General features: G+C 45.9%; 3 protein-coding genes across 4 annotated transcripts; all 3 read right to left on the bottom strand.

The window, feature by feature from the left end:
* Positions 1-22,052: 22,052 nt before the first annotated feature.
* Positions 22,053-90,963, bottom strand: qrich1 (glutamine-rich 1). Of its 2 annotated transcripts, none has more exons than XM_080218600.1 (10): positions 90,857-90,963; positions 73,837-74,148; positions 53,937-54,899; positions 46,508-46,679; positions 38,787-38,941; positions 36,719-36,833; positions 36,106-36,214; positions 34,452-34,603; positions 29,105-29,195; positions 22,053-24,822 (listed from the first exon to the last, which is right to left on the bottom strand). In XM_080218600.1, the coding sequence occupies exons 2-10, from the start codon at positions 74,125-74,127 to the stop codon at positions 24,633-24,635; spliced, it is 2,238 nt and encodes a 745-aa protein (XP_080074726.1). In that variant the 5' UTR covers positions 74,128-74,148; positions 90,857-90,963; the 3' UTR covers positions 22,053-24,632. The 2 variants fall into 2 exon arrangements, with proteins under 2 accessions (XP_080074726.1, XP_080074727.1); XM_080218601.1 differs by lacking the exon at positions 90,857-90,963 and adding an exon at positions 90,575-90,661.
* Positions 90,964-99,585: 8,622 nt separating this feature from the next.
* qars1 (glutaminyl-tRNA synthetase 1) lies at positions 99,586-162,808 on the bottom strand. Its single transcript, XM_080218602.1, has 24 exons — positions 162,678-162,808; positions 158,354-158,501; positions 152,744-152,853; positions 147,903-147,978; positions 146,697-146,761; positions 145,781-145,834; positions 143,154-143,214; positions 142,506-142,577; positions 140,074-140,159; positions 139,017-139,103; positions 135,927-136,026; positions 135,271-135,349; positions 133,305-133,413; positions 131,483-131,613; positions 130,631-130,723; positions 127,514-127,651; positions 126,100-126,187; positions 120,098-120,241; positions 113,141-113,245; positions 111,926-112,018; positions 111,240-111,367; positions 109,321-109,387; positions 102,988-103,113; positions 99,586-100,930 (listed from the first exon to the last, which is right to left on the bottom strand). The coding sequence occupies exons 1-24, from the start codon at positions 162,783-162,785 to the stop codon at positions 100,880-100,882; spliced, it is 2,319 nt and encodes a 772-aa protein (XP_080074728.1). The 5' UTR covers positions 162,786-162,808; the 3' UTR covers positions 99,586-100,879.
* A 5,585-nt stretch (positions 162,809-168,393) lies between these two features.
* On the bottom strand, positions 168,394-172,742 carry LOC145341298 (serine/threonine-protein kinase pim-1-like). Its single transcript, XM_080186218.1, has 6 exons — positions 172,614-172,742; positions 172,023-172,129; positions 171,883-171,933; positions 170,852-171,215; positions 170,576-170,752; positions 168,394-169,042 (listed from the first exon to the last, which is right to left on the bottom strand). Exons 1-6 carry the CDS (start codon positions 172,696-172,698, stop codon positions 168,885-168,887), a joined length of 942 nt encoding a protein of 313 aa, XP_080042344.1. The 5' UTR covers positions 172,699-172,742; the 3' UTR covers positions 168,394-168,884.
* Positions 172,743-213,034: the final 40,292 nt, after the last annotated feature.

Below are 213,034 nucleotides of genomic sequence, written 5' to 3' on the forward strand. Positions count from 1 at the left end.
GGGGAATTTGGCTGCACAGTCATAGGTGTATAAGGAGTATAGTAGGGGGCTGAGAACACAGCCTTGTGGGGCAGTGGTGTTGAGGACAATCTTAGAGGAGGTGTTGTTGCATTTCCTTCCTGATTGTGGTCTGTGAGTTAGGAAGCTCAGAGAGAGGTGCTGAGGCCCAGGCCACAGGGTTTGGAAATGAGTTTTGTGGGACTAATGGTGTTGAAGGTTGAGCTGTAACCAATAAATAGGAGTCTGACATAGGTGTCCTTGTTATCTCGGTGTTCCAGGGTTGAGTGCAGGGCCAGGGAGATGGTGTCTGCTGTGGACCTGTTGCAGTGATAGGCAAATTGTAGTGGATCCAGATAGCCCAGGAGGCTGGAGTTGATTCATGCCATGAGTAATCTCTCGAAGCACTTCATTAGGATGAATGTCAGAGCACCCAGACGAGAATCATTAAGACACACTGCTTGGGGTTTCTTAGGTACCAAGAGGTACCTCGGATGGTGATGGCTAACACGAGGGGACATAGCTTTAAATTAAGGGGTGGTAATTATAGGACGGATGTTAGAGGTAGGTTCTTTACTCAGAGGGTAGTAAGGGCGTGGAATGCCCTGCCTGCAGCAGTTGTGGACTCGCCAACTTTAAGGGCGTTCAAATGGTCAGTGGATAGGCATATGGATAACATTGGAATAGTTTAGGTTAGAGGGTCATTAGATTGTTGCGCCGACCAGTGGAACCATTGAGGGCTGAAGGGCCTGTACTGTGCTGTAATGTTCTATGATGGCCTTCTTGAAGCAGATAGGGAGCTCAGATTGTTGTAAAGAGAGGTTGAAGATGTCTGTGAATACTCCCACCGGGGGTGGGGGGGGGGAGAGTATTCGGAGGAGACAGCCACTTGGGGTCAGAGAGGAGTGTGTCTGACCACAGCCATCTTGTACGCTTAAAATGGACTTTTTATATTAATGAGACCATTGTATCTTAAGACAAGTATTTGTAACATGTATTAATCTTAAAAGCTGTGTAATTGTTACGAAAGGGGGAGTGGAGTGAAGAGGTGTTGTATTGTAATACAATTTTTTCATGTTTAATATATTTTTCTTGTTGTTCAAGTGGTCCCATGACGCTGTCCCTCCACATTTTATAATTAAAAGTAAATGTTACAGTTTTTGAGCCAAAGTTCAATTCTGGGATCTTTCCATCCAATTCTAACACCAACTGTGATTGAAACAAAAATGGGGGCTCTTGTGGGATTTCTAAATATCGATGATGATTAGTAATAATTTGTTGAGAAATTTTGAAAAAGAGAAGTTAGTTTCTGGCTGAACAGTAAAATTTGTGGGATTTATTGTTAAATGATGGGATCTGTGAATCCTTTGAAAAGAATAAATGGAATAACAAGGTACTGGACAAGGAATTTATTAAAGAGATTCATTGTACAGGTTAGAATCCAAAATGGTGTTGGAAATTGCAAAAAGTTTCCCAGAGCCTGAGCAATCACACAATTTGGAATTACATATACCGTTCTTGTTGCCACACTGCCAGAACAAAATATGGTACAGAGAAGAGTTACCAGGATGTTGCCTGGTACGGAGGGCATCAGCTATGAGGAGATGTTGGAGAAACTTGTTTGTTCTGACTGGAACGACCTGGTAGAAGTCTGCAAGATTATGGGAGGCACAGACAGAGCGGACAGTCAGAGGCTGTTTCCCAGGGTGGATGAGTGAATTACCGGCAGGCGTAGGTTAAAGGTAAAAAGGGGAAAGTTTAAAGGAGATAAGAGAGGCAAGAATGCCTGGGATGTGCTACCAGAGGAGGTGGTAAAAGCAGATACAATATCAATGTTTAAGAGGCATCTTCACAGATACATGAATAGGTAAGGATTAAAGGAATACAGACCACGGAGACAAATGGTCTTTAGTTTAGAAAGGCACCATGTGTTGGCACAGACTTGGTGGGCTGAAGGGCCTGTTCCTGTGCTGTACTGTTGTTTATTCTATAGATGAAAGAGGGAATTCTGTCTGATTTAGACAAAGTAACCAAGAGTCACTGAATTGAACTGACAGGTGAGTTGGAGTTAAGTGTTATAATATGGTAGTTGTTCCCCTTTTGAGATGTAACATCAAATCCCTTAAAAAGGAACACCTTGCTTCGTAATCTGTTAAAAGTGTGTGCGAGGGTGTGAACTGTCTTTCAGTAATGTTTAGTGGGTAATTAACAGAAATACCCCACATTTAAACTAAACAATTTATTTAACTAACCAGGAACTTTAACTAAATGAATAACATCCCGAATTAAACAGGATTCTAATGGAATGCTGTTCAGATAAATACAATACTCAATAACCAAAAAAGTAGAATTGAGTCACTCTCAAAAATACAACCAGGTTTGTGGCTTTTGGAATCATTGAATTTCTCTGTTGACTCATCTGCCTGTAAATTCTTACTGATTTGGTGCTTTTTGCTAGTTAGATGGTGTGTTCTCTTAAGAGAAATCTGAAGCTGGCAGAGTTGAGAGCTGCTGTCTCCCTCTCAAGGCTTGAGAGGTGGCAGTTCCTGTCTCCTCCCCCCCCCCCCCCCCCACACTCTCTTTTATACCCAAGATGACCTATCAATTTTCCTAGAATAGGATTGGTTTGATGTTGTCAACACCATCAAATTCAAATTTTGTAGGTTCCTGGTAGTTGTGTGCCTGCTTCAAATTGATTCATTGGGCTAAATTAAAAAGTAGCTTGTCTTGTCAAGACTACTGCTCGACGTTTTGTTACAAATGGTTCAGCTTAGATTCTGGGCGTACTTTGCATTTTAAACTCCTTTCACTGAAACAAAACACCACCTATTAAAGGGACATCCCTTTAGCAGCATGCTGCTGTGCAGAGGGATCTGGGTGTTCTTGTGCAGGAATCTCAAGGAGTTAGTTTGCAGGTGAAGCAGGTAATTAAGAAGGCAAATGGAATTTTGTCCTTCATTGCTTCAAACAGTGAGGTTATGTTGCAGCTGTATAAGGTGCTGGTGAGACCACACCTGGAGTACTGTGTACAGTTTTGGCCTCCTTACTTGAGAAAGGATATACTGGCACTGGAGGGGGTGCAGAGGAGATTCACTAAGGTGATTGTGGAGTTGAGAGGGTTGGCTTATGACAAGAGACTGAGTAGACTGGGGCTAAACTCATTGACATTCAGAAGAATGAGGGGAGATTTTATAGAAACATATAAGATTACGAAGGGAATAGATAAGATAGAAGCAGGGAAGTTGCTTCCACTGGTGGGTGAAACTAGAACTAGGGGGCATAGCCTCAAAATAAGGGGAACAGATTTAGGACTGAGTTGAGGAGGAACTTCTTCACACAAAGGGTTGTGAATCTGTGGAATTCCCTGCCCAGTGAAGCAGTTGAGGCTCCCTCATTGAATGTTTTTAAGGCAAAGATAGATAAATGTTTGAACAGTAAAGGAATTAAGGGTTATGGTGAGCGGGCGGGTAAGTGGAGCTGAGTCCACAAAAAGATCAGCCATGATCTTATTGAATGGTGGAACAGGCCCGAGGGGCCAGATGGCCTAAACCTTCTCCTAGTTCTTATGTTTAGCATTTTTACAATTTTTTTTTACATCTTTACCAACATCGAATTCCAACTTCACAAACTCAACTCTGCAACAATACGGAAAGTAAAAGCGAAGTGATGAGAATATAGGAGGCATGGTTAGTAAGTTTGCAGATGACACCAAGATTGGTGGCATAGTGGACAGTGAAGAAAGTTATCTCCAATTGCAACGGGATCTTGATCAATTGGGCCAGTGGGCTGATGAATGGCAGATGGAGTTTAATTTAGACAAATGCGAGGCGATGCATTTTGGTCGATTGAACCAGGGCAGGACTTACTCAGTTAATGGTAGGGCGTTGGGGAGAGTTACAGAACAAAGAGATCTAGGGGTACATGATCATAGCTCCTTGAAAGTGGAGTCACAGGTGGACAGAGTGGTGAAGAAGGCATTCGGCATGCTTGGTTTCATCGGTCAGAACATTGAATACAGGAGTTGGGATGTCTTGTTGAAGTTGTACAAGACATTGGTAAGGCCACACTTGGAATACTGTGTACAGTTCTGGTCACCCTATTATAGACAGGATATTATTAAACTAGAAAGAGTGCAGAAAAGATTTACTAGGATGTTACTGGGACTTGATGGATTGAGTTATAAGGAGAGGCTGGATAGACTGGGACTTTTTTCTCTGGAGTGTAGGAGGCTGAGGGGTGATCTTATAGAGATCTATAAAATAACAAGGCGCACAGATCAGCGAGATAGTCAATATCTTTTCTCAAAGGTAGGAGAGGCTAAAACTAGAGGGCAGAGGTTTAAGGTGAGAGGGGAGGGATACAAAAGTGTCCAGAGGGGCAATATTTTCACAGAGGGTGGTGAGTGTCTGGAACAAGCTGTCAGAGGTAGTAGTAGAAGCGGGTACAATTTTATCTTTTAAAAAGTATTTAGATAGTTATATGGGTACGATGGGTATAGAGGGATATGGGCCAAATATGGGCAATTGGGATTAGCTTAGGGATTTGAAAAAACAGGACGGTATGGACAAGTTGGGCCGAAGGGCCTGTTTCCATGCTGTAAACCTCTACGACTCTAAGTGAAATATTTCAAATCGTAATGATTGTCTGATAGACCAAGCTTTTTGAAAAGGTGAGGAAACAGAATTAGCTACAATTCAATTTCAAAGGAAAGAATTAGAAATGCAGCAAAAGGGGAAAAATAATTAGAAATAAAACTTTAACTAGAGCTGCAGGAGAAGCAAAAAAAAAAGAGGCAAGAGAAAGAGACAAAGTGAGCTATTTAAAAGAAAATTGAAATGGGGACATGGAAATGGAGAGATTAGCAAAGGAAGACAAGATAAAGGAGAGAGAGAATTTCAACTTAAAATGTTAGGTGTTGAAGCAGAGACACCAGAGCAGGTCGAGGAAGGAACTGGTTCTAAAGATGAACTTAGTGGGGAGATCTTTAGATTTGTACAGACACTTACAACATTTGAGGAAAAGGCTATGAAAGCATCCTTTAATTCTTTTGTAAAAGGTAGGTAAACAAATGAAATGAAGAAAAGAAACTTGGACATTACTCCTACAAAGTATACTGTAGGTCAGGCTAACGAGGTGCCTGTGGTCTTTGTCATGAGGTATCTGTAGATTATGAAGTAGTAAAGAAAGCTTTCCTTCGTGGCATATGATTGGTTCCTGAGACATACAGGCAGAAATTGTGGGGAAACAGCCGGAACAAACTCAGATTTAATGTGAGTCTGTGATGATTCTGTACCCTCAAGAAAGGGCTCTGCAGGTCCTGACAGTTTATTTTGGCACTGTGCTGTCTGTAACTGATGTGTTTTATTGTTACTGAAGCAGGGTAATTGAAGGAATGTTTAATTTTAACCAGGGCCTAATGCAGTGTCCTTGGATTTTTATGACCCAGGTTTGAGGTTCTTGCTTCCAGTCTGGACGAGAACGAGGCAGGTGAGGTTGGTGAGCAAACTGCACACGGTACAGTGATGCAGCAGGACATAGGCAAAGAGAAGGGGAAAAGGAACATAGTAGTGATTGGGGATAGTGGGGTGAAGGGTATTGACACTGTCCTTTGTCACAATGACAAAGTGCACAGAAGGGTGTGTTGTCTGCCTGGTGCTCGGGTCCGGGATGTCGCAGCTGGGCTGCAGAGGAACCTGGAGTGGGAGGGTGAGAATCCGGTCGTTGTGGTTCATGTGGGTGCCAACAACGTAAGCAAAATGCAGACTGAGGATCTGGGGAGGGAGTATGAAAAGCTGGGAATGGAATTAAAAAGTAGAACCGACAAGGTGGTCATCTCTGGGCTACTGCCTGAACCGAGTGCAGATGGGCGTAGGGTTGACAGGATTAAGGAAGTGAATGGGTGGCTCAGGGATTGGTGTGGGAGGAATGGGTTTGTATTTATGGGGCATTGGCACCAGTATTGGGGTAGGTGGGACCTGTTCAGGCAGAATGGGGTTGGTCTGAACCGTGCTGGGACCAGAGTGCTGGCGAATCGAGTAAAGAGGACTGTAGACAGGGCTTTAAACTAATTAGGGGGGGGGGGGGGAGGGTGCGAGGGTAGGTGACGTTACGAGGTCTAAAGGATAGGGTACAGGTAAGGGAAGAGGCCGAGGATGTCCCAATAATAGAGGGAGTAGGGGGCGTGAGTATGGTTGGTGGCGTTGCGTCAAATAGGGTCCAGGTGAAGGCTGGGATGAAGGCGCTTTATCTGAATGCACGAAGCATTCGGAATAAAGTGGATGAGCTGGTGGCGCAGATCGACACAAATGGATACGATCTGGTGGCCATTACAGAGACGTGGCTGCAGGGTGACAGGGACTGGGAGCTGAATGTACAGGGCTATCAAGTGTTTAGGAAGGATAGGCAGGAGGGAAAAGCGGGGGGCGTAGCTCTGCTGATTAAGGATAGCATCACGGTGGTAGCAAGGGATGATATTGGAGCCAAGGAGCAGAATGTGGAATCGTTGTGGGTGGAGATTAGGAACAGCAAAGGGAGGAAGACGCTGGTGGCTGTCGTCTATAGGCCCCCGAATAATGATCTGGAGGTGGGGCGGGCTGTTAACGCGCAAATAAGTGCGGCGTGCAGGAATGGGACGGCCGTAGTTATGGGGAATTTCAATCTACATATTGATTGGTCGACCCATGTTGGACGCGGGGGGCTCGAGGAAGAGTTCTTGGAATGCTGCCGGGATAGTTTCCTCGAACAGTGTGTGTTGGAGCCGACGAGGGAGCGAGCTATCTTGGATCTGGTGCTATGTAATGAGGCGGGTAGAATTAGGGACCTTGTGGTGAAGGATCCTCTTGGGGAGAGTGATCATTGTATGGTGGAGTTTCTGGTGCAGATGGAGGAGGAGAAAGTGGGTTCCCGGACACGCGTCCTTTGTTTGACCAGAGGGGAGTACGGTAGGATGAGAGAAGAATTGGCGAATGTGGACTGGGGGAGCGCGTTGGAGGGAGGGTCTGCTGAGGAGCAGTGGAGGATCTTTAAGGAGATCTTTCTTGGTGCTCAGCGGAAATTTATTCCGATGGTCAAAAAGGACAGTAGGAGGAGAGGTAATAAGCCGTGGATAACGAAGGAGGTGAAGGAAAGTGTTAAATTAAAAGCGGAGGAATTTAGAGTAGCTAAGAGTAGTGGGCGAGAAGAGGATTGGGAGAGGTTTAAATGTCAACAAAGATTGACAAAGAAGTTGATAAAGAAGGGTAGGATAAACTATGAAGCTGGGCTAGCGCTTAATATAAAAAAGGATAGCAAGAGTTTTTATAAATATATAAAAAGGAAGAGGCTGGCTAGGGTGAATGTTGGTCCTTTAGAGGATGAGAAAGGGGAGCTAGTGGTAGGGGATGGGGATATGGCTAAGGTCTTGAATAACTTTTTTGTTTCTGTCTTCACGGAGGAGGACGTGAATAATTTGCCGGGTGTTAGCGATGGAAAGGTGGTAGGACTGGAGGGTCTTAATGACATTACTGTTACTAGAGAGGCGGTGCTCGACAGACTGGAGGGGCTGATTGTGGACAAGTCCCCAGGACCGGATGGAATGCATCCGAGGGTTCTGAAAGAAATGGCAGAGGTGATAGTGGATGCCTTGGTGGTTATTTTCAAGACGTCGCTGGATTCCAGGGAAGTGCCGGATGATTGGAAAACGGCTAATGTTACGCCGTTGTTTAAGAAGGGTGCCAGGCAAAAGGCGGGGAATTACAGGCCGGTTAGTTTAATGTCTGTGGTAGGTAAAATGTTAGAATCCGTCATTAAGGAGGAAATTGCGAGGCATCTTGAAGGGAATTGCTTGATAGAGCAGACGCAACACAGTTTCATTAAAGGGAAGTCGTATCTGACAAATTTACTGGAGTTCTATGAGGATGTGTCTAGGGTGGTGGATAGAGGAGAGCCGGTGGATGTGGTCTTTCTGGATTTTCAGAAGGCGTTTGACAAAGTACCTCACAAGAGGTTATTGCAGAAGGTCGAGGGACATGGAGTTGGGGTAGGGTGTTAGCGTGGATAGAGGATTGGTTGTCAAATAGGAGGCAGAGAGTGGGGGTCAACGGGTGCTATTCGGATTGGCGGATGGTGAGTAGTGGAGTGCCCCAGGGGTCGGTGCTGGGGGCCTCAGCTTTTTACCATTTATATAGATGATCTGGAGGAGGGAACCGAGTGTAGAGTGTTGAAATTTGCTGATGACACCAAGATTGGGGGAACGGCAAATTGTGCGGAGGGTGTGGAGAGTCTGCAGAAGGATCTAGATAGGCTGGGCGAATGGGCCAGGAACTGGCAAATGGAATTTAATGTTGGCAAGTGCGAGGTGGTCCACTTTGGTAGGAATAATGGTAGGAAGGACTATTACTTACGTGGCGAAAAACTGCAGCAGGCGACGGTGCAGAGGGACCTCGGGGTCCTTGTGCATGAGTTGCAAAAACCCAGCCTACAGGTGCAGCAGGTGGTCAGGAAGGCGAATGGGATGCTGGCCTTCATAGCGAGGGGGATTGAATATAAAAGTAGGGAGGTCTTGCTGCAGCTGTATAGGGCATTGGTGAGGCCGCAGCTGGAGTACTGTGTGCAGTTTTGGGCGCCGCACCTGCGCAAGGATATTTTGGCCTTGGAGGGAGTGCAGAGGAGGTTTACTAGGCTGATACCGGAGTTGAGGGGTTTGAGCTATGAGGAGAGGCTGAATAAACTAGGCTTGTACTCGTTAGAGTTTAGAAGAATGAGGGGAGATCTCATTGAGACATATAAGATGATGAATGGGATGGATAGGATAGAGGTGGAGAGACTCTTCCCGCTCAAAAAAGACAGTAGGACTAGGGGGCACAGCCTCAAGATAAAGGGGGGGGGGCGGTTTAGAACAGAGTTGAGGAGGAACTTCTTCACTCAAAGGGTGGTGAATCTCTGGAATTCTCTGCCCGTTGAAGTGGTGGAGGCTGCCTCGCTAAATATTTTTAAGACGCGGGTTGATGGGTTTTTGATAAGCGAGGGGATTAAGGGTTATGGGGAGAGGGCGGGAAAGTGGAACTGAGCCACGACAGATCAGCCATGATCTTATTGAATGGCGGGGCAGGCTCGAAGGGCTAGATGGCCTACTCCTGCTCCTATTTCTTATGTTCTTATGAATTGATTGACAGGTCAGGTGATGCCTGAGAGACAGGTTTTTTTTCCACACAGCAAAGTCTCAGGCTTTCGTTTCATTTTAGCTCAGAAGCTGTTTGGAAAGGAAGCATCTGAAAAGGAAATGGCTGAAAAGTGTAGCAGTGGTAAAGGTGAAACGTGCTTTCTCAGGATCTACATGCAAGAGGGATAAGGTTCACAATGGTTCCGCAAATTCTTTGAGTATTGGTGAATGAAGTCGGGCTATTGGAGGTTCTGGATGTTTTGTTTCAAAGTAAACCCTTACTCATCTAAAATAAACAAATTAAAACTGTAAGAAATATAGAAGCAGATCAATCACTGCTGGTAGCTGATGATACAGTTTGTATTGTAGAAAGTTTTCGGAAGGAAAATGTACTAAGAGGTATTTAGTGGGAGGGAGGAGCCTGTGTGAAGTTTATTCAAGAAGTAATTTTGTAAATGGAATTGTCACAATGGAAATTATTCCTAAATGACCAATTGGAGGCATAGATAGATTTTTCTGTAGGTAATGATTTGGCTTGTGGGGACAGTAATGTGATGACAACTGGACTGATCTTAAAGACTTGGAAAAAACTCTAGAGGAAAGAAAGATAGTTATTGCAGATAAACAATTGGTGGAAAAGCTGATTAACACAAAAACCAATTTTCACATATGAAAGAGGAGTTTATGAATTAAAAAACAATTGAGAATTGTCAGGAAAATGGAATATTTGACTGAGGATTTAAACTGTCTAAAGGAGAAACTTGAAAAAGTAAACTTGGCAAAGATTGACAACAGTTAGTGAATTTCAAGAAACGGAAGTATTTATGAAGTATTGTGGAAAATGCCTTGAACAAGGAAAAGAGATTCTGCTAAATCAGAATAATTGGCTGAATGTAGAATTAAAAAACAAAGCTAATGAACTGTTAGAACTTCAGTGCGAGAACAATGAGATTTGTGAATTTCCATTAACTCCAGACTTCCTGGAAACTTTTCTTATTTCTCTAGTTTCCTTAGCTAGCTGGAATTTAGGTTTCTGGCACCTGTGTGCTTAACGATTACTCCATAGTATGGCTCTTCCTCTAGCAAGGCTAAGTGAGATGTTCTCTCTTTAGCCTTCTAAAACCAACTACTTCTAGCAGAGCTGAGAGAATTGCTGTCTCTCTTACTACCTATTTCCAATTATGTTAAATGACACCTTGTAGCTTAAGTGTACTTTGTAATCCATGTTAATTTTAAAATCTGTGTAATTGTTAAACTAAAGTAAAGGAGTATTGCATTATAATCCAATTTTTTCCATGTTGAATGATTTTTTTTCTTGTTGTTAAAGCTATCAGTCCTGTGACTCTGTCCCTCCACGTTTTAGAAAGTAAATAAAAATTAGTTTTTGAGCCAGAGTTCCATTCTGGGATCTTCCCATCCAATCATAACATCAACTGGGATTGTTACAGGGATTTAAGGGATATGGGGAATGAGCAGGAAAATGGACTTTATGTTGAATGTATGGCAGACTGAACAGAACATTATTTCTTTATTTGTGCTCCTGCTTTCTCCACGTCTCTCCAAATTTCTTTTCCCCCTAAATATCTATTCATTGGCCTGTTTAAAGACATTCTGGATTCTGTTCCCACTGTAGCTTCTACTCAGATGTTCCAAGTCCCAACATTGAGGTATATTTGGGTCAATGCATCTAACCAGCATGTCTTTCAGAATGTGGGACGAAACCAGAGCACCCAGAGAAAACCCACGCAGACACAGGGAGAACATGCAGACTCCACACAGACAGTGACCCGAGCCAGGAATCGAACCCAGGTCCCTGGCGCTGTGAGGCAGCAGTGCTAACCCACTGTGCTACGCTTCCTTGCCACCCTGCTAGGGCAATTTCACAGTAGCTTCGTTGCATTGTTAATGTAAGCCTTACTTGTGCCAAAAAAATAAGCTTTTTTTGATATTCAAGAAAGAGCTCCTAAACCTGACCAATCTATTAGAGTTTTTCGAGGTGGTTACCAGGAAAGTGGATGAAGGGAAGGCAATGAATGTTGTCTACCTGGATTTCAGCAAGGCCTTTGACAAGGTCCCTCATGGGAGGTTAGTTAGGAAGGTCCAGTCGCTAGGTATACGTGGGAAGGTAATAAACTGGATTAGACACTGGCTCAATGGAAGAAGTCAGCAAGTGGTTGTGGAGGATTGCTTCTCTGAGTGGAGGCCTGTGACGAGTGGTGTGCTGCAGGGATCGGTGTTGGTTCCATTGTTGTTTATCATCTATATCAATGATCTGGATGATAATGTGGTAAATTGGATCAGCAAATTTGCTGATGATACAAAGATTGGAGGTGTAGTGGACAGTGAGGAATGTTTTCAAAGCTTGCAGAGGGACTTGGACCAGCTAGAAAAATGGGCTGAAAAATGGCAGATGGAGTTTAACGCAGACAAGTGTGAGGTATTGCACTTTGGAAGGACAAACCAAAGTAGAACGTACAGGGTAAATGGTAGGACACTGAAGAGTGCAGTTGAACAGAGGGATCTGGGAATACAGGTACAGAATTCCCTAAAAGTGAAGTCACAGGTGGATAGGGTCGTAAAGAGTGCTTTTGGTACATTGGCCTTTATAAATCGGAGTATTGAGTATAAAAGTTGGAGTGTTATGGTAAGGTTGTATAAGGCATTGGTGAGGCTGAATTTAGAGTATTGTGTACAGTTTTGGTTACCTAGTTACAGGAAGGATGTAAATAAGGTTGAAAGAGTGCAGAGAAGGTTCACAAGGATGTTGCCAGGACTTGAGAAGCTGAGTTACAGAGAGAGATTGAATAGGTTAGGGCTTTATTCCCTGGAGCGTAGAAGAATGAGGGGAGATTTGAAAGAGGTGTATAAGATTTTGATGGGTATAGATAGAGTGAATGCAAACAGGCTTTTTCCACTGAGGCTAGGGGAGAAAAAAACCAGAGGGTATGGGTTAAGGGTGAAAGGAGAAAAGTTTAAAAGGGAATATTAAGGGGGATTCTTCACACAGAGAGTGGTGGGAGTGTGGAATGAGCTACCAGATGAAGTGATAAATGCGGGGTCACTTTAAACATTTAAGAAAAACTTGGACAGGTTCATGGATGAGGGGGTGTGGAGGGATATGGTGCAGGTCAGTGGGACTAGGCAGAAAAATGGTTCGGCACAGACAAGAAGGGCCAAAAGGCCTGTTTCTGAGCTGTAAATTTCTATGGTTTCTAACCTCAGGTTTTATCCAAAACCACACAAGCCCCCTGGCCAATCACCTCGTCACAATGTGTGAACAAAACTTCACGGCTGAATCCTGACCTTCGCTCCATCACCTTCAAATCAGCGTCTTGTGATTTGGAAACTTGTCCCTCAGGTTTAGTTTGCGTGGAAAAGATTATCAACTTTCAGGATGGTCAGGAGAAAGTGATGGGCATATTACATTAGCCATTCAGGGAATTCAACCAGGATAAAGTGATTAATGTTTAATCCAGGTTAGATTTCAGCTGATAAGAGACCCAGTCGCCTGCTGAAAACTGCCAACTAATTGTAAACACAGACAGACAAGCAGTTCCAAAACTAAACTGTACATTTAATCATTTAACCTGTGCTACCTAGCAACCACTGACTTGGGGCTCAAATAAACAATAATCTTACAAGATTTTAAATTAAACACACAGACCAGTACAGGTTGCCTGAACCATTGGGATTGACCAATGAAGAAAACACATTCTATAATTCAACAGAAATCTCTATAGAATGAGGAAATTCTCAACCACTGATAACAAACACCAGAAATCTCAGCAGGTGAGAGGCTGGGAATCCTGCAGTGAGGAATTCACCTCCCCTAAGTCTGTCCACCATCTATAAGACACAAGGTCAGGAGTATAAAGAAATCCCTCATCTGGATGAGTGCAGTTCCAACAACACTCAAGAGTGACAGCCCCTGACATCAAGGCAGCATTTGACTGAGTGTGGCAAAGAGCCCGAGCAAACCTGGAACCAATGGGTATCTGGGAAACTCTCTGCTGCTTGGAGTCATACCTGGCACGAAGGAAGATGGTTGCAGTGGTTGGAGGTCAGTCATCTCATGTTTAGGACATCTTTACAGGAGTCCCTCAGGCGAGTGTCCTGGACCCAACCATCTTCAGCTGCTTCATCACTGACCTTCCCTCCATCATAAGGTCAGAAGTGAGGATGTTCATTAATAACTACACAATGTTCAGCACCATTCGCGACTCCTTAGATAAAATTATTGGAAAAGATTGAGAGACAGAATTAATCTCCACTTGGAGATGAGGATTAATCAAAGATAGTCAGTACGGCTTTGTCTGGGGGAGATGGTGTCTAACAAATTTAATTCACATAATAAATGTAATGATAATTGTAAAACCATTGTCAATTATTGTAAAAACCCACCTGGTTCACCAATGTCCTTTAGGGAAGGAAATCCTTTTTCAGTACCATTTGCTGTTACTGAAGCAATTTTATGCCTTGAAGACCATGTGACATTCAGGCTTGAGGGAAGTGGCAGGCAAGACCAGCATCAGCATCATCACTGAACCCTCCACTAAGAGCCTGAGCATTCCCACTGCCTTAGTCAGATAAATACAATGGCTGCAAGAACAGGTCAGAAGCTAGGAATCCTGTGGCGAGTAACTCACCTCCTGACTCCCCAAAGCCTGTCCACAATCTAGAAGGCACAAGTCAGGATTGTGATGGAATACTCTCAACTTGCCTGGATGGGTGCAGCTCCAACAACACAAGAAGCTCAACACCAAAGAAGCAGGTTGATGGGTTCTTGATAAGAGAGGGGATTAAGGGTTATGGGGAGAGGGCGGGAAAGTGGAACTGAGCCACGACAGATCAGCCATGATCTTATTGAATGGCGGGGCAGGCTCGAAGGGCTAGATGGCCTACTCCTGCTCCTATTTCTTATGTTCATTCTGGACAAATTAACCCATTTGACTGGCACTCCATTCACACCTTAAACATTGAGTCTCTCCTTCACCAACCCACTGTAACAGTCATGTGTACCATTCACATCAATGCTCAGTCACTAAATTTGCTAATGACACCAAGATAGGGAATAAGTTGTGGAGAGAACATAACGAGCCCACAACGGGATAGATAGGTGATGATGGACAAAAATTAGGCCAATGGAGTGTAGAAAAATGAACTTGTCCACTTTGGCAGGAAGGAAAAAGACAGATTGCAGAACGCAGAGGTACAGAAGGATCAATGTTAGCATGCAGATATAGCAAAGGGTTAGGAGGCTAAATATAATGTTATTGTGTGTGAGAGGAATGGAATATATAGGTATGTTTTGCTAGTTGTAGGTGAGACACATGGAATACTGTGTACACTTTCTGCTCTCATCTAAGGATACGAGTGCACAAGAAACAGTTAAGAGAAGGTTCATTCAGCTCATACCTAGGGTGGGGGTTGTTATTTTACAGGGTTGGACAGGCTAAACTTTATCCATTGGAGTTTAGAAGACAGAGGTGATATCATTAACTTAAGAACTCAAGGGGACTGGAGTTAGATTGTTCCATAGGTAAGATGGGTATAGAGGGATATGAGCCAAAATGTGGGCAATTGGGGCTAGCTTATTGGTAAAAACTGGGCAGCATGGACAAGTTGGGCCAAAGGGCCTGTTTCCATGCTGTAAACCTCTATGATAGAGTGGGAACTGAGAGGATATCTTCGCTTGTGGGAGACTAGAACTAAGGGTCACTGTTTAAAAATAATCTCCCATTTAGAACAGAGACAGGAGACATGCTTTCTGAAGCATGTCATCAGTTTATGGAATTCTCTGCAGAGAGCAGTGGAGGTTGGATCATTGAATATTTTAAAAGAGACTTAGATGCTTGACAGATGAGAGTTAAAGGATATGGAGGGTGGGAGATTGTATCAAATGATGGGGGAAGACTGAGGGCTGCATTATCCCACTCTTGCTCCTATTATGTTCTGAAAGAGGGCTGGACGACAACTGAATCCTCAAGCTATTCGAAAGGTAATGCCAGAGAAAATCATAAAACTCAGCAGCAGCAGAGAAATGGACTTCAGCCCAGGAGTGAACGGCCAGCCAGGAAACAGGCTCAGCAGTTAATAGCAGCAGCTAGACAGTTATTTTAAAAGTTGAATAGCAGTTCAGATTCTGCTGTCAGTGTAGTCCCAGTAGACAAATTCACTGCCTGAGTTGGGTGAAGGCAGAGACCTTAAACTCTTTATAAGTACCTGGATCTGCACCTTGAGTGCTGTAAGCTACAGGGCTATGGGCGCAGTAAGATGGGATTAGAAAGAGCACATAGATGTCATTGGGCTGGCATGGATTGGTACCAAATGGCCTCCTTTTGTCCTGTAACCTTGTATAGAGCAGAGCCTTGACATTCAGAGATTGGGAAGCCAAATTTAAACAAAGATCTAATGCTTAGAGGGGAAAAAAAGATCAGGCATGATCAGGGACAGTGAGCCCAACTAGTTTTAAACCCACAGTTAACGTGCATCCATTGTTTGAGCCAGGAAACTTTGACGAGGAACAGATATGGGCGGGAAAGGAACAGGGTGATAGATATCCAAGGATCGAGGAGTTTCCCCAAGATTTGAAATAGACAAATAAGTAATAAGGGAAAGAACTAATGAAAGCACTACTACAGGATTGTTTTTTTAAATTCATTCATGGAATGTGGATGTCACTGGCTAGACCAGCATTTATTGCATGCTCCTAATCGCCCTCGAGAAGGTGGTGAGCTGCTTTCTTGAAATACTGCAGTCTGTGTAGTGTAGGTACACCGTCAGTGAGGGAATTGCAGGATATTGACCCAGTGACAGTGAAGGAACAGTAGAATATTTCCAAATCAGGATAGTGCGTGACTTGAAGGGAAAATGCGAGGTGATGGTATTCCATTATTTTGTACGCAGCAAATGCATCGTCTGAAAAAGGTGGTAGATGTTCCTTAGACCATGGCATGTTGTATTAAAGCAAGTCACTTCTGTGTATAGTTCCATCTTGTGGTTTGCTCCATTCTCTTTTGGGCGTCACACTGTAGCTGTTCACGCTATAGTCCATGTGTGGCCAAACTCCCCTCCAGCTCAATTTTAGGTTTGCTGATAACACAACTGTAGGGAGTTGGATCTCAATGACGAGGCAGAGTACAGGAATGAGATAGAGAACCTGATGAACTGGTGCGGCAACAATAATCTCTCTCTCAATGTCAACAAAACAAAGCAGATTGTCATTGACTTCAGAAAGCGTAGTGGAGAACGTTCCCCTGTCTACATCAACAGGGACGAAATAGAAAGTGGAGAGCTTCAAGGTTTTAGGTGTCCAAATCACCAACAACCTGTCCTGGTCGCCTCATGCCAACACTATAGTTAAGAAAGCTCACCAATGCCTCTATTTTCTAAGTAGACTAAGGAAATTTGGCATGTCAGCTGACTTTTGCCAATTTTTACAGATGCCCCAACCTTAGAAAGCATTTGTTCTGGTTGTATTAGAGCTTAGTATGGGTTCCTGCTCTGCCAAGACCAGAAGGAACTACAAAAGGTTGTGAATGTAGCCCAATCCATCACACAAAGCAGCCTCCCATCCATTAAGAACATAAGAAATAGGAGCAGGAGTAGGCCATCTAGCCCTTAGAGCCTGCCCCGCCATTCAATAAGACCATGGCTGATCTGAAGTGGCTCAGTTCCACTTTCCCTCCATAACTCTTAATTCCCTTGCCTACCAAAAACCTATCTACCCGTGTCTTAAATATATTTAACTCTGTCTATGCTTCCCACTGCCTCAGCAGAGCAGCCAGCATAATTAAAGACCACATGCGCCTCGGATTAAAGACCACATGCGTCTCTTCCACCTTCTTCCATTGGGAAAAAGATGCAAAAATCTGAGGTCACATACCAACTGACTCAAGAACAGTTTCTCCCCTGCTGCTGTCAGACTTTTGAATGGACTTGCGTTGCATTAAGTTGATCTTTCTCCGCACCCTACCCATGATTGTAATACTATATTCTGCACTCCCATTTCCTTACTTATAAGCACAGTATGTTTTGTCTGTATAGTGCGCAAAAAGCAATACTTTTCACTATATTAATACGTGAGTAGAAAATCACGTCTCACAAATGAGTTTTTTGAAGGGGTAAGCAAGAAGATAGATGAGGGCAGTGTAGTTGATGTCGTCTACATGGACTTTAGCAAGGCCTTTGACAAGGTATCACATGGTACGTTGTTGCATAAAGTTAAATCTCACAGGATCCAGACTGAGGTATCTAAATGGATACAAAATTGGCATCTTAACAGAAGCCAGAATGTGGTTGTAGAGAATTGTTTTTCTAACTAGAGGCCTGTGACCAGCGGTGTGCCTCAGGGATCAGTGCTAGGTCCACTGTTATTTGTCATTTACATTAATGATTTGGATGAGAATATAGGAGGCATGGTTAGTAAGTTTGCAGATGACACTAAGATTGGTGGCATAGTGGAAAGTGCAATGGGATCTTGATCAATTGGGCAGTGGGCTGACGAATGGCGGATGGAGTTTAATTTGGACAAATGCAAGGTGATGCATTTTGGTAGACTGAACCAGGGCAGGACTTACTCAGTTAATGGTAGGGCGTTGAGGAACAGAACAAAGATCTAGGGGTACATGTTCATAGCTCCTTGAAAGTGGAGTCACAGGTGAACAGAGTGGTGAAGAAGGCATTCGGTATGCTTGGTTTCATCGGTCAGAACATTGAATACGGGAGTTGGGACGTCTTGTTAAAGCTGTACAAGACATCGTTAAGGCCACATTTGGAATAGCATGTACAATTCTGGTCACTATTATAGAAAGGATATTATTGAAGAGTGCAGAAAAGATTTACCAGGATGCTACTGGAACTTGATGGATTGAGTTAAGGAGAGGCTGAATAGACTAGGACTTCTTTCTCTGGAGTATAGGAGGCTGAGGGGTGATCTTATAGCAGTCTATAAAATAATGAGCAGAGATCAGCTAGATAATCAATATCTTTTCCCAAAGGTAGGAGAGTCTAAAACTAGAGGGCATAGGTTTAAGGTGAGAAGGGAGAGATACAAAAGTGTCTGGAGGGGCAAGTTTTTCCACACAGAGGGTGGTGAATGTCTGGAGTGAGCTGTCAGAGATAGTAGTAAAGACAGGTACAATTGTCTTTTAAAAAGCATTTAGATAGTTACATGGATACAATGGGTATAGAGGGGTTTGGGTCAAGTGTGGACAATTGGGATTAGCCTAGAGGTTTTTTAAAAAAAGGGCAGCATGGACAAGTTGGGCCAAAGGGTCTGTTTCCGTGCTGTAAACCTCTGACAGTAATAAATCAAATCAAAGATCTGCACTTGATAAAGAATGTTTCACCTTCTACTGGTCAGTTTAACTGGCATAGTTCAAAGCTTAGCTGTAACTTTGCCACGATGATGGAGCATTGAGGTTAACAAGGTGATATTTATCTGAACTGGTGACAGATCCCAATTAATTCAAATCCATTCAGAAACTAAACGGACAACTAAGAATTGCAATGGAGGGTGACATGTGGAAAACAGTATGTTTATGCAGTTTGGACGGGGCCCCAGGAGAGGAATTAAAAATGAATAAGTTGTGTTGGTATAATGCAGTGGCGGTATACTGATGACCTTTACTTTCATAAGCAGATGAACAGAGGGATCTAGGTGTATGTGTACATAGATCCCTGAAAGTTGGGAATCAAGTAGATAGGGTTGTTAGGAAGGCATACGGTGTCTTGGCGTTTATTGGTAGGGGGATTGAATTTAAGAGCCGCAGCGTCATGTTGCAACTGTACACAACTGTAATGTGGGGACCAGAGCCGCACTTGGAGTATTGTGTGCAGTTCTGGTCCCCACATTACAGGAAGGATGTGGAAGCTTTGGAGAGGGTGCAGAGGAGGTTTACCAGGATGTTGCCTGGTATGGAGGGGAGGTCCTATGAGGAGAGACTGAGGGATTTGAGGTTGTTTTCATTAGAAAGAAGGCGGCTGCGAGGGGACCTTATTGAAACATATAAGATGATCAGAGGTTTGGATAGGGTGGACAGTGATAGCCTTTTTCCTCGGATGGAGAAAGCTAGCACGAGGGGGCATGGCTTTAAATTAAGGGGTGGTAGTTATAGGACGGATGTCAGGGGTAGGTTCTTTACCCAGAGGGTGGTGAGGGATTGGAATGCCCTGCCTGCTGCAGTTGTGGATGCGCCTAGTTTGGGGGCGTTTAAGAGATCCGTGGATAGGTTTATGGATGGAAAGGGTTTGGTTTAGGTTAGAGGCTCATTGTTTTTTAACTGGTCGGCGCAACATCGTGGGCCGAAGGGCCTGTTCTGTACTGTAATGTTCTATGTTCGAAATGATAATCTGAACACTAGTTTTCTCTCTGGGAATTTCCAATCTCCCAAAGATAGCATGCTGACACTATAGTTAAGGAAGCCCACAAACGCTTCTACTTTCTCCAAAGGCTAAGGAAATTTGGCATGTCAACTACTGCTCTCACCAACTTTTACAGATGCACCTGGTTTCTGGTTGTATCACAGCTTGGTATGGCTCCTGCTTGACCCAAGACCGCAAGAAACTACAAAAAGTCACGGATTGTGGCCCAATCCATCACGCAAACCAGCCTCCCATCCACTGACTCGGTCTACACTTCCCACTGCCTCAGCAAAACAGTCAACATAATTAAGAACCCCATGTACCCTAGATAATCTCTCTGCCACCTTCTTGTGTTGGGAAAAAGATACAAAAGTCTGAGGTCACATACCAACCAACTCAAGAACAGCTTCTTCCCTGCTACTGTCAGACTTTTGAATGGTCCTACCCTACCTTGCATTCTGATCTTTCTCTATGCCTTAGCTATGACTAACTGCACTCTCTTCTTTCCTTCTCGATGCACGATATGTTTTGTCTGCATAACACGCAAGAAACATACTTTTCACTGTATGTTAATACATATGACAATAATAAATCAAATCTCCCAAAATTCAGAGAAGTGCAGCAGGACCACAAACTAATTTTGGAATTAGTGGCAGTATGGCCATTGAATCCAGTGAAATGGTTGGAAAATTGGATTTTGTGTCTTAGTGACAGCTTCATAGTCTTGGGGCATTTACATCAGTGATTTGTAAGTAATCTATAGTTTAGGAGACAGGGTAGATACATTAATTCAACACAGAAAATAGACAAGGACAAAGCATGAATGATGCAACACTGTCTGGAGTCCATTCTAGAGATTTTCTGGGAAAAAACCTAATATACATATAATTTTCTACAAACTTACTGCTCTTTTTTTAAAAAAGCATTTAATCTCATTTAACTTTATTTAAAATGCTCAAAACTGTATCACAAAGTAAAATAAGCAAAAGAACATTGTACAAGTTTTAACTTCCCTTTCAAATTTAAAAAAATTAACACAGAACCCACCTCTAACTACACCCTTCTCAAGCAGATTACAGGAGGCTGAGAGATGGGGACAGGTTTCCAGAATGAGGGAACGTGGGAAAGCTGGGGAGGGAGGAATGGAGGTGTATTTTGAAATGGAAACTGAATTATTCTGAGAAGCTATGTTAACAGTTCAAAGGAGACAAGTCTGCCAACTGGTGATCCTCAGATGATTCTGGATTTATAAATTGTAAAGTTGCAGAGATAAATCAGGCCATATGACTTTCCACTGATATGACTGGACCTGTTCATCGAGATCAGCACACTGGGATTTGGAGGCTTCCAGCTACCAAGGAAGGCAGGGACACCACGAAAAGGGATGAAGAATTGCCCCTTCTAGTAACTGTACTGGTGTGACAGAAGCAGGAAGTGGTGGTCCACATGATTGGATAGGGGCAGGACATGGTCAGTGGACAGGAGTGGGGGAGGGGCTAAGAACCAAGGTTCCCAGAAAACAAACTTTTAAGTTTCTGACCAGCAATGAAATCACTTCATTAATTAATAGAAAGAAACACCAAAAGGTCGAAAGACATTCTCACCCAGAAGTGCTTCTATACTAAATGAAAGCTGCAGTGATTTGGGGTTTTTCAGGAACGGTGATCCAAATTTAGTTTAAAAAAAACAACCAATTTTCCTTTCACTCAGAGACAGAGGGATGAGATTGGGAACTCGTGTGGAAATACGCAGTTTTCCTTGTTGAGTGCCCTATGTCAGCTCGAGTAGGGTGATTGTACAGGTGTTAAGCATTACTCCTGATAGCCGTTGATGCAGTGTCATTGACTATCATCCACTCGTTTCAGCTGGGGATTGTACTACTGTTTTAAGATGAATCAAAGTTACCGGTGGGGTGGGGGAAGTTACGTTACAGCCTTCAGAAGCTCTGATTACATACCGTCTGGAGCACTTTCAGTTCTGGTGATCAGAACACAGGAAGGATATGTTGTCCTTGGAGGAGAGTGAAATGTAGGTTCACTAGAATTATACTAGGGCTAATAAAATGTTATAAGTTGTATAGGTTGGGCTGATATTCCCTTACCTTTAGAAGATTAGGGGATGATGTTGATACCTTCTCTTTACCCATCTATCAGTGGGGTGGGCCAAAACATGGTAGGAAGGTGGGTGGAGGGAACTTCCTTAAGATTAGAGCCAGGTCATTCAGGAGTAATGACAGATATCACTTCTTCACGCAGTGAAAATCTAGAACTCTCTCCCCCAAAGGTATGTGGGTGTGGGCACACTGGGTGTTGCAGCTGTGCTGCCCACATTAACAGCAACGCTAATACAAGTGTTTGAACTAGTTTGTGTAGTTCATGAATTTAGAAAATCTGAATATAATGTAACTCTAATTTGTGCCTTTGAGCAGCAAGTAGAGCTCACCCCACATTTCAATAGACTGAATCTGGAGTTTAAAATACTGAGCATCAAACCTTCTGACTCAATAACTAAAAACTGAAGAAAAAAAGCCACTTCAGATCAAGTCAGAAAGTTCTATCGGATCACGATTCCTTTAAATAGGCAACACTTTTAACAACCCAAAATTTAAGGTTACATGCGGGTTGAGTATGTCTGGAACTACTCTAGCAAGCTGTACAATGTCAGTCAATTGCAGGTCCTCCCACTGAACTAAATGGAAATGTACAGTGAATATTTGCAGATTTCACTTCTTGGGCCTTGACATTATCAAGTACAAACAGAAGGTGAACTGAATAAACTTATCAAGCTGCTAATAGATATTAGTGTATAACATTTAGAATAACTGTGACAATATAACTGATTGTCTCATTTCCAAGTCCACTTTCAATACAATTAATGTTACTAACTTTAACTCAACCCTTTTAATATCGCACACATCACAATCTCAACGGTGCTATTCTCCATATAAAGCTGAGTAAATTCAGAATAAGAAATTACCTGCAATGCAAACATTTATATAGAAGAGAGAGTCAGATAGAAGCAGCCATGCTTTGATCCCAGTCAGGGCTGATTACTCAGGGAATGTGTTGTTACTGAGCAACTCCATCAATAAACCGCTATTTAAAGAGGGTTTCAGCAGGTTTTCCAATAACCTCCAGAATCCAGTATGCAAAACCATCATTCTTTTAAAGCCAAAAGCACCATTTTCTTCAAAAAACCTTATCTGATTGAAAGACTCACTTTCACAAGTTATGAAAAAATTACATTTCTGTGAAATACCAGCATCGATTAGTCAGTGGGGGAGGGGAGGGGAGGGGAAGGGAGGCAGGTTAGAGAAACAGCTGCAGCAGAACTTTGGAAATAGGTCCTCCAGATCCAAGCAGGGTGCTCTACTGAGACAATACTCACATCCCCTGGTGGTAAGTACACTAGGCTTGTAGATCTTGACTCCCTGATTGTCACATTATCCACCAGTCTACAATACAGATACCAAGCTTTGGAAGACACTCAGATTGCCTTCTGATGAGCCTGAAGGATACCCCAACCTCTGCTCAATGTGATGCACATACCCAAATGAATCTGTGCTGCTACTGGACAGATATTGACAATGTATGACCAAACTGTGTTTTAAAATGTTGAACAAATTCCCCCCCCTCCCCATTTGTTTGGGGAATCAAACTCACCTCCTGCTAGAATCTCAGCATGCAGTCATACCAAGAAAACACAACTAAGCAAAACAAATTTCAGCTCTGTACCAAAGCATTTGGTTTAAAGTGTGTTCCTAACAGCACAAACGGAAACATGGATCTTCACACATTCTGCATCTCTAATGCCTAAAACTAGATCAGCTAAGCCTCGTGTCAATTCAAACCACATTAGTTTGACAGCCTTTGTTTCCTGGGTTATGTTCATCAAGACCAGTTTCACAGTACTGGCAGGCATAAACAAATTTAACTTCTATAACCCCATACAGAGTTGGGAAACACTACAAATTTTGGACCATCTGACACTCCAAATATTGCAATAGAGTAATAACAAATCATCTCCTAGCAAAAAAAGTATAAAATCATTTTTTCCCCCAAAATAAAGATACTGTATCTTTACACCATGACCGTGATATTTAAATATCACAATAAATACAGTACTAGGATTAATGCCAAATTACTAAATTATAATGTTACAACATGTTCAGCTATCTATAGTGCCTCAGCATAACCAGGGCAGAATTGGAAAGGAGCAACTAGTGGACTGGAACGGATGACTGGAAAGTAATGGAAATGATTTGACCTGATAGGTGACTTCATTTCACTTTGAGTTTTAACGATTAACATACGTATACCAATGGCATACCATTAGCCTGCCAGAGTAACCACGCTGCACACAGGAAATGAGCAAGTGCAAGATAACCCCTCCCTCTTTTCCAAAGTGTATACTTCATTTTGTCATAATGAAATCTCTTCGCATAATCCTAAGCTGAAAGAGTTGCTTGCTGTGTTGTATAGACTATCAGAACAGAAATACAGAGAAACAGAAAGGTCTCTTTATAATGGTACACGTGTATATTACAGTAATTTCTCTGTGCACTGTCTGGAGTAGAGACCTCCACACAAGATCAGATGTGTGGAAAGTCTGCAGTTCTAGTCACTGTCTAAAAACATCATTTTTTTTAAGTATTGAAAAACTTTTTTAATTTTATAAACCTTCATCAGCTTTTCATTCTCCTTTTCATGTCAAATTTTCTTCAGTGGAGGCCCGGTTTAAGCCAGCAATTGGCAGAAAGATTACTACAAGTCTGTCTCACACCAATCACATGATGAGTTCACCCTGAGGGTTTTGGCAGTCCTTGTGTGTTGGAGTTTATAACAGGGGTTTCCAAATGTCAAGGACTTTCTGCCCCCAAAATAAATGCTGCTACAGGTTCAAAACAGAAAATAAAAATCAAATCGCCCACTTGAGAAAAGTAGTTGCCAGACTCCTTGTATCTGGTGGCGAAACCAGGTTAGACTATATTATCCACAGATATACATCTGATGACACTTTCCTGACACGTCCAAAGACTTTGTTGAAGCTGCACTGATATGTGGCTGAGCGATCTTTGCGTTGCGCATAGTGCACAAGGTGCATTCCTTTCCCCTCTGTTTCTAGCCAGGCTTTAGTGCAGGTTTGCAGCAGCTACGGCAAAAACCTCCTGGATCTCTCGCACTGTCAGAATCCGAGTCAACATTTGTTCCATGTGCTCTTTGCTGATTGGCTGCGTGGAGTACCAGATCGGGCTGTTTGGTGCCACCACAGGCTCAGGTGTCAGGTAAAAGGTATCGTTCCTGCCCTTCACACTCTGGGGACTAAACAAAATATTAGTTCAAGTTATTTGGGAAAAGCAGAATTCTTACCTCATCATTTAAGAAATGTTTCTCACAGGTTTCCGTTTTATTGTATTTAGTGCAATAGCTTTACCGCATGTTAATGACTGTGTTTAGCAGATAAATGGCAGAATGCCTGGCTTCCAGGAAGGGATGAACATTGTTTCACCTCCAATGGTGTGAGGTACTCTGCTCTGTTCGCCAACAACAGACTTCATAATAACTGGCAGTAAATTAGTGCCAGGGAGAGGGGGGATTAAGCTGACTAATTTACAGTATTCCTTCTATTAAAAAGTCTATATAAAGTAGCAGGGAGTGCAAAATAATTTTACAAGTAGGATACCAGAAATGAGATACATAGACATCAAGAATAGTTGAACAGGTTTGGGCTTCTTTAATTAGAAAAGCTCACAGAGGTGACTGATAAAGGTCTTTAAAATAATGAATGGGTTGGACAGGGTAGGTGTGGAGAGAATGTTTCCACCTGGAGGACCCAAAACTAGGGGCCATAAATACAAAACAGTTTATCAATAAATTATAAAAATTTTAACATTGCACATCAAGTGGATGTAATACACAACTCACGGCCACAGGGAGTGCTAGAATTAAACAGCTTAGAAGCATTCCAAACAAAACTAAAGAACACAAGAGAAGGAATAAAAACACATTGAAAGGCGGAGACAGGGCGGTTACAACAAGAGAGACACTCGGGAGTGTAAACACCAGGACAGAGGAGTTAGGCTGAATTGCCTACTTTTGTGTTTTATGCCTTTGTTCGATGTAATTTTATGGAATATGGTCAGTGGTAAGCTTGCTGCTAGTTAGAATAAAGTCTGATGCGAACAGAGGTTTAGGAGGCTTGTTGGGGACATTTAACCACACAAGGTTAACAACCAATTAACAAATAAAGTTGATCTTGGAGATTAGGATGGAGGCAGCAAATATTTTTCACATTGAAGAAAAAAATGTTTGCATTAATAAGCCCCTGTAGAACACAGGGCATAGAAAAACTACAGCACAAACAGGACCTTTGGCCCACAAGTTGTGCCGATGATATCCCTACCTACTAGGCTTACCTATAACCCTCAATCCTATTAAGTCCCATGTACCCATCCAGAAGTCTCTTAAAAGACCCTGTTGAATTTGCCTCCACCATCACCGACGGCAGCCGATTCCGCTCACTCACCACCCTGAGTGAAAAACTTACCCCTGACATCTCCTCTGTACTTGCTCCCCAGCACCTTAAACCTGTGTCCTCATGTAGCAACCATTTCAGCCCTGGGAAAAAGCTTCTGAGAATCCACCCGATCTATACCTCTCAACATCTTATACACCTCTATCAGCTCACCTCTCATCCTTTGTCTCTCCAAGGAGAAAAGACCGAGCTCCCTCAACCTATCCTCATAAGGCATGCCTCCCAATCCAGGCAACATCCTTGTAAATCTCCTCTGCACCCGTTCAATAGATTCTACGTCCCTCCTGTGATGAGGCGATCAGAACTGCGCACAGTACTCCAAGTGGGGTCTGACTAGGGTCTTATGAAGTTGCAGCATTATCTCCTGACTCCTAAACTCAATCCCTCAATTGATGAAGGGCAGTACACCGTACGCCTTCTTAAACACATCCTCTACCTGCGAGGCCGATTTGAGTCCTATGCACCCGGACCCCAAGGTCCTTCTGCTCCTCAACACTGCTAAGAGTCTTACCCTTGATATTACACTCCTTCAATCCATTTGACCTGCCAAAATGGACCTCTACACATTTATCTGGGTTGAAGTCCATCTGCCACTTCTCTGCCCAGTCTTCCATCCTATCTATGTCACACTGCAACTTCTGACATCCCTCCAAACTATCCACAACACCACCAACTTTCGTGTCGTCGGCAAACTTACCAACCCATCCCTCCACTTCCTCATCCAGGTCGTTTGTGAAAATGACAAACAGCAAGGGTCTCAGAACAGATCCCTGGTGCACTCCACTGGTGACCGACCTCCATGCAGAAAAAGACCCATCTACAACACTGTCTGCTTCTGCGGGCAAGCCAGTTCAGGATCTACAAGGCAACAGCTCTTTGGATCCCACGCCCTCTCACTTTCTCAAGAAGTCTCGCATGGGGGACCTTATTGAACGCCTTGCTGAAGTCCATATAAACCACATCTACCGTTCTTCCTTCGTCAATGTATTTAGTCACAGGTCAAGAACTCAACCAGGTTTGTAAGGCACGATCTGCTTTTGATAAAGCCGTGCTGATTACTTTTGAGCATACTAAACTTCTCCAAATGTTCATAAATCCTGTCCCTCAGGATCTTCTCCATCAGCTTACCAACCACTGAGGTCAGACTCACCGGTCGGTAACTTTCTGGGCTATCCCTATTCCCCTTCTTGAGCATGGGAACCACATCTGTAATCCTCCTGAACCTCTCCCATCTCCATTGACAATGCAAAGATCATCGCCAGAGGCTCTGCAATCTCTTCCCTCACCTCCCACAGTAACCTGGGGTACATCCCATCCGGTCCCAGCAACTTATTTATCTTGACGCTATTCAAAATTTCCAACACATCTTCTTTCTTAACGTCTACATACTCAATCTTTTCAGTCCGCCACAAGCCTGCAGTACAACCATCCAGATCTTTTTCCACCATGAATACTGAGGTAAAGTATTTATTAAGCACCTCTGCTATTTCTACTGGTTCTGTACAAACTTTCCCACCATCACATTTCATAGGTTCTATTCCTTCACATCTCATCCTTTTACTCTTCACATATTTGTAGAGCACCTTAGGGTTCTCCTTAATCTTACCTGGCAAGGCCTTCTCATGACCCCTTCTGGCTCTCCTAATTTCCTCCCTAAGTTCCTTCCTACAAGCCGTATACTCCTCTAGATCCCTAACATCTCCTAGCTCTCTGAACCTTTTGTACGCTTCCCTTTTCTTTTTGACTTGGTTCATTACAACTTTTGTGCACCACGGTTCCCGTAATCTACCAAAACCTCCTTGTCTCATCGGAACATTGTTGTGCAGAACTCCAGACAAACATTCCTTGAAAATCTGTCACTTTACTTTGGTACTTATCCCCCCAAGAATACCTTCTTCCAGTTTACTCATCTAATTTCCTGCCTGATGGCTTCATATTTCCCCTTACACCAGATAAACACTTTCCTAGCTTGCCTGATCCTATCCCTTTCCAATGCTAGCGTAAAGGAGATAGAGTTATGATCATTATCCCCAAGATGCTCTCCCACTGAGAGATCTGACACCTGTCCAGGTTCATTAGCCAGTACCAGATCAAGTACAGTCTCTCCTCTTGTAGGCTTACCCTAGGGATATTCCAATCAACGTTTGGGAAATTAAAGTCTCCCATCACGACAACTCTTATTATTACATCTCTCCAGGATCTGTTTCCCTATCTGCTCCTCAACATCCCTGTTACTGTTGGGCGGCCTATAGAAAACACCCAGCAAAGTTACCGACCCCTTGCTGTTCCTAACTTCCACCCACAGAGACGCCGTAGACAATCCCTCTACAGTACCCACCTTCTCTACAGCCGTGACACTATCCGATCAACAGTGCCACTCTACCCACACCGCCCCACCCCTCGTCCTTCCTGAAACATCTGCTTCCCAGCACCTGCAGTACCCAGTCCTGTCCCTGAGACATCCAAGTCTCTGTAATGGCGCCACATCACATTCCCAAGCAGCAATCCACACTGAGCTCAGCCACCTTATTCACCACACTCCTGGCGTTAAAATAGACAAATCTCAAACCTTTTGTCTGAGCACTCCCCTTCTCCATCACCTGTTTATTGTCCCTCTTACACTGTCTACAATCCTTCTCTATTCGCGAGCTAACCTCCTCACTCCCAGTCACCTCATCTCAATTCCCTTCCCCCTGTACTTAGTGTCCCTCTCACAGTTCAGTGCCTGAGCCAATCAGAATCTAACCACGTGAACTAGTCAACCTATTCCAGTAAATTAAGTTACAACAGGAAGTGTCCGCTTGTTCAATGCCTGGTTCTCACTATACTTACCCCCGATATCAGACAGATAAAGGAACACTCTGTAAGGGATAACAGGTTTGATTCAGGGTGACTAGTAATGATGAACAAAGAATATTTCTGATGTGAAAAGTCAGAAACATAAAGGGAATGTTAATAATTCTGACCCAGATCAAAGTCACTAAAGGTAGTAAAGTACTGGCCAGAGGCAGCTTATCCCTTATGAATAGCCATATTCTGAAAAGTTACCGAGAATACAAATATTCTCACCATTTGAAGAGGTAGAAGTCATAGAGTTTGATGGGACATCGCAGTGGGTTCTCTGGGTTCTCAGACTGCTCCGCGTACATATCATCCGTAACTGAAACAAGTCAAAATGGAAGATTTCAGCTTTAAAGTTAGTATGGAGTCACTGAATAGTGCAGCATAAAGGCCACAGCACCATCAAACTTGAGCTAGCTCTTTCTAGTAATCCCATTCTATTGCTTACCCCTACCTCTATAACTGGAGGTGGAGAAATCATATTTTTAGTTAGCACAGCATTACCCTGGTTTCTGGGATCTCAATCAAAGACAAAGTCAGAGATATGTTGATTACACTGAGGACACCGAGGATTCCTGCGATCTTGAGATGAGAAACTTGGGTGTTATCTTCACTGTTTCTTGCTTAATATCTGTAAAGTCTTGCTTAATAAGTTCCACTTGATTCATAAATACTAGTTATTGTATATCAAGCACTTAGTGTTAGAAATTCAAACCTCAGTTTGTTTCAATTAGACAGGCTTTATATCTCAAAACCCTAAAGCTTACACTATAGCTCTGCAAGCATGCATCCAATTTCCTTTGGAAATCAATCATCATGTCTATTTCCACCAGCCTTGTTAGCAATGATAACCAGGAACAGACATATATCACACCAAGGAACACAAGGTTTTAGAACAGGGTTCAAAGCGGTGGGTTTTAAGAAGTGTCTTTACAGCCGCTAGTGAGGAAATTCCATGACTTGAGACCCAGGCAATTGAAGGCATGGCAACCAATGATGGAAGAATTAGATTTGGGAATGGGTGTGGCTAGAAATGGAGCAGAGAGATGTGGGAAGGTTGTGAGGTTGGAGGAAATGCAGAGATTGTGGGGGAGAGAGAAAAAGAAAGGAGGGATTCAAACAAAAGAAGGAAAATTTTAAAATCAAGACATATTTAGTGGAAGGTATATACTGCAGCAAGCATGGAGTGATGTACACAGTATAGAAAGAAAGATGAGAGGCCATCCTGCTGGCTCTTTTAAAGAAGAGGTTTTGCCATTAAGTATTCTGTTTATCTAATTTCCTATTAAAAGTTATTGATGAAACTGCTTCACCGTCTTTTCAAGAAGACATTTATACATCCACCACAAAAGAGCTACTCCTGCTTCCAATACCCTTCCTCTGCTTCTGAAATCCCAATCTGATACCTCCAGACTTGAAACATTGACTCTATTCTCTCTTCACAAAGCTGTCAGACCTGACGAGATTTTCCAGCATTTCCTGTTTTTGTTTCAGATTCCAGCATCTGCAGTATTTTGCTTTTACTTTGACTGATGTGATGTTCCTCTGGCCAACCTCCCATCAATTCTACATTGCAATGCCTTCAAGTCTACAGGGTTGGTGCATATTCTTGGAACATTCAAGCTTTAGTCTTAAACCTGCAACACATCAACAAATTTCCCTCAAACGGCATTTATAGGGGCAGTAGAAGTATTTCATGTGATGGAAGGACTTGGATGTTTTCCTATCAGATGTAGTGTATTAAACACAGAGTGCTGGCATTTCCCGCTGTGTTCCTATGGAACGTTTCTCCTTTTACATCATAGGGCAGCACTCTGCTCAAAATGTCCAATCATAGAATCACACACTCCCAGACCTGTGTCCTTTGTTTGAACAGAGGGGAGTATGATAGGATGAGAGAGGAATTGGCGAATGTTGATTGGGGGAGCAGATTGGAAGGTAGGTCTGCTGAGGAACAGTGGAGGATCTTTAAGAAGATCTTTCTTGGTGCTCAGCAGAAATTTATTCCGATGGTTAAAAAGGATCGTAGGAGGAGAGATAATCAGCTGTGGATAAAGAAGGAGATAAAGGAGAGTATTAAATTAAAAGCTGATGCATTTAGAGTGGCTAAGAGTAGTGGGCGAGAAGAGGATTGGGAGAGGTTTAAATATCAACAAAGAATGACGAAGAAGTTGATAAAGAAAGGAAGGATAAACTATGAAGCTGGGCTAGTGCTAAATATAAAGAAGGATAGTAAGAGTTTTTATAAATATATAAAAAGGAGGATGCTGGCTAGGGAGAATGCTGGACCCTTAGAGGATGAGAGGGGGGATTTAGTGGTGGGGGATGGGGAAATGGCTGAGGCCTTGAATAACTTTTTTGCTTCGGTCTTCACGGAGGACGCGAATAGTTTGCCGGGTGTTAATGATGGAAAGATGGTAGGAGTTGAGGGCCTGAATGACATTATTGTTACTAGAGAGGCAGTGCTCGACAGTCTAGAGGGACTGATGGTGGACAAGTCCCCAGGACCGGATGGAATGCATCCAAGGGTTCTGAAAGAAATGGCGGAGGTGATAGTAGATGCCTTGACAATTATTTTCCAAACCTCGCTGGATTCCGGGGAAGTGCCGGAAGATTGGAAAACGGCTAATGTTACGCCGCTGTTTAAAAAGGGTAGTAGGCAAAAGGCAGAGAATTATAGGCCGGATAGTTTAACGTCTGTTGCAGGTAAAATGCTTGAATCTGTAATTAAGGAGAAAATAGCAAGGCATCTTGAGGAGAATTGTTTCATAGAGCAGACGCAGCACGGTTTCGTTAAGGGGAAGTCGTGTCTGACAACTTACATGGTGAAAAACTGCAGCACGCGACGGTGCAGAGGGACCTCGGGGTCCTTGTGCATGAGTTGCAAAAACCCAGTCTGCAGGTGCAGCAGGTGGTCAGGAAGGCTAATGGGATGCTGGCATTCATAGTGAGGGGGATTGAATATAAAAGTAGGGAGGTCTTGCTGCAGCTGTATAGGGCACTGGTGAGGCCGCAGCTGGAGTACTGTGCGCAGTTTTGGTCGCCGCACTTACGCAAGGATATTTTGGCCTTGGGAGGGAGTGCAGAGGAGGTTTACTAGGCTGATTCCGGAGTTGAGGGGGTTGAACTATGAGGAGAGGCCGAATAAACTAGACTTGTACTCGTTAGAGTTTAGAAGAATGAGGGGAGATCTCATTGAGACATATAAGATGATGAATGGGATGGATAGCATAGAGGTGGAGAGGCTCTTCCCACTCAAAGGACAGTAGGACTAGAGGGCACAGCCTCAAGATAAAGGGGGGGGGGGGTTTAGAACGGAGTTGAGGAGGAACTTCTTCACTCAAAGGGTGGTGAATATCTGGAATTCTCTGCCCATTGAAGTGGTGGAGGCTGCCTCGCTAAATATTTTTAAGACACGGGTTGATAGGTTTTTGATAGGCAAGGGGATTAAGGGTTATGGGGAGAGGGCGGGAATGTGGAACTGAGACACAACAGATCAGCCATGATCTTATTGAATGGCGGGGCAGGCTCGAGGGGCTAGATGGCCTACTCCTGCTCCTATTTCTTATGTTCTTATTGGAATTCTATGAGGATGTGTCTAGTGCGGTGGATAGAAGGGAACCAGTGGATGTGGTGTTTCTTGATTTTCAGAAGGCATTTGATAAGGTGCCACACAAGAGGTTGTTACAGAAGGTAAGGGGGCATGGAGTTGGGGGTAGGGTGTTAGCGTGGATAGGGGATTGGCTGTCAAATAGGAGGCAGAGAGTGGGTGCTATTCGGATTGGCGGTTGGTGACTCGTGGAGTGCCCCAGGGATAAGTGCTGGGGCCTCAGCTATTTATCATTTATATAGATGATCTGGAGGAGGGAACCGTGTAAGGTGTCGAAGTTTGCTGATGACACAAAGATTGGTGGAACGGCAAATTGTGTGGAGGGTGTGGAAAGTCTGCAGAGGGATCTAGATAGGCTGGGCGAATGGGCCAGGAACTGGCAAATGGAATTTAATGTTGGCGAGTGTGAGGTTGTCCACTTTGGTAGGAATAATGGTAGGAAGGACTACTACTTACATGGCGAAAAGCTGCAGCATGCTACGGTGCAGAGGGACCTGGGGGTCCTTGTGCATGAGTCGCAAAAACTCAGCCTGCAGGTGCAGCAGGTGGTCAGGAAGGCGAATGGGATGCTGGCCTTCATAGCGAGGGGGATTGAATATAAAAGTAGGGAGGTCTTGCTGCAACTGTACAGGGCACTGGTGAGGCCGCAGCTGGAGTACTGTGTGCAGTTTTGGTCGCCGCACTTGAGCAAGGATATTTTGGCCTTGGAGGGAGTGCAGAGGAGGTTCACTAGGCTGATACCAGCGTTGAGGGGGTTGAGCAATGAGGAGAGGCTGAATAAACTAGGCTTGTACTCGTTAGAGTTTAGAAGGATGAGGGGAGATCTCATTGAGACGTACAAGATGATGAATGGGATGGATAGGTTCTTCACGCTCAGAAAGGACAGTAGGACTAGAGGGCACAGCCTCAAGATAAGGGAGGGGGCAGTTTCGAACGGAGTCGAGGAGGAACTTCTTCACTCAAAGGGTGGCGAATCTCTGGAATTCTCTGCCCGTTGAAGTGGTGGAGGCTGCCTCGCTAAATATATTTAAGACGCGGGTTGATAGGTTTTTGGTAGGCAAGGGGATTAAGGGTTATGGGGAGAAAGCGGGAAAGTGGAACTGAGCCACTTCAGATCAGCCATGATCTTATTGAATGGCGGGGCAGGCTCGAAGGGCTAGATGGCCTGCTCCTATTTCTTATGTTCTATGTTCTTAGGACATTCAGTCCATCGAGTCTGTACCGACCACAATCCCACCCAGGGCCTATTCCATTAACCCTACACTTAACCTGCCAATCCCCCGATTGGCACGGCCAATCAACCTAACCCGCACATCTTTGGAGCGTGGGAGGAAACTGGAGCACCCGGAAGAAACCCACACAGACATGTGGAGAACGTACAAACTCCACACAGAGTGACGCAAGCTGAGAATTGAGCCTGGGCCCCTGGCGTTGTGAGGCAGCAGCGCTAACCACTGTGCCACCGTGCTGCCCTATAAAATGTTTAATAAGCTTCAAAAGGCCAAATGGCCTACTGACGCTTCTAGTTTCTATTTTTTAAAAGTCCTGTAGCACTCAAAGTAAAACAGGACTCCACTAACCATGAACATTCCTATGGGTATCTTAGTACTTTCTCCAAATCTTTAGTATTGTGGCTGCAAATAATAGTGTCCCTGTAATAAATACCTCATGCAGAGATTATTTCACAATCCATTTATGCCAGCAACATTAAATTTCTGAAAACTCAGCAATTGAAAGGACCGGTTAATGTTTTGCCAAGAAGGGGTCCATCTGAAATATTAATCTGTGTTTCACAGCGCTGACAGACCCGGTTGTATGTTCAACATCCAGCTGGGTTTTTAAATAGAAAAATAGCTTAATTTTGATACAGTAGAACAAGTCAGAGGATAGGAAAAACAGTACAGATCTTTCCCTCAATTCACGTTATTAAGTATACATTTGAAGCAGCAGTAGTTGTCCTGTTACCTTTCTGCCCAGTTTGATGCAGGCCCAATGCTTTCAGATAGCGAATACTTGTGCTTTTATCCTTGGGATTTACAGGGCTTTTCTTTGTCTGACGAACCACTTTTGAGAATGCCAGTTTCATGTGTTGCTCTACACTCTTCAATAGGAAGTACCTGAGTGGAAAGGAAAACAATCACATGGCTGTAAACATTGAGCCCTCTGCCCCAAACAGGTGAGCTGTGCAAAAAACAGACCATTTAGCTTCGCAATCAGAAGCTTAAGTCAAGATTCACCAGCATCATGTCCACATGACATGTCTACAAAGCTCAAGATAACTTCAGCATTCTATCAAAAGAAGGAGAAAGACATAAGAACATAAGAAATAGGAGCAGGAGTAGGCCATCTGGCCCTTCGAGCCTGCCCCGCCATTCAATAAGATCATGGCTGATCTGTCGTGGCTCAGTTCCACTTTCCCGCCCTCTCCCCATAACCCTTAATCCCCTCTCATCAAAAACCCATCAACCCACTTCTTAAAAATATTTAGCGAGGCAGCCTCCACCACTTCAATGGGCAGAGAATTCCAGATATTCACCACCCTTTGAGTGAAGAAGTTCCTCCTCAACTCCGTTCTAAACCGCCCCCCCTTTATCTTGAGGCTGTGCCCCCTAGTCCTACTGTCTTTTTTGAGCGGGAAGAGTCTCTCCACCTCTATCCTATCCATCCCATTCATCATCTTATACGTCTCAATGAGATCTCCCCTCATTCTTCTAAACTCTAACGAGTACAAGCCTAGTTCAAGACATTGTCAATCTACTCAGTTTATGGTTGCCTTTTGTGCTATTTTCAGCGTGGTCAGCCAGCTCAGTCCATACCATCACTTATGGCCATTCTTGCAGTAAGTGCACCTGTAACTCATTGCTAACTTGTGTTCTCAACTTTTCAGGGCCTTATTACATTGGTGATTCAAGTAGTATTTCTCCAATTGGTGGATTATACAACCTCAACTTTGTACACTAGGATTTAGAAAACCCTTCAAAAAAAAAAATCAACACATTTTGGTGAAGTTGAATAAAAACACAGGTCAAAAGATAAATGTTCCACGCTTGCGCAAAACATCTGGAACGGTCAAACTACCAAACAGACTCAAAATATCAGAAAGAAAATGTTAAAACAGATTAACTTGAACTTCTATTTATAAGAGGAGCAAGGCTAAAGGTTTGGATTATCAATTGCATTTCTTACCACTCTATTCTTCAACTGGAATGGGAATATATAGACAATGGGGAGAAATCATTTTAAATCACCATCCAGTTTAACATTACAAAAATCATCAATACTAAGGGGAACCATTAAAAAAGCTTCATTTTTATCAAGAACAAATTTAATTAGGATTATTTCAGACACTTTCTGCAGTTAAGATATCAGGCAAAACACCATACTCCACTTCTGGTATTCTTTAAAAAAAGTTCAGTTGGAGATAGAACTAGCAAACAGGAAGTCTTCAGACACTGCATCTTACCTTCGAATAAAAACAGAAAGCTAAAAAGGCTCAACAGTTCATAATGCCCAAAAGAGAAAAACTGGGGAATGTTTCATATGGGTTCCTTGCATCTAGAATAAGCAAATATTCAAGCATTAAGAATTTCAGGTTCGAGTAACTTATAGGGAAACTCACTTGGTGTTGAAGAACATGAGAGTTGTAAGAAGGGTAGAAGGAGAGTGGGCACCGAGTTGTTTGCATTCCCACAGCATCTCCTCTGTGATGTGGCTGGGGATGATATAACCTATTAAGACAATAGAGTGCTACATTACTTTTAGACTTGACATAAACTACTTTGCAATCAGTGCTGTATCTTTAATAGGCAATAACTCAGCGAGGAGGTAAATACCAATGCCCCACCCCCAAATGTTAGATTAGCTTTTTACAGAGGGAATTTAGTCAAGTGGATGAACTAACCATTGCAAACCAGCGATCACGGAAATATGTGGTTAATAGGGTACCGCTGTGATGTTGAAATGAGATGCATTTTATTTGAAATAAAGCAATTCCAAAAAATTCAGGTAGATTCAGCATCAGCTAATCTCAAGATGTTCTGATGATTAATAAGCATGCAGGAAAGAGGCACACTAAGTTTCACCCTTAAACATTGGACGGGTCTTTTGGTGTCATTGGTTTAGCATAAGCACTGTTTTAAGAGTAACTACAACATGGATGTCACTTATAGCGCCCCCCCATACCCATCTCGTGTGCTACCTGTAGAAAGACACTAACTTAAACATTCACTTACCCAGAGAATTGATCTGAGGTTGCCAATCCTTCAACACCTCCTGTAACCTCTCAGTGAACTTTGTATAGTAGATATCTGAAAATATATCATCTACCCTGCCATTTTCAAATAGGTACTGAAAAATAAAAATCAAAATAAAAAACTTTCCACAAAACCAAAACAACTACAGCATTTAACGTCTGTACAATCGGGGGGGGGGGGGGGTGTGTGTGTGTGTGTGTGTGTGTGTGTGTGTGTGTGTGTGTGTGTGTGTGTGTGTGGAGGTTATTCATGTTGAAACCAGCCACGTGTAAAACCTGTGTTGTACTTCAGGAACATGGAGCAGTCTAAACCGATGGAGTGGAAGTAGCTCAAAGCATATTCTGCTGTCAGCCAGCTATTCTGAGATGGTTTTGTTCTTACACAAGGCTATTGCAAGTGATTTTGTAAAGAAATCAATACTGCTGACAACAATATATGAAGTTAAAAATTATGAAAAACTTCAAAAACTATAGCCGGATATGATGTTTCACACGAGGTATCCAAAACCAGAAGTCAAAATAATTAGTGACTAAAATCAAAAAAGAAACTCAAAGAAAACTCTTTGCGTAAAGCAGAGTGTGGTGGGTGCCTGAAAAGCACTGCCAGAGGCGGTAGTGGAAGCAGGCACATTAGCAACATTTAAGAAACATCTGGATGGGTACATGAATAGGGAGGAAGTTTGTTTAGTTTAGTTAGGGCATCATAATTGGCACAGGTTTGGGGTGCTGAAGGGCCTGTTCCTGTGCTGTACTTTTTTTGGCTCATTTGGACCATGAATATGGACACATATCAGTTACAAACATTCTCAACAGTCTTTTTCTGTGTTGTACATTGTACATACCAGAACTAGAGGGCACAGCCTCAAAATAAAGGGGGGGGGGGGGGCAGTTTAGGTCGGAGTTGAGGAGGAACTTCACTCAAAGGGTAGAGAGTCTGTGGAATTCTCTGCCCGTTGAAGTGATGGAGGCTACCTCGCCAAATATATTTAAGTCACAGGTAAATAGGTTTCTGATAGACAAGGGAATTAAGGGTTATGGGGAGAAAGCGGGAAAGTGGAACTGATCTATTTCAGATCAGCCATGATCTTACTGAATGGCAGAGCAGGCTCAAAGGGCTAGATGGCCCACTGCTGCTCCTATTTCTTATGTTCTTCCGTCTTTATTTTTTATATATTCATTCATTCACAGGCATCACTGGCTGGCCAGCATTTATTGCCCTTCCCTAGTTGCCCGAGGACAGTTGAGTGTCAAGCAGTTGCTGTGGTTCTGGAGCCGTGTGTTGGCCAGGCCAGGTAAGGACAGCAGATTTCCTTCCCTAATGGACATTAATGAACCAGATGGGTTTTTCTGAAAATTGATAATGGTTTAATGGTCATCAGCAGCTCCTTAATTCCAGATGTTTTAAAAATTGAATTTAAATTCCTCCATCTGCCACAGTAGTATTCAAACCCAGGTCCCCAGAACATTAATCTGGATTAATACTCCAGCAGTAATATCACTATGCCATCATCTCCCTACGTTTCAAGAGAATAGACTCCTCCCACCCTTAGATAGAAGGCAAAGGGGAAAAGACCATTTGCATTACCATTCAAGCTGCAGTAATCCAAGCACATCCCTGATGACAATGTAGTGTCTTGTGTTTGTCAAAAAACTGGATACATTAAAGTGGTTTTCAAAACCAAAATATCTGGATATACATAGATCTCTGTCGAGAGAGGCTGGTTTTAAGTCCTCAGTGCAATTCTTTACTGTACTGATTTCAGTATGTTAACCCAACCGTTTCTCTTCACAGATACTGGCTGGTCTGCTAAGCATATTTATCAATCTGCCAACAACTATTGGTTTCAAGCATTATCATTTTTCTTTATTTTACAAAGGGAATATTAGTTTATGTGAAAACTGCCACTGCAACTTGATCAAAGGGAATAGTATCCATATCATTTCACGCTCAAAACATACGCACACTGACTCTCCATTTTGGCAATCAATTCCGACTGTTGAATGTTTGAAAATGGAGAATTGATGTGGGTACAATCAGCAAGCTGTACCTTTTGTATGCAGAGACAGATATAGTACACCATGTCCGGGTTGTATGCCTCACCCTCCGAATTACGAGCTTCTTTTAGCATCAGACACAGTCCGTAATTTAGTTCTGCCACTGCTGATGATAGAAGGTCTTCTTGGAAGCGCAATGGCTGACGTCCTTAAAGGGGAAGAAAACATCATGAATACCCAGCGTATTTTGTTTGCTGCAATGGTCAATACGCAAGATTGGTGAAATTACATCACAGGCAACAGGAAATATTTAGCATGAAGCAAAGTAATAATGAATAATGCATTAATCAATTCTTTATTTGGATGCACAAATTTCACATAAGAACATAAGAAATAGGAGCCGGAGTAGGCCATCTAGCCCTTTGAGCCTGCCCCGCCATTCAATAAGATCATGGCTGATCTGAAGTGGATCAGTTCCACTTTCCTGCTTTCTCCCTATAACCCTTAATTCCCCTGTCTGTCAAAAACCTATCTACCCGTGACTTAAATATATTCAGCAAGGTAGCCTCTACCACATCAACGGGCAGAGAATTCCAGAGATTCACCACCCTTTGAGTGAAGAAGTTCCTCAACTCCGATCTAAACTGCATCTCCCCTTATCTTGAGGCTGTGCCCTCTAGTCCTGCTGTCCTTTCTGAGCAGGAAGAATCTCTCTACCTCTACCCTATCCATCCATTATCTTATACATCTCTATAAGATCCCCCCTCATCCTTCTACACTCCAACGAGTACAAACCCAGTGTATTTAGTCTCTCTTTATAGTCCAACCCCCTCAGCCTAGTGAACCTCCTCTGCACTCCCTCCAAGGCCAATACATCGTTCCGCAAGTGCAGCAACCAAAATTGCACACAGTACTCCAGCTGCGGCCTCACCAGTATCCTGTACAGTTGCAGCAAGACCTCCCTGCTTTTATATTCTATCCCCCTCGCTATAAAGGCCAGCATACATTCGCCTTCTTGATCACCTGCTGACCGGGTTTTTGCGACTTGTGCACAAGGACCCCCAGGTCCCTCTGCACCGTAGCATGCTGCAGCTTTTCGCCCTTTAAATAGTAATCCCCCCTCCTATTATTTCTGCCAAAGTGGATAGATAACCTCACACTTGCTAACATTATACTGCATCTGCCAGGTCCTCGCCCACTCGCTCAGCCTATCCAGATCCCTCTGCAGACTTTCCACACCCTCCGCGCAATTTACTTTTCCACTCATCTTCGTGTCATCAGCAAATTTCGTCACCCTACGCTCAGCCCCCTCCTCCAGATCATCTATATAAATGGTAAATAGCTGAGGCCCCAGCACCGATCCCTGCGGCACTCCACTAGTCACCAACCGCCAATCAGAATAGCACCAACACTCTGCTTCCTATTAGACAACCAATCCTCTATCCACGCTAACACCTTACCCCCAACTCCGTGCACCCTAACCTTCTGTAGCAACCTTTTATGAGGCACCTTATCAAACGCCTTCTGAAAATCTAAAAACACCACATCCACCGGTTTCCCTCTGTCTACTGCACTCGTCACATCCTCATAGAAATCCAATAAATTTGTCAAACGTGACTTCCCCTTAACGAATCCGTGCTGTGTCTGCTCTATCAAACCATTCCTTTCTAGGTGCCTCGCTATTTCTTCTTTGATGACGGATTCAAGCATTTTTCCAACTACAGACGTTAAACAAACGAACCTATAATTCCCTGCCTTTTGTCTGCTACCTTTTTTAAACAGCGGCGTAACATTAGCCGTTTTCCAACCTTCTGGCACTTCCCCGGAATCCAGTGAATTTTGGTAAATAATCACTAAGGCATCCACTATCACCTCTGCCATTTCCTTCAGAACCCTGGGATGCATTCCATCTGGTCCTGGGGACTTGTCTACCATCAGTCCCGTTAGTCTATCAAGCACTACCTCTCTAGAGACAGTAATCACACTTTGGCCCTCAACTCCTACCATCCTTCTATCTTTAATATCCGGCAAACTATTCGCGTCCTCCTCCGTGAAGACCAAGGCAAAAAACTTATTTAAGGCCTCAGCCATTTCCTCATCTGCCACTGCTAAATCCCCCCTCTCATCCTCTAAGGGTCCAACATTCACCCTAGCCAGCCTCCTCTTTATATTATTTGTAAAAACTCTTAGTGTCCTTTTTTATATTTAGTGCAAGTTTAGCTTCATAGTCTATCCTTCCTTTCTTTATCAACTTCTTAGTCAATCTTTGTTGATTTTTAAACCTTTCCCAATTTTCTAATCGCCCACTACTTTTAGCCACTCTGAACGCATCAGCTTTTAATTTAATACTCTCCTTTACTTCCTTAGATAACCACAGCTGGTTATCCCTTCTCCTACATTCCTTCTTTACCATCGGAAGGTATTTCTGCTGAGCACCGAAAAAGAATTCCTTAAAGATCCTCCACTATTCCTCAGCCGTCCTACCAACCAATCTGTGCCCCCAATCTACATTCGCCAATTCCTCTCTCATCCTATCGTACTCCCCTCTGTCCAAACAGAGGACACAGGTTCAGGACCCTACTTTTTCATCCTCCATCTGCATCAAAAACTCAACCATACAATGATCGCTTGTCCCAAGAGGATCCCTCACAATAAGATCCCCAATTCATAAGAACATAAGAAATAGGAGCAGGAGTAGGCCAACTAGCCCTTCGAGCCTGCCCCGCCATTCAATAAGATCATGGCTGATCTGTCGTGGCTCAGTCCAACATTCCCGCCCTCTCCCCATAACCCTTAATCCCCTCTCTCATCAAAAACCCATCAACCCGCGTCTTAAAAATATTTAGCGAGGCAGCCTCCACCACTTCAACGGGCAGAGAATTCCAGAGACTCACCACCCTTTGAGTGAAGAAGTTCCTCCTCAACTCTGTTCTAAACTGCCCCCCCCCGCCCCCCCACCTTTATCTTGAGGCTATGCCCCCTAGTCCTACTATCCTTTCTGAGTGGGAAGAGTCTCTCCACCTCTATCCTATCCATCCCATTCATCATCTTATACATCTCAATGAGATCTCCCCTCATTCTTCTAAACTCTAACGAGTACAAGCCTAATCTATTCAGCCTCTCCTCATAGCTCAACCCCCTCAACTCCAGCATCAGCCTAGTAAACCTCCACTGCACTCCCTCCAAGGCTAAAATATCCTTGTGTAAGTACGGCACCCAAAACTGCACACAGTACTCCAGCTGCAGCCTCACCAATGCCCTATACAGCCGCAGCAAGACCTCCCTACTTTTATATTCAATCCCCCTCGCGATGAAGGCCAGCATCCCATTCGCCTTCCTGACCACCTGCTGCACCTGCAAGCTGGGTTTTTGCGACTCGTGCACAAGGACCCCGAGGTCCCTCTGCACCGTCACCTGCTGCAGTTTTTTTCCACGTAAGTAATAATCCTTCCTACCAAAGTGGACCACCTCGCACTTGCCAACATTAAATTCCATTTGCCATTTCCTGGCCCATTCGCCCAGCCTATCTAGATCCTTCTGTAGACTCTCCCCACCCTCTGCACAATTTGCCTTTCCACCAATTTTGGTGTCATCAGCAAATTTCGACACCCTACACTCGGTTCCCTCCTCCAGATCATCTATATAAATGGTAAATAGCTGAGGCCCCAGCACCGACCCCTGGGGCACTCCACTAGTCACCATCCGCCAATCCGAATAGCACCCATTGACCCCCACTCTCTGCCTCCTATTTGACAACCAGTCCTCTATCCATGCTAACACCCTACCCCCAACTCCATGCCCCCTGACCTTCCTGCCTCGTTATGCAACATCAGATCGAAGATAGCTCGCTTGCTGGTTCCGTCACACACTTCAAGGAAACTATCCCGACAGCATTCCAAGAACTCTTCCTCAAGCCCACCATGTCCGACTTGGGTCAACCAATCAATATGTAGATTGAAATCCCCCATAATTATCGCCATTCCGTTTCTGCAGGCATCATTTATTTGCTTGTTTATAGCCCGCCCCACCTCTAAGTTATTATTTGGGGGCCTATAGACCACGCCCACCAGCATCTTCCTCCCCTTACTGTTCCTTATCTCCACCCACAATGATTCCACGTTTTGTGCTTTGGAGCCTATATTTTCCCTTACTACTGCCCTGATATTATCCTTAATCAACTGAGCTACCCCACCCCCTTTTTCCTCCCGTCTATCCTTCCTAAACACTTGTTACCCCTGGACATTCAGCTCCCAGTCCCTGTCACCCTGCAACCACGTTTCCATAATGGCCACCAGATCATATCCATTTCTGCTGATCTGCGCCACCAGCTCATTAAATGCTGCTCTTCTTTAAGGAGAAGTGGAGCTTACAGCATCTAATGAGGCCATATTTCAAATACTGGACAGTTTTAAGGAGAGCTATATTAGCATTGGAGGCAGTACAGCAGGTTTGTAGAATGATCTTGGGCATAAATGACCTGACATGAGGAAAGATTAAATCAGCTGGGTTTGTTTGGAAGATTTTTAAGGGTTAAACAGGGTATTTCCACTGATTGGAGAGTGTAGGACCAGAGGGCATAGTCACAGAATAAGGAAGTGCTCATTTGAGAAAGAATTTCTTCTCTCAAAAGGTGTTGTGAATCTTTGGAATTGTTTACCCCAGGAAGGCTGAGTCCTTGAACGTTTTTCAAAGCTGAGACTGACAAGATTTTTAAATTAGTTGGGGATAATGGTTACAGAGATAAGGCAAGAAAGTGGACTTAGTAATTGTGAGGTCTGCCATGATCTTATTAAATGGCAGAGCAGTCTCCAAGGGCAGAGTAGCCTATTCCTGTCCCCTTTTCTCAATCTTATGATCTAAAGAGAGAAAAAAAAAGTCAATGTTTTGGCAGTAAGGTCTTTCCCAAAGGTGGCTACAAAGAAATGGCCCAATGGGAGTTCACCTGTATACTAATCCTTCCTTCATCAGCCCTGTAGCATTAAATTTTTTTTCTTCTCTACTGATTCTAGTCAAGATAATAAATAAAAGTTGAAGAAACAAAAGTGAATGAGCAAGTGTGTTTATATACACTGAGCTCACAAGTGTTTTTATGCTCAACATTATTATAGAATCCTATAGTGCAGGAGGCCATTCAGCCCATCAAGTCTGCACCAACCACAATCCCACCCAGGCCCTACATCTTTACCCTGCTAATCCCCCTGACACTAGGGTCAATTTAGCATGGCCAATCAACCTAACCCACACATCTTTAGACTGTGGGAGAAAACTGGAGCACCTGGAGGAAATCCATGCAGACACAGTGAGAACATGCAGATCCCACCCAGTGACCCAAACCAGGAATCAAACTCAGGTCCCTGGCTCTGCGAGGCAGAATGCTAACCGTTGTGCTGCCAAGTGAACAGAAACTGCCATCAGCTTTGTAATTGAGTACCATGCCCAATGTAAGCTTGAAGAAAACTGTACGAGTTGTTTACTCAGATGAAATCATGGAAACTAAAGGTAGACATAATAGCCCTCAGAAAAAAAATTCTTGCCTGTATTAAGACAGAGATCATATTCTTGCACCGCAGAATCTAGAACTCGACTGAGTGGAAATATCCTCCTGTATCTACCTGATCAAATCCCCTCAGGATCTGATATGTTTCAATAAGTTCACCTCTCATTCTTTGAAATTCTAGTATAGGTCGAACCTTTCTCCATAAGACCAACCCCTCATCTAAGTAACGTGTCAAGTGAACCTTCTCTGAATTGCTTCAAATGCAACATTTGTTTTTTTTCCCCCAAACAGGCACCAAAACTGTACAGATTCCAGATGCGGTCTCACTAAGGTCCTGAACAGCTGCACTAAAACTTCCCAACTTTTATATTACATTCCCCTGGCAATAAATGCAAACACTACATTTTTACCTCCCTAACCACTTTGACTTGCATAACCTTTTCAGGTTCATGTACTAGGATACCCAGATTCCTCTGTACCACAGCATTGTGCAATTTCTCTCCATTTAAAAAATACGTTTTTCTATTCTTCCTGCCAAAGTGGACAAGTTCATATTACACCACCTCCCAATTTTTTACCTGCACATTTAACTTATCTATATTAATTTACAGACTTGCTACCTCCTATTGAGAACCTAATTGGTATCAGGAAATTTAGCTAACATACATTTGGTCATTTCATTCAAATCATTGATGCAGGTTATAAACATTGAGGCCTTGCAACAATCCTCGTGGCACTCCACTTGCTACATCTTGCTTCCTGTCAGCTAGCCAATCCTTTATTCATGCTAATATGTCACCGCTACATTATGTAACCTTATCTTGTGTACCTTTGGTGCAGCATCTTAGCAAATGCCTTCTAGATTCCCAAGTACACCACATTCACAGGTTCCCCTTTATCCGCATTGAACATAGAACACTACAGCACAAACAGGCCCTTCGGCCCACAAGTTGCACCGATCGCATCCATACCTACCAAGCCATAGAACTATCTGTAACTCCCAATCCCATTAATTCCCATGTACTCATCCAGAAGTCTTTTAAAAGACCCCAGTGAGTTCGCCTTTACCACCACTGACAGCAGCCAATTCCACTCACTCACCACCCTCAGTGAAAAACTTACCCCTGACATCTTCTCTGTACCTGCTCCCCAGCACCTTAAACTGGCGTCCTCTCGGAGTGACCATTTCAGCCCTGGGAAACAGCCTCCGAGAATCCACCCTATCTATTCCTCTCAACATTTTATAAACCTCTATCAGGTCACCTCTCAACCTTGGTCTCTCCAGGGAGAAGAGTCCCAGCTCCCTCAACCTAACTTCATAAGGCATGCCTCCCAGTCCAGGCAACATCCTTGTAAATCTCCTCTGTACCCTTTCAATAGCTTCTACGTCTTTCCTATAGTGAGGCAACCAGAACTGCGCACAGTACTCCAAATGAGGCCTGACAAGGGTCTTATAAAGTTGCAGCATTACCTCCCGACTCCTAAACTCAATCCCTCGATTAATGAAGGCCAGTACACCATACGCCTTCTTGACCACCTCTTCCACCTGTGAGGCCGATTTAAGAGTCCTGTGGACCCGGACCCCAAGATCCTTCTGCTCTTCAACACTTATACTAAGACTCCTGCCCTTGATAGTGTACTCGTTCATCCCGTTGGTTCTGCCAAAATGGACGACTACGCATTTATCTGCATTGAAGTCCATCTGCCACTTCTCCGCCCAGTCCTGCATCCTATTTATGTCCTGCTGCAACTTTTGACATCCTTCCAGACCATCCACAACACCACCGACCTTCGTGTCATCAGCGAACTTACTTACCCATCCCTCCACTTCCTCATCCAGGTCATTTATGAAAATGACAAACAGCAAGGGTCCTAGAACAGATCCCTAGGTCACTCCACTGGTGACTGACCTCCATTCAGAAAAAGACCCATCCACAACCACTCTCTGCCTTCTGCAGGCAAGCCAGTTCTGGATCCACAAGGCCAAAGGCCCTTGGATCCCATGCCCTCTCACCTTCTCAAGAAGTCTTGCATAGGGAGTGGGACAACTTGATCTTGGGACTGGACATACCTCGGCACAACATTGAGGGCTGAAGAGCCTGTACTGTGCTGTTATGTTCTATGTAATCTGCCAAACGTACTGCACAACTGCAACTCTGGTCCAAGTTTCCCCTCTTGAGATTTATACTTCCAGGAGTCCAAGGTCACACTTCTCCAGTCCAAAACTCTGCTGCGTTTAGCTGTACATCAATATTCTTCAGCTGTGATAATACTTACTACCAATTGGAGCTGGCCTTTTCTCAGAGTCCTTCTCAAACTCTGCATTCTTGGTCTCTGCCCAACTCTTCCAGACACCAAGGCCTTCCTCTGGTTTCAATGTGTTTGGCAAAAGCACTTCTGGAGGTGGTGGAGGTTGAGATTCCACTTCAGCCACCTGCACCGATTGGGTCTAATAACGAGAAAGGAAAATGCTTTCAGGAACGTTACAATGCCTTGATAAATTCAGGAAACATTTACTCACCATAATATTCATAAAACCAGCACAACACCAAGACTAATAATATAGTCGCTGTGCATTTCAAACTGTTTTATCTTGCAAGAATTAATTGCAAACCACTGATTAAAGCTTACTCTCTTTTGTAGCATTGCTCCATTACAATTTTGGGTTTTACATAGAACATAGGGCCAAATGGTCTAATTTTTTTTGAGCCTGCTCTTCCATTTAATATGATCATGGTTGATCCTATATCTCAATACCATACTCCCACACTCGCCCCATACCCTTGACACCTTCAGAGTCTAGAAACGCATCTATTGCCTTCAGTCCAAAGATGCATAAGGTTAGGTGGATTGGCCATGCTAAAATCACCCCTTAGTGTCCAAAGGTGTGCACGTTGGCAAACAGTATCAAGGAAAATCCCAAAGCATTTTTTAAACATACATGCAGGAGCAACAGGGGAGCTAGGAAAGGGATAGGTCCACTCAAGGACAAAGGAGGGAACTTATGAATTAGTTGGAGGAAGTGGGTGATGTCCTTAAATACTTTGCTTCAGTATTCACAGAGAAGGAAATAGCAGCTGGTGAATCTAGAGACGGATACGTAGATATTCTGGGGCATGTTGACATAAAAATGGCAGTAGTAGTGTTTTAAAAAGCATTAAGGTAGACAAGTCCCCAGGACCTGATGGGATCTATCCCACAATACTGAAGGACATAACGCAGGAAACTGCTGAGGCCTTATACAAAATCTTTGCATCCTGGTTCTGGGGAACAAAACTGGACAAATGTTCAACGGCAGTGGGGGAGCATTTTAGTGATAGCAACCACAACATGGTACGGTTTAAATGTGTTATGGGTAAGGAGAAAGATGTCCTGGAAAATACAACTTTGGATTGGGGGATGGCAGATTTTATTAAAAGACAGAATTTGGCCAAAGTTGACTGGTAACAGCTTTGTGCAGGTAAGTCTACTGTGGGGCAGGGGGCGGTGGGCTATGTAGAGTGCTCCTTCAGAGGGTGGGTGCAGACTCGATGGGCCAGAAATGGTCTTCTTCTGCATTGTAAGAATTCTATGGTTTTTAAAAAATATATTGGCCTCCACAGCCTTTTGTGATGGAGAATTCCAAAGGTTCATCACTCCAGGTGAATAAATCTTTCCTCATTTTAGTCCTAAATGGTATCCTGAGACAGTGATCTCTTGTTCTAGACGTCTCCCCCCCTCCCCCTCCAAACACCAACCAGAGGAAACAACATCCCTCATCCAGTGTGTCCAGCCCTGTCGGTATTTTATATATTGTAATTAGATACCTAGATTTTTCAATTAAAGAATCTTTTGCTTTCAAGCCTTTATGGAATAGACTTCATTGTCATAAAAATCCACCTGCTTCATTCATTAGGGCAGCAATATCTGAACTTTTCAGCACAAGGGCCAGATCGTATAAGAACATAAGAAATAGGAGCAGGAGTAGGCCATCTAGCCCTTCGAGCCTGCCCCGCCATTCAATAAGATCATGGCTGATCTGTCGTGGCTCAGTTCCACTTTCCCGCCCTCTCCCCATAACCCTTAATCCCCTCTCTTATCAAGAACCCATCAACCCGCTTCTTAAAAATATTTAGCGAGGCAGCCTCCACCACTTCAACGGGCAGAGAATTCCAGAGATTCACCACCCTTTGAGTGAAGAAGTTCCTCCTCAACTCTGTTCTAAACCGCCTCCCCCTTATCTTGAGGCTGTGCCCCCTAGTCCTACTGTCTTTTTTGAGCGGGAAGAGTCTCTCCACCTCTATCCTATCCATCCCATTCATCATCTTATACGTCTCAATGAGATCTCCCCTCATTCTTCTAAACTCTAACGAGTACAAGCCTAGTTTATTCAGCCTCTCCTCATAGCTCAATCCCCTCAACTCCGGTATATTTTACACATTTTTGTGAAGCAAAGAAAAAAAATTAGTTTTATAAATGAATGAATAAATTTTAAATGAATAAGTTTTAATTTGGATCTTTTTTGTAATCAGCATATGATTCAGAACAAAAAAGAGAAATATGACAATTACAAAGAAACAATGCCATGCTTACACTGAGAAATGATATATAAATGAGTAAAAATGTCAAACATTAGCAAATGCTCTGACAAAATAATCAATTATTTAACTGCAGATGAGAAAAGCAGGCTATTCATTTTTAAATTAATTTTATTTACTGAAATTCTACAAGATACTGCAGGTCAGATGTGGCCTGCGGGCTGTAGTTTGGACACCCCTGCATTAGGGGACGGCACAGCGGTTAGCACTGCTGCCTCTCAGCTCCAGGGACCCAGGTTCGACTTCCAGCTTGGGACACTGTCTGTATGAAGTTTGCACATTCTCCTGTGTCTGTGGGGGTTTCCTCCAGGTGGTCTGGTTTCCTCCCACATTCCAAAGATGAGCTGGTTAGGTGTATTTGCCATGAGGATTGGGAGAGGTTTAAATATCAACAAAGAATGACGAAGAAGTTGATAAAGAAAGGAAGGATAAACTATGAAGCTGGGCTAGCGCTAAATATAAAAAAGCATAGTAAGAGTTTTTATAAATATATAAAAAAGGAGAAGGCTGGCTAGGGTGAATGTCAGACCCTTAGAGGATGAGAGGGGGGATTTAGTGGTGGGGGATGAGGAAATGGCTGAGGCCTTGAATAACTTTTTTGCTTTTGTCTTCACGGAGGAGGACGCGAATAGTTTGCCGAGTGTTAACGATGGGAAGATGGTAGGAGTGGAGGGCCTGGGTGAGATCATTGTTACGAGAGAGGCAGTGCTCAACAGTCTAGAGGGACTGATGGTGGACAAGTCCCCAGGACCGGATGGAATGCATCCCAGGGTTCTGAAGGAAATGGCGGAGGTGATAGTAGATGCCTTGGTGATTATTTTCCAAACCTCGCTGGATTCCGGGGAAGTGCCGGAAGATTGGAAAACGGCTAATGTTACGCCGCTGTTTAAAAAGGGTAGTAGGCAAAAGGCAGGGAATTATAGGCAGGTTAGTTTAACGTCTGTTGTAGGAAAAATGCTGGAATCCGTAATCAAGGAGAAAATAGCGAGGCATCTTGAGAAGAATTGTTTGATAGAGGAGACGCAGCATGGTTTTGTTAAGGGGAAGTCGTGTCTGACGAATTTATTGGAATTCTATGAGGCTGTGTCTAGTGCATTGGATAGAGGGGAACCCGTGGATGTGGTGTTTCTCGATTTTCAGAAGGCGTTTGATAAGGTGCCGCACAAGAGGTTGTTACAAAAGGTTAGGGGGCATGGAGTTGGGGGTAGGGTGTTAGCGTGGATAGGGGATTGGCTGTCAAATAGGAGGCAAAGAGTGGGTGTCAATGGGTGCTTTTCGGATTGGCGATTGGTGACTAGTGGAGTGCCCCAGGGATAAGTGCTGGGGCCTCAGCTATTTACCATTTATATAGATGATCTGGAGGGGGGAACCGAGTGTAAGGTGTTGAAGTTTGCTGATGACACAAAGATTGGTGGAATGGCAAATTGCTTGGAGGGTGTGGAAAGTCTGCAGAGGGATCTAGATAGGCTGAGCGAGTGGGCGAGGACCTGGCAGATGGAATATAATGTTGGCAAGTGTGAGGTTATCCACTTTGGTAGGAATAATGGTAGGAAGGACTACTACAGGGCGAAAAGCTGCAGCATGCTATGGTGCAGAGGGACATGGGGGTCCTTGTGCATGAGTCGCAAAAACCCAGCCTGCAGGTGCAGCAGGTGGTCAGGAAGGCTAATGGGATGCTGGCCTTCATAGCAAGGGGGATTGATTATAAAAGTAGGGAGGTCTTGCTGCAACTGTACAGGGCACTGGTGAGGCTGCAGCTGGAGTACTGTGTGCAGTTTTGGTCGCCGCACTTGCGCAAGGATATTTTGGCCTTGGAGGGAGTGCAGAGGAGGTTCACTAGGTTGATACCAGAATTGAGGGGGTTGAGCTATGAGGAGAGGCTGAATAAGCTGGGCTTGTACTCGTTAGAGTTTAGAAGGATGAGGGGAGATCTCATTGAGATGTACAAGATGAAGAAAGGGATGGATAGAGTAGAGGTGGAGAGGTTCTTCCTGCTCAGAAAGGACAGAAGGACGAGAGGGCACAGCCTCAAGATGTGGCGGGGGGAAGAGAAGAGTTCAGAATGGAGTTGAGGAGGAACTTCTTCACTCAAAGGGTGGTGAATCTCTGGAATTCTCTGCCCGTTGAAGTGGTTGAGGCTTCCTTGCTAAATATATTTAAGATACGGGTAGATAGGTTTTTGGTAGGCAAGGGGATTAAGGGTTATGGGGAGAAAGCGGGAAACTGGAACTCAGCCACTTCAGATCAGCCATGATCTTATTGAATGGCAGGGCAGGCTCGAAGGGCTAGATGGCCTACTCCTGCTCCTATTTCTTATGTTATGTTCAATTCTCACTCAGTGTACCCAAACAGGCACTGGAATATGGCGACTAGGGGATTTTCACAATAACTTCATTGCAGTGTTAATGTAAGCCTACCTGTGACTAAAACCAACTTTACTTTTGCTTTAGGGAAAGAAATCTGTTATCTTTACTTGGTCTGGTCTACATGTGACTCTAGACTCACACCAATATTGTCAACTCAAATAGTTTAGCAAGCACACATACACTCAAGGAGACTGCTCACCACTGCCTTCTACAGAACAATTACAGGATGTCTACATTCCTCAAATCAAGAAACACCTCACTTCTACTGTTCTAAATAATTTCAGTTTTTTCCCCATTTCTCCACATAACTAGAGTAACTTTTTCCATTCTGGTATATTTCCCTTACTCCTTTCCACCTTTCTAAAGAACGGGGGTGTGGGTGTGTGTGGTGGTGGTTTGCCTAATCCAGTCCAGGTTTAAGCAGCGATTTCCAAAGGAAGCATCGTTTCCTTTCTTTTAATAAAGCCAAGGATCCCACTGTAGCAGCTTTCTTAAATTTGTCTGGTCCATTTCCTCCCGCTAACACTGCATCATTTGGGTTATACTGCACTTCATTCTTATCAGAAGCTTTGTAGTTCAGCCTTTAATATATTAAATCCACCTGCAGCAGTTTCACCATTTCACCAGTTTGTGTTCTTCTAAAGCCTGTTACTATACTCACTGTTTAGAAATGTTTTCAAGCTGTCAGCTGAAAACTAAAATTATGACCTGAATGTCCAGATTATTATCCAAAATGCAATGGCTGCAATATTGATCCCGAGGGACCTTCGATGTATCCTTCCTTTCAGTTTGGAGTAATAATTCATTGTTATTCTGCTTTCTCATATCCGTGCTGCCACTGCCCCTCAAATTACATGGGTTTTGACTCTGATAAACAACCACGTGATGGATTTGTTAGCAAACACTTTTGAAAGTTGATATACACAGCACCAACGATACAATGAACATCAATCCTCCATCATTGAACAAAATCAAACTCTCAGGCACTGACATTGGGGTGATCAAACTTATGCAAGGATATTTTGGCCTTGGAGGGACTGCAGAGGAGGTTTACTAGGCTGATACCGGAGTTGAGGGGGTTGAGCTATGAGGAGAGGCTGAATAAACTAGGCTTGTACTCGTTAGAGTTTAGAAGAATGAGGGGAGATCTCATTGAGACGTATAAGATGATGAATGGGATGGATAGGATAGAGGTGGAGAGACTCTTCCCGCTCAGAAAGGACAGTAGGACTAGGGGGGCACAGCCTCAAGATAAAGGGGGGGCGGTTTAGAACGGAGTTGAGGAAGAACTTCTTCACTCAAAGGGTGGTGAATCTCTGGAATTCTCTGCCCGTTGAAGTGGTGGAGGCTACCTCGCTAAATATTTTTAAGACGCGGGTTGATGGGTTTTTGATAAGAGAGGGGATTAAGGGTTATGGGGAGAGGGCGGGAATGTGGAACTGAGCCACGACAGATCAGCCATGATCTTACTGAATGGTGGGGCAGGCTCGAAGGGCCAGATGGCCTACTCCTGCTCCTATTTCTTATGTTCTCCAGTTGACAATTTTGTCCCTGAATAACCTCTCAAGGACAAGTAAATACTGGCCTTGTCAGCCCAAGTATGAACAAAGTTTCCCCACCAATGGTTAGGCTGATTGGCCTGTAGCTGCTGGATTGATCCTTTCCTTTTCCAAACAGGGTTGTAGCATTTGCAATCCTCTCGTCCTTGGCAACATTCTCAAATTGAAAGGCGATTGTAAGATTGCATCCATCTTATTATTTCAACACTTACCTCCCTCAACCTTGACTGCCTTCCATCTGGACATGTTGACTTTCTTACTTTAAGCACTGCCAACCTTTTAAATACCCCCCAACTGTAATCCCAACCAATTTCACCACTTCAAGGATTCAATCAGTGCCTCAGCCAGGCCTACTGTGTCCAGAGTTCATGTTGGTACTTTGCCATCCTCAACTGGCCCCCAAGGTCATACAATCAGTGAATACTCACTAGTGAGGCAGTTTCAGATCCAGCCACTCAAACTTTTATTCAAGTTAAAAAGACAATTTATGAAAGGCAGTGAATATAAGCCACTGAAGAAACTTTTGTTGGATTGCAGCTCCCTGGGTCTGTACTCATTGGAGTTTAGAAGGCCAAGGGGGTATCTTATAGATATGTATAAGATAATGAAGGGGATAGATAGGGTAGAGGTAGAGGAGGAACTTCTTCACTCAAAGGGCGGTGAATCTCTGGAATTCTCTGCCCGTTGAAGTGGTGGAGGCTACCTCGCTAAATATATTTAAGTCACGGGTAGATAGGTTTCTGATAGACAAGGGAATTAAGGGTTATGGGGAGAGAGCGGGAAAGTGGAACTGATCCACTTCAGATCAGCCATGATCTTATTGAATGGCAGGGCAGGCTCGAAGGGCTAGATGGCCTACTCCTGCTCCTATTTCTTATGTTCTTTTTGATCTTAAGTAGCATCAAGTGTCTCACCAAAGCCATTCTTTAACTAAAAGCTGAAAAGGGGATTGTTGGCATGGGTCTGGACCCAGGAAAAGGGTCACAGCTGATCTTCCTCTCGCTCAACATCCATGTAGACAGAATTTAAAATGGGATTCACATGTTAGTGATCAGCTGGAAGTTAGTTTTATTCCCTGATGTACTTTAATCGAGGAGACACTGAATCGGAGCTAGCTCAGCAAGGATTGCTTCAAGTGACAATGCTTGCAGATTTCAACTGCTCTGTGCTTCTCCAAAATGTACATCCCACCTGCTGCTCTTACCTGTAGCTGCTGTGGCTGGTGTTGCTGTTGTGGATCCCACAGCTGCACCGATTGCGCTTGTGCCTGGTATGGGCCTCCCACGGCTTGTACTGCCACTGGAATATGGATATTGCCATTCATGAACTGTGCTGGAAAGATGGTATTGGCTAGTGTATGAACCACCTCCTCATGAGAGTTTTTCATCACAGATCCAGAGGTCACCATTTTATCCTTATCGTCCTCCAACTTCACAGCTGCTACAGCAGTAGGTGAACCACCGACTTGTACGACATTGTAGGCCTCCTGAGGGATAGTTACATGTGTGGCAGTCAGTTGTTGCATATCAGTACGAGGTTGTGTGGAATACACAGGGATGGCCCATGTCTCACCACCTGGGCTGGTGATTGTACCAGCTGCTGTTGTATAGAGGTGAGCACTGTCCACTGTCAAAAGATCAGGTCTTAGAGACACATACCCTTGTTGCTGCCCCTGTGGAATAGCCAGCACTGTAGCAACAGGTTGCCCAGTAATAGTATATGAAACCGTGATGGGCATATCCACCTTGCGTTTCTTAACTGGTTGGAGTACATTTGAAGTACTGGAGCGCCGTTCCCCTTCACGAGGAGAGTCTTGTTGTTGAGTGGGAGAAAGGGTGCTCACTGTTTGGATCTGAATCTGCTGAGCTTGGCCAGAGACAAGCTGAGCTTGGATCTGTTGCTGCTGAATATGTTCATCGGAGATTTCAGATGTTTGCATTTGCTGGGAAGGCTGGATGTGTTGCACAGAGATCTGAGTGGCTTGAAGTTGCTGAGCTGTGGTTGGACTGTGCATGGTCTGAATCTGCTGTGAAGACTGTTGCTGCTGCTGGGCAGTCACTGACTGAGGCTGCACCTGGACCTGAATCTGATCAGGGGATGGATGGAGCTGGGGAGACAGCTGCTGGCTGGAGATGTGCTGTGGCGATTGCTGCACCTGAACCTGAACCTGCAAAAACGAGACAAACATGCATTTTGAAAAAAAAGACTTCAATGTTATCCTTTTCATATTCTAGTCATACATTCACAACCATTTAAAAGCATGACATGGATGATGGTGGAGAGGAATAGTTTAAGTTGATATACAGTAAAACTATACTTAGATATGGATTCTACAATGACCTTGGGTGACCTTGAAAACCTTTGCTTATGATTAGCTTGTTTGGGTACATAAGAACATAAGAAATAGGAGCAGGAGTAGGCCATCTAGCCCTTCGAGCCTGCCCCGCCATTCAATAAGATCATGGCTGATCTGTCGTGGCTCAGTTCCACATTCCCGCCCTCTCCCCATAACCCTTAATCCCCTCTCTTATCAAAAACCCATCAACCCACGTCTTAAAAATATTTAGCGAGGCAGCCTCCACCACTTCAACGGGCAGAGAATTCCAGAGATTCACCACCCTTTGAGTGAAGAAGTTCCTCCTCAACTCTGTTCTAAACCACCCCCCTTTTATCTTGAGGCTGTGCCCCCTAGTCCTACTGTCTTTTTTGAGCGGGAAGAGTCTCTCCACCTCTATCCTATCCATCCCATTCATCACCTTATACGTCTCAATGAGATCTCCCCTCATTCTTCTAAACTCCAACGAGTACAAGCCTAGTTTATTCAGCCTCTCCTCATAGCTCAACCCCCTCAACTCCGGTATCAGCCTAGTAAACCTCCTCTGCAACTTGCATCATTTTAATTTTAAAAAATTGACAAGTTTCTGCATTGCATGAAAGATTCCAAGAAAACATACAATCCTAACCAAACTAGCACAGCCTAGTTGAACTAAACAAGTTTACTCTATACTTGATAGCGCTGATTTGATTGTACATTTGAGTTCTTGCTAGACAATGCAAGTCACTCAAAAAAATGACACTGCATGAACTGTATTTTCACCAAAGTTTGAGATTGATTATTTGACAAGATGCTATGCTGAATGTGAGCAGCCTGTGATGGGGGACATGGTGGGCGAGTCCAATCCTGCTCTCATTGACAGCCCCACACAAGTACACTTGCAGCATATATGCGAAAAACAATGAAGCCTCATGTGATTGCTGAGTTAGTGACTAAACACTTCCTATTCCACCAGTCAGGTAAGTCAGGAAAATAGAACCCAGTGGCCATAAAGCACAACAACTGAATCTAGAAAATTCCTCTAACCCTCACGTGAAACATAGAAACTAGAAACAGGAGGCGGCCATTTGGCCCTTTGAGGTGGTTCCATCTTTCGCTTTGATCATGGTTGATCAAATTCAATATCCTGAATCCCCCTTCCTCCACGTATCCCTTGATCCATTTAGCCCCAAAGCTACATCTAATTTCTTCTTGAAATCACACAATATTTTGGCCTCAACTACATTCTGTATGTGTGGAATTCACCCCTTCACCACCCTCTGGGTGAAGAAATTTCTCCTCACCTCAGTTCTAAAAGGTTTACCCCATAATCTCAAACAATGCCCCGTAGATCTGGTCTCCCCCACCTTTGGGAGCATTCCTCCTGAATCTACTCTGTTTAATTCTGTTCGAATTTTATAATTTTCTATGAGATCCCCCCTCACTCTTCTAAATTCCAGTGAATATAATCCTAGCTGAACTAGCCTCTCCTCAAATGACAAACCTGCCATCCCAGGAACCAGCCTGATAAACTTTTGCTGTACTCCCTCTACAGCAAGGACATCCTTCCTCAGATAAGGACACCAAAACTGCACACAATACTCCAGGTGTGGCCTCACAGGGCGGTACGGTGGTACAATGCTTAGCAATGTTGCCTTACAGCACCAGGGACCCAGGTTAGATTTCCGGCTTGGGTCTCTGACTGTATGGAATCTGCACATTCTCCCTGTGTCTATATGGGTTTCCTCTGGGTATTCCTGTTTCCTCCCACAATCTGAAAGACACACTGGTTAGGTGCATTGGCTATGCTAAATGCTCCCTCAAAATGTACCTGAACTGGTGCTGGACTGTGGTGACTAAGTGATTTTCACAGTAAATTCACCGGTTTATGACCTATTTGTGACAATAAGAAATAAATTTTAAAAACTCACCAACATCCTGCACAACTGCAGTAAAACATCCCTAACTCTATACTCAAATCCTCTCGTTTTGAAGAGCAATACACCATTTGTCTTCTTTACTGCCTGCTGTATCTGCGCACTTACTTTCAGTGAGGTCACCAAGATCTTGTTGAGTGTTCACCTATTGAAGTAATAATCTGCCTATTATTGCTACCAAAGTGGATTACCACACATTGCTCCACATTACACTGCATCCACCATGCAGATGCTCTCACACACAGCCTGTCCAAATCACGCTGAAGCATCTTTGCATCCTCCCACCCAACTTTATATTATCTGTAAACATGGAGATAATACATTTGGTTCCCTTTTCCAAATCATTAATGTGAACAGTTGGGGTTTTAGCACAGGTCCCTGCAGAATCCCAGTAGTCACTGATTGCCAATCAGAAAAATACCCACTTATGCCAACTCTTTACTAACTAGCTTTCTATCCATCTCAAGAAATTACCTGCAATCCCATGTGCCATCTTTACATAGTAGTGTGCTACGTGAGACCTTGTTGAAAAGCTTCTGAAAGTCTAAATCACATCCACTGGTTTTCCTTGGTTAACTCTGCTAGTTACATTGTTGAAGAATTCCAGTAGATTCGTCAAGCATGATTTTCCCTTTAAGGGGCCCCAGGAACTTGTCTACCTTAATGTAATTTAGGATACTCAACACTTCCTCCTTCAATATATTGACATTCTCTACAGCGTTCACACACCTATCCTGACTTCAACATCCGTCATGTCTTTCTCCTGGATTAATACCAATACAAAATATTTATTAAGAATCTCACCCATTTCCTGTGGCTCCACATAATTTCCCTCCACTGTCCCTGAATGGGCCTACTCTTTCTCTTGCTACCCTCTTGCTATTAAGATATACATTAAAAGCCTTGGGATTCTCCTTGGCCATTTGCTAAAGACATTTCACGGCTCCTTTTAGTCCTTAAGGGCTTTGTCAGTTTTTAGATGCCTAGACTTATCATACGTGCCCCTTTTCCTTTTGACTAAGTTTACAATTTCATCATCCATGGCTCCCGAGTCCTGCCATTTTTATGTAAAAGGAAATTTGGCATGTTACCTACAACTCTCACCAACTTTTACAGATGCTACCATAGAAAGAATTCTTTCAGGTTGCATCAGCTTGGTATGGCTCCTGCTCTGCCCAAGGCTGCAAGAAACTACAAAAGGTTGTGAATGGAACCAGTCAATCACACAAACCAGCTTCCCATCCATTGACTCTATCTACACTTCCCGCTGCCTCAGTAAAGCAGCCAGCATAATTAAGGACCCCACGTTCCCTGGGCATTCTCTCTTCCAACTTCCGTCTTTGGAAAAAAGATACAGAAGTCTGAGGTCACATATCAACAGACTCAAAAACAGTTTCTTCCCCGCTGCTGCTCAGACTTTTGAGTGGACTCATCTCACATTAAGGTGATCTTTCTCTACACCCTGGCTATGACTGTAACACTACTTTCTACATTCTCTCCTTTCCTTCTCTACGAATGGTGTTTTGTCTGTATAGCGAGCAAGAAACATTCCATTTCACTGTATACATGTGACAATAATAAAATCAAAAAATCCTTCATTTTTGCAGGGACATGCCTGTTCTGCTCTTCAATCAACCAGCCTTTAAAAGCCTCCTACATGCCAGACATGGATTTGCCCTCAAATAGCCACTTCCGATCCACATTCCCCAGTTCCTGTCTAATTAGGATGTAATTGGCTCTTGCCCAATTAAGCACCCTCATCCGGGGGCCACTCTTGGCCTTATCCCTGATTACCAGAAATTCTGTGGAGTTATGGTCGCTAACTGAAGCGGTGATCACCTGGCCCGGCTCATTCCCCAATACCTAGTATGGCCCCCTCCCTTGTTGGATTGTCAATGTACTGTATCAAGAAGCTCTCCAGGACACATCTAACAAATTGCTCTCCATCTGAGCCCCTGGCTGTACGGGATTCCCAGTCAATATGGGGAAAGTTAAAGTCACCCACCACAACGACCCTGCTTTTTTTCCCCCCACACCTTTTCAGTATCTGACTACACAGCTGCTCCTCTGTCTCCTGCGGGCTGTTGGAGGGTCAGTAGTAAACTCCCAATGTTGTGATTTCACACTTTGTATTCCTGAGCTCCATCCATAATGCCTCACTACAAGATCTTCCAATGGCTCCTCCCTCAACACAGCTGTGTTCTGCTCCCTGATGAGCAATACAACTCCCTCACCCCTTTTGCTTCCCCTTCTGACCTGTCGAAAACGACAATATCCCAGAATGTTAAGCTGTCAGTCCTGCCCCACCTTTAACCATGTCTCCATAATTGCAGTATCATGATCCAATGCAGTAATCCAGGCTCTCAGTTATCTGTTTTACCCGCTATACTTCTTCCATTAAGGCAAATGCACTCCAGTCCCTCCAAGACCCACGATTGCCCCCTGATCTCAAGTCTCACTTTTTTCTCCCAGAAGCCACACTTACTGTCCTGTTCTGGTTCCCACCCCCACCGCAGTATTTTTTGTGCATGTATCACATTTATCCACGCCGTACAAACATAGCATGTTGCACTCTGCCATTATAAAACTGCAGTTAAAGAAACAAAAACGGTGCGTTGTATTTACAATGTTACTTAGTAAACATAGCAGTCGGGACAAAAGACCTCTTGAACAGACTTTTCATGGCAATTAGCTTTCTAAAAAGTGTAAGCCCTTCAAATTAAGGATATAAAGAATGAGGGGGATCATGATGATGGCCTGAACTTTCCTCTTAATTGCCTTGTTAAACAGCATAAAGCTGTTTCTGCTGTCTACCAATGATTTTCCTGCAGTGCTGACAATTCTGACCAGCTTACTTCTGCATTTCAGAATTGCCCTCAAATAGGTTATTATACTGTCATGTTGAATGCTAGGATATTCCCTACTGGACTTTGTGTACCCACTCTAAAACATCTTGATTCACTCCAAACCTTCAGTTTTAAAACCATCACTGGCTAATCTTTTAAAAAATACAGTCAAACTTCTCTGTGCGTGTTGTAATGGTTAGCACTGCTGCCTCACAACACCAGGGACCAGAGTTTGATTCTGGCCTTGGGTGATTATCTGTGGGGAGTCTGCATTCTTCCCATGTCTTATGGGTTCTCTCTGATTACAAAGTTTTCCTCCTGCAGTCCACGTATGGATTAGTCATGGGAAATGTGTAGGATTATGGTGGGGGAAATTGCCTGGGTGAAATATCTGTCAAAGAGTTGGTGCAGACTCAGTGGGCCAAATGGCCTCCTCTGCACTGTCTGGATTCTATGAAGTTGAGCTTCTGGTCTATGTGTTCACGGATACTTGAAATATTTTACAACTCTCCCATCAGTTATTAAGATAGAGATTTGTACATATGCAGACCATTGCTATATAAACATAGCTCTTTAGGTTTTTAAATTCATTTGTTGGACGAGCGTCGCTGGCTGGCATTTAATGTCCATCCCCAATTGCCCTTGAGAAGGTGATAGCTTGAAACGCTGCAGTTCACATGCTGTTAGGGAGGGAATTCTAGGATTCCCTAGGAATTCAGCTTTGACCCAATAAGTGAAGTGGGGGAATTCAGTGATGATAACACTATTGAATGTCGAGGAAGAGTGGTTAGAGTGTTTCTTATTGGTGATAGAACATTACAGCACAGTACAGACTCTTCATTCTCTCAATGGTTTCACAGGTTGGCGCAACAATCTAAAGCCCATCTAACCTACACTATTCCAATATAATCCATGTGTTATCCAATGACCATTTACATGCCCTACTGTTGTACACAAGGCATTCCACACTCTTACTACCCTCTGAGTAAAAACCTACCTCTAACATCTGTCCTATATTTATCACCCTTCAATTTAAAGCTATGTCCCCTTATGCTAACCATCTCCATCCGAGGGACAAGGCTCTCACTGTCCACCCTATCTAATCCTCTGATCATCATATATGCCTCTATTAAGTCACCTCTTAACCTTCTCTCTAACGAAAACAGCCTCGAGTCCCCCAGCCTTTCCTCATAAGACCTTCCCACCATACCAGGCAACATCCTAATCAATCGCCTCTGCACCTTTTCCAATGCTTCCACATCCTTCCTATAACGTGGTGGCCAGAACTGTACACAATACTCCAAGTGCGGCCGCACCAAAATTTTGTACAGCTACAACATGATCTCACGGCTCTGAAACGCAATCCCTCTACCAATAAAAGCTAACACACCGTACGCCTTCTTAACAACCCTATCAATCAGAGATCTATGCACGTGGACTCATATCTCTGCTCGTCCACACTACTAAGTACCTCACCATTAGCCCAGTACTCTATATTCCTGTTACTCCTTCCAAAGTGAATCACCTCACACTTTTCTGCATTAAACTCCATTTGCCACCTCTCAGTCCATCTCTGCAGCTTATCTATGTCCCTCCATAACCCTGCAATATCCTTCCGCACTGTCCAAAACTCCACCGACTTTAGTGTCATCTGCAAATTTACTAACCCATCCTTCTATGCCCTCATCCAGGTCATTTTTTATAAATGACAAACAGCAGCAGCCCTAAAACAAGTCCTTGCAGTACACCACTAGTAACTGAACTCCAGGATGAATATTTCCCATCAACCACCACCCTCTGTCTTCTTACAGCTAACCAATTTCTGATCCAAACCATTAAATCACCCTCAATTCCACGCCTCTGTATTTTCTGCAATAGCTTACCATGGGGAACCTTATCAAACGCTTTACTGAAATCCATATACACCACCAACTGCTTTAGCCTCACCTCCCTCTTTGGTCATCTCCTCAAAGAACTCAATAAGGTTTGTGAAGCATGACCTATCCTTCACAAAACTGTTAACTATCCCTAATCAAATTATTCCTTTCCAAAACTTTGCCTACAACAGAAATAAGGCTCACTGGTCTATAATTACCAGCGTTGTCTCTACTCCCCTTCTTTAACAAGGGGAGAAGATTTGCTATCCTCCAGTCTTCCAGCACTATTCCTGTAGACAACGATGGCCTAAAGATCAAAGCCAAACATTCTGCAATCTCCTCCCTAGCCTCCCAGAGAACCCTAGGATAAATCCCATCCAGCCCGGGGACTTATCTGTTTTCACACTTTCCAGAATTGCTAACACCTCATGAACCTCAATCCCGTCTAGTGCAATAGCCTGTACCTCAGTATTTTCTTCGACAACATTGTCTTTTTCCTGCGTAAATACTGACGAAAAATATTCATTTAGCCCTCTCCTATCTCTTCAGACTCCACGCACAACCTCCCACTACTGTCCTTGACTAGCCCTAATCTTATCCTAGTCAGTCATTCTTTATTCCTGACGCATCTATAGAAAGCTTTAGGGTTGCCCTTGATCCTACCTGTCAAAGACTTCTCATGTCCCCTCCTGGCTCTTCTTGGCTCTCTCTCTTTAGATTCTTCCTGGCTAACTTGTAACTCTCAAGTGCCCTAACTGAGCCTTCACATCTCATCTTGACATAAAGGTCTCCTTCTTCTCTTCACAAGAGATTCAACTTTTTTTAGTAAACCACGATCCCCTCGCTCGACCATTTCCTCCCTGCCTGGACTTATCAAGGACACACAGTAGCTGTTCCTTGAACAAGCTCCACGTTTCAGCTGTGCCCATCCCTTGCAGTTTCCTTCCCCATCCTATGAACCCTAAATCTTGCCTAAATTGCATCACAATTTCCTTTCCCCCACCTATAACTCTTGCCCTGTGGTATATACCTATATTTTTCCATTGCTAAAGTAAACGTAACTGAATTGTGGTCACTATCACCAACGTGCTCACCTACTTCCAAATCTAACACCTGGCCTGGTTCATTACCTAGTACCAAATCCAATGTGGCCTATCTACATATTGTGTCAGGAAACCCTCCTCCACATATTGGACAAAAACTGACCCCTCTAACGTACTCAAACTATAGCTTTTCCAATCAATATTTGTAAAGTTGAAGTCCCCCATAACAACTACCCTGTTACTTTCGCTCCTATCCAGAATCATCTTTGCAATCCTTTCCTCTACGTCTCGAACTTTTTGGAGACTATAGGAAACTCCCAACAGGGTGACCTCTCCTTTCCTGTTTCTAAACTCAGCCCATACTACCTCAGTAGACAAGTCCTCATCAAACGTCCTTTCTGCCACTGTAATACTGTCCTTGACTAACACAATACTCCAGGTGTGGCCTCAGGGCGGTACGGTGGTACAATGGTAAGCATTGTTGCCTTACAGCACCAGGATAAGTGGACTGGAAATGCTAAATTGCTCCTTAGTAACAGAGGATGTGCAGGTTAGGTGAATCTATGGTGAATGGGCAGGGTTGCAGGAATGGGACGGAGTCTGGGCGAGGGGCTCTTCTGGAGAGTTGGTGCAGACTTGACAGGCCAAATGGCCTTCTCCTCCACTGTAGAGATTCTGTGGTTCTATAAAAGATATGCTGAATTCCATTTACTTTGAGATAATCCTCAAAACTTGTGAAGCAAACTGTGAACCATTATTGCGAACAATCTGCTCCAGTCTACCAAATCTTGCAAAAATATCAAGTCTTTGAACTGTTATTTCAGTTATATCTCAACTTCTGGTCACTTTGAGTGCACATTTATGACTAAGAATATGTAATCCACAAACAGATCTATAAAAATCTATATACAATCATTGCACTTTAGGCTGCTCCCAAGGGTGTAAAAGGAGATAACAGTGGTGTATTTCTTATTCATGCACAGGACTGAAGAAAAACTGGGACAGTGTCACTGTGCACTCAGACCCAGCCACCAAAAATAACTATGAGCTAATTCCTTCATCTGGACTATACCAGAATGCCCTTCATACAGTTATTCAAGAATCTTCCAAGCAGACTAGGAGGAATGATCACTCATTATGTCCCACGATAGACACCCACCTCAGATGGTCAACTCAAGCTTTCTTCGCATCCTTTCAAAACAGGATGTGGGTGATATATTCCAGCTGTTGTTCCTTTCAATATCATATCCACTTTCTCCATCATGAGTACATCTACCATATTTATTGGTTGTGGCGCTTCTAAAATATTTTCCATCATTTTAGGTGCTTTATACAGGCCTTTACATTCAGTAACGTGACCTAAATACTGAACTGGTGTTTGACAATGTGCTTGGAGACGTTCCAATGTTGCCCTAAATTATTCAAGTGTTTTTGTTCACTGGATCCTGTAATTAGAATATCATCCAGGTAACATTGTACATCAGAGAAACCACTTCAAATCTGATCTAACAATCTTTGGAACACGGCTGGTGCAGGTGATATTCCAAAAGCCAATCTTTTATAATGAAAAAGGTCAAATGCAGATTACTAACGGTAAGCAGTAGTTGAGACTCAGTAGCTACATTCACTTTTAAGTGTGCTGTGAAAGATCAATCTTGCTGAATTTCCGCCCACCTTATAACCCAGCAAACAAATCTTCAATTAAAGGAAGCAGATCAGCATACAACAATGGATTTATGCTAAGCCACCACAAATACAAAAACTGAACCTACTGGCTTTGTGACAGGTAGCCCAGTCACTCAGTAAATGGCTCTAATACAAGTTAACAAGTGTTAACAAGTCACACTAATTCTTCTTCAACCTTGGGACTTACTGTATATGGCACCATTCTTGCTTTGAAACTTTGTTAACTATTAGGCCTTATTTTGAGTTAGACTTGAGTTCCCTTCATTGAGCAAAGTCTCTCTTTAAATACACTTCTGTATTTATCCAGAAGGTGCTGTAGGTCTGTTTTGACATTGACTAATCTGTTGATGCATTCAAAATAAGCTTTATCTACTTCAACCAAAACCTCCCAAATAGAGCTGGAAAATTACCATGGACCACATAAAGAGGCAATTCCATTGTTTGTCCACTCAACTCTAACTTGACCAAGTAGTCTCACAGGAGGTAACGATACAGCAGCACCAGTTTCAACCTCCATCCTAATAGAGCCTGTCCACTTCAGAATCACCCAGAATCTGAGATTCACCCTGTATAGATGATACATTTAACTGGAGGCTCTTCAGATTTCTGGAAATTTGCTTCACAGTCGTAATTCTTTTCTTCCATCTTGTAAATTATTTTTGTAAAATGTAACTTGTTCTTCTTCTTGAAGGTACCCAGGTTCTACTTCTCGATATTCTTCTCTCGGGAAACTATTCTAGCCCAATAAGCTTTTGCAATTGTGACCCATTTTGCCACAATTTTGCAGATACTATTCTTGCTCTAGGATTCACTCACTGAGTGGTCCATTTTGGCACACCTGTGACATCTTTGTTGCTGTTTTGACTTCTTATGGGCACTTCCCACTTGTGGATCTTCATTCCGGCATCAAATTATGAAGTCTCTTCAGCAGCCAGCTCTATCGACACTGCCGCCTTTAGAGTCAATAAGCAATCTTCTTTGTGGGGGCCACAAACTACATAAGAACATAAGAAATAGGAGCAGGGGTAGGCCATCTAGCCCTTCGAGCCTGCCCCACCATTCCATAAGATCACGGCTGATCTGAAGTGGATCAGTTCCACTTTCCCGCTTTCTCTCCATAACCCTTAATTCCCTTGCCTATCAAAAACCTAACTACCTGTGTCTTAAATATATTTAGCGAGGTAGCCTCCACCACTTCAACGGGCAGAGAATTCCAGAGATTCACCACCCTTTGAGTGAAGAAGTTCCTCCTCAACTCCGTTCTAAACTGCTCCCCCCTTATCTTGAGGCTGTGCCCCCTAGTCCTGCTGTCCTTTCTGAATGCTCTTAGTGACTCACCATACTCTTATGTTGTGCCAGCATTTTTAAAGTTGCCACAAACAGATTTCTTTGGTGGGACCTGAACCATTCCTAGTTGACGAATGGCTTTGGAGCACAAAGTCATTCTTGGCTTAGCTGGATGAACTAAGCTCTGGAGCATATTGGAGCTTTTACTTCCTATTGTCTCAAAAACTGGTACAAGCAACTCGTTTTCAATTTCATTCACTAGAACAAGGCACTGAAAACACTCTGCAAAGGAACTCTGATTAAGTTTCTTCATTGAAAAGGACCCATGGTGCCTAACTCAGCCACCATTTCTCTTGCAACCAATTGGGACTCAAGCCTGCTCAGTATATATTTTTCTCTCCCCAGTGCTTCCCTTTTTACCCCAGAAACCATTGACTTGATGCATTTTGTTTTTCTCTCAGCAAAGCATCCCTTCTTTTTAAACATGCCAGATATTACCAGGAATCTCACTCTTCTGATTGGAAACCGCCCCCATTCCCGCTGTTAAAACCACTTAGATCTTCCACCCTTTGTCAACTGTGTAGTGAGTCTCTTGCTCTGCCTCTACGCTGCAAAACAGTGTATTCTGTCCCCTCCCCCAGCCTAGGCAGAAACACAATATTTTCACTTCTTGGTCTTTCTTCACTAGCACTTCGATCTTTAATCCGTTATCATTATTAGGGGAGGTGAGATCCTAGTGGTATTTTTCGCTAGACTAGACTATCAATCGAAAAACTCAGCTAATGTTCTGGGGACCCAGTTTGAATCCCACTGCAGCAGGTAATGGAAATTGAATTCAACAAAAACTAGAAGAATCTACTTATGACTATGAAACCATTGTTGATTTCAGAAAAACCCATCTGGCTCACTAATGTTGTCTAGGGAAGGGAATCAGCTGCCCTTACCTGGTCTGGCATTACAGCCACGTGGTTGACTTTCAACTGCCATGGGCAACTAGGGATAGGCAATAAATGCCTCCAGCCAGTGATACCCACATCCCATGAATGAATAGAACAAGTTCCTTTTCATCCAAGGTTTATTGTTCATAAATACCTTCACTGTTAATTGACTCCTCACAAAACTGGGTATATGTTGAAGTGTCTGTAAACTCTTGTAGATCAGTATACCATCCAAAAACACCTGCCAGTCAGACATCAAAACAGTCCGAGTTCCTCCCTACTCTCCTACATCCGCACCTGTACTGCCTTCAGAACAGGCCTATCACATTTTAGATGTTGTCTGTATGTTGGCTGCAGATGGATAATGTTATGATCTGTTTCCCAGGAGGTGGTCTATACACTGCCACGTATGCATCTACTATATTACCGTAACATTGATCCAGACTGTGTTGAACAAGTGGGATAGGTGACATGCTGCTACAGAGTGGGAAGGTGCACCAAGAGGGAAAGCGCTTTGAAGTCCAAGTATAAACACTGACTTATCACCTGATCGTGAAAACGCACCATTAAAACAATTCACAAGAACACAAGAACTAGGAGCTGGAGTAGGCCATCTGGCCCCTCAAGCCTGCTCCACCATTCAATAAGATCATGGCTGATCTTTCATGGGACTCAGGTCCACATAATACCCTCCCCGTTCAAACATTTATCTATCCTTGCCTTAAAAACATTCAATGCGATAGCCTCAACTGCTTCATTGGGCAGGGAATTCCACAGATCCATAGTCCTTTCAGCAGCTTTGTTATTGTTCGGTCCAGGCACGTATACCAGCATAACAGTAATCTGACCAAATTTACATGGTAGGGCCTGAATGACAATGAGGGTTTCAGTCTCTGGTACACACTTGTTCAGCAGAAAGTACGTCATCCAGACAGCCATCAATCCAGATACACAGCCCAGCACCAATTCATTTCTATAATGGTGCTTTATCTATTCTCCCTCAACTCCAACATTACTACAGCCCTTACGGAGCCATATCTTTGTGAAACAAACGAGATTGCTCTGTTTAAAATCCTCTTTAAATAACAAATGGGACAAAGTTGCAGCAAGAGTTACAATTTGATGACCACATATTTGACAGAGTAATCACTGGGTGTCGTTTCCCCTGCCTCCACAGTCTGTTCCAGACTCCAGCTCTTGTGCCTCGCCTCTTTATCTTAGTTTTTCTTCAGCAATTTTGTTGTTTCGCATGGGTTGTCATGGACAAGGACAAGAGAGTGGCCTTCGGGTGAGTATGCTTAACTGGGCGAGGGCCAATTTCATCCAAGTTAGATAAGAGCGGGGGAGTGTGGATGAGGAGTGGCTATTTGAGGGCAAATCCACATCTGGCATGTGGGAGGCTTTTAAAGGCCAGTTGATTGAAGTGCAGGACAGGCACGTCCCTGCAGAAACAAAGGATAGAAATAGCAGGATTCAGGATCCATAGGTGACAAGAGAAATTGTAAACTTAGTCAAAAGTAAGCAGACAATAGGTCTGGGCATCTAAAAACTGTCAAAGCCTCTGGAGTATACTGAAAGTAAGAAGGAACTTAAATGTGGAATTAGGAGAGCTAAAAAGAGACCATGAAATGTCTTTAGCAAACAGGGTCATAACAGTTCCGTCACATGAGGACAGACTAAGTTGATTAGGATCATATTCACTGGAGTTTAGAAGAGAAAGCGGAGGATCTCAAATTTTTAAAATTCTAACAAGGTAGGTTCAGAAAGAATGTTCCCAATGGTTGGGGGGTGTGGGGGAGGAGGGGAGGGTCAGAACTAGGGGGCTCAGTTTGAGGATAAGGGATTAGAACTGAGGGGAGAACTTTCTTCACTCAGGGGGTGGTGAATGTGTGAAATTAGAACATAGAACACTACAGCACAAACAGGCCCTTCGGCCCACAAGTTGTGCCGATCACATCTATACCTACCAAGCCATAGAACCATCTGTAAATTCCAATGCCATTAGATCCCATATACTTATCCAGAAGTCTTTTAAAAGACCCCAGCGAGTTCGCCTCTACCACCACCGACAGCAGCCAATTCCACTCACTCACCACTCAGTGAAAAACTTTCCCCTACCATCTCCTCTGTACTTGCTTTCCAGCACCTTAAACCTGTGTCCTCTCGTAGCGACCATTTCAGCCCTGGGAAATAGCCTCCGAGAATCCACCCTATTTATTCCTCTCAACATTTTATAAACCTCTATCAGGTTGCCTCTCAACCTTCATCTCTCCAGGGAGAAGAGACCTAGCTCCCTCAACCTAAGGCATGCCTCCCAATCCAGGCAACATCCTTGTAAATCTCCTCTGCACACTCTCAATAGCTTCCACATCTTTCCTGTAGTGAGGCGACCAGAACTGCACACAGTACTCCAAGTGGGGTCTGACAAGGGTCCTATAAAGTTGCAGCATTACCTCCCGACTCCTAAACTCAATCCCTCGATTAACAAAGGCCAGTACACCATACACCTTCTTGACCACATCCTCCACCTGCGAGGCCGATTTAAGAATCCTGTGGACCCGGACCCCAAGATCCTTCTGCTCTTCAACCCAACTAAGACTCCTACCCTTGATATTGTACTCCTTCGTCCCATTGGTCCTGCCAAAATGGACCACTACACATTTATCCACGTTGAAGTCCATCTGCCACTTCTCCGCCCAGTCTTGCATCCTATCTATGTCTTGCTGCAACTTCTGACATCCCTCCAGACTATCCACAACACCAACCTTCGTATCGTCGGCAAGCTTACTAACCCATTCCTCCACTTCCTCATCCAGGTCATTTATGAAAATGACAAACAGCAAGGGTCCTAGAACAGATCTCTGGGGCACTCCACTGGTGACCGACCTCCATGCAGAAAAAGACCCATCCACAACCACTCTCTGCTTTCTGCAGGCAAGCCAGTTCTGGATCCACAAGGCCAAAGCCCTTTGGATCCCATACCCTCTCACCTTCTCAAGAAGTCTTGTATGGGGGACCTTATCAAACGCCTTGCTGAAGTTCACGTAAACCATGTCCACCGCTCTTCCTTCGTCAAATGTGTTCAGTCACATTTTCAAAGAACTCAACTAGGCTTGTAAGGCATGACCTGCCCTTGACAAAGCTGTGCTGACTATTCCTGATCATGCTAAACTTCTCTAAATGCTCATAAATCTTGTCCCTCAGAATCCTCTCCATCAACATCAAATTCACTAGTAGTGAGGCCAAAACGTTGTCTGATTTCAAAGGGAATGGCAGAGTAGGCTCAAAGAGCCGAATGGCCTACTCCTGCTTCTAGTTTCTGTGTTTCTCTGAATCCCAAGGATTTTTATGCATGTATTAGAAACAAGAGACAACCATCAACCAAAGAAAAGCCTGACCGCGCGCCTTAAATGACTATCGTCCAGTGACTCTGACATCCATCATTATGAAAGATTAGTTGTGGCATGAATCAACTCCGGCCTCGCAGATTGTCTGGATCCACTACAGCTCACCTACTGCCGCAACAAGTCCACAGCAGATGCCAGCTCCTTGGCCCTACACTCAACCCTGGAACAACTAGATAAACAAAGACACTTATGTCAGACTCCTATTTAAATAGACTACAGCTCAGCCTTCAACACCATTATTCCTACTAAACTTATCTCCAAACTCAGTGGCCTGGGGCTCAGCTCCTCCCTCTGTGACTGGATCCAAGACAAGACTCCCTAACCCACAGACCACAGTCAATAAAGGTAGGCAACAACACCTCCCCAATGATTATCCTCAATACTGGTTCCCCACAAGGCTGTGGCCTCAACCCCCTACTATACCCCTTATACACCAATGACTTGGCCAAATTCCCCTCCAGCTTGATTTTCAAGTTTACTGATGACACCACCGTACAGCGTGGTATGACTCCTGCTCTGCCTAAGACCACAAAAAAACTACAAAGGGTTGCGAACGAAGCCCAGTTCATCACTCAAGTCAGTCTGCCATCCACTGATCATCTACACTTCCCGCTGCCTCAAAGCAGCTAACATAATTAAGGACACACACACACACACACACACACACACACACACCCCTTCCATTGCGAAGGCACACATCTGAGATCATGTACCGACTGACTCGAGAACAATTTTCTTCCCTGCTGCCATCAGACTTTTGACTGGCCTACTTTGCACTAAATTGATCTTTCTCTACATCCTAGCTATGACTGTAACACTACATCCTGCACTCTCTCCTTTCCTTCTCTATGGATGGTATGCTTTGTCTGTATAGTGCACAAGAAACAATACTTTTCACTGTATACTGATATACGTAACAATAATAAAATCAAAGAGAAAGAGTAGGCTCATTCAAAGACAAGGGAGGAAAGTTACGTGTGGGGCCGCAGGAAGTGGGCGAGATCCTTAATGAGTACTTTGTAACAGTATTCACCGAGAAGGACATGATGGATAGAGGTCAGGGATAGGTGTGTGAATGTGACAGAGAACATCAATATAAAATCGAAGAGGGAAGTGTTGAGTCTACCTTAATGCAATTTAGGATACAAGCCCCCCCGGGTCCGGATGGGATCTATCCCAGGTTACTGTGGGAAGCAAGGGAAGAAATAGCTGGGGCCTTGACAAATACCTTAACATTCTCTTGATCACAGGCGAGGTTCCAGAGGACTGGAAAATGGCCCACGTTGTTCCCTTGTTTAAGAAAGGAAGCAGGCAAAACCCAGGGAATTACAGGCCAGTAAGTCTGACATCAGTGGTGGGGAAGCTTTTGGAGAAGAAATGAGGGACAGGATATACGCACGTTTAAAGGAAAATGGTCTAAAATAGTTGGTGACTGGAAGTATGGTTTTGTACAGAGAAGACCAACTTGATTGAGATTTTTGAAGAGATAGAAAAAAATTGATGAGGGAAGGGCTGTAGGTGTAATTTATATGGATTTTACTAATTTATATGGATTTTACTAATTTATATGGATTTTACTAATTTATATGGATTTTACTAATTTATATGGATTTTACTTTGACAAGGTCCCACATGGTACACTGGCACAAACACTAAAATCACATGGGATTCGGGGTGAGCTAGCTTGGTTATAGAAGATAGAGTAGCTGTGGAAGGATGCTTTTCAGAATGGAGATCTGTAGCTAGTGGTGTTCCAAAGGGATCAGTGCTGGGACCTCTGTTGTTTGCAGTACTTTCCTCCAGATCATTTATAAAACTTTGCAGATGACACGAAGATTGGTGGAGTTGCTGGTAGTGCCGGGGATTGTCAGAGGATACATAAGGATATAGATAGATTGGAGACTTGGTGAAATAGCAGATGGAGTTTAATCTGGACAAATGCAAGGTGATGCATTTAGGAGGATTGAATGTGCGTGTGTGAATTGTACTGTAAATGGCTGAACCCTCAGGGACATTAACAGAGGGATTTAAGCTTCTACGGTTTCCTAAAAGTGGCAACACAGGTGGCCAAGGTGATTAAGGCAGCAGTTGGCATGCTTGCCTTCATCAGCCAGGGCACTGAGTACAGGAGTTGGGAAATCATGTTGCAGCTAAGTAAAAAGTTGGTGAGACCGCATTTGGAGTGTTGCATGCAGTTCTGGTCACCACACGATCAGAAGGATGTGGAAGTTTTGGAGGGAGTGCAAAGAAGGTTCACTAGGCTGTTGGCTATGAAAGGTTGAATAAACTAGGATTGTTTTCACTGGAAAGACGGAGGCTGAAGGCAGACCTGTTAGAGGCGTACAGAATGGATAGTCAGAGGCTTTTTCCCAAGGGTGAAAGTGTCAGTTACAAGGAGGCACAGGTTCAAGATGGGAGAGGTGGATTTAAGAGAGGTGTGCAGGGGAAATCTTTCACACACAGTGGTGCATGCCTGAACACACTGCTGGAGGTGGTGATGGAAGCAGGCACATTAGCAACATTTAAGAGGCATCTGGATGGATACATGAAAAAAGGGACGGAATAGAGGGATACGGACCGAGTAAGAGCAGAAAGTTAGTTGTGGCATTATGACCGGCATGGGCTTGAAGGCCCTGCTCCTGCATTGTACTTTTCTTTGTTCTATAACAATGTCCATGCAGGAGTGTACGTCTTGTCTGCAATGAAACTCATAACCCTCTGATTATTATCAGGTACTCTAATGGTTTTCAGTGACTTCGTAACCTCCAGTTGTAGCAAAGTTTTTGCACATTACCACAGTCAAGATGGACTGAGCAACACATCACAAAATCCACTTTCTTACTTGCCACAATGCAAGAGACACCAGCTCCCACAGGTAAATGAAGCACAAGGCCAGCATCATAGCCACGCCCCAGAAGAAGTGACATCACAGGAAGTTTTCTTCACTAACTCCTCAATTTCACCCTGCAGTTGAGGGGACCAAAACTAGGCGAAGTCCTCCAGATACGTGCTACAGGCAGCAGGCTGCTTACAGAGTAGTGTGCTTCAATTTGTAAAGGTCCTATTAATACAACCCAATATCATTAGCTGCTGCTCAGCATAGCTCCTGAACTTTGTATACACAATATTTCAAGCTGTTTTTCTTAACTTCCAGTATTGTTCTTTGTTTTGTACCATGTAGATCCCATCATCAAGCAGAACTTACCAGGTATATCTTGGTTAAATGACATTCGCCAAAGAGTGTGACCCCTTCCCCAGACCTTCTTGTAGATACACCCATTGTATTGTTAGAGAGGGAATTCCACGATTTTGAGCCAACAGTGAAGGGATAGTAAAGAATTCCAAGGCAGAATGGTGTGTGGCTTGGAGGGGAAGTTGCAGGTGGTGGTGTTCCCTGCTGCCCTTAGCCTTCTTGAATACGGCCAAGCTGCATTACCCCTTCTCAAACTTTAATTCACACGTTTCTCTGATGCCTTTCCTCGGTTGCCAGTTGAGAGAGAATGCTTTTGTTTGGTTCTACTCTTACCCATCCAAACACATCCACTCCACTCCGCAACCAGACTTATCCTTGGACACTCCCCTCATTGACATACCGTTGCTCTGGAGCACACGAACTCCTGCCCTGCAGCAGCCATTTTACAGCTATTAATTTTCAAATTCACCCAATCTCCCCCAGAAAATCCCAAATAGCATTTCCATCAAATTCTGGATGTGCCACTTCAGGACACAATATAAATCTCTGCAGTTACAGACGTAATTACACTCATACCTGGATTTGCTGCGCCTGTTGCTGCATTTGGTGCTCCTGTTGTTGTACGGTCGATGTTACGGGACATGCAAGCTCAAGCAGGGAGCCAGCCACCTCAGTGCTGTCTGTGTAGATGTTGTTTCCACCTTGCTGATACACGGTCATGGTGGCCTGCTGGAATTCTTGTAAGGCTTCGGGTCCTTTTGCAGCTAGCGACTCCAGGAATTCTTTCATTCGATGTTGGGGAATGGTACGTACTTTCAATCGAATGTATTCCTCAAATGACATGGTGTTATCCAACGAGTTATTCATGGTGATAGTTTTCCTGGATTCCTGGACAATGTTTAGAAAAAAAAAATTATGGATACTTTTCAACTTTTAACTTCTCTTAAAACACACCACTGCCAAAAAGCGGTCTGTTTCCAGCACCAACTAATTAGAACTGCAAGGGTGATGGACACATATTTGGCCAAGTTTAACACCGTCATGGCTTTCCTCTCAATAAATTTCACCAAAAAGATAAATTTCTTTATTGAAAGGAATTAAACAAAAGTAAACACAATGATTGGACTTGCACATACTAAATCTTAGATACAATCAGACACCATGGCTTCGGGCTCCTATTTCCCCTGGAGCCATCAACTGCATTGTACTCCATGCTGTATTCACTCAACTCGCAGATCAAAACATGTTGTCTCCTTCCTCACCACCTTGTAATATTGTGCCTCGCTCCAAGATGTTAGAAGCCTGGTTAATGAGCATAAATCACTTCAGTCTTTGCACATGAATGAACATATCAGCTGTGGCAAGGTCAAAGGTTGCAAAGAACGTTGCATAGAAACAGGCACTGGTACCCCATAAGCTTCATTATTGCCCTACTCACACACCACATCTTTTTAATTGACCTCTCCCCACCCCCCAAAATAAATTCCTTCTTGAAAGGAGTATTGTGGAGTCTAACACATGACAGAATTTAAACTACATCCAAATGAAGTTTCTACTTTATGTATATGTGGTCAACTTAAAATTGTGCCAACCCCCCTTGTTGATAATTCATCATTAAACATCTTCATTTAGATCATCCCTTAACTTATTCACCTACTAACGAGTACAGCACCAAATTCTCAACTCCCTTCATAACTGTAGCCTTTATTCCTGGTAACAACCTACAGAATTTTTGAAACACTTTTGCCAGTATTTGGAAGAGACACTAAAGACTATTAGTATAATGGTGAGGCTATTAGTCTGCAGAGGCTCTTTCATGAGAAACATTGAAGGATTCTTTCCAAGGTCAGTACAAAGGTTGACAATAGGACGAGACAAAGATAGTTTATAGTAAACTGGGAAAATCATTTAATTAGGGTAAAAGACAGAAGATCAAAGAGGTGAATTTAACATGACTCAGAACCAGTTTATAACCCTTAACTGCATGAGCTTGATTTGCAACTGCAGAGGACGAAATAGGAAAGAGATAACATAAAATTCTAAAAAAAGAAAAAAAAAACATGCAAACCCATGCAGATTGTTGAAAGAAATGTTCAAGGGCCAACGAATGTTGAACGGAGGTGGATGGATGGGGAGAGATCAGATTTATTAGTCCCAGCAGGAAATGAAATCTGATACGACACTGACAAGAATAAATAATAATTACAACAGAGAAGCTGAAAATTAGGATATAAGAACATAAGAAATAGGAGGAGTAGGCCATCCAGCCCTTCGAGCCTGCCCCGCCATTCAATAAGATCATGGCTGATCTGTCGCTGCTCAGTTCCACTTTCCCGCTTTCTCCCCATAACCCTTAATCCCCTCTCTTATCAAAAACCCATCAACCCGCGTTCAAATTTACAATAAGCTATTGTAAATGCAGCACAAGTTGGAGAATGCCAAGTTCAGTTGAAAATGTTGAGAGGTGAGGCCACCCCCGTCCCCTGCCAAACAACCACAATTTACATGAGCTAAATAGTGGAAAAAGGTCACACTTTTTCTAAATGCATAGAACAGAGTCCTACAGTGCAGGAGGCGGCCATTCAGCTCGGGTCTGCACTGAATCTCTGACACAGACTCTTCCCAGGTCCAAACCCCAGACCCCACACGTTCATCCTACCAGTCCCTCTAACCTACACATCTTGGGACACTAAGGGACAATGTAGCATGGCCAATACACCTAGCGTGCACATCTTTGAAGTGTGGGAGGAAACCAGAGCACTTGGAGGAAACCCACATAGGCATGGGGAGAACAGGCAAACTCCACACAGTTACCCAAAGCTGGAATTGAACTCAGGTCCCTGCCACTGAGAGGCAGCACTGCTAACCACTGTGCCACCACTCCACCCCATATGTACGCAAACCATTTGCTATTGAATTATCTAAACTCCTGAACTGTAATTAAAATATCATCCAGGTAACATTGTACACCAGAAAAGCCACATAAAATTTACTCTTTGGAACAGGGTGGTGTGGGTGTTTTTCCCAAAAGAAACTGTTATAATGAAAAGTACATTTCAGCAATGACAGTAAGCAATGGTAGAGATTCAGCAGCTACATTCATCTGTAAATAAGCTTGCAAAATCTTGCTGAACTTCTGCTCACCTTATAATCCAGCAAACAAATCTTCGATTAAAAGAAGTGAATATTGATCAGTACGCAACACTGGAACCATGGTTGTTTTAAAATCGCCACAAATACAAACTGAAACATCCGGTTCCTTAAGAACATAACAAATAGGAGCAGGAGTAGGCAATCTAGCCCTTCGAGCCTGCACCGCCATTCAATAAGATCATGGCTGATCTGTCGCTGCTCAGTTCCACATTCCCACCCTCTCCCCATAACCCTTAATCCCCTTGCCTATCAAAAACCTATCAACCCGCGTCTTAAAAATATTTAGCGAGGCAGCCTCCACCACTTCAACGGGCAGAGAATTCCAGAGATTCACCACCCTTTGAGTGAAGAAGTTCCTCCTCAACTCCATTCTAAACCGCACCCCCCCCCCTCTTTATCTTGAGGCTGTGCCCTCTAGTCCTACTGTCCTTTGAGCGGGAAGAGCCTCTCCACCTCTATCCTATCCATCCCATTCATCATCTTATATATCTCAAATGAGATCTCCTCTCATTCTTCTAAACTCTAACGAGTACAAGCCTCGTTTATTCAGCCTCTCCTCATAGTTCAACCCCCTCAACTCCAGTATCAGCCTAGTAAACCTCCTCTGCACTCCCTCCAAGGCCAAAATATCCTTGCGTAAGTGCGGCAACCAAAACTGCACACAGTACTCCAGCTGCGGCCTCACCAGTGCCCTGTACGGTTGCAGCAAGACCTCCCTACTTTTATATTCAATCCCCCTTGCTATGAAGGCCAGCATCCCATTAGCCTTCCTGACCACCTGCTGCACCTGCAGGCTGGGTTTTTACGACTCATGCACAAGGACCCGGAGGTCCCTCTGCACTGTCGCCTGCTGCAGTTTTTCGCCATGTAAGTAATAGTCCTTCCTACCATTATTCCTACCAAAGTGGACAACTTCACACTTGCCAACATTAAATTCCATTGGCCAGTTCCTGGCCCATTTGCCCGGCCTATCTAGATCCTTCTGCAGACTTTCCACATCCTCCGCACAATTTGCCGTTCCACCAATCTTGGTGTCATCAGCAAATTTCGACACCGTACACTCAGTTCCCTCCTCCAGATCATCTATATAAATGATAAATAGCTGAGGCCCCAGCACCGATCGCTGGGGCACTCCACTAGTCACCAACCGCCAATCCGAATAGCACCCACTGACCCCCACTCTCTGCCTCCTATTTGACAGCCAATCCCCTATCCACGCTAAACACCCTACCCCCAACTCCATGCCCCCTAACCTTCTGTAATAACCTCTTCCTTGACAGATACGATGGGTGTAGCTCAGTTACCCATTGTAACTGACTCTAACACGCCAGTTAACAAGTCATACTAACTGTTTAATCAACCTTGGGACAAATTTGCAATGGTACCATCTTTGCTTTGAGATTTTCTAGGCAACTATTAGGCTCTCTCTCGCGTTTCACTTGAACTCCCACCATTGAGCCAAGTGTCTCTTCAGATACACTCTTGCATTTATCCGTAAGGTATAGGTCTGTTTTCACTGACCAGTCAATTTTCTCCAACGATGATCTCCCAAATAGAGCTGGAAAATCATAGACCACACAAAGGGGCAATTCCGTTGTTTGTCCACTCAATTCTATATCCAACATGATGTAACCTTTTAATTGCACAATCTTTCCAATATATGTTCTTAAAATCACATCAGCTGATTTTAAAGGAAGATGCTTTAGCTTTTATTTGTATGTAGATTCAGGAATTAAAGATACAATAGCACCAGTATCAACCTCCAACCTAACAAACTGTCCAGTTGACATCAGAATCTGAGACTCATCCTATATGGATAAGAATTTCAGCTGGAGCTCTTCAGCATATTTTTGGATACTCTTCTGCAGTGGGAATTCCTTTGTAATTTTGGCACATCAGTAACATATTTGTTGCTGTTTTGACTTATGGCGAGTTCAACTTTTGAATCTTCATTCCTGCACCAAATTGTGAAGCCTCTTTAGCAGCCAGTTCCATCAACACTTTGATTTCTCCTGATGTATGCTTACTAAGCAATCTTCTTTGGAAATCCTCAAACTGGACGATCTTGAAGAGTATCTTCCAATGACTCACTAAACTCAATTTTTTTAATTTATTAGTGTCACAAATAGGCTTTCATTAACACTGCAATGAAGTTACTGTGAAAATTATCTAGCCAACACACTCCAGCACTGTTCAGGTACATTGAGGGAGAAGCTAGGTGGATTGGCCATGCTAAAAAGTGCGTCTTTCAGACTTTGGGAGGAAACCGGAGCACCTGGAGGAAATCCACACAGACACTGCAGTGACCCAAGCCGGAATTGAACCCAGATGGCTGGCGCTGTCAGGCTGCAGTGCTAACCACTGTGCCACCACGCTGCCCTTTGTTAAACCAGTATTTTTAAGGTTGCCACAAACTGAGCAAAGCCTTTCACTTGATTTTTCAGTGGAACCTGAAGTGCTCCACGAGGATCAATGGCTTTGGAGTGGAATGTTCGAGGATTTTTGTCCAGTCATCCCAAGTTTTGGTTCCTGGCTTTGCTGAATGAAATAGTTCTGGAGCAAATGGAAGGTTTGACTCCCAATCGTACTGAGAAAAGCTGACATAAGCAATTAGTTTGCAATTTTATTCTGTTATCCATTGTACTGAAAACACTCGGCATAGGAACTCCATGATTCATTTTCTTCACAAGAGATCCCGTGGATAGACTATGAAGCTAAACTCGCACTAAATATAAAAAAGGACAGTAAGAGTTTTTACAAATATATAAAGAGGAGGAGGCTGGCTAGAGTGAATGTTGGACCCTTAGAGGATGAGAGGGGGGATTTAGCAGTGGCAGATGAGGAAATGGCTGAGGCCTTAAATAAGTTTTTTGCCTCGGTCTTCACGGAGGACGACGCGAATAGTTTGCCGGATATTAAAGATAGAAGGATGGTAGGAGTTGAGGGCCAAAGTGTGATTACTGTCTCTAGAGAGGTAGTGCTTGATAGACTAACGGGACTGATGGTGGGCAAGTCCCCAGGACCGGATGGAATGATCCCAGGGTTCTGAAGGAAACGGCAGAGGTGATAGTGGATGCCTTAGTGATTATTTACCAAAACTCGCTGGATTCCAGGGAAGTGCCGGAAGATTGGAAAACGGCTAATGTTACGCCGCTGTTTAAAAAAGGTAGCAGACAAAAGGCAGGGAATTATAGGCCGGTTAGTTTAACGTCTGTCGTTGGAAAAATGCTTGAATCCGTCAAAGAAGAAATAGCGAGGCACCTGGAAAGGAATGGTTTGATAGAGCAGACGCAGCACGGAATTGTTAAGGGGAAGTCATGTTTGACAAATTTATTGGATTTCTATGAGGATGTGACTAGTGCAGTAGACAGAGGGGAACTGGTGGATGTGGTGTTTCTCAATTTTCAAAAGGCGTTTGATAAGGTGCCTCATGAAAGGTTGCTTCAGAAGGTTAGGGTGCATGGATTTGGGGGTAAGGTGTTAGCGTGGATAGAGGATTGGTTGTCTAATAGGAGGCAGAGAGTTGGTATCAATGGGTGCTATTCTGATTGGCAGTTGGTGACTAGTGGAGTGCTACAGGAATCGGTGCTAGGGCCCCAGCTATTTACCATTTACACAGATGATCTGGAGGTGGGGGCTGAGTGTAGGGTGACGAAATTTGCTGATGACACGAAGATGAGTGGAAAAGCAAATTGTGCGGAGGGTGTGGAAAGTAAGTCTGCAGAGGGATCTAGATAGGCTAAGCGAGTGGGCGAGGACCTGGCAGATGGAGTATAATGTTAGCAAGTGTGAGGTTATCCACTTTGGCAGAAATAATAGGAGGAGGGGTTACTATTGGTATTTTAAAGGGCGAAAAGCTGCAGCATGCTATGGTGCAGAGGGACCTGGGGGTCCTTGTGCACGAGTCGCGAAAACCCAGTCTGCAGGTGCAGCAGGTGATCAAGGCGGCGAATGGAATGCTGGCTTTTATAGCGAGGGGGATTGAATATAAAAGCAGAGGGATCTTGCTGCAACTGTACAGGGCACTGGTGGGGCCGCAGCTGGAGTACCGTGTGCAGTTTTGGTCGCCGCACTTGCGCAAGGATATTTTGGCCTTGGAGGGAGTGCAGAGGAGGTTCATTAGGCTGATACCGGAGATGAGGGGGTTGGACTATGAAGAGAGACTAAATAGACTGGGTCTGTACTCGGAGTTTAGAAGGATTGGGGGGGGGGGTGGATCTTATAGAGACGTATAAGATAATGAAAGGGTTGGATAGGGTAGAGGTAGAGAGATTCTTCCCGCTCAGAAAGGATAGCAGGACTAGAGGGCACAGCCTCAAGATGGGGGGGGCAGTTTAGAACAGAGTTGAGGAGGAACTTCTTCACTCAAAAGGGTGGTGAATCTCTGCCCATTGAAGTGTGGAGGCTACCTCGCTAAATATATTTAAGACGCGGGTAGATAGGTTTTTGGTAGGCAAGGGAATTAAGGGTTATGGGGAGAAAGTGGGAAAATGGAACTGATCCACTTCAGATCAGCCATGATCTTATTGAATGGCAGGGCAGGCTTGAAGGGCTAGATGGCCTACTCCTGCTCCTATTTCTTATGTTCTTATGATCCTAATCAACCCACCATTTCTCTTAAAGGCACTAGGCGCCTTGAGACTGCTCAGTATATATTTTACCCAGTGCTCCTTTTTCACAGTCAACTATTGACGATATATTTTTTCCCCATACAGCAAAGCATCCTTTCTTTTCAGATATGTGTTGTCGTCCATTTTGGCAGAACCAACGGGATGAACGAGTACACTATTAAGGGCAGAAGTCTGAGTAGTGTTGAGGAGCAGAAGGATCTTGGGGTCCGGGTCCACAGGACTCTTAAATCGGCCTCGCAGGTGGAGGAGGTGGTCAAGGCGGCGTATGGTGTACTGGCCTTCATTAATCGAGGGATTGAGTTTAGGAGTCGGGAGGTAATGCTGGAACTTTATAAGACCCTTGTCAGGCCTCATTTGGAGTATTGTGCGCAGTTCTGGTCGCCTCACTATAGGAAAGATGTAGAAGCTATTGAAAGGGTGCAGAGGAGATTTACAAGGATGTTGCCTGGACTGGGAGGCATGCCTTATGAAGTTAGGTTGAGGGAGCTGGGACTCTTTTCCCTGGAGAGACGAAGGTTGAGAGGCGACCTGATAGAAGTTTACAAAATGTTGAGAGGAATAGATAGGGTGGACTCTCGGTTTGAAATGGTCGCTACGAGAGGACACAGATTTAAGGTGCGGGGAGGGAGGTTCAGAAGTGATGTTAGGGGTAAGTTTTTCACTCAGAGGGTGGTGAGTGAATGGAATCGGCTGCCGTCAGTGGTGGTGGAGGCGAACTCGCTGGGGTCTTTTAAAAGACTTCTGGATGAGTATATGGGGTTTAATGAGATTGAGGGTTATAGATAGGTCTGTAGGTTGGTAGGTGATGTGGTCGGCGCAACTTGTGGGCCGAAGGGCCTGTTTGTGCTGTAGTGTTCTATGTTCTATGTTCTATTCCAGATACTGCCTGAAATCTACTCTTCCGATTGTGTAATCTTAGAAGAGGCATTTTTTCCAGAGTGTTTTGTCTTTGTTTTTTGTCTTGTAAGAAATTAGATATGGCTCTTGGGGCTGAAGGAATCAAGGGATTATGGGGGGAAAAGCAGGATCAGAGTATTGAATTTGACAATCAGTCATGCTCAAAATGAATGGCAGAGTAGGCATGAAGGGCCAAATGGCCTACTGCTGCTTCTATTTTCTCAATAAACCAAAATCCCAATTCATCGTCAATTCTCTTTTTGTAAAATTCTAACCGTGCTAGGAATTGTGGGTTTTAAAAATAAAGATGTGGTTTGCACACAAATTCAAATGAGCTACAGGTTTATTGAAGGAGCTGTTGCCTGTGCAAATTGAAGTAAAATAGCAGTCTCTCAACACCCTAATGATATCACCATCAAATCATGTGATCAGCTCAAAGCAATCTGCAAACATTAAAATATGTAACAGGGTCAAACAATGCATGTAAGCAAATAATTCCATCCACTTACTGAGTTACACTGGGATATGGATATCAGGGATGCTCTTTAGTAGTGCTCATGAAAGTTTATTACTCTCACCTCTGACACACATTGCTTCTTTCAGTATTCCTCTCAGTCTTTACATGATAACAATGTTGTTATTCGTCCGTCATCATCGATGAGGACCTCAACACCATTAGTCATTTTGAGACTGGTTGCGGTGTGTCTGAATATAACTGATCAGGGCCAATTCGGGCACGGAATGTCCTGGCACATATTGGACAGACTTGCGTAGACACTGTAGTTGTTGCACTGGTGGCTCTGAACTTGCGCAGCTTGCACTTAAGTTGTGCTTCAGCAATACACCTTTTGTGAGCTTGACAGCCTTTGTGGATGAGGCAGCACCAGGTAGGGCGGCTTCGTGTCAGCGTTTCCCAGGTGGTCGTGTCAATGTCACGCGACTTCAGGGAGGCCTTGAGTGTGTCTTTGAAATGTTTCTTCTGCCCTCCATGCAAGCATCTTCCAGCAGAGAGTTCCCCAAAAAGGAGCTGCTTGGGTATCCGCTCGTCTGACATACAGATGACATGACCTGCCCACCGGGTCTGCGCTCTCATCAGCAGTGTATGGACTGATGGTAGACTTGCCCTAGAGAGAACTTCAGGTATCTGCTACTTTGTCTTGCCATCGGATGCATAATATTCTGCAAAGTCATGTGGAAATGATTGAGCTGTCTTGCATGCCTTGAATACATAGTCCACATTTCACAGGCATACAGGAGGGTAGTGAATACTGCGGCGCTGTAGACCTTCAGTTTTGTTGCTGGGCTGATTCCTCAATGTTCCCATACAGTGGGGCGCAGTCTATCGAAAGCAGAACTTGCCTTTGCTGTTCTGCAGTTAACTTCAATAGTCACTGCTTGGGAGAGCGAGCTGCCAAGATAAGTGAACTGGTCCACTGCCTGTAGTTTCTGCCCTTTGATTGTGATTATGCGTTCTGTGTACGGTGCATGAGGAGCAGGCTGGTGCATGACTTCGGTCTTTTTAATGTTGATGGTGCATCCAAAGTTGTCACAAGCTGTGGAAAATTTGTCCATACTGATTTGCATCTCTGGCTCTGAGCCAGCATACAGAGCACCGTCATCGACTAAGAGGAAATCTCTCAGAACAGTCTCCTTCACTTTGGTAATAGCTTGAAGTCTCCTCAGGTTGAAGAGTTTCCCATCCACTCTGTACTTGAGGCTGATTCCAGCAACACTGTCCTGGAAGGCATCTTTCAGCATGGCAGTAAACATCGTGCTGAACAGAGTGGGTGCGAGCACACAGCCCTGTTTGATGCCACTGGTGAAAGGGAATGCCGCAGGAGTCTCAGCCATTATGGAACTGGTGTACCATCTGAATGGGGGGGGGGGGGGGGGGGGGGGGGGGGGGGGGCGCGCGCGCGCGGCGGCAGCAGCCAGCCAATGACATGATTCTCCACAGGCCTTGTTGGCTTACGCTGTCAAAGGCTTTCGCAAGATCAGCAAAGGCTGTGTAGAGCTCGTGATTCTGCTCCTGACACTCCTGAAGTTGGCGTGCAGCAAAAATCATGTCAGTCGTCCCACAACTTTTGCAGAAGCCACACTGTGACTCTGGAAGCAGACCCAGCTCCAGATGATTTAGCAGGACTCTTGAGGGTTTTTCCTGCAATGGAGTGAGATTCCTCAGCGGTTGTCGCATACTTGCCGATTGCCCTTCCTCTTGTAGAGGTGAATGATGGAAGCATCTTTAAGTTCCTGAGGAATGGATCCTTGCTTCCAAAAGGACTGGAACAACTCGGTGAGCTTCTCGATAAGTGCAGGACCAGCAGCTTTATAGATCTCTGCAGGTATGGCATCTGCCCCTGGGGCTTTGCCACTGGATAGCTGGCTGACAGCTTTCGTGACTTCGGCTACTACTGGTGGGACATCCATGGCGCTGTTGATGTCAACCTGGGGAATCCTGTCTATTGCCTCAACGATAATAGATGACGGTCGGCTGAGGACAGATTCAAAGTGCTCAGCCCATCTCTGCAGGATCTGAGCCTTCTCTGTATTGAGAGTTGTAGCACCTGTACTCAGGAGGGGGGAACTCCCGAGGGATTGAGATTCGTAGAGTGTGTTCAGGGCTTCGTAGAACCATTTCAAGTCGCTCCTGTCAGCGTATCCCTGTATTTCATCTGCCTTGGCGCTCAGCCAGGCATCCTGCATTTTATGCAAGCGTCCCCATAGATAACATGGTAACAAACACTATTTCGATAGCACGCACTGGCAATCTGCTCCATTCTCACCTATAATAAAAGCCTGTATTCATTCAAGACCTGGAAAATATTCAGACTTGGGCTAAGTAGCAAATAATATCTGTGCTACACAAGCATCAGACATCAACCTTCTCCAACAAAAGACTAAGCTCTTGTTGCTGGGTCAATAATCCAGAATTCCCAAACAGCACAGTGGGTGTACCTACACAACATGGACTGTAGCAGTTCACAAAGGGGGCTCACCACTACCTTCTCTTGGGCAATTAGGAATAGGAAATAAATGCTGGCCCAGCCAGCAACACCCAAGTCATGTGAATGAATAAATTAGCAAAACTACCAGTCCCAATCTATTTCAAGCAGATGAGACCAATGGCACAAAAATAAGCAGTAAATAGAAAAGGAAAATTTGAAACAGCAGTTAGCTGTCATTACACACAAACTAACCTGTGTTTAACAATGCAATTTTATCTTTCTACAGAACACAACTAGAATGCACAACTACAGGCTATTATCCGATGATCACCAAGAAATCCAACAGGAATTCAAAGAAATTTAACTCAGTGGTAAGAATGAGGAACTTGCAACTCTCATATGAGGAGAGACTAAGTCAGTTAGGATTATATTCACTGGAGTTTTGGGGTGGGGTGGGAAAATCTCAGAAACTTATAAAATTCCAACAGGTTTAGACAGGGTTGATACAGAAAGAATGCCTTCAATGGTGGGGGGAATCCAGAACTAGGGGTCATAACTTGAGGATGAGGTCAACTTTTTAGAACTGAGGTGAGGAGAAATTTCTTCACCCAAAGGGTGGTGAATGTGTGGAATTCACTACCACAGAATGTCGTTGAGGTCAAAATTAGATATAGTTCTTGGGACTAAAGAGATCAAGGGATATGAGGAATGGGGGAGAATTCAGGATATGGAATTCGATAACCAAAAGAGAAAATGCTGGAAAATCTCAAAGTCTGATAGCATCTGTAAGGAGAAAAAAGAGCCAATGTTTCGAGTCCAGTCGACCCTTTGTCAAAGATAATGCAATTAAAAAAGGTACCACACTGATGCTTGGGGAACACCACTGCCGACTGTCCTTAAGCCATTTCTTTATCCAAGCTGACACAACCCCCCCTCCCCACCTGTTTTGAGCTTCAAATGTGTTATCCATCCTTTTTGCATGTTATTTTGTCAAATGTTGCTCTAAAATCCACATGGACAATATCCACCACAATGGGAATGTGCATGGCTACAGGAAGGGAATGATATTAGGTAAATTATTCCTTCAGAGGGCCAGTAGAAACAACTGGCAAAATAGGCTCCTCCTGTGCTGTAAATATTCTACAGTTCGAACCTTCACTCGGTTCTTCAAAGTTCAGCTGGATTAGTGTGATTTAACCACTACTAATATGCGCTCTCTCTAATTTATTCAAACCGTTCCAAGTGCTGTTGATTTATTTCTCTTGGTTTTATAGTTTCAAAAAAAAAACTCCCCATATCCAGGGAAGATGACAAGCCCTTCTGCTATCCCCACTTCCACTTCCTTTTGCAACCTGGGATGCAAGCCACCTGGATCATGTGAGCTGTCCACTCCAAGCACAGCCAGCCTTCCTACTGTATATATATTGGGGTGGCACAATGGCAAGCACTGCTGCCTCACAACACCAGGGACCTGGGCTCAATTCCAGCTTTAGGTCACTGTGTGTGGAGTTTGCACATTCTCCCATGTCCGCATGGGTTTCCTCCCACACTGCAAAGATGTGCAAGTCAGATGAATTGGCCATGCTAACTTAATCCTAGTGTCAGAGGGATTAATGGACTAAATAAGCGGTTGCAGGACTAGGGCCTGGGTGGGATTATGATCAGTGTAGACTCAATGGGCCAAATGGCCTCCTCCTCTGCTGTGGGCATTATACGATAAATTCCTTTTGCAATTTGCATCTTATCCTCTTTCATTTCTGCTTCTATTTTGTAAGCATCCTGTTCCTTATTATTGCCTTATCCTGCACTACCTGCTTACTATTTACAGTCATGCCAGAAAAGATTTCCCATTAACGTTAACTTTCATTTTATTCCTTTTTTTGCTACTATTTTCGTCTTCACTTTCTCTCTCACATCACTGTACTTCTCCTGGTTCTCATTTGAAGAATTTACCCAAGAGGTCTAGTTAGAATGGACATGGAGAGGATGTTTCCACTAGTGGGAAAGATTAGAACTCGAGGGCACACCCTCCGTGAAGGGATGCTCTTTTAATACTCAGATGAGTAACAAGAACACAGAATACACTCTGGGTGGGGACTTCAATGTCCATCACCAAAAGTGGTTCAGTAGCACCACTACAGACATTGTTGCAAGACTGGATTTGCAGCAGGCAAGAGAACCAAGAGGACAAAACATACATTCGTGACTCCTCAGTTACTGAAGCACTCCATGTCAATTGCAACAATACCTGGACAAGTAACATCTGCACCACACGAGTACCAGGCAATGGCAATCTCCGACGAGGGAGAATCTAACCATCACCCCATGACATTCAATGGCATTACCAATGCTGAATCCCCTGCTATTGACATCCTAGGAGGTTACCACGACCAGAAACAGAACTGGGCTCACTACATTATGGCAGATGGAGTTTAATTTAGACAAATGTGAGGTGGTGCATTTTGGTAGATTGAACCAGGGGCAAGACTTATTCAATTAATGGTACGGCGTTGGGGAGAGAGTTACAGAACAAAGACATCTAGGGGTACAGGTTCATTGTTCCTTGAAAGTGCAGTCACAGGTGGACAGGGTGGTGAAGAAGGAATTCGACATGCTTGGTTTCATTGGTCAGAACATTGAATACAGGAGTTGGGACGTTTCATTGAAGTTGTACAGGACATTGGTAAGGCCACACTTGGAATACTGTGTGCAATTCTGGTCACCCTATTATAGAAAGGATATCATTAAACTAGAAAGAGTGCAGAAAAGATTTACTAAGATGCTACCAGAACTTGATGGATTGAGTTATAAGGAAAGGCTGAACAGACTGGGACATTTTTCCTCTGGAGCGTAGGAGGCTGAGGGGTGACCTTATAGAGGTCTATAAGATAACGAGGGGCAGAGACAACATAGATAGTCAATATCTTTTCCCAAAGTTGGGGGAGTCTAAAACTAGAGGGCATAGGTTTAAGGTGAGAGAGAGATATAGAAGTGTCTAGAAGGGCAATTTTTTTCCCCACACAGAGGGCAGTGAGTGTCTGGAACAAGCTGCCAGAGGTAGCACTACAGGTAGGTACAATTTTATCTTTCAAAAAGCATTTAGATAATTACATGGGTATAGAGGGGTATGGGCCAAATGTGGGCAATTAGGATTAGCTTAGGGGTTTTTAAAAAAAAAAAGAGGGCAGCATGGACAAGTTGGGCAAAGGCCTGTTTCCATGCTGTAAACCTTTATGATTCTATAAAAATACTGTGGCTACAAAAGCAAATCAAAGACTGGGAATCCTGTGGCAAGTAACTCACTTCCTGATCCCCCAAAGCCTGCCCACAATCTACAAGGCATAAGTCAGGAGTGTGATGGTACACACGTCACTTACCTGGATGAGTCCAGATCCAATACTCAGGAAGGACAATGCTGCCTGCCTGATTGAAACCCCATCCGCAAACATTCACTCCCTCCACCACCAATGCACATTAACAATAGTAGACTAGGCTTGTACTCGTTAGAGTTTAGAAGAATGAGGGGAGATCTCATTGAGATGTATAAGATGATGAATGGGATGGATAGGATAGAGGTGGAGAGACTCTTCCCGCTCAGAAAGGACAGTAGGACTAGGGGGCACAGCCTCAAGATAAAAGGGGGGCAGTTTAGAACGGAGTTGAGGAGGAACTTCTTCACTCAAAGGGTGGTGAATCTCTGGAATTCTCTGCCCGTTGAAGTGGAGGCTGCCTCGCTAAATATTTTTACATAAGAACATAAGAAATAGGAGCAGGAGTAGGCCATCTAGCCCTTCGAGCCTGCCCCGCCATTCAATAAGATCATGGCTGATCTGTCGTGGCTCAGTTCCACTTTCCCGCCCTCTCCCCATAACCCTTAATCCCCTCTCTTATCAAGAACCCATCAACCCGCTTCTTAAAAATATTTAGCGAGGCAGCCTCCACCACTTCAATGGGCAGAGAATTCCAGAGATTCACCACCCTTTGAGTGAAGAAGTTCCTCCTCAACTCCGTTCTAAACCGCCTCCCCTTTATCTTGAGGCTGTGCCCCCTAGTCCTACTGTCTTTTTTAAGACGCGGGTTGATGGGTTTTTGATAAGAGAGGGGATTAAGGGTTATGGGGAGAGGGCGGGAAAGTGGAACTGAGCCACGACAGATCAGCCATGATCTTATTGAATGGCAGGGCAGGCTCGAAGGGCTGGATGGCCTACTCCTGCTCCTATTTCTTATGTTCTTATTTACCAGATGCTCGACAGCAATTCACCATGGCTCCTCTGACAGCATTTTTCAAACCCAGGACTGCTTTCCCCTAGAGGGGCAAGGGCTGCAAACATATGGGAACACCATTACCAGAAGTTTCCCTCCAAGCCACAAACCACCCTGACGTCGAAGTATATCGACTGTTCCTTCACCGTTGCTGCGTCAAAATCCTGGAGCTTCCTTCCTACGAACACTGAGGGTGTACGTACACAGTAAGATGTCTCACAACACCAGGTTAAAGTCCAACAGGTTTATTTGGTAGCAAACACCACTAGCTGTCGGAACGCTGTTCCTTCGTCAGGTGAATGGGAGTTTTCCTTTTGGACTTTACCCCCGTCCAAAGCCAGCATCTCCGCATCAGGTGTACTTACACCACAGGGACTGCAGAAGTTCAAAACAACAACTCAGCGCCACTTTCTCAATGGCAATTAGGAATGGGTAAACGTTGGCCTAGCCAGCAATAAGCTTTCCCTTGACATCAGTAAGATGAAGGATAGTCATCGACTTCAGAAAAGTGGAAATAGTTGAGAGCTTCAATTTTCTAGGTATCCAAATCACTAACAATCTGTCCTGGTCTCTTTACATTGATGCTATATTAAAGAAAGCCCACCAATGCCTCCACTTTCTCAGGAGATAAAAGAAACTCGGCACGTCCGCTAGAACTGCCACAGAAACATTCTTTCTGGTTGTATCACAGCTTGATATGGTTCTTGCTCTGCCTAAGACCACAACGATCTACAAGAAGTCATGAATGTAGCCCAATCCATCACACAAACCAGCCTCTCAACCATTGACTCTGTGTACACTTCCTGCTACCTTGACAAAGCAGCCAGCATAATTAAGGACCCCACACAGCCCAGACATTCTCTCTTCCACCTTCTTCCTTTGGGAAAAGATACAAAAGTCTGAGCTCACGTACCAACTGACTCAAAAGCAGCTTCTTCCCTGCTGCTGTCAGACTTTTGACTGGACCTAGCTTATATTAAGCTGATCTTTCTCTACACGCTAGCTATGACTATAACACTACGTTCTATACTCTCTCCTTTCCTTCTCTATGAACGGTATGCTATCTGTATAGTGCACAAGAAACAATATTTTTCACTGTATATTAGTAACGTTGACAGTAATAAATCAGGCTTTTTGCCCACAGTGGTAGAAGCTGGCTCATGGCCGAATGGCCTGCTAACTCCTGAACGTTATTTGGGAATGTTCAGTGTCGGCCTCACCAGCGGCGCCCACGTCCCATTAAATAAAAGGCCAGGCTGGGCCGGCCAAGGAGCAGCCCCGATCCCCTCACTGCCTTGGGGGGGGGGGGGGGGGGGGCGGACCGAGAGGCCCCATGCGGGGGAATGGGATGCTGCCCAGCACCGCTCCCCGCGGGCTGCGGACAATGAGGCGCCAGCCCGCCGCCCGCCCCTTCCCCCAGCTCACCCCGGGCACGCAGGCGGGCCTGCGGCCTACTCGATCCTCGGTGTCGGCCGAAGCCACGATCCCGCCCGAGGCCTTGACGTCAGCACGTATTCGCGGGGGCGTGCACGCCCGGGTGTCGCGCCCCAGGGCTAGGAGCGCGCGCGCGCTCGCCCTCGCCGCCACCCACCTCCTCCGCCGGGGCCTAGCGCGCGCCTCTCGGCCCAACCGCCCGCCCGGGGCCCCGCCGCCGACACTCGAGTCCGCTCACCCCCTGCAGCCACATCGCAGGCCGGGCCGGCTTACCTGAGCCCGCGGCGGTGTGTATGCTTCCCCCCTGTCCCTGTGCCAGGGCTGCTCCCGGTGCCTGTCCCGGGGCCGCTCCGCTCTCTCTCTATTCTTCTCTTTCCCTCTAAATCTCACACAGCGCCATCTTACAGCCAGCCCGCCCGCAGCCAATCAGCGCCGCCCACTCGCCCGCAGCCAATCAGCGCCGCCCACCCGCCCGCAGCCAATCAGCGCCGCCCACCCGCCCGCAGCCAATCAGCGCCGCCCACAGCCAATCAGCGCCGCCCACCCGCCGATCAGCGCCGCCCACCCGCCCCGCAGCCAATCAACGCTGCCCGCCCGCCCCGCAGCCAATCAGCGCCGCTCCGCGGGTCTGCCAGGTACAGACGGAGGCCATTCAGCCCTTCTGGGCGGTCCTACCATTCACTGAGTGTCTGGCTGTATTATTGTAACATGTATTAACATACAGTGAAAAGTAGTTTTCCTTGCGTCCTATAGAGACAAAGCATACTGTTCATGGAGAAGGAAAGGAGAGAGTGCAGAATGTAGTGTTACAGTCATAGCTAGGGTGTAGAGAAAGATCAACTTAATGTAGGGTAGGTCCAAGCAAAAGTCTGACAGCAGCAGGGAAGAAGCTGTTCTTAAGTCGGTTGGTACGTGACCTCAGACTTTTGTATCTTTCTCCTGATGGAAGAAGGTAGAAGACAGAATGACTGGAGTGCGTGGTGTCCTTAATTATTCTGGCTGCTTTGCCGAGGCAACAGGAAGTGTAGACAGAGTCAATGGATGGGAGGCTGGTTTGCGTGATGGATTGGGTGACATTCATGACCTTTTGTAGTTCCTTGCAGTCTTGGGCAGAGCACGAACCATATCAAGCTGTGATATAACCAGAAAGAATGTTTCTATGGTGCATCTGTAAAAATTGATAAGTCGTAACTGACATGCCAAATTTCCTTAGTCTTCTGAGAAAGTAGAGGCGTTGGTGGGATTTCTTAACTATAGCGTCAACATGCGGGACCAGGGCAGGTTGTTAGTAATCTGGATACCTAAAAGTCTGAAGCTCTCGACCCATCGTACTTCATCCCCGTTGATGTGCAAAGAGGCATGTTCTCCTTTATGCTTCCTGGAGTTGATGACTACCTCCTTTGCTTTGTTGACATTGAGGGAGAGATTATTGTTCCTGCACCAGTTCAGCAGATTCCCTATCTCATTCCTGTACTCTGTCTCATCATTGTTTGAAATCCATCCACTACGATGGTGTCATCAACAAACTTGAAAATCAAATTGGAAGGGAATTTGGCCACACAGTCATAGGCGTACAAGTATAGTAGTGGGCTCAGAGCGCAGCCTTTTGGGGCACTGGTGTTGCGGATCCTCGTGAAAGTGTTGTTGCCTATCCTTACTGATCGAGGTCTGTGAGTTAGGAAGTTCAGGATCTAGTCATGGAAGGAGGTGCCAAGGTCCGGGCCACGGAATTTTCAGATGAGTTTCATGGGAATAATGGTGTTGAAGGCTGAGCTGTAGGCAATAAATAGGAGTCTGACATAGGTGTCCTTATTATTTTATGTACCTGGCCTTAGTTCCAAAATCACATAACCTGGTGTCCTGGTCCTTATTGATTCCTTAACCAACGTCACTAAATAAACAGATTTGTCATTACCCAAAAAGTTAAATCCTGCAGATGCTGGAATCTGAAACAAAAACAGAAAATGCTGGAAAATCTTTTCCAATTTCCTTTGCCCTCAACTCTGATGAAGGGTCATCCAGACTCAAAACGTTGGCTCTATTCTCTCTCCATAGATGCTGTCAGACCTGAGATTTTCTGATGGTGCCGTCAGCAAACTTGAAAATCGAGTTGGAGGGGAATTTGGCCACATAGTCACAGGTGTATGAAGAGTATAGTAAGGGGCTGAGAACAGCCTTGTGGAGGCAATGGTGTTGAAGATGATCGTGGAGGTGGTGTTGTTGCCCATCCTTACTGATTGTGGTCTGGGGGTTAGGAAGTCTAGGATTCAGTTGCAAAGGGAGGAGCCCAGGCCACAGAGTTTGGACATGAATTTCATTGGATTAATGGTGTAGAAGGCTGAGCTGTAGTCTATGAATAGGAGTCTGACATATGTGTCCTTGTTATTTAGGTGTTCCAGGGTTGGATGCAGGGCCAGGGAGATGGTGTCTGCTGTTCCAGCAGTGTCGTACTGTCGTGGATCCAGGCAATCCGGGAGGCTGGAATTGATTTGTGCCGTGACTAACTTTTCGAAGCACTCGATAACAATGGATGTCAGAGCCACCGGCCGATAGTCATTAAGGCTTTTCTTTGCTACTGGGATGACGGTCATCTTTTTGAAGTAGATAGGGGTCTCAGATTATTGTAAAGAGAGGTTGAAGATATCTGTGAATACTCTTGCCAGCTGATCCATGTAGGATCTGAGTGCTCTAACCTCAGGACCAGGAACCCTTGCTACTTTATCGTTCATCACCGTTATGCCAATTACAGTGACAAGACAAAGTGCTAGGAAAACAGATGCTGAGCTGGCAAGGGAACAATATGGAGAGTTGATCAAAGGCTTGATGAGTTTTGTAAAAGGTGGTAATTTTTATGGTGTAAATTCCAAAGGGTAGAAAACTGGGCATCTGGAGGCAGAGCCAATGGCAGGGCAGAAGGTGCTGAGAAAATTATTGGAACTATAAGCTGACAGATGGACTTCAGTTTCACCCAAGAATCTTAAAATAATTGGCTGCTGATAAAGATCTATTAATTTTCATTTTCCAAAATTCCCTAGATTTTGGTAAAACTCCACTAGATTGGCTAATGGTAAACGTAAGTCATCTATTCAAGAAAGGAGATAGGCAGAAAGCAGGAAACTACGACCCAGTTAGCCTAATATGTCAGGAAAAATGCTAGAATTGATCATAAACGGGTTATAGCAGAGCACTTGGAAAACCCCAATATAATCATGCAGAGTCAGCATGGTTTTGTGAAAGGGAAATGGATTGAACTAATTTAAGCAACATGTGGTGTACTTGGATTTCCAAAAGACATTTGACAAGGTACCATAACAAGTTATTTCACAAAGAGCTCATGGTGTAGGGGGTAGAAGATCATGGATAAAGCTTAGCTAACCACAAAAGGCAGTTGATACTAGATCAGTTGTTCATTTTAAATTTGAGATATTTAATTTTTTAAGCCAAAGGTATTCAGGAATATAGACCAAAGGCAGGGATATGGAGATAGGCTGCAGATCAGCCATGATCTCGTTAAATGCTGGAACAGGCTTGAGGGGCTGAATGATGTTTCCTGTGTAGCTAACTCGATAAAACATTGATTAGGCCACAGCTCGTCTGCTGCGTGCAGTTCTAGAAAGAGGTTTTAGCATTGGAAAAGGTGCAGAGGAGATTTACAAAAATGTTGCCTAGGCTGGAGAGTTTTAGTGATGAAAAGGGATTGGAAAGACTGGGATGGTTTTCCTTGGAGCAAAGGAAACTGAGGGGGACATGACTGAGATGTATAAGATTATGGAGAGGCACAGATGGAGTAGACAGGAAGAAACTTTTCCCCTTGGTGGAAGGATCAATGACCAGGGGGCAGAAATTAAAAGTAAGAGGTTTAGAGCAGATGTAAGGAAAAGCTTCTTCACTCAAAGGAGGTTTTTGAGCAAGAGTCAGAGTCATTGACAGCAGGGTTCAATTCCATTTTGCATCTTCCAAATTGACATGACTGAAGATCTCCCCTGAGGTTTATTAAATCTAACTATTTGGTACTTTATGGAGATGTTTGTCTTGCTCTGAAGATAGAGGGTAGCAGTGGAAAGGTGTGTTGCTAAATGGAGGGCTGTGACAAGGAGTGTTCCTCAGGGATCAGTGCTGGGATCTTTGCTATTTGTAATATATATAGATATATAAATAATTTGGAGGAAAATACAACCAGATTGATTAGTAAGATTGCGGACGACACAAAGGTTGGTGGATTTGCGGATAGCAGTGAGGACCATCAGAGGATACAGCAGGATATCGATCAGTTGGAGACTTGGGCGGAGAGATGGTAGCTGGAGTTTAATCCAGACAAGTGTGAGGTAATGCATTTTGGAAGGTCTAATACAGACTGGAAATATACAGTAAATAGCAGAACCCTTAAGAGTATTGATAGGCAGAGGGATCTGGGTGTACAGGCACACAGGTCACTGAAAGTGGCAATGGAGATATAGAAGGTAATCAAGAAGGCATACGGCATGCTTGCCTTCATCGGCCGGGGCACTGAGTTTAAAAATTGGCAAGTCATGTTGCAGCTTTATAGAACCTTAGCTAGGCCACACTTGGAATATAGTGTTCAATTCTGGTTGCCTCACTACCAGAAGGATGTGGAGGCGTTGGAGAGGATACAGAAAAGATTTACCAGGATGTTGCCTGGTATGGAGGGCATTAGCTATGAGGAGAGGTTGGAGAAACTTGGTTTGTTCTCACTGGAGCGACAGAGATCGAGGGGCAACCTGATAGAAGTCTACAAGATTATGAGAGGCATGGACAGAGTGAATAGTCAGAAGCTTTTTCCCAGGGTGGAAGAGTCAATTACCAGGGGACACAGGTTTAAGGTGCGAGGGGCAAGGTTTAAAGGAGATGCATGAGGCAATGTTTTTACACAGAGAGTAGTAGAACATAGAACATTACAGCGCAGTACAGGCCCTTCGGCCCTCGATGTTGCACCGACCAGTGGAACCAATCTAATGGCCCTCTAACCTAAACTATTCCAATATTATCCATATCCCTATCCACTGACCATCTGAACACCCTTAAAGTTGGTGAGTCCACAACTGCTGCAGGCAGGGCATTCCATGCCCTTACTACCCTCTGAGTAAAGAACCTACCTCTGACATCCGTCCTATAATTACCACCCCTTAATTTAATGCTATGTCCCCCTGTGTTAGCCATCACCATCCGAGGAAAAAGGCTCTCACTGTCCACCCTATCCAATCCTCTGATCATCTTGTATGCCTCAATTAGGTCACCTCTCAACCTTCTTCTTTCTAACGAAAATAACCTCAAGTCCCTCAGCCTTTCCTCATAAGACCTTCCCACCATACCAGGCAACATCCTGGTAAACCTCCTCTGCACCCTTTCCAATGCCTCCACATCTTTCTTATAATGCGGCGACCAGAACTGTACACAATACTCCAAGTGCGGCCGCACCAGAGTTTTGTACAGTTGCAACATGACCTCACGGCTCCGAAATTCAATCCCTTTACCAATAAAAGCTAACACACCGTACGCCTTCTTAACAACCTTATCAACCTGGGTGCCAACTTTCAGGGAGCTATGCACATGTACCCCGAGATCTGTCTGCTCGTCGACACTACCAAGAGTCCTTCCATTAGCCCTATATTCTGTAATCCTGTTACTCTTACCAAAGTGAATCACCTCACACTTTTCCACATTAAACTCCATTTGCCATCTCTCGGCCCAGCTCTGCAGCTTATCTATGTCCCTCTGCAAACTGTAACATCCATCCTCACTGTCTACAACTCCTCCGATTTTGGTGTCGTCAACAAATTTACTAATCCATCCTTCTACACCCTCATCTAGGTCATTTATAACAATGACAAACAGCAGTGGTCCCAAAACAGATCCCTGAGGTACACCACTTGTAACTGAACTCCAGGTTGAATATTTCCCATCAACCACCACCCTCTGTCTTCTATCAGCTAGCCAATTCCTGATCCAAACTGCTAAATCACCCTCAATCCCATGCATCTGCATTTTCTGCAATAGCCTACCATGGGGAACCTTATCAAACGCTTTGCTAAAATCCATATACACCACGTCAGCTGCCTTACCCTTATCCACCTCTCTGGTCACCTTCTCAAAGAACTCGATAAGGTTTGTGAGGCACGACCTACCCTTCTCAAAACAATGTTGACCATCCTTAATCAATTTATTTCCCTCTAGATGATTATAAATCATAAGAACATGAGAAATAGGAGCAGGAGTAGGCCATCTAGCCCTTCGAGCCTGCCCCACCATTCAATAAGATCATGGCTGATCCGAAGTGGCTCAGTTCCACTTTTCCGCTTTCTCCCCATAACCCTTAATTCCCTTGCTTACCAAAAACCTATCTACCCGTATCTTAAATATATTTAGCGAAGTAGCCTCCACCACTTCAACAGGCAGAGAATTCCAGAGATTCACCAACCTTTAAGTGAAGAAGTTCCTCCTCAACTCCGTTCTAAACTGCTCCCCCCTTATCTTGAGGCTGTGCCCTCTAGTCCTGCTGTCCTTTCTGGGCAGGAAGAATCTCTCTACCTCTACCCTATCCATCCCCTTCATTATCTTATACGTCTCTATAAGATCCCCCTCATCCTTCTGAACTCCAACGAGTACAGACCCAGTCTATTCAGCCTCTCTTCATAGTCCAACCCCCTCATCTCCGGTATCAGCCTACTGAACCTCCTCTGCGCTCCCTCCAAGGCCAAAATATCCTTGCACAAGTGCAGCGACCAAAACTGCACACAGTACTCCAGCTGCGGCCTCACCAGTGCCTTGTACAGTTGCAGCAAGACCTCCCTGCTTTTATATTCTATCCCCCTCGCTATAAAGGCCAGCATCCCATTCGCTTTCTTGATCACCTGCAGACTGGGTTTTTGCGACTCATGCACAAGGACCCCCAGGTCCCTCTGCACCGTAGCATGCTGCAGCTTTTCGCCCTTTAAATAGTAATCCCTCTACTATTATTTCTGCCAAAGTGGATAACCTCACACTTGCTAACACTGTACTCCCTATAAATCCTATCCCTTATATTTCTTTCCAAAACTTTGCCCACAACAGAAGTAAGGCTCACCAGTCTATAATTCCCAGGATGGTCTCTACTCCCCTTCTTGAACAAGGGGACAACATTTGCTATCCTCCAGTCTTCCGGCACTGTACCTGTAGCCAATGACTACATGAAGATCAAAGCCAAAGGCTCTGCAATCTTCTCCCTCACCTCCCAGAGAATCCTAGGGTAAATCCCATCTGGCCCAGGGTACTTAGCTATTTTCATACTCTCAAGAATTGCTAATACTAGTGGGTGCCTGGAACTCGTTGCTGGGGGAGGTAGTGGAAGCAAATACAGCAGTGACTTTTAAGGGATGTCTTGACAAGTATGTGAATAGGATGGTGGGAATAGAGGGATATGGTCCCTGGAAGGGTAGGGGGTTTTAGTTAAGTTGGGCAGCATGGTCGGTGCAGGCTTGGAGGGCCAAAGGGCCTGTTCCTGTGCTGTAAATTTCTTTGTTGTTTGACCTGTGGTTTATAATGTTCACTCTCAGATTACATTGCAAAAGAAGTCAGCGAAATGCAGCAGGCAAGACCAATGATGAAAAAAAAGGAATCTGATCAGCTTGAGGTTTTTTGAAAATTCATTTTCCAGTCTTAGATATCAGTGGTGTGGTTTGTAATATTGCCCATCGCAGGCTGCCATCTTACACTGCTGCAGTCTGCATGGTGAAGCTGCTCCCATGATATGTACTGAAGAGAGAATGTCCCAATGATGAAGGGACAGTGAGAAATACCCATCAGTAACAATCTGCAGCGAGCCAATCAGCATCCTAAAGTAAAGCTGTCAATTATTTGAAAATATTGCACTCCCTCAGGGTCAGACCCAGGTTGTCTCTACACCAGCTGATCCACTTGCTGTGCAATTCCAATATTTACAGCACTACTTTGATCTTCATTCTTTTTGATAGTTTGGTGGCTTACTGCAGCAGAACCACCACTATCACATTCCTAGCTATTCAGTGTGTCAAATTTGAAATGCAGCCTGGTGTAGGGTAAAGAGACAGCCACTGAAGCATACGTATACACAGCACGGTTTGTACATTGCCACAGTTACACAGGGATGAATCACAGTGTCCTCTCTGGAAGAGGTTGTTTATGCAGGATCAGACTCCACTGTTCAGTTTGACCCATTCATCGCTTGGACCTGGGATCATCAAGCAGGTGCAGATTCTGGACTGAGTGGTTGGCATTGTGTCACAGGCCTGCAGAATTGGCCACTTTGTGATGAGGCTGATTGCTGGGTGGGAGGTGATGTTGGCTTCCAGTGGCAAGTATGGATTTCTGTGCTCTCTTTCCAGCAATCGTGCTGTGCTGGTTTTAGGATGGATTTGTGATGGCGCAATGCTGCAGGGAGCCAGTGTACGTTTGTGGACCGGATTGCTCCTGAGATGTTCCTCATGGTCTCTGTCAGCTGGACATCTACCAGTTTGCAGCATGCAGAGCACAGTACTGAGCTACTGAGTAGCAGACAGCCAAAGGGGAGGGTCTTAAAGTTCTGCCATTAGTTCTCTAAGAGCTTCCGGTTAGTTTGCTGATGAGATTGTTGAGAGTCTCCAGTTTAGCTGAGACTTTGTACAGCACAGAATGAGCAAAATAGCAATGGGACAATCAGTCGGGTATCTTACCCACAGCAACAACACTATCAGAACAAACATGTTTTATTTCAGCAAACCTGTTACAAAGCCCAACATTAATCCTCCTGTTGCTCTGGTAACGTGTAGTTGAACAATAGCAGTGATGGGGTGGTGGAGAAAAAAAGGAGGGGGGGGGAAAAGAGAAAGAAAGGAGGGGGGGGAGAGAGAAAGAAAGGAGGGGGGGGGAAGAGAAAGAAAGGAGGGGGGGGAAGAGAAAGAAAGGAGGGGGGGGAAGAGAAAGAAAGGAGGGGGGGGAAGAGAAAGAAAGGAGGGGGGGGAAGAGAAAGAAAGGAGGGCGGGGGGCAGAGAGGAAAAGTGTGCTGAGGTGGGGTAAGGGGGGGTGTGAGGGAGGGGCAATGGGGGGGGAAGAGAGAGCAGGAGGAGTTTTATTACTCAGGTTGTATAGGAACACTCAGGAACGCTGAGGAAGCAGTGAAACTGTTTTAAGGCATGGTAGGTGGTTACTGGGGGAGATGGGGGTGTCACCCACGTTGGGGAAACATGACAAGGCCGCAGTTTTTGAATTAATTGCATCTTTGACATCAAGACAAATTGAGTGTGGATGTGACATCTTAGCTTATAAGCATGACATCGGTGAGGCATCTTGGAATAGTTTAGGTTAGAGGGTCATTAGATTGGTTCCACTGGTCGGCGCAACATCGAGGGCTGAAGGGCCTGTACTGCGCTGTAATGTTCTATGTTTTTCCCAGCATTACAGTTCACAGTGCTTCAGTGATTCTCTTATTTGCATTCTGTCTGCAAAAGGATCAGATGTTCTTGTTTAAAAGACAGGTGGAGCACTGCTGGGAACAGCATCCTCTTCCAGCTCTCATACAACTGAAGCTGCTAAAGAAATAGAAGTGTGAACCAGCACCTTGTGTGCAAATACCTGAGGTATCCAAACCACGGCACAAACAGCATCAGCTGATCTCTCCAGTCACCTCTCGAGTCACTGACCTGATTGAACGTTGTCCGCTCCTTATCTGTCCCCTTTAAGGTTCTGCATAGTTTAAGTCGGACAAAGATTTCTGCACCTCCACTGAATTCCGACAAACATACCGACTACTTTCAGTTATAGCTGAACAAGTAATTAGTTCGCAAGATCACAGATCAACTCAATCACAGATCAGTAAATGCTCCTAACACTCGGCCCAGGTAATTAACCAGTTGTCTCTCTCTCTCTCAGGCTGACTGATCCACTGGATTCCAGCACTGTCCCTCTTTACTTCCCTACATTTTTGAGGCTTTTAAAAGTGATCAGAGTACAGCCAATCAATTATATCGGTCCATTTTCCTGCAGTTTGTTGTCTCTGTGGATTTTAATTTGGTTCATAAGCAGAGTTGATTTTGCGATATCAGTGAGAGTGGGGTGGAAGAGATTACCCAAGTTTTATACAGTGCGGGTATTTTTGAGAGCAGAAAAGCTGTCACTGCTTCAACTGAAACACGGAGCTTTAATTTTTGGATTTTCTAGGCAAGGAGCTATGAGCAAGTTTCTCCCTTACACCAGGAAGCTCAGGAAAATGATGCGTCTTTTGGTAAATTCAAAGATTGGAGCATCAGGGTGTAGTTTTGAACACGGAGTCACGTGGACCTGTGCGTTTCAGATCTTCCCAGGATCTTCCTTCAACATCACAGTCCTGTTAAACACCAACTGCAGAGGAAAAAAAAACATCCACAAGAATTATCTCCCAGCAGAAACTGGTACATTTCAGCAGAAGCTAGATGATCAATAATGTGACTATCACCTTCAACACTCACTCCCTCCACCAACCACACACAGTCTCTGCCGTGTGTACCGCATACAAGATACACTGCAGCAACTCAACAAGGATCCTGCAACAGCCCTTCCAAACCCAACTCTACCATTTAGAAGGCCAAGGATATGTGGGAACACAACAACCTGCAAGTTCCCCTCCTAGCCCCACGCCAGCCTGACTTGGAAATATATCACCATTCCTTGATTGTCACTGGTTAAAAATCCTGGAAGTCCTTCCCAAACAGCTCTGTGGATGTATCTACACCACACGACTGCAGAGGTTTAAAGCAGTGGCTCACAGGCAATTAGTTATGTAGAACAAATGGTGGCCTCACCAGAGGTCCAAGAACGAATGAAAAAAGAGTCACAATGAATCAGAGAAGAATCATAGAATCCTTAAAGTGCAGAAGAGGCCATTCGGCCCATCAAATCTGCATTGCCTCACAGAGCATTTTACCTAGGCTCGCTCCTTGTAACACCACATCTTTCCCATGGCTAACCTAAGGGGCAATTTAGCATGGCCAATCCACCTAACCAGCACATCTTTGGACTGTGGGAGGAAACTGGAGCACCTGGAGAAAACCCATGCAGATACGGGGAGAAAGTGCAGATTCAAGAACATAAGAAATAGGAGCAGGAGTAGGCCACCTAGCCCTTCGAGCCTGCCTCGTCATTCAATAAGATCATGGCTGATCTTAGTTCTACTTACCCGCCTGCTCCCCATAACCCTTAATTCCCTTCTTGATCAGAAATCTATCTACCTGTGACTTAAACACATTTAACAAGGTAGCCTCCACCGCTTCAATGGGCAGAGAATTCCAGAGATTCACTACCCTCTGGGAGAAGAAGTTCCTCCTCAACTCTGTTCTAAATTGACTCCCACTTATTTTGAGGCTGTGCCCTCTAGTTCTTGTTTCCTTTCTAAGTGGAAATAATCTTTCTGCTTCTACCCCGTCTAGCCCCTTCATTATCTTATATGTCTCTATAAGATCTCCCCTCAGCCTTCTAAACTCCAATGAGTAAAGGCCCAATCTACTCAATCTCTCTTCATAAGCTAACCCCCTCATCTCCGGCACCAACCTGGTGAACCTTCTCTGTACTCCTTCCAAGGCCAATATATCCTTTTGCAAATAAGGGGACCAAAACTGCACACAGTACTCCAGTTGCAGCCTCACCAGTGCCTTGTACAGTTGCAGCAAGACCTCCCTGCTTTTATATTCTATCCCCCTCGTTATAAAGGCCAACATTCCATTCGCCTTCCTGATCACCTGCTGCACCTGCAGACTGGGTTTTTGCGATTCATGCACAAGGACCCCCAGGTCCCTCTGCGCAGTAGCATGTTGTAATTTTTCACCATTTAAATAATAGTCCATTTTACTATTATTCCTTCCAAAGTGGATAACCTCACACTTGCCAATATTATACTCCATCTGCCAGATCCTCGCCCACTCACTCAGCCTATCCAAATCTCTCTGCAAACTTTCCATGTCCTCCACGCAATTCGCTTTCCTGACTCCACACAGACAGTGACCCAAGATTGGAATTGAACCCTGAAACTGTGAGGCAACAGTGCTGACCACTGTGCCACCACTGCACTGGGCTGACTCCTGGTTGCTGGGAACTGCCCTAACAAAATGCTTCATGAGAAGCTTGAACTGTGCTCATGGGGAGGACACACAGGTGGTCATATTAAATTGACTGCAGAATATAAAAGCGGCACTCAGATTCCTGCGTGAATCAGTCAGTGAATTAAACAAAAGGAAAGTCGAGTAGCTGAGCTGCACTCTGCTTTCACGTGAGGATGGGTTGTGACTGAGTGCAGTGCGACTGAGACACCAATGGTGACACTAAAGTAAACACATTATCATCTTCACCAGGCCCCATAACATTGTTTACAGTTCAAGCTCTTTACATGAGCAGCATCGGTGATTATCATACAACACTATACTCACCTTCTGGTCAGTGCTGTCCAAATCCACCGAGAAATAGCCAACACGCTCAAACTGAAACTTGTCAAGTGGTTTGGCATTTTTTACAGATAGATCCAGCATCGCATTATCGATCACCTTCAGGGAGTTCTAGAGAGAGAAAGGACACAGTTACTTTATAAAGTCTGAGAGAAGTAACTTTAAAGTGTTTCCAGGAACAGATACACCACGAGCTTTCACCTATAAAGAAAATAAAGTGGAGTGAAAAAGGAAGTTAGGAAAGCAAAGAGAGGTTACAAAAAATATTGACAGGTATAATCAAGGAAAACCCAAAAATGCTTCACTGATACATTATGAGCAAGAGAATAACAAAGGAAAGGGTAGGGCCTATCAGAGACATATATGATAGGCTGGGCAAATGGGCCAGGAAATGGCAAATGGAATTTAATGTTGGCAAGTGCGAGGTGGTCCACTTTGGTAGGAATAATGGTAGGAAGGATTATTACTTACGTGGCGAAAAACTGCAGCAGGCGACGGTGCAGAGGGACCTCGGGGTCCTTGTGCATGAGTCGCAAAAACCCAGCCTGCAGGTGCAGCAGGTGGTCAGGAAGGCGAATGGGGTGCTGGCCTTCATAGCGAGGGGGATTGAATATAAAAGTAGGGAGGTCTTGCTGCGGCTGTATAGGGCATTGGTGAGGCCGCAGCTGGAGTACTGTGTGCAGTTTTGGGTGCCGTACTTATGCAAGGATATTTTGGCCTTGGAGGGAGTGCAGAGGAGGTTTACTAGGCTGATACCGGAGTTGAGGGGGTTGAGCTATGAGGAGAGGCTGAATAAACTAGGCTTGTACTCGTTAGAGTTTAGAAGAATGAGGGGAGATCTCATTGAGACGTATAAGATGATGAATGGGATGGATAGGATAGAGTTGGAGAGACTCTTCCCGCTCAGAAAGGATAGCAGGACTAGGGGGCACAGCCTCAAGATAAAGGGGGGGGGCGGTTTAGAACGGAGTTGAGGAGGAACTTCTTCACTCAAAGGGTGGTGAATCTCTGGAATTCTCTGCCCGTTGAAGTGGTGGAGGCTGCCTCGCTAAATATTTTTAAGAAGCGGGTTGATGGGTTTTTGATAAGAGAGGGGATTAAGGGTTATGGGGAGAGGGCGGGAATGTGGAACTGAGCCACGACAGATCAGCCATGATCTTATTGAATGGCGGGGCAGGCTTGAAGGGCTAGTTGGCCTACTCCTGCTCCTATTTCTTATGTTCTTATCTCAAAGAAGCCAGGTGTCATTGTCTAGCCAGACCAGTGTCTTCTGGTTCCCTCCACTGGTGCGCACGTGTGTGTGTGTGTGTGTGTGTGTGTGTGTGTGTGTGTGTGGGTGGGTGGGTGGGTGGGTGGTGAATAAAAGCAGCTGGAGGTTTTCCACATTGATAACATTATAACATTATAACATAAGAAATAGGAGCAGGAGTAGGCCATCTAGCCCTTTGAGCCTGCCCCGCCATTCAATAAGATCATGGCTGATTTGAAGTGGATCAGTTCCACTTTCTCCCCATAACCCTTAATTCCCTTGTCTATCAGAAACCTACCTACCCGCGACTTAAATATATTTAGTGAGGCAGCCTCCACCACTTTAACAGGCAGAGAATTCCAGAGATTCACCACCCTTTGAGTGAAGTTCCTCCTCAACTCCGATCTAAACTGCGCCCCCCTTATCTTGAGGCTGTGCCCTCTAGTCCTGCTGTCCTTTCTAAGCGGGAAGAATCTCTCTACCTCTACCCTATCTATCCCCTTCATTATCTTATCCGTCTCTATAAGATCCCCGTGATAAAGTGTGATACAGTACTGGAAACAGTGTGCCTGCACAAAGGAAATTAACCAACTTTTGCAAGAATATCTAAAACTCTCTATCTGACTGTGGAAATCAACCAGCCAAAAAAAAGGAATTTGATGAGATCAACTCCACTTTCTCCATAACCCTCAACTCCCTGTCTATCCAAAATCTGTCTACCTCATCCTTGAATATATTCAATGCCCTCCAGCATTCTCAGAAGAGAATTCCATAGATTAAAGACCCTCAGAGAAAACAATTATCATTATCACCTGTCTTAAAAGGGTACTCTTTGTATTCTTGTAATGTATAATCTGATTCTAGACTCTGAATGGAAACATCCTCCTGGTATCTACCCGATCAAGTCTGCTCAGGATCTGATGTTCAATAAGATCACCTCTCATTCTCCCAAACCCTATAGGTATAGCTCCAACTTGTTCAAATTTTCTCCAGAAGATAAACCCCTCATCCTAGAAATGAGTCAAGTGAACCTCTTGGACAATTATATATTTTTTCAATAAGGAGGCCAAAACAGTATAGAGTGTTCCAGGCGTGGTCTCACCAAAACCCTGTACAGCTGCAGTAAAACTCATAGAACGTAGAACATTACAGCGCCGAACAGGCCCTTCGGCCCACGATGTTGCGCCGACCAGTTAAAAAACAATGACCCTCTAACCTAAACCAAACCCTTTCCATCCATAAACCTATCCACGGATCTCTTAAACGCCCCCAAACTAGGCGCATTTACAACTGCAGCAGGCAGGGCATTCCATTCCCTCACCACCCTCTGGGTAAAGAACCTACCCCTGACATCCGTCCTATAACTACCATAAACTCCCCTATTTTAAATTCCATTCCCCTTGCAATAAACAGCAACATTCTCTCTCACTTCCTAATCACTTGCTGTATCTGCAAACCAAACTTTCCTGATTCATGTACCTGGGCACCCAGATCCCTCTGTACGTCAGAGTTCTGTGATCTCTCTATGTAAACAAATGGCTGCTTTTCTATTCTTTCTGTTCTCACACTCCCATCTACCACATTTTGCCCACTCAGTTAACTATCTTTATCTTTTTGCAGACACTCTACCTCCTCTGACAGCTTACTTTCCTACCTACGAAAGCTGCACACATTCAGATACAGAACCTTTAATTCTGTCTTTTCACCATATTTGCAATCTCTTGCCTTATCTGCTGGAGCACTCTTAAATGTTCTCTGTCCCTTCCTGACCCACTCCAGTTATCATCACCCAAATTGTAGTCTGCTCTATTACCTCATTGTGTCCTTTAGATTTACTGCATGTCCTCTCGAATAATGCCTTTCCTCACTATTTAGTTTAAAACTCTCTCCACTACAATGCATGACTTAGAACAAAGACAAGTACAGCTTGTGTCTGCCTAAACTAAAACAGTATGCACTTTGTGGACAAGTCCCCAGGACCGGATGGAATGCATCCGAGGGGTCTGAAAGAAATGGCAGAGGTGATAGTGGATGCCTTGGTGGTTATTTTCCAGACGTCGCTGGATTCCGGGGAAGTGCCGGAAGATTGGAAAACAGCTAATGTTACGCCGTTGTTTAAGAAGGGTGCCAGGCAAAAGGCGGGGAATTATAGGCCGGTTAGTTTAACGTCTGTGGTAGGTAAAATGTTAGAATCTGTCATTAAGGAGGAAATTGCGAGACATCTTGAAGGGAATTGCTTGATAGAGCAGACGCAGCACGGTTTCGTTAAGGGGAAGTCGTGTCAGGCAAATTTATTGGAGTTCTATGAGGATGTGTCTAGGGCGGTGGATAGAGGAGAGCCGGTGGGTGTGGTCTTTCTTGATTTTCAGAAGGCGTTTGACAAGGTACCTCACAAGAGGTTATTGCAGAAGGTAAGGGGGCATGGAGTTGGGGGTAGGGTGTTAGCGTGGATAGAGGATTGGTTGTCAAATAGGAGGCAGAGAGTGGGGGTTAATGGGTGCTATTCGGATTGGCGGTTGGTGACTAGTGGAGTGCCCCAGGGGTCGGTGCTGGGGCCTCAGCTATTTACCATTTATATAGATGATCTGGAGGAGGGAACCGAGTGTATGGTGTCGAAATTTGCTGATGACACCAAGATTGGTGGAACAGCAAATTGCGCGGAGGGTGTGGAGAGTCTGCAGAAGGATCTAGATAGGCTGGGCGAATGGGCCAGGAACTGGCAAATGGAATTTAATGTTGGCAAGTGCGAGGTGGTCCACTTTGGTAGGAAGGGCTATTACTTACATGGCGAAAAACTGCAGCAGGCAACGGTGCAGAGGGACCTCGGGGTCCTTGTGCATGAGTCGCAAAAACCCAGCTTGCAGGTGCAGCAGGTGGTCAGGAAGGCGAATGGGATGCTGGCCTTCATAGCGAGGGGGATTGAATATAAAAGTAGGGAGGTCTTGCTGCAGCTGTATAGGGCATTGGTGAGGCCGCAGCTGGAGTACTGTGTGCAGTTTTGGTCGCCGCACTTACGCAAGGATATTTTGGCCTTGGAAGGAGTGCAGAGGAGGTTTACTAGGCTGATACCGGAGTTGAGGGGGTTGAGCTATGAGGAGAGGCTGAATAAACTAGGCTTGTACTCGTTAGAGTTTAGAAGAATGAGGGGAGATCTCATTGAGACATATAAGATGATGAATGGGATGGATAGGATAGAGGTGGAGAGACTCTTCCCGCTCAGAAAGGACAGTAGGACTAGGGGGCACAGCCTCAAGATAAAGGGGGGGCGGTTTAGAACGGAGTTGCGGAGGAACTTCTTCACTCAAAGGGTGGTGAATCTCTGGAATTCTCTGCCCGTTGAAGTGGTGGAGGCTGCCTCGCTAGATATTTTTAAGACGCGGGTTGATGGGTTTTTGATAAGAGAGGGGATTAAGGGTTATGGGGAGAGGGCGGGAATGTGGAACTGAGCCACGACAGATCAGCCATGATCTTATTGAATGGTGGGGCAGGCTCGAAGGGCTAGATGGCCTACTCCTGCTCCTATTTCTTATGGAGCCTGTATCCTTCCATTGCTATCCTATTCCTGCATTGCCAGGACACTGGTCCCTGCATGGTTCAGGTGAAACCAACTGAAATGTTACAGCTCCCGATTTCTCCAGTACTGACGCCCCATGAATCTAAATCCATTTCTCCCACACCAGTCTTTGAGCCATGCATTTATCTCTCTAATCTCATTAATCCTATGCCAGTTTGCTGGTGGCTCAGTAATAATCCTTGGATGACCTTTGAGGTTTTGCTTCTTAATTGAGCCTCTCTGCAGGCGCTTATCCAATTCCCTTGTGGAAGTCACAACTAAATCTGTCTCAATCACACACTCAGGCTAGCTCTTCCTGATTCTAAGCACTCACTACCTGGAAACATTTTCCTCATGTCGCCATTGATTCTTTTGCCATTCAGTATACATCTTTGTCCTTCTTCTGACCTTCTCATCTCCATGGAGAATACTCCAGCTTCTCCAATCCATCCTCATAACTGAAGTCCCTCATTCCTGGAGCTATTCTCATAAAGTTTACTGCACCTTGATCTGGAACTCCCTTCCTAACAGCACTGTGGGCGTACCTATCACTACATGGACTGCAGCAGTTCAATGCAGTTCCTCACCACCACCTTCAAGAAAAATTAGGGATGGTCAATAAATGCTGGGGTTGCCATTGAACCCACATCTCAAACACATTTTAAAAACTCTCTCTGAAGTCTTCACATTCTATCTAAACTGCAGTACCCAGAACTGAATGCAATACTCTAGTTGAGGTCAAACCAGTGCTTTTCAAAGCTTCATCAAAAATTCCTTACTTTCAGACTCTATGCCCCTATTCATAAAGTTCAGTATTCCATATGCCTTTATTGTTTTCTCAACCTGTCCTGCTGCTCCACTAATCCATGTCCTCTAGAAGCCTCACACTTCACAATACTGCCAAGTTTTGTGTCATCTGCAAATTTTAAAAATCGTGCCCAGTATGCGCCAGACTGGGTCATTAATATAAAAGCTGTAATCTCAGACCTAGCCTCCTGAGAAACGCACCATAAACCTTCCTCCAGAATAAAAACAACTGCTCACCAATATTCCCTTTTCCTATCATTCTGCTAGTTCCAGAACCACGCTGCCACTGACCCATTTATTCCATAAGCTTCAGCATTGCTGACAAGCCTGTTATGTATCAAACACCTTCTGGAAGTCCGTGTACATTAAGTGATTACCCTTATCAACCCTCTCCATTACCCCAGAAGACTCGATCAAATTTTCTTCCTCAATCTTCCTGAAACTTTTCAGCTGTGCTGCTCATGTTTCTCAAACCCTCAAGCCTCTGCAACACCCAATGATTTAGCTCCTCCTGAATGTGACTGACTTTCAAGCCTTTCTCTTTCTGATCAGACACATCTAGACCACCATGATGAGAAGGAAAGGCTAATTCTGAACTTTTAACCTATCCCAAGTCCCCAGTACTGCTCACTCTCCAATACCTTCACCCTGTTGAACCTTCCATCACAGAATAGTAGCCACGTTCCACAGATCAGTTGTAGATACTCACTGGGTTAATGTCACTCAGGAAGCCTCCGGGCACCTCGCTGGCATCCTCAGGACATTTATGGAGGAAGCTACAAAACACAAAATAAAGAGATTTAAATTCCAATTTCAGATAATATCCATTCTGCTCCTGCATCTTCCCAAAATATTCCCCAGTAAAACTGTTTAATACCACAAAACAATTCTTCCCTCCTACCCTGAAGAATCAGATCCCACCCCATAGTAAAAACTCAGTCTTCCCTGAATCAAGAACAGGAATGGCAGCACGGTGACAATGCTACTGGGCTCATAATCCAGAGACCAGAGTTCAAATCTCACCTTGGCAGTTGTATTAATTAATACATCTGGAATTAAAAAGCTAGTGTCATTACTGGAGATCAAGGAAGTACTGGATTGTTATAACAACACACCTGGTTCGCTAATGTCCTTTAGTGAAAGAAATCTGACATCCACATAGCAATGTAGTTGACTCATAACTGTCTCCGAAATGGCCTAGTGAGCTGTTCAGTTGTATCATCAGCGGCAGAAAGTTTAAATAAAAACTAAACTGAACAGACTGCCTGCCAAGTAGTTACGCACACAGCTGACCCAGCAGAGTCTACCGACTAACAACTGCAAGAGCTACCCCCCAGACTCGTCAACAATAGCCTGACATAGTCAATATTCACAGAATCATCTCAGTCCCAGACTCCTCCATCACCGGCTAAGTGCTGTCCCACTGGCAGGACAGACACACTAGAGGCGGTGACACAGTGGGCGTACAGTTAGGACAGAGTTGCCCTGGGAGTCCTCAACATTGATTTCATGAAGTCACATGGCATCAGGTTAAATATGGACAAATAAACCTCCTGCTGAGTAGCCAACATCCTTCCTCAAATCAGTCAGTATTCCTCCAGGTTGAACACCATTTGGGAAGAGGCACCAAGGGCAGCAAGGACACAGAATATTCTCTGGGTGGGGGACTTCAATGCTTATCACCAAGAGTGGTATAGTAACACCACACTGATCAAGCTGGCTGATTCCTAAAGGGCATGGATGTCAGACTGGGTCTGCAGCTGGTGGTAACAGAATCCACGGGAGAGGGAAACCTATTTGACCATACACACCAATTTACCCATTCTAGATGCATCAATTCATGACAATATTGATAGGAGTAACTGGCACACAGTTCTTTAGGTGACAAAACCTACTTTCATACCAAGGACACACTTCATTGCATTTGTCCTGCCCATTAGTTTATTCTCTCAATCATTAAAACTAGCAAAAATGTTAGCAGCATGCTACAACCTGCTCAATGTTCAGTTTAGACTCTGTAAGGACATCATTACAGCCTCAGTCCAAACACTGAGGAGAGGGCTGAACACAATTGCCCTTGATATCAATGCTTAGCTCAGGAGCCTGAGCAAAATGCACAGACAGTGGGTTCCAGGTCATTCCCACTCATTGCACTAAAAAATTCTTCCTTGCGTCCTCCCTGCTTTTCTTATCCCAAAAAAAGGGCACAAAACCTTAAAATTAGAGCCAGATCGTTTTGGAGCGATGTGGTATAGATGAGTGGAAATCAAGGAGAATCTCCTCAAAAGCAGCTGGGTGCTGAGAGAAGTGGAATTTGTTTGAATGGATATCCACCATTTTCTGTCGATTAAGTATGTCAAGAGATGTGGAGCAAAGGTGCAAGACAGAATAGAGGCAAGCTTGTAGGGCTGAATGGCCTCCTTCTCTTCCTGCATTTCTATTTTTACACTAATTGTCAACACTGGCCAATAATCACCTCAGTCCCTGTAGTCCCAAAATGTGACATGTAGGCTTTTGTGTGCAGTGCAGGCACCCACCCCTCGCTCCGGCTGAGCACAGTGATGGGCACCCCCGCGCCCCCCCCCCCCCCCCCCACCCAGCTACATCACACAAGTGCCCTCAACTTACAGTCTCTCATAAAGCCGCAGTTCACAGATTACAGGATTCGATACCCAGTGAATAAAAGCATTCGGTTTTGGCGCAGTGTCCGATTTCTGACAAGTTGCTTCCAGTTCGACCACTTTCCCGTTCTTATTCTGTAAAGCGCAAAACACAATCAAGTGAAACCATCCCCATTGCTTGGATCCACTTGTTTGGGCCTTCCCTAAAGAGTGACATGGCCCTCCCACCCCCCACCCCAACTTTAGCAGCCCCCTCCCCAACACCCGCCCACCTCAGCACCCCACTCCCCAACACATGCCCCCCCACGACCTCCCCCCCCCACCCCACCTCCCCACAACCACCACACAGTGCAGGCCCACCTGCCTGCAAACCCCTCCCCATTCCCCTCAGCTCAGGCCCACCATCACTCCCTTCCAAACAGCACAGCCAGCACTGCCACCCCACACAGTGCAGGTCTCCCCCCACTCCCAAACCCACCACACAGAGTGCACATCCAAAGGAAGCCAGTGTGTGAGAGAGACACATGGATAGAGTGCAGCATAAACACAGGTGATTACTGCACACCCATTGAGGACACAGAGTTGCAGCATGGGAGCAAACAAAGCACCAATTTCTGGGTGAGTCCCAGCTCATGGTTAGGATTGTGTGTTCTCAGATATTGCTTCTTGCCTGCACTGGTGATGAATATTTACCTTGATAAGTTTTTGCACAGAGATGACAAAGCCAGCATGTCGAAGTCCAACTGATTGCTGAGGAGTCAGTCGTTTGTAGCCCTTCTCCATCACCTGCACATGAAGCAAACGTACATAGAACATAGAACATTACAGCGCAGAACAGGCCCTTCGGCCCACGATGTTGCGCCGACCAGTTACAAAAACAATGACCCACTAGCCTATACCAATCCCTTTTCGTCCATAAACCTATCCAGAGATCTCTTAAACGCCCCCAAACTAGACGCATTTACAACTGCAGCAGGCAGGGCATTCCAATCCCTCACCACCCGCTGGGTAAAGAACCTACCCCTGACATCCGTCCTGTAGCTACCCCCCCTTAATTTAAAGCCATGCCCCCTCGTGCTAGCTTTCTCCATCCGAGGAAAAAGGCTATCACTATCCACCCTATCTAAACCTCTAATCATCTTATATGTTTCAATAAGATCCCCTCTTAGCCGCCTTCTTTCCAACGAAAACAACCCTAAATCCCTCAGTCTCTCCTCATAGGACCTCCCCACCATACCAGGCACCATCCTAGTAAACCTCCTCTGCACCCTCTCCAACGCCTCCACATCCTTCTTGTAATGCGGGGACCAGAACTGCACACAGTACTCCAAGTGCGGCCGCACTAGAGTAGTGTACAGTTGCAACATTACACTGCGACTCCTAAATTCAATCCCCCTACCAATAAACGCCAAGACACCGTACGCCTTCTTAACAACCTTATCTACTTGATTCCCAACTTTCAGGGATCTATGTACACACACACCTAGATCCCTCTGTTCATCCACACTATTCAAAGTCCTCCCGTTAGCCCTATACTCGACACATCTGTTGCTCCTACCAAAGTGAATTACCTCACACTTCTCCGCATTAAATTCCATCCGCCACCTCTCGGCCCAGCTCTGCAACCTATCTATAGAACGTATGTCAGCATCAGTGACTTACAGCAAACTGAGGGGTCAGAACAACCACACAGAGATCTGAGTCAGCAGCACGGAGTGCATGTGATCCTGGCCCTGAGAGTGCGGCTCACACAGGTTGCTGCTTGCAGAATGTGACTCAAAGGGATGTTTGACATGCGGGAGTTTGACTGGAGTATAGTCTCATCGCAATTCACCCTTCTACAGCCCAGCTGGCTCAGGATGTGGTAAAGAGCCAAGAAACAGAAACACTGTCAACAGAGAGTCTTACCTCTCGGAAATCAGACTGTTCGATGTAGATGATGGAAGTGATGGGCACAGTGTGGAATCCCTTACTTTCATCTGCTGGGAAGTTTGGAACAGAGACTTCGAGTGGCTGAAAGAAACAGACAGCATCATCAGGATAAGTGGCACAATTTACAACGCGCCCCATCCCCTCACACACAGTCAACACACCTCACCGTGCTGTGTACACAAGGTCTCGCTTCTCCTTGCATGCAGACACACCACCCCACATACACACTCACTGCAGTCCCACACACACTGACACTCACCGGGGTACGGGTCCCACACACACTGACTCTCACCGGGGTACGGGTCCCACACACACTGACTCTCACTGGGGTACGGGTCCCACACACACTGACTCTCACTGGGGTACGGGTTCCACACACACAGTGACTCTCGCTGGGGTACGGCTCCCACACACACTGACTCTCACTGGGGTACAGCTCCCACACACACTGACTCTCACTGGGGTACAGGTTCATAGAACATAGAACATAGAACATTACAGCGCAGAACAGGCCCTTCGGCCCACGATGTTGCGCCGACCAGCTTTTAAAAAAAAACAACACTAACCCACTAATCTAAACCAATCCCATTTCGTCCATAAACCTATCCACAAATCTCTTAAACGCCCCCAAACTAGGCGCATTTACAACTGCAGCTGGCAGGGCATTCCAGTCCCTCACCACCCTCTGGGTAAAGAACCTACCCCTGACATCAGTCCTATAACTACCCCCCCTTAATTTAAAGCCGTGCCCCCTCGTGCTAGCTTTCTCCATCCTAGGAAAAAGGCTATCACTATCCACCCTGTCTAAACCTCTAATCATCTTATATGTTTCAATAAGGTCCCCTCTTAGCCGCCTTCTTTCCAGCGAAAACAACCCCAAATCTCTCAGTCTCTCCTCATAGGATCTCCCCTCCATACCAGGCAACATCCTGGTAAACCTCCTCTGCACCCTCTCCAAAGCCTCTACATCCTTCCTGTAACGTGGGGACCAGAACTGCACACAATACTCCAAGTGCGGCCGCACCAGAGTTGTGTACCGTTGCATCATGACGCTGCGACTCCTAAATTCAATCCCCCTACCAATAAACGCCAAGACACCGTATGCCTTCTTAACAACCTTATCTACTTGATTCCCAACTTTCAGGGATCTATGTATACATACACCTAGATCCCTCTGCTCCTCCACACTATTCAAAGTCCTCCCGTTAGCCCTATACTCAACACATCTGTTATTCCACACACACTGACTCCCACTGGGGTACAGATCCACACACGCTCATTCTCAATGGGGTTCGGGAGCCTAAGATGGGAACAGAAACTGTCAGGGAAAAGCACAAATGAAAAGTGGAACTCGTTCAAGGAACGCATACTGCGTGTCCTTGATAGTTATGTCCCTGTCAGGCAGGGAGGAAATGGCCGAGTGAGGGAACCATGGTTCACAAAAGAGGTTGAATGTCTTGTCAAGAGGGAAAAGGAAGTGTATGTAAGCATGAGAAAACAAGGTTCAGTTGGGTCACTCGAGGGTCACAAAATAGCTAGGAATGAGCTAAAAAAGGGTTTAGGAGAGCTCGGTGAGGGCATGAGAAATCCTTGGTGGGTTGGATCAAGGAAAACCCCAAGGCTTTTTACTCTTATGTGAGAAATAAAAGAATGACCAGGGTGAGGTTAGGGCCAGTCAAGGATAGTAATGGGAACTTGTACATGGAGTCAGAAGACATAGGAGAGGCGATGAATGAATACTTTTCTTCAGTATTCACTAAGGAGAGCAGCCAGGTTTTTGAGGATGAGAGTGTGATACAGGCTGATAGGATGGAGGAGTTAGATGTTCTGAGGGAAGATGTATTTGCAATTTTGAAAAACCTGAGGGTCAATAAGTCCCCTGGGCCAGATGGGATATATCGTAAGATTCTTTGGGAGGCAAGGGATGAGATTGCGGAGCCTCTGGCTTTGATCTTTGGGTCCTCACTGTCCACGGGGATTGTGCCAGAGGACTGGACAGTGGTGAATATTGTTCCTCTCTTCAAGAAAGGAAATAGGAATGACCCTGGTAATTATAGGCCAGTTAGTCTTACTTCAGTGGCCAGTAAGTTAATGGAAAAAGTTCTGAGAGATAGGATTATGACCATTTGAAAAGATGCAGCTTAATCCAGGATAATCAACATGGATTCGTGAGGGGTAAGTCTTGCCTCACAAATTTGATTGAATTCTTTGAGGAGGTAACTAAGTGTGTGGCTGAAGGTAGAGCAGTTGATGTCATATACCTGGATTTTAGTAAGGCGTTTGATAAGGAAGGATGTAGAAGCTATTGAAAGGGTACAGAGGAGATTTACAAGGATGTTGCCTGGACTGGGAGGCATGCCTTATGAAGTTAGGTTGAGGGAGCTGGGACTCTTTTCCCTGGAGAGACGAAGGTTGAGAGGCGACCTGATAGAAGTTTATAAAATGTTGAGAGGAATAGATAGGGTGGATTCTCAGAGGCTATTTCCCCGGGTTGAAATGGTCGCTACGAGAGGACACAGATTGAAGGTGCAGGGAGGCAAGTACAGAAGTGATGTTAGGGGTAAGTTTTTCACTCAGAGGGTGGTGAGTGAATGGAATCGGCTGCCGTCAGTGGTGGTGGAGGCAAACTCGCTGGGGTCTTTTAAAAGACTTCTGGATGAGTATATGGAATTTAATGGGATTGGGGGTTATAGATAGGTCTATAGATTGGTAGGTGTTGATGTGATTGGCGCAACTCGTGGGCCGAAGGGCCTGTTTGTGCTGTAGTGTCTATGTTCTGTAAGGTTCCACGTGGTCGGCTCATGAAGAAAGTAAGGAGGTGTGGGATAGAAGGAAATTTGGCCAATTGGATAAGTAACTGGTTGTCTCATAGAAGGCAGAGGGTGGCGGCGGATGGAAAATTTTCAGACTGGAGATCAGTTACCAGCGGTGTACCACAGGGATCAGTGCTGGGTCCTCTGCTATTTGTGATTTTTATCAATGACTTGGAAGAGGGGGCTGAAGGGTGGGTCAGTAAATTTGCTGATGACACCAAGATTGGTGGAGCAGTGGATGAGGTGGAGGGCTGTTGTAGGCTGCAAAGAGACACTGATAGGATGCAGGGCTGGGCCGAAAAATGACAACAGTTTAACCCTGATAAGTGCGAGGTGATTCATTTTGGTAGGACAAACTTGAATGCAGATTAAAGGGTCAACGGCAGGGTTCTGAGGAATGTGGAGGGACAGAGAGATCTTGGGGTTCATATCCACAGATCTCTGAAGGTTGCCACTCAAGTGGATAGAGCGGTGAAGAAGGCTTATAGTGTGTTAGTGTTTATTAACAGGGGGTTTGAGTTTAAGAGCTGTGGGGTTATGCTGCAACTATACCGGATGTTGGTGAGACCACATTTGGAATATTGTGTGCGGTTCTGGTCACCTCACTATAAGAAGGATGTGGAAGCATTGGAGAGAGTGCAGAGGAGATTTACCAGGATGCTGCCTGGTTTGGAGGGTAGGTCTTATGAGGAAAGGTTGAGGAAGTTAGGGCTTTTCTCCTTAGAGCAGAAGAGGATGAGAGGTGATTTAATAGAGGTTTATAAGATGATGAGGGGGATAGATAGAGTGAACGCTCAGAGACTATTTCTTCGGGTGGACGTAGCTGTTACTAGGGGGCATAACTATAAGGTTCATGGTGGGAGATATAGGAGGGATGTCCAAGGTACATTCTTTATTCAGAGAGCAGTTTGTGGTGTGGAAGGCACTGCCTGCTGTGATAGTGGAGTCGGACACTTTAGGAACTTTCAAGCGGTTATTGGATAGGCACATGGAGCACTCCAGAATGATAGGGAGTGGGATAGCTTGATCTTGGTTTTGGACCAAGCTCAGCACAACATTGAGGGCCGAAGGGCCTGTAGTGTGCTGTAATGTGCTTTTTATTAATGTTTCCACACACACTGACTCTCACTGGGGTACGGGTCCCACACACACACTGACTCTCACTGGGGTACGGGTCCCACACACACACTGACTCTCACAGGGGTACGGGTCCCACACACACTGACTCTCACTGGGGTACGGGTCACATATACACTGACTCTACTGGGGTACGGGTCCCACACACACTGAATCTCACCGGGGTACAGGTCACATATACACTGAGTCTCATTGGGGTAAGTTTCAGATGAGTTGGGGGGTTTAACGGTGTGCAGTGTGTTGGAGTGGATGTGAGAAGTTGGAAAAATTGGGGAGTGTGTTAGATCATATAAGGGAGTGAGGGTTGCACAGTGGTTAGCAGGGCTGCCTCACAGTGCCAGGGACCCAGGTTCAATCCCCGTCTTGGGTCACTGTCTGTGTAATTTGAATGTTCTCCCAGTGTCTGCGTGAGTTTCCTCCCACACTCCAAACACGTGTGGGTTAGGTTGATTAGCAACGCTAAATTGGCCCTAGTGTTAGGGATTGGCAGGGTAAATATGTGGGGTCGCGGGAATAGGGTTTGCATGGAATTGTGTTTGACACAGACTTGATGGGCAGAATGGACTGCTTCTACACTGAAGGGATTCTGGGAATTCTGAGAGTTGGGGCAGGGAGGAAATTAGGAGAATAGTGGGTGCATTGGAGGGTACGCGGTTGTCAGGGGAGTGGTGGTGAATTAGAATCCATAGAATTCCTACAGTACAGAACAAGGCCTTTCAGCCACCGATTCTTCAAAAGAGCATCCTTCCCAGGCCGACATCCCACCCTCCCCTCCCCGCCACCCAATCCTCTCGTAGTTATCATAGAATCATATCATCCCTATCATTCGGCCCATTGAGTCGGCACTGACCACAATCCCACCCAGGCCCTATACCCATAAACATACACATTTAACTTGCTGAACCCCCACCACTAGGGGCAATTTAGCATGGCCAATGCACCCAACCCACACACCTTTGAACTAATAAAGAACAAAGAACAACACAGCACGGGAAACAGGCCCTTCGGCCCAACGAGCCCACGCCGCCTCTTAAAGCATTTTTCCTACACCTCCCTTGACCCGTGTCTATGCTTATTGTACCCCCATTGGAAACTGTGGGAGGAAACTGGAGCACCCGGAGCTAACACACTCAGACATGGGGAAAACGTACAAACTCCACACAGACAGTGACCTGACCCAGGAGCTGTGAGGCAGCAGCGCTAACACTGTGCCACCCTGCAAAGACGTTGGCGGGGTGGTGGTGGTGGGTGGAGGAAGTGCTGATCAGTAAATTCCATTGGTCACAAGGGCTGCTAAAAATGCAACCTTTCCGCAGGAAGATCTGTATTTCAAATGGAATGTCTACAAAAGAATGCGCGTGGATAGGCAGATAACAGGGAACCGGGTGTAGGGTGTCAAAATTTGCTGATGACACCAAGATCGGTGGAACGGCAAATTGTGCGGAGGGTGTGGAGAGTCTACAGAAGGATCTAGATAGGCTGGGCGAATGGGCCAGGAACTGGCAAATGGAATTTAATGTTAGCAAGTGTGAGGTGGTCCACTTTGGTAGCAATAATAGAACATAGAACATAGAACATTACAGCGCAGAACAGGCCCTTCGGCCCACGATGTTGCGCCGACCAGTTTTTTAAAAAAAAACACTGACCCACAAATCTAAACCAATCCCTTTTCGTCCATAAACCTATCCATAGATCTCTTAAACGCCCCCAAACTAGGCGCATTTACAACCGCAGCAGGCAGGGCATTCCAATCCCTCACCACCCTCTGGGTAAAGAACCTACCCCTGACATCCGTCCTATAACTACCACCCCTTAATTTAAAGCCATGCCCCCTCGTGCTAGCTTTCTCCATCCGAGGAAAAAGGTTATCACTGTCCACCCTATCTAAACCTCTAATCATCTTATATGTTTCAATAAGATCCCCTCTTAGCCTCCTTCTTTCCAGTGAAAACAACCCCAAATCCCTCAGTCTCTCCTCATAGGACCTCCCCTCCATACCAGGCAACATCCTGGTAAACCTCCTCTGCACCCTCTCCAAAGCCTCAACGTCCTTCCTGTAATGTGGGGACCAGAACTGCACACAGTACTCCAAGTGCGGCCGCACCAGAGTTGTGTACAGTTGCAACATGACGCTGCGACTCCTAAATTCAATTCCCCTACCAATAAACGCCATAATGGTAGGAAGGACTATTACTTACGTGGCGAAAAACTGCAGCAGGCGACGGTGCAGAGGGACCTCGGGGTCCTTGTGCATGAGTCGCAAAAACCCAGCTTGCAGGTGCAGCAGGTGGTTAGGAAGGCGAATGGGATGCTGGCCTTCATAGCGAGGGGGATTGAATATAAAAGTAGGGAGGTCTTGCTGCGGCTGTATAGGGCACTCGTGAGGCTGCAGCTGGAGTACTGTGTGCAGTTTTGGGCGCCGCACCTGCGCAAGGATATTTTGGCCTTGGAGGGAGTGCAGAGGAGGTTTACTAGGCTGATGCCGGAGTTGAGGGGGTTGAGCTATGAGGAGAGGCTGAATAAATTAGGCTTGTACTCGTTAGAGTTTAGAAGAATGAGGGGAGATCTCATTGAGACGTATAAGATGATGAATGGGATGGATAGGATAGAGGTGGAGAGACTCTTCCCGCTCAGGAAGGACAGTAGGACTAGGGGGCACAGCCTCAAGATAAAGGGGGGGGGCAGTTTAGAACGGAGTTGAGGAGGAACTTCTTCACTCAAAGGGTGGTGAATCTCTGGAATTCTCTGCCCGTTGAAGTGGTGGAGGCTGCCTCGCTAAATATTTTTAAGACGCGGGTTGATAGGTTTTTGATAAGCGAGGGGATTAAGGGTTATGGGGAGAGGGCGGGAATGTGGAACTGAGCCACAACAGATCAGCCATGATCTTATTGAATGGTGGGGCAGGCTCGAAGGGCTAGATGGCCTACTCCTGCTCCTATTTCTTACGTTCTTATGTTCTTATAACGTAACACAAAGATATTACCTGTTCAGACGGGAAGTTTGTTATGGTAACTTTGAGTGGCTCAAGAACAGCCATTGCCCGTGGTGCTGTCTCATTAAGAACATCTCGTACACACGATTCTAGCAGATGTGGTTCCATTGTTGTTTGGGCAACTGTCACGCCAACCTATAGGAGAAAGAGAGAAAATAACAAACTATCTCATGAGGCACTGCGCCAGAGTGAACGGGCCGCGCCGAGGCACTGCGCCAGAGTGAACGGGCCGCGCCGAGGCACTGCGCCAGAGTGAACGGGCCGCGCCGAGGCACTGCGCCAGAGTGAACGGGCCGCGCCGAGGCACTGCGCCAGAGTGAACGGGCCGCGCCGAGGCACTGCGCCAGAGTGAACGGGCCGCGCCGAGGCACTGCGCCAGAGTGAACGGGCCGCGCCGAGGCACTGCGCCAGAGTGAACGGGCCGCGCCGAGGCACTGCGCCAGAGTGAACGGGCCGCGCCGAGGCACTGCGCCAGAGTGAACTGCGAGGGGTAAGGTTTAAAGGAGATAAGGCAGATTTTTTTTTTACACAGAAGGTGGTAGGTGCCTGGAACATGTTGTCGGGAGAGGTAGTGGGAGTGGATACAGTAGTGACTTTTAAGGGGAGTCTTGACAAATACAGGAACAGGATGGGAATAGAGAGATATGGTTCCCAGAAAGGTAGGCAGTTTTGGTTAAGATGGGCAGTATAGTCAGTACAGGCTTGGAGGGCTGAAGGGCCTGTTCCTGTGCTGTAATTTTCTTTGTTCTTTATAGATGGGATTAGAGTAGGGAGCAATGCAACAAGGTCGAAATTAGATTTATTGTGTACAGACGTGACTGCAGGAATGTGGTAAATAGGGTTGGGGAGGTACAGGTGCAAGGAACCACACGAGAATACAATATTGTGATAGCAGAAACTGGGATCACAAAAGCAAAGTGCATCGTAAATACTCCTGTACAGGGCGTTGAGGAAAGGGAAGGAATTGAGTGTTAAAGGAGAACATTGCTTTGCCTGCACAGAGATATCCTCAAGCAGACTCTATTCAACTACAGAAAGTGAACAGTAAATGTACCATTGTGTAGTGGGTGCGTTTTGCATGCCAACTAGACTGATAGGTATAGAGGACAATCACAAGAAAATTCTAGAAAAGTAGAACAATAGAACAGTCGTAATAAAAACAGAAAATGTTGGAAAGACTCAGCAAGTCTGGCAACATCAATAGAGAGAGAAATAATGTTTGAGTCTACTTAATTTCTTCAGAACTGAAGAGGGAGTGGAGATATAATGAATTATCATGTTGGAGAGGGGAGTGCAGGAGGTGGAGCAGAATAGCTCAGTGCTAGGGAGAGCGAAAGACAAAGTTGCCATGGGCACAAGACAAGGGAGTGTTAATGATGGTGTTAAAGACTAAAGAAGGTGCTGATGATGCCATAACGGTCAGTAGCAGGATGTGTGAACAGAACAGAAGTTAGTGCTCAGTGAAAGCAAAACTCAACAACAAGTGACAGATGGCCTGGGATGGGGTTTATTGGAGTGGATGGAGGGGTGCACCAGGACAATAAACTAAAAAGGGGTCAAGAAAGAGGAGAAAGGTCACAGTCAAAAGTTGTTGAACTTAGTGCTGAGTTCAGAAGGCGAAGATGTGCCCAACTGGAAGATGAAGTGTTGTCTCTCCAGTTTGTGTTGAGCATCGCAGCCGAGGATGGACGTGTGGGCACGAGAACAAGATGCTGAGTTAATGTAGCAAGCAACAGGAAAGCTGGGGTTATGGTTGCGGACTGAGTGACAACATTCCACAAAGCAGTCGCCCAGCCTGCATTTAGTCTCCCCAATGTTATCAAATTTTATTAGACCTGCTGACAAGAGTGGTGCTGCCCCCTACCCCCACTTCATCAAACATCAAGCCATTGTTTCCAGGACATCATTAACTTCATGTCTCTGGAGATCTTCCCACCACAGTATTCAACCTTATAGTCCCCCCGCCGCCCCCCCAGTCCCACACAGCCCACTTCTACCTCCTCCCACAATCCACAAACAGGACTGCCCAGGTACAGCCATCCTCTCAGCCTGTTCCTGCCCCACTAAAATCTTTTATTCTCATCTCGATTCCATTCTCTCTCCTTTCTCCAGTCCTTCCCACTTACATTCTGATGCCCCACATCATGATGGATGTCAAATCCCTCCACTCCCCCACCAGGAGGTCTCAGGGCTCTCCAATTCTTCCCTGAGCAGACGCCCTCTGCAGTGGATGTTATTTACATGGCCTTCAGTAAGGCCTTTGACAAGGTCCCTCATGGCAAACTGGTGCAGAAGGTGAAGTCGCTCAGGATCAAAGGTGAGGGGGCAAGGTGGATACAAAACTGCTCAGTCAAAGAAGACAGAGGGTAGCAGTGGAAGGGTGTGTTTCTGAATGGAGGGCTGTGACAAGTGGTGATCCTCAGGGATCACTGCTGGGACCTTTGCTGTTTGTAATATGTATAAATGATTTGGAGGAAAATGTAACTGGATTGATTAGTAAGTTTGCAGACAACACAAAGGTTGGCGGATTTGTGGATAGCGATGAGGGCCATCAGAGGATACAGCAGGATATAGATCTCCAAGACTGGAGACTTGGGCAGAGAGATGGCAGATGGAGTTTAATCCGGACAAATGTGAGGTCATGCATTTTGGAAGGTCTAATAAAGATAGGAAATATAATGTAAATGGCAGAACCCTTAAGAATATTGATAGGCAGAGGGATCTGGGTGTACAGGTACACAGGTCACTGAAAGTGGCAATGCAGGTGGAGAAGGTGGTCAAGAAGGCATACGGCATGCTTGCCTTCATCGGCTGGGGCATTGAGTTTAAAAATTGACAAGTCATGCTGCAGCTTTATAGAACCTTAGTTAGGCCGCACTTGGAATATAGTGTTCAATTCTGGTTGTCACACTACCAGAAGGATGTAGAGAATTTGGAGAGGATACAGAAAAGATTTACCAGGGTGTTGCCTGGTATGGAGGGCATTAGATATGAGGAAAGGTTGGAGAAACTTGGTTTGGTCTCACTGGAGCGATGGAGGTTGAGGGGTCTACAAGATTATGAGAGGCATGGACAGAGTGGATAGTCAGAAGCTTTTTCCCAGGGTTGAAGAGTCAATTACGGTGGGGGGGGCACAAGTTTAAGGTGCGAGGGGCAAGGTTTAAAGGAGATGTACGAGGCAGATTTTTTACACAGAGAGTAGTGGGTGCCTGGAATTTGTTGCCGGGGGAGGTAGTGGAAGCGGATATGGTAGTGACTTTTAAGGGGTGTCTTGACAAATCCATGAATAGGATGGGAATAGAGGGATACGGTCCCTGGAAGGGTCGGGGGTTTTAGTTCAGTCGGGGGCAGCATGGTCGGTGCAGGCTTGGAGGGGCCGAAGGGCCTGTTCCTGTGCTGTAATTTTCTTTGTTCTTTATTCTCCTCCACCACTGAATTTGTTCCAATCTCTCTCAGGCCCACCCTCTTTCGCAATTACAGCAACCACTGTATCGGTGCCATTTCATGCACATCTTATTCCAATTTCCATCCCTCTCTCACGTTCCTGTGATCTCCGACACTTCCTTTCCTTGACCTTTGTCCCCATTTCTAGTGATAGACTGACTAGCAACATTTATTACAAACCCTCTGACTCCCAGACTACAGCTCCTCACACCCTGCTCCCTGTAAGGGCTCTATCCCATTCTCCCTGTTTGTCTGCCTGTCGCACCTGTTCCAATGATGCTACCTTTGAAAATAGCTGTTGACATGCTTTTTTCATCAATTGAGGCCCCCTCCCCTGGGGTGACAGGGCCTTAACTATGTCGGACCATCTCCCACACCTCTGTCCTCACCCTTTCACCCCTTCCCTTCTCTCCCAGAACCACGACAAGATCTCTCTGTCAAAGAACAAAGAAAATTACAGCCCAGGAACAGGTCCTTCGGCCCCTCCAAGCCTGCACTGACCATGCTGCCCGACTGAACTAAAACCCCCTACCCTTCCAGGGATTATATCCCTCCATTCCCATCCTATGCATGTCGTTGTCCAGATGTCCCTTAAATTTCACTATCGTATCTGCTTCCACTCCCTCCCCCGGCTGCGAGTTCCAGGCACCCACCACCCTCTGTGTAAAAAACTTGTCTCGTACATCTCCTTTCAACCTTGCCCCTCGCACCTTAAACTTGTGCCCCCCCCCTAGTAACTGACTCTTCCACCCTGGGAAAAGCTTCTGACTATCCACTCTGTCCATGTCCCTCATCACCTTGTAGACTTCTATAAGGACACCTCTCAGGTTTCCTCACTTTCCATCTCACCATCCTCCACCATTTCCACCAATTCACAGGATGAGCAAAGCCAGGCAGAGCTCCCTGGATGGTGAAAGCAGATAAAGTATGAAACAGAGAGAGAGGGGGAATAGAGAGGTCAGTGACTGGGGGCACCTGGTTCAAGTGACTGGTAGAAAGATTAGAAGGGAAATGAGGAAATGTTTTATCACCCAGAGGATTGGAGCACCCTGGAACTCAGTGCCTGAAAGGGTAGCAGAGGCAGAAATCCATAACTTACTGAAAAGGTGTCTGGATGTGAATCTGAAGTGCTGTAACCTGCAGGGCCGTGGACCAAATGCTGCAAAGTGGGATTGATGTTTTGGGTAGCTCATCTTTTGACTACGCCATGGCCAAGTGGCTTCTTTCTGTGTTGTAAACTTTCCCCCCTGATTCCAGACAGAGGTCAGGTGGACAGTAAAATTGAGAGTCTGGCTAAATATAGGAAGTTCAGAGGGAAAATGAAAAAAGCAGCAAAGACAGAGTATCAGAGACTGGCAGCCAATGCAAAAGTAAATCCAAAATTCTTCTAAATCATATAAATAATAATAAAAGGAGTGGGGATTTACACATGAAGGCAGGGGCAAGGATGTTACTGGACAAAGCCGAGACATCGGGATGGGCCACATCTCAATAAGGAGGAGGTATTAGATAGGCTGGCTGTCCAGTTGACCCAAGGCATTCAGACCGGATCAGATGCATCCAAAGATGCTGAGAGGAGTGGTGGAAACTGGGGAGGTACCAGCCATAATCTTCCAGTTCTCATTAGATGCAGGGGAAGGCCAGAGGAGCATAGAATCACCACAGTCCAGAAGGGGGCCATTCAGCCCATCGAGTCTGCATCAACCACAATCCCATCCAGGCCCTATTCCCATAACCCCACGTATTTACCCCGCTAATTCCCTGACACTAACAGACAATTTAACAGCCAATCAACCTAACTTACATCTCTGGGCTGTGGGAGGAAACCCACACAGACACGGGGAAAACTTGCAGACTCCACACAGTGATCCATGCTGGGAATTGAACCTGGGTCACAGAACCCTACAATGCAGAAAGAGGCCCTTCAGCCCATCGAATCTGCACCAAACACAATCCCACACAGGCCCTACCCCCATATCCCTACATATTACACCCACTAATCCCTCTAACCTACACATCCCTAGATACTAAGGGACAATTCAGCATGGCCAATTAACCTAACCTGCACACCTTTGGACTGTGGGAGGAAACCGGAGTACCCGGAGGAAACCCACGCAGACACGAGGAGAATGTGCAAACTCCACACAGATAGTGACCCGAGCTGGGAATTGAACCCAGGACTCTGGCGCTGTGAAGCAGCAGTGCTCACCACTGTGCTACTGTGCCGCCCCTGGCACTGAGGCAGTAGTGCTAACCACTGTGCCACCCAGAGAAAAACAAATGCTTTACCCTTGCTTAAACAGAAGTTGCAAGGAGAAACCCAATACCTATATTAACTTCGGAGGTGGGGAAAGCTTCTAGAAACTATAATCCAGTAAAATTAACAAAGTGTCACCAAGAAGCGCGGTAGACTGTGCCATTCAAGTTTCCCCCCAGGCATCACTGAGTTTCTCAATAATATTCAGCCTCCTATGCATAAAAACAGCTGCTGTAATGCACTGTTACAAAGAGAGCAGGCAGCATGTTTAATGACACATGGAACATCTCACCTTAGCACAAAAATTGTTGATTGCCTCTGGGGGGAACCCTCTCCTGCGAAGGGCAGTCAGTGTAAACAAACGGGGATCATCCCAGTCCCTGCAGGTGGAGACAGAAGAAATAAGGTAACAGAAACCTAGAAAACAAAGGAGACAAGAACACAGAAACCATGGGGACCCAACAGACAGGAACGGCAGTATACCAATCAGTTCTGCAAACTGATTCTTCCACCATGCAATTAGACCATGGTTGTGAGGGTCATTGGTAAGGCCAGCATTTATTGGCTATCTCTAAATCCCTCGATGTAGCGAGCCACCTTATTAAACCGCTGTGGTCAATGTTGTGTAGTATGCCCACATTGTTGTTAGAAGATCTGTAATGTCAGGAGTCAAGTGGCCCTGGTAGAACCCAAACTGGGCATCGGTCAGCAGGTTACTGCTAAGTACCTCTTGATGACACTGAAAATCCTCCATCACTTTGCTGGTAATTGAGGGAAGGCGAAGTCTGTGGGACAGGTCTCCCATGTCGGCACAAGTTCTAGGTGTTAGTGAAAGGACTGGAGGATTGACTGGGCTGGTTTGCCTTTGTTGTCTCTGGTGCCTCGGTCGCTGCCTGCGATCCATTTGGTTTCATTCTCATTACACTTTGTGTGTTGCCTTGCTACAACTGAATGGCTTATTAGGCCATTTCAGATAGCAGTTAAAATTCAACCACATTGCTGCTGGTCTGGAGTCACATGTAGGCCAGATCAGGTAAGGATGGCAGATTTCCTTCCCTAAAGGACATTAGAGAACCAGATGGGTTTTTACAACAATTGATTTGTGATCATTGTGACCAAGATGTACTTTTAATTCCAGATTTATTTGAATTTAGATTTTCTAGTGGCCATAGTGAGATTTAAACTCATGTCTCACAGTATTAGTCCCATGGATCACATGATCATTCATTATCTGGCCTCTGCCACAGATCCCTCAATACCATTGGTTAACAGAGATCTATCAAACTCAGATTTAAAACCAACAACTGGCCCAGTTTCAGCGGCCCCATTGGACACCCAGATATTAACGCACCAATGATCTGTCTCAGAGTATTAGTAAAAAGTCTGACGACACCAGGTTTCAGTCCAACCGATTTATTTGATAGTAAATTCACTAGCTTTCTGGTTAGGGATGAAGGGGCTAACCTGAAAGCTAGTGAATTTACTATCAAATAAATCGGTTGGACTGAAACCTGGTGTTGTCAGACTTATTACTGTTTACCCCAGTCCAACGCCGGCACATCCACATCAGAATATTAGTCCAGGCCCATGGATCATTCAGCATCATTCTCTGGGGTTTTAACCATACACAGCGCTGACTGCAAGGTTGTATTTTAAAACTTTCTGAAACGCAGACAACAAAGAGCCAAATGACATGATAACATTACCTCACAACACCAGTCTCCACCAGCTTGATAATCTTTCTCTTTGATACTACAGTGTAGTGTAGATTCAGCCGTCCATACTCCCATTGCACAGGGCAGTACAGGTCCAGAGCATTACACAGCCAGTAGTAGGATGAACGCCTGTAGAAAATATATCGCAGTTAGTCAGCACCTCAACACCACTCGCACACATCCTTCCTCCCCCTCACACAGGGACCACATATCAGTATTCCTGTACCAGAAACCAGCTAACCCAACACGGAGCAAGCATCAAACCAGGGATTCTTCTGTTCAGTACACCTGAGCACCAACTGAGGCACAGCATAGGAACACAAGAATTAGGAGCAGGAATTGGTAAATTCAGCACTTTCAGCCTGCTCTGCCACTCAATCAGTACGTGGCTGATCTCTCCCTGGTCTCAAATCCATCTCCCCCTTTCCCTTTTTCTTAAAATCAGAAATATATCTATCTCCTTCTGGATACCATTCAAACTCCACCGCGCTATGGGGCAGTGAGTTCCACAAATTCACCATCCGCTGCGAGTAGTTCCTCCTTATCTCTGTTTTAAATCTACCGTCTCTCAGCCTATACCTGTGACCTCTTGTTCCAGATTGTCCCGTAAGAGGAAACATTTGGTCCACATTTACTTTATCAATCCCTTTTAAAATTTTATATCCTTCGATCAGATCCCCTCTCATCCTTCCAGGCTCCAGCGAGTACAAAGTCAAACTGTTTAACCTCTCCGCATCCGCTAACCCTTTCATCCCCAAAATGAATCTGGTGAACAGACACAACAGGCGAGTCTGGAAGTGTTACCTAAAAGAATCTTTTCTGAGTCTTTTGAAAAGCACTGTTTATGGTCATAGACTTCTCCTTCACTACTATGAGCGGATTTTTCTCATCAATTGAACTTGTCTGAAAACTGGACATTTATCTATTTACTCTTTATTTATGGGATGTGGGTGCCACTGGCTGGTCATCCCTAACTGTCCTTGAACTGAGTGGTTTGTTAGGTCATTTCAGAGGACAGTTGAGAGTCAACCACGTCGCTGTGTGCCTGGAGTTACATGTAGGCCAGATCAGGTAAGGACAGCAGATTTCCTTCCCTAAAGGACATTAATGAACCGGATGAGTTTTTCCTGACAATCGACAATGGTTTCACGGTCATTGAAATTAGCTTTCAAACTCCGATTTAATCAACTTCAAATTCTACCAGCATCTGGTGGACTCTGAACAGTGACCCCACCATCAGCCTGTGCCTCAATGTTAAATGTGTGACATTACCTCTCAGCACCATCGCTACCTAACGCCTGACTGGCACTCATCCAACAACTTAAAACATTCACTCCTTCCCTCCCTCCCACACAGTGGCAGCAGTATGTGCCATCGACAAGGTGCGGCACAACAACTAGTAAAGGCTCCTTCAACAGCACCTTCTAAATCTACCGCTACCATCTAGAAGGACAAAATTACAGATACCTGGGAACACCAGCACCTGCAAGTTTCCCTCCAAGTCACTCACCATCCTGGCCAGGAAACACATCCTCGTTCCTTCACTGTCACTGGGTCAAAATTCTGGAATTCCTTCCCTCACAGCACTATGGGTGTACCTACACCACAGGGACTGCAGCGATTCAAAGCAGCAGCTCACCATCACCTTCTCAAGGGTAATTAGGGATGGGCAATAACTGCCCTGGTTATTGACACCTATCCACCATAAACAAATTAAATAGCATCCTATCAAAACTTTTTGTCTTGAACTCATCAGGAGAGATCCCAAGAAATTAGCAACAGTAATGGGGAACAATAACTTACTCTACAAGAGAAGAGAGCTGACTAGTTGCAGTGGGATTCTGACAGGTGAAGGCATTGTCCTGGGGAATGAACCTGGGACTGGCTGTTCCCCGCTCACTCTCCACAGCCCTATAATCAATCTCTTGTAATCAGCCTGTAATGCAAGGCTTTCGTCCTCTCTATTTACCAGATCACCAACTTCCATGTCATCTGCAAACTTACTGACCGTACCCCACATTCACATCCTGATCATTAATGTACAAACAGTAAGGGACCCAGCACCGATCTCTGTGGTACATCACTATACACAGGTTTCCAGTCAGAAAAACAACTTTCCACAATCACCCTCTGCCTCCTGCCACTCAGCAATTTTAGTTCCAATTTGCCACGCTGTCCTGGATTCCATGGGCTCTGACATCATGTGGGATATCAATCCAATATCCAAGAGATTCCAATATCAATTTATCAATCTTCAGGTAAGTGTTTTCCAAGGCAGCCTTCAAGACACTCGACAATGCAGAATCGCGGAGCAGAAACCGAGGTCCACACATGAGAACGGTCTCGGCCGGGATCCTGGGTTCATGTCACACTATGTGTAACCCCACCATTTGCCTGGGCTTGCAAAATCCTACTAACTGTCCTGGCTTGAGACATTTCACGCCTCTTTAACCTATGATTATCCCTCTCGCCACTCACATTGTCTGTACCTGTAAATACTCACATTCCGATCATTACCTTGCAATTGCATCTCTGTCTGTATATGCCATGTTTGTGAACCCAACTCAGCACTCACCTGATGATGGGGCAGCGGTCTGAAAGCTTGTAATACCAAATAAACTTATTGGACTTCAACCTGGTGTTGTGAGGCTTCTTACAATATCAATTTAGTTAGGGTAAAGGCACCATAGTCCCAGATGACTATAGGCTGCTCTCTCTTTTGAGGAGGAGAGCTGATTGGTGGTGATTTCACCTGAGGGCCACCACACCTCAGGCGAGGGGTACGATTGAGAAGGCGGGGCCTTCAGCCAGTACAGGAATTGAACCCACGCTGTTAGCCTCGGTCTGCATTACGATCCAGCTATCTCACCAACTGAGCTAAACGAACCCCAGTGGATACCAATATCAACATCATTCCAGTTATCAATGCAGTTTCCAATAGATACCAACATCCAATTTCAATATAGATATAGACATCAATCTAATATCCAATAGGTACCAAGCGAATACAATACCTACTAAATAGGCCCCATACCTGTGTGCATTACACTCAGGAATGCTGCAGTGACCCATGGGAGAAGTGTTCTCTAGTTTCTAACTCTGACTTACCGAGCCTGGAATTCCTTGGTGCAGAGCGAGTGTGTGATTTGTTCAATGGAATCACACAAACAGTGGGTGTAGTCATAGGTGGGGTAGATACACCTTCAAAACACAAATAAATCAGAGCATGTTCAGAGCACAGCAAACAGCACGGTAGCATTAGCCGCAGGATTCTGAATGCAAACTGGCGAGCAGGGAGCAACAACTGACAGTTCGACTGTATCACAGGCAGCAAGTCTCCGTGCTCTATGTCAGAACAACAGACAGAGCTGTGACTGCTGGGAAGTGTCAGGTTAGGACAGGTCTGTCTAACAGGTGGCCCATTGGGTAGGTGTGGTCCACAAGGATCCCAAATAGTCCGCAGAGGGAAATGATCAAAATGCTAATTGTAGAGGAAGATTCTGAAAGAAACTGTTCCTCCAATCATAGACAGGTCCTGTGTCCCTGCTCAGAAGCAATAGGAGAGAAGCAGCCTGTGATTGGAGGAGGGGCAGCATAAGTGGTGGCAGGAGTGGCCTCTGGACAATAAGGGCAGTGAAGGAGGGGAGAGAGGGAGGCTGCCAGGCTGCACTGGGTCAGGCAGTGGGGGAAGAGGGAGGCTGCACCGGGCTGGGCAGCGGGGGGAGAGGGAGGCTGCCAGGCTGCACTGGGCTGAGCAGCAGTGGGGAGACTCACTGCTGGTTCAGATAGATCTTTACTCAAGTCAGAGTCCAAGTAACTGCAAAACAGGGTCCCCTCCACTGTCAGTGTCAGACCTAGCCATCCTGGAGGAGTGCTCAACACTGGATGTTACTATTTATAATGTAATTCCCTAACACATCCCACTGAGAGTAAATGCAAGCATTCCCTGTCGCTGTTTACCAGCTGTCCCCGGTCCGATGGTGTGGGGTGTATTTGATTCTGTAAGCTACTGGATCCATCTTGCCATCCTCCATAATCAGCTTCATACGAAGAGTTACCTCTCCCTCTGCAAACATCCCTTTCCGCATTTCCTAAGAGGGAGCAGAGAAAGAAAGAAAGGAGTTTAGTCTGAGGCAGGCTCACTTATGCCAGAGTCAGTGTAATCCAGCAGAGAATTGATCTTTGCATGAAGAGGCTGCCACCTAGTATAGAAGGTCAGTAATGGACAGGCAGTGATGAATTCAGCTCAGCTTGCATGGTTCCAGCAGAATGCTGCAATTCACAGCACTCTCACTAGATGGAGCAGTCTCCCACAAGCAGCAGCGAGGTCTCCTGTACAGAGGATGGCTGAGGCTGAAATGAGTTACCGAAACTCGCCCAGCTGAACCAGACAGTCCCCCAGCACAGTCCATACAAACCCTGCCGACAGAGTCACCCCCACACACATCATTCGCCACGCCCCCCACCCACACACACACACACACACACACACACCCCAACCTCCTCTCTCCACCCCCCCATCCACACACACACGCCTGGCACAGCCACTCCTGTCCCCCCCCTCACAACACACACTACCCTGCTCCTACCAAGACACCCCCCCCCTCCCCCCCAAACACACACACACACAGTGGGGCTTTTAGACTATTTTGGTCTGGTTTCTATTCCAGGGATTCCCTGTAAATGCTGACATCCCCATAAAGCTGTATTGGTGAGCACTATTTCCCCTGCAGTTACTGGGCAGCTGCTAGGTTTGTTTTACTTTAGTGGGAGATTCCAGTGTGTGTTTGGAGGATGACCAACACAGTCAGTGACCCATTATCTCCATAAGCTGAAGAGAAAATGGAGGCAGGATTCTGGTGCCAGCCTGCAAGGCTACAGGTTCTTGCCTTCCCTTTCGTGGGATGTGGGTGTCACTGGCAAGGCCAGTGGTTCTCACCCATACCCAAGTACCTACAACTGAACAGTTTGAGCGATTCACTCAGCCACACAGTAACCACATTGCTGTGGGTCTGGAGTCACATCGAACATAGAACACTACAGCACAAACAGGCCCTTCGGCCCACAAATTGCGCCAATCGCATCCATACCTACCAGGCCTATCTGTAACCCTCAATCCCATTAAACCCCATGTACTCATCCAGAAGTCTTTTAAAAGACCCCAGCGAGTTCGCCTCCACCACCACTGACGGCAGCCGATTCCATTCACTCACCACCCTCTGAGTGAAAAACTTACCCCTAACATCACTTCTGTACTTGCCTCCCCGCACCTTAAACCTGTGTCCTCTCGTAGCGACCATTTCAACCCGGGGAAATAGCCTCTGAGAGTCCACCCTATCTATTCCTCTCAACATTTTATAAACTTCTATCAGGTCGCCTCTCAACCTTCGTCTCTCCAGGGAAAAGAGACCCAGCTCCCTCAACCTAACTTCATAAGGCATGCCTCCCAATCCAGGCAACATCCTGGATGTGTAGGCCAGACCTGGTACAGGACAGATTTTCTTCCCTCAAGGACGTCAGTAAATCAGATGGGTTTTCTCAACACTCACCTTCAATTTCCAATATCTTAACGAATTGAATTTATTGAACAACTGAAGTTAATTACACAGTGGGGGACTTGTACCCGGCACTGCCAGCCCGCCCCCCCCCCCCGGCACCGTGCGCCGCCAGCCCGCCCCCCTCCCCCCCCCCGGCACCGTGCGCCACCAGCCCGGCCCTCCCCGGCACCGCGCGCCGCCAGCCCGGGCCCCTGGATTACAGCGAGTCCACCATTTGTCCTTACCTCAAAGAGGATTAGAGATTCCTCGATGGGCCGATCCCTCCAGGGGGATGGAGGTGGGTTGTGTCCTTTGATCTCATCCACTTTCTGGTGACATGCGTAGGCCTGACCCCTGCAGGGCAGTAAACACAAGATTCCTGAACAGTTCCAAACATCTCACAGCACACCCCAGATCACATTTCATTGGATACTGACACTGTTTAAAGGAAGAAACAGAACAGCCTGCATTTCTGTAGCATCTTTATTGAACTCAGATATTCAAAACTGCACCTCAGATAATGTGGCACAGTAGTTAGCACTGCTGCCTCTCAGTGCCGGGTCCCAGGTTCAATTCCACACACACTGTGTGCAGTTTGCACATTCTCCCCATGTCGGTATGGGTTTCCTCCGGGTTTTCCTGTTTCCTCCCAAAGATGTGCGGGTTAGGTAGATTGACCATGTTAAATTGCCCCTTAGTCTCAGGGGGAACAGCAGGGAAATGTGTGGGGTATGGAAATAGGGCCAGGGTGGGATTGTGGTTGGCGCAGACTCAATGGGCTGAATGGCCTATGTTTCTATATAGTCTGTTGTTGTGTAGGGAAGTCAGCAACTAATTTTAAACAGCACACTCCCACACGCCACAATGAGATAATCACCAGATAAGCTGTTTTACTGATGGAGATAAGTGTTGGCTGGGGGGGGTGGTCCCATGAAGGATTCTGTTACCTTGTGGGAGCTGTCCCCATTCACACAATCAAGGCCCAATCAGGCTCAGTCCATGCTGTACAAACTCACCACCATCGTCTTCAAGTCTCTGAGATTGGGCAATATGTGCAGCCTTACGAGGGACTCCCACATCCCCTGGATGAACCTGTAGAAACACTCATTTCCTTCTCACAGAGCTTGGGAGGGAAGAGAGGATGCATGATAGTGCGATGCTCACAGAGGGGAACAGTGGCACAGCAGGGCGATATTCACAGAAAGTGGAAACAAGCTGTTTGGGGAAATGCTGATGATGGCTGTGTCAGAGGAGATTGGGTAATATGCAGGATGGTTACGCTGGATTGGGGAGTTGAACAAGCAGAGGATTGCAGAGTAAACGGTACATGGGTGGGAGGGTATCGAAAGAAGGAGCTGAATATAAGTAATGAAGCATTGCTAACAATTAACATAATATTATTAATTGGCTTCTTTAATTCTCTCTCACTTCCCAGGATTTAAAAGCCAGAGCCACTCTCAGAAATAACAGTGCAAGGTGTGAGAGATTCTCAGTATTTTGTTTGTGACAGCGGCCAAGTCACTTAATTCAAATACTTTATGGGATTTGATCAAATAGATTTTCCATTTGCATCCTCTTGGAATAACATCTGGTCTTGTTTGATTCTGATCATTTGTTTAAAATATTTATTAATGTGTCACCTTCAAAGAGAAATAAAGAGAATTGTAAAGTAAGGATATTATTTAGTGCAGCACCCACAAGCTATTATTGTGTTTTGTGAGAAACTAAGCATAAAAACTGTACATGGTAACTATTCCACATTTTGTCAGCATATTCACTTTGCTTGCTTTTTCATCAATTACTTTGCTTGTTACATCCCAAGAAAAAGTCCAGCACTAAATATTTATTTTTATTAATTCTCTCACTTATGGAGAGTCTGAGACAATGGACCATAAGATAGTCACTAATAACTCACTGACTCTTATAGCTGCATAGTGCTTACATTACTGGCTTCTAAATCAGAGGCCAAATGATTCAGATAGGAGTTCAAATCCCACCATGGGAGCTGTGAAATAAATCAGCAATAAAAACTCCTATCAGTAATGGTGGCTACAAAACAACTGGATTGAAATGAGGTGACACACAAAGGAGAGGGGTTCAGAAGGTGATGCTGACAGGGTTAGCTGAAGAGGGTGGGAGGGGGTTCATGTGGAACACAAACACGGACGTAGGTCTGACGGGTAGATTGATGCAATCGCTAGTTTGACCCACCTTTTAATGAGTTCCACCGCCCATTCGTACAGCTGGTCAAAATAGTCAGATGCATGAGTCACTGCATACGGTTCATAACCTTGGAAAGTAATCAAGTAACTGCAGTTAACAGCGACCCAACTCTGCTCCGTCCCCCAGCTACCCGGCCAGTGCTTAGTTGGCAGAGATCATTTTCAATGAACAGTTCTAAATGTGCAGATTACTGTGACATTTCCTAACTAGCTCCCGCTTCTTAATTTTACCCAGAAGCAGCCTGCATCAAAGGTTATACCCGGGTCACCAGGGCAAATCAGTAGGGTTGGGAGGGTGCGGGGTTAAGCGTGGGAGGGAGGTACAGGAGGGGATGAGTGAGGGCGACTTCTCCCCATTCAGAATCAGCAAGCTATGTGTGTGTGTTGGGGGGGTGCGCGGTGGGGAAGAAAGAGAGAGAGAGAAAGAGAGAGTTGCTTAGTGTCCCAGAATGTGTGGGTTAGGGGGAATAGTGGGGTAAATGTGTAGGGTTATAGGATAGGGCCTGGAAGGGATGCTCTGTCAGAGTCTGTGCAGACTCCTTCTGCACCGTAGTGATTCTATAATTCATCTAAAATTGAGATAAGCCTGGATCTGTTTGGATCCACCCAGATCTGTGTCCCAATTCTGCCCATTCTGTTACGTACCTAACCATTCCACCATGTCCCTAATGCCCCGGAAATATTTCTCCTCCTCTTTTTCTGGGTTTGTGTCATCATAGCGAAGGAAGCAGATTCCGGCATTTGCCTGCAATTAATGGTAAACTTAGTAAATACAACTTGTAATTACAGAGTAAGTTACATACATATGAATTAGGAGTCTGTCATTGAACCCCTTAAACTTTTGAGTGTAAGATCATGGCTGATCTGATTGTAATCTGAACCCCCACATTCTTGTCTAATCCCAATCACCTTTCACCCCCTTGCTGGTGAAGAATCTATCCAGCTCTGTCTCAAAAATATTCAAAGATTCTGCTTCCACTGCTTTTTGAGGAACAGAGTTCCAAAGACTCCATCAGAGAATTTTTTTTCCCTTTTCTGTCTTAAATGAGCAGTCTCTTATTTTTAAACAGTGACCCCTAGTTCTAGAAGTAAATCACCATGGTCTGAGAAGTAAATTCTCAACTCAGGAAAATCTCCTCATAATACACAAATTGTAATTGTACAGGTGGGGACAGGTCTGTCGCTGTGTACGCTGGGGTACAGTACTGGTGGGGACAGGTCTGTCACTGTATACACTGGTGTAAGTACTGGTGGGGATGGGTCTGTCGCTGTATAACACTGGGGTACAGTACTGGTGGGGACGGGTCTGTCGCTGTATAACACTGGGGTACAGTACTGGTGGGGACAGGTCTGTCACTGTATACACTGGGGTAAGTACTGGTGGGGATGGGTCTGTCGCTGTATACACTGGGGTACAGTACTGGTGGGGACGGGTCTGTCACTGTATACACTGGGGTACAGTACTGGTGGTGACAGGTCTGTCACTGTATACACTGGGGTAAGTACTGGTGGGGATGGGTCTGTCGCTGTATAACACTGGGGTACAGTACTGGTGGGGACGGGTCTGTCACTGTATACACTGGGGTACAGTACTGGTGGGGATGGGTCTGTCGCTGTATACACTGGGGTACAGTACTGGTGGGGACGGGTCTGTCACTGTATACACTGGGGTACAGTACTGGTGGGGATGGGTCTGTCACTGTATAACACTGAGGTACAGTACTGGTGGGGCACATTTGTCACTGTACTAGGGTACAGTACTAGTAGGGAGGGTCTGTCACTGTATAACACTGGGGTACAGTACTGGTGGGGACAGGTCTGTCACTGTATAACACTGGGGTACAGTACTGGTGGGGACGGGTCTGTCACTGTATAACACTGGGGTACAGTACTGGTGGGGATGGGTCTGTTACTGTATAACACTGAGGTACAGTACTGGTGGGGCTCATTTGTCACTGTTTAACACTAGGGTACAGTACTGGTAGGCAGGGTCTGTCGCTGTATAACACCGGGGTACAGTACTGGTGGGGACAGGTCTGTTGCTGTATAACACTGGGGTACAGTACTAGTGGGGCAGGCCTGTTGCTGTATAACACTGGGGTACAGTACTGGTAGGGAGGGTCTGTCACTGTATAACACCGGGGTACGGTACTGGTGGGGATGGGTCTGTCACTGTATAACACTGGGGTACAGTACTGGTGGGGACAGGTCTGTCACTGTATAACACTGGGGTACAGTACTGGTGGGAACGGGTCTGTCACTGTATAACACTGGGGTACAGTACTGGTGGGGACGGGTCTGTCACTGTATAACACTGGGGTACAGTACTGGTGGGGATGGGTCTGTTACTGTATAACACTGAGGTACAGTACTGGTGGGGACAGGTCTGTCACTGTATAACACTGGGGTACAGTACTGGTGGGGATGGGTCTGTCACTGTATAACACTGGGGTACAGTACTGGTGGGGACAGGTCTGTCACTGTATAACACTGGGGTACAGTACTGGTGGGAACGGGTCTGTCACTGTATAACACTGGGGTACAGTACTGGTGGGGACGGGTCTGTCACTGTATAACACTGAGGTACAGTACTGGTGGGGACGGGTCTGTCACTGTATAACACTGGGGTACAGTACTGGTGGGGACGGGTCTGTCACTGTATAACACTGAGGTACAGTACTGGTGGGGATGGGTCTGTTACTGTATAACACTGAGGTACAGTACTGGTGGGGCTCATTTGTCACTGTTTAACACTAGGGTACAGTACTGGTAGGCAGGGTCTGTCGCTGTATAACACCGGGGTACAGTACTGGTGGGGACAGGTCTGTTGCTGTATAACACTGGGGTACAGTACTAGTGGGGCAGGCCTGTTGCTGTATAACACTGGGGTACAGTATTGGTGGGGATGGGTCTGTCACTGTATAACACTGGGATACAGTACTGGTGGGGACGGGTCTGTCATTGTATAACACTGAGGTACAGTACTGGTGGGGACAGGTCTGTCACTGTATAACACTGGGGTACAGTACTGGTGGGGCGCATTTGTCACTGTATAACACTAGGGTACAGTACTGGTAGGGAGGGTCTGTCGCTGTATAACACTGGGGTACAGTACTGGTGGGGGCGGGTCTGTCACTGTATAACACTGGGGTACAGTACTGGTGGGGATGGGTCTGTTACTGTATAACACTGAGGTACAGTACTGGTGGGGACGGGTCTGTTACTGTATAACACTGAGGTACAGTACTGGTGGGGATGGGTCTGTCGCTGTATAACACTGGGGTACAGTACTGGTGGGACGCATTTGTCACTGTTTAACATTGGGGTACAGTACTGGTAGGGAGGGTCTGTCGCTGTATAACACTGGGGTACAGTACTGGTGGGGGCAGGTCTGTCGCTGTATAACACTGGGGTACAGTACTGGTGGGGATGGGTCTTTCACTGTATAACACTGGGGTACAGTACTGGCGGGGATGGGTCTGTCACTGTATAACACTGGGGTACAGTACTGGTGGGGACGGGTCTATTGCTGTATAACACTGGGGTACAGTACTGGTGGGGATGGGTCTTTCACTGTATAACACTGGGGTACAGTACTGGCGGGGATGGGTCTGTCACTGTATAACACTGGGGTACAGTACTGGTGGGGACAGGTCTATTGCTGTATAACACTGGGGTACAGTACTGGCGGGGATGGGTCTGCTGAGCAGAATAACTGCTCCTGGGAAAGCTCACCTTTGCGTAACCGAAGTTGAAGTTGATCGCCTTTGCGTGGCCGATGTGGAGAATACCGTTGGGTTCTGGTGGAAATCTTGTTCGTACCTGAGTATAGAACAGAGATTTGTCTAACCAGTTGAATCAAATCTATCGTGGCTGTGTTTCTGAATGTCTCAATGTGATTGTGCCCCATTAATTCCAATCAGCTGAGAAAGAATGCACACACACTCGTCCTGCTGTGGGTGGGTGGAGGGCCTCTTAGTGAGTGGGACAGGGCGAGGTCTCTCAGGGAGAGTGTGGAATCTGGGGCTGGAGAGAAACTCAGTTTATTCCAATTCTCAGACAAAGAGAAAGAACTGTGAGGAACACAATAGAAATTGAAAGGAAAATGAATAAGGAAGATGTAGTACTTATGGACTCTCTAAATCACATTAATCTTTTTGCATCTGGTCAAACATGCAGCCTCCACACTGATTCACTGAGACACTCCCATCAATGTCTGCTCATCACAGAAGCAGCAGAGACCACAGGAGGGGACATGCTGGGCATGCGATTGAAAGTATTACAATCCTGGAACCAATGGGACAGTCTGCTGTTCACCATCCAGAAGGAAGATACCCTTCGGCACAATCATTACACTGCCCCATCAATCAGCAGTAAACTAGCCGCTTTTCTCAATAAACTTCATGTACAAGTTGGACAGAGTTATACAGGAGATGGTCACAACAATTTTTGTGCACTTGTCTTCTATGCATTATGAGACCTGACAATTGTAACCAGCGTGAAAATGGAGTTAACTTGAAATCTCCAAGTGAACTGAGACAACAGATTATCAGTTACAGAAAGATAGACCGAGGTAAACATTGAAGAAACAGCAAACACATTTGGACAGTGCATTAACTGAAGCCTGTGTTGGTAAGCATGGAAAAGGAACTGAGAGAGACTTGGATCTCTTGACAAAAAAAAAACACCAGGGATGATAGGAAGATCTGGAGCAGCTGGGAATGGAGTGAGGGGAATGGCTGAGGGGAATGGACATCAGGCAAGCTCGGGTGAATGACAGAAAGCAATGTACCTGGCCACCTGTAATTTCTAGATGTTTCTGCAACAGTTCCATGGTGTGCGAAGTGACAATGTAGCCATCAGTTTTATAATTCTCACCTAGATTGAAAAGCAAAACAAATCACCACATTTTGTAGCTCAGGGCTAAATAATCTAGGTTTTAACAGGGTTAAATACCGATCGAGAGAAAGTCTGCTCCCTCTGGAAGGCTACTGACACAGGCTACAGAAAAACATTCCCTTCATTGCCCATTCATAGGTCTAACACTAATACCATTCTGCTGGTCTCTCCCCATAGCCCTGTATCAATGCCCAAACTAATCCCACTGCCCCGCTCTCTTCCCATAGCCCTGTATCAATCCCAAACTAATCCCACTGTCCCGCTCTCTTCCCATAGCCTTGCATCAATCCCAAACTAATCCCACTGCCCCGCTCTCTCCCCATAGCCCTGTATCAGTCGCCAAATTAATCTCACTGCCCTCACTCTCTCTTCATTGCTCTGTATCAATCCCAAACTAATCCCACTGCCGCACTCTCTTCACTGCCCTGTATAAATCCTAAAATAATCCCACTGCCCTGCTCACTCCCCATAATTCTGTAACAATCCCAAACTAATCCCACTAAGCGGCTCTCTCCCCATAGCTCTGCATCAATCCCAAACTAATCCCACTGCCCCATTCTCTCCCCATAGCCCTGTATCAATCTGCATGGGCGGCACAGTGATTAGAACTGCTGCCTCACAGTGCCGGGGACCCAGGTTTGATTCCCAGCTTGGGTCACCATCTGTGTGGAATTTGCACGTTCTCCCTGTGTCTGTGTGGGTTTCCTCCAGTTGCTCTGGTTTCCTCCCATAGTGCAAAGATGTCCAGGTTAGGTGGATTGGCCATGCTAAGTTGCCTCTCAGTGTCAGAGGCACTAGCTAGGGTAATGGGGTTGTGGGGATAGGGCTTGGGTGGGATTGTGGTCAGTGCAGTCTCAATGGGCAGAACAGCCTCCTTCTGCACTGTAGGATTCTATGATTTGCCCTGATGCCCATTGATTCCAGTTTCACTCGAGCTCCTTGATGCCATGCTCAGTGGAATGTGGCCTTGTTGTCAAGGGCTATCACTCTCACCTCGCCCTGGAATTCAGCTCTTTTGTCCATGTTTGAACCAAGGCTGTATTGAGGTCAGGAGCTGAGTGACCCTGGTGGAACCCAAACTGGGCGTCACTGAGCAGGTTATTGCTGAGCAGGGGCTGCTTGAAGCGCTGTCGATGACCCCTTCCATCACTTTATTAATGATCGAGAGCAGTCTGATTGGATTTGTCCTGTTTTTTGTGTATAAGACACAGCTGGGCAACTTCCCACATTATCAGGTAGATGCAGTTGTAACTGTACTGGAAAAGCTGGTCTAAGAGAAAGGCAAGTTCTGGAGAACAAGTCTTCAGTACTTTTGCCGGAATGTTGTCAGGGCCCATTCCTTTTACAGTATCCAGTGCTTCCAACCATTTTTTGATATCACGTGGAGTGAATCGAGTTGGCTGGAGACTAGCATCCGAGATGCTGGGGACCACTGGAGGAAGTCGAGATGGATCATCCACTCGGCACTTCTGGCTGAAGACTGCAGCGAATACTTCAATCTTATATTTTGCACTGATGTGCTGGGCTCCTCCAGCATTGAGGACAGGGATATTTGTGGAGCCTCCTTTTCCAGTGAGTTAATTGTCCACTACAATTCTCGACCAGATGCAGCAGGACTGCAGAGCTTAGGTCCGATCCGTCAGTTGTGAGATTGCTTAGCTCTGTTTGTCACTTGCTGTTTACCCTGTTTGGTAGCTTCACTAGGTTGACACCTCATTTTTAGGTATGCCAGGGCTGCTCCTGTCACGTCCTCTTGCACTCTCCATTGAGCCAGGGTTGACGGTAATGGTTGAGTGGGGGATATACTGGGTCAGGAGATTGCAGGTTGTGCTGGACTACAATTCCGCTGCTGCTGATGGTCCACAGCACCTCGTGGATGCCCAGTCTTGAGTTGCTTGATCGGTTCAAAGTCTATCCCATTTGGAACAGTGATAGTGCCACACAACATGATGGAGGTTATTCTCAATGTAAAGGAAGGACTTTGTCTCCACAAGGACTGTGCAGTGGTCATTCTTACTGATACTGCAATGGACAGGTGCATCTGCAGCCGGCAGATTGGTACGGGATGAGGTCAAGTATGTTATTTCTCTTGTTGGATTTAATTTGTTTTGAAATTTTGGTTGCACAGTTAAAGTTAATTTTTTACTAAAGAGAAAGGAATGATAATTTTATGTTAGCAATGGGCAGTAACTGGAGATGGACTTGTATTTCTATAGAGGAACAGACTGAAAATGTGCTGCCTGTATGTAATATGTCTAAATAAAAGCTTTTTAAAGACAGGTTCCAGTTCTATCCTGGCTTTCTACAACAAGCACCATTACTCACCGGGTTTATGAAACTTTATTGCCTCTCCACGTAGCTGGTCCATGAGAGAGGTCACCTCCACATTCACTTCACCTGCAAGCAACCAAACAGGGAAAACAAATCTTTATATTTCCGACCAGATTAATCTGTAACAAGTTTACTGAGAGGAGGAGGCCATTCAGACATTCAAGCCTAGAAGGAAAGCTTTCATTTTGATAGATTAGCTCAGTAAGTTGAAAGATGTACAGTTAATACCACTTAGCAGCAAAAAAGGAAAGCCACAAAACAAAGAACAAAGAAAATTACAGCAGAGGAACAGGCCCTTCAGCCCTCCAAGCCTGCATTAACCATGCCACCTGACTTAAGTAAAACCCCCTACTCTTCCGGGACCATATCCCTCTATTCCAATCCTAAATACAAGTTCTTCAATGGCAAGAACAGTTTTGTTGTGGAATTACAGAGTAACACCATGACAACACAGAGTCTATCGCTTATTGTTTGAATAAAAATTCTTGTAGATCAGGCTGGCAGCTACATCAGGCTGTAAACAGATTTTCAAATTGGACCTTTTTCTCCTCTGCTTTATTTACCAGCCTCATCAAACACAGGGATCAGTAACACTAAACTAAAACATGTTGATTAAGAGCTGGAACACAGACAGTAGCTCACCATTATATGTAGATTCATCCTTGCTTGCTGTTGTCACTCTTGAAGCTTTCTGCTTTGGGGTCTAGAATGAAAAATGTTCTGAATGAGATACCAAACTCTCTGTTGTAGCAATGGTTCAGGGCTGAAGGATTCACAGGCATCTCTCCCCTATGGCATTACCAGTAAGTGGGAGTCAGTGAACCAGTTCACAGGCCATGGGGTTCAAGATGCTGCAGTCACAGATATGGAGGCAGCTGTGGGGTACAGCCCAGAATTGACAGCGGGTCCTTGCTTCCAATTACCTCCCGGTCTCCTGCTGGTGCTCATTCTTGCTGGCATACGGGCACTGGGAGATGGGGTGGGAATTGCAGGTGGGAGGGAGGGAGGGGGGAGGGGGGTGGAAGGCAGAAAAGGGAGGGTTGGGAGATGGGAAGGGGTAATGAGCTAGATTTTACAGTTGTTACTGATGATTAAAGCATCAGCATTCACTCTAATTAGTCTTCTGAAACCAACCGCAACTTTAGGTGTCTGCAGGTGTAGATTAGTACAGAAATTTAGCTGCTGCAGTTCCTGCCCCTCCATATTCTCACTGATGGACATCAATCCCAAATTACTGACATGATGTGAACTTCCAATTTTTACCAGTCTTTCTGTAAAAGTCCTGAGAAAGTCACAGCTGGCTGAATAAATTGTAACTCAATGTTTAACAGCATTCCAAGTTGCTAATTACTGCTGAACCACCACTCTGGCCCTGAAACATTATAATCACGTTTGCAAAATGTCAAGTGTTTCCATTCTACACTAAAAAAAATCACAGATTTTAAAACTGATCAGGTTTAAGGCTGGTTTATATTTCAAGTTCTACTTTAATCTCAGTGCATGTCCCAAGTGGCTTTGTTTTCTGTCAAAGTATAAAGAGTGAATGAAAGAACCTGTTCACTACCTCCTGCTTTGCTGCCGGAGAATGTTTCATGGTTGCTTTGCTCGAATCACCGTTTCTGTGATTTCCGGGAGCTGGGGCCACGATAAAACTGATATTGGGAAAATGCAAATCCTTACCACAGAGATCGCTAAGATTTTTGGGGGAAATGTTCTGAAAGATCAGCGCAGAGCACAGTCACAATGCAGCTTAGGGGAAATCTGGGCCAAAAGAGTACTCTTTAAAAGCAGTCACTGTTGCACTGTAGGAGATTTAGAAGCTAATTAATACAGCAATCTCCCAAAAACAGCAACATGATAAATGAGAATCTGTTTTTAAATGTTGCTTCAGGGATAAATATTGACCTATAACACAAGACAGAAAATGCACCATGGAAGTTATTGCATATGCCTGACAGGGCAAAAGCAATCTTAATTTTACTAGGATGCTACTGGGACTTGATGGTTTGAGTTATAAAGAGAGGCTGAATAGACTGGGACTTCTTTCTCTGGAGCATAGGAGGCTGAGGGTGATCTTATAGAGGTTTAGAAAATAATGAGGGGCACAGATCAGCTAGATAGTAATATCTTTCCTCAAAGGTAGGGAAGTCTAAAACTAGAGGGCACAGGTTTACGGTGAGAGGGGAGAGATGCAAAAGTGTCCAGAGGGACAATTTTTTCCACACAGAGGGTGGTGAGTATCTGGAACAAGCTATCAGAGGTAGTAGTAGAGGCGGGTAGAATTTTGTCTTTTAAAAAGCATTTCGACAGTTACATGGGTTCGATGGGTATACAGGGGTATCGGCCAAATGCGGGCAATTGGGACTAGCTTAGGGATTTTAAAAAAAGGTGGCATGGACATGTTGGGCTGAAGGGCCTGTTCCAGGCTGTAAACCTCTGACTCTATAACTCATTCGTCAAAGGGCTGACCCTCCGACAGTGCTGCACTCCCGCAGGATTGAAGATGCCTCCCTCAATGCTGCAGAATATCAGATGAGATTATTGCTCAAATCTCTGTAATTGGGATTCAAATGCAAATTTTCTGAATCACAGACAACAAATGGCATCAGATGGCATTATGTTCCTGCATACTGGACACTTTTCAAAGGGATAACAATAAGCTGCATGCAGTTTAAGGTTTAATTAACCTGATTTCAACATAAACTCCTGGGTGCAAGCTTCATTCCTACTGAGGATTGAGATATTAGCACTGCAATCTTAAACAAGGTGAATAATGACCACATCAATTAACAAGGCTCTTAACTGAAGTGATAATGTTAATAGTCATCATGTTTCAGGCACCTTTGTGGCATTTTGATAACTTGGTGACTGGGTAACAAGTTCCACCAGCCTTACTTTATCATGCAATATGGTCAAGTGTTTAAGATGTGTATGTGGGAGTTGTTGTATGTCTGTCCCGATTAACTTCCTATTTCTCTTTTGCCCCAGATGAAACCCTGACCTGGGGAATACTGTGGGATGATGTTGACTGACACCCAACACCCATTTTCTTTGAACCTATGCCAAAGGGCCTTCAGCAGTTCATGACAGCTGTTCAAGGACAATTAGGGATGGGCTACAAATACTGATTTATCCAGTGGTGCTCTCACCCCATTTAAAAAATCTCTTTCCTGTCTGCAGATAAAATCACAGCCAGACTATTACACACAGCAAGTTCAGCAACAATTCACACATCTCACAATGCCAATGAGAATTTGAAGCAATCAAACCTTTGGCTTCTTTTCTAGGTCAGCTTCAGTCTTTGGACCCAGTAAATTCAGAACCTGAAAGGTGAAACATAGATATCAAAACTTATTTACCAAGGAACAATTTAAACCACTAATTCAGCATAAGTACCCCAAGACACACTTAACTTATATTTAAACTACAGTTTGGAGAAGACAGCTGGCTGAGATAATATACCAGGAAACAGGCAGAGTATGAGTTTAAAATGAGGACTGACAAGTCATTACATTCCTACTTTCTTGGAGCAGATGGCAACATATTCAATTCTGCGAGAATAGCCTGTTTTCTGTGTTTCAACAAAATTTAATTGCTGCGTTCTGTTGGGTAGCAGAGTCTGCTTTTAGCAAGACCTGGACTTTTGTCAGTATTTGCAGCTGGTATTCGCTGCCTGTATTTGCACAAGATCCTTCCCACAGCAGAGGATGAGATCTACTTACGGCCAGTTACTGTGCACTGTAGCAGTTTACTTACACGAAGAGCAAGCCAGTAGCTCACAATGATGAGAAGTCCATTACTGGCTCCGTACCAGTCACAAGATCCAGTCACAAATCTACTGAGTCTTTTCAAAGACTTTCTTTCATCTGCTTTCTAAATTTAATGTTGATTAGTTTCTGAATTATTGTACAGGCAGTGAGAGGAGAATCAAGTTGCTCTCCCTGTCAAACTCTCTTAGTTGTCAGCTGTGACTCAATAAACTCTCTCTCTCTCCCCTGAGTCAGAAAGCTGTGGGTTCAAAACCCACTCCAGCAGCATAATGTAGAATGACAGAAGTCTCACTTCAGTGAAGCTGTTGCACTGTCAGAGATGCCAGCTTCCAGAAGACACTTCACTGAAGCCTCGTTTCAACACAAGGTGAATAGTTCAAAGCTCTCACTGACAAGAACATTGTGCTGCACTTACCTGTAGATCCACTTCGTTCTTGATAATCTTCCCATCTGCCCACTTTAGTTTATTTCTCACTTCACCTGGAAGAGACAGACGTGACATTAAAAAGCCCCAAACATTAACCCCCTACTCTCAAAACTCAGCATCCAGCAACACAGTTCTTTGAAAGAGTTGTCTTCTCTAATCAATCAGAACCATACATTTTAACAGCATAGCAGGCCATTCAGCCTGCAGTACTGCCTTCTTTGAAACAGTTATTCAATTAGTCTCACTCACCCTGCTTGTTTCCCTTAACCGTGAAAACTTGTTCTTTCAAACCCTAATTCTATTTACGTTGGAAAGTTATACGATATGCTTTCAGGTAGCACGTTACAGATCACTAATTAAAAACACATCTCTTCATTCTCTCCTGTTCTGTGGCCATTCTGTAAGTGACCAAACTCTCAGAACCCTATCAATGCCATCAGGATGCTGATATTTTCAGTACAGCAATGAATCATTTCCCTCCTTTTTTGTGGTGGCACATCTCAGTGTTTTGTCATATGGGGCAGGGAGGTCAGTGGTGTTTGTGAAAAATGCCTCAACGTTATGGAGCTTTGTAACAGCATTTGACAGAGTTTCCTGTGTGACTTTAAGGCGACAGACCAAACCAGCAAAACTTGGCAGTAATCCCTTCCTGCTTTTAAAACATTGCTGCTGGAGTGTGGGCCTGGCTGTCAAATCTGACATTTATTACCCATCCTGAGTCACCTAGAGAGGGCGATGCTGATGTGTCTTCCTGATTCATTGCACTTTGATCTAATAGTACGTTACCCTGACTAATTCAGAAGGCTGTTCGGAAAGCAGAGGTAACAATGGCACTCGTGGCATTATTAAATCAGTTGGTGTTTTCTGACAATCTAAAAGCCACATGGCCACTCTTACTTTACATTTCCAGATTTTAGAAAAACAATTCTGTTGCCAAACCACCGGGAGGAATATAAACTCACATTTTCTGGATTTTTAGACCAAGCCTTTAGATTACTGGATTCTGAGATTCTTGAATCATGTCCCATCACTGAAGGTCACAGGCCCACGTTCCCCTGTCCTTAAAATAAACTAGCAAATTCCTGGCTTGGAGTTACAGTTATACACTTGATATGGGAGCGTGGAGCAGGATGGGGTCAGGAACAGGCAGCTGGGCTGAGTGGAACTTCCTTGCTTCCTTTGTGTAACACTCACCCATTAACAGCCCCATGTTAAAGCGATAACGATCCAGCATGATCTGGTTCCTATACTTGCAGACAGCTGCTTCAACCTAGGGAGAACACAAAGAGAATGATTAGAGGCACTCCTATGTCATTTCATTTATACTGTGAACGTTAAATTATTAACATCTTCAACGCCATCATTAACTTTCCTTAAAAGAAAAATAAATTCCATGTTGGGGTGGTCTATGTGTGCAATGCAGAGAACCCAGGCAAATCAGCTCTTGCAATTCTTAGCTGCTCTTTGAGCTGTTTGACCTTTGATATCTGTGGAGTATTTAGAAAGGGGGATGCCAGACAAACTCAAAACGCCAAGTGTTCTTACTGTCGAAAGTGTGAGAGAAACGGGAATTATTTTTTATTCTTACACGGAATGTGGGTGCCACTGGCTAGGTGCAACACTTACTGCCCATCCTTAATTACCCTCGAGAAGGTGGTGACGAGCTGCCTTCTAGAAATGCCCACAGTGCTATTAGGGAAGGAGCTCCAGGATTGTGACCCAGCGACAGTAAAAGAATGATAATATATTTCCAAGTCAGAATGGTGTACATGTTGGAGGGAACTTCCAGGTATCTGCTGCAAGAAGCGGGTTGATGGGTTTTTGATAAGAGAGGGGATTAAGGGTTATGGGGAGAGGGCGGGAATGTGGAACTGAGCCACGACAGATCAGCCATGATCTTATTGAACGGCGGGGCAGGCTCGAAGGGCTAGATGGCCTACTCCTGCTCCTATTTCTTATGTTCTTAAGTTGCTGCAGTGCTCCTTGTTTATAGCAGATACGGCTGCCACTGCGCATCACTGGTAGAGGGGGTGAATGTTTAAGATGGTGGATGGGGTAGCAAATCAAGCAGGACTGCTTTGTCCTGGATGGTGTTGAGCTTCTTGAGTGTGGTTGGAGCTGCACCCATCCAGGCAAGTGGGGAGTATTCCATCACACTCCTGACTTGTGCCTTGTAGATGGTGGATAGGCTTTGTGAAGTCAGGAAGTGAGTTACTCTCCAGAGGATTCCTAGCCTCTGACCTGCTCTTGCAGCCACTGTATTTATATGGCTAGTCCAGTTCCGCTTCTGGTCAATAGTAACTCCCAGGATGTTGACAGTAGGGGATTCAGCGATGATAATGCCAATGAATGTCAAGAGGCGATGGTTAGAGTCTCTCTTTTTGCAGCTGGTCATTGTCCAGACAATGCCAGGCAATCTCCAGCCCACATCTGGAGATTATCCAGGTCTTGCTGCATTTGAACATGGCATGCTTCAGTATCCAAGGAGTCACAAATGATGCTGAACATTGTGCAATCATCGATGAACGTCCCCACTTCTGACCTTATATTCAAAGGAAGGTCATTGATGCAGCAGTTGAAGATGGTTGGGCTGAGGACACTAACCCTGAGGAGTGATGTCCTGGGGCTGAGATAATTGACCTCCAATCACCATAACCATCTTCCTTTGTGCCAGGTATGATTCCAACCAGCAGACAGCTTTCCCCCGAATCTCATTTACTCCAGTTTTGCTGGGGTTCCTTGAGCCCACAGTCAGTTAACATAGAACATAGAACACTACAGCACAAACAGGCCCTTCGGCCCACAAGTTGCGCCGATCACATCACCTACCAACCTACAGACCTATCTATAACCCTCAATCTCATTAAACCCCATATACTCATCCAGAAGTCTTTTAAAAGACCCCAGCGAGTTCGCCTCCACCACCACTGACGGCAGCCGATTCCATTCACTCACCACCCTCTGAGTGAAAAACTTACCCCTAACATCACTTCTGAACCTCCCTCCCCGCACCTTAAATCTGTGTCCTCTCGTAGCGACCATTTCAACCCGGGGAAATAGCCTCTGAGAGTCCACCCTATCTATTCCTCTCAACATTTTGTAAACTTCTATCAGGTCGCCTCTCAACCTTCGTCTCTCCAGGGAAAAGAGTCCCAGCTCCCTCAACCTAACTTCATAAGGCATGCCTCCCAGTCCAGGCAACATCCTTGTAAATCTCCTCTGCACCCTTTCAATAGCTTCTACGTCTTTCCTATAGTGAGGCGACCAGAACTGCGCACAATACTCCAAATGAGGCCTGACAAGGGTCTTATAAAGTTCCAGCATTACCTCCCGACTCCTAAACTTAATCCCTCGATTAATGAAGGCCAGTACACCATACGCCTTCTTGACCACCTCCTCCACCTGCGAGGCCGATTTAAGAGTCCTGTGGACTCTTAAACACAGCCTTGATATCAAGGGCAGTCACTCTCACCTCTGGCTCAGCTCTTTACTCCATGTTTGAACTTGGCATTTGGAAGGCAGTGGGAAAATGACAAAATCAGCATGGATTTACAAAAGGGAAATCATGTTTGAAAACTCTATTGGAATTTTTAAGACGTGACTAGTAGAATTGACCGAGGAGAACGAGTGCATGTGATTTATTTCGATTTTCAACAAGGTCTCACATAACAGGCTACTATGTAAAATTAAAGCACATGGATTATAGGTAATGTCGAGATGAATAGAAAGCTGGTTAGCAGATAAGAAGCAAACAGTTGGCATTTTTCCAATTGGCAGGCAGTGACTAATGGGGTTCCGCAGAGATCTGTACTAGGACCCCAACTGTTCACAAATAATTTGGAAAATGGAACTGAATGTATGATCTCCAAATCTGCAGATGACACAAAGTTGGGTGGGAGGGTGAGCTGTGAGGAGGATGTAGAGATGCTTCAGTGTGATTTGATAGATCTTGGGGCGAAAGCGATCAGGGGATTATTTTGGGGTGGGGGAAGGGGAAGTGGGGAAATCAGGACATTCATCTGTTGTAGGTAAAATGTTAGAATCCATCATCAAGGAGGAAAAAGCGAGGCATCTTGAGGGGAATTGCTTGATAATGAAACGTGCTGCGTCTGCTCTAAGGGGAAGTCGTGTCTGACAAATTTACTGGAGTTCTATGAGGATGTGTCTAGGGCGGTGGATAGAGGAGAGCCGGTGGATGTGGTCTTTCTGGATTTTCAGAAGGCATTTGACAAGGTGCCTCACAAGAGGTTATTGCAGAAGGTCAGGGGACATGGAGTTGGGGGTAGGGTGTTAGCGTGGATAGAGGATTGGTTGTCAAATAGGAGGCAGAGAGTGGGGGTTAATGGGTGCTATTCGGATTGGCGGCTGGTGACCAGTGGAGTGCCCCAGGGGTCGGTGCTGGGGCCTCAGCTATTTACCATTTATATAGATGATCTGGAGGAGGGAACCGAGTGTAGGGTGTCGAAATTTGCTGATGACACCAAGATTGGTGGAACGGCAAATTGCGCAGAGGGTGTGGAGAGTCTGCAGAAGGATCTAGATAGGCTGGGGGAATGGGCCAGGAACTGGCAAATGGAATTTAATGTTGGCAAGTGCGAGGTGGTCCACTTTGGTAGGAATAATGGTAGGAAGGGCTATTACTTACATGGCGAAAAACTGCAGCAGGCGACGGTGCAGAGGGACCTCGGGGTCCTTGTGCATGAGTCGCACAAACCCAGCCTGCAGGTGCAGCAGGTGGTCAGGAAGGCGAATGGGATGCTGGCCTTCATAGCGAGGGGGATTGAATATAAAAGTAGGGAGGTCTTGCTGCAGCTGTATAGGGCATTGGTGAGGCCGCAGCTGGAGTACTGTGTGCAGTTTTGGTCGCCGCACTTACGCAAGGATATTTTGGCCTTGGAGAGAGTGCAGAGGAGGTTTACTAGGCTGATGCCAGAGTTGAGGGGGTTGAGCTATGAGGAGAGGCTGAATAAACTAGGCTTGTACTCGTTAGAGTTTAGAAGAACGAGGGGAGATCTCATTAAGACATATAAGATGATGAATGGGATGGATAGGATAGAGGTGGAGAGGCTCTTCCCGCTCAGAAAGGACAGTAGGACTAGGGGGCACAGCCTCAAGATAAAGGGGGGGGGCGGTTTAGAATGGAGTTGAGGAGGAACTTCTTCACTCAAAGGGTGGTGAATCTCTGGAATTCTCTGCCCGTTGAAGTGGTGGAGGCTACCTCGCTAAATATTTTTAAGATGCAAGTTGATGGGTTTTTGATAAGAGAGGGGATTAAGGGTTATGGGGAGAGGGCGGGAATGTGGAACTGAGCAACGACAGATCAGCCATGATCTTATTGAATGGCGGGGCAGGCTTGAAGGGCTAGATGGCCTACTCCTGCTCCTATTTCTTATGTTCTTATGATCAAAATGAATGGCGGAGCAAGCTCGAAGAGCCCAATGACCTCCTCCTGATTCTAGTCTCTATGAACCAATGAGGTCAGGGAGCGAGTGGTCCTGCTGGAACCCACACTAAGTGTCAGTGAGCAGGTTATTGCAGTATAAGTGCCATCCGGTAGTGCTGTTACTGACCCCTTGCATCACTTTGCAAATGATTAAGAGAAGTCTGATGGAGCAGTAGTTATGATGTGGGTATGCCGGCGTTGGACTGGCGTAAACACAGTAAAAAGTCTGACAACACCAGGTTTTAGTCGGACTAAAACCTGGTGTTGTCAGACTTTTTACAGAGCAGTAGTTGGCAGTTTGATCGAGGACAGGAGCTACCCGGCCAATTTTCTATATTGTCAGGTGGGTGCCAGTATTATAACTTGGCAATTGATATTCTCCAGCATCAGTTCTCACCTGCCCAGCGACATCCGCTCCATTCAGATCCAAACAATCTAATCCAAACAACAGAGCAGACAGTCACACACCGAGCTGCTGTAGCAAGGAGCTGATTATAGTTGGACTGAGGGAGAGTCACCCATCTCCTGGCATTTAAATCCGATTTAGGAAATGTTTTTGCAGCAGATAACACAACAAGCTGAACACACTCACCGCTTCCTCAATCTGTTCTGGTGTCACCACAACTCCAATACCACATTCTCTCTCAAAATCTTCACTGTCAATTGGATCCACCTGATGGTTTTTAATGTAATCTAGAGAAGCTAATTGAAGAAACAAAATGTTAAGTTTTTTCTCCCAAATGAAGTAATCTCATTTGTTGACTGTTTACAGTAGGATTCACGTGTTTTGGATTGGTGAATACAAAAGGACAAATCATAGTGATTGACAGGAATCAGAGGAAGAGAAACCGAAAACAAAGAAGGTAAAGATATTTCTTAAAACCCCAATTAGTGTAATATTTAGGAAAACAATTAGGAGACGTGCTAAGTCAGGCCAAGGCCAACAAGCACTGCATTCAATGCAAACTTGTATGCAAAGCATTAATCCCACAGATCACGCATCCTGTGCAATTACATTCCAGGACAAAACACCAGCGCCAGCCATGGTTCAGTGGGTGGCACACTAGTCTCACAGTTAAAACGTCTGGTTTCAAGGCCCATTCCAGGCTTCAGTTCAGAGATCAACACTCACACTCCAGCACAGTGCTGAATTGTTGGAGATGCTGTCTTTCCAATAAGCCAATACACCAAGCAAGCCCCAGCCACCTGCCCTGGTGAATGTAAAAGATCCCGTGCCACTATTTGGAAGGAGAGCAGGGGAGATGCCCTGGCCAATACTTTAACCCTCAAACGCCATCACAATAAAGTTCCAGATAATCTGGTCATTATCAGACTGCTGTTTGTGGGAGCTGGCTGTGCACAATTGGCTGCCATATTTCCAACATGACCACACATCAAGAAGCACTGCATGGAGACAGTCATAGAGGGTTACAGCATGGAAACAGGCTCTTTGGCCCAACTTGTCCACGCCATCCACTTTTTTACTATTAAGCTCATATCCCTCTGTACCCATCTTACCCATGTAACTATCTAAATGCTTTTTAAAAGATAAAATTGTACCCACCTCTACTACTACCTCACAAACAACCCTCTACATCCATCCTCTGTCTTCTGTCATCAAGCCAATTTTGTATCGAATTGGCTACCTCACCCTGGATCCTGTGAGATTTAATCTCATGCAATAACCTATTATGCTGTACCAAAAAAGAAAATGATGGAAAATCTCAGCAGGTCTGGCAGCATCTGTAAGGAGAGAAAAGAGCTGACACTTCGAGTCCAGATGATCTTTTGTATCTATCGTGTGATACCTTGTTAAAGGCCTTGCTAAAATCCATGTAAACAACATCAACTCCACTGCCCTCATCTTCCTTCTTGGTTACCCCTTCAAAAAAACCGAATCAGATTCACGAGACATGATTTTCCACTCACAAAGCCATGCTGACTGTCCCTAAGCAATCCTTACGTCTCTAAATGCCTGTAGATCCTGTCTCTCAAAATACCTTCTAACAACTTATCCATTATAGATGTTAGGCTCACTGTCGATAGTTCCAAGGCTTTTCCTTGCAGCTCTTTTTAAACAAAGGCACAACATTTGCCACCCTTCAATGTTCACCTGTGACTATCGATGATTCCAATCTCTCTGCTAGGAGACACGCAATTTCCTCCCTAGCCTCTAACAACGCCTTGGGATAGACTTCATCAGGTCCCGTGGATTTGTCTACTTTGACACGCTTTAAGATTTCCAGCACCTCTTTCTCTGTAATATGTACACTCCTCAAGACATCACTATTTATTTCCTCAAGATCCCTAATATCCATGCTTTTCCCAACAGTAAATACCGATGAGAAATATTTATTTAGGATCTCACCCACCCCTTGTGAATCTGCACAAATATAACCTCATTCTGGTGAAAAGCATCACATTTTAGACTGAGTGCTGAACAAAGTGTTAAAATCATAAGAACATAAGAACATAAGAAATAGGAGCAGGAGTAGGCCATCTAGCCCTTCGAGCCTGCCCCGCCATTCAATAAGATCATGGCTGATCTGTCGTGGCTCAGTTCCACTTTCCCGCCCTCTCCCCATAACCCTTAATCCCCTCTCTTATCAAGAACCCATCAACCCGCTTCTTAAAAATATTTAGCGAGGCAGCCTCCACCACTTCAACGGGCAGAGAATTCCAGAGATTCACCACCCTTTGAGTGAAGAAGTTCCTCCTCAACTCCGTTCTAAACCACCTCCCCTTTATCTTGAGGCTGTGCCCCCTAGTCCTACTGTCTTTTTTGAGCGGGAAGAGTCTCTCCACCTCTATCCTATCCATCCCATTCATCATCTTATACGTCTCAATGAGATCTCCCCTCATTCTTCTAAACTCTAACGAGTACAAGCCTAGTTTATTCAGCCTCTCCTCATAGCTCAATCCCCTCAACTCCGGTATCAGCCTAGTAAACCTCCTCTGCACTCCCTCCAGGGCCAAAATATCCTTGCGTAAGTACGGCGCCCAAAACTGCACACAGTACTCCAGCTGCGGCCTCACCAATGCCCTATACAGCTGCAGCAAGACCTCCCTACTTTTATATTCAATCCCCCTCGCTATGAAGGCCAGAAACTAACTAAAATCAGAAACTAACACATTAATTTAATAAACTTTGTCCAACTGTGGGAGAAACTGGTGTTCCCATTAATCAAAAACTTAGCAGGGAGATGAAGAGAAATGGCAATTGGGAATATACTGCCTGAAATGCTAGACTCAGATTCAATACCTTTCCAAAGGGAAACGTATAAACACCTGCAAAGGAAACATTTCTAAGGCTGTAGGGAAAGAGCAAGGGCAGCAAGATGAATTGTGTAGCTGTACCGAACAGCTAGTCATGATGTGGATGTGCCGGCGTTGAACTGGGGTAAACACAGTAAAAAGTCTGACAACACCAGGTTTAAGTCCAACCGATTTATTTGATAGTAAACTCACTAGCTTTTGGGTTAGCCCCTTCGTCAGGTGAATGGAGAGTTCTGGCCTCAGACAGAGCATATAAAGCACAGACGGTTTACAGATTACTGATTAGAATGCGAATCTTTACACCTAACCTGCTGTTCAAGTCTTAAAGTGGCCGACAATGTGAATGGAAGGAGCACTGATCACAGGTTAAAGAGATGTGTATTGTCTACCTGATACGTTGCAAGAAAGGATGTCCCGAAGCATGGTACATTGGGGAGACCATGCAGACGCTACGACAACGGATGAATGAACATCGCTCGACAATCACCAGGCAAGACTGTTCCCTTCCTGTTGGTGAACACTTCAGTGGTCACGGGCATTCAGCCTCTGACCTTCGGGTAAGCATTCTCCAAGGCGGCCTTCACGACACACGACAGCGCAGAGTTGCTGAGCAGGGACTGATAGCCAAGTTCCGCACACGAGGACAGTCTCAACAGGGATCTTGCGTTCATGTCACACTATCTGTAACCCCCGTGACTTGCCTGGGTTTGCAAAACCTCACTTACTGTACTGTCTGGAGACAATACACATCTCTTTAACCTGTGATCAGTGCTCATTCCATTCACATTGTCGGCCACTTTAGGACTTGAACAGCAGGTTAGGTGTAAAGATTCGCATTCTAATCAGTAATCTGTAAATTGTCTGTGCTTTATATGCTCTGTCTGAGGCCAGAACTCTCCATTCACCTGACGAAGGGGCTAACCCAAAAGCTTGTGAGTTTACTATCAAATAAATCGGTTGGACTTAAACCTGGTGTTGCCAAACAGCTAGCACAGGAATGATGGGCTGAATGGATTGCTCTTGTGCCACATCAATTCCGTGAGTTCATCCAGCCAGGATTGTAACGGATGACCGAGCAGGATGGAGGTCTGCACCTTTTCTATTTACATAAGAACATAAGAACTAGGAGCAGGAGTTGGCCATCTGGTCCCTCCAGCCTGCTCCGCCATTCAATAAGATCATGGCTGATCTTTTTGCGACTCAACTCCACTTACCTGCCCGCTCACCATAACCCTTAATTCCTTTACTGTTCAAACATTTATCTATCTTTGCCTTAAAAACATTCAGTGAGGGAGTCTCAACTGCTTCACTGGGCAGGGAATTCCACAGATTCACAACCCTTTGTGTGAAGAAGTTCCTCCTCAACTCAGTCCTAAATCTGTTCCCCCTTATTTTGAGGCCATGCCCCCTAGTTCTAGTTTCACCCGCCAGTGGAAACAACTTCCCTGCTTCTATCTTATCTATTCCCTTCATAATCTTATATGTTTCTATAATATCTCCCCTCATTCTTCTGAATTTCAATGAGTATAGCCCCAGTCTACTCAGTCTCCCCTCATAAGCCAACCCTTTCAACTCCGGAATCAACCTAGTGAATCTCCTCTGCACCCCCCCCAGGGCCAGTATATCCTTTCTCAAGTAAGGAGACCAAAACTGTACACAGTACTCCAGGTGTGGCCTCACCAGCACCTTATACAGCTGCAACATAACCTCACTGTTTTTAAACTCCATCCCTCTAGCAATGAAGAATAAAATTCCATTTGCCTTCTTAATTACCTGCTGCACCTGCAAACCAACTTTTTGTAATTCATGCACAAGGACACCCAGGTCCCTCTGCACAGCAGCATGCTGCAATTTTTTACCATTTAAATAATAGTCCATTTTGCTGTTATTCCTACAAAAATGGATGACGTCTCATTTACCAACATTGTACTCCATCTGCCACACCCTTGCCCACTCACTAAGATTATCTATATCCCTTTGCAGACTTTCAGCGTCCTCTTATGTTATTTTCCATAGTGCACAGAAGGATGCCATTTGGCTCACTGTGCTTGTGCTGGCCCTTTGAAATCATCCAATTAGTCCCACTTTCTCCTACTCTTTTATCATATTCTTGCAATTCTTTCCCTTTCAAATATTTATCCAATTCCTTTTTGAAAATTATTGAATCGGCTTTTTTATTATCTTCAGGGGATGTGGATGTCACTGGCCAGAACTACAACTACTGCCCATCTCCAACTGCCCGAGAAGGCAGCTGCAAGGTGCTGTCCACCCAGTGCAGGAAGACTCACAACTCTGCCAGGAAGGGGGCTCCAACATACCAACCCAGGGATAGTGACACAGCTCCAAGTCAGGAAGGTAATATAGCTTAAACCACAGTCCATTGCAGGGTTTATTCTTCTATCTGAAGTCTAGGACACACGAAGCTGATTCGATACAGCATTTACTGGCTCTCCTGCAGATTGAATACCATAATTCCTGTAAACATCACAAAGTGTATTTTCGTGAACTGATCCTTGAGTCACTCCTCTGACAGAAATGCAGCAGCCAATCTATCCAGTACAACTGGGAGATACACGACACGTTCATTGCCACGACAATGTTTAATTTTTACTCCATTCTTAAAGTGACAAAGGCAATGCTCAGAATGGAATGATCCAAATCCATTCCTTGCTTGTTCCAGAACCCAAATTCAAAATCCAACAGAATACAATTCATGGTCCCCAAAAGAGAGACAAACAAGATCTAAGCTGACAAGATAAGGTATTGAACCAGCTTCGGTTTGATCTGATACTTGATGTTAGCCAAAAGGCTGAGAAGTGATTGTAATGTTAGCTGCACAGTTAACTGTCATTACACCAATTAGCTTTCCAATGAAACCATTCATCTTATTTACTAAAACAATTGGCAGTTGAAGGGCTGTCCTCACCATTCAGCTGCAGGTCCGAGTTCACTTCCTTGTTTGCAATGTATCTGACCAGGAAGGCCAGGTGCCTCTGGTCTTTGAGCCGAGTGACTGCATTGTACAGAAGCGTGCCTGTCGCCTTGTCCAGAGTGGAACCCAAAATCGCCTGTGCCTGGAAACAGAGAGAGAGAGAAAGCTATGAGGAGCTGGCAGGGGGTCTGGAAGATACATGGAGCACACATTCCACCATTGCCCCTAGTCAATGACAAATTATTTCAGCTAATGGAAAACCAGAAATGATATTCCTGCAAAATACATAAATTCAACTCCTGATTGTAGTCAACATTGTTCTTGACTTCAACTCACACAGTCCTGCACTCAGCTTGCTAATCTCTGGTTATTAGAATGGCTATACCTTTACATCCTCATCCTAATATTCCCATTATTTTTCTGCCATTCAAATACCACATTGTCCAACAGATGGCCAATCACCCAACACTCTCATTAATTCCGCTTCCTTTTTTGTTATCCTGTGAACATGAAAAGTCACTTTACTTGCACACCCAAAACCCCAAGTTACCCCATCAAATACTCCCTGGACAGGTACAGCACGGAGTTAGATACAGAGTAAAGCTCCCTCTACACTGTCCCCCATCAAACACTCCCTGGACAGGTACAGCACGGAGTTAAATACAGAGTAAAGCGCCCTCTACACTGTCCCCCATCAAACACTCCCAGGACAGGTACAGCACGGGGTTAGATACAGAGTAAAGATGTTAAAAGAAATCATTGACTGTTGAGTTATTGTTCAAGTATTTTCATTTTAATTGAATTTTTTTCACTCTTTCACAGGATGTGGTTGTAGCTTGCTGGGGCAACATTTGTTGCCCATCCCTAACTGCCCTTCAACAACACAAAAACAGAAAATGCTAGAAAATTCCAGCACACCTGAAAGGATCTGTGGAGAAAGAATGGAGCCGAATGGCTCCTGAACGGAGTGGGTCATTTCAGGGGACATTTAAGAGTCATCCACATTGCAGTGAATCTGAAGTTAAATGTTGGCCAGACCAGATGGGGATGACAGATTTCCTTCCCTAAAGGGCACTAGTGAACCAGATGGGCTTTTCTGACAATGGTCCCGTTGTCATCATTACCTATTTAATTCCAGATTTTTACAGAATTCAAATTTCACCATCTGTCATGGTGAGATTTGAATCCGAGTCTCCACAGCATTACTCTGGTCTCTGGATTACTAGCCCAGTAACAATACCACTGTGCCACCATCCAAAATCGGAGATTTGGGCTGGTAATTATATTACTCTCCAGAGACGATGTCATAACCTGATAAGTCCCTGAGCGCAATGTGCTGACTCAGAGCAGAGCCTCCAGCCATGTGGTGGTCCCTCAGAGTCAAGCCAGTCCCCTCCTGGCATTCCCTCAGAGGCAAACCCACCCCTTCTCTCCTCCTCCCCCCTTGCCAAACACTGCACAGTGCTCCCTCAGGGTCAAGCCCCCTCCCACTCACTGGCACACAGCACTCCCTCAGGGCCGAGCCCCCCACCCCCTGCCGGTGAATGGCACTCCCTCAGGGTTAAGGCACGACCTCCCATCCCAGCCATGTGGCGCTCCCTCAGGGCTGAGCAGCCCCCAAGCCACCACCACCGTCCCCCATGTGTGGCACTCCCCCAGCATCGAGCACATGGCCAGGTGGTGTTCCCTCAAGACCCTGTCCCCATACATGCAAATGCAGCATTCCCTCAAGGCCAAGCTCACAATCGTGTGGCATTCCCTAAGAGCAAAGCTCGTGACAGTATGGCGCTTCCCCAGGGTTCAGCCCCCACCCCGGCCGTGTGGCACTCCCTCAGGGCCGGCCCCCCGCCCTGCCGGTACTGCAGGGTGCACCCAGTGTACTGTTAATGAGGGGGGGGGGTCCTTAATCCCACCCAGAGACATTGACCCCACATCCAGCCCCAGCAGCAGGGGAGGGGCTTGGCCCCAAGAGAGCGCCACACGCTGGGGAGGGGTGACATAAGAAATAGGAGCAGGAGTAGGGTGGCTTAGCCCTGAGGTAGTACTGAGTACTGTGGATAGGGCGGGAGCGAGGGCGGGGGGGCAGGGCTGGGTGGGGGCGGGGGGGGCAGGGCTGGGTGGGGGCGGGGGGGGCAGGGCTGGGTGGGGGCGGGGGGGGCAGGGCTGGGTGGGGGCGGGGGGGGCAGGGCTGGGTGGGGGCGGGGGGGGCAGGGCTGGGTGGGGGCGGGGGGGGCAGGGCTGGGTGGGGGCGGGGGGGGCAGGGCTGGGTGGGGGCGGGGGGGGGCAGGGCTGGGTGGGGGCGGGGGGGGGGCAGGGCTGGGTGGGGGCGGGGGGGGCAGGGCTGGGTGGGGGCGGGGGGGGGGCAGGGGCTGGGTGGGGGCGGGGGGGGGGGCAGGGCTGGGTGGGGGCGGGGGGGGGGCAGGGCTGGGTGGGGGCGGGGGGGGGGGCAGGGCTGGGTGGGGGCGGGGGGGGGCAGGGCTGGGTGGGGGCGGGGGGGGGGCAGGGCTGGGTGGGGGCGGGGGGGGGGCAGGGCTGGGTGGGGGCGGGGGGGGGGCAGGGCTGGGTGGGGGCGGGGGGGGGGCAGGGCTGGGTGGGGGCGGGGGGGGGGCAGGGCTGGGTGGGGGCGGGGGGGGGCAGGGCTGGGTGGGGGCGGGGGGGGGGCAGGGCTGGGTGGGGGCGGGGGGGGGCAGGGCTGGGTGGGGGCGGGGGGGGGGCAGGGCTGGGTGGGGGCGGGGGGGGGGCAGGGCTGGGTGGGGGCGGGGGGGGCAGGGCTGGGTGGGGGTGGGGGCGGGGGCGGGGGGGGCAGGGCTGGGTGGGGGTGGGGGGGCAGGGCTGGGTGGGGGCGGGGGGGCAGGGCTGGGTGGGGGCGGGGGGGCAGGGCTGGGTGGGGGCGGGGGGGCAGGGCTGGGTGGGGGCGGGGGCGGGGGGGCAGGGCTGGGTGGGGGCGGGGGGGCAGAGCTGGGTGGGGGCGGGGGCGGGGGGGCAGGGCTGGGGGCGGGGTGGGGCAGGGCTGGGTGGGGGCGGGGTGGGGCAGGGCTGGGGGCGGGGTGGGGCAGGGCTGGGTGGGGGCGGGGGGGCAGGGCTGGGTGGGGGCGGGGGGGCAGGGCTGGGTGGGGGCGGGGGGGCAGGGCTGGGTGGGGGCGGGGGGGCAGGGCTGGGTGGGGGCGAGGGCAGGGGCGGGGGGGCAGGGGCGGGGGGGGCAGGGCTGGGTGGGGGTGAGGGCAGGGGCGGGGGGGGCAGGGCTGGGTGGGGGTGAGGGCAGGGGCGGGGGGGGCAGGGCTGGGTGGGGGTGGCAGGGCTGGGCGGGGGGGGCAGGGCTGGGTGGGGGTGGGGGGGCAGGGCTGGGTGGGGGCGGGGGGGCAGGGCTGGGTGGGGGCGGGGGCGGGGGGGCAGGGCTGGGTGGGGGCGGGGGGGCAGAGCTGGGTGGGGGCGGGGGCGGGGGGGCAGGGCTGGGGGCGGGGTGGGGCAGGGCTGGGTGGGGGCGGGGTGGGGCGGGGCAGGGCTGGGTGGGGGCGGTGGGGCAGGGCTGGGTGGGGGCGGGGGGGCAGGGCTGGGTGGGGGCGGGGGGGCAGGGCTGGGTGGGGGCGGGGGGGCAGGGCTGGGTGGGGGCGAGGGCAGGGGCGGGGGGGGCAGGGGCGGGGGGGCAGGGCTGGGTGGGGGTGAGGGCAGGGGCGGGGGGGGCAGGGCTGGGTGGGGGTGAGGGCAGGGGCGGGGGGGGCAGGGCTGGGTGGGGGTGGCAGGGCTGGGCGGGGGGGGCAGGGCTGGGTGGGGGTGGGGGTGGCAGGGCTGGGTGGGGGCGGGTGTGGCAGGGCTGGGTGGGGGCGGGGGCGGGAGGGCTGGGTGGGGGCGGGGGGCGGGAGGGCTGGGTGGGGGCGGGGGGCGGGAGGCTGGGTGGGGGCGGGGGGCGGGAGGGCTGGGTGGGGGCGGGGGGGGCAGGGCTGGGTGGGGGTGGGGGCGGGGGGGCAGGGCTGGGTGGGGGTGGGGGCGGGGGGGCAGGGCTGGGTGGGGGTGGGGGCGGGGGGGGCAGGGCTGGGTGGGGGCGGGGGCGGGGGGGGGCAGGGCTGGGTGGGGGCGGGGGCTGGGGGGGGGCAGGGCTGGGTGGGGGGGGGTCAGTGTCTCCGGGTGGGATTCAGGACCCTCCCTCACTAACAGCACACTGGGTGCACCTACAGCACGTGGAACGGAGCCTCCCCTCCCCTCCCCTCCCCGGGGGCTGTGCGGCTGAGGCCGGCAGCTCTGAAGGGCCCAGGCCCCGGGCGGGCTGAGCTCACCGGCCCCGGGAGGAGAGAAGCTCCAGGGCCGGAACCCCCGGTCGCACCTGCTCGATGGCCTGTGTCAGGAGGGCGCTCAGCCCCTCATTCCTCAGGGTTTCCCTCGCTTTCTGTTCGCTCAGGCCGATCCCGCAGAGCAGTTCCAGGCCCGCCATTGCTGCAGCTCCGTTCCGGCACGGCCCAGCCAATCACAGCGACCGACACATCCGCCCGGCACGGCCCAGCCAATCATAGCGACCGACACATCCGCCCGGCACCGTCCAGCCAATCACAACGACTGACACAGCCACCCGGCACTTCTCAGCCAATCACAGCGACCGATTCAGACCACCGCCTAGCCAATCACAGTGAGAAATACATCTAATCAATGCTGTGATTGGTCGGAAGGACAGCGGGTTCCACAATGATTCACCAATTGGAAAGCTCGACTGTTGCATCAGCCTTTGGACAGTTTCAGCCAGTGGCCATTCAGCCCGTCATGCCTGTGCTGTCCCACTGCCTGTCTGCTCAGTAGCCATTCAGCTCATTATGGGGCGGCAAGTGGTTAGCACTGCTACCTCACACCCTCAGGGGCCTGGGTTCGATTCCCGGCTTGGGTCACTGCCCAAGTGGAGTTTACACGTTCTCCCCATGTCTGCATGGGTTTCCTCTGTGTGCTCCAGTTTCCTCCCACAGTCCGAAGATGTGCAGGTTAGGTAGATTGGCTATGCTAAACTGCCCCTTAGTGTTAGGGAATGTGTAGATTAGAGGGATTAGTGGGATAAATTTATTAGTGTCCTGAGATGCGTAGGTTAGAGGGGTAAGTGGGGAAAATATGTAGGGATATGGGGGTAGGGCCTAATTTTGTTTTTCTGCCACTTTTCCTGACATTAAACCCATCGCTAGGAACAACAGGCCATGTTTGGTTTTTGCCTTTAACGCCATGTTTTCCTCCCTTTCACTTTTTCTGCCTTTTGTTTCTAACCAGGTTTCTGACCCCTCAAACTCCCTGTTCAGGTATCCATCCCACTGCAATACTGCCTCCCTAAAACACTGACAAACATCCTGCAAGGATTTCAATCCCAGTCCAATTGGGGTGTAACCCTTCCAGTTTGTACAAGTTCCACCATCCCCAGAACCTGTCCCAATGGCTCAGGATTCTGAAACCCATCTTCCTACACCACTCCTTGAGCCACACACTCATCCTCCCTGTCTGTGTATTCCTGTTCTCATCAGTGTGTGTTATTGGGAGCAATGCTGAGATTACTACCTTAGAGGTCTTGCTTCTTATCACTGAACTCCCTGTAACTAGCTTTTAGGACCGCATCCATTTTTTGTACCGATGTCATTGGTACGAATGTGTACCATGGACACTGGGTCTTCATTTTCCCCCTGTCTTACGATGAGAGATTGGGCAAACTGAAAGGTAATCTCATTGAAATCTGTGAAATAATTAATGGAATAGACAGGGTAAGGTAAGGTAGGTAAGATGTCGCCCTTAGAGGGGAGTGAATGTGTGGAATTCTATACGGCAGAGGGCTGTAGAGACTGAGTTATGAAGTATCTTTAAGGCTAAGACAGACAGATTTTTAATCAGTAAGGGAATCAAGGGTTATGGGGACAAGGTGAGAAAGTGGAGTTGAGGATTATATCAGATCAGTCATTATCTCTTGAATGGCAGAGCAGACTCATTTGGTGGAAATAGCCTGCTTCTGTTCCTAATTCTTTTAGTCTTAAGTCATTAAAGGTGGCAGGACATGTGGAGAAAATAGTTGATAAAGTTCTGGGCTTTTTTAATAGAGGCATGAAGTGCAAGAGCAAAGAGGTTATACTGAACTTGTACAAGTCACTCATTAGACCTCAGCTGGAATATTGGGTACAGTTCTGGGTGCCACACAATCGGAAGGATGTGAACACATTGGAGAGAGCGCAGAAGAGATTTACAAGAATGGTTCCAGGATGAGAAACTTCAGTTATGAGGATCGATTGGAGAGGTTGGGACTGTTCTCCTCAGAGAGAAGAAGGCTAAAGGAGATTAGATAGAGATGTTCAAAATCATGAGGAGGCTGGACAGAGTAACTAGGAAGAAACTGTTCCCACTCGGAAAAGGATCGAGACGAGAGGGCACAGATTTAAAGTGACTTATTAAAGAACAAATGTGATCCGAGAAAAAACTCTTTCACCCAGTGAGTGGTTGGGGTCTGGAAAGTTCTGCCTGGAAGTGTGGGGGAGGCAGGTTCAATTGAAGCATTTAAAACGGCATTAGATGATTCTTTGAATAGAAATAATGTGTAGAAAAGGCTGGAAAAATACATAAGAACATAAGAAATAGGAGCAGGAATAGGCCATCTAGCCCTTCGAGCCTGCCCTGCCATTCAATAAGATCATGGCTGATCTGTCGTGTCTCAGTTCCACTTTCCCGCCCTCTCCCCATAACCCTTAATCCCCTTGCCTATCAAAAACCTATCAACCCGCGTCTTAAATATATTTAGCGAGGCAGCGTCCACCACTTCAACGGGCAGAGAATTCCAGAGATTCACCACCCTTTGAGTGAAGAAGTTCCTCCTCAACTCCGTTCTAAACTGCCCCCCCTTATCTTGAGGCTGTGCCCTCTAGTCCCGCTGTCCTTTCTGAGCGGACCCTGTGTGATAAGCCCAAAGATAGAATCTGAATGAATGAGACTTGTAGATACAGGAGTTTTAGAATCCTTCATCATCAGTGATTAGGCAATCCCTATCGTTCCTGTAATGAAGCAGGATGGGACTGAATGCATTTGTGGAGATTTCAAAGCAACAATCAATCCAGTTTCATGCATGGATCAATAACCGCTCACTACCTTTGATTAAGGATTTATTTGTCAGCTAGCAGGAGGGCAGAAGTTCCACAAAATCAACCTTTCATAGGCCTCACTGCAAATGAATATCGCAGCTGAGTGTCAAAACATGTTCACCATTATAACACACAAAGACTTTTTCTATTATGAAAGGGGATTTTCACAGTAACTTCATTGCAGTGTTAATGTAAGCCTACATGTGACATTAACAAATAAAATAAATAAAGATGTGTAGGTTAGAGGGATCAGTTGGGGTTAAGGAGGGATAGATCCTGGGTGGGATTGTGGTGGGTGCAGGATCAATGGGCTGAATGGCCTCTTTCTGCACTGTAGGGATTCTATGATGCTAAATGACAGGGTGATGAGGAAAATTAATTGAATATAGAATTCAGTTAACAAAGGTGCAAGTGGCTGAACAATCTCTTTCAATGGTGGAAGATTCTTGAATTTCAGACTTAATCCAGATTAAAACAGCATGGGCTCAGAAACACACTGAACACAATCCTGCTGTGAAAGGGTGGAGAGAGAACGAGAGAAAGCAGCCAGTCAAGTTTCACAGACAACCCCGAGTTTATGGCAAACACTCACCGGAAACAAAGTACTGTTGTCAAAATGAAACGGACAGAACAATTTTAATGAGCTTTTTAAAAGAGAGAATTTTATTCCACTGAAACATTGGAGCCTGAACTCTGGCAGCTCCATCCATAAGGAATTTGATAAATAGGAAATAAATAAACCCGTGAAAATATTCATTTCAATCTGGGCAGACTCAAAATGAATGTGCATGCTTTTAGTTCAGTCAAGATCCCTCAGACTTAACTTTATCCTCACAATTCAACAATCAATGTAACAACCAGAACTTGGAGGATATTCAGTATCCAGTCAATAGGAAGCATTTTCTGTTCCCAAAAGCACCAGACTGGGAGATACAGCTTGATGTAACTCACTCCATTACCCACATGGTGTGATAGCAATGTCAGCTACACTATCCCATTCAAACGTTTGCAGGATGGATTGGATGGATTGGGATGGAGCTGAAAGGAAGTACCAGGATCCACCACACTGGAACCTACCAGAAACTTCCTGCGGACAGGAATCTTTCTGGATTGTGGCTCTGTTTTCTCACCCAAAAAAACATTTTTAAAATCATCACAGCCGTGAGGTGATTGTTGAAGGCAAACCAAATGTTTGAAAAGACAAATAAATATTCTGAGAACAAAGAACAAAACAATTCCTGAGCATTTCCAATTCCACACACACACACACACACACACACACACACACACACACAATAGTTAAACATTAAAAAATTGAAAGTTTCCTCCTTGGTAACTGTTGCCAAGGTTAAGTATATCATTAAATAGCAACTTGCAGCCCAGTGCTCCATGCCATCGCATTGGGTTCTCAAGCTGGGTCAGAGCTAGGACAGGCAAGGAGGGAGGGGGTAAAGGCACGCCATGAGTCTTGAACCCACCACACTAAGCTAGAGAAGGGAGAATTCCGTGGCATCAAATTGACTCTGACTCTCAAAAGGAGATTTCACAGTAAGTTCAGTAGCAGCACCAACATTCCATTAGGAGTTTCCCACACAGATTACAGCGTTACTTTTTGCATAGATTTGATTGTTTATAGATTTCTCCAAATAGTCATTCTATCCAGAGAGCTGAAGCACTTTGTGTAAATGTCTCCAAAAGTTTGTGCTTTATAAAATCACAACAAACAGTATCACCTTTTCAACAAAAAGATAAAACGCCACTTTAAACAAATACATAAAACATACAGGCATGTCTTCACCAATCCCCACTAGTACTGTACCCCAGTGTTATACAGCGACAGTCCCGTCCCCACCAGTACTGTACCCCAGTGTTATACAGCGACAGTCCCGTCCCCACCAGTACTGTACCCCAGTGTTATACAGCGACAAACGCGTCCCCACCAGTACTGTACCCCAGTGTTATACAGCGACAAACGCGTCCCCACCAGTACTGTACCCCAGTGTTATACAGTGACAGACCCATCCCCACCAGTACTGTACCCCAGTGTTATACAGCAACAGTCCCGTCCCCACCAGTACTGTACCCCAGTGTTATACAGCGACAGTCCCATCCCCACCAGTACTGTACCCCAGTGTTATACAGCAACAGTCCCGTCCCCACCAGTACTGTACCCCAGTGTTATACAGCAACAGACCTGCCCCACCAGTACTGTACCCCAGTGTTATACAGCAACAGTCCCGTCCCCACCAGTACTGTACCCCAGTGTTATACAGCGACAGTCCCGTCCCCACCAGTACTGTACCCCAGTGTTATACAGCAACAGACCTGCCCCACCAGTACTGTACCCCAGTGTTATACAGCAACAGACCTGCCCCACCAGTACTGTACCCCAGTGTTATACAGCGACAGTCCCGTCCCCACCAGTACTGTACCCCAGTGTTATACAGCGACAGTCCCGTCCCCACCAGTACTGTACCCCAGTGTTCTACAGCGACAAACGCGTCCCCACCAGTACTGTACCCCAGTGTTATACAGCAACAGACCTGCCCCACCAGTACTGTACCCCAGTGTTATACAGCAACAGTCCCGTCCCCACCAGTACTGTACCCCAGTGTTATACAGCGACAGTCCCGTCCCCACTAGTACTGTACCCCAGTGTTATACAGCGACAGTCCCGTCCCCACCAGTACTGTACCCCAGTGTTATACAGCGACAAACGCGTCCCCACCAGTACTGTACCCCAGTGTTATACAGCAACAGACCTGCCCCACCAGTACTGTACCCCAGTGTTATACAGCAACAGTCCCGTCCCCACCAGTACTGTACCCCAGTGTTATACAGCGACAGTCCCGTCCCCACCAGTACTGTACCCCAGTGTTATACAGCGACAGTCCCGTCCCCACCAGTACTGTACCCCAGTGTTATACAGTGACAGACCCATCCCCACCAGTACTGTACCCCAGTGTTATACAGCGACAAACGCGTCCCCACCAGTACTGTACCCCAGTGTTATACAGCAACAGACCTGCCCCACCAGTACTGTACCCCAGTGTTATACAGCAACAGTCCCGTCCCCACCAGTACTGTACCCCAGTGTTATACAGCGACAGTCCCGTCCCCACCAGTACTGTACCCCAGTGTTATACAGTGACAGACTAGTGTCCATATTGTCTCTTTGCCTAGTGGGTCCCTGATGGGAATTTGATGAATGATTTTCTCTCATGGCTTTATAATGCCAAGCAGCATAGCTTCAGACCTTCAGTCCCAATAAATCTTTGGGTGAACTCAGTTCCTTGGCCATCTCCACTGCGCACCTCAGTGTCCAGCTCCACGCTGGGTTCTTCTTGCTTTCTGCTGTGGCTCCTTCACTCTGAGCAGCATTCTGACAGCAACTTCTAGGCAGCAAGACTCCTTCAACTTGCAGCTTGACTCTGAGCCTTGTGGGATCACAAGCTCTCCTGGCTGGAGCTGTCTGACTGTTCGAGGTTTTTCATATCCAAATCCACACTGTGCTGCTTCAGCCAGGGGTGAGAAAGAATCTGATCCAGGGATGGTCGATCCGATGGGCGCAGAGCGAGGCACCATTGGATGAGATGCTGACATTCTGTAACAGAGGCACAAAGGAACTGTCAGAACCCAAAATAACCACAAAACCAGAAAGATCTCAGGCATTGAATGAAAACAACTTGGAGAATGGTCAAAAAGGTGGATAAGTGGCAGATGGAATTTAACCCTGAAAAGTGTGTGGTGATACACTTTGGAAGGAGTAATTTGACAAGGAAGTATACTATAAAAGGTCTGACGCTGGGAAGTTCCGAAGAACAAAGAGACCTTGGCTTGTTTGTCCATAGATCTCTGAAGCCGGAAAGGCAGGTTAATAGGGTGGTGAAAAGGCATACGGCAAACTCACCTTTATCAATTGGGGTATAGATCACAAAAATAGAGAGATCATATATAAAACTTTGGTGAGGCCACAGCTGGAGTAATGTGTGCAGTTCTGATCGCCACATTATAGGAAGGATGTGATTACACTGGAGGGGGTGCAGAGGAGATTCACCAGGATGCTGTCTGGGGTGGAACATTTGACTTATGGAGAGGTTGTTTTCTCTGGAGCAGAGAAGGCTGAGAGGCGACCTGATTGAGGCGTACAAGATTATGAGGGACGTGGACAGAGTGGATAAGGAGCAGCTGTTCCCCTTAGTGGATGGGTCAGTCACAAGGGGACTGAAGTTAAAACTGAGAGGTGGGAGGTTTCGGGGGGATTTGAGGAAAAACCTTTTTACTCAGAGGGTGATGACAGTCTGGAATGTGCTGCCTGGGAGGGTGAGGGAAGCGAGATGCCTCACATCCTTTAAAATGTATCTGGATGAACACTTGGCACACCATAACATTCAGGGCTATGGTACAAGTGCTGGCAAGTGGGATTAGATGGGCAGGTCTGGGTCTTTCACATGTCAGTGCAGACTCGATGGGCTGAAGGGCCTTTTCTGCACTGTAATATTCTGTGATTCTGAATAGGCAGCATCTTCCATTATCTCACATTGAGCTAAGTCAGTCTGCTTTCCATTGCCATAGTTACTCTTTCCTGTTAAGGAAATGAGATTCTGATCATTTCTCTCATAGGGAAGCAGCACCTACGTGTGTACAGTTTACTCACCGTAATTATTGTGAGAAGTAATCAGTCTGGGGTCACTCAGTCCTGCAAATACTCCTAAACTCAGTGGAGGTGGAATAGGTCAGTGTGGATAGTGATTAGACAGCCCGTTAACCTCAGAGGCCTGCCCATTCTGCACAGCTTGTGGGATTAATGCTGGAGCTGGCTCAGTACTGGGTGCTGTGGGAATTTCTCCCATGTCTCTTTGTGCTTGCCATGGGTTAGATGAGTCTCAGTACTCAGACACTCCGAACACCCAGAGCGGGTCAGGAACAGCAGGTCCACCGGAAGGAGGAAAAAGTCTCCCAGGAAGTGCACTCTCTGTTATTCAGTGTCCAGTGGGATTGGCTTAAGTACACATCAGCAGTTACTGCCCAGGTGCCTGTGTGACCGGCTCCCTCATTCTGCAGTGTCCTGCCAGGAGACAGGAGCCTGTTTCTGCTTTATAAACCAATTGGATATATGGAATACAGGATGACATACCTTCAGAAACAGGCTGGCGGAAGAGGAGTCTGCCGCCTATAATCTCCTCATCATGTTCAAACGGGATGTCCCCACAGACCAGGTCATAGAGCAGAATCCCCAGAGACCACACAGTGGCTGAGCGACCATGGTATCGGTGATGGGTAATCCACTCTGGGGGGCTGTACACCCGGGTACCTGCAAAACACACAGCGGCTGTTAGAATCCACACCGGGAGCTCCCCGAGTCCACAATGCCAACCTTGGGGAAGCTGCCACATTAGCACGGGACACTTACCATCAAAATCTGTGTACACTGTATCTCTTAGCAACGCGCCAGATCCAAAGTCAATGAGTTTGAGTTCCCGAGACCGCAGGTCCACCAGGATATTCTCATCCTTAATGTCTCGATGCAGCACCCCACAATGGTGGCAATGTTGAACAGCCTGCACCACCTGGGTGAAGAATTCCTGGGCTACATCCTCCGGGAGTGGACCTCGCTCCGAGATGTAATCAAATAGATCCTGCACAGCTTCTGGCCGCTCCAGGATCAGGAGGAATCCATCCGGCTGCTCAAACCACTCCAGAAGCTGGATCACTCCTCGGAATCCTGTGGAAACTTTCCTCAGCAGCACGATCTCCAGTGGGAGCAGAGATCCATTCTGTGGGAAAAAAACAGGTCCGGATCTCAATGTCCCTGTCTCTGCTCCCAGGGGAATTAATCCTAATGAACACCGTTCCCCCAATAAACACCCCCTCCACTCCACTCCAATAGAACATAGAAGTTAGAACACTACAGCACAAACAGGCCCTTCGGCCCACAAGTTGCGCCGATCACATCAATACCTACCAATCTATAGACCTATTTATAACCCCCAATCCCATTAAACCCCATATACTCATCCAGAAGTCTTTTAAAAGACCCCAGCGAGTTTGCCTCCACCACCACTGACGGCAGCTGATTCCATTCACTCACCACTCTGAGTGAAAAACTTACCCCTAACATCACCCCTGTACTTTCCTCCCCGCACCTTAAATCTGTGTCCTCTCGTAGCGACCATTTCAACCCGGGGAAATAGCCTCTGAGAATCCACCCTATCTATTCCTCTCAACAAAATAAACACCCCTTTCCCAATAAGTCCCTCTCCCCTCACCCCCAATAAATACCCCTTCCCTAATAAACATCCCTTTCCCCAAAAAAGACCCTCCCCAAAAAACACCACTCCCCCAAATAAACACCCCTCTCCAGGACCCCCACCCTCCTATCCCAACCCAACCCAGTGAGGGATGCGGGGGGTGGGACTCTGGGATTTGGGGTCAGTTTCTTACCAGAAGTTTCCAGTCGGTGATCCTGTCGCGAGCCACATGTTTGATGGCGACCTGGAACACACAGGGACAGACATTTAACACAGAGCCCAGAGACAGCTCAGCACCCCCCCTCACTGGGCTAGTACCTAGCGGACACTCACCGGCACTCCATCCGAAATCCGCTCTCCAGAATAAACTGTTCCGAAGCCTCCGCGGCCCAGGAGAGCTCCCAGCCGGTAAGAATCCTCAAATACAGTCGCATCCTTCCCTGCCAGAGACAACATACAGCTCGCAATCAATATAGTGTGGCTATCAGCCCCCCAAAACCCGCTCCAGATGTGAATATCACCCCTAAACCTGCTCCAGATGTGGATATTTATTAGTAACAAGTCAGGCTTACATTACCACTGAAATGAAGTTACAGTGAAAATCCCCTTGTGGCCACACTCTGGCGTCTGTTTGGGTACACTGAGGGAGAATTAAGCATGGCCAAAGCACCTTAACCAGCATGTCTTTCAGAGTGTGGCAGGGAACCAGACCACCCAGAGGAAACCCACGCAGACACAGGGAGAACGTACAAACTCCGCACAGACAGTGACCCAAGGAGGAAATTGAACCTGGGTCCCTGGCGCTGTGAGGCAGCAATACTAACCACTGTGCTACCGTGCCGCCCCAAATATCACCCCCAAATCCCAGTCCAGATATGAACATCACTCCCAAAACCCTCTCCAGATCACTCCCCCGTTCCTCACCTGCTTCCCGCTCCCGGGCTGCTCCACCGCTGCTCCGGATCAAAGTGGACACTTTCCGGGCTGGAGTCACTCGGATTGTAGCCATTGCCCAGCTGCCCACTCCAGGATCTGCTCCGGAACTCGCTCTCTGATCCGGATTCCCTCTCTCTGGCTCTCTGATCCGGATTCCCTCTCTCTGATCCGGACTCCCTCTCTCTGATCCGGATTCCCTCTCTCTGGCTCTCTGATCCGGATTCCCTCTCTCTGATCCGGATTCCCTCTCTCTGATCCGGATTCCCTCTCTCTGATCCGGATTCCCTCTCTCTGGCTCTCTGATCCAGGTTTAAAGCTGGAGTCGGCAGCAGCTCCTCATTCATACATTTCCCGGACCAATCAGCTGATAACTCCCGCACACAGACCAATCAGAGAGCTCTCCACACTGGGCCAATACGAGCTGACACACATTCAGAGGAACCAATCAGAGTGCAGACAGGTAGCAGCCAATCACAATTCACAGAGGCTGCTCAATTTATTAAAGGGGCCAAACAGCCGCAAGAGTCTTCTGGAGAAACCCCCCGTCCAGCTGTGACCCCCTGTCCAGCCCCTGCCTGAACCCCTGTCTGACCCCCTGTCCAGCTGTGACCCCCCTGTCTGACCCCCTGTCCAGCTGTGACCCCCCTGTCCAGCCCCTGTCTGACCCCCTGTCCAGCTGTGACCCCCCTGTCCAGCCCCTGTCTGACCCCCTGTCCAGCTGTGACCCCCTGTCCAGCCCCTGCCTGACCCCCTGTCCAGCTGTGACCCCCTGTCCAGCTGTGACCTCCTGTCCAGCCCCTGCCTGACCCCCTGTCCAGCTGTGACCTCCTGTCCAGCCTCTGCCTGAACCCCTATCTGGTTCCTGTATGATCCCCCTGTCCAGCTTCTTCCTGACCCCCTGGCCAGCTGTGTGACACCCCCGCCCCCCCCGGCCACTGTATGACCCTGCTGGCCAGCTGTTTGGCCCCTGTCTGGCACCCTGACCAGCACCTTGCTGAGTGGTCCCCACCCCCCATGGTACCACACCTGGGTGCCCTGTTTCATATCCTTTGAGCCTGGATGCCCCAGGACACCCCAGGCTCTACTTGCCTCACCCACCTGTATGAAGAAGAGGAGCAGGAATAGACCATTCAGCCCATCGAGCCTGCACTCTCATTCAACATAATAATGGGTGATCATCAACTCCAGTCCCAGCTGCTCCCCATATCAGCTGAAGGATGAAAGATCTGTCTCTCAGTAACCCTGGATAGATCACCCAGCAAGTCAGCACCTTGGGCACAGTACCTAGCGTACACACAAACCCACCTTACTAAACATGAGCTGGAATACACTGCGAGGCACACTGGGACTGAGAGCAATGACCCAGAGCTGGGGCAGAGGAATCAAATGAGAGAGAATCATTATCACACCTGCCAGACCATTGTAATGAGGCACAGAACAAGATGCCTGCTTGTGGCAGTTGTTACTCGGTTTATGAAGTATTTAGTTGACGTGTCCTGGGACCATATTGATAAAAAAAGACAACTACAAGATGTATGATATTGTAAGAAGCAATAAAATGTCCCAAGGCAATTCACAAGAACGTAGCCAAACACATTTAATACTTGAAGAGATTTTAAGGCAGGTGACCTAAAGCTAAGTCAAAGAGGCAGGTTTTAAATAATATCGGCATGATGGCACAGTGGGTAGCTCTGCTGCCTCACAGTGCCAGGGACCTGGGTTCAATTCCCGGTTTGGGTCACTGTCTGGGTGGAGTTTGCACGTTCTCCCCGTGTCTATGTGGGGTTCCTCTGGGTGCTCTGGTTTCCTCCCACAGACCAAAGATGTGTGGGTTAGGTGGATTGGCCATGCTAAATTGCCCCTTAGTGTCAGGGGGACTAGCTAGGGTCAATGCATAGGGTTATGGTGATTGGGATTGTGGCTGCTGTAGGCTCAATGGGCTGAATGACCTCTTTCTGCACTGTAGGATTCTCTGATTCTTAAAGGAGGTGAGAGAGGTTGAGGAAAGCAAGAATGTTTAAGGAAGGACTTAGAGAACTTATCTATTAATCACCATCACTAAAACAGACTGATGCCGCAACTCCAGCACCCGCCCACCACAGAATCGGAGTGGCCAAGGGGCAGACAACGGAAATGTCCATTGACCTTGGGTGGGAATTTCCGGATTCACTCGGATGAGGCAGTAAAATCCCGCCCAAAGTGATCATTTAATTTAAGTTTATTTATTAGTGTCACGCAGTACATTAACACTGCAATGAAGTCACTCTGAAATCCCCTTGTCACCACACACTCTGGTGCTTGTTCAGGTACACTGAGGGAGAATTTAGCATGGCCAATGCACCTAACCAGCCTGTCTCTCAGAATTCTTTTTTTTTGTGGCGTTGGAATTCTGTATTTGTCACAGTCTGGTCCCCAGACTAATGATGAAGTAGATGCATAGGTGATACCAGTCGTAAAATAAAAATCATTGCATCAAGTGGCCTCGGGCACAATGAATATAATAAAACAACCAAAAGATATAAATAAACTCACATGGCCTACAGCAGCAGGCAATAGCACAATTCAGTTCTGAGAGTGTTATCCGTATCCAGAACGCTGCAGATCCTCAGAGTTGTCCTCAAGTCACGGTGACCCTGATTGGTGAGTACATAAACTCTCTCAATAGCCAGAAGTAGCTGATCAGTCTTACACATCTCTCATAAACTCTCCTCTTCCTGGGCCAGTTCAGTTTAATCCTTTCTCAGAAGGACTCAGAAATGGGATGAGAAGCTGAGAGACAGGAGTAGACCATTCAGGCCCTCCAACCTGCACTACTATTCCAAAGGCCATGACTGATCTCCCTCAATTCCACTTCTCACTTCCCATATCAAATTTTCCTGCGTTCGGGGCAATTTCTGTTACGTTGTCAATCCAGCCCTAGGACTGGTCAATATATTCAACAATGGAACACCCACAACCCTCTGGGCTGGAGAGTTCCAAAGATTCACAACTCCCAGAGAAGGATTTTCCTTCCTCTCCGTCCTAAACAATCAGTTCTTTACCCTGAGACTGTGCCCCCATGTTTTAGATTTCCTGAGCAGTGGGAACAATCTCTCAGTATCCACCCTGTCAAACTCCTTCAGAACCTTGTGGGTTTCAGTGAGAGCCCCTCTCATTCTCCTAAACTTCAGAGAATAGAATCCCAATCTATTTTTATTGTTGTTTTCCTGCTTTCAGCTTTTTGCTCTTGTAGTCCCACTTTGTCCTGACTGCCCAGCTAACTGAAGCATTTTCCAAAAGATATTATCCCAATCTATATGTGGGAGATGTTAAAAGACTATTTCACTGCAAAGTTGACAAACAAACTTTATTCTTCCTCCACTCAAAGTCTGCACCCCTGGGGTGACTGGAGAGTGACTGATGTAGGAATGCAAGAGATATTTCTCATCAAGTCATAGAGGTTTACAGCATGGAACCAGGCCCTTCAGCCCAACTTGTCCGTGCCCCCTTTTTTAACCCTAAAGCTAGTCCCAATTGTCCGTGTTTGGCCCATATCCTTCTATACCCATCTTACCCATGTAACTGTATAAATGCTTTTTAAAAGACAAAATTGTACCTGCCTCTACTACTACCTCTGTTCCAGGGACACAGAGATGTTAGGCTGCCTGTATTCCCATCCTGTTCCAGGTACAGAGAGGATGGGGCTGTAACACATCCTGGCAACAGGGGAGCTTTAAGGGAGTGAGATCCATTCATTATTCTTTAGATTAAGTAACATGAAATCAACAGAACCTGAGACGAGAGTGAACTAAAGTGTTAGACTATATCAGACCATTTTAGCCTCTGTTAGTCTGTGTTATCCCACATTAACCTGCCTTAATCCATTTTAGTCTGTGTCACTCTATGTTGGTCTGTGTTAGCTCACATTAGCCTGTGTTAGATTGCTTTAGCGTGCGATAGCCTGCATTAGTCTTGTTAGTTGGTTTTAGCCCGTGTTAATCAGTTTTAGCCTGCATTAATCTGCTTTAACCTGCATTAGACTGTTTAAGCCTGCGTTAGACTGCTTTAGCCTGTGTTAGGCTGCTTTAGCCTGCGTTAGGCTGCTTCAGCCTGTGTTAGTCTGCTTTAGCCTGCGTTAGGCTGCTTTAGCCTGCGTTAGTCTGCTTTAGCCTGCGTTAGTCTGCTTCAGCTTGCATTAGGCTGCTTTAGCCTGCGTTAGTCTGCTTTAGCCTGCGTTAGTCTGCTTCAGCTTGCATTAGGCTGCTTTAGCCTGCGTTAGTCTGCTTCAGCTTGCATTAGGCTGCTTTAGCCTGCCGTAGTGTGAATGAGATGGAGTCCCCTCTTTAGGTGGGGCCAAGAGTCTGGGAAAAGCAGGAAAATGCACAGAAGGAGGGACAGGAGTGAAGGGCTGGCTATTTAATTGTGACTCAGATGTTGTGGGGACATCCTGCTTGTCTGAACGAGGGAATTATTTTGAGATTTATGCTGGTTTATCCCTCACTCACTCACACCCCCGGGGGAGGGGGACTTGCTGCAAGCTCTCCTTGCCCTCCCAAATAAAGACAGTGATGAGTATTCCAAGCAGAGTGTACACTGCCCTGAGTCATGAGGACCCACGTCAAACACAAACCACGTCAGCACCTGATTCAGCTGACAATCCATCACCATGGAGACCTGCCCGGTTTGGTTACGTGGCAATGACGAATCGAGACGGCAGATTGTCGACACGAAGCACAAAACACCACAAAACAACAGGGCTTCAGCTTTCAGACAGAGAGGCAGCATCATCAGTATCACTGTCACCATGGCAACCTCTCCTCCTCAAGACCAAATCACATCAGGTTGTGTGAGTAAGTCCCAATTCAATAGGAATTACACAGCCAGCCCGCCTCACACACTCTCCACATCACCAACACTCACAAAGAGCATTGTCACAGCTCAGGATGAAGGGTGATAATCCGGCCCACAGCCTTCCTCAACCCCCATCAACTCAGCAACTCCAACCCAAGGTCACACACCAACCCTTCACCTGAAATGGGAGAGAATCCACGGGATGCAAGATTCCTGACAGCCAATGGGATGATTCAGAGGAGTGGGGGAGGGAGGGAAGGGGTGAGGAGGGAAAATGAGTGCCGAGTTGGAGAGGAGTCAAAGCAGACAGGAAGAGGACAGAGGGAGAGGGATAACTGAGTCCATTACTCCGAACAACACAGGTTTCAACACAGTTCACAGGGTAGAAATCAGAAACAAAGACTGTGGCACTCCCTCAGCACTGACCCTCTGACAGTGCGGCACTCCCTCAGTACTGACCCTCTGACAGTGCGGCACTCCCTCAGTACTGACCCTCTGACAGTGCGGCACTCCCTCAGTACTGACCCTCTGACAGTGCGGCACTCCCTCAGCACTGACCCTCTGACAGTGTGGCACTCCCTCAGCACTGACCCTCTGACAGTGTGGCACTCCCTCAGCACTGACCCTCTGACAGTGCGGCACTCCCTCAGTACTGACCCTCTGACAGTGCGGCACTCCCTCAGTACTGACCCTCTGACAGTGCGGCACTCCCTCAGCACTGACCCTCTGACAGTGTGGCACTCCCTCAGCACTGACCCTCTGACAGTGCAGCACTCCCTCAGTACTGACCCTCTGACAGTGCGGCACTCCCTCAGTGTGGCACTCCCTCAGCACTGACCCTCTGACAGTGCGGCACTCCCTCAGTACTGACCCTCTGACAGTGCTGCACTCCCTCAGTACTGACCCTCTGATAGTGCAGCACTCCCTCAGCACTGACCTCTGAGAGTGTGGCACTCCCTCAGTACTGACCCTCTGACAGTGCGGCACTCCCTCAGTACTGACCCTCTGATAGTGCGGCACTCCCTCAGCACTGACCCTCTGACAGTGCGGCACTCCCTCAGCACTGACCCTCTGACAGTGCGGCACTCCCTCAGCACTGACCCTCTGACAGTGCGGCACTCCCTCAGCACTGACCCTCTGACAGTGCGGCACTCCCTCGGTACTGACCCTCTGATAGTGCTGCACTCCCTCAGTACTGACCCTCTGATAGTGTGGCACTCCCTCAGCACTGACCTCTGACAGTGTGGCACTCCCTCAGTACTGACCCTCTGACAGTGCGGCTCTCCCTCAGTACTGACCCTCTGACAGTGCGGCACTCCCTCAGCACTGACCCTCTGACAGTGCGGCACTCCCTCAGCACTGACCCTCTGACAGTGCGGCACTCCCTCAGCACTGACCCTCTGACAGTGCGGCACTCCCTCAGTACTGACCCTCTGATAGTGCTGCACTCCCTCAGTACTGACCCTCTGATAGTGTGGCACTCCCTCAGCACTGACCTCTGACAGTGTGGCACTCCCTCAGTACTGACCCTCTGACAGTGCGGCACTCCCTCAGCACTGACCCTCTGACAGTGCGACACTCCCTCAGTACTGACCCTCTGATAATGCGGCACTCCCTCAGCACTGACCCTCTGACAGTGCGGCTCTCCCTCAGTACTGACCCTCTGACAGTGCGGCACTCCCTCAGCACTGACCCTCTGACAGTGCGGCTCTCCCTCAGCACTGACCCTCTGACAGTGCAGCACTCCCTCAGCACTGACCCTCTGACAGTGCAGCACTCCCTCAGCACTGACCCTCTGATAGTGCGGCACTCCCTCAGTACTGAGGGGCTTGCTATTCAAATGATGATGGTAAATTGCTCTCAGACTCTAGCTGCTGCAAGTGACACCCATATCCTGTAAATCAATTGAAAAAACTCAGCAAAGATCCCCTTTTCTGTTAAGAGAGAGAAATCTGACAAAAAACAATCGGTTCAAAAACAATGAAAAAAGTCAGTTCCAACTGAACAGCAAAAATGTGGCGAATGGTATTGGAAATTCACAATCTTACTCAGATCTTAAACTCCCACTGACTGAGAATCAGGCAGGAGGAAATCTGACTTTCCAAGAATGCCACTTATTCCAAACACAATAAACACAATTCACTGAAAACCAAGGGATTACTTTGGCTTTTAACCATGTCAGCATTTCAAAATGATTTGTACAATATTCAAAACTTTATTACTGGATGGAGCAGTGCAGAGTTACCCAAGCTCGAGAAATATTCATTCATATTGCTTCAAACAACTGCACAAATCTTCAAATGTTACTGTGTTACACACTCGGGTACAGGTTCCACACACACTGACTCTCACTGGGGTACGGGTCCCACACACACTGACTCTCACTAGGGTATGGGTTCCACACACACTGACTCTCACTGGGCTATGGGTACTGGGCATTGTAACCGAATATATCCTCTGTAAAATGAGGAAAGAGTTACCCAGATCCAACCAGCTGTCTCCATATCAGGAATGTCAACATTCCTGGCTCTTATCTATCTGTTATCAGCTCATTAATGTTGACCTGTGGGATGGGGCAAAGGGCAAGGTTGAGAGGAAATTCATCAGCTCCATAAAAAACATGGTTTCCCATGTGTTTTTAAACATTCCTTATCAGAGAACCCTCACTCTCTCCAGGAACAGCCTTGCAGAGTGACCTTAAACACATGAAAAACATTTGAATTCTAACAATGATAAAACCAGGGAGTATGCTGCCAATTCCAGCTCTATGGAAGAGATATCTGATTTTCCCTGGCCACCTTGATGTTCTCTTGGCAAGTATTTATCCAAATACTTCCACTGCCCTTTCAGGCACCACCTTCCAGATTACAACATTCTAGATTATACCAGATCATAATAACTCGCCGTAAATAAAACTCTGCGTTTCCCTTTGGTTCTTTTCGCGATTCCCTTCAACCTGTGTCCTTCTGGTTACCCATTCTCCTGTCACTGGAAACACTTTATATTTATTGACCTAAAACATTTCATGATTTTGAGTCAAAGTTTGATGGATTTTCCCATGCCTATTAGAGGGCCATAGAGTCACAGCTGTTTACTGCATGGAAACAGACCCTTCAGCCCAACTTGTCTATGCTACCCAGATTTTACCATTCAGCTAGTCCCAATTGCATGCATTTGGCCCATATCCCTCGAAATGAATTTTATCTGTGTAACTGTCTGTTTTAAAAGACAAAATTATACCTGCCTCTACTACTGCCTCTGGCAGCTCGTTCCCGACACTCACCACCCTCTGTATGAAAAAATTGCCCTTCTGGAGCCTCTTGTATTTCTCCCCTCTCGCCTTAAAGCTATGTCCTTTAGTTTTAGACACCCCTACATTTGCAAAAAGATATTGCCTATCTACCCTATCTAAGTCCACAGTTATTTCATACACCTCTATAAGATCACCCCTAAGCCTCCTACATTCCAGGCAAAATAGTCCCAGTCTCTCCAGCCTTTCCTTATAACTCAATCCATCAAGTCCCGGTATCATCCGAGTAAATCTTTTCTGCACTCTTTCTAGTTTAATAATATCCTTTCTATAAAAGGGTGACCAGAACTGTACACAGTATTCCAAGAGTGGCCTTACCAATGTCTTGTACAACTTCAACAAGACGGCCCAATTCCTGTATACAATGTTCTGACCAATGAAACCAAACATCCCAAATGCCTTCTTCACCACTCTATCTAAGTGACTTCACTTTCAAGGAGCTATGAACCTGTACCCCTAGATCTCTTTGTTCTCTAACTCTCTCCAATGCCCTACCATTAACTGAGTAAGTCCTGCCCTGAGTCAATCTACCAAAATACATCACCTCGCATTTATCTAAATTAAACTCCATTTGCCATTCATCAGCCCACTGGCCCAATTGATCAAGATCCCGCTGTAATCCTAGAAAACCTTCTTCACTGCCCACTGTGCCACCAATTTTGGTGTCATCTGGTCACAAGCACCTAACAACTCAGCATAGTCCTGGAAATAGAAATTTTACCAAAGATCCTTAGGCAGCACCTTCCAAACCCATAATCACTACCTTCTAGAAGGAAAAGAGCAGCAGATACCTGGGAACACCAGCTATCCCCATCAAGTCACTCATTATCCTGACTTGGATATATATCATCGTTCCTTCACAGTGGCCTGGCCAAAATCCTGGAACCACTTCCCTAACGACATTGCGGGTCAACCAATAGCATGTGGATTGCAGTGTTTCAAGAAAGTAACTCACCAGCACCTTTTCGAGGGCAACTAGGGATGGGCAATAAATGCTGGCCAGCCAGCCAGCGACGCCCATGTCACATGAATGAATAAAAATATCAAACCTGGCCATTTTCCTGCCTTGTGTGACGCAGGTAATCTTCAGTTCTCAGTTTGAAGGCAGGTCCCACCCATAACGTCATAACCTCCAGCATGGGTTTGGTAAGGAGGGAGGTCCCAAAGTCTGAGTGGGGACTGAATCCTTTTCTTTAGCCTTAATCTGGTCCACACTGGCCATTCAGCCCATTGATCCACGCAGCTCGCCAAGGAGTCTGATTCAGCCGTGTACACCTGTCTATCAGCTGGATAGTGATGGTAGAAGCTCCAAATGTCTTCCCATCACCTGACTGACCATGAATCCCTGTCACCCTTACTGCCCCCCATGACATGTGGTGGAAGGATTGACAGGTTGATAGCCATTCTGTTTGGCTGCACTATAAACACAGTTTCCTCGGCCAACGAGCCCTACAGTTTCTGAGTCAGGGAGATTGCACAGAAGCTCAGGCTGGAGTCATGGAACCAAATCCCATCATGAGCACTGCTGACATTGAATGATCTGGCTGTTAGTGATGGTCACCATGACAACTATCATTTATTGTTGTACAAACCAACCTGATTCACTAATGGCCTTTAGGGAAGGAAATTTCCCTTCTTACTTGCTCTGGCCTACACATGATTCCAAATCCACAGCAATGTGTTTAACTTTCAATTACTCATGGAGCAATTCAGGATGAGCTTTGGTGATACTTACCAACAATTCCCACATTCCATGAAAGAATAACGGGGAATTCCTCGATGAAGGGAGGCTGAGGAATATTGAACATTACAAAAATAATTGCATTATTGGCTGATCAGACTGATCAATCTCTGTGAATGAGTCAACAATAGCACCAAGCATCGGATGAGGAAGAACTGAGATAGGGATTGAGATGGAGGGATTAAGGTGTAGGGATTGAGATGGAGGGATTGAGGTATACAGGTTGAGGTGAAGGGGTTGAGATGGAGGGGTTGAGACCAGATGGGAAGTGGGAGGTGGTAGTGGAGGGAATTCTGGGCTAGACCTTCGGGAAACAATCCCTGAATTCTAATAAAACTCTGTAACTCACATTTCTTACAACTGGTCCCTGGGTGAAGTCCCCAGATTCATTACCCTCGATCCCCTCTGTGTGAACGATCTAGGCATGAGCCCCAAACTTGTTAAATTTGGATAGGAATGACCCCTCCCCACCCACGTTGTTACAATCCTGGGTGGGGAGGGATAAACCACTTCACTTTCTTTATCCAAGTCTGTTTGTTGGTCACAAGAAGATTACTTCAAAAGGGATCCTTTCTCTTATGGAAACATATTCCCAGGCCCAATATATTCATATTTTATGAGGAGACAATTTAACCAGACTTTCTTGAGTTAAGAAGGAGTAAGCTTTTTAGATAGCAGTCACAAGGAAAATAATAAAGGATCTGCACATACACTCACAAAGATTAGAAATGAGAAGTAAGTCCAGAATAACTCAAAAGAAAGATATACAAATCAGTCTTTGATTTGTCCATGAGGAGTTGGTGAAATGCTGTGGCCTTGTGAAACTTGTGATTCCAGTCATGCTGACTTCAGCAGTTGAATAGCTGGCTTTAAGATTCCAAGATCCTACAGTTTAGTGAAGAGTAGTTGCTTACTTTTCAGCTGTGGCTTTGCTGAGTTGACTTGCTTCAGCAATCAGCAATAGAGAGTGTGATTTGTATTTCTCACCTATCAGGGGCTCTGTGGTCTTTTTGTTTCTGTGTCACACACTCTGACATACCCAGCGCTAGTCCACGCTGATCAAATTTTGATGTTGTGCTTTTTATCCCAATTCCTCACATATTCCTGGGAGGTGAAAATCCCCAAACTGGCCTAGAACATAATTTACTACCAAGATGATAATCAGCTTCCATTATCTCCACAGGAGATAGTTCACATCTGTATGACTTCTCCTTTTGGAATGTCAGTCTGAGATAGGGTGTGACATTCCATTGTCTCCCTCTTCACATAACCCACAGGAATCTCTGTGTCAGTCACTGAATTTTACATTCTCACCTGCCTGTGGCTTGTATATCCATTTTTAAAAACTCAGCTTATTTAAAAGTTCAATATGTCTGTAAATAATTTGGAGTTTTGCTCCATCATCATCATTCAGTGGATGCTGATGCTGGTTGGGTCGCTGAGACACCCATGGAAGCAGTCTTGTTGCAGTGCCATGTGTTTGACCTCAGCTTGCCTATTATTTTACATTCACCTCATGTTAATCCTGAAGGTTAGAATATAAGTTAGATCTTGGAAATGGTTTTATTTTTCTGACTTTGTCGAGTATACTTAGATTGTTCAGAAGCAGTGGACTCAAATGTTTAATCTCTGAGCAAACACCCGGGATCACAAACCCTGTCTCAGACTTTTTACAGCTTCAAACAAGCCAGGTTGTAACATTTGGGGATCTGGTCCAGGATTACAATTCTCCGGAGAATTGTCGATATCTCATTCCCCATTTTGCTCAGATTCTGGGTCCCAAGCTGTTACATTCTAGGAGAAATCTTTTGAATTTATGTTTGAATGGAACGATATTAACCTCTCCATTGGACCGATAGGAGATCAGTTTCATGGATTCATCACCTTCAGGATTCAGTATTCAGTGGTGAACCTCACTCAGGATTGATAGTGAACGGAAGAACAGCAGAGTGGATGGAATGATGAACCTATTAAACTTCCCAGCTTCAATATATAACTTGGATTTGTATGCCCTGGAATATAGAAGGATGCTGGATGAATTAATTGAGGGTAAATTGAGTTAAGATACTGGCCAACATCGACTATAATCTCATTGAATAAGTAGAACAGGCTTGAGGGACTTAAAGGCCTTGTGTTCCGATGAGATAGTCATGGGTGTGAATCCTGACTTGGTATATGGTTCAGCCAATGGCCAAGTCACTGCTTCTTAACGGTGGCACATCATTCCACCATTGGAGAGAATCAGACTGGGAAATCCCTCCTTGAGTACAGCTGAGGACTTGCCCCTGAGGAGAGCTGTCCTTATATTTCTCAGCCAGTAACAGAACAGCAGGAGGGTCAGGGTTTGGGACAGTGGGGTTGAGTATGACTCTGGCCAGCTGCTGGAAACCAGATGGAGAAGTGGATGGGTTGGTGATCCAGCTGTTTCTCCAAACTGACTGAATGTAACTTCAGGAAATAAACAGTCTTGCCCCCAACTGGAGGACTCTCCCTAGAAAACCTGGGAACTTTCTGCGGATGTGGAGGCATAGAACATAGAACATTACAGCGCAGTACAGGCCCTTCGGCCCTCGATGTTGCGCCGACCAATGGAACCAATCTAATGACCCTCAACCTAAACTATTCCAATGTTATCCATATGCCTATCCACTGACCATTTGAATGCCCTTAAAGTTGGCGAGTCCACAACTGCTGCAGGCAGGGCATTCCATGCCCTTACTACCCTCTGAGTAAAGAACCTACCTCTGACATCCGTCCTATAATTACCACCCCTTAACTTAAAGCTATGTCCCCTCGTGTTAGCCATCACCATCCGAGATGAAAGGCTCTCACTGTCCACCCTATCTAATCCTCTGATCATCTTGTATGCCTCAATTAGGTCACCTCTTAACCTTCTTCTCTCTAATGAAAATAACCTCAAGTCTCTCAGCCTTTCCTCATAAGACCTTCCCACCATACCAGGCAACATCCTGGTAAACCTCCTCTGCACCCTTTCCAATGCCTCCGCATCTTTCTTATAATGCGGTGACCAGAACTGTACGCAATACTCCAAGTGCGGCTGCACCAGAGTTTTGTACAGTTGTAACATGATCTCATGGCTCCAAAATTCAATCCCTCTACCAATAAAAGCTAACACACCATATGCCTTCTTAACAACCTTATCAACCTGGGTGCCAACTTTCAGGGAGCTATGCACATGTACCCCGAGATCTGTCTGCTCGTCAACACGACTAAGAGTCCTTCCATCAGCCCTATATTCTGTACTCCTGTTACTCTTACCAAAATGAATCACCTCACACTTTTCCGCATTAAACCCCATTTGCCACCTCTCGGCCCAGCTCTGCAGCTTATCTATGTCCCTCTGCAAACTGTAATATCCATCCTCACTGTCTACAACTCCTCCGATTTTGGTGTCATCAACAAATTTACTAACCCATCCTTCTACACCCTCATCTAGGTCATTTATAAAAATGGCAAACAGCAGTGGCCCCAAAACAGATCCCTGCGGTACACCACTTGTAACTGAACTCCAGGTTGAATATTTCCCATCAACCACCACCCTCTGACTTCTATCAGCTAGCCAATTCCTGATCCAAACTGCTAAATCACCCTCAATCCCACGCATCTGCATTTTCTGCAGTAGCCTACCATGGGGAATGATTTGTCTGAGTCAGGGGGGTTGTTACTTCAGACTCACTCCAAAGACCAGGGCACAACATCTAGACTGGCACTCCCGGGAAAAAGATAGAAAGGTCTGAGGTCATGTAACAACTGACTCAAGAATAGCTTCTTTCCTGTTGCCATCAGACTTTTGAGTGGACCTACCTCGTATTAAGTTAATCTTTCTCTCCACTCTCGCTGTGACTGTAACACTACATTCTGTGCACTTTTCCTCTTGTTCTCTATGAATGGTATGCTTTGACTGCAAAGCACACAAGAAACAATACTTTTCACCGTATCCCAATACTTCTAATAAGAAAAATCAAATCAAAATCAAATGAAACTGAAGGAGTGCCGCACTGTCAGAGGGTCAATACTGAGGGAGTGCCGCACTGTCAGAGGGTCAGTGCTGAGGGAGTGCCGCTCTGTCAGAGGGTCAGTGCTGAGGGAGTGCCGCACTGTCAGAGGGTCAGTACTGAGGGAGTGATGCACTGTCAGAGGGTTAGTACTGAGGGAGTGTTGCACTGTCAGAGGGTCAGTACTGAGGGAGTGCCGCACTGTCAGAGGGTCAGTGCTGAGGGAGTGCCGCGCTGTCAGAGGGTCAGTGCTGAGGGAGTGCCGCGCTGTCAGAGGGTCAGTGCTGAGGGAGTGTTGCACTGTCAGAGGGTCAGTACTGAGGGAGTGTTGCACTGTCAGAGGGTCAGTACTGAGGGAGTGCCACACTGTCAGAGGGTCAGTACTGGGGGAATGCGGCATTCAGAGGCCAGTACTTGCAGATCCCACTGTTCGTGGGATCTTGCTTTGTGAAAACTGGCAGCCATTTTCCCTACAGGATAACAGTGATTCCAGCTGAATGAGGGTGGTTTGCCTGCGAATCCTGTGAGGCTGGGTTGTGATAGCCATCAGAATTGAAACTCAATTTTTGTGTTTCCTTATTTTGGTTTCTATGTTAAGATCTTTTACTTTAAATCTGTGGTGAAGATTTGTTCTGTCTTGCTGCTGCTTTTTTTAAAACACAGATCATTCAAGCCTGGAGTGGCTGCTTTGCAAGGAGAAGATGTAGTTTTCTGATAATAATTATGTTAAGTATTGATTGCCATTCTGAGGACGAAAGCAGTTGAAGCGACTGAATACTTGCTACAGGTTTAGTCTGACTGAGTCTCCACATCAGAGTCCCCGTTCAAGAAGAATGATGGAAATTGGGAGCTGATATTTGTTGTAGCATTTTGCTGCTAACATTCGTGTGTTTAAACTGTCATATCTTAGATAAAGCTTGCAATGGAAAGAGTTTATAAAATATTCCTTTGTGCCTTTATCTTTTGCATGAAGCTTTTGTGTGCAAAGTTTAAAATAAATGAAAACAAACAGGTAAGTTCCACAGCCACCTTCTGAAGGACATGAAATCCTTCTCCTATGTCCAATCCTGAAGAATTCTCCTTGTGTCTCCTTGGAACACTCCATGCTTTGATGCTGATCCCGCTTTACTTCTCTTCAATCTCTGCACACATTGTGTGATTGTTCCTTTAGCTGAGTTAATCCACGACTCCCTCCCCTTCCTCACCCACATGCTGCCTCTCAGCAACATCTGCAGACATGGGCTTCCGCCCTCAGACGTTCTTCTTTGTATAGATGGGGCAGCAGTTAGTTTGTTGTTGAGGGGCCGAATAGCCTCTTTGTGATGATATATATATTTTTATATGTTCTATATATACTCTATGTAGATAAGGGCCAGAGGGTCAGTACTGAGGGAGTGCCACACTGTCAGAGGGTCAATACACACAGTATGAGGGGCCACGGGCTTAAGGTGAGGGGGGAGAGGTATGACACGGATATTAGAGGGAGGTTTTTCACACAGAGCGTAGTGGGGGTATGGAATGCTCTGCCAAGCAAGGTGGTGGAGGCAGGCACGCTGGAGTTGTTTAAGGCACGAGTGGGTTGGGGATGGGAGGATATAGGAGATTGCTTTAAATAAGGTTCACTAGTATTGGGACGTCCCTGGTAATGTAAAAGGATATGGTATGATAATGTTTTTTCTCTTTTAATTCACAGGTTTAAGTCGGTCTGCCTTATTGTCCAACGAGGGGCACACACGTGATGGCTCATACATGGGCTGCTCTTGAATGTTCAAGATTGGCCGAGTGCTTCATGTTGTTAGTGTGAGCTTAAACTGGACCAGATGCTGGGCAACATGACAGCTCAGTGACTATCACTGTTTGCTGTGCAGACACATGGATTTGGGCCGGTGTCTGTGGGAGTTTGTGCATTCTCCCCGGGCTTGCGTGGGTTTTCTCCGGGTGCTCCGGTTTCCTCCCACACCCCAAAGATGTGCTATTAGGCTGATTGGAAGTAATAAATTGTCCCTACATTAGTTTCCCTCAATTTGGATTGCCATAAAAACAATAGATAAGGGACATAGGTGGAGGGGGGTACTGGTAGTATTAAAATGGCGGTGTGGGCTCGTTGGGCCGAAGGGCCTGTTTCCCGGGCTGTTTTTGTTCTTTGTTCTAATACTGAGGGAGTGCCGCACTGTCAGAGGGTCAGTGCTGAGGGAGTGCCGCACTGTCAGAGGGTCAGTGCTGAGGGAGTGCCGCACTGTCAGAGGGTCAGTGCTGAGGGAGTGCCGCACTGACAGAGGGTCAGTGCTGAGGGAGTGCCACACTGTCAGAGGGTCAGTGCTGAGGGAGTGCCGCACTGTCAGAGGGTCAGTGCTGAGGGAGTGCCGCACTGTCAGAGGGTCAGTGCTGAGGGAGTGCCGCATTGTCAAGAGGGTCAGTACTGAGGGAGTGCTGCATTGTCAAGAGGGTCAGTACTGAGGGAGTGCCGCACTGTCAGAGGGTCAGTACTGGGAGTGCCGCATTGTCAAGAGGGTCAGTGCTCCAGGGTGGTTCTTGGTGAATGAATTGGTATCTTGATCTTGAAAGATCTTAATTATTCTGATTGGGCCCAAAGGCCTTGCCAGCTCGGTATCATGGGAACTGTTCCCTCATTGGTGCCAGTGGCTTCAAGACTGTTGCTACCAGACCTGCTGAGTTTTTCATCATTTTCTGTTTTCATTTCAGGTTTCAGTATTTCTCTCTCGAGGTTGACCTCCGTCGTCAGGCTTCCTGGAACCATAAACTGAGCTTGAGCCAAACTGCTTTGACAGATTCAAAGCCAAGTGAGTAGAATCCAGCCATTTACTGAGCAACACAGAGTATCTTGAAGAGTGTTACACAGATGCTGCTAACCGAAGACACCTCACTCCCAACACATCCCCAAGGGACTTCCATCCAGCTGTTGCCTGGGTGCAGATTCTTGACTGGAGACCCCAGGCGACCATTGAAGTAATTTCTTTTTGTTGAGAACTGCTTTTGAGAAAAAAGAGCAGTTGGCTGAATAATTGTCAAGGGTTGTTGTTTGTTTTCTGGGGCTACTTTCTGACTGTGCATGCCTGTGGGGCGAATGGAGGTGATGTTAATTGTGGTGGGGTGTGAAGGGGAAGGGGATGGTGGGGTGTGAGGGGAATGGACGGGGGGATGCTGACCATAGGAGGGTGTGAGGGGGAGGGGATGGGGGGTTCTGAGGGGAGTGAATGGTGGATGCTGACTAAGGCAGGGTGTGAGGGAGATGCTGACTATGGAGTGGTGGGGGGATAGTAGGGGGAATGCTGACAGTGGAGGGGGGGTGGTGAATGGGAGGAATGGGGGATGTAATGTTAGGGGGTGGGGGTTGGTTGGGGGATGTTGGAGAGGTTGCTCACTGTGGGGATGAGGGTGAGGTAAATGCTCACTGTGAGGGATGGGGGTGGGGGAGATGCTCACTGTGGGGGATGGGTGAAGGGATGCTGGGGTTGAGGGGATGTTGGGGGTGAGCCAGGGGGATCGGGATGGGGGTGAGGGGGGTGCCGGGGGGGAGAGGGGGGACGGAATTGGGGGGTTGAGGGGGATGCGGGGTGCCGGGGGGGAATGCTATGAGGGGGGGTGCCGGGGGGGAGAGGGGGTGCTATAAGGGGGGGTTCCGGGGTAGGGGAGGGGGGGGATGCTATGAGGGGGTGCTGCCGGGGGCGGGGGTGAAAGGGTGGATTCCCGAATTGGAAGAACTGGGGGCGTCAGCCTCAGCTCCGTGCTGCAGCCAATGGGAAATCTCGATACTGAGAGGTGGGTGTGGGAGCACCAATCATAAACCTGGTAGTTCTGAGCTTGCTGATTGGCTGATTCCCTGTTCCTGAGCCAATCAGCAGGCAATTGAGATGAGCCTCGGGCTGTGATTGGTGGAGCCCCTTTTGAGCGGGAAACCCTGTGCCTTGGCGATGGTGAATTGGGGGCGGTTTGGGCGGATACGGATTGGCTGCTCGCAGCTTCCAGAACTTTCCCTCAGTCAAAGCAGCAGCGGCTTCCCCAAACTCAGAGCCGGCAGCCTGAGGCAGCAGTGAGGTCCCCCTCCTCACATCGGAGAGTCAGCCTGAGAGGCCTCAGTGAGGAGAGGCACTGGCCAGTGAGGGACTGAGGAGGGAGGGACCAGAGCCCCAGGGCTGAGGAGGGAGGGTCCGGAGCCCCAGGGCTGAGGAGGGAGGGACTGGAGTCCTAGGGCTGAGGAGGGAGGTGAGGGTGAGGCCATACCCTCGCCTGGCAGCCTGAGGCAACAGTGAGGTCGACAGGACAACCTGACCCCCCCGAGCTGAGGGAAGTGGCTCTTTGTGAAAATTCACATTGACTGATCTGTCTTCATTGCAATCAATATGAAGCCACACAATGAATCTGAGAATCAGAAATGCAGAAAGTTGAAGGTCAGAGGATGGAGCTTGGCACAAAAACAGTTTGCTGTTTTACTTTTTTTGAAGTATTGAGCAATGCATAAACTGCACATACATCCCCAACAACATCAACGACAAGTTTTGGTCATTTGTTTGATGACTTTGACTTGCTGATTTCTGGAGACAACAATTGTCAGAAAACCTTGAACCTGAAGTGGATTCTGAAATGGGAATGGAACAACAAGATACTGTTCTAGCTCATTCTGAGGGAAGAAACCTACCTTGAAGACATTGCCTTATGGCCAAAATCCATTCCACTGAGTATGATAGAATATTTCACAATAAATAGACCAGAGAATAAAGATGATATGGAACGTTTGAGAAAGAGTTTGAGCTGTGAGGCTGAAAGCAGTTTCAAATTCCTCATGAGTCTTGTCTTTTGAGGGTGTTGAGAAATGACATGCTGAAAAGGAGAAATTGGTCGTTTTGTTAATCTCTAAGGCTGTCCACTGTTTACAAATTGTTCCCTGACCCCAGTGAAGGGTAACAGACATCAGTCGATGGGTACCTTTACTGGAGAAATGTTGGAAGATTATGAAACTTCCAAAAGTCATATTAAAACTATGCGTTCATTCAGAGATTGATCCCGTATTATTGGCTCAGTTTGAAAGGGAATGTTCTCATAGGAGGGAAATGCTGAGTGTTGTTGCCACAATCAAAATGCTGTCTTCTCTGGAACTTCCTTTAAGAGGAAAAGATGAGTCATTCTGAGTAATTTTTTAGCTTGTCTTGAATATCTTTGTGAATTTGACCAGCTTGTCAAAGAGCATTTGAAAAGCTATCAATGTTGTGGCTGAGAGAAGACCAACTTTTTAACATTCAAAACCTACAATGACTTCATCACTATAACGGCAGAGTGGCTCAGAAATTCACTGATGAAGTAAAAGATGCCAAATACTATTCCATAATAGTTCAACACCAGCTGTGAATCATGTAGATCAATTAACATTAATTTTAAGATATGTGACCCCCCCCCCCACCACCACCGATGGTAAAGTTGTAAATTTATTTCCAGCTACAATCTATATTTCTGTGCGCTTGGAGACAACTGTTTTGGAAATCTTTGCAAATTTAGATTTGGACATTGTCATGGACAGAGTTTTAATAATGCCACAAACATGGCAGGAAAATATTCGGGTCTACAAGAAAAGACTGAACAATGCAACCCCCTGTGCATTATTCATCCCATGTTCCAGTCACTCCTTGAATTTAACTTGCAACACAGCAGCTGAATCATGTGAGGCAGCCATACATTTTTTTGACTTTGTTCAAAACTTGTATACCTTTTTATTCAGTTTTCATGCATCAGTGGAACATGCTAGAAACATGCTTGGAGCAGGCACGTGGAAAACATTTGAAGGTCAGAAGAATTGGTGACACCAGGTGGTCCGCTTATGCAGATGCTGTTTTGAATTTGAAACGAACTTTATTGCTGTAAAGGAATGCTGATTAGACATAGCCACATCAAATTCAGAGAAACCACATGTGTAATCTGAAGCAAAATCCTTAGCAGAGAAGTTTGAAAGTTATGATGTTACAGATTATACTATTTTGTGGGACTGTTGCTACAATGGATCAGCAAATCACTACAAAATGTTGATGCAAATTTATTAAATGCATCGCAATTGTTGCCCTTAGTTACAAATTTTGTCATGGAAGTTTGAAATGATTACATCTCAGTGGAAGTAGAGACACATTAACAAAGAATACAGGCCATTCTGATGAGAAGTGCACAAGACGCAGGAAGCTATTTTTTGATGCAACTAGAGACAATGAAAACATTTTAAAAGGGAAAGAGAAGATCATCATTGAGACTGCCAATGTTATTTGTAACATGATGGTGTGATTGCAGAGTAGAAATGAATCTCTGAAGAAAACTATTGAACAATTTTCCAAGCTTTTCAACAGAGGTGTAGATGAGAATGCTAAGAGCTGATACAGTAAAAAATGAACTGGATTCTACTGGGAGGATATGGACACAAATTTTTCTGAAGATAAAGTGAAAGCTCATTTGTTTCATTGACCATGATGAGCTCTGTAATTGAAGATCAGCAGCTGATTTGTACAGATTTATAATTGATGATGGAAGGCAACCTTTGCAAATGTGGAAACTATTTTGAAAATGTTTTAACACCTGTCGCAAATGCTTCCAGTGAGTGTTCTTTCTCTATAAAATGAGTTAAAAATGATTTGTGAAGCACGATAAATCAGGAACATTTGACAAGTTCAGCAATGCTGAGATTGAAGATGCATCTTTACAAGATTTTATCTATGATGATGTTATTGATGATTTTGTGAAGATAGAATGTAGAAGATAAACTTTCTAAACTGCTATGGATTGCAAACAACTGATGAAGCAAATAAATCTTTAAAAATGTCCCTCTTCCATACTCTCTTGTTTAAATTCTGTTTTCTAAAACAGGACCATTATTTTCTAGTCTGATATCATGGCAGTCACATGCAGACAGTTATGACGGGTGAGTTACTGCCATTCCCCGTCGCTCTCAATGCTGACCTTCAGAAATCCTCTTCTGGACAAAGACAGGAATCCTATCAGACAGCTGCCAGCAAAGCCACTGCTATTGGACTTGGACTCACTGGACTCCACTTGATTGGAGTACGTGCTCCTGCACTGACCTTTGTCATTCTGTCCCACACTGGCCTGTGTGGTGCAGCAGGCATCATCAGCTGATTTCTCCATCTCTTTGCTCGTCAGCCAGTTCCATGTTTGCTCACTTCAAGACACACAGATCGCAATATTGACCATCCCAACCATCATGCTGACAACAGGTAGGCTTGGACTTGAATTCATCGATTATAGGCTTGTTTCCACATGTTACAAAACAGCAAGCAGTGATTTTGTACTTTTTTGGATTCCCGTAGCTTGTGTTACAGATTTGTATTCATTGATTACAGACTTGTTTTAAAAAGCACTGAGGCAGTGATTTGTGTACTTTTCTGTACTTTTATGGTTTGCATTGTGTGAACTGAGGGTGGGCAGGGTCAGGAGGGCAATGATGTCATTTTGGGGCATGACATCACTGGTGGGTGGGGCTTGGTGCCAACAGGGGTGGACCGCCATGTCATCGGTGGGTGGAGTGTGACATTCCAGGGTTCCTGGCATGGAGTGGATATGCCGGCATTGGACTGGGGTAAACACAGTAAAAAGTCTGACAGCACCAGGTTTAAGTCCAACCGATTTATTTGATAGTAAACTCACAAGTTTTCCGGGTGAGTGAAACCTCACTTACTGTACTGCTTGGAGACAATGCACATCTCTTTAACCTGTGATCAGTGCTCCTTCCACTCACATTGTTGGCCACTTTAAGACTTGAACAGCAGGTTAGGTGTAAAGATTCGCATTCTAATCAGTAATCTGTAAACTGTCTGTGCTGTTATATGCTCTGTCTAAGGCCAGAACTCTCCATTCGCCTGACGAAGGGGCAAACTCCGAAAGCTTGTGAGTTTACTATCAAATAAATCGGTTGGACTTAAACCTGGTGTTGTTAGACTTCTCCCTGGCATGGAGACAGAATGTGGGGTCCTAAGTGTGTTTTTTATTCATTCATGTGTGAATGTTGCTAGCGGGGTCCCAATTTATTGCACTTGAGAAGGGATGGTGTGAGAAACACAGCTCACAGTTAAACAATTTAGTCAAGTCAAGTTCTGAAGGAGCAAGATTTTATTTGTCGTTCTTGCAAGACCGGGTGTCTAGTCAAAATAGGCACACCTTACATAGATTTGCAGCACATTTTATACTGTTTTTCAAACATTGTGATGGCTTGTATTGTGTTATTCCCCCTTATTTGGCTGTTAACCTTGTTAACTTTAAACACTGTAAATGGCTTGTATTGTGTCATTCCTTCAATTAACACTCTCTCAACTCCCATTTTGCGCTTAATCTCATCACTGCGGTTATCTGTTTCGTGTAACCTAGTTAACTGTCTGTCATGTGCCTCCCCCTTTCTGTATGCTGCTGAACTCGTCCATCACTGCTGATTGTACTGTTAGCTCTTGCAGCCTTAAAAATTACACTACTTCTCACAATGGTGAGCTGCCTTCTTGAACCAGTCCGTGTGGCGTAGGTGCACCCACAATGCTGTTAGGGAGGGAGCTCCAGGATTTTGATCCAGCGACAGTGACGGAGCGGAGATATATTTCACTGGAAGTGCTGCCATCAGTTCAGAGTGGGAACCTTGTGGAACTTCAAAAACATGTCCAAATGTCTGGGCATCATGAAACAAGAGGCTGGGTTCTCTGGAGTGGGAGAATAGGAATTTGGATTGACCTAAGGGTACTGTTATCTGCAAATTTAACAAAAGTACAACATGGTTTCTGGTTAATACCAATGCTGAACTTGTCAGCAGCTCAATGTCTCTGCAGTCAGACAACTGTGTTCATCCTGAAGCACATATTTCCCAGTATGACCTCTCTGCTCCCTCCAATCACATACTTTCTTCATCCCATCATTCTGACACCTCCAATCAGAGATTCTGTTTCTGAGGAACTGCAGGGCTGCGTGCTTCCTGTGATTGGTGGACCTTCTAAACTCCTGCACACCCCCTCACCCCATCTCCCACCACTCGTGCCCCATCCCCCTGCTCCCCCATTCAGCAACTGCCCACCCCACCAACTTCCTCCTCGGAGTTGGGAGGAGGGTCAGTTATAAAAGGCTTTGTATCTTCCAACACTCGACAATGTTCCTGTTTGGTTAAGAGAGAAAAACATTTACTACTGAACAAACAGTCAGTGATTGCGGGAGATGTTTGATAGTCGGCATTTGTGAACACTAAACTCTCCATCAATCCAGCCAATAACCAGTATCAACTTGATTCACAATAACCTCCACCTCACTCATACGATATTCTATCAAGGTTAAAAAAGTGCAGCACTCCCTGAGTAGGTCTTGCTATGTCAGAGGGTCAGTACTGAGAGAGTGTTGCACTGTCAGAGGGTCAGTACTGAGGGAGTGATGCACTGTCAGAGGGTCAGTACTGAGAGAGTGTTGCACTGTCAGAGGGTCAGTACTGAGGGAGTGCCGCACTGTCAGAGGGTCAGTACTGAGGGAGTGCCACACTGTCAGAGGGTCAGTACTGAGGGAGTGCTGCACTGTCAGAGGGTCAGTATTGAGGGAGTGCCGCACTGTCAGAGGGTCAGTGCTGAGGGAGTGCCGCATTGTCAGGGGGATCCATATTGAGGGAGCACCCCACTGTCAGGGGGTCGGCACTGAGGGAGTGCTGCATATCAGAGGTCAGTACTGAGGGAGTGCTGCACTGTCAGAAGGTCAGTACTGAGAAAGTGCCGCACTGTCAGAGGGTCAGTACTGAGGGGGTGCCGCACTGTGAGAGGGTCGATGCTGAGGGAGTGCCAGACTGTCAGAGGATCCATCTGAGGCAGCGCCATGCTGTCAGATGATCAGTGTTGGTATGTGGTGGTATTAAATATCAGTTAGTACTGTTACTGAAAGTGTGATTCTAACCAAATAGAAACATTTTGGGGGGAAATTTTCTTTAGACTAACTTTAACTTTCTAAATGTAATGTTATATTGTATATGTAAGCTTTCTTTTGTTAATAAATCTTTAATTTAGTATTTAAAATCTCCAAAGTGTAATTTTTAATGTTGTATGTCACAAAGATTCTTGGTGGTGATGTAATGACTGCTTCTGCTGTGATGCTGTGCTGTCTGCTCACCTCTAACCAGCTGGAGTATTAATCAATGACAATGATGGCAACTTTGTCTTTAAACCCAAATCGAGCCATTTCCAGGTGTTGCCATCATCTGAATAGAAATGTGGAGGGAGCGAATGGTGCACTCTGGTATTGGTTATTCACTGCACATGGAAGACAATTCACGATGAACTCTTCAATGCAGAGACTGATATCCAGACTGACAGCAAGGCTCCTGCTTGGAATTTCACTATGCCCGAGAGACCCTGATGGATTCTCTGGAGAATGTGGAGTTGAAGTGTGTTATGGAAAACTTGTCTCAATAAAAACTAAGAAATAATCGATAGTTGTGAAATGTTTTTTCTGTCTGAAGTATTGGCAAAGTACTGGTCTGTTTGGAGTATAACTGGCTATCCATTTTGGCAATAATCTTTTATTTGGATGTTATTCCTCGTGCTTAATCTCTTATAATCTCATTTTAGTGTTTTAATAATGAATGAAGTATATGCTTCCACTTCCTCAATAAAATTTAAATCTTCTAATTTAGATTCATCCACTCGTATTCTTGACAATACATCTGCTGTGATCTGGTACTTCCCTTGAATGTACTGAATTGTATCTCATGAACCTCAATCTGAAGCATTGAATTCTATGTGGCATTTGCAATTTCTTTCAGGTTAAGAAGAGGAACCAGAGGTTTGTAGTCAGTTTCAACGTTAAACCTTCATCGCAGAACCCGAACAGGAAACTTCTCGCCAGCCCATGTGACTGTCAGTGTTTCTTTCTCGCTGATCTCTCTGTGTCCTAACTAATCCTAAACAGTCTTTATTCATATTTTTCAAATTAGAAATAGCACTGCTCCTAAACCTGTATAGAAACTAGAGTAAGAAGTCTCACAACACCAGGTTAAAGTCCAACAGGTTTATTTGGTAGCAAGCACCACTAGCTTTCGGGGTTTGCCCCTTTGTCAGGTGAGTGGGGAGTTCTGATCACAAACAGGGCATGTACCTGCTCCACCATTTATTTTGATCATGGTTGATCATCAAATCCAATATCCTGACACCTCCCCCCCGCACCAATATCGCTTGATTCCTTTAGTCCCAAGAGCTATATCTATAATTTGCCTGCTTAATTTACTTTGCCAAGCAATCTCTATAGAGTGGGAATTTAGTAATCCTATTGGATTTTTACAGCTCACAGTAATTCCTGAAGCTTGCATAATGTAGCCTAAGAATTTCATCATGGACTTTGTTGTTTAATAGCAAGCTTGCTTCTTGTCAGAGTTTGGGACTGTTCCCATTCGCTGTTCATGTTCTTTCTTTGATAAACCATTTCTAGTAAAGTTGTCTAAATGTCATGTTACTCTTTCCATGCCTTCCAGGCTCTGAGACGTTCTTTGGAATATTGGAGGTGTAGACTAGTGGGGATTTTTTATCAGTGGCTTGATTCTCTTAAAAGCTTAAACCAAAGAACTAAATTGGCAAAGGATAAATCCTAGCTCAAGATGTAACTAAAATTTAATAAAAACATGAAAATCATTACAAGACAAACAAGACAAGACATTAACTTACATCTGTGGCAAATGGTCAAATAGATCTGAATCAGTGCTAGAGACCTGTCCAAAGATGTGAGGCACTGAGCCAAAATCCAATACAATTATACCTTTTGTTATCTAAGATACACCTTAGTAGCTTAGATTCAGTTTCATTTTGGATCAACATGTCAGTCCAAAACTTGACAGATTACCTCAGCCAATTGTGATACACTGCTTGACTTAATGACTTTCCATTTGCCAATCCAAAAACCGGATTTCTCCTCTCTGGCAAGGCTCATTCCTTGTTGCTATGTATCTAAGGACACTTCCACCCGAATATTATTCTCATCAGCACACTGCCAAAACAATCTGATCGTGTCTTTTCTGGGCCCGAGGAATGAAGCTTTCTGTTTTTTGGACAATAAAGCCTTATAATTGAGCCGTTAGATGTTTCAGTAACTGTCCCTGGACTGGAAACTATATTGAATATTCTGCTGATTGATGGATTTAGTTATTGGACTCTTGAACTTTACCACTGTTTTTGCAGTGCTCACATTTTAACTGAATTAAACTTAATAAAATATTATTTAACATATAGATACTTAGCATTAAAATCATATCTCATTTATTTTAATGGTGTTACAGCATTCCGATATGAGCAAACTTAACATCTTGTTAGGTGAAAATCATCTTAACTCTTTCCTTCCCAGCTGTTACTAAAACTCAAAACCTGCCTGTGGCTTTGCTGGCTAACTCAGAACTCCCTTCCACAAGATGCAATCCTGAATGGTAACCTGTTAAAACAATAATAACCAAATGAGGTAATAAATGGAGTTAGCAATTTGGATTCTTTGTAACTGCCAAAAGCTGCTCTTAGCATCTAGTTTTGTGAAGAGAGTTCTTTTCCTTAATTTGGCAAGACTTTCATGCATGGATGTCATTGGGTGAATTTTGCACTCTCTAGCTTGTTAAATTGAGTTCAATCTGCCCAGATTTGGAGTTAATCATTCGGCTTTGGAGCTGTGATCCAGAACACTGTGATCCAGGGCGGCACGGTAGCACAGTGGTTAGCACTGCTGCTTCACAGCTCCAGGGTCCTGGGTTTGACTCCTGGCTCGGGTCACTGTCTGTGTGGAGTTTGCACATTCTCCTTGTGTCTGCGTGGGTTTCCTCCAAGTACTCTGGTTTCCTCCCACAGTCCGAAGATGTGCAGGTTAGGTTGATTGGCCATGCTAAGAAATTGCCCCTTAGTGTCCAGGGGTTAGTGGGTATAATATGTAGGGATATGGGGGTAGGCCCTGGGTGGGATTGTGTTCGGTGCAGACTCGATGGGCCAAAGGGCCTCTTCCTGCACTGTAGGGTTCTATGGTTAACACTACCTTGTTGATCTGGTTACGGAGAGATTACCTCTTGTTGTCATATGTGTTTAATCTCACTCATGACCTTGTCTAAGAGTGGGGTGATGGTTTAGCTCAGTTGGCTGGACGTCTGGTTTGTGATGCAGAGCAATGCCAACAAAGTGGATTCATTTCCTGTACCGGCTGAGGTTATTCATGAAGGTCCCCCTTCTCATATGAGGAATGATTGAAGACTCTGTGTCTGAAATCGTTGGAGTTCAGAATGGGAGGGGGGATCTTATAGAAACTTACAGGATACTGCGAGGCCTGGATAGAGTGGATGTGCAGAGGATGTTTCCATTAGTAGGAAAAGCTAGACCCAGAGGGCAAAACCTCAGGCTAAGGGAAGGATCCTTTAAAACAGAGATTAGGAGGAATTTCTTCAGCAGGAGAGTGGTGAATCTGTGGAACTCTTTGCCGCAGAAGGCTGTGGCGATCAGATCATTGAGTGTCTTTAAGACAGAGATAGGTTCTTGATTAATAAGGGGATCAGGGGTATGGGGAAAAGGCAAGAGAATGGGGATGAGAAAAATATCAGCCATGATTGAATGGCAGAGCAGACTCAGTGGGCCAAGTGGCCTAATTCTACTCCTATGTCTTATGGTCTTATGGTCAACCTTGCCAGAGATGTGGTGACCCTAAGGTTAAGTCACCACCAGTCAGCTCTCTCTCAGAGGGGATGGTGTTAGATTTTATATTTTAGATCAGCAGACAATGTGCGGACACACACATCTCCATTAAGGATGGTGACCTCAGCACTTCACTGTACTGCAAGCCCATGGATAACCTCATGATGCTCCACTTCCCCAGCTTCCACCCTAAACACATTAAAGAAGCCATCCCCTATGGATAAGCCCTCCATATACACAGGATCTGCTTAGATGAGGAGGATCGCAACAGACGCTGAAAGATGCCCTCAAGAACAGGATATGACGCTCGACTCATTGATTGACAGATCCGACATACCACAGCCAAAAACCACACCGATCTCCTCAGAAGATAAACACAGGATATGGTGGACAGAGTACCCTTCATCATCCAGTACTTCCCCAGAGTGGAGAGGCTATGACATCTTCTCTGGAGCCTTCAACATGTCATTGATGAAGACAAACATCTCACCAAGGCCATCCCCAATTCTTGCCTTCAACAACTGCACAATTTCAAACAGACCATTGTCCGCAGCAAACTACCCAGCCTTCAGGCGAACAGCGACCACAACACCACACAACCCTGCCACAGCAACCTCTGCAAGACATGCCGGATCATCAACATGGGTGCCATCGTCTCATGTGAGAATACCATCCACCAGGTATATGGTACATACTTTTGCAACTCGGCCAACGTTGTCTACCTGATGCGCTGCAGGAAAGGATGTCCCAAGGCATGATACATTGGGGATACCATGCACACACTACGACAACAGATGAATGAACATCGCTGGACAATCACCAGGCAAGACTGTTCTCTTCCTGTTGGGGAACACTTCAGCGGTCATGGGTATTTGGCCTCTGATCTTCGGGTAAGCATTCTCCAAGGCCGCCTTCACGACACACGACAGCGCAGAGTTGCTGAGCAGAAACTGATAGCCGAGTTCCGCACACATGAGGACGGCCTCAGCAAGGATCTTGGGTTCATGTCACACTATCTGTAACCCCCATGACTTGCCTAGGCTTGCAAAATCTCACTATCTTTCCTGTCTGAAAACAATACACATCCTTTTAACCTGTGCTTAATGCTCTCTCCATTCACATTGTCTGTACCTTTAAGACTTGATTAGCTGTAAAGACTCACATTCCAATCATTATTCATGAAAATTGAGTTTGTGTCTTTGTGCGCTGTTTGTGACCAGAACTTACACCCACCGGACAAAGGAACAGCCAGTTCTGAAAGCTAGTGACGTTTGCTATAAATAAACCTGTTGGATTTTAACCTTGTGTTGTGAGACTTCTCACTGTGTTTACCCCAGTCCAACGCCGGCACCTTCACATTTGTCTTACAAGCAACAGTTAAGCAGAGTGGGCTGTGTTCATCAGAGTTTAGAAGTGTGAGAGATGATCTTATTGAAACATTGAATCCTGAGGGGATTTGACAAGGTGAATGCTGAGAGAATGTTTCTTTTTGTGGTTGAGACTGGAATGAGGGGGCACATTTTAAAAATAAGGGATCAAAGAACAATACAGGACAGGAACAGGCCCTCCGGCTCTCCAAGCCTGCGCCAATCATGATGCCTGCCTAAACTAAAACTATATGCACTTAAGGAGTCTGTATAAGAACATAAGAAATAGGAGCAGGAGTAGGCCATCTAGCCCTTTGAGCCTGCCCCGCCATTCAATAAGATCATGGCTGGTCTGAAGTGGATCAGTTCCACTTACCCGCCTGCTCCCATAACCTTTAATTCCCTTATCGATCAGAAATCTATCTACTCGTGACTTAAACATATTCAACGAGGTAGCCTCCACCACTTCAAGAGGCAGAGAATGCCAGAGATTCACTACCCCCTGAGAGAAGTTCCTTCTCAACTCTTTCTTTGAAAATGTGACTGAACACATTGACGAAGGAAGAGCGGTGGACGTGGTTTACATGGACTTCAGCAAGGTGTTTGATAAGGTCCCCCATGCAAGACTTCTTGAGAAGGTGAGAGGGCATGGGATCCAAGGGGCTTTGGCCTTGTGGATCCAGAACTGGCTTGCCTGCAGAAGGCAGAGAGTGGTTGTGGATGGGTCTTTTTCTGCATGGAGGTCGGTCAGTGGAGTGCCCCAGGGATCTGTTTTAGGACCCTTGCTGTTTGTCATTTTCATAAATTACCTGGATGAGGAAGTGGAGGGATGGGTTAGTAAGTTCGCCGATGACACGAAGGTTGGTGGTGTTGTGGTTAGTCTGGAGGGATGTCAGAAGTTGCAGCGTGACATAGATAGGATGCAAGACTGGGCGGAGAAGTGGCAGATGGACTTCAACGTGGATAAATGTGTAGTGGTCCATTTTGGCAGGACCAACGGGATGCAGGAGTACAATATCAAGGGTAGGAGTCTTAGCTGGGTTGAAGAGCAGAAGGATCTTGGGGTCCGGGTCCACAGGACTCTTAAATCGGCCTCGCAGGTGGAGGATGTGGTCAAGAAGGTGTATGGCGTACTGGCCTTCATTAATCGAGGGATTGAGTTTAGGAGTCGGGAGGTAATGCTGCAACTTCATAGGACCCTTGTCAGACCCCACTTGGAGTATGTGCGCAATTCTGGTCGCCTCACTGCAGGAAGGATGTGGAAGCTATTGAGAGGGTGCAGAGGAGATTTACAAGGATGTTGCCTGGATTGGGAGGCATGCCTTATGAAGATAGGTTGAGGGAGCTAGGTCTCCTCCCTGGAGAGACAAAGGATGAGAGGCGACCTGATAGAGGTTTATAAAATGTTGAGAGGAATAGATAGGGTGGATTCTTGGAGGCTATTTCCCAGGGCTGAAATAGTCACTACGAGAGGACACAGGTTTAAGGTGCTGGGAAGCAAGTACAGAGGAGATGTTAGGGGAAAGTTTTTCACTCAGAGGGTGGTGAGTGAGTGGAATCAGCTGCCGTCGGTGGTGGTAGAGGCGAACTCGCTGGGGTCTTTTAAAAGACTTCTGGATGAGTATATGGGATCTAATGGCATTGGAAGTTACAGATAGTTCTATGGCTTGGTAGGTATAGATGTGATCGGTGCAACTTGTGGGCCGAAGGGCCTGTTTGTGCTGCAGTGTTGTATGGTCTATGTTCTAACTCTGTTCTAAAAATCCTTCCATTCCCATCCTATTCATGTATTCGTCTAGATGCCCCTCAAGTTCTGCTGTTGTACCTGCTCCCACCACCTTCCCAGGCAGCGTGTTTCAGACGTTCACCACCCTCTGTAAAAAAAACTTGCCTCGCACACCTCCTCTAAACTTTTCCCCATGTACCTTTAACTTATGTCTCCTCGTACTTGACCTTTCTACCCTCAGAAAGAGCATCTGACTATCCATTCTGTCCATACCACTCATAATATTGTTTACCTCATCAGGTCGCCTCTCAACCTCTGTTTTTCCACTGAGAACAAACTGAGTTCATCCAACATCGTTTTGTAGTTAATACTCTCCAGACCAGACAATATCCTGAGAAACCTCTTCTGTACCTCCTCCAAAGCATTTACATTTTTCTGGTAGTATGGTGACCAGAATTGTATGCAATATTCCAGATGAGAACTAACTAAGATTCTGTACAGCTGCAGCATGACCTGCCAATTTTCATACTCAATGCCATGACTGATGAAGGCAAGAGTCTTGACCACCTTATCCACCTGCATTGCCACTTTGATTGGTGAGCCTGTACGCCCAGATCTCTCTGCCTGTCGATTCTCTGAAGGATTCTAAAATTTAGTATATAATTCCTACAGTTAAGATTGAGAGGATGAGAATTTCTTTCTCAGGGTAGTGTTGGTGTGTGGATTTCTCTCCCCGATAGAGCAGGGAAGGAATTATATTCAAGGTTGCCTTTGACAAGGTACTGCATGGTAGGTTGTTGCATAAAGTTAAATCTCACGAGATCCAGGGTGAGGTATCTAAATGATACAACATTGGCTTCTTGACAGAAGCGAGAGGGTGGTTGTAGAGAGTTGTTTTTCAAACTGGAGGCCTGTGACCAGCAGTGTGCCTCAGGGATCAGTGCTGGGCCCACTGTTATTTGTCATTTATATTAATGATTTGGATGAGAATATAGGAGGCATGGTTAGTAAGTTTTCAGATGACACCAAGATTGGTGGCATAGTGGACAGTGAAGAAAGTTATCTCCAATTGCAACAGGATCTTGATCAGTTGGGCCAGTGGGCAGATGAATGGCAAATGGAGTTTAATTTAGACAATGCAAGGTGATTAATTTTGATAGATTGAACCAGGGCAGGACTTAGTTAATGGTAGGAGACTGGAGAAAGTTACAGACCAAAGAGATCTAGGGGTACATATTCAAGGCCCCTTGAAAGTGGAGTCACAGGTGGACAGAGTGGTGAAGAAGGCATTCGGCATGCTTTGTTTCATCGGTCAGAACATTGAATACAGAAGTTGGGATGTCTTGTTGAAGTTGTACAAGACATTGGTAAGGCCACACTTGGAATACTGTGTGCAATTCTGGTCGCCCTGTTACAGAGAGGATATTATTAATGTGGAAAGAGTGCAGAAAAGATTTACTAGGATGCCGTTGGGACTTGATGGATTGAGTTATAAGGAGAGGCTGAATAGACTGGGACTTTTTCTCTGGAGCGTAGGAGGCTGAGGAGTGATCTTATAGATGTCTATAAAATAATGAGAGTCATAGACAAGGTATTCAGTATCTTTTCCCAAAGGTAAGGGAGTCTAAAACTAGAGGGCATAGGTTTAAGATGAGAGGGGAGAGACACTAAAGTGTCCAGAGGAGTAATTTTTTCACACAGAGGGGGTAAGTGTCTGGAACAAGCTGCCAGAGGTAGTAGTAGAAGCGGGTACAATCTTGTCTTTTAAAAAGCCTTTAGACAGTTACATGGGTAAGATGAGTATAGAGGGTATGGGTCAAATGCGGGCAACTGGGATTAGCTTAGGGGTTTTAAACAAAAAAGGCGGCATGGACAAGTTGGGCTGAAGGGCCTGTTACCATGCTGTAAACCTCTATGACTATGATTTTATAACTCTAAATAGATTTTTGATCAAAAGGGAGTGGAGGATTGTAAGGGCCACCATGAAAGTGGAGTTGAGACCACAGTCAGATCAGCTAATTGGGTTGGATTGGTTGGGTTACAAAGTTGGCTGAGAGGGTGAGCTGTGAGGAGGATGCAGAGATGCTTCAGTGTGATTTGGACAGGCTGAGTGAGTGGACATCTGCATGGCAGATGCTGTATAATGTGGATAAATGTGAGGTTATCCACTTTGGTAGCAATAATAGGAAGGCAGAGTATTACTTGAGTAGATGTACATTGAGAAGGTTGGATACTGAGCGAGATCTTGGTGTCTTCATCAGTCGCTGAGAGTAAGCTCTCAGGTATAGCAGGCAGTAAAGAAGGTAAATGGTATGTTGACCTTTATAGTGAGAGGATTTGAGTATAGGGATAGGGATGTTGTGTTGCAATTATATAGGACATTGGTGAGGCCACACCTGGAGTATTGTGTGCAGTTTTGGTCTCCTTATCTGAGGAAGGATGTCCTTGCTATAGAGGGAGTGCGGCGAAGGTTTACCAGCTGATTCCTGGGAGGGCAGGTCCGTCATATGAGGAGAGACTAAATCAGTTGGGATTATATTCACTGGAGTTTAGAAGAGTGAGAGGGGATCTGATAGAAACTTATAAAATTCTAACAGGGTTAGACAGGATTAGTTCAGAAAGAATGTTCCCGATGCTGGGGGAATCCAGAGCTCGGGGTCATAGTTTGAGGATAAGGGGTAAACCTTTTAGAACTGAGGTGAGGAGAAATTTCTTCACCCAGAGGGTGGTGAATGTGTGGAATTCACTCCCACAGAAAGTAGTTGAGGCCAAAACATTGTGTGATTTCAAGAAGGAATTAGATATAGATCTTGGCCAGCTGTGCCAGGTGTGACACCCACCAGCACAGTAGTTTGATTCTCTCAGCACTATTCCTGGTGATTTGCTGCCCTCTCCTGGTCTCACTGGATACTTGTGTTACACGACAGCGCAGAGTCACTGAGCAGAGACTAATAGCCAAATTCCGCACACATGAGGACAGTCTCAACTGGGATCTTGGGTTCATGTCACACTATCTGTAACCCCCATGACTTGTCTGGGCTTGCAAAATCTCACTAACTGTCCTGAATAGAGACAATAAAGGAGGTATAAGATAATGAAAGGGATGGATAGGGTAGAGGTAGACAGATTCTTCCCGCTCAGACTAGAGGGCACAGCCTCAAGATAAAGGGGGTGCAGTTTAGAACGGAGTTGAGGAGGAACTTCTTCACTCAAAGGGTGGTGAATCTCTGGAATTCTCTGCCTGTTGAAGTGGTGGAGGCTGCCTCGCTAAATATATTTAAGATGCGGGTAGATAGGTTTTTGACAGACAAGGGAATTAAGGCTTATGGGGAGAGAGCGGGAAAGTGGAACTGAGCCACTTCAGATCAGCCATGATCTTATTGAATGGCGGGGCAGGCTCGAAGGGCTAGATGGCCTACTCCTGCTCCTATTTCTTATGTTCTAAATATTTTATCCTGTGATAATCCCTCTCTCCACTCATATTGTCTGTATCTTTAAGATTTGATTACCTGTGAAGACTCACATTCTAACCATTATCTTGTACATTGAGTTTGTGTCTGTATATTGCCCTGTTTGTGAACATAACTCCTCACTCACCTGAAGAAGGAGCAGCGCTCCGAAAGCTTGTGCTACCAAATAAACCAGTTGGACTTTAACCTGGTGTTGTGAGACTTCTTATGTACCCACCCTAGTCCAACGCTGGCAACTCCACATCATATTTACGTTATGCCAGACTCAATCCGAATGGATCCCTGTGGAACCAATGGGCAGCTAAATATTCCCATCACAGATCTCAGAAGCTTATAGAGTGGAAAGGGAGCAAATCTGGGGAATTCTGGCCTGTATTTTAGCTGGATCCTATGGAAAAGATGGAAGAATCAAAAATTCATGGAATGGTTATCGCACGCAAAGAAACTATTCAGCCAATTGACTGTGCTGGATATTAATCTTGCGTTACCCTGCATCATCACTATCCTCTTGTGTTGCAATCTTATTCTTCGGATAATAATCCAATTCCCATTTGAAAGGCCTAATTGACTCTGTCTCCACCACACTCTCAGACAGTGCATTCCAGATCATAACCACTCACTGTGTGAATCTGGTTTCCACCACACTTTCAGACAGTGTATTCCAAATTTAACCACTTGCTGTGTGAATTTGTCTCCGCCACACTCTCAGACAGTGCATTCCAGATCCTAGCCACTCACTGTGTGAATCTGTCTCCACCACACTCTCGGACAGTACATTCCAGATCCTAACCACTCGCAGTGTGAATCTGTCTCCACCACACTCTCGGACAGTACATTCCAGATCCTAACCACTCGCTGTTTGACAAACTTTATCCTCATGTCACTATTTCTTATTTTATCATCTTTTCCTCATGTCACTATTTCTTATTTTATCATCTTTGCCTTGAGCCTTCCACCAATGGGAACAGTTTCTCTCAGTTGACTCTGTCAGACCCTCTATGATTTTGAACAATTTTGGTTAAATTAATTCTCAGCCTTCTCTTCTCCAAGGCAAACAGTTCGAACTTCTCCAATCTGTCCACATCATGAAGTTCCTCATCCCTGGAACTCATGAATCTTTTCTACACACTCTCTCTCTCTCCATTTCCTTCATATTCTTCATGAAGTGTGGTGCCCAAACCTGGGCACACAGCTCCAGGTGTGGCCAGACTAGTGCCTTATACAAGTTCAACAAGCTCAAGATCATCCTGGACAAAGCTGCCCCACTTGATTGGCATCACATCCACAAACATCGACATGGCAGCAGAGTGATTAGCATTGCTGTCTCACAGTGCCAGGGACCTGGGTTCGATTCCAGGTTTGGGTCACTGTCTGTGTGGAGTTTGCATGTTCTCCCCGTGTCTGCGTGGGTTTCCTCCGGGTGCTCCGTTTCCTCTCACACTCTGAAAGATGTGCTGGTTAGGGTGCATTGACCTGAACAGATGCAGAATGTGGCGACTTGGGGAATTTCACAGTAACTTCATTGCGGTGTTAAAGTAAACCTTACTTGTGACTGATCAATAAACTTTAAAAAATAAATAAACTTTAAACTTTAATCCACTCCCTCCATGAACAATGGCAGCCATGTGACTCTACCTACAAGCTGGCACTGAAGGAACTCACCAAGGTTCCTTAATACCTTCCAAACCCACAACCTCCATCATTTTGAATACAACAGCAGCAGAGCACAGTGTGGGCAGCATGGTGGCACTGTGGGCAGCATGGTGGCACTGTGTGGACAAAACAGCAGCGCAGTGTGTGCGGCATGGTGGCGCATTGTGAGCAGAACGGTGGAAGTGTGTGCGGCATGGTCACACAGTGGTTATCTCTACTGCCTGAACAGTGCCATGGACCTGGATTCAATTCTGGCCCTGACTGAATGTCTGTGTGAAGTTTGCACGTTCTCCCCAGGTCTGTGTGGGCTTCCTCCTGGTGCTCCGGTTTCCTCCCACACTCCAAAGATGTGCAGGCTAGGGGATTGGCCACGCTAAATTGCCCCATAGTGTCCAAAGATGTGTAGGTCTGCAGGGTAACCACGTGGGGTTATTGGGATAGAGCCCGGGTAAGATGCTCTGTTGGAGAGTTGGCACAGACGTGATGGACCAAATGGCCACCTTCTGCACTGTAGACATTCTCAGATACACCAAACACCATCACCTGAAGGTTCCCCTCCAAGTTACTATTTCAATTTGAAAATATAAGAACATAAGAACATAAGAAATAGGAGCAGGAGTAGGCCATCTAGCCCTTCGAGCGTGCCCCGCCATTCAATAAGATCATGGCTGATCTGAAGAGGCTCAGTTCCACTTCCCTGCTTTCTTCCCATAACTCTTAATTCCCTTGCCTACCAAAAACCTATTTATCTATCTATCCTGGAACTCCCTCCTTAATAGCACTGTGGGTGCACCTGCCTCTCAAGGACTGCAGCGTTTCAGGAAAACAGCTCATCACCACTTTCTGAAGGGTAATTGGGGATGGGCAATAAATGCTAGCTTGTCAATGAGGCTTACATCCCATTTTTATTGAAATGAATTGTGTGCGGATACTCTGCCTTTAAAAAATGTTTTCATATCATGCTTCTTGTGAGGACTTGTTTAAAATTCAGCTCTCTTTTCCATGGTGCCAATTTGTCTGGGCACCAAGCAACTCATGTGCTGTGAATGCAGGCTATTGACTAATCTTAGCTAGGGATGTGTTCTAATCTGAGTTATTGCATTTTTGTTATTTGGTTTTTCCCCTGCAGTTTTGTAGCAGGGTTTTGATTAGGCTAATTGACAGTTACGTGCTTAAGGAAAAGGGCTAAGTTTACAGGAAAAACAGGCAGTTTGCTGGGTTCTGAAAGAAGCAAAAGGTGTCTCTGTCTCTCTCTGGAGGCTGCTGTTTGTGACCTGCTAAGAAAAATCGGTCTCTCTCTCTGTCCAGATGTGCCCTGGAGGCTCGGACTGGCATGTAAGCCTGTGTTTTGCTGACTGATTTTGAAGGGGAGTTTAAATCTCTAAGAGCAATATTGCTTGAGTTTGAACAAATAGAGATAGATTAGCAGTTAAGAATTGTATCTTGTCATGTTTAAGTGTTTCAATTGGTAAAAATTCAGCTCATTCATTTGTTAGAATTACACTATTCTTAAATAGTTTGTTTTGATAAAAAGCTTTGCCTTACCAGTGAATATCTATTCCGCATACCTTTTGAAAATATATTTACTTTGAACTCAGTTCTCCTTGTGTGTGAATGTATATGCACGTGTTTTACCATTTTCATACTTTAGTAATTAATAGAACATAGAACATAGAACATAGAACATTACAGCGCAGAACAGGCCCTTCGGCCCACGATGTTGCGCCGACCAGTTACAAAAACAATGACCCACTAGCCTATACCAATCCCTTTTCGTCCATAAACCTATCCAGAGATCTCTTAAACGCCCCCAAACTAGACGCATTTACAACTGCAGCAGGCAGGGCATTCCAATCCCTCACCACCCGCTGGGTAAAGAACCTACCCCTGACATCCGTCCTGTAGCTACCCCCCCTTAATTTAAAGCCATGCCCCCTCGTGCTAGCTTTCTCCATCCGAGGAAAAAGGCTATCACTATCCACCCTATCTAAACCTCTAATCATCTTATATGTTTCAATAAGATCCCCTCTTAGCCGCCTTCTTTCCAACGAAAACAACCCTAGATCCCTCAGTCTCTCCTCATAGGACCTCCCCACCATACCAGGCAACATCCTAGTAAACCTCCTCTGCACCCTCTCCAACGCCTCCACATCCTTCTTGTAATGCGGGGACCAGAACTGCACACAGTACTCCAAGTGCGGCCGCACTAGAGTAGTGTACAGTTGCAACATTACACTGCGACTCCTAAATTCAATCCCCCTACCAATAAACGCCAAGACACCGTACGCCTTCTTGACAACCTTATCTACTTGATTCCCAACTTTCAGGGATCTATGTACACACACACCTAGATCCCTCTGTTCATCCACACTATTCAAAGTCCTCCCGTTAGCCCTATACTCGACACATCTGTTGCTCCTACCAAAGTGAATTACCTCACACTTCTCCGCATTAAATTCCATCCGCCACCTCTCGGCCCAGCTCTGCAACCTATCTAAGTCTCCCTGCAGACTATGACACCCTTCCTCACAATCTACCACACCTCCAACTTTGGTGTCATCAGCAAATTTACTAATCCACCCAACTATACCCTCATCCAGATCATTAATAAAAATTACAAACAACAGTGGCCCCAAAACAGATCCCTGAGGCACACCACTCGTAACTGCACTCCATGATGAATATTTACCATCCACCACCACCCTCTGTCTCCTATCTGATAGCCAATTCCTGATCCAACTTCCTAGATTACCCACAATCCCATACATCTGCATTTTCTGCAGAAGCCTACCATGGTGAACCTTATCGAACGCCTTACTAAAATCCATGTATACCACGTCAACTGCCTTACCCCTATCCACCTCTTTGGTCACCTTCTCAAAAAACTCAATAAGGTAATAGATGGCACAATAGTTAGCATGACCACCACAGTGCCAGGGACCCAGATCCTGAAGGGTATTTACAGGATGATGTGGAGAGGAAGTTTCCTTCTTTTGGGAGAATCTCGAACGGGGGTGGCGGGGGGAGGGGTGCGCGTGCACTGCACTGTTTAATAATAAAATGGAGATGAGGAAATATTTTTTCTCTCAGGAGGTGGAGAGTCTCTGGAACTCTCTTCCTCAAAAGGCAGTGGAAGCAGAAACTTTGAATATTTTTAGGGCAGAGATGGATAGATTCTTGATTCACAAAGAGGTGAAAAATTGTTGGAATTAGACAGGAATATATTAATGATTTGAAGAGGGAATTAAATGTATTTTTACCAGATTTACAGATGATACAAAGTTGGGTGGGAGGGTGAGCTGAGAGGAGGATAAGAACATAAGAAATAGGAGCAGGAGTAGGCCATCTAGCCCTTCGAGCCTGCCCTGCCATTCAATAAGATCATGGCTGATCTGAAGTAGATCAGTTCCACTTTCCCGCTTTCTCCCCGTAACCCTTAATTCCCCTGTCTATCAGAAACCTATCTACCTGTGACTTAAATATATTTAGCGAGGCAGCCTCCACCACTTCAATGGGCAGAGAATTCCAAAGATTCACCACCCTTTGAGTGAAGAAGTTCCTCCTCAACTCTGATCTAAACTGCCCCCTCCTTATTTTGAGGCTGTGTCCTCTAGTTCTGCTATCCTTTCTAAGCAGGAAGAATCTCTCTACCTCTACCCTATCTATCCCCTTCATTATCTTATATGTCTCTATAAGATCCCCCCTCAGCCTTCTAAACTCCAACGAGTACAGACCCAGTCTATTTAGTCTCTCTTCATAGGCCAACCCCCTCATCTCCAGTATCAGCCTAGTGAACCTTCTCTGCACTCCCTCCAAGACCAATATATCCTTCTGCAAATGTGGCGACCAAAACTGCACACAGTACTCTAGTTGCAGCCTCACCAGTACCCTGTACAGTTACAGCAAGACCTCCCTGCTTTTATATCCTATCCCCCTCGCTATAAAGGCCAACATTTCATTCACCTTCTTGATCACCTGCTGCACCTGCAGACTGGGTTTTTGCGATTCGTGCATAAGGACCCCCAGGTCCCTCTGCATGTAGCATGCTGCAGCTTTTCGCCTTTTAAATAATAATCCCTCCTATTATTTCTACCAAAGTAGATAACCTCGCACTTGCTAACATTATACTCCATCTGCCAGGTCCTCGCCCACTCACTCAGCCTATCCAGATCCCTGTGCAGACTTTCCGCACCTTCCACGCAATTTGCTTTTCCACTCATCTTCGTGTCATCAGCAAATTTCATTACCCTACACTCAGCTCCCTCCTCCAGATCATCTATGTAAATGGTAAACAGTTGAGGCCCCAGCACCGATCCCTGCGGCACTCCACTAGTCACCAAGCGCCAATCGGAATAGCACCCATTGATACCAACTCTCTGCTTCCTATTAGACAACCAATCCTCTATCCACGCTAACACCTTACCCCCAACTCTGTGCACCTTAACCTTTTGCAGCAACCATCTGTGAGGCACCTTGTCAAACGCCTTCTGGAAATCTAAAAACACCACATCCACTGGTTCCCCACCGCACTAGTGACATCCTCATAGAAATCCAATAAATTTGTCAAACACGACTTCCCCTTAACAAATCCGTGCTGCGTCTGCTCGATCAAACCATTCTTTTCTAGGTGCC

Source organism: Carcharhinus amblyrhynchos, chromosome 3 (genome assembly GCF_965287045.1).
Source record: "Carcharhinus amblyrhynchos chromosome 3, sCarAmb.v2.hapA, whole genome shotgun sequence".
NCBI lineage: Eukaryota > Metazoa > Chordata > Chondrichthyes > Carcharhiniformes > Carcharhinidae > Carcharhinus > Carcharhinus amblyrhynchos.

Bases quoted from the DNA above. Each gene is read 5' to 3' on its own strand.
- qars1 (XM_080218602.1), bottom strand. From the start codon at position 162,785: ATGGCGGGCCTGGAACTGCTCTGCGGGATCGGCCTGAGCGAACAGAAA. The intron at 136,027-139,016 runs GTGAGCTTTCCC...CATTAATTGCAG, and splicing joins TCAACTTCGGTTACGCAAAG to GCAAATGCCGGAATCTGCTT. The intron at 133,414-135,270 runs GTGGGTCAAACT...ACTGCCCTGCAG, and splicing joins GCGGTGGAACTCATTAAAAG to GGGTCAGGCCTACGCATGTC.
- LOC145341298 (XM_080186218.1), bottom strand. From the start codon at position 172,698: ATGGCTACAATCCGAGTGACTCCAGCCCGGAAAGTGTCCACTTTGATC. The intron at 171,216-171,882 runs GTAAGAAACTGA...TTTTTCCCACAG, and splicing joins TCACCGACTGGAAACTTCTG to AATGGATCTCTGCTCCCACT. The intron at 169,043-170,575 runs GTATGTCATCCT...CCTCTGTTACAG, and splicing joins CCGCCAGCCTGTTTCTGAAG to AATGTCAGCATCTCATCCAA.
- qrich1 (XM_080218600.1), bottom strand. From the start codon at position 74,127: ATGAATAACTCGTTGGATAACACCATGTCATTTGAGGAATACATTCGA. The intron at 36,834-38,786 runs GTACAGCTTGCT...TTTATTTTTCAG, and splicing joins TCTGTCTCTGCATACAAAAG to TACCTATTTGAAAATGGCAG. The intron at 36,215-36,718 runs GTAAGTGAATGT...TTGTCTTAATAG, and splicing joins ACCTCAGATCAATTCTCTGG to GTTATATCATCCCCAGCCAC.